Source organism: Cupressus sempervirens, chromosome 10, assembly GCF_028749045.1.
Source record: "Cupressus sempervirens isolate cs-2001-9-10 chromosome 10, ASM2874904v1, whole genome shotgun sequence".
NCBI lineage: Eukaryota > Viridiplantae > Streptophyta > Pinopsida > Cupressales > Cupressaceae > Cupressus > Cupressus sempervirens.
Genome location: NC_143127.1, coordinates 283,477,176 through 283,765,533, shown reverse-complemented (window position 1 = coordinate 283,765,533; position 288,358 = coordinate 283,477,176). Strand labels below are relative to the sequence as shown.

At 33.0% G+C, this 288,358-nt stretch overlaps 1 pseudogene across 1 annotated transcript; it reads right to left on the bottom strand.

The window, feature by feature from the left end:
* Nucleotides 1-77,153: 77,153 nt before the first annotated feature.
* On the bottom strand, nt 77,154-280,357 carry LOC149533758 (deoxymugineic acid synthase 1-like; annotated as a pseudogene). Its single transcript, XR_016358045.1, has 7 exons — nt 280,159-280,357; nt 278,109-278,284; nt 277,779-278,019; nt 277,503-277,682; nt 78,435-78,777; nt 78,149-78,328; nt 77,154-77,381 (listed from the first exon to the last, which is right to left on the bottom strand). The product of XR_016358045.1 is annotated as a deoxymugineic acid synthase 1-like (transcript).
* Between the last annotated feature and the right edge of the window lie 8,001 nt (nt 280,358-288,358).

Sequence of the window (288,358 nt, the reverse complement as noted above, 5' to 3'; positions counted from 1 at the left end):
TAAAGCCCAAGATCATTATGTGGTCTCGTTTTACACTTTTTAGGAGGCCTGCTTGGGGATTTCATCACCCCTTGGGACGACCTCAACTCCAGCATTTCGATGGAGTATAAAAATTGGGAGGTGAATCCAAAGACACCTCTCTTGGAATCAAGATTTTGTCACTCGGGCTAAGCCTCAAGGAACTTTATACCCTTGAGAAGTGAAAGAGGAGAAGTGGGTTACCGCTCCTCTCGGTTGTGTGACATCTTTTTGGTTTCATCTATGGATTTGGGCTTCACGTACCTTGCGTATATCGAGGACTCCCTAGCTATAAAAAATTTCATCCTTGTAGAAAGCTTCCTAGGATGTTGGTGTGTTTGAGGTGCTTGTTCCAAAATTTTGTCTACTTGTTTGTTCATAGCTTTTGAGTGAATGTTTGTCAAATTTGGTCAAAATCCCAAGAAAGCAGAAATCTCCCAGCTCAAGGCATACTTAGCGTAGTCACTGCCTCATCAGAAAATCATCCAAGCTCCCTCGCTACAACCAAATCTATCTAGTTCTTCGCTTTAGAACAATCCCAAATCCAAAGTCCATCCAAATCATCCCCCCCAGCCAGCTAGCAACCTAATAAAAAATCACACCCAAGCCTTTAGAGAGTTGTTGTCATTCTGCTAGAATTTGCTATCCAATCAATCCGACCAATCCACCAACCTCACCAAGGTTATCCCTTTGATAGAGCTTTGTCTAGGGTAATCTAGCTTTGTCACTTGTTATCCCTCATCACCTTGAGCTAAAGGTTGGGATCCATAAGTGGTCAATCTCGTGTCATGCCCATAGGATCATTAGTCTATCCTTAAGTTGACATAATCTCCACCAATCCAACGCATAGGAAAGCAAAACTCTCACTTTTTGACAACATGCCCTTGAAGTCTTCCATCCACAGGAAAGCCAAAAATCTCCAGCCAATCCTCCTTAGGTCTATCATGCAGCTTTGACTCTCCCTAGGAAATCTTTCATCAGCCAATCCAAAATCTGCACTTAATCCAAATCCAACCATGAGCTTCCGTGTTCATCCATATGCGAGACCCCATCCCCTTCCAACTCATCATCAAAACATGAAATCCCAAACCTATCATGATGTGTTTGGTCCTATTGTCCTTTCTCCCGCTACATCCCATTCCAATGATGATGAAAATCTTGTTGACTATGATGGGTATCTTGAGAGCCTTAGAGGCCTTCCACCAACCATCCCCCAAAATCCAAGAGTTATTCCAAACTATCTAGTCATGCCATCTGATATCCCAGCTTCCCCTCCATCACCCAATCAATCAAGCTTCCAATCTTCCACCCTCATCACACCAGCTATTCCTATCAATCCACCACCTCCACCTCTGACACACGAGTCTTCAAGGAATCTCCTAGAGGAAATACAAGAAAAGCCGCCTCCAACAGTCGATAAGCCATGTCATCTAATCCAACCATGTGAAGTAGTCAGTGATGAAGCTTCCCCATCTATAATATCACCCCCATCTCCCATAGCTATCATCCCCATACCATCCATCAAGTTACTTAAAATCCTTCCACTTCCTGCAAGCATCAAATTCCCACCATCCATCGAATCAATCCAAATCCCATCCACATCTCCTCCTCCAAGCATTATCCAAATCCCATATAATGAACCTCATGCATCCACTCCCATCCATTCCTATGAAGATCTTGTCCAAAAGCATGTTGAAATATCCTCCGATAGAACAACAGATCTCGCCATCCCACTTATTCCCCTACATGATCCACTTTTACCATCCCCTCCATATCTAAATCCTACCATATTACTTACTCCATCTCAAGATCCCTTTCCCTCAGCCCACCCAACTCAAGATCCTATCCTCCCATCTCCTCTGCTTCATGATCATACATCTCCCATAATCCATGATGGTAGATCCATTGAAAAAGAACTAATTATCATATCCGAAGCTCCAACTCCTTCAGCTAGTAATGGACTCACATCTTGTGTTCCAAATAATGAACATCATATTGAAAAAAGAAATGAAAATGTATTTCTAGATGTTGGTATCCCCGCTATTCCTGCATGGTCCCAAGTCCTTCCATCTCCACTCCAAAGTTCCCATCCATCTTATTCCGCATCTATTTTGGGCCCTCATCCTACTCCTTATCTCCAACCCTCCATTTTGGGTCTATATATCCCTTATCTAAATCCCACACCCTTTCCATCCATTTTGGGTCCTTACATACCTAATATGAATCCTTTATCCCCTCCATCTATTTTGGGACCTACACCTTCCCCATTTCCATCTATTTTGGGCCCATATCCTTCCTTCCCTCCATCCATTTTGGGAAATTATATCCATCCATATCCTATGTTACAATCTATCCTTCCATCCCCTCAAATCCACCAGCTAGATCATCAAAGGCACTCACCCTTGAATCCCTTCCAACCTTTAAACCCTATCACTCCATCAATTATCCCTCCATCTCCTCCATGCTCTTGTTCCCATCCCATGGCTAATAGAAGCATATTGGATGCCAAAATACAAAAGCATAAATCCAAAAATCCACAAAAATCCAAGTCTCAACATGTCCCTTCTACAATACATGTTCAAAACAAGAAACATTTAATCCCAATCAAAGAAAAAGTCAAGAGGCCACAAAAGCCCAAGCTAAAAAAGTCAAAAATCATGTGGATACCCAAGATGCTCATAAAAGAAATGCATCTCAAAGAAAAATCTCAATTGGCATCCATTCATGCTACTCAAAAAGCCTCATCCATCCATCCTTCATCCAAATCCCCATATAAGCATCCTTCATCCCCCCAATCCACTTTTAGTCCATATGCTTCTTATCCTAAATTTCCCATCCTCCATCTTCCAACTCTACTTTTAGTCCTTATCTTTCTCTTCCTCCATTTTCTCCTCAACCTCGCTCAAAACCATCTTTCCCACTACTTTATCACCTCTCAAGGTGTGTGCCAATGATGATCTTTCCATTTTCCTCATCCATTTACCCACAAGCCTTATGTCTTTGCATCCATTATCTGTCAAACTCCCACCCACCATTCCACTTGTTCAATCCAATCCTTTTCCATCCATCCTACCAACATCTATGAGCATAAAATAGCTGAAGAAAGCCAAAATCATTCCAGCTAAGTCGAAAGTCAAAAGTCAAAAAATAATAAAGAAAAATAAAGCATCCACTGGTGAAAACTTGGCAATTCAAGCACCTTGGACAAGTACCATGATGAAAACTTGGCAAACAAGCATCATGCATAATCCCGCCATCCCCAGCTTAGCCTATCACCCTCATGCTTTTGGTCATCTCTCGACATCCAACTCCATCTTCCAATCTATCCACCTATCCTCCACCCTCCATCTTCCATCTCACACCATCCACTTATCTCCTACAACTTCAGCCAACCATCCCAACTATCATCCATCTCCCTAGCCCCTTCAACTTTTTCCATCCTAGCTTCAATCCTATCACACCCATCATAAGACCTCCTTCCGCATGTTATCTTCTGATTGGGGGCACTATATTCCTTGGAGATCTTGTCTTTTTCATCCTCCCTTGTCATTGGTATCTAGCTCTAGGCTATCCTCATGCAAACCCAATGTCATCTCTTTATATCCATCATAATCCTAGCTATCTACCATCCTATCCAGCCATCTCATCCTGCTCCTCTAGCTATCCTTGGTCAAAAAATCTCTCATCATCATTGGATGCATCTTGCCAAATCCATATCTTTCGCTATCACCCCACCCTTAGCTTTCGCATCTTGCACAACATCGAACCATCCCGCTATCCTATCATCCTGAGCTTTTGCCTGCTTGTAACTATCTTGGTCAGCTTCAGCTTGTAAATATCTTGGTCCGTCAGCTTGTACATTCGCTTTAGCTTAGTACCATTGTATCTATCTAGATTTTGTGTCAGTTCCTCCTTGATCAGCATCTTGCACACATCGCACATCTTGGTTAGCCATTCCAATGCATCCTTTAGCTAGATCTCCTATCACCAAAGTGTTATCCTTCTTAGTTAAGCTTGCCAGATGCATCACTCACCCAGATCCATCGGCTTAGGTGCTCTCCGATAGATCCTTGTAGGATATAGCTTTCCTCATGTCTGATCTTGGTCAGTTAGTACCTCGTCCTACCCATCTCGTTGGCAAACGGTTCTCTTTTGGATTTTCACTTTTTTTTTGATTTGGAATCTTCCCTTTTGGGTCTTGAAGTATCTTTTCCAAGCAATCTTTTTGTTCCCTCCTCAAGGTTGCCACGATCTTCCATATCATGGTATGCTACGAATGGGGCAATTTGGGCGTCAGGTCTTGATCAAGTCTTTTATTTGTTTTTCTTTTCTGCTTGTGGGTTACCCAGTGTCAGTTCCACTCTGATTCTTTCGAGATTCATGTGTGATGCTGGGGCAATCCTTGTGTGTTTGTTTTGAGTTAGTCTGTTAGTCCTCTCGACAGTTGGTGAAAAGGCCTTGATGTTCTTGGTAACCTTGGCAATTAACCAACAGTCCTATAGCAAATCTAGTGCTCAACTACATGGTGGTACTTCTCTTTGAAGTATCCCCCCTCGCTCAAAAAGCTTCAATGGTTTTCCTTCATCTCCATTATCCCCCATCCATATCCAACATCTGTCTCTCCTACCCCAGCTTATGCATCAGTATCTCTTTGAATCACTCCTCACCTTTAGCTTTAGGGATCCACAATCCTAGTCTTAGGGATCCACCAATCCAAATCAATCCACCAAGCCTCATCTTTCGAGATCCACAATCCTAGTCCTAAGGATCTTCGAAACCCATCTTCCGCCAATCTGACTCTTTGAAATCCTGTTGCATCAGCTTTTTAATCCCCTCATCCATCTCCCCATCCTGGATTCATTTTATAGCACTCTGCTCCTTCATCCTCTGCAATCCCTGAGATCTTAAGCTTGCTTCCTCTTGTGCCTCTGATTCTCCCTTTAACTTTCTCCCGTAGTGAGAGTTTGAGCTAACTAAACCTCTTCTCTTAAGCCAATCTAAGTCTTCTTTCTCATCTCGAATTCTTGTACTTTTCAAGAAGCCATCGAGCCTCACTTTCTCTCCCCGCCGCCTTCTTGAGGGGGCATCTTGCAGTCCATTCTCTCCTCTTCTGCTCTAGCCTTGGGCATCTTATTTTATTATCTTTGATGCCATGCCACTTGCGGCATCACATCAAAGAGGGGCAAAATGTGGACACCTAAAAACCTTTAGAAAATAAAGTATTTTTATTTTCTAAAAAATTCTTGATGACATCATCATTAATTAATTAATTTTTATGCCATTAAATCCCTTTATCTTAATTAAAAATATTTAATTAGGGAATCCCTCCCAAAAATGTTTAAATCTTATGTAAACATTATTTCCTTATTTAAACATTATTTAATTAATAAATTGACCAAAAAACCCAAAATAAATAAAAAAATTATTTTTTGCCCAAAACTTGGTCAATTTCCTTAAGACCACTAAACTCTTCCAAAATCTTCTAATCCTTTTTTAATTTTGATTAAAGGCTAATCCCATCATTACCTACCCCTAATCCCAACTCAAAATATTTAATTAAGATTAAATATTAATCTTCATGTTTATTAATTTTTTTTTAATAAATATCTCCTCAACCCAAACCCTTGAAATAAATAAAACTTTATTTATTTCCTAAAAATCTAATTTATCCTCATCCTAGGAAATTCTAGACTATTCTAGAAAGTCTTCATCCTCATCCTAGGAAATTCTAGACTATTCTAGAAAGTCTTTATCCTCATCCAAAGTCTAGACTCTTCTAGAAGATGTCTTTAAACCTAATCCTAATCCCCTCCTAACCTTGTCACATTCCCTAAAAATCGGTTAAGACTTACTAACCCAAGCCAAAGTTAACAAATATCTCCTCCTTCACCCACCCTCATTAAATGCCATCCACTTGCCTATCCCTAAGCTAATCCTAAACCATCCTTATCCATCCTCTAATCATTTGCACAGTCCTAAGCAAGCTTAAAACCTTCCTAATCAAGCCCAAGTCGAAATTCCTCTCATCTCCTTCAAAATATCCCAACCATAAAACTTTATGAAGCCCACTAGGCCATAAATGACTCTTCCAAGCCCTTTTATTGCTCTTACAAGCCACTATGAGGGTCTTTATGAAGATTTTATCCCTTGAGCCTCCTTTGTTGACTCATCCTTCCCCTTTCCTCCATCCTCTCACCCTGTGACATGTGTCACTCTCTGATTGGCTGTAAGGAAGCACAATCCATGTGCTCTCCTCTCATGCAATCTGAGCCCTCCATGAGCTTTTTCCCATCCTTGCATCTTAGCCCTCAATCCCTCAAGCCTCTTGCCTATAAATTGGATCCTTCCCCTTTGCAAAATAACACAATCCATGAAGTAAAGTCATAATGCCATTTTAAGAAGCCATTTTACATCAAAACCATACACTCACACCCAAATTCCAACTCCATTTGAAGCCATTTTTGAAGCATAAGATTGAGCATACATCCTATCTATTTAGACAAATCCACTCAACAAGAGAGCTTCTTATTGAGAGAGTCCATTAATGGCTCATATTCTCAATTGAGAGTTCATCTTAGTCTATGTTGAAGTTTATGAATTTTGTTTAGTTTGTAGAAGCTTTATTTAAATTTGGTTTCTATTAGCATACTAACATTGCTCATATACACTATTGTTTCCATTAAGGGCAATAACACATACAATTCTGTTTCTCATCCAATTTTAATTAAATCTAAAACATCCTAATTGGCTAGAACTATCTGCACTTTTATGATAGTAAAAATACTATGAAAAAATAGAGTGATTTATTATAAGTAAATTAAAGAAAAATATTAGATATGTTCTAGTTGTATGCTCACTGTAATCTAGTTGAACTTTTATATCAATTTTATCTTGTAATGAGAATGCAACAAAACATATTGCAAGTTGCATTTTTGAAATTAAAGTGTTAAATATAGAATTAGTAGTATAAAAATATCAGATAATTATGACCCTTATGAACAATTTAAGATTTTTACTAACTCTATAAATCTAGTACTTCAATAGTTTTTCTAGTAATCTTCAACATTCTGTTCGGGGCAACTTTGTCCTTTCAATTCCTTAGTCACTGCTTTTGGTTGAAATTGCAATTTCTTGCAATTTCTTCCAACAACTCTCCCTAATCACTACATGACATTTATAGTATTCAATTCATAAATTAAATATAAAGACATTTGTTATACTAAATAATTTTGACAAAAATGAATGGCAAAAAAATAAAAAATAAAAAAAATAGCTAAATAAATACTGCAAATTATCATAGCAACACATAGAGGATTCATTATTTTCATGGCTAAAAATATCTAATTAAGATATTGCCATCAGGGTTTAACTGTGTATTTTTTGAGTCAAACTTATTGAATCATATATGATGAAAAGTGATTCACATGTGAATCTATTTCTTATGCGAATAAATGAAATACTAAACACTCATTGGGTTAGGTGATGTACATATCTAATTAATATAAAGACAAATACATGTGCTAAAGGGAGACTCATTTGTTTACATATATAAATAAATAAATAAATAAATAAAATATATATTTCTTATTTTAATTTTAACTTTTATAGGTTTGTTATTAGAAATAGCTAATTGGCTTCAAGTGTGTTAACTATCTTCAAGATGTGTATGAAAATAGTTTTAATCCATAATAAAAAAAATTGGTGATATAACAATTGGCCCCAGATGGCTCCTCAATGTTCATTGAGAAATAAGAAGACCAATATGTTATATTATTGCCCGTAGACAACATCCACTACAAAGGAAGATGATATTGTAAATTCTATGGAGACAAGACAACTTGCTATTAGACAAGTGAATTTTATTGATGGTGTGTCAAGTTACCTACTTAGTTTCTCTACAAGACCATATACGTCTTCATCAAGCATCATGTACATACTACTATAAAATTTAATAAACAAATAACATTTAGGAACTTACTGCATTAGACATTGTTTCCTTCTTTCGGCCTCTACCACCATTTGCTAGCTTGCAATCTTTTGTATGATTCTTCTCATTAGCACTCCCTCTTCTCTTGCGACCCCTATGAACACCTCTTAGCTCAAGCTAGAGAACTTTTGCATTACTGTTCTCATTTGAGCCCTAATTTTCCATGATAGAATTAGATGACTAGTATGCAAAAACTACGGAAATTCTTCTAAAATAAAAAAAAATACAATAAAAAAGGAAAAATCTTCACCTCATCTTCCAATACATATATTGGTGAATCAACATTTCCTTCAACCTTGGCAGCCACAATATTAACCATTTTCAAAATATGCATGGCGAAATAGAAATTAATCGCCCAAAAATCAAAAGAAGCCAAAATTACAACCATAAAAATATGGGGTTTGTACTTTGTTTATAGAATAAACCAGCAAAATGAATGCACATGCAACCTTTCATCTATGATTAATCATGAAAGACTGGAAAAGAAATATCACCTCTAAGGAAATATTTGAAATTCAACCTTATCAAATGGAAGAGATATAGGTGTAGAATTGTTCAAATTTCCACAAACTAAATTGGAGTCCCATGAAGATGCTACATCCAACTTTAGGTGCATGACACTTAAAAACTGAAGCTACATGCTTCAACATATATGATAACCACATTCAAGCAAATATACTACTTCAAGTTATTCATCATTAGCAAGAAACTAAACATAAACTATCAATTAAGAATAGATAAATAAAAAAGAGTTAATTATTTTTAAAGATTTGTTGAAAAGATTTTGAATTAAAGAGGACAGAAAATCCAGTAATGTTATGCTTGACTACAACTTCAATGCAAAATTTGGGGACTTTGGTTTAGCCTGGATATTGGAGCACAATAATTTGTCTTAGATTAAAATTATAGCTAGAACCCTTGGTTACCTAGCTCCCGAGTGTGTAATGACAGGAAGAACAAGTTTTGAATCATATTTTTATAGTTTTGGGGCTATGGCCTTGGAAATTGCTACAGGAAAGAGAGCAGTAGATGTGAGCTAGAAAGAGGATCATACGAGGCTTGTGGAGTGGGTATGGGATCTCCATGGTGAAGACAAAGTTTTGGATGTTGCAGATATAAATTTAAATGGGAAGTTTGAGAAGGCTGAAATGGAACAATTGGTAGGGATAGGGTTGTGGCGCTCCCATCCAAATCCAACTGCAAGACCCAAAATGAGACAAGTGGTAAACCTATTGAAGCTAGAAGATCGAGGACCTAATATTCCTCTAAAGATTCATACCTATACGATAGAGTATCATCCCATAATTTTAGACCTACAATTAATGAAACTGATTATTTGATGAAGGTATGTTAGTTTGAGCTTCACTTGGTTTTGAGAATACTTTAATATTCTCTACTCAACAAGGCTAACCACATGAAGGTGGAAGATCATTTGGACTCACCCCCTCTTCCCCTAACATCAATCTAAATCCCCCATTATCATCTAATTACATACTTCATTCATTCATTCATTCATCCATTTATGAACTATAACATTTAATTAATACAATCACATAACATTCATTAATATGATATAAAATTCATTAATACACAATACTAATCAAGACTTCATTAACACATGACAATATTCATTAACATGACATAAAAATTAATATTAATATGCAACATTCATAGATAATTACTTAAAATAACATTCTTTCATTATCCAACAAAGTTTATCAAACAAGGTTTATCAAAGAGCATTTTTTTAAAACCATTCCTTCTTTTTGTTTTTCTTAGCTTTCTTAAGGAAAAGGCTAATAGGACCATCAATATCTTCTTCATTCTCCTCCTCTTGTGGCACATTTAATGTCAAATTAAGATGCTTCCTATTTTGAGGAGCATGAGGTTGTTGCACTAAATGGGGCTCTATTGAAAAAAAAAGTAAAAATGGGTTAAATTGGTGTATTGTTTTTCTTTTTTTACTGTTACAAGTATTTCATTAACCAAGAGAACATGTATTTTTCTTACCTGAAAATGCCACATCATTGTGATATTGCTATCAGGATTTAACTATGTGCTTTTTGAGTCAAATTCATTGACCCATGTTTTATGAGTAGTGATTCAATATGAATCCATCTCTCATGAGAATAAATGGAACAATTGGCACTCATTAGATCTAGGTGATGCTCATAGGGGTGAAGCATCGACACTTCTCAAGAGGTCACCCATCCCAATACTAATCTAGCCTGAGCATGCTTCACTACAGAGTTTCCTCCATGGTTAAACCCAAAGCTTGCAACCCCATTTGCAAAACCTTCACCAAGTGTTGTGCCTTATGAATGATTCATTAAAACCACATCATGTACAATAAAATTTTGATCCGCCACCACCTCAACATGCTGAACACTCTAAACATGCTTTACTCCTTCACCATGATGTTCAACATGCTCTAAAATATTCAAAAAAAGGTTACACATCAAATTGCAATTGAAGATATTAAATTGTATTCATAATTGCGTAATTAATTTCCAATAAAAAATTAATACCTCCACCATTATGATGCACATCATGGCCTTCATTACACACAAGTTCTATTATAGGTTTTGAAGGCTGTAGTGAAATGTTATGCACATTGTTATGCAGTCAATTTCTCAACTATTCAATTTGATTTACTTTTCATTTGATCAATTTACCTATGTCTCATTTGGTAAACTAAATTCTTGAGTATTCCTTTCTAATACTTGGTGTAGGCATGCAGCCATGACTTTATAGCCTTTTGTCAAGGAAATTTTTTTATCTTCATCAGTGAGCTCTATATTGAATTCTGTGACATGTATTTTTTGCTTGATATCATCAATTTTGCATGTATGATTTGATTAAAAAAAATTATTTGCAACTTTATATAAATACAATATATATAAAATTCCATTTCTACTACTTACAAGTCGAGAGTGAAGATTCATATAGGCATCAGAGCTAAGTTTGTGTTGGCTAACCTTTAGTAGTCTTGCTTTTGTAGCTTTTGATGTGTCCTGCAGTCTATGAAAAGTTTGAAACATGTTAGATTATATATTTAAAAAGATCACTAATTAGTGCATGACTACATTCTACTTAATACTATCATGACATTCCTTCTTTTGCCCTTTTTTGGTTCATTTCCTTTATGATGTAGCCTTTTCTATTTTGCATATTCTATTATTTCATTTCACTTCATTGGCAAAATCATAGGAGGATGCTTGTACTTTGGGTTATCCTTTATACCCCTTCTATATTGGTCCCTCATAGTCTTTATATGTTTGGATACTCTTTTGAGAAGTAGGGCATTGTCAAAAATGTTTTTTCCAAAAAGGTCCTCAAAAGATGTAATGAGCTGATTTTTTTAGGGCCCTATTCATCCCACCTTTAAAAAAATAATATAATTTTTAGATTAATAAATTTAATATAGTGCAAGAAATGGAAGAAAAGAAAAATATTGTAACAGTGATATGAAACTACATATCTTTTATGTATGGTGGGTCCAAATAACTTCAATGTCATTTAAAAAAGATGATCATAGAAAACACCATTTCTTGCAAAAACATCATGGGATTATTAGTCCAAAATGAGTTATGTATAAGTAAACTACAATTACGCTATAAATAATAACAATTTTAAAGCACCTAGAAGCTTTGATAATTTTAACAAAAACATAGTTTTCTTATCCATCAACAATGTCCCCACAAATGAACCAGTACTAGTTACATGGGTTGCTCCAAGAAATGGTTAAGCTTCAATAGTACTTGTCTTTGTTGTGCACAAAATAGGTCGATGAGTATAAAATCCACCCAACAAAAAAAACAATGCATGATCAAAATATTACAAAATATAGCAAAATAAGGTTTTACTTGTTGTACTTGGCATAGTCGAAGATGTATGCAAGCTCTTTATTGCTGACAATGCAGTCAACAATATCAAAACGACAATTGAAGGAGGCATCCACACTTCATCATGAGCTAGAGAATACATTGTTAGCAAAGACATTTGCAATGGATAAAGACCAAATGAGATAATAGCTAGAAGCATCCGAAAGTCAAAGTTAAGTGTTATAATGTTGATGGAAACAAACAATGTTGCACTAGTAGGGCCACAATCTTCTATTATTGCTTATAATGTTTTACAAGTAGCTAGTCAACTTCATGTACCAATTCTTTCATTTGGGGCAATAGATTTAACTCTCTCATCATATTAGTATGGAATGATTGGTTTCTATGGGAGAAATGGATAGCTTCTTATTGTGGTTGCATAGATAAATGATATGTATGGAATGATGACAGTTGCAGTTGTGATTGGTTTCTATGGCTAGAAAGATATAATTTTCACATTGCATTTTTTGGTGCACTAGAGCTAATTTTCATATGCATACTAGGGTTATCTTTGTATAACTATAGTAGTGTATAAATTCAATGCAAGAATGTGGTATACAACTGCTGCATTCTTTCTTCTCATAGGAGTTGTTTTATGGAATTTGGAGCATAAATCAGACTATGATTTTCAAGGATGTCTAAAGGAGCAAGCCACATTGTTAACAAAGCCATTTGCAACATTTTTTGTTTTCATTTTCAATGGATAAAAATAAAAGTTAAGTGTTATAATGTTGTAAAGAGAAAGTGTTACTTACATGAAGGTTGTGGGCTACAACCCTCATCATATTGACCATGTGGTCTCATAGGTGTCACAAAATCCTATAAGAAGAACACATGATATTTTAGATCATGATCCATAAGATACTATAAAATATAAACATCTATTGAACTTTTATTATTGCTTTAGATTAATTACTACTTACCTTCAAAGAATTGACTCTAAGCATTAATTCTTCTTTTAGTGCCTATGTCTCCTCGGTTATGTTTCAGTCGAGGACAAGGTTAATAATTTCATCGCTATATTTTTAAATAAGTTTATGGGCCATGAATATGGGGTCAGTGCTACAGTCGATGTCATCTACAAATGATGCCTAAGTTTCAAATCCTATTTGATCTCCTATCATTTTCACTTTTCCCTATCAATAAGTATCAAGTTGTGACATCAATATCAGTAAAATTACCTCGAAATAACTCCAAATCCATAAAGAAAAGAACATAATAATATGACATTTGTTTCTATATAATTTGTACAATTACACTAATTAAGGTTTGCCTTTAGTGAAGAAGGTGTGTGAGCTGGTACATCCCTGCTTGTGCCTTGTGGTGTATCCATGTTACCCTGTGAAAAAGATTAGTAATTCCTAGCAATCAACAATGAAATGAAAGTAACAGACTTATGAAAAAAAATATTAATAAGACAATGAAAGATCTTGGTCAAAGACATTAAATATCTTGCATATGTAAATCATTTATCTTAAATTGGCTAAAAATTACATGACATATATATGCTACACATTACATAGAAGACAAAAATTACATGATGCATTCATTGAAATCATTGTATTTTTTTTAATTCCTTACCTCTACTATATGTGTGGTAGCTATGCAATATCATTTTATATACTCCATTACAGTAGAGTTCAATACATAATAACTTAATTATAAAAACATACAAGTCAAACAAATTTCTATAAATAAATCACGACCCCATCATACTTGACATTGATCATACATCGACATACATTTCATTGATCATGCCATTGATCATCACCTTCAACTATGTCATCATCATCATCATCATCACCATCATCGTACTTGTCACTTTGATCATCATAGTCACTTTCACCATCTTCATCGCCATCATCATCATCTTCTTCACCATTATCATGACCATCATCACCTTGATCATCACAATATTCATCAACATGATCCTCATCATCTTCATCACCATCATCGTCAGCATCACTAGAATCATCATCATCTTCTTTTTCTTCATCATTTTGTAATAGTCATTCATGATCATCATTTACTTTGTCTTTTGATTCTACAGTATCTTCTTCTTCCATCACATTATACTTTACCAAACTTCCTCTTGGATCATGTTTAATAAAAAATGACCAACCCAGTTTATGTTGAATGCCAAAGTAAAACACTTGCTCACATTGGCTTAGAAGAACATAGGGCTCATATCCAACTAGCTCAAATGACCTTGTATTAATTATTATAAATCCACTATCATGTTCAATAATAATCCTATCAGGATCATTTTGATTTAGCTGTAGTCTATACCATTTGATAACAAATAGACCTAATTTGAATGAATTAAAGTTGCACTCAAGTATATCATCCAAAATGCCATATTATTGATTTTCATATTGTTGAGGATGTATGTCATTTCTAGATGAAATATTGGTGACCTCGAAGACTACATTTATCCTAGAATCACAAGTTTTCTTCATTTTGTCTAACTTTTTAATGCAAAATTTACAGTCATGGTAGTACATGGCTTTGTGGTGTTTGATCTACAATTATTTAAACATGCGAAGATTTTTTGCATCGATCTTTGAGTTGATATTAAACTTATGGGTCATGATTAGTAATCTTCTACGTACCTTTCTATATCTTAAGTCATATGCTAGATCAAGTACCATTGGCGTAACATTGAGATCTCCATTACAATGAGATTCTTTAACCAATGATGCAATGCCGTCCCATGTTAATGAGTGACCATTTTATTGAGACTGTTGAATCCATACCATCATCCAATCAAGATTGTTTTCAATATATAAATATAGTGCATCTCACTCACGACCAACTATAAACAGAACAACAAGACTAGCCACAAACAACTTATATTGATGATGGATAAAAATTTATTAACTACAATAAATTATTATAATTACCTCTTACTTTCCTCAATCTACCTTTCCCCATCAAGTACTCCCTTTCAATTTTGTTAATGGAGTTGGGATCCAAAATGCAATCTACATAAAACTTTGATGCAAACTTGGGAAGATATTCACTAATGTACACCATGGTCTAGTATACCATATATCTCTCTACCATAGAACCCTCAGGATGTGCTTTTTTTTGAACCAATCCCCTCATAAATTTCAAGTTCCTCTCAACCATCCACATTAACCTAGTTTGTATAGGTTCACACAATTCAATCTCCTCAACTTGATGTATGAGGTAGTGTTCTTGAGCATTGAAATTTTTTGAAGGTAGACACTTTTTCATTTCACACATAAGTTGTGGAATTTTTCTCTTCCAATATTTTATATCTTTTAAATCAATTTCTTAAATGACAACCCCCTAAAAGATATTCAACATGCAATAACATATAAATGAGATTTTAGATAAAAATATACAATAAATAACATAAAAGGTAAAGCAAGCCATAAATATAATATATGTACAATAAATATAAGAAATACCATTTCTAACTTCATGTATTTTCTAAGATCATATATAACTTGTTTAATACTATTGTCAAACTGGTGTGGGAGGGATAGAGGTAGGATGTACTACAATCATTAAAAAATGATCTTTTCAATATATTATGAAATAATAAAATAGGTAGTAAATGCAATTTTAAAAATATATTATAAATAGAGAACAAAAATTACCTGGATGAAGGTATGCCAATCACTTGTTTTCAACCATGGCCCAAAAACACCTTTCTTTGATAGAAGACTACTTATATTTGGAACAAATCGTATGAGTTTTTTTTTTATGACTTCTTTTACTACATCACTTTGCTGCTCCATTAATAACCAAGGAAGGGCACTCGTATTTATGTGGCCTCCACTACTATTTGATTCAATAAAATTTTCTAATGCATGATTGGATTCATGAATGTCATTAAAAATTTTGAATTTTTTTCTCTATCACACTTTCCATCCAATATTTTCCATAGCGTCTCTATTACATTCTTTCTAATATGCATAGCATCAAACAAATGCACGATTGGGAGATCATTGTAGTACAATAACCTACTAAATTGAGTAGGATAAATTTTTATTTCTTTATGAAGTTGGTCATTGATTCCTTGAAAACTTTTATGAGCATCAATTACATCATTACTAAATAAAAGACAATATCAAAATATAAATTTCAAAATTTGGACCACAAACTGGATATTACCTTGTTGATTTAGCTGATCGTATTCCAAATTCCATAGACAAGGTGTCATTTTTTATGGACTTGATGTTGTCTCTTCTTTCCCATTAAAAATATGTTTTTCAATGATACTTATGATTATTGTGGAGAAAGTTCCAAAACTCATCGAACACCAGCTTTCTTAAACTTCTTGAATGATGAGATTTCATCTTCAGACCACAAACTAGACATGAGAATTTTCCTTTGTTTGAATACCTAAAAGATCATGTACAATTATCATGCACAACTTAAATATACAATAATAATGTGTAAGAACTATAACAAACCAAAAATATGTGACCTTAAAAATATAACAAACCACAAAAATGAGTTAGCCCAAGGGCATCATGTATTGTCCATACAAGCATTACATGTAATTGAAATTTTCTTTGTCCTATTGGTCTAGAGATGTCATACATAGTGACCCCATTCCATAAATTCAATAACTCATCAATAAGGGGCTCAATATATATGTTCATATCTTTAACTTGGTACTTGCTTAGTAATTGAATGAACATAAACATTACATAATTATTATGACTATTTTGATGCACTATTTATAAATTAATTTAGATAGATATTAAATGAAGAAATACTTAGTAAAATCATTGATAACATTATGTGCTCCCTCTTTATGGAAATCCAAGGAGGAATGTTATTTTTAATAACAAAAATAGGCCACACTGAGTAAATAGATCTCATATCTCCAAATGGATTGACACCATCCACTACTAATGCAAGCTTGAGATTAAAGGGTTCTTCTTTACAATTTGGCTATGTTTTTCCATCTCTTTAAATGTAGAACTATCTATAGGCATTTTCCTAATGTCATCTTGACTTCTATTGCATGCATGGTAATCCATAAATTGTGCCGAGCTAGTGCACTTGAATAATCGTTCAAGATGTGAAATAATGAGAATATATCAAAGAACCTTGTGAGACACCTTTTTGTTATTTGATTTGATTGATATCTACTAATATGAAAATTAGGGTATTGTGTGAAAATTCATGTTGTTTATGATATAGAATGTAATCATTGGGACATGCATTTATTATCTAATTCTTCTTTCCACTTTGATTCATAATGGTAGATAATTCTCAGTACGAGCGAGGTAGAATGTTTGATGGTGGTAACAAAAACTCACCTATCAACCTACAACAACAAATATGAATGTTAATATAATGAATAGTAATGGTATGCTAAAATTGAAGATGAAAACCTTAGTATATGTGACATTGCTACATTGGATAAACCATTCATAACCTTCGGGCACCAACAACACTATAGAAGAGAGAAGAGTTGTTTGAGAGCCTTGGTATAGGGGCTCGTATGCCTTCTCAAGTATAAGTATATCAAGACCATGTTCATCATCATTATGAGATGTGCTACTACCATCATCGTGAGAATCTTCATTAGCTACACTAATACCATCTTCTTCAATCATGTCTTTGGCACATTATCATCTTCTTCCATGGGAGTGTTATCCACAACTTGGATATTCACACCTCCATGTTCCTCTAGTTAGAAATCCACATTCACTAATCTAAAAAAATCATGTCCCCCTTCAACATGACCATGTTGTCTACAATGACTTTGGGTTGTTGTGACTATAATTTTTTGATTATTTAAGCCCTTACACTTTTTGCAAGGACAGTTACAATTATCAACTTTTCTTCAAAACTGAGACCACAATTTAGCAATTGTCTCATTATTTTGTTTTGGGTTCATATTACCAAGTATGGTCTTTCTTCACAAGAAAATATATCCACAAAATTATTGGACATGTTGTACTTAATGTTTATATCTGTACATATGGTTTTGAAAGAAAAATTTGGTGTAATTAATGTGTATATCTACAAAAATATTGGACATGTTTTACTTAATGTTTAGATCTGCACATATGGTTTTGAAAGAAAAATTTGGTCTAAGTAATGTGTATATTTACAAAAATATTGGACATGTTCTTAATGTTTATATTTGCACATATGGTTTTCAAAGAAAAATTTGGTCACCTCACTCAAATTCACCCATATTATAATCAATGAAAAGTTGTTTGCTTACAATTCTCTTTGTTAATTGTACAATATGCAATGCTCATTATACAATATTTAATCAACAAGCTCATCACCTTGGTATTTAATTGTTTGTCTATAGTAAGTTTATAGTTAGCATGGTACAAAGGAGATCTTGTTATAATATAGTGGTCTTCTACAAATCATTGTACCCACAAGGATTACTTGAGCTCACTTGAGGAGAACATGTTAGCCCAACTCTATAATCAAAGTGTTTTATTTCTTAGCTCCTCAAGTACTATTGCACAATCTGATCTTTTTGATTCTTACTCTCGATCACATCTATGATAAGTTCTCATGGATAGTTATTGAAACTATACTTCTCCATGTTTCAAAGATTCACTAATGTTGCTTCTCACTAAATCCTACATTCATATCACTCTAAGCTTTCTTTTTTGGTGAAAATTAATAAAAAATAAATATAGTAATAAATGCAACCCTATACCTTGAACTAATTAAGACTTTTAGATGAATTGATTATACAAGTTTAAGATATAACTAAAGCTAACTCTAAAATGCCTCTAGATTTTATGAGAAAGTTGGCTTTGTAGTATTTTTTAGTTATATTTACTTTTAGGATGACATAGTGATGAAAGCTAACCAATTATTGGTAATTTTAAAACATAAACTTTCATTATATGTGACCTTGATAATCTTGAACTATTTTTGAAGGTCATGTTATTTGTGATTGAATTATTGGGACCAAAGGTTGTGACATTTCTTGAGGTTCATTTGATTCAAATGAAATAGGATTGGATTGATCATATTTAAGGTCTTTATTTAGATGTATTTGGTTGAATTTTTTCTTTGCCTCTATAAGTTTTGTAATAAGTTTTGGTATTTTTGATCTATCCATGAGATATTTGACGTGACCTTCAGGAAAATTTTGTGATGGATAGTTATAAAGTTTATCCATGTCATAGCCTCATTTAATAATAGATTCCATTTTCCCTTGAGCCTTTTTGGCTTCTTTATGCAATATATTTTGCAAGCTTTCAATAAGGAGTATGTGAGATTCGAGTGATTGATCATAAGTTTTTGAGAGTGTCGTTTGTGTTTGATAAATAGAGGTAATGTCATTTTAAGTGTATGTCATGTTTGGGTCAAATCCTTGTGTTCAAGCAAAAGATGTTTGTGAAGTTTCCATGATGTTTGGGTGAAATCCTTTTCATTTCACATGTATGTATTGTATTGGGTCAAAGAATGTTCGTGGGTTCTTGTCACTTGAAGTATACATGGTTTGGTATGCACCTCATTGCCTTGTGGAAGTTTGTGATCTTGTGAAAATTGGCATGATGTCTAAGGATGTATGTCAATGCACCTAAGTATGAGGGATGTATGTAAAATGCACTTTGTTTTTGTTTTTTTTTGGTTTTTTAAAAATATAAGTACAAAAAAATGCACGTGAAGGGTAAGTATGAAAAATGTTTTTTTGGAATTTTTAAAATTTTGGATTATGAAATATTGAGATCAACAATAGAATCCAGGTAGAATTTGATGAACTTTAGACTTCTTTTTTAAAGTTATTTTTTGGACTATTTTGATCAACTCAACCCTCCAACCCTAAAATAGAAAAATAAAAAATAATGAGTTATCCCAAGACTAGTAGTGATGTACTCTCTAGTACAACATATTCATGATTAATTTACAACATATTACAATCCAAATCCATGGATGATCATTCTAGGGAGGTTGAAATCTTAGGGAAACTAAAATATAATTGAATATAAGCAATTTAAATTTCAATATTTGAGGGGAAGGATAAATAGAGTTAAATCTATAACTTTTTTGAACTAAAAGACTTGCTTATCTTAGATTTTAACATCTCAAGACTTGCAAGAAATGAAGGAAACCAACCTCCACTTGGAGGCAATTTATGATTAATCTATTCTAGCTCGATATGTAGTTCATTTCAAGATTTGTAGGAGGAATGATCATTGCTTTGAAACTTGAATCAATTGATGATCCAAGGCTTGTTTTGATATTAATACAATGTAGTCTTATGAAAACATCCAAAGTTTATCATTCAATAAACTCGATTCTTTTCCTTCCTTGTTTTGCAAGGTCAAAGATGTAGGGTTTGGGAGGTGGAAGATGGAGATGATATTACAAACTCAAGTTTGAGACTCCAAATGAGATCAAGCTACATGAGGAGTGCTTCAAATTTCAAGACATCCAAATGAGAGGAAGATACATCATCATAGTGCAATTCAGGTCCAACGTCAAGCTAGGTACAATCACACGAAGACACATTCAAATAAAATCAAGTTAAAATTAGATCAAGATACAAGTTCAAGTTGCAAATTCAAGTTAAGGCATGAGAAAGATCTCAACAAATAGAGAAGACTCACAAGATGAGGCATTTGAGAACAAGGGCAAGCACATTCATCCTAAAGAATTTGATAATTTTAGAAGAGCTAATCAAAGTTAGAAATGTTGAGAGTTACTTTCTAATAATTGAAAAAGAAATATTTGCAGTTTTAATAGTCACATTGCACAAACCAACATTTAAAATACATCTTCTCAAATGGAGCTATAGGATAAGGATGATAAGGTGGCACCAAGTTGTCTTCTCCAATCAGAAAATTCAAATTGAAGTAGAGTTAATCACATTATACCAAGTGTCATTTTCTCATTAGCTAAAAAATCATTGTAATTTATTTATTGGTCCACAATGTAGTGTGCTCATGTAATTGGTTGTAAAAGTTATGCATTGTTAGAATCAAATATGATTTCAGTGTTGTCGGCTAGTTGGCAACAACTACTAGATTCTGCTACGAGAGAAATTACCAACATGAATATCTCTAGTATATTTATTTAAACAATTGATATTTCTTTGCAATCATCTTAGCTATTTAGGGGTTGTTTTAGCATATGCTAGTGTTATTCTTCCAGTCACCAAAGTTTGATTGTTGTCATGTTATCATTATTTTAGCATTTATCTATGAAAGAATGAGTTATTGTTTAATCATATTTATATCATTAATTTATTATTTTATATAATTCTTCATTTAGTTAAATCATATTTTCTTATTTATTCAAATGTTGTTAATTATTTGTTTTCAGTAAATAGAATTTTATTTTTCATTTCATTAACTAATTTATTTAAAGAATCTTTCATATATGATTATGATATTGATCATGTTGATTGAATCTATGGTAGATGATTATAGTACAATCCACACATGAATGAAATTCCCATCCTTGTTCATGACACTCAAGTGACTTCATTTTTGCCAAGGTCTTATCATTAATAAGTAAAATCAAAATAATCTCAATGCCCACTCTCTAGCAATCTATAATAAAAAATGCAGATAATAAAATCACTTTCTATTCTTTCAATTTTGAGTTTCATACAAAGTTTCAAGTGTTTTGGGTGCCTCTTCAAACAATCCTTGAGACTCAATAGCTTCCTTGTACACAAGTGTATCTTTAAAGTCTACTGCACCAAAATTCTATGTCCTAACTACTACTCCACAAGCAACAATCTACAGAAAGAAGAGATCAATCTCATTCGTTATTGAACAAAAATCATAATCCCACAAATACATAGGCACATTTAAAGAGCACAAGAAAATTATATTGCTTGAAATCCTTCTGCCATTAAACATAGATGAAATCTTTTTGAACTTTGAGCTTCTTGTACATTGCAAGATAAATTTCTTTGAATGCCTCCTCAAATAATAATGCCATCATCGAAGGGGCACTACACTACTAAAGTAGAGTAGTGAGGGTTCCCTAAAACTATATGGGGTGCTACTGGTGCATCTTGTGGTAGAAAAGTTGTGCATTGAAAACTTGACTCTCACTATCCTGATGTTGCCCGACCCTCCTCTTCTCCTAGATTAAAACTTCATACACATAGTCTCACAATCTCAAATCCTAATCACCAAAAGATTTGATGATCTTGCTAGGCACAATCATTCAAAGTGTCAATGTACATAACAATTGATAAAAATAACCCCTAATAACTATGAAAGCTAACAAGGTGGTTGAATTTAGATGAGCCAGAAATAGGCCATCAAAGTATACATATATCTATAGTTGGAAGCCCACATACCTCCCATGAGACATGCACAAAATCCTCAGCTTCAAAAAAATAGCTCCCACAATCCTTAAATCCTTAGCTCCCTCATTCCTAAAATCCTCAATTCCCACAATCCTCATCTCCCACAACATATGATTATTTAGCTCCCACAAATGTCAACTCCAATACCTCCAATAGCACATGAAGATAGAATAAATAACTAAAAAATTCAAACTTTTGGCTTTTTTTTTAAAGACAAACCGAGTTGGTCTAAATTTTGACCAAATTGGAAAACACTATGTTGGTCAAAATTTTGACCAACTTGGGCATAAACACAAAAAAAAAGTATTGAACAAGTCTCTTCATATGTTGGTCAAAAATTTAGGTCAAAATTTGACCTATAATGTATTAGTGGTTGTAGTTCTACATGCATGCATGCTTTGTGCATGGTGAGAGGAGGTATGTTTCTTTCTTTTCATGGAGATGTTGGTACCTGATCAGTCACTCAACCTTTTTTTGGTGATGCTTTGTTGGATTCTTGGACTATGGTGCTTGATGTAGACATTATTAGTAGACAAGATTTGTGCTGGATTTGGTGTTTGAGTCATGTTGGCTACATGATTATTCTCTTTGAGATCACATTTTTACATGTCACTAATGTAATAGTGGGTTTGCATGTTACAATGATTGGATCTACAAGTTATGCAATCAGGTGGGTAGGCCACCTATTTAATTGTAGTGTGATAACTTGGATGTGGATTGTCTATATCCACTAGATTTGATTCAGTGTTGCTATAGACTTGTTAGTTGGCCTTGTCTATGGTCACTTATGCATTGGTGTGGTTGCTTCAGGATGAGAGGATGGATGATAAGTGAGTACTTGGATAGTCAGTTATGGTGTCCTATAACATGAAAAATTTCCATAGATTGGAAATCTTGGTTTTACTTGGTGTGATGTGGAAGCCTAGATGATTTTTAGATTTGGGAGATGGCGTGTCATATGCTTGGAGAGCTTGGTATCATGTTCTAGTGGGAGTTTTAACAATGACTATATATTAATCACATGGTGATGGATGATCTTCTTTATTGTTGTAGATGTTGGAGGATGTCTTAGATCTTGTTGCTATAGAAGGGTTTTTCACATTTGTTGTTTCACTAGTTGGAGATGGTATCTTCATGTGATTGGAGATGTTGACATCTTTAAGATTCAAAGGGTCCTTGGTAGAGACGTGGTTTATGCTTTCATTTGATATGTTGTCATGGTGGCTTTTATGTCATGGTTTTATCTTTATTACCAGTTAAAGATGTGACATGATATTTTCATTTGATATGGTCACATGGAGAATGTTATGTCTTTGGAGGTGGTGGTTTAGATCATGTTATCATGTTTATGTTCCTAATTCTATGGATGGAGCTTTTCCATTTCTCTTGGTTTAGTTTCTTGGTATTGAGTACTTTGATCATTTGCTTGATACTTCATGACAATTATGTGTTGCATTGGAGTATGGCATGGATTGATTGATTATAGGTGCACATGGATAATTGGAGACTTAGGTGAGGCTAGAGTTCTCTTGATATGAGAGACATGTTGAGATGCATACTCTTGATGATATTTCAACAGAAAGTCTTAGGAGCCTATACCTTGGTTGGATGTGAATTAAATAAAGACCTATGAGGAGATTGTTCTTGGATAAGTCATGATGACTTGCATATCTTGGATGAGCATTCTCATTCCCCACTCTTGGTCTACTCAATAGTTTATCACCTGAGAAGTATTGCCCAATGTTACTTTAAAGTGCTTATATTTTATTTCATATTCATGGATCTTGAGAAGCAATTAGATAGTTATGGAGGACTCATTATGAAAGATGGATAACATGGTTATCTCCTTGATGTGTATTTTCATTTATGATGATAGTAGGAGATGGTACTGTGCTGATTTCCTAAAATGGGAAATGGAGTTATTTGATTTTCTTTGAGAGGATTACATCCATGTAGATTCATGATATAATGCCATGTTTGATGTCTTGAGGTTGAATGGTTTTGGATGCTGTGATATCTTTTGTATTGGGTTGTGAAGGAGATCATACTTGGCACAATTGTCACTTAGAAGTGTTTGTGGAAGGACATGCTATATGTTTATGATTTGAAAGTTCTCTCTTTTGTCTTGGTTATCTTCTTCGATGTTTGGATTCACATAACATTTTTTTTGAGGTCTATTGGAGCTATAGTGGTCACTATTTTGTGTTCATATGTTATCACTTGTACTCTTTTTTTTTTTTGATGATATGGTGGTTCATTGATCTCTTTTCTTTGTTGGATGTGGAGAACATGGGAGAGTTGTGGAGACTGGATAAGAGAGATGTTTCTTGCAGTATTTTTGCTACAAGATTTGCATATCTTTGTGGGTGGTCCTTGGTACTACATGGTTACACTTTCTTTGTGTTGTTCTTAGTAGACTTTGTATGCTTTTGATTTTTCAGATTTTACATTACCCATGTAGTGGGAGTTCTTGTATGTGTTTGGTATTTATCAATTGGTTTGCACATAGAACTTGAGGTTGCAGTTTATGGGTTGGCTATGTTGTTGGCATGAATTTCCTAATTTTGGATACCTTTGAGGTATGGGTGATTGGATGGGTTAATGTTTTATGTGGAATTTATTTTTCAATCCCATGGGTTTATTAGTTGAATTAGAGCAATTGGTTTGGTTGTTGTTCTGGCTGATGTTTATCTTATTTATAGGAGGATTACTTCATAGTTGTGTTGGGCTAAGAAGTTGATATTTTTGATGCTTCTATATAGCTCATGAGAGTAGTGGAGTTGTGGAAGTATTGTGCAACCTTTGTTGTCATTGGGATCTTATGCTTGTGTTGTTAGATAGTTGTCTAGTTGGAGCACAAGAACATGTGTTAAGATTTATGTGGTTTCATGGATGGTTGTGATGACATTGTTTCATCAGTTCAACTCTTGTAAGGTCTTCATCAAGTGGGAGATTATTGGGATAGGGTGACTCAAACTTATCATGCTTTATTGGTTTTTTATTTATGAATTTTTTAAGATGCTAAATAAGACCAAATCTTCCATAGGGATAGACATGGAAGAAAAAAATAAAAGGTTTACTTTTTTGGGCTTTATTCTCTATACTTTGTTTTTTCATGCAAGAGTTGTGCATAAAATAAGTTTCAAAATAAGTTGTAAATATATTGAATGTAGATGATTTAGAAACTATTTCATTTTGTATGAAAATTCTATAAATACAATGAGTTTCTGAAGAGATGTAAGAGAGAGATAAGAAGTTCTTTGCACAAGGTTTTGTTGTAGTATTTTCTCTAGAATGGAGCAATATATAAATCTCCATGTGAAGGCTGAAAATGTATTGTAACTTGTTGCTGAATAATACATTAGCTTGATGGTTTGGAGGATGGGGTTTTTACATGGAAAGGTTTTCCCCATGTATATATGTGTTCTCTATTTAGTCTCATTCTTTTAGTTTCTTGATTGTAGAATAATAATCTTTATGTCATAATGCTACTGAGAATTGTTTATATTGATAAATTGTAATCACTTTCCTTTAAGGTTTTAGCTGTGGGAAATAAACTATGTTTGTTTCCACTTTTATGACATAGTAGTATGTCCTTTTATTTTATTATTAGAATCTATTCTATAAATTATTGGGTACAAGATATGCATACTCATCTTAGACAACTTTTTGGGGTGCTCTCATTTCCCTTTAGTTGAAAACTAGAAAAGTGGGCTAAATTTAGACAATCACTATGGGATTCTAAGTTCATTTTATTACATCCCAAAGTAGCCAAGATGTCTACAACCTTATTTCCTTCATAGAGAGTATGTGATATGTAATAGTTAGAGAAATAATCAATCAAGGCCTAGGATTATTATAATCATCGAGTCACCTTCTATATGGAACTTTTCAAATTTGAGTTTATGTAAAAAAAAGCCAATCCACCAACTAAAGCATGAGCTTCAACTATATTATTTTTACTTTGGGGGGATTTCCTTAGCTATAACTTCTTTTACATCACACATCTGATCTTGAATGCAAGCCCCAATTCCTAATTATCCTAGGTTTCCTCTTGATGCACTATCAAGGTTTAGTTTGACCAAGCCCTTAGTTGGAGGTGACCACCTTAAAATTGATCTATCAAGACATTGTATATCACAAATTTAAAAAAGAAGAAAGGGGATGGAATATTCTTCCAATTTCTAGATTTCACATTGTTCCATTCTGAAATATTAGTTTTCTTTGACACATTTCTAACATGAGCAAGAACCATTTGGACAATGGAAGATTCTATACCATCTAGGATGACATGCATAGGAGAATTTATATTTAAAAAATGCACTTGTTTCTTTTCCACCTAATTGTTCATAGTACAATAGCTGGGACATATTTCCAAATGCATGTGAAGAAAGAATATGGACTAGCTATAGGCAATCCTTGGAATAAATCCCAAATCATATTGCAAAGGGACATATACACTTATAGATTCCCCATGAAAAAGGACCAATATTTTTTAGAAAATTCATATCTATGGAAGAAGTGATCAATAACTTAGAATTTTGATTAGAATAAGACACATTGGAAGGTATATGCAATATTTAGTTTTTTTAAGTTTGTCTCTTGTCAAAAGTTTGTTCTTTAGTGCAAGCTTGGAAAAGCATCCCACTTTTTGAAGGACCAAACTATCCCAATAGAATGAAAATGACCACATTTCAATTTTAGATAGAACATTGATCTTGCAGTAATATATCCATCTTTAATTAAGGAGTGCCCAATTTTAGAGGGAGCCCAGAGCACACAATCATGTTGACCTATTAGGAATATTTTTCTATCATATAGGATGGTATTAAAACTAGTGTTTTGGGTATCCAAAATTGGTAAATATGATAAATCTTTCCATAAAGCCCTACATGATACTCTCTCAAATACATTTATATAATCTATTAGCTAATAAACCCAATGATTTTTGTAAATCTCTATGATGATTTTCAATTAATCATTCTGATTGAGTAGTACATGGTCGTTCCAAGAATCTTCCCAGTGTTAAACACCAGCCCCATTGAATATCCCATGTTATATATATGGTAATTACATCTCTGGAACAAACCATAAAATTCCAAATGGCACAAACTTTTGGTGGATCCAAAATAGTGAATATCTAGATAGGGTTGGATAAATCAAGGTATTTTTCTTACATTAATCTACACCATTTAGTTTCTAGTTTACTATACAATTGTCAAAGTAGTTTTCCACCAAGTGCCTTATTTCTTTTTAATAGACATTGTAACCCTATTATGTCCATATCCTTTTGAAAAGACATTTATTTTAAATAAATGAAAGGTATCTTGGATTCACCTACCATATTGGTTCTCCATAGAAAAAGTCTCTTATATTTTTTCTAGATGTTTTATTATCCCAGATGGAGCTTAGAGGATTGAAAAGTAATAGTCATGGATTATCGTATAGCTCTTGGAGTATCCTTCTTGATAATGACAACCATCTTACTTCCATACTATAGTATTGATGCAGGAGCATTGAGCTTGGAATTTGGTGGAGTTATGATTTTCATGGTTAGGGATGTGTTGGAGACACATTGGAGAACCTTTCCTCATGATTGCACAGAGATTGGATGGATTGAGTTGAATTTGACTTGTTTGTAACTTGTTGTTGGAACTATGTTTTTGGGTTCCTATTGCAAGGCATGTAACTAATTTTATAGAATACATTAGAAGCTATTCTTTTCAAGAATTTAACAGAACCTAGAGTACTATTTATGGCCCAAAGAAAATGTTCTAATTCCTTATATGTTGAGAGATATGGAAATTCTCCTGAAGTATCAATTTTTGATAGACTGCGCAATGGGTTTCTATGCATGACTTTTAGGATGGATGCACACTTTTCCTTGGGGAATGAGCCTTTGTGTAATTAAGAGGTTGTAGAGGACCTAAATTACTACCTAAAATTTGAAGTGTGAGTTCTAATTCAATTGAACCTAGGAGATATCGCAATTTTACTCAGATATCAATTTTGGGCATTTAATTTCTATTAGAGGCTCACTTGTGGCATTTAATTTATGTAGGGATACTTAATTTATGTTCTAGGTCAACTTGTAGCTTAATTAGGTATAGGTAGGGGGTCTTGTAGAGTATTTTATTCATTCATTTGGAGGAGGAATGAATGTAGGAGTAGGTGAAGTGCAAGTTTTTCTGAGTCTGTGGATAGAGCGTCAAATGTGAGCTAGTTTACAACAGGATTGTGATGGAGTTGGGAGTGTGTGGATAGAGCACTGAATGTGAGGTATTTTACACTTGGATATTGGAGAAGATCTAGGGCTATGATTGGCAAACAAGGAGATTTCTTGGTGGGCTTGCAAGCACAAGTTTATATTTCCTTGGTAGTTTCTTCCAGATTGTTGTTGTATTTTCGCTGTGTGGTTATATTGCTGGGGGCTAGAACATCTCCTTTGGGGATTCTCTTTCATTGCACTACATCAGATGGTATCAGAGAGAAGGTTGTTCCTAATAATGTATATAGATCACCAAAGCTAAGGCAGTTTGCACTAGGACTTGGGTTGAAGAAGTAGATTGGAGTTGATCTTGATTTGGTGGTGGATTTTCTTTCTAGAGTCCTAGATCTCCTGGTTGTGAGGTGGTAGATCATGGTTCTAACTTGAAATTATAGAGTGCTTATGGATGGATTGATGGATGCAAAGTTGGAAGACTAATCTTGTTGAGGCATGATCATAGAGAGTTGTGAATTGCAGATCTATGGTCCTCGACTTGTGATGTGTTTCCTGATTGTTCATGTGAGGTGGTAGGTTTTGATCTGATTTGCAAACAATTTGAGGTTGTCACAAGGAGCATGGGAAGGATTTTTTTTAGAGGTTTTATGAAGATCTTGGGAGATGGCTCCAAGAGGATTAGACCTTAAGATGATTGTGTATCTCTGTGATGTAGTGGAGAGGAATTTTTCTAAGATGTCCGCTTGAGTTGACGCTAGTTCGGTTGATTGAACTAAGAAGGTGGTTGCTCAGTTTGAAACTAGTTTGGCTGATCAAGATAAGGATAGGATGAGGAAGGCATTCCATAGATGTTTGTGGAGCTAGATTTTATTGATCTAGAAGAGAGTTTTTGGCTAGTTAAGAGACTTGTTTGTGAAAGAAGATGGCATAGCAAGGTCGAGGTGAAAGAGGTTGGTTTTGCCAAAAAGTTTGTGGAGTCTGATATAGAACTTACAGAGTAGCTAGAGGTTGTTGTTAAAGATATTACTAACCTTGTTGATGCTAGGATAGACATTGGTTTTCATGATCAACTAATTGGATCTAACATGGAAATTGTAGAGCACTTGGTCATGGGTGATCCGGTTGCGATTGGTGATGAGTTGTGTATTGCAAAGCATCTTTTTGTGAGAAATGAGGTTTCTAGTGTTGAGATTTTGGCATATGTTACTGAGGAGTTACATATTTCTACTAATATGGAGTTTGTTTCTATTGGTGTGGATTCACTAGTTGCTGATGTGAATGAGGTTTTGCTAATGAAGCATTATGTTTAGTTTGTTCTTGGCTGTGAGCATGCTGATTGGGTTGTTGATATGTATTTGATTCTGATGTTTTAGTAGATTAAGAATAGATGGTGGATTTTTATATTTTTTCTATTGATTTTGATGAAGTGGAAGCCTTTGGTAAAGATGAAGTTGGTTGCAGATCTTTCTTTGGGCATCAAAGTGTGGGACACACTTTTCTATTTACCTGGGGAGTCTGATGTAGGAGCATCGAGCTCAAATTTTGTTGGAGTTATGATTTTCATGGTTAGGGATGTGTTGGAGACATATTTGAGAACCTTTCCTCATGATTTCATAGAGATTCGATGGATTGAGTTGAAGTTTGAGTTGTTTGTACCTTGTTGCTAGAATTGTGTTTTCTGGTTTCTGAATGCCTATTGCAGGGTGTGTAACTAATTTTCCATAATTACTAAGAGGCTTCAATTTTCAAGGATTGAACAAGGCCTAGATTAATATCTATGATACAAAGTGTAAGTTCAAATTCCTTATATGTTGAGAGATATGGAAATTATCCTGGAGTATCAATTTCTGACAGACTGCATGACGAGTTTCTGTGCATGACTGTTGGGATGGATGCACACTTTTACTTGGGGAATCAGCCTTTGCACACTTAAGGGATTGTAGAGGACCTAAATTACTACCTACGATTTGAAGTGCGAGTTCTAATTCAATTAGAGCTAGGAGATATCGTGATTTTATGCGAATATCAATTTTGGGCATTTAATTTTTGTTGGAGTCCAACTTGTGGCATTTAATTTATGTATGGGCATTTAATTTATGTTCTAGGACAACTTGTGGCTTAGTTGGGTAAAATTAATGAGTCTTGTGGAGTATTTTATTTATTCATTCAAAGGAGGAGTGAATGTGGGAGTAGCTAAAGGGCAAGTTTTCCTGAGTCTGTGGACAAAGCACCATATGTGAGGTAGTTTATAACAGGATTGTGATGGAATTGTGAGTGTGTGGATAGAGCACTAAATGTGAGGCAATTTACACTTGGATCTTGGAGAAGAGCTAGGGTTGTAGCTAGAAAACAAGGAGATTTCTTGGTGGGCTTGCAAGTAAAAGTATAGATTTCCTTGGTGGTTTCTTCTAGATTGCTATTGTGTTTCTGTTGTGTGGTTATATTGCTAGGGGCTAAGGCATCTCCTTTGGGCATTCTCCTGCCTTGCACTGCGTCAAGTATGAAGTTTTATTCTATCTATAATAGAATTTCAATATGGATCCTTGTTAGAATCCATAAAGAATAGGATACCTAAATAAGTGTAAGGTGAGATTTCTTGAGAGAAACGAAGGATGTTAAAATATTTCCTAGAGACCATGACATTAGTGTTAAAAATAAATACCTTGGATTTTGAAGAGTTTATTTTCTGACTCAAGGATTCCATATAGAGATACAATGTGTTTTTGACTTGAATTTCTTTTCTAATGTTATCTTTCCCAAAGAGGAGAGGGTCATTAACAAATAGGGAACATATTATTGACATCGATTTACCCACTATTTGTGTGCCTAACTAGAGACATTTCTCATGTCAAGTTGTAATGATCCTAATAAAAGCTTCAACCATAATAATAACTAATAAAGGAGATAAAGGGCCACCTTGTGTCATTCCTTGGAGGATTTGAAGAAACCAACATAAGTACCATTAATTATAACTAGAAAAGGCTCCATAAGTAGAAGCATAGATCCATTTAAATAATTTATCTAAGAATCCAAATTTCCCTAAAAACTTGAAGAGGAAAGCCTAGTTGAGTCTAACACAATCCTTCATCATGACCAACTTGATAATGAAGGCCTAGAGCTAATTTTCATTTATAGAGTGAAGAGATTCATGAGCCATGACTAATTCTTCCATTGTATTGTTACAAGGTAAAAATCCCCCTTGTTTAAATGAAATGATTTTAAAAAGAATAGGTTGCAACCACAAGTAAATGGCTATGGTGAAGACCTTGTGGATGGTGTTGCAAAGTGAAATAGGCCTAAAATCTAAAAATGTTTGAGGGATGGACACCTTGAGAATAATGGAAATGTTTTTAGTGTTAAAATTGTTGAGCATCTCTATATTCCTTCTAGAATCTTCTAGTACAAGTAGAAAATGCCAAACAAGAACATCCTATTTTTTTGATAAAAGAGTGCAGTCAATGCATTCAGACTTGGAGCTTATCCGAAGAGAGTGAATATACCACATTGTGAAATCCTTGTAGGATAAAAGTGGTATTATCTTTGACTGAAATGAGATTTGGAATACAATCAATTAGTTATTGGTCTCAATTGTTTGGGGGATGTGGATGAGGCAAATATGCAAGTAACTCTTTAAAGAATCTAACATCTTCATCATAAATTCCTTGAGCACTTGAATTATTAAAGATGCACCAATATGATCAAATATTGATGCATCTTTAATATCTAGAAATGTTAGATGCATCATATTGAAATGTTGAAAGTGTAGTAATTTCCATCCATTTCCATAATTAACTATGTTCCTTACTACTGATTTTGGATTCCATAAGGTTGTAAGTCCCCCAAAAGCATTGTGAATGTACATATATTCATTGATTTCAAGCTTCAAAATAATGTCAACTAAATGATTAAGTAGTTGATTATATTGAAGATTCAAAGGGAACCATTATTTTGTGAAATCAAATAAGTGCAAAGGTGTTAGTCTTGATAATCTACTCTAGCTTCAAACAAATTGCATCAGGCAATATAATTTGATTGAAATGCTCATTTTCTTGTCAAATTTTAGTTCCTTGCATTAATCATCTTGTGAATGCTAGGGACCCCTCCTCATAAAGATGTTATGTGCTATTAGGTATGGAGAATGAATAGATTTTTTTTTAGTTCCATGTCTTAACTTGATCAGAGTTCTAAGTCAATCTTTCTATTAATTATTATATATATTCTTAACTTACAATTTGGCTACACTTTGAAATTGCAGAAGAAAATCCCTGAAACTGCTGAGGAAATTCTTCCCCTACCATGGGGCATTATAAATCAATCTATTTTCTTTGTTCTATCATTACTTCCATGGATTTTCTTTGGAAAAAGTGCTAGGATAATTCTACATAAAATTTTTCCTTTTTTGTTATTAGAGATTTTGGGTTCTCAATTAATTTCAACACTTAAGAACTAAGTACATTTTGTCAAACAAAAAATTTAAATTTTTATATGGGACCGAAGAATAGTTGTTTTTCCCAAAATGATCATAGTCAAATGTTTGGTGCTCACAATCACCATTTTCATCATTTTTATCACTATCATTTTCATATTTTGTGGCATCACTATTATAATCTTGTTATTGATAATTATTTTCCAATAATGTTAGTAACTCACCTTTGACCATCATTTAAACATGTATCACATTATTTAGGCCATGTCTTATGGTTGTTCACTCTCCCATTTCCTGTATCAGAAAAGTAATTAATTTTATGCTTTTTCATCATCATCTTCTTGAAGACTAGAATTTTTCCCAATAAGAGTGGATATTTACTCAAATGTATTTGGTATGGAGATGGTAGGACCAATGTTACTTCTCCTTCAATTTCATTAGCACTGGTACAAAAAATGATAATTCTATCCTGCAAACATAGGAGATCCTTTTAAATACACAAGAGACATGTGTATGTGTTTTATTTAACACATAATAGATACATAGATACATAGATACATACATACACACATAGACACACACACACACACACACACACACACACACACACACACACACACACATATATCTATATGTACAATTGGTATTTTTATATACTAATATATGTATTTACAAACATACATTTTCATTTCTATTTTTGTTTTTGTTTTTAGTGGTGGATGTACATTTTTACTATTTAGTTATACACACTTTTTTTTGAGATATAAATGTACTTTTTTTTGTGTGTGCATTATATATAATAACCCTTATACATTTTATATATTTGGATAATATAACACACATTCTTCACATATGCATGTGTGCAAATATATTAATACATGTTATTTATTATAGTTTTACATACAATATTTTTAATAATAATATAATTGTTTGACCATGCATAGTTTTTTGTCTTATTTTAAAGGTTTGGTTAGCTATGACTTCCCTTCTTCTTCTTCTTCTTCTTCTTTCTTCCTTTTGATTTGTTATATACTTATCCTGAATTTCTTACATCTGATTGATTGATTTCTTTTGTTCTCATTTTCACTTCTCTATCCCTTGTGGTTTCTTGTCCAACCATCTTACCTACTTTAATTATACCTTTGGTGTGCATGCAATCTCTCTTCCCTTGGTCCCTATATCTTTTGATCAGTCAACATCTACAACCCAGTTTGGCATCTCTTTAATCTTAATGATGGATCATGTAGTGTGATTTGGAACTTTGATGGTAAAGATCTTTACAAAATCAAATCCAAAAAAAAATCAATATAAAATCATTTTAAATGACCACCATTATCATAAATTAATAACTTCCTCAACTTTTGATAGAGTTCCTCATATTGAGAAGAAGGAAACCCTGCTTATCTATTTAAGGTGATATGATATTGGAATAGTTATTCTAGACATTCACCTAACATAATGTATTAATATTCTTTGGACCTAAAATTGTTGAGAGCTTAATTGGAACAATTGTTATATTGTCATTGATGTCAAACCTATTGGTAAGACTAAGTGCCAAACCTACTGGAGAGATATTCACTAATAGTGTAGAGTGCCATATCATTTTATTGATGAAGAGGCTTTGAAAAGAAGAGATTATGAGATGACCTAGTGAAATTTGAGTTTAGATGTGTAAGTGAGATGGAATTACAATGGGCACTTGATAAGTTAGTACCTAACAAGATAATATGTTGTTCATTCAATATGTGAAGTGTAGAAGATAATTATATGAAGCTAAGAGTATCAGTGTTGCATGGTCAATGAAGGAGTTGAATCAAATGATTAGAGAACTTAATGATTACTCAGTGATAGAGATTGTCAAGTGTCGTATCGACTGAGTTACACAGTGATGATCAAGTGAGAACATAGTGGTGACTGGGTGATCTAGTGAAGACCGAGCAGAAAGGCACAATAATGATCGAGTGACAACATAAGATCAATTTGTGAAAGAATTAAGATTTTTTGCTGACTCCTACTGACAAGAAGAAAAGAAAGGCAAAGACACCTACAATGAAAAATCAAAAGAAGGTTGCAAAACCAAGTCAACCCAAACCAATAGTACCTACCACTTGAAGTCATTCACTTGCATGTCATCAAACTTTCCTCTTAGACTTTCTTTCTTAGCCCTCATCACATTTTTGTCACCTCCATGAATTAGTGCCAACTTGCCCCATACTTTCTTTGCATTCACACAATATTTTACTTCATCAAATTTAGAATAGCTAAGAGAAGATGCAAGTTCAATCATCATCTTGTTATACTCTTGCTTCTCTTTCATCTCCTCAACAGTCATAGGTCTTGGAAATTAAATGTACTCATTTCCAAGATAATATCCAATACTTGATAGATGCAACTTCATCACCCTTTGTCATGTTGAAAAATTTCCCTTTCTTAGCTTGGGTATCTATATCTTATACATCTTGATCTTTAACATTAAGTCCTTCAAACTTTCACACAAGCACTAAGAGCTTTCATACCAATTGTTAGAATATTTAGAATAACTAAGAGGGGTGGGGGGTTAATCAATTATCCCTAGGTCCAGATGTACAAATTAAACACTTAAAAATTTAACACACTTTACCCAATAACTCACTAATCAAAATTGTTCACAATAATCTAATGTATTCATTCAATATTAGCTCTCTAATCTATATGTGTTGAATTGTAGAAACTCATCAAAGTCAACAATAAACTTAATCTTATAATAACTAAGTAGCATAAACACACAACAAACATCCACACAATGTTTGACACCATTATTTAACGTGGAAACCCAATTTGGGAAAAACCACTACCTTTTCACTCTTCTAAAGTGAGCTCTGTTAGGAACCAACCATGTTAAAAAATAGAAAGCACACTATTAGGTGTGACCTCATTAATGGATTTAATCATCCTATTAGGAGTGGCCTTATTAGAGGACTTGACTCGTGTACTAGCCCTATTAGAAAAATATTAGTATAACATGTATAACAAAACAAATTTACAAAATATTATTCTTATTAAAAAATATTAGAAAAAAATTAGAAAATATTAGAAAAAATACTAGAAAATATTTTTTAAAATATTAGTCTAGACAATTAAAAAATATTAGTAAAACATTGCAAAATATTAAAAAAATAATAGTGTAGAATATTTGAAAAAAATTACTTGAAATATTAAAAAAATGTTAATCTACAATATTAGAAAAATAAATTAGTATAACATTAGGAAATATTAGTACAACATTAGAAAATAAATTAGTATAACATTAGAAAATCATAGAAAAAACATTAGAAAATATTAGAAAAATATTATAAAATATTTTAAAAACATTACTCTCAAAACAAATTTAGAAAAATATTTGAAAAAAGCAATACAAAATATTAGAAAAACATTAGAAAAAACAAAAAAAAAATAGTCTAGAAAATTTGAAAATATTAGAACTCTATCTCCAACCCTAACCCTAACCCTAACTCAATTTCTAATCTAACCCTAACTCAAACTCAAACTCAAACCCTAATTTCTAACCCTAACTCAAACTCTAATCCTAATCTAACCCTAACTTGAAAATGTTAATCCTAATCTTACCCTAGAGTTTTGTAACTAAAACCCTAATCTAACCCTAGAATTATAACACTAATATAACTAGATAACCCTAACCTAACCCTAATTGTAACTAAAACCCTAATCTAACCCTAACTCAAACTCAAACCCTAATTTAACACTAATCCTAACTGAAGTTTTCCTAATATAGCCCTACCAACGTAACCGTAATCTAATCCTAACTTGAAAACTTTAACCCTAGAATCTAACCCTAACCCTAATCTAATCCTAGCTGAAATCCTAATCTAACCATAACCCTAGAATTCAAACACTAATCTTTAACCCCCAACCCTAACTCAAACCCTAATCTAACCCTAACTCAAACTCAAGCCCTAATCTAGCTCAAACACTAATCTAATCCTAACTAAAAACTCAAACCCTAATCTAATCCTAACTGAAAACTCAAACACTAATCTAATTCAAACCCTAATCTAAATCAAACCCTAATCTAACTCAAACCCTAATCTAATTTAACTCTAGAAACCAAACCCTAACCAAACCCTAATCTAACTCAAACCTTAATCTAATTGCGACTCTGATCTAACTAAATAACCTAGGTAACCACAATTGAAACCCTAATCTAACCCTAACTCAAACTAAAACCCTAATATAATCCTAACTTCAAAATTAAACCCTAATCTAACTCAAACCTTAATATAATCCTAACTGAAAACTCAAACCCTAATCTAACTCAAACCGTAATCTCATCCTAACTGAAAACTTTAACCATAATCTTTAAATCAAACTGAAACCTAACTCAAACTAAAACCCCAATCTAACTCAAACCCTAATCTAATTCTAACTAGAAACTAAAACCCTAATCCAACCCTAATTAAAAAATCAAAGCCTAATCTAACTCAAACCCTAATCTAAATCAAACTTTAATCTAACTCAAACCCTAATCTAACTGTAATCCTAGAAATCAAACCCTAATCAAACCCTATAACTCAAACCCTAATCTAAATCAAACCCTAATCTAACTCAACCCTAATCTAACAATGTAACCCTAAAAATCAAACCATAATATAACTCAAACCCTAATGCAAATCAAACCTTAATCTAACCACATAACCCTAGAAATCAAACCCTAATCTAACTCAAACTCTAATGTAATCCTAACTAAAAACTCAAACCCTAATCTAAATGAAACCCTAATCAAACCTTTATCTAACTCAAGCCCTAATCTAACTCAAACCCTAAGCTAAATCAATCCCTAATAAAACCCTAATCTAATCCTAATTGAAAACTCAAACCCTAACTCTAACTCTAACTCTCATGTATGATATATTGATGTGTAGATTAGATGATGTATGATTACATATCTTTTATAAAAATAAATTGTGTACTAGACTACATGTATATGTATATGTGTATTTACATTATACATTAGCTCCATCATTATAGATATGACTTCACATGATGAGCCTGCTCATAATTCTAAGGGTGATGAGGCTCCTATTGTGGCTCCTTCTGTGGCTCGTGGTGCAATTCGTGGTGTTTCTTGTGGTGGCATTTGTGATGGGGCTCATATTATAGCTTGTGGTGGGGCTCGTGTTGCGGCTCATCGTGGGGCTCATGTTGCAACGCCTAGTGTGGCTCCAGGTGCAACTCCTACAGGAGGTCCTAGTGCGGCTCCTGCTGGAGGTCCTACCATGCCATCTCCATGCATTGATATCAATGCATTATTTGCATTTGCAAAGAAGAAGGTTATTAGATTCTAGAGCAGTTTATATTATCCTTTGATGATGGTTTATATAGACATATGTTCGACCATATGTAGGAGTTTATAGGATCTCACTACTAGACTTAGAGCTCATCATTCATTTACCCCTGATGTATTAGCTGCCATGTCTAGGGATCTTAAAGCTGAGATTTCAAGAGATGCATCAAGGGTGGCCCCCAAAGACACCATCAAATGAGATTTTTTTCCATCATATGATGGTACACAAAGAAGGGTGAGAGCCTATCGAGTGACATGATGTAGAGATCTTTGTTATTGCCAGTATGATCTATCCTCATTTCTTAGCTACACATGGTCATTATCCTAATAACAATTAGAAACCTCTTTATTTTGCACAATAGTTGTACATTGAGTTTCACATTGGGGCTCAACATCAACTACTTAGATATTCTAGATTATTGCAGACAAGGGCATGATCAGATCATAGATCATGACTAGTATCACAGTGCATTGCATCTACCACCTCCAGATGTGAGAAAATTCATTGGACAAAAACTTCTTCTAATAACTCCAACATTAGCACCTATTTCAGCTAGAGTTGTCATTGCTTGCCAGAGGGAAGGAATTGACAGTATTGGACACATTGCATCTACAACTGCTAATATCACATCTAACTCTCTTGGTCACTATATTCACACTCAAAAAAGTTTTCCAAGTTGACCATCTTCAGAGGCATTGGGTAGCACTTCAGGCACCTCCCCTAATGAGGCATATAGAGCTACTAGACTACCAGTTCGTGCTCTTTCTGGACAACACACACATATAGATTTAGCATTGTATTTTTTGGAGGATCTGTTGTAGGGTATCAGTTATATTTCTAATACATAGGGGATACCAGTTCACTCGGCAATGGATGACATTAGATAGCATTAGAGCCTCATAGTTCCACAGACATAGACCATAGTATTGATAGTCACCACACAACATAGCTCACAACATTTTACACCAGGCTCATGACAATCTACAGATGACTCAGGTATATGAGTTGGAGATGTTAGGATCACAACTGAGGGCCTTGATGATTTTGGTGAGAACTTACGATGGCTATCTAAGATTGATACTAGTCTGAGCATGGGATTTTCAATGTAGATGGACATGTTATTTTGATTTAGCATTGATTCTACACCATTACCTAGCCAATTACACACACCACTTCACTCATCATTACTAGTAGTTGGAGATTGTGGCACTAAGGGTGGTTCAATAGGTGTTGGAATTTCAAGAGATGATGTTGGTGTATTAGGATGGGATGTTGACACTAGAGGCACATTGATAGATGATACAATGGAGTCTTATGATCATCCTCCACCTCCTAAGACCTAGGTATATATATATATAATATTTTTAATTTAAATATATGAAATTTAAAAATAGTTCAAATAGATATTTAAAAGTTATAATAAATTGTGCAGGCATAGGTCACCAAGCACATAATTACATCTAGTGTTGGGTCAGGGCATGTACATCAAAGAGAGGATTCTATTGAGACACCTACTAGTGCTCAGGTACAAGTTTTAAATAGTTTGTAAATTTATTTATGTTTCAAACTATATGCACTCGTATTCTCACACACACACACACACTCACACACATACACACACATGTATATATGTTTAGATAGTTCTAATGTATATATATTTGCAGGGCTCAGTTGTTGTGCCTTGGCTGCAAGATGTACAGGAGACTTGATTAGAGGGTCATTCTATTTGTATGCATCTTGAGGGATCCCTCCGGTAGTAGTAGATTTATATATATATTGATGTATTTATATATTGGAGACTTTGTATATTCTGGAGACTTACAAACATGTGTATTTTAGTACCTTGATGACATGTATATTTCACTGTTTATTTGACTATTTAGTACTTCATTAGTTGGATGACATGTATTTGAATTTTTTTATATTTTACTACATACATGTTTATTCGAGATTTATAGTTTGCATATGTGTGCATTTCAGTAGAGATATTAGATGTAGATGTTTATTCTTGAGACATATGCATATGTATATTTTTGTATTTTAGTCTAACATTCTTCATGAATTAGATTATAGATTTTAAACTTTAGATTTATTTGTGATCATTATAAAATAATCAAATTAACTTCTTTTTACCTACTTCAATAGTTAAATATGAAGAAGTTTCAAATTGATCTATAAACCTAATTTATAATTTTGAAAAATAATAGTAATATAGGGTGATTGAATTGAATTAATATAGGTTCTTAAAACTACTAAATTAAAACAAATAATTTAGATTACAAATTTAAAACATTATATTAATTTGTAATCATTATAAAATAATCAATTAGTAGGACTAAAGATACATATTTGTTAAATCAATTAGTAGGACTAAAGATACGTATTTGTTAAACCAATTAGTAGGATTAAAGATACAAATTGTTAAATCAATTAGTAGGACCAAAGATACATTATTTTTAATTTAAACTTTTACAAAATATAATATTCTTAATAACCTTAATCCATGGTAATTAATATTATTAAAATATATACATTTAAAGGTTTTGAAATTTGATATATCAAGGTAAACAACTTTAAATTAATTCAAATTATTATAAAATAAATCTTATGAAGAACTAATATCTATTTAAGATAGTATTATTAAACTAATATTTAACATTCATCCCTTCTAATTGTTAAATCAATTAGTAGGACTAAAGATACATATTTGTTTTATGTGGAAAAAAAATATGTTAGTAGGTAAGCCAGTACACTATTTTCAAAAGCTTTTACAAAATATAATATTTTTAAAAAACTTCATCCATGGTAATTAATACTATTAAAATGTATACATTTAAAGGTCCTGAAATTTGATATATCAAGGCAAACAACTTTATATTAATTCAAAATATTATAAAATAAATCTTAACAAGAAGAAATATCTATTTAAGATAATATTATTAAATTAATATAACATTTATCCCTTCTAATTGTCTACATTTAAAGGTCCTAAAATTTGATATATCAAGGCAAACAACTTTAAACTAATTTTAGAAAGATGGCTCTAGGGAATTTTTCCTGTGTCTCAACCTAGGGCACCCGTGCCCTAGCTCTATCTGGTTCTTCTTTGTGTTGCGACGGTGGAAGGTTGATAGTTGTAGGGTTGTTGTTTGGGGAAGCTCTTCCTACTAGGTCATGGACTGGGTCGTGCATCCAGAGGAGGAGATTTGTGCCATGCATGGATACCAATTCGTGCATACCTATATTTGCATTTTGCATGGGAAGAGGTTGTTGTTGCTAGTGGTTTTGCTAGCCTACAGCCTTGGTCTAATCTTTGTTATGGAGAACAGGGGGATCAAATGTGTTGGTTTGAAGTTGGGAAGGATTAGATTGAGGGTGGAGGGAGGTCTCCCTTTCCCATTCTTTGTTTCTTGCAAATGGTTGATGCTAAGGGTGAGGCAGCAATGAGGAGCCCTCACTTGGATTTTCGGGCAGCATTAGGCCCTAAGTTTTCAAATCAAGCGATGAAGGAATTTGATAAAAAAATGTTTGCTCTGAACTTTAAGACTGTTGATTTGGGGTTATTGAATGGTTCTAGGATTTTGAAGACCAATGGATGTCTCAAGAGGTGCAAGGAGACACCAAAATTGGTTATCCCGATTGAGATGAATATTATTTGCATCATTCCTTATATTGTATGTTTTTGAGGATGAGGGTTTCCTCACAATTTTTGGAGGTTTGGGCCTGGACGACTTGGGAGCTAGGGGGGAAAATGGAGATAATGTTGTTGGCAAACAATTATTTCATGGTTACTTTTAACTGCATTGCTGATCGCAATTGGGTGTTTGAGGGAGGTCCTTATTTCTAGAATAAGGTTGGGTTATTTATCAAGCCATCGCATGTTGGCTTCAACCTCACAGAGGAGCTACCAAATTGAGTCCCAGTGTGGATTCATTTATTAAGGTTCCCAGTGGAATGCTGTCGAGAGGATATGTTGCATCTTTTGGCCTTAGTGCTTGGAAATCCGATACACACTTCATCACAGACCTTGGGTAAAAAGGTAATGACTTTTGCATGCATTTGTGTTGAAATTGATCTAAGTAGACCTTTACTAGATGCAATAGAGATGTGTGCGGGTTCTTATTCTTGGGTGCAACAGTTAGACTATGAAACTCTTCCTTTTCATTGTCATCTTTGTCGAGAATATGGCCATTTGTAGTGAAGATGCCCAAGGAACAGGCCTCGAGAATCCTAGCCGTCATAGCTTGTGAGAAACCCTCATGAGATAGATAAAGGGAAAAGCATTTCTCCTAATGAGGTAGATGCTTTTGGTGGCTTTGTTCAGGTCAGGGCTCAGAATCAGAATAGGGGTCAAAAGAGGCCTTTTAAAGAAAGGTAGGATGATACCTTTAACAGATTTGAGATTTTTGATGAGCTCATCCAACAGGAGGTGAACCTAGGTTTGATCAACTTGGATCATGGGCTTGTGGGCTTAGCTCAAAAGGATCTTGTTATTAATTCTACTATGGATCCACTAGGGGGTGAGTGTTAGCAATTGGATGCAGATCAACAAAGGGAGACTTCTGTGGTGCAGAAACCCTTGGCTATTGTTGCAATAGTAGGTGTGGATTCTTTGTCTATTGGGAAACATATTGGTTCAAGCTCAATAGTGAAGGTTAAGCCTCCTCCCAAACTAGGCATTCTACAGAAAGATAACAAGAAGGGTGGGGCAGAAAAAATTGTTAAACTTGACCGAAAAAAGGATGTGGAAAAGATTAAATTAGCTGGTGAAAATTTGGTGGAGTTGGGGGAAGTTAAGCCTCTGGATTCTATTTTTTCATGCCCCTTGAAATGATTGTTCTATCATGGCATGTGCGAGGCTTGAACAACGACCCTAGACAAAAAGCGATTCATGAGTTAGTCAGAAGGCAAGGTCCAAATGTTGTCTTTTTGCAGGAAACTAAGTTATCTGTTGAGAGTATGCAAGGTCTTATGCCTAGGTTGTGGATAAGTGGGGAGTGCCAATGCATTGGGGCTCATGGTGCTTCTGGGGGTTTGGCTTGTTTATGGAATCCTTGAAAAATCCAGCCGCTTTGGTGGATTTCCTCTAAATCCTCTATGTTTATGATTGCTACTAGCCTAGAGATAGGGGACATCATATTATTGTCCAATATTTATGCTCCTATTGATTTCCAAGGTAAACAAGCTTTGTGGTTCCATGTTAGGTTGATTCATAGCATGTTGCCTTTTCATCCTTAGATATTGGCTAGAGATTTCAATGCTATTTGTGAGTTGGTTGAGAAGCGAGGTGGTATTGGAAGATTGGAGCTTTTTGCATTGCTACTTCGAGACAATATCAATACTTTGAATCTTGTGGATATTAAACCTAGCAATGGTTAGTTCACCTCGAACAACCATCAAAGTGGAGAGTTTTGTATTGTAGAAAGGTTGGATCAGTTTTTGGTTTCTTGTTATTGGATTGGAGGCATGTGGTCATCTTGCTTTGAGATCTTGGATTGGAGAGGATCAGACCATTGGCCTATTAAAATTTCTACAAAGTTACCTCGGGTGCTTCAGAAGCCTTCTTTTAGGTTCCAACTTATGTGACTTTGGGACTCATCCTTGAATGATTTGGTCTTCGATTGGTGGAAGAAAGGTAGACTAGCCTATGGCACCTCAATGTATATCTTTGCTAAGCTTCTTCAATATGTTAAATTTGAGCTCAAATGATGGAATCATTTTCACTATGGGAATGTCTTCCATGAAAAGGCAGGGGTTCAAGATGATACAAATGATATCAAAAGAAGACTAAGGGAGGAAGGGGTAACAGAAAAATTGCTTCAAGATAAGGCTTGGGCTATGAAATTATTGGAAGAATGGGAGTTGTGAGAGGAAATGTATTGGAAATAGAAGGTGTGAATTGAGTGGCTTTAGGAAGGGGACAAAAATATAGCTTTCTTCAACTCTATGAAAGCCAGTAGAATGACCATTAACCAACTGAGTGGTCGATTTGCGTAAAGAAATGCCACACCGTAGACCTCATAAAATGGCATTGGCAAGAAGATCGCTAAAGCCCTCAGCTACCAAAACATAGAGGAGAGAGCATCTTTCTTCCTTTCCAAAAATGTTTAGGGAGGCAATACAGTACTTTGAATCTCTCTTTAGAGAGGACTTGCAAGGGGGGTCTCCTGAGGAAGCACAAGTTCTTTCATGTATCCCCTCTCTTGTGATTGAAAATATGAATCAGCAGCTCATAAAGGATATCTCGCTTGAGGAGCTTCAAGGGGTTGTTTTTAATATGAAGAAAGGGAAGGCACCAGGTCTAGATAGTTTCCTAATTGAGTTTTTTTAATATTTCTGGGATATCATCAAATTTGATCTCCTGGATGTGGTTCATGAGTCTCAACATAATAAGTAGACATTAAGGGCTCTAAATGCTACTTTTCTTGCTCTTATCCCCAAGAATGAGGGGGCTGATAGGTTGAGCCAATTTTGGCCCATCTCTTTATGTAATGTTATCTACAAAATTATTTCTAAACTTATTGCAAATAGGTTGAAGAAGGGTGAAGAAGGGGCTTGTTGATTTGATCTCTGAGGAGCAAAGTGGTTTTGTAGCTGGTAGGAAAATTCTGGATGAGATTGTTATTGCAACTAAGGTCATCCATTCTATAGCTAGATCAAAAGAAAAGGTGATGTTTATCAAACTAGACATGGCCAAGTCTTATGATAGAGTTAGGTGGTCCTTCCTACGACGGGTTCTTAGTGCTTTTGGCTTTGCGGAGGATTTGATTCAATGGGTTTGGAGTTGTGTTACTTCAGTTTCTTTCTCAGTGCTTATTAATGGGAATCATTTGAAGCTTTTGGGGGCTTCATCAGGGAGACCCTCTCTCCCCTTATTTGTTTATTCTTTTGGATGAAGGCTTGGGGAGATGGATAAATAGAATGTGGAGTCTAGTTTTATTCAAGGCTGGAGGTGGGGTGGAGCCTTACCCCCGTAGACTCACTTGCAATTTGTAGATGATACTGCTTTGATGGGGATGGCTATAATGCGGGAGGCATCTAATCTTCGAAGGGTCTTGGATGTGTACCTAGATGCTTTAGGACAACAGATTAATGAAGGAAAATCTTCCATCTACTTCTTCAATACTTCAGACCCTATTTAGCATAGGATTGCTCATACTTTGAGGTTTTAGATTGGGAATCTTCCTTTGAAGTATCTTGGCATTCCCATCTCAGTGAGTAGGCTTCGTAAGGAGTCTTGGTAGATTATTTTAGACAAGTTTTAGGTGAAATTTAATAACTGAACTCATCGTTGGTTATCCTTTGCTGGTCATGTCTAGTTAATTAAGTCTGTTGTGCAAGCTTTGCCCATTTATAGATGCATGCTCCAAGTTGCTCCTATGGGCTTTCTTAAGGATCTAGATTCTGTGGTGTGCCAATATTTATGGGTTGGCTGCTTGGAGACCTCCAAATGGAGTTTGGTTAAATGGGAAGTGGTGTGCAGTCTAAAAAAATATGGGGGACTAGGCTTGAGGCAGTTGGCTTTGACTGAGGAAGTGTTGGCTGCTAAACTTTACTGGCAGTGGTGTAATGAGCAGGATAAGAGCTAGATGATGATTCTCTCTTAGAGGTATATCCTAGGGATCCCTCATCTTGATATTTCTAGGTATCCACTTTGGGGAAGGGATTTGTGATTTGGGATACTCTTAAGAAAGGGGCTAAGCTTATTAAAAATGGAGTACTTTGGATTTGCAAGAGAGGGGTAGAGACTCAATTCTGGTCAGATTCTTGGGATGGATATCCCCCAATCACTTCTTAGTTTCCTAACCTAGTGATTCTTTGTCAGTGGTTTTTGGAGGCTGGTTGGTCACGGGAAAGTGACTTTAAGTCCTTTTTCCCTTGCAGTCAGATGGAAATGGTTAAGTGGAAGTCCCCAGATGAATGGTTGGTTGCTGATTTATAGGAGGAATGTGTTGTGCTACAAAATATCCTCTCTAGTAGAAGATGTTCTCTCTGGGAGGATGATGTGCTTGCCTAGTCTTCCAATCCTAAGGGGACCTATATGGTAGCCTCTGGGTATAACAGGTTGATGTCTCATAAGATGGTTCTACCTAAAATGTAGTGGTGGAAGACGGTTTGGAATAAGCTATCTTGGCAAAAATGTAACTGTTTTATTTGGATGTTGGCTTGGAATAAGTTTTTGACTCGGGATAAAATTTGGGAGAGAGGATTCCATGGCCCTTCTATTTGTGTTATGTGTGGGGCTAATGAGGAGGACTCTACCCATTTGTTCTTTCATTGCTCTTTCGCCCTACAACTCTGGCATTTTTAGTAGGGTTTTTGGACAACTTCGTGTGTCCATGCTTCCTCCTTGATCGAGTTTTGGCAAGGGATGAGTTGACCCCCTTTTATGACTCCATTTTTGTAGGTGTGGTTTTTGTGGCCTATCTTCTTATTGTGGCAGATTTGGCAAGAGCGCAATCGAAAGATTTTTCATGGAGAATAGAGAATAGTGCAACAAATTTGGCAGAGGTTATTGGGCATGGTTCAAGAGATAGTGGAGGCCAAGTGTGAAGTGGAATTACCTTTGGGAAAGTGAGATACTAAGTTGTTGAAGACACTGGGGAATTTGGGGTGTTCTTTGGCCTTAATCCAAGGCTAAGAGACAACATCGTGAGAAGCAAAAAATTGACAGGGTTGGAAAATGGAAGCTTCCCCCCTATGGGGTCTTGAAGATCAATACTGATGGATCTTCAAGGGGCAATCTAGGCCCGACTAGTATCAAAAATATTGGTAGAGATTCTCTGGGCTCAGTGATTTTTATAATTTTGATCTATGATGGGATTTAGACCATTAACCTGGTGGAAGGGTTGACTATTCTTACCGCTCTTGAGAAAGCTCATGCTTTAGGGTGGAGAAGAATAGTTTGTGAATCTGATTCCCAGGTGTTGATCAACTTGCTTATTGAACGAAAAGTGATAGATGTTAATTGGTAATTGGCTAGGATTGTGCAACAGATTTTGCAAATTAGTTCTTTGATGGAAATGGTGACTTTTGCCCACATTCCAAGGGAGTGGAATAGAGCAGCTAATTGTTTGGTGAAATGGGCTCTCAAGCATGTTGAGGGATGGAGAATTGAGGATTGGGAGTTGGCTCCTTAGGAGCTCCATCTTGACTTAAGGAGCATTCTTGATGAGGACAGGGTTGAGAGTGATGATAGATGATGGTGTTGGTTGTTTTATCTCTGTTTGGGGCTGGGCTTTTGTTTCTCCTTGGGACCTTAGGTCCTTGATCTCTTTGTATTATTTCTTTCTAATCTTTAATAAAGTTTTTACCCCTTTATTTTCAACTTTAAACTAATTCAAATTATTATAAAATAAATCTTAAGAAGAAAAAATATCTAGTTAAGATAATATTATTAAATTAATATAACATTCATCCCTTCTAATTGTCTACATTTAAAGGTCTTAAAATTTGATTTAAATTAAATTATCTACCATCTCAAATGTCAGTTCAACCATGATGTACACTTATAACATGTAATATATTCTCATGATCTTCATTGTCTAGTCTCCACTTGCGACGTACACACTTAAATTTGACTGAATGTAGACAAAGCATGGTAGCAACAACCAGGTGGTTGTATTGTAAAACCTTGTTGCTAGGTTGATAATCAAAAAAGTGTATTCCATGTTGGACTATTTTGTCTTGCTTCAAATATGTTCCCTTTATCACAATAGAACCTTCACCACAAATTTAAATATTTTAAAATTTGATAGATATAAAGTTACCTAGATTTTTAAATTCATATATGTATGTGCACATGTATTTATAATACCTACGGGGAACAAAATTTCATCACTTTCTTCAAGATCATATAACTTTGTCCTCTCTGCAGTACATCGCAATAAATAATAATTGACACCTTCATGATTTCCAAGCTTAACAATCACTGCAAAGACATCTCCTGCAGAACAAGTATACATACATGTGTACAGTATATATAAGACAGTTCATTGATAATTAAATAACAAGTTGAGATTAATTTTTATGATACTTAATCACTTTTAACCAATCCAGAGATATGATTATAATCATCAAAAATCAATGGAATATCATCAAAAATTTCATCATCTTTATCAAATGTATCGATAACATCAAGTGGTACCAAAATCCATGCACTTGTATATCCACGTGTTTGATTGATGCATTCTTGACAGTCTTCATCAATGCAATTGTCACAAAAGCATGAGTATTCTCTTGTCTTCAATGTCTAATTGTGATTATCTATACTCACGATTGAATGTAAGGAACGTGCCTTTTCTATCCTCTTGTAACTACGCATATTTTTTCTATTAACTCCTGAAAGTTCTTTACATTGAAAATATGGACAAATTGAATTTAAACTTCAAGAAATTGAAAGATAAAACTCAAAAATGAAATTTTAAAACTTAATTGCATAAAATTAAAACAAATGTACACATTCATACCTATTATCTCCCAAAAGACTCTATATGGTACCTATCAACTTGTTGTTGATGATGTTCTAACCTTGTTTAATGTAAAATGTATCTTACACCATTCAACAACATCATGTGCATCATTTATACGAATTCCCTAATAGTTCATTTGATACTTTCATAGAGCAGATTTGATGCAAGATCCATCACCATCATGATCACCTTTTCCATCCCCACTCTTGAAGAAATTCCATATGTGTTTTATATTCTCATTACAATGATATCTACATAATGCATAAAATGGTCTAGATGATTTTAACTATGCGGCACATCCATCAGACCAAACATAATGTTTATCAGCATTTATGTCTCTTTCTTTGAAATAAGAAAAGAAAATATTGAAGCAATGTTCTACATAGTGAATGTCATGTTCTTTATTATCACTTATATAAAAGTGATATTCATTTTTAATGACTCGTGCTTCAACTGTACTTTGAACACCATCCAAATCTAACTATGCATATCTATAACAAACATGTACCATAATAGTAACTTGCTTAGAAAAGAAATAATCTAATTGAATTTCTTTATGATGAACAAAGGAATAGTTCTCTGCAAAATCAACGACTGATACAATCATTCCAAGCAAGAAATTATCTCTCAAAGTTTGAAACTATTGTGCTTGCCACTTTGTAAAAAATGTGTGATGAATATAAGGTTTCAAATCAAATTCTTAAATCTAACCATAAATTTTACAATAGGTAACTCATCTTCAACATATTCCAACTTTTTTGTCTCTTTCCCCAACTTTGTTTCATTCTTCATATACTTATAACTTTTGCAATTCATTTGTTTTGTTACATCAATATTTTCAATTTCCAAAGGAAATAGACTCAATTCACCACATGTTTCACATAATCCTTTGATGAAATTTATTTTACGAGTTTGATCATCTCTTTGTCACATAGAATGGATGATATAAACTCACTTCTCCTACTAGGAGGAGTAGCATGAAAAACATGTGTGTCTTCTACAAACTTTCAAAATACCTGGCAGTGGAGATCAAACTCAACATGATGATGACAACATGTTTCAAAGACTTTATTTGATCTCACAAAGAATGGCTTCGATTTTTCAAACAATGTTTTCCCAATTTTTACATTAGGATGTTCACTACAAAATGACACATATAACTCATGTTGTGTTATGCTGAACCAATATTTTGTATGATGTTCATATTGACCAGATGCAATCCTATGCCTGATAACATCTCTACTATTTGATGAAGGATGAGTGTTATCAATCCAAAATGATATGACTAAATTTCTTAATCCCTCATCAATCCTATTAGAATGAGGTGCTCTACACATGATTGCCCAATTGCCTTCTATAGTATTGTCATCTAGAATTAATCTTCTCTAAACTTACAATAGACATCAACATTACTTTTCTTGCCATGGATTTAGCTTTAGTTTGAAACTACTTTCCTATGTTTCTCAAACCTTGTTAACATTTTCAATCACATCAATTTGCATGTTAGAAAATCTTCTCTTCTTTAATGTTGTGTCTACACCTAACAATTTCAATGCCTCTTGCAATTTCTTTTGTGTAAGAAAAAGTGAAAGCAACTGAGCTTGTTCAAGTGTTTCAGTGTTATCAAATTGAGTTATTGTTTCTCTTATCTTCTTATATTGACCTTTTCGTAGACAAACTTAAGGGTTGAATAGTAGCTGCAAGTGTTCTCAATTTATTTGCATCCATTTGAAGTAAATGCTCTAAATTTTTATGAGAAATTCCATTCTTTACAGATTGGGCAATATTTATGATTTCGTCCATACCAATTCCTGCACCTAATCTTGACCCTTCTCTAACTTCTATTATTGGAATTTCTACAAGAAGCGATCTTGAGCTTTCTCCAATATTCATTGTTTGAGATTCTACAGGGAAAGATTTTAACCCTTCTCCAACTTTTGTTATTTGAACCTCTGTAGGGAGTGATCTTGAACCTTCTTCAACATTCATTATTTGACATTTTGTAGGGAGCATTTGTGACCCTTTTCCCATATGCACTTTTTCTACTTCTGTTGAGCCTCCTTCAACATTTTCTTCACCTTCACCTTGTTGATTTTCTGCAACAAATTTATAAATGAATCAGATTAGATAAAAAATAAGATTGATACATAATTAAATCAAGACTATAAATAAATAAATAAATATATATAAATATAAATATATATATATTTATAAATAAATAAATAAATAAATAAATATATATATATATATATATATATATATATATATATATATATATATATATATATATATATATATATATATATCGTTGTTTAATTTGATGATAACATGCCAAAGCCTTCTGAAGATTTCTTTGTTCTACTTCATGAGATCTCTTCCTTGTATTTTTATTTTGTCTTCCTTTCGTGTTTCTCATCAAAAAATCATAAAAATAAAAAAATTCCATTTCCTTAAAAATTTTGTAGTAACTTTATAAAATTTGGCTTCCCCTTCAAACTTTTGTTCTCACTACCCAAGTGACGTCAGCATTTTTTTTTTTGGCATGTTTGCGGGAACACAAAATATTTTACATGTTTGCACTAACTCATTAAATTAATTTTTTGGCCACCAGAATATTTACTCTTGTATGTTCGCATGAACATGTGTTCGCGCGAACATATAAAAAATGTTCACACGAACATGTTAATTTATAAAATTTTGTTCTTATTTTCTTTTTAAAAATTGAAATTGGTTGTTTTGACCCCCAAAATTAAGATCGAATAATCTCCTACTGTAAAATAAAAAGTGTCAATTTGTGTTACTTGGAACAAGCTTTCCAATGACTATAATTGTAATACATATTATATTCATTAAGACTTTCAAATATGAGTTTAACTCATTATAGATTCATTAACAATTGAACATCAACAAACTTTGACACTTTAGAAAAATTTGTAAATTAGGTCAAAAATATTTTGAAAAATATCTAAGAAATAGTTGTTGAGATAGTTTTCTATTAAAAAAATTAAAATAGATTGATGATAAATTGAGTTCAAGTTATTCATGTCAAAATGAGCGTATGTCTGAATTATGATTGATGTCACTTCAAAACTTCATAAACTATGCATCTTCTAGATATTGATGTTACAAATCCAACACCAAAAGAATTACCTCATTGTCATTTCTAGAAAAAAATGTTATGCTTGTCAAAATAACTCACTCTTTAAAAATATTGATTTTTCATATGTACCACTTTCCGAAGGAGAATAGAATTTTGAATTAAATAATTTAAAAAAAAATAAAATTAAAAATATGGTTACAAAGTAGGAAAAGAGCACTAGAAATCACTAATTTACGTCATCTTGAAATTATTCATAATTTTAGAGATATAATCACCCAAATATTGATTTCAATGTCAAAATTGATCAAAAAGTAGAACATGTAAGTGCCCACAAACATTATAAAATAGGTTAAATATTATTCGAATAGAATGTGCTATCAGCCAAGACCATCTCGTTATGTTCAGATAAGTTAAAATAAAGGAATAATAAAAGTTTCATCTTGTTCAATTTTATTTTTATTTCATTCGGTTCCATTCATTTTTTAACTCCCATGTTATTGGTTCAGTTGAGGATGCTTGAATATTTCAAAGTGAATTAAAACTCTTGTAGCTACTAATTAAAGAAATCGATCATGTAAAATATTTCAAGAAATGTCTATGCATATCGATTCCTTATTATCGGCTTGCAAATAATTCAAATTGATACTGAAATAATTCAATTTTACCAACCATGGGACTGATTTCATTATGATTCGTAAAGCATGGTTAAAGTTATTGACTTTCAAAAATCAAATTTCAGAAAAAGGCATCGGTTATTATGAGCACCTTCAAATCAAACCATTTTGAAAGGGTTCTTATGAAAGAGAACCGATTCAAATTGGTTAAGAATTTCCAATCACTAAATGCAATGTAGATTTTTTTTTTTTATGAAATCTGATTTTCAAATGAGTTTGATAAATTCTTAGGATTGACTTCTTAAATCCGATTTTGAATTAGAATTTAAAAATCTAATTTGAATAGATTGTGGTATTGATTATCTTAGAGCAGATTTGGTTTGAAAAATCAAATTTTCTTGGAACCTTTAACAACTCCATCTTATTGGTTTGATTTAAATACATAGTGCAGCATTTTCTAGGGCAAGAAAAAGCAAATCTTTAAAAAAAAAAAAATTGAAACAAAGCAAATTTACAAAGAATAATAGCTACACAAGATAGCTGGAAGAGAGATAAAACATATAATTTTTTTTTACTATATGTGCAGCAAATTATTGAATCAGTATCAAGGCACAAATAACCTATTTGTTTGAAATGTTGTGAACAACCTTGAGTATAAGCCTTACTTTTGACTAAAAGAATTGACAAGAAATGAATTGGGATTGAATCGATTCAAAGCATATTTAAGTTATTTTATAAATGGTCTTGAATGATATCGGGTTTACCAATTGAGTCACTATATTGAAGAGAATTCTTTCCTTTTAAATTTATGATTCAATAATGTTCATCCATAGTGAATAAAAGAGTGCAAAGGAATTTGGGAATAAGAGTTGAACTTTGGTCTATTGCATATTGAAAATGGCAGTTATGAAAAGTTAGTTTGGCGGAATTTTGAGTCATAATTGAGAAATTGTTTGTGATTGGAGAAATTTTTTCCTCTAATCAATGTTTGTGAAAGAAATATGAAGATTGTTTTGCAAAACTGGAAGGTTTTGAAGATGTTCCACATCACACACTAACCCATGTATCAATGTATGCTTATATTAGTGCGATGTTTATGTTTCTAACTACTGATTGAAGTGGTTGTTTGAAGGGGGGGGCGCGGGGGGAGGGGTGTTGTATATTGCTCATTTGTGAGTCCCATATGATGTCTTGATTCTTCCTTCACTATTTGTGTCACTTAACATATTATCAAGGATAACTTTAAAAAACCCCCTCCCAAGAAAATGTATAAAATCATGGTAGGTCCAAATTAATTTCTATTTGGCAAATTTTTCTCCAACATAGGAAAAACATTAACTTTAGTGGCAATTTTATTCCAAACATTGTGAAATTCCATAAAATGGAGGTGAATTTTTTCCTTCTAATAGAAAAATATATAATCTATGAGGCAATGTTTCCCCTTAGAACGTAAAAAATATATAATCTATTAGACATTTTTTTCCTTGAATATTATATGTATATTTGAACATGTGTTTTTTTGGTGATGTAGGTATGAAGGTACCAAACATAGACTCCACTTAGCTTTATTGGTTTGAGGATGCCTTCGTATACTTGATGGAGGTAGTAGAGGGAGATAGAAAGCCTTTCCACAAGTCTTCAGTCCCCGCTTTGGATTGTCACGTAGAAAGCTTTGGATAATCTTTGATTCTTTTCTTATGGTTGTTTTAAGTCGGTGTTTGGTGATGATGCATTTTCAATATTTGACATTGATATGTCTATTTTATCTATTGCATATTATTAACCCCTATAACAAGTATTTGGCATATATGCCCAACTCGAGATAGCTAGGTGTTTTTTATGGCATTGCTTACTTTCTTTAAATGAGACAAATTAGTACTCTTTATGCGATGTTTGAAGCCAGATTGCATTTATTATTAAGTTACATCTTTGAGTTATATTCATTGTGATTGAAAAGTACTATAAGCTTTGGTTCCTTATATATTCCTTGATTCATCTCATGAGCTAACACACTAACCTCAACATGTATTTAAAGAAGAAATGTTTTGTTCATGAGTCCTTAAGTGGTCTTAAAAATGGGACTCTTTATTATTCTTGAAAAAGTTTAAAAAAAACTTGGCTCATTATCTTCTTTAATGAATTATATCACTATTCTAAGAAGCTATAAATATAGGGTTGTTGCCTATATATTAATTTTTTATTTGATAATGAATGTTAGACATTAAAAAAAAAAATATTAATAGTCACTCTCAAGTGAGCAGGGGTATTCTATATATGTTGCTTATTTTTCCAATGAGGTTGAATTTTTTTTAATAAAATGTATGTGTACATTGGATACTTATAAATATAGTGAACATATGTTTTTTATGAAAAATAGATGATGAAATGAAGTGGGGGAAACTTGCCTCATAGAATATATATTTTTCACTAAAAAATATATGTGAGAAAAATACTCAAAGATGCATTTAAAGTATGATTTATGTGGTTGGGGGAAATAAATGGAAACCAATGCATATAAATTAATGTCAAATTAGAAATTTGAGTAGTATTGGAAGAAGAAAAGACCTAGATTGAGGATGGTGACTTAGTAGCAATTGTGGCCATGGCTTCAGAGATGGAGAAAAAATATCTTCAAATAAAAATTAAAATATTGTAAAAGATTAAAAAAAATCAACCAAAGGGTTGTCTAAGATTATGAGTACAACCTATGCTAAGAAGATGACTCTAAAAAATTGATTTCAAGAACGAATCAAAAATTTTCTATGAGGATTTTTGAACATATAATTTTGAAGATAATATAATAACCATAGAAAATATAGTTGTTATAGTTGTAGTCCATTTTGATGACACCCCTTAATATATTAAAGAATTTATTTAGAAAGTTCAAATTGAGGAAAGAAAAATGGAATGATAAGTGGAATCAATACTACACACCTTCACATAATAAAAAAGGCAATGGAAAGAAGGAAATCAAATTATCTAAAAAAATTAAAAGATAGGGATATTGAAACTAAGTTTTTAGAAGATAAGGAGGTAGATGAGATTTTTCTATAGTTGAGCATGATTGATTTATCACTATATAAGGCTGAAAAATTAGAGTTCTATTGTAGCCACTCACATGGAGATATAATTAATTCTAAGAGTAGGGAGATAGTGTAGATTGTTGGAGGGATTAATATTCTTTGTGATAATAATTTTAAGAACAGTGTTTCCCCAACTATCTATTCAAATGAGGCACAACTTGTCAATGAAGATCAAAAGGGATGGCAAGAAAATAAAGTCATGAATTTTGATGAATAATTTTTCTGTGATGTTCAAATATGCAGTATTCAAATATTTTCTATAACAAAATCTAGAGGTAGATTTTAGAACACTTTCAGGTAGGGGAAAAAATGATTAATGGTATTACAATCATAGAAGAAGTTTGTAATGAAGATATTATCAAACAAAACAAGGAAAAGAAATACAATGTGAGTTCAAACAATAGTACATTTATTGGTTTAAATGGACTTAAGGAAATTGATATGCTATGTGCCAATAATGTTCGTATGAAGCATCATTTGCTTCAAGAATTCATTGTTATGTATGAAGCTATAAGTGTGAATGCATTTATGTCAATAGATTTTAGTGAAGTTAGGAGTTGATGGCATGATGATGAGTGCTAAATATAGTACAATCATAGTTTAAATAATTAAAATTTTTAATTGCACTCATCAATCTAAAAAATAAATGCTATATTATTGTTTTAAGTTTGGGTAAAGAGGGTTTAGTATGCAAATATATTAAAACAAAAAAACCATGTGGGTTGGTTTATTTTGGATATTTCCATACAAAAGGCAATATAAAAATTATGAATACACATATATTAATAAGTGACATGATATACCCAAAATTGTCCTTACATAGTTTTAAAAAAAATAGATTTAATTTTTTAAAGATATAAATATAATTAATTTTTAATTTTTATAAGTAAATAAGTTTAGAATATATTAAATCTCACAATATATTTATAACTATTATGCATAATAAAATACCAAAAATATAAGAGGAGATCCTTTTGTGAAATGGCAAAGATTCAATATTTATTAGTATTCATGATAGCCTTACATATTCAAACTTTTGCCTAACAACCCTCTATTGAAACCTTTGAATCACATCCAATTTGCATCTCTCCAACTCCCTTTCTGTGGCCTTAAAATCCCTTTGACCCATCTGAGTCAAGGATATCATTTTCAAGTACATAAAATCAGATTAGAAGAATATAAAGCCATAAGGTCTTCCAAATGGTGTAGATCTTGAGATTTGTATATGAAAAGTTGGAGTGAACCCCAAGTAAACACCACTAAATTGAAAGAGGAAGAAACCCAACAACATAAAGAGAAATTTGTTAAACTCTCATCACGAGGACACTGACATCCTACAATTGCATATGATTTTCCATTCAAACAAGGTTCTATTTAGGTCCACCTAAGTTCATCCTTTTTGAGTACAAAATTGTTTGGCAAGAACCTAATGTGGCCCTATAAGTAGACTAGTTCAAACAACTAGGTTAGTTCCAATTCAAGTTTAAGATTTGTATTAGACCTAGATCTAACTAGGTTTTCCAATGAACTAGAGACATGTAAGTAAAGAAGTTCCACTGTAACTACAATAATCAGATCCTCTTAAATAAATTATACAAAATTTTAAAATGATTTTCTATTATTTTATTATCAAATTTTTTTTTTGGCTAAAAAAATTCCAACTTCTTTATGTTCTTGTCCCCAAAGTCATTAATATTTAACTCCATGTATTCTTCATTAGTCAACCATTTGTTTTGGGTCAATCCTATCCTTTTTATTGGAAAACACTTAGTTTAATACAATAACATCATTGTTTATGATATGAGTGAAAGGGGGAAGTTCTAAATTCCCAACATATTCTTGAAAAAGTTATATTATTTTTTGTTATGTCTTTCCTTCCTAAAAGCTATCCCGCACGATCCAAGATATAGGTTAACATTTAGATAGAAGAATGAATTAACCATGATTACATTTCCCTAAAGAATATGTGACACCTAACAAAGACAAAATAATTATGCTACACTTTTCCTTTCTAAACTCTATAATACTAGATTCAAGATACAGATTTAGGTCATACAAAAAAAAGAATTAATTAATATTACATTTTTTTGAAGAGATGCATAATAATTTAAAAATAAAAAATGATGTTTCCAAGTTAGTTTTTTATGTTTCCATCATTAGTTGATGAATAGTTGTTATTTCCATTAATGCCAAGGGGGGTGGCATAACTATTGTAGATTGTGTTGAAGATATGTTATAGTGCATGTTTGATTTTCAACTAATAAATTATTGTGTTTTCATTGATATAAACTTGAAGGTTGTTTGTTGTCTATTTGCTAGAAGATTTTTTCTAGAATGTACAAAGTAGAAATAAACTTGAAAGTAATTGTACAATAGAAACTAAGGTGTGTGGTAGTTATGGATGGATAAGGGATGTCTCATGATGCATTTTCTACCATTGTCCAAGATTAGAACTGTTGAAAAGAGATTTTTTTGAAGTATGGAACAATATTAGTTTGTCGATGATGTAAAAACTGCTATTGGCTGGTGAGACAATTTCTTTTTGGTCTAAATGTTATCATTTGTTTGATTGATGAAGAGGATTTCAAAAGAAAAGATAACAAGAGCACCTAGAGAAAGGTTGACTTATATGGTAAAAGGAGCACTAAGACCAAGTAAGACATGGATGATATGATGTATTGTTGATCTACTTAAGGATAAAGTAAATGGTTACTTAAGCTAAGTCAAGAAGTAGTGGTTTCATAAAAAGCATTTGCCAAGCCTAACCAAGCAAATAGTGTAAGTTGAGAAAAACTTAGTTCAAGCCAAGCATAAAGTTAGTATAGGTCGAGCATCAAAATAATTCAGTAAGTATTTAGCATTAGGGAAATAACAGTGGTGACTGGGCTAAGAAAGCATGGTTGATACCATGCAATCCAGTGTTGTCTGAGCATCAAAAGATTGTTGTTGTTGAGTGAATAGTGTAGATGTCGAGTGATGTAAAAAAATGTTAAATTGAAGATTTAATGAATTTGAGATGACAAATTTGATTCCTTGATTATGTGAAGCATGTATAAGGTTTCTATGATGAGTTGGTGGCAAAAAATTTGAGATAAACCATTTTGAGGAAAATTCAAAAAGGATTGTAGAAGAAGTTTCTAGAGGAACTAAAATGGAAAAGTGGGTAGATTCATTAAATCCTACTTAACCCTAAAATGGATGATAGTAGTTAAATAGAAAAAGACCTAAATTCTCTATTTATAGAGATAGCAAGGTAGAAGAAAAGTTTTGCATATGTGAGAACCTAAGGAAGATAAGAAGTCTAAGGTGTTGCTTCATAAGGTGGACGAAGGGATGAATTTGCAATTGGCATGATGAGCAAGAAGGCTTAAGGAGTTGAATGCTTGAAGTGTTAACAAGTTGTCAGAGATAAAGAGTGTGAATGCCAAGCAGAATGGAGGACTGCAATAGAGATTTGTGATCTGCAAGTGAGTTGCATTTTATTATCAAATCAAATCATGTTGTTACTTTCTAACAATTGTATCAATCTGGATAAATCCTTTCGATTAAGGTTGACCTAATAGTCATTTGTAAATCCTTTAATTGGGTGACATTCTAATGGAATGTTCTAAAGTCCTCTAACAAGGCTCACTCCTAATTAGGTAATTGAAATCCTTTAACTAGGTCACATTTAATAGTGTGTATTGTAAACTTTAATAGGGCATCACTTTATATGAGTGAAAATTGGGTATTATGTTACTGGTGGTTTTTCCCAAATTGGGTTTCAACGTAAATCCTTGTGTCAAATTGTGTGAATGAGTTTGTGGTATTTCATGTTTACATTTTTGCAAACTTATTTTGACCTAGGAAAATGACACTACTAAGTTAAGGTATTGGATATTCTAATGGATGCATGCATGATGTGGTTTTATGGATATGAATCTATTAAGCATTGAAAAATTTAATTTTTACATTTGGACCTTGGATAACTAATTCACACACCCCCCCTCATTTATTCTAAAGAATTCCAACAATTTTTATTAGAACCATTAGTTCTTGTAAGGAAATAGTTTGAAGGTACTAAAAGCTAAAGATCAAGATGCACAGAAAGGAGGTGCCCAAACTGAATAAAGAAAACTTTCATGTATGGAAAACTTTGATGAAGTTACATCTAGGATGACTTGGAGATTATGCACAATCTACCATTACCACTGAGCATGTTGATCCTATTGGAGCCTTTATTGGTGATGATCTAAAAAAGAATAAAGAACACAATCGTGAAATGTTAGAGCTTGCATCTACCCTAAGCTACTAAGAATTTGATGACATCAAACAATGTGATACTGTAAAGAAGATGAAGGATGCTATACAAATAATTTATGGAGGAGGCAAGAATGTTTTGGGAGCCAAATATAAAAGTATAAGAGTAAAGTTCTATGACATGAGAATGTAAGAAGGTGAGACTATAGTCCAGTATTGTACAAGAATCAAAGATATTGTAAATGCTATCAGAGGAGGAAATGGTGTTATTGAAGATGAGAATATGATTGGAAATGTATTAAGAACCCTACTACCTATCTAGATATTAAAGTCTCTTTCATAGAAGAACTAAGGTGTGTTCCTGGTAGTAATCTAACCCTTGAAGGATTGATGGTTAGACTTACTTCTTTTGAGCTTTCTTATTTTGATAATTTCAAAAGTGAAAATGTTGAATTTGCTTTCAAAGCTAAACTAACACTGAAAGAACCTAAATAGAAGAAGATAAAGGTCAAGCATGTTTCTAGTAATAGTTATATAGATGAAGATGATGTAGAAGAAATTGAAGCATTGCTAGCTAGGAGATTTCATAGAGGAAAAGGGAAATACAAAGGTAAGTTACCTATCATGTGTTTCAATTATAATGAGGTTGTTCGTATTGCTACAAGGTGTCTAGAGAAGAAGAACAATAGAAGTGAAGACAAATATAGAGATAAAAAAAAAAGAGAACAATAAAGATTAAGACAAAGGAAATAAATCCTGCTACATTGCTGAAGAAGAATCAAATGATGGATCTAATGACGATGATGATAAAGTTTTGTATGTTGCTATGAAGGATGATTCTGATGAAGATGAGGCAACTACATTGATATCTTATGTGAATAAAAGAAATAGATGGATCATTGACAATATATGTTCACATCACATGACTGGAGACAAAATTAAGTTCATTACCCTTAGGTATTATAGTGGAAATAGTGTTAGATTTGGTAATGATGCACCCTGTCTAATAAAAGGTAAAGGATCAATAAAACTGACAAAAAAGATCATGTGTGACAATGCTTACTATGTAGAAGGACTTAACTAGAACTTTTTGAGCGTGTCACAATTGAATAGTTCAAGTTGCAAAGTTGAATTTGATAACAAGAAAGCAAAGATCTATGACACTAATGGAAAACTAATTGGAAATGGAGATCAGACTAGAGGTAATATGTTTTATCTTGACACGAATTGGCTTGTTGTAGAATCTAATGATGTGTGGCTATGGCACAAAAGGTTATGTCATGTTAACTTTGATAACGTAGTCAATATTAGTAACATGAAAAGATTCAGAGGTTTTTCAAAATTAAAGAAACCTGATAATGTGATTTGCAAACAATGTCAGTTAGGCAAGGTGACAAAATCTAATTTTAAAAGTAAGACTCAGTCCTCAAAATAAATTCTGGAATTAGTTCATATTGATTTGTGTGGACTAATTGATGTGAAAAGCTACAAATATTACAAGTACATCATCCTATTTATTGATGATTATTCTAGGATGATGACAAATATGTTCTTGAAACAAAAATCTAATGCTTTTCAAATGTTTAAGTGGTATCTAGAAAGAGTTGAAAAGGAGATTGGAAAAAGCTTGAAATGTCTAAGATTTGACAGAGGTGGAGAATTGAAATCAAATGAGTTTGAGATATTCTATAATGATAGAGGAGTCAAGAGACATACTTATATACCTAGGACCCCTCCACAAAATGGGATTATTGAAAGGATAAATAGATCTGTAATGGATTGTGCTAGAACACTAATGATGGAGAAGAATGTTGCTTTGAAATGCTTGAGAGAAGCTGTCAACATAGTTTTCTATAGCCTGAATTGAGTACAAGTCAAGCAAGGTACAAATTCCACACCTTTTGAACTATGGTATGGATATTCACCCAATTTAAAATATTTTAAGATATTTGGAAGCAAGTGTTACATTCTTAAGGACAATAGGAATGGTAAACTTGATGTTAAAAGTGAAGAAGGTATATTCCTAGGCTATTCCACAAGAAGTAAGGCTTATAATTGTTTAAATACTAACACTAACAAAGTTGTGAAAGTGAAAATGTGAAATATGATGAATATATAGAGGTACATGAAGTTGAACCTAAGAAGGAACCTAAAGAGTACAAAAACTTCATATACTACTATGAAGACATGAATGTTGATGAAGCTGTAAACCAAGTTGTAAATCAACAAGTATAAGTGACTATCGAGTCACATACAATGAATGTCAAGTTGCATTTAGAAACTAAGTTGCATTTAGGAGTTAAGTTGCAGATAGGAGCCAAGGTAAATTTTGATACCGAGATCAATGTACATGAAAGGATTGTTGACTTACCTGATAGAGAAGTACACAGTGACTCTAAAGTTGACAGACCCATTGAAGAAAGAAGAGCATAACCAAGATTGTCAAAGTATGTCAGAAGACATTATCCTATTGAAAAAATTATTGGAGATAAAGACGCCGAAGCAATGACAAGGAATAGGTTGAGAAATGAAACATGTGTCTATTAAGAATGCATGATCCTAAGTTAGTAAAGGATGCACTAGAGAATGAAGACTAGATTAAAGTCACGAAAAGAAGAGATTGATTAGATTGAGAAGAAAAAAGTACGGACTCTAGTACCTAGACTAGAGAACAAGAATGTAATTGGAACCAAGTGGGTGTATATAAAAAAACTAGATGAGAATGGTGAAGTCACAAGGACTAAGACAAGATTAGTTTGCAAGGGATATGCACAAGAAGAGGGAATTGACTATGGAGAGACATTTGCCCCAGTTGCAAGACTGGAAGGAGTAAGAAATTTTCTTGCTTGCTCTACATACAAAGGTTTCAAAGTTTATCAAATGGATGTGAAGTCAAAATTTCTAAATGGTATACTAGAAGAGGTGGTTTACATTGAACAACTAGAAGGATTTGTTGATCCAAACAACAAGAACATGGTATATAGATTACATAAAGATTTATATGGTTTAAGACAAGCTTCGGGAGCATGGTATGAGAGGCTTCACAATTATCTTGTGAAGATTGGGTTTGAGATGACTAATGATAACAATAGTATGTACTTAAAGACATAAGGAGGTAAAGGGATTTTACTAGCTGAAATATTTGTTGATGGTATAATATTTGGAGGATAAAATGCATTGTGTAAGACATTTGCAAATGAAATGAAGAAAGAATTTGAGATGTCTATGTTTGGAGAGATAAAGTTCTTTTTTGGTTTGCAAGTTTATCAGATGAAGTATGGCATTACATCACTCAGTCTAAGTATGTGAAAGAAATATTGAAAACTTTTGGTATGGAAGATTCAAAACCTATTAATTTTCCTATGGTGATAGGACACAAACTATCCAAAACTAATGATTCTACTAAAGTAAATCAAACATTGTACATGTCTATGATTGGAAAATTGCAATATGTAGTTTATAGTAGACCTAACATTGCATTAGTTGTTGGGATTGTTGTAAGGTTTTCTGAAAATTGTAAGGAGAATCATTTGATGGTTGTATAAAGGATAATGAAATACTTGAAAGGAACAAAATATTGTGGTTTATACTACAAGAAGAATTATAAGTTTGAATTGACAGCCTATACAGATGTTGATTGGGCTAAAAACATTGATGACAGGAAGAGTACAAGTTGTGGAGCATTTCTCTTAGGAAAGAGATTGGTTACCTAGACCACTAAGAAACAAAATTGTATATCTCAATCTACTGCTAATGCTGAATATGTGGTTGCTATAGTAAATTATACAAATGTGGTATGGATAAAACATCTACTCAAAGAAATGAAGGAAGAAATTTATGAACCAGTGGTACTTTAATGTGACAATACAAGTGTTATAAAACATATCTAAGAACCCTATGATGCATACAAAGACAAACCACATTGAAATCAAGCATCATTACCTAAGAGAGTTGGTTCAAGACAAAGAAGTGAGAATGGAATATGTGGATACAAAAGAATAGATAGTTGATATATTCACAAAAGCTTTACCGAAGGATGCACATGAGTATCTTAGAGGTAAACTAGGGGTGATACCCCTATCTAAGGCTAATTGAGAAGAAAGAGTAGTGACCTGCATCAATTGAGCCAAATGTTGTACTTTAACATTTGATGTGGTGGATTTTTCTTTAGGAAGTTGCCTAAAGTAATGAGAGAATTAAATAAGAATATTTATAGTCACTTGCAAGGTGACAAAGGGAGAACCCAAATTGATCATAGCTACATGTATAGATGACAAGTCTTTGGCATTATTGTCAAATAGGGAGATAGACACTGAGAAATCAACAAAAGAGGGAGATAGGAGAAATCAACAAGAGGATTTTGAACAAACAATGAGGATTCTGAAAGAGGGAGATAGATAATGAGAAATGAGAAAGAGAGGTAGATACTGAGATATCTAAGAAGGAAAATGATGATAGAGGGAGAATTTTTAATGGTATTAATTTTCTTTTGGTATTGTTGTTGGTATTGGTTTGCCATCAATGCCAAAGAGTGAGATTGTTGAAACGAGATCATTTTGAAGTATGGAACCTATCATGGAACAATAATTATTTTGTCAATGATGTCAAACATGCTACTGGCTGGTGAGACAATTGCTTTTTGGTCTAAATGTTATCATTTGTTTGATTGATAAAAAGGATTTGAAAAGAAAAGATAACAAGAGCACCTACAGAAAGGTTGAGTTATATTGCATATAAAAGGAGCACTAAGACCAAGTAAGACATGAATGATATGATGTCTTGTCAATCTACTTAAGGCTAGAGTAAATGGTTACTTAAGCTAAGTCAAGAAGTAGTGTTTTCATAAAAATTGTCTACCATGCCTGAATGAGCAAACAACATAAGCCAAGCAAAACTTAGTTAAGTTCGAGTAGGAAGTTAGTATATGTCGAGCATCAAAAGAATTTAGTACATTTTGAGCATCACAAAAATAATAGTGGTGACTAAGCCAAGAAAATGTAGTTGATGTCATGCAACCTAGTGTTGGTCGAGCATCAAAAGACTGTTATTGCCGAGTGAACAATGTAGATGCCAAGTGATAGCAAAAAGTGTTAAATTGAAGATTTGACAAATCTGAGCTAACAAATTTGATTTCTTGAATTATGTGAAGCATGTGGAAGATTTCTATGATGAGCTAGTGGCACAAAATTCAAGATAATTTTTTTTAGGAAAATTCAAAGAGGATTGTAGAAGAAGTTTCCAGAGGGACTAAAACAGAAAAGTGAGTAGATTCATCAAATCCTACCTAACCCTAAAATTGATGATTATGGTTAAACGAAAAAAGACCAAAATTCTCTATTTATAAAGATAGCAGGCTAGAAGGAATAGTTTTCATGTGTGAGAACCTAAGGAAGACAAGAAGTCTAAGGTGTTGTTTCATAAGGTAGTTGAAAGGATGAATCTGTAATTGGCATGTTGAGAAAGAAGGCTTAAGGAGTTGAATGCTTGAAGGGTAAACAAGTTGTCAGAGATGAAGAGTGTGAATTCCAAGCAAAATGGAGAGATCTGTAATCTGCAAGTGAGTTGTATTTTATTATTGAAGATTAAGTCCTATTATTATTTACTAACAACTGAGTCTTATTGTTATTTACTAACAACTATATTAGTTTGGATAAATCCTTTCAATTAAGGTTGACCTAGAATCCATTTATAAATCCTTTAACTGGGTGAAATTCTAATGGAATGTTCTAAAGTCCTCTAACAAGGCTCACTCCTAATAGGTTGATTGAAATAATTTAACTAGGTCACCTTAATAGTGTGTATTATAACCTTTAACAAGGTTGGCCTCTAACAGGGCATCACTTTACAAGAGTGAAAATTGGGTAGCATGTTACCAGTGGTTTTTTCCAAATTGGGTTTCCATGTAAATCCTTGTGTCAAATTATGTGAATGAGTTTGTGGTATTTCATGTTTACATTTTTGCAAACTTATTTTGACCCAGGTTAGTGAGACTAATAAGTTAAGGTATTGGATGTTCTAATGGATGCATGCATGATATAGTTTTATGGATATGAATTTGTTAAGCACTAAAAAAAATTATTTGTACATTTTGGACCTTAGATAACTAATTCACCTCCCCACCTCTCAGTTATTCTAAAGAATTCCAACAAAAACAAAATAATCAAAATTTATACATGTTTGATTTAAGTGTGATAGAGTAATCGATTTTAATAGTTTATGAGGGAAAATGAATTATTTGATTGGTCTACCAAATCTATGATGGTTTAAACATTTAAATATAGGACTAATGATCTATACTCAATTATTTGATTAATGTTACAATAAAGAATCATTTTGTTTACACCAAGACATATTTTGGATCAATCAACATATATTCAAGAGAGAAGTGAGAGAACACTTGGAATACTTTATATTGGATCCTGAACTCATAATGTTTGGGCCAACATAGGTGGATCCTTAGCATTATAAAATTATGTGATGATGTGGAAATGATTTGGAACTAATGGACTATGATGAATCAGTTACACATTGGTTGTTACAATTGAATTTCTTGAAGTTATGCATGTTTGTTGGAAAAAGTGCAAAATGCCAAATGTTCTTTGTTGAATCAATGTGCAATTTAAATTAGTGATCGAGTAGATCTAGTAAATGATGGATTATGCTTTGGTAATATTTTTTGTTGCTTCTAAGGTAAAATTAAAGTGTAATATGTTTTGATTAAGGTGGTGGCCTTCTTGGAGAGTGAAGTATGTATTTGTATGATAAAATGGTGTAGTTGTAAGTGTGTAGTTCGTGAATGATATGTGTGATCAAGATGACAGTCGAATTCATGCAAGAAGAAGCATATCTCGAGATGAATTGGATCTATAAAAGAAATTGATAAGAGAGACCCAGATATATTTCCTTTTCAAATCCTAATAGGTTCTCCAAGCCTAAATCCCTTAAACTAGTCCCTCTTAATAGGGTGAGTAGGATACTAATAGATCTGAAGTTTAATTCCCCTAACTAGATGGCTCATTAGATTGAATTAGAAATCCTCCTATGTGGTTATTACTAATAGGTTAAATCTCCAAACTATTCCAGATGAAAATTCATTACCCAAGTGAATCCTTAAAGGGTATGCTCCCAATAGGGAATTTAATGTAAGCTCCTAATAGTTTAGGCCATTAATAGGGCACATTTTATAGGAGTGAAAATATTTGTGGGTACTAATTTCCACTGTGGTTTTTCTCTCTAATCGATAGTTTCCTCATGAAAAATATTTGTGTTGTTGTATTACTTGTGTGGATGTTTCAATGAGTTATTTTTCATAAGTTAATATTAGACACATGAGGTGAATGGTTAAAGTGGATAGACATGTCTTTCTTGAACATTATGGTTAAGTTAGAATTTTTTTTAATCTTATAGATTACTAATTTACCCTCCCTCTCAGTAATATTAAACCTTAATTTAATTATATTAACAATAAACTACACCCTCTTCCTTTGAGTGGGAACTCTTTTCTTCCCCCTCCTATATTATGCAACCCCTAATGAGTCTACACCTCCTCCTAAACCATCATCCCTATCATCATCTCATCCATCTCCTCCTCCAACATCCCCATCTCCATCTCTATTGACCCCGTCCTCATCTCCCCATGGCTTATTGTCTACATGTACCTACCCAAGAATTGTCATTAAAATATTTGGTGTGTGTCCCACCACTATACATATGCATCTAATATTAAAAACACTTATTTTTTGGATATTGTTCTTTCTTTTCCATGTTGCCTCTATGGTCTATAGCCAAGATGCACATGGATCCATGAGATCTACTTAAATCCCCCATAGATTGTCCACCTCTTGAGTTACTAGAAGATGCATAAATACATTGGGTATTGCAACTCTCACAATACCAAACTATATGTGCACCCTTGACACCATGTGTAATACCCTTCCTTTACTATCATTACAGACTTCATTTTTAAATTTCTATCTAACTATTCTGTGGATATGTTAACATTTAACTGATATTTAAAATATGATACTTTGATATATAGGGTAATTGATTATACAAGATAGTATTGGTTACTTACTTACAATGATGTTACTTTCACATGTCTATTTGATGATTATGATTACCTTCATAATAACAATTCTTCAATTACTCTTAGTTAGTAATTTTAATTGCTTCCATAATGATATCATATTATTTTCCTTCAAATGATGATGATGAGTTGTTTACATTAGAATATAATGCTATATATACTCATGATTTATTGATTATACTTACCCCATACTTGCATGTGTGTGTGTGTGTGTTTATTTTACATTTTTTCCTAACATGCCTAATGTGGTTGAGGGAGGGAGTTGTAGTCACCTACGAATCAATATCTACATGATGTACCACTCCCCACCATTTCCTTTATACACACACACACACAAACATATGTATGTATGTATATATATGTGTATGTATGTATACATACATACATATGTATGTATGTATGTATGTATGTATGTATGCATGCATACATACATACATACATACATATATATATATATATGTATGTATGTATATATATGTATATATATATATGTATGTATATACATATACATATATGTGTATATATATGTATGTATGTATATACATATACACATATGTATACACACACATATATATGTATATATGTATTTATATATATGTGTGTGTGTATGTATATGTGCATGTGTGCATGCTTATATTTTATACAGGTTGCAACAACTGGGCATCAACTTTCTTGAACTACCATGATGAGTGTGCCCTATCGCAATCACTCAATGGTAAGAATGAGTAGATAATGTTCAAGTTTAATCCCAACCAAAGCTATAATATTCTAAACATAATCTATAAACTTATTTGCAATGAGTTATTAGAATTGGGCACTAGGTTGTCACATTCAGGTCATAGTTTTGGCCAATAGTTTATGGTTTATCACTAGTGGTGTCCTCATTTGTTTCTACTATGCATTGATGCTTAGGATAGAGATGTACATAATATGATTTATAGAGACTATATTAAAATTTCTTTATAATTTTAAAAGATTCAACTTGTTACTAACTTATGTATATTCATAAATAACATAGTTTGACAATTAAAATGTATTTATTTCAGAGATTAATATTTGAAACTATAAATTTACCTTTCTTTTTATATACTTTTTTCATTTCCTCAAAATTTAACTATCTATTCAATAAAGAAAATCATATAAAAACAATGGTTGCACTATTGTAGTTGGAGTCCCTACCTAACACAAGGGTTGGAAGATTAACCTATGATATATACATAATGTCTCATCCTCACCTTGAATCTTTTCATATTGTTAGATCCCCTCAAATAGTTAACTGAATTCTAGAAAGCCTTAAAAAAAATTATGGTTATACTATATATCGTAGGAAATTTATAAATAAATTAGACATAAGATTATAGGAAATCATTGAGGACCATTAATGTTCAAGGTGAGATGCTAAGTGGAAAAACCATGATACAAGGTATTAAAATATGCTTCACAAAAGACACATGCAAAAGGAATTAATATGAAATGAGGACATGTATTTTATGCAAAATCCATAAGACTATTATTTGTCATAATATAATATTTTTAGAATATTTGGATTAATTGAGAGAGCCCATAATACATACCAATTACCTCCTTAAATAGGTAGCTTTTATCTTCTTCCACTTAATCACAATCGTAGATCTTAGGGTTTATGATGAGGGCCAAAATATTCATTGAATCTTCCCATCTTGTTCTTCTCCTCTTCTCAACACTTCCATAGATATTTCTTCAAATCTTATCCTTTGATTCCTTAACTAATCCTTTCCTTGCATTAAATAATATAGCTCATCAGTTGTTATCATCAATATGCTTTGATTAATCCAATATTTCAACTTTGTCAACTAGAAATCTTAATTCTTTCACAAACTATTCTTAGGCTATCACTCAGTCATTACTATGCCTTTTTTCTTGGTCTTCACTTGATCTCTCAGTAATTACTATGTTCTTGATCAGTCATCATTGTGCAACTTGGTTGATACTACATTCGGCAATCTCTATCACTCAAAAATAATTAAGTTATCCAATCTTTTGCTTCAACTCCTTCATTGACTGTGCAACATTGATACTCGGTCAAGCTTAACCTTTTGACTTGTTTCAACTCTTAGCTTCATCTAACTATCTTATATACTTAATGTATTGAATTAACAACATATTATCTTCTCAAGTAATAACTTATCAAGTTCCCATTGTATTTCCATCTTACTTATACATCTCAACTCAACCTTTCACTAGGTCAACTCATAATCTCTTCTTTTCAAAATCTCATCATCAATCAAATGATATGGAACTCTACACTATTAGTGAATGTCTCTCTAGTAGGTTTTACACTTAGTCTTACCAGTAGGCTTGCCATCAATGACAATATAAAAATTATTCCAATTAAGCTCTCAACAATTGTAGCTCCAACAATCTCACTCTTTGGAATTGATGACAACACCAATAATCTTCAAGTTACCATGCAATATAAAAATTAAATACAACACCTTAAGTGTTCATTAACATAGTCATTAACATCAATGTTCATCTCCCTCTTTCTAGTATTTAGCTCCTTCTATAGTAACTACCTACAAGCTTCATTATCATCTCCCTCTTTGACAACAATTCCAAAGGCATCTCAGTCACCATAGAAAAATCATGTACATTGTCATACATATTTTTTATGTAGATATCATCGGTCTCTCTTTAAAATTGGCTTCCTCTATGATCAAGTTCATCTTCAAAATCATCTCTTCACATTATTTCACACCTTTAGGTGGATCCTAAAGTGTGATCTTTTGCATCAATGTGTATGAAATTCTGATAATAACATTTGATGCAATGCCACATATCTCCTTAGTTAGCTTCAACAATGGAAATGACCCCTAACTTACCTTTCAAGTACTCATGTGCTTCCTTAGGTAATGCCTTAATAAATATATTAGCTATTTGTTCCTTTGTGTTCACATATTTGAGCCTCACTTCTTTGTCTTGAACAAACTCTCTCAAGTAATGATACTTGATATCAATATGTTTTATCTTGGTGTGCATCATATGATTCTTTAAAATATTTATATCACTTTTATTGTCACGATAGATTACTATAGGATCAATAATCTCTTCATTCATACATTTCAACAATTGTTTGATCCAAACAATGTTAGAACAATTTATTGTTGCAACAACATATTCAACTTCTATTATCAATTGAGAAATACAATTTTGCTTCTTACTTGTCCAAGAAGTCAATCTCTTTCCAAGAAAGAGAGTGCCTCCACTAGTGTTTTTTATTTCATCAACATTTCCAGCCTAATCTACATCAGTATAAACCTTCAGCTCAAAATTATCATTCTTCTTATACCATAGGTCATAGTCTTTAGTTCCTTTCAAATATCTCGGTATACTTTTCACATAACATGGTGCATAATTTCCAAATTTAACACTATTTCCTTTATACTGAATTGACCTTTCAAACTTACTTGTATCACCAATCATATGATGTGAACATCCGCTATCAATTATTCATTTGTCATTTTTGCTTATATGTGAAACTAGAATAGTCTTTTCACATATTTCATCTTTGTTAGAATCATTTGTCATAGCAACATACACAACTTCTTCATCATTTTCATCAGAACTACTACCAAAACTTTCTTCAGCAATGTAATAAGATTTCTTACCTTTTCTTGTGTAGTTGTTGTTGCCTATGTCATCTCTTTTGTCTCTCCTTTTTTGCTACCTATTGTCTTTCCTCTCATCCTTATCCTCTCTGTCATCACATCTTATAGCAATATGACCAAATTTATTGCATGTAAAGTAGATAATAGGAAGTTTACCTTTGTATTTACATTTTCCTCTAGTAGCCTCTTAGCCAATAACGCCTCAAGATTGTCAAGTTCTTCATCTAAGTCACTGTCAAGATTTACATGCTTTCTTTCATTTTCCTTTCTAGACCCATCAAGAGTCAATTTTTCTTTGAAAGCACTTTCAACATTAGTAAAGGAGTAATTATCAAAATTAGCCAACTCAAAAGTTGTGAGTCTACCAACTAGACTATCTAATGTGAGATCATTACCAGGTCTGCATCTCAAATCTTGTACTTCAGACACTCTAATAGCATAATTAGGAAGTAAAGTTCTCAGTACCTTGTTGATCATTGTCTCCTTAGATATTTCACCTCCAACACTTTTGATAGCATTCACTACTTCTTTAATTCTTGCAACATATTGTGTTATATTCTCACCTTCAGGTGAACCCACAATAGTGGGTTACACTTTTTTGGAGGAAGAAATTCGTCCAAAAATGCGCAAGACAAATTTTTGGCCCTAAAACTTTCGATAGAAACTCCTCACATAGTTTCGATTGAAACTACTTTTGAAGGTAGTTTCAATCGAAACTAACTAAACAAAAAAAATTGGCCTAAATGGTTTCAATAGAAACTAAGTAGTTTCTATAGAATTTCTATAGAAACTATTTAGTTTCTATCGAAACTAATTAGGCATGAAAAATTCGGCCTAAATAGAGTCGATAGAAACTAATTGAAAATAGTTTCTATTGAAACTATTAAAAAACTTTCGATAGAAAGTTAGTTTCTATCAAAACTAATTTATTCTAGATTAACATTTTTTAATATTTTGCAATTTTTTTCTAATATTCTACACTATTATTTAAAAAAAAAATTGTAATATTTTTCTAATATTTTGTAATATTTTCTCATATTTTTTCTAATATTTTCTAGACTAATATTTAAAAAAATATTTTCTAATGTTTTTCTAATATTTAAATGCAAGATTTTTTCTAATGTTTTTCTAATAAAACTAATATTTTTTCTAAATTTATTTCCTAATGTTATACTAATATTTTCCTAATATTGTAGATTGACATTTTCAAAATATTTTGTAATGTTTTTCTAATATTCTACACTATTATTTTTTTCAATATTTTGTAATGTTTTTCTAATATATTGTAATATTTTTCTAATATTTTCTAGACTAATTTTTTTAAAAATATTTTCTAATATTTTTCTAATATAAATTTAATGTTTTTTCTAATGTTTTTCTATTAAAACTAATATTTTTCTGATATTCTAGATTAACCTTTGTTTAATATTTTCTAATATTATAGACTATTGTTTTTATAATATTTTCTAATATTTATCTATTTTAACACTAATTTTTTTCTAAATTTCTTTCCAATGCTAAATTAATATTTTTCTAATATTCTACACTAATTTTTAAAAATAATTTCTAATGTATTTTCTAATAACACTCATATATAACTAACAAATACAAAAACTTATAAATGATAAATTAATAGAATTAACTAACATAAATAGACATTAAAAAATATTAAATTAACATGAATATATTCTTTGAAAACATAAAAAATATAAAAAATCATTCAAATAATAACATATAAACATACCTGAAATAGCACAATGACCAAAATCTAGAGGAGAATGATGCAAAGTGATACAACTTGCTTACCAATCGATATGTTTGCTCCAACATCCAAATCAAATTCACCTCACCATAAAAATGAATAGGAAAAATAAAACATGAGGGTTTTAATCTCAAAATCATTGTAATTATATGTTCGCGCAAACATATTAATTAGGAATGTACGCATGAACATACCCTATTTAAACCAAATATGTTCATGCAAACATACAAGTCTTTTATGTTTACGTGAACATATTTACTATGTTCGCATGAACATACGTAAAATGGAATTTGGAAATTTCCAATTGTTTCGCGATTATCTTTGTGCCACAAAAGTGGTACCTAGCATAGTGGGATGACCCTAGTACAACTTTCAAAATTTCCAATTTTGTAATGTTATACAATTTACATTGTTAATACAAAATTTCTTTTAATCACCTTGTATTTAAATAAATTTTTATATGAATCGAATAATCTCATCATATAAAGATTAACATTTTGGGCTCCAGATATTTCATATTGACTTCATGTAGTTTTTAGACTCCTTGTAGAAAAGGTGCTCTAGCACCATACTCCCAAAATGACCCTCTCTTGAGGTATGATCCTCAAGTGACCTTGTGTAACATGGAAACAACCTCAAAGTGTGGGACTTGCACTTTGAGGTTGAATCTTTGGAGAAAGTCCACTTCCTTATAATCAATATGCATCTAAACTAAGCTTAGGAGGAAAAGGGAGAGAAATGGCATGAAATTAAAATGTTGAAAGGAAAAGGGGGTGATGCACTAGATTGAAACACAATTACTATCTCTGTACCTATAGCTGCACAAAACATGAATGAAAAGTCCAAATAGACAAATCTCAATTCTATTTATCTCCCAACACTCACACCCAGGTTAGAACTAATGAGCTGATACAAGGAAAAAATAACTTTCACAATGTAGCATTCATGAGAAAATTGATACAACACATAAACTAGGAAGACAAAAGGAAAGCATTCAAGATAAGGAAAGATGACTACACATATAGATTAATGTGGGAAAAGGTAAAAATTGAGCTTTCATTAATGGAAAGCAATAGAATAAATTTAAAAAGCATACTGTTGTTGCAACAAAGCCAACAAAGAACAATCCAGAAAAATACTTACAAACTTACCTTTATAGATCAGACATAACTTAGATGAAGTATTGAAGTTCAAACCCCAACCACTAGAGTTAAGATTTGTAGAGAGCAATAATAAAGGATCAGAGAGAAATTTGATCATGAAGTACAACTTGCTACTGAAAGTGATAGGAAAGAACAAAAAAAATGTACCTAGCTATAAAAGATCAAATCCAAAAGCTTTGATCATTACAAGTGCAATAAAAAGGCATGAGAATACATTGGCGTCGTGCAAACAAGGCCCAAAGGGTTGCCCAACATTAGAGAACCGGACTTGGAGATGTGTGTTTAACACAAAAGAGAAAATCACGTCGTTGTCAAAGAAAACATGGGTGGGGATAACACACACATTATCCCACATGCTTAAACCTATAGAGTTGATCCACATGGAAAAGATCAAATCCACTCCAAAATTGATGGATCGTCGATGTAGATCTTTCCATTTCAAATAGATGGCTTAGATGTTGAAAAATATCTCAATAAATGATTAAAACATAGCTGTTGATGAAGATAAGCTTTAAATCCAATAGTTAGCACATTTCCAAACACACGGTGGAAGAAACAACATAACATTTTTTTTTCTGTTTCGCAAGCCAACAAAATGACCTCTGCAAAATAGTGCAATGGGATAACATGCAACACCAACTGACATGTTAACCCACCAAAGAATCTAGCCCATTTGAAATCTCCTAGATTGGTTATGAGTGATGGGCTGAATGGGGGCAAAAATAGCCAACAGTAACCAATAATAAATGGTGTTCTCAAAAATCCTTAAAAAAATTTATATATGTTCTAATTCTAAATTTTTATTTTACCTTCCAAATGAAATACTAAATTTTATTTAGCATATAATTCAGTTGTTAAATGAGTCATGTGTAACATATCTGAACTAAGGTTAAATAGTGTAAAAAATATACAATTAATAAAAATAACAATGAAAAAAGTAAGAGATGCTATGATTTAAGTTACCAAAGTCAAGATTAAGAAATAAAACTAAAACCCTAACTAGTATTATAAACACCTTTTGTATTTGTTTCTCATAAAGAAACATGGGTACTAGGATAAACAATAATCTTAACCAAAGTACAAATTCCTTAAAAAAATAGTTAATCGTTCATTAGACTTGTACTAGGGTTAAATAGAAACATTCCCTTTCCTTGAAATATAATCTTCATTTATAGATTATAGTGTAAATAAAAAAACCTTAAATGGAATAAAGATGAAACCTTTATTTTAAAAATCCTTAATAAAAATTGATTGCGCAAGATAAATAAATTTTAGAAACTAGCAAAAATGACACAATTGTTAGACACATGAATCTCCTTATGTTACTAGATTTTCTCCATCAAAATTCTCACACCGAAAAATTGAACATCGTGCCAAGCATGCTCTTTTGAAAGCATTGTTAGAATTCCTCATCACATTATCAAACTCCAACATTGTACCTTCCTTAAAAAACACCCTAATTGCTAGACATGCCCTAGCTTGACCCACACTAGTGGGTTTTCAATTTGTAGTCCCAAAATGAAATGATGTAATGCAAACTTCAAGTAATTTATGTCATAGGTTAGAGAGATAACAAAATGCTGATACCTAGACATTTTATTCAAATATGCAATTCAATGTGATTGAAAATTAAGCAACATATATCAAAGTTCCACTAGTCACTTTAGAGTGACTTACACTATTTTCTCATTTTAATGAAAAATATCAAATGCATATATAGGAAACATCCTATTTTCGTAGCTTCTTAAAATAATGATCTAATTCTTTAAGGAAGATAATGAGCCAAGTTTTTAACATTGCAAGAATTAATCTTGAGTCTTATTATTATGACTATTTAAGGACTACTAGACAAAATATTTTTTCTTCAAGTATTGTTTGGCCCAAATAATTTGTTACCTCTTGTGATAAACATAAACATATAAGAATATGTTGATATATGGGTTAGTTTGTATCCATATTCTATAAACATGAAACATAAGCTACACCATGTATCATAAATAAAACATAAGTAATGATCTCATAGCATCAAAGTGTTTGTCAGACATTACTCATCAAATGCCTTTGAGAGTAGTCATCAAACTAGTCACCACAAGTAATCCATAACATACCCAAACATCCAAACGTGTAAGGAGTAAAGGAAAGAGAATGGGTATGTCTTATATTTCCTCATTACAAAGGGTAAATACACTACTTAGAACATACTCAAATGAAAATGGACTTAAAAATATCTGAAAAACACAAAATATCAAGTACACCACAGTACTATAAGTGCATAGACAATATGCACATGATATATAAACATAAGATGCTAACCCCTATATGTGGGTTAATACTAACATTTAGCCAAGATAAAATAATAGTTGTACAATGCGTTCCCTATCAATGCCCATTACCATATCCTACACACCCAAAGGATGGTATTAGTGCACCATATCAGTTGCATTTAATTGAAGCTAGCGTAAATCTCAATAATATTATCTTTTCTAGCAAAATCATAAATATTAATCATAACTTTTATCAAAACATGTTTAATTAGAGTGCAACTCAAAACAATTCTACACATATAAAGGAAATCCATATCACAAGGTTGTCTTGATCTAGTGTCAAGATACAACTCAAATCATGAAATACCAACTATAGCACCTATATATTTATTTAAGAATCCATAATTTGAAATAAAGTGGCCAAGACCAAAACATATAACACTGACTAAAAATCATAACTAGGATGAAATTGAAGGAGGGGGTCTCACAATGGACCTTATTTATAATAGTTCATATTTTCAATAAATCCATCATCTCGCATTAGATCTCTCCATCCCATAGTTCTTTAATACTTTTGTAAGGGCTTGTTATTGCATTTACAAGATCTTCTCCCTTCAAATTCTTCCTCTGCTCAAGCTTACTCAATTTCTCATGGTCTTCAAAAGTTAAACACCAATCAAAAACTTGAATTTTTTTAGTTATCCTCTCTTTATTAAAGCTCTTGGGGATCACACTTACTCCCTGTTGTATTCCCCACCTCAACACAACCTACAGAGAACATGCAAGGTATTATAATAAGAACATGCAAGGAGATGATATATGAAGAGACATTCAAAAACTAAAGAAGATTTTAGTTAATGGGTCTTTGGTTTGTTTGTAAAGTTAAATGTTTCTTAAATATTATTTTGAATCAAGTTTTGCTAAGTGTAAGACTCAAACATCATAAAGAACAAGTGTCACATAGTGGCTAGTACTCGTCGTTTAAATTTAACAACTATTTATAATTATAAATTAATAAAAATAATATATTATTAGATTCCCAAAATAATATAATTTATAAAATAAAAGAATAATCAAGATATCTAAAATTAAAAAAAGCTTTGTATACTTTTTGACATCAAATTTTTATACTTAAATCTATAAAATCTATTTGTCTAATTATTTGTTATATCTAATCAGTAGTAATAATTAAAATATGAATAAAAACCTTCAAACATATAAAATTATGGGATTTTAATTTCTAATGTCTAATTTTGTTATAATCAAAATGTGAACTTGTCAATTAATTACTCTTGTGTTTCAAATATGCTGATGCCCAAGAAAAGTCAAGATGGAGGAACCTCGAATAAAAAGGATTGAAAAATAAATAAAAATAAAAATAGAAACCTTACAAAAACCATGACTATTTCCAAAATCAAAAAAACAAAATGATATGACTGGTGACAATTAATTGAGTCATCTCTAGTATTGAATGGAGATCAAATGAGAAGACTTTATAGTTATAATATCCTAGAAAGGACATAAGAACCTTATACCTGAGCTATAGACTTACAATGCTTTTGAGCAATTTCCTGAACCACAGGATTGTCCATCATCGCATTGGTTTCCCATAGTGTTTGGAGCTGCAATAGGAGAAAATGCTGATACTTGAATTTTCATCTCCTTGCAATACTTTCTTAACTTTTTCTGTTGCCACATTGGGTGCATCTCTACCTTCCATATATTCCACCGCTTTTGATCAAATACTGAAACATTTGAGACAAAATGTAGGTAATTAAACGCAGAGAAAAAAAATATTTTTGATCAGTCAGTTAATTGTTTGATTGACGGCAGGAGGAATTTTGGCATATTTCAACAAGTCTTCAATCTTCATGCAAGAAAAATTGCTCAAACCAGTTCAAAACATTTTTCCATGCCTTGCCATGCAGATTTGATATCCAGAGGCAAAAAGTTGTCCTCCCTTGGTGGAAGGGTATGTCCTTTCCTTAGCTTTACAGGCCAGTGTAACAGATACAAGTCCACATATTCCAGCTGCAAATTGCTCCCTTTTGACAATTTAGTGATGACAAACACTTCCTCCCTTTTCAAAAGCTTCAGTGAGAGCTGCTCCCAATGCACCTTCTGACCCATAACAGCTGGCCGTGTCAAAAGATCTGTATCCAACCTGTGTTCAAACTAATATATGTATTCAAATGTCTCTAGTGGATTTTTCTAATTAATACTTGTACAGAAATCGATGGACTATTGTTAAAGAAAGTATGGCATATATATATTTGTACCTAAAGAGCCACGGCAACAGCTGCCTTGACCTTATCATCAGTATTCAATTCTACAACTGGTCCCATCTTTGCTGCCATTAATCAATTCTACGCAGAGAGCTGAGAGGAATGAAATAATATCAAACTTGAAGATTGCAGATTTGTTTGTGTATTGAGGTTTTCAGTGGCTATTTATAACATCACCAAGAATCAATTAGGGCTCAAAGGTCGACAAAGGACAGTCTTTAACTATGAGTTGAATTTTACGCAGGTTGAATTTAACGCATTTCTATTAATGAATACATTATTGAAAGTATGGCACCAACGTTCTATTGATTTTTGCATGGGACGTAATGAATGGCGTAGTAAGAATGTGACATGAAGAAATAAGAATGGGTTATTGATAAGTACTGTAACATTATTTTGACTGTAATATTATTAGTTTGTTCCTGCCCCGAATAATGTGCTCATTGAGGAGTAACTCTAACACCAGACAAGACTTCTCTTCTTTTTATAATAATATTATTTGTTCCTGCCCCGAATAGTCTGGTCATTGACGAGTAACTCTAACACGAGACAAGACTTTTCTTCTTTATATTATATTATTAGTTCTTGCTCCAGTAGGAAACTATTCCAGAGATATTAAATTGTCTGCATCTTATTCAAATCCAACGGTTCAAGTTTTTAACATCATAATACTACTTTACATGCCACCAGAATGGCACTCGGTGTTGATATCGCGGTAAGCCACATTTTGAGATGCATTGAATTGGTTTTCTATTTTGAGTTTAATCCGTTTCCGCTATTAATTTTCCAAATTCCGACAGTGGGACAGATGTTGGTGATGACACAATTGAATGGCAATATCTTGAGGCAGCCAATGACACAATTCAATGTACTGTTTATATCTCCAACATTTATCAAAAAGTCTGCATATTCATATCTCCACATTTATTTGAAACATTTTTTTGCAAACTCTGCTATGTTTTATTTGTACTCTGCACATGTCGCAAATTTTCCATGTTATTCCTTGGAATGACACAACCTTAAGCCATTATGAGAATCAGCTCGCAAGCCTGTATACGATTCTATTTCAATAACATAAGATCATAATGGCTCAGTTCATTTGTCCATTTTTGGGGTGGTTTTCTTTCTATGGAGCAGACTATATGTATACATCTAGGAAGATGCTGGTATCAAATCAACTGGATGTGGTACAAGAAGCACAATCCTTTTTGAAAGTGCATCCATTCATTATGTAGTGTCACAAATCACTATCTACAAATTGTGGGGCATTACTATAATGTCGTTGAATAAGCTCATTTTTCCCATAGATGTTTCTATACAAATCTATTCACGCGAACTTCCTGTAATTTTTTCCCCTCTCATAGAGGTTTCTATACAAATATATTGAAATGAGCTAACTGTTAAGGTACAACCAGTTATACTTCTGCCACCCCCATAGAGGTTTCTACACAACTTTAATAACACAAGCTACCTGCTAATTTTATTCCCCTTATAGAGGTTTTTATACAAATCTATTGAAATGAGCTACCTATTAAGGTACAACCAATTGCCGGCTTATCATTATGCCAAATTCAAGTTTATCATAAACCTCTTAAGCTAAAAACTAGTTACAAGAGTATCCGTTCTACCAAATTCAAGTGGATCACGAACCCAGTCTCACCACTTGTCCCTTGCAATGTCGGATCCTAGCCTTGTCACTAAGCCCTTACAATGTCAGAGCTTCTACCAAAGCCGACAGAGACATAACACCTTATGTCATGGAGATAAATATGTCTAACCTTAATATTTCTTTCCTAAATCCCACCAAAACACCATCAAATTCCCCCCTCCTTTGTCAAATGCCACCAATTTCCCTCTTAATGCCTCATCAAAAGGGAAATAGGCATGCGCATCACTGGAGCTCCTAATTCAAGCCTTCAACTTCACTGCGATGATAAATGCTAAGGAGTTTCCCATGGTTGGCATAGCAAAAAATGGAACCCCCCATGGACCCACAACACAACAAATATGACCATTATTGCAGAAGCCCCTCTGCAATTCAGGGGTGTATTTGCCTATAACATTTCTTAGCATTACAAGTTTACTATTGCAGCTATTGATTCTAAGAGCTACTATGTTCTAGGCATCGACTCATCCTCTTCTGGAACCTTTGGCCTGATAGATTTAACATTATCTGTTTGGTACTCTACGTTTGCTACCAAAGCAATATTACTCGGCCTGCAAGACACTTGGTTCAGGCATAAGTTTATTATCATATATCAGGTCAATATGTCAGACACACAAACAGAGAAAATGTAATTACTTGTAAATGCTATATTTCTGGTGATGCAGACCATCTAATCAGTCCTTCCATTAGTCATGACTCTAATTGCCCAAAAAATTGGTGCTATTCTTCATTTCCAGAAGGGTGTTACTGGTTGTAGGTAACTAATATTTCATGCAACAACTCCACTTCATCTACATTAGGAATCATTTAAAAGGAACGATGTGCTAGCCTAACACGCAACAAGCATTTATTACCTCCGAAATTCAAAATAATCAAACGTCCAAACCAGAAGGAAATTGGTGGTTAACAAAATAGCCCCAGCTAAAGTATATTAAGACCATATAAAAGGGTTTGATGCCCTTCCAAACAAATCCCCTTTACCAATATAAGAAAATAGTATAAGAAATTATAAGAAAAACTCCCCTTTACCTGTCAAATTAACGCGTATCATAAGTAGATTAAGTGCTTCCCTTTCATAAAACTCCCCTTTTCCAGTAAAAGAAAATATCATGTAAGAAAAACTAATGTACTAAAGATTAATGCAACAAGCAAAAAGTAACATATTACGACAAATTTGAGATTCCAAGAAGTGCTAAAGAGGATCAAGTAGAATTTATTTTTCACTAAAATGTTCTTAAGGGTCAAGTGTGTCATAAATAACATTTAATAACCGATTAATCATAATTACATTAGTTTTCCCAATTGTAGAAAGTAGTATACTTCTAAAAAAAATTAAAAAATTCATCACTGAAACATTCACAAATATATCACTTCTGAACAAGACATACACTTTCAGTTGTTCAGTCAATTCATGAACTTAAGAACTTATCGCAAACCACTCCCCATCCATGTCTAACAATAGAAAAAGATTTTACAACATAAATTAGAGAAAGAACAAAAGTTTTCATAACCTCTATATCCAAAAGATATTTTCTAATTAATTAGTTTACAGGCTCATTCGAGAAACTATAGCCACATTTGTGATGCCAAAGAAAATGCTAGCCAACATCCAATGTATGATCAAACTGGTTTCCCAAGAACGATATCTCTAATACTCGTCATAATCATAGTCATGTTCTGTAATGATGCTAGATTTCCCATCTTTTTCAGCTTGGAATAAATACAATATATAGCAGTAAGATAACTAGCAATTAGTATTCTGTGAGAAATAAATTGCAAATTAAAAAAATTTGCTCGGCACGTGAAGGTGCCGAGTGATAGTTTTGCCTAGCACCTTAAGGAGCCGAGTGGCAGAAGGGTGCCGAGTGAGCTCGGCGCTCAAAGGGAAACTCGGCATCAATGGATGCGGAGTGAGCTCGGCTTCAACTGTAGAGAAAAGACCAAGCCGAGTGACCAGGTTTATAATGTGAATAATTTCAGTATTAAAATCAGAGAACCAAAATTTAAAATATTCAACAATAATATTCTCAAATGCAACAAATAAGGGAAGAGCAATGGATTCACGTATGCCTGCTTGCTTTCCATTCAACTTTGAATTAAAACATTACAAAATTTGGGAGCATTCTACTTCAAGAAAATCCTAAAATTTGAAACTGATAAAACTTTAAACTTTAAACTCCGAACTTGTAGCTCTAATGGCTGCATACAATAACACCTGAGCAATCACTGCTTCTGAGGTCGAAACTAATAAACTACAAACTTACAGAATGACCAGAGAAGAAATACGTGCATCTGCAGGCACGAAATGAACTTCCTTCTATCTCTGCACTCTAATGACTGGATCTGTTGATCACTTCTTTTTCGCTGCAACTTCTAATCTCTTCAACTGGCTCTCACTCTCTATCTGGTCGAATGAATCTAATCATTCCCCCCCTTTTTTTTTTCTTTTGACCTAAAACGTTTTTCCCTCTCATTTTTCAAACTCACCTACCGGCAATAAAATATTTTATTGAATGTTCTGCAATCCGTCAGGTGGTAGGTGGTAGTTTGGTTCCAAGGGCAAGACAACCAATATGTCGGTGGTAGGTGGGCGTTTGGTTCTAGAGACAAGACAACCACCGCATTAAATTCCAACATATTCATCGCTAAATTTGTTAAACATAAATAATAAAAACGATAAATTTTAGCATGTAAAGACCATGGTATGTATTCTAGAGAAGGGTGACAAGTATTATAAGATACCGAACATTTAAGAGGACAAAAGTAATTTGCCTCCTTAAAACCAGCTCATAGAGAACTCACTACGGACTTATGAGGTAACCCAGTTTAGAGGTGAAGATATATTTTCAGCTGGCGAGAGTTCTGCGAGGTAGAGTTTATCAATTGAATATCGAAAGGCTTATTGACAGCCAATGGGAGAGATGAAAAATGGGTATAATTGATCTCCTGTTGAGAGCACACATGGCCTTACCACATAAACAACAGATGTCTCTCTGAAGAGTCAGCTGATTATACTCATCTAAATCTACTCAGAGGCTCAGAGCCAAGTACCAGATGAGAACAATTACTATTTTAATAACTATGACCTTTCTAATGCTTTCAAACTTCGATGACCTAACTCTATCCAAGTTCAGAACCCATTCTAAAAGGAAAGAATGAACGAATATTTTTAAAAACATTAGTCAGAGCAGTAGAAGCACAACAATATGGCCACAATGGCCCATGACCCTATGGGGTTAAGTAGTAAGGTTGTGGTGTAATGATATAGAGTATCTTCCACCCTGACCCATGTTTAAAGATTTTCTAAATGGCCAACCTTACCAACATGGATCTAAGGAAGCTCATGGTATCACCTGAACTTAAAAAATATGGCTCCCATGGTTAAAACTTAAGACCTAACGATTTCAGATAGAGACACTTCTAAGGTGCTAGATACCTGTGATTCAAAGGTGTAGGATATGATAGTAATCCAAGTACACGTTTGAAAATGAAGACGAAAAATGGTTTTAACCCAACTCAATCTATTATAACACGCAATTAGTAATAGCAGGGTAATTTTTACAAACATGTACCTGCCAAGTATAGAAAGGAAGCCGATAAAAAATGCAGTCTACCATTATCGTTCATCTGTCCTGTGGTTTTGCCCAGCCAAAACAAGATTTGAATTGGTACAAAAATCAATATTCAACTTGTCACTGGAACTTCACCATCCAGATATATTGACAAAAAACATTAAGAAGGCCTCTTCAAAGATTATCAGCCTATTTTATTAATCATTGATCAAAACAAACTTGCGCTCATGGAAAACCCAATATTGATTCAAACTTTATTACAATATGAATATTAAATCTGATATCTTGTTACCTGGACATTTTAGAGGGAGGATTAATTATATTAATTCCGGAAAGAGAGAGATTAGTTCTCAGCTAAACCAACTTTCTCTCTCTCCGTACTCCAACTTCTAGAAAGAAGTTCGGGGTTTGAGTTCTACACAATCTCTCTCTCCACGTACTAAAATACTCTCTCTCTACGTACTCAAATTTTTTAACCTAATCCTAACCTGAGCTTTCCAACCCAAACTCCAACTTGAAAATAATCACCAGCTGAAAATAAAGTTCATTGAAATAATCGAAAAGATTGGTTTTATTTGTAGATAAAGCACTTGTAGGTCAGTCATGGTGAATTTGAAGGTGGCAGCTTGAGTTTGTCTTTGAACCTGATAATACCTTGAGATTATTCATATTTATGCACTTATAATTCTACAGCTTATTCATAGCTGTATTTTCTTTTCGCATTGAGAGGTGGATAAGGCACATGAATGAAGAAACAGGTAGCATGGTCTCATCATCAGAGGTTTGTAGTCTCATAAGATGTTATGAACATCAAGATATTTAATGTTGTAAAGGTGGGGTCATAGCAGAGCCAAATCAAATACACTGGCAAATGTGGAAACGTGGAATCTTATGTAGGGTGCCCACAATATGCTTGATGAATTACCTCTGGATATATCGCCTTGTAGAGTACGATAACCAGAGACTATGAAATTGCGTTCATTCATTAAATGATGTTTCTCCAGCCATAGTAACCATGCAAATTGTTGGAAGTAATAATGAATGTGAGAAACAAAGGAAGATTTTAAATGATGATCAGTGCACTATTTGAAATAGACATTTCTCAGCGATCCCACGCAAGAAAGATCCGCGGCTTCAAAAGACATAGACCAGGCACATGAATTGTTTGACATAATATAAGGCATGAGAAACGTAGGCACCATACACCATACATGAGCATAATTTCATTCACAGCCAGTCTTGAGCAACACGGTAGCAAGAATGGTGGTCAGCCATATACAAGACGAGTGACTTGCTTGGCAAATTATATCTCGGTTCTCTAACCACAACATTAATGGAACTATAGGCAAGGCCCATGGACAGTTTGTGGGCACCTACAATGGCGTGTTAGTTGGTTACTGTCTGCTCTTATCCTAAGGCACATGTGTTGATCTAACCTGCTTATTGCACGTGAAGGGCTCAAGAGTTTATTGTTTGATCTCCTTTTTTGAACATGAGTTTAGTGCCAATTTGGTCATGTCAAGAGGTGTTATACAATTGAACTAGTGATGAGAAGAGTGTGCTCAACAAAAACATCACATGATTGAAATTAATGACATTGCATTGGCTTTAATACGTAATTGCAGGTTCCCAAAGGCATAGGGAATGAGGGGTTGTGTTTACAACGAGTGGCATAAGCATAAACAGAGCAGTCACAAAGAAGGCTCTTAAAGAGGTCTATTCTTCTCAGGCAGGTCGATGAATATAACTGGAAAGATTAGGTAGCAGGTGTGGAGTTTTCAAAGTCGTCAAAGCTGCTATTACTGATCACCGTTCTCATCACTGTAATTCCGTGCAAAGTGGTCTGTGACCAAATGGGAGCGTTCAAACAGGGTATGGATGTAAAATGTTGAAGCATTTACAATTTGGCAGAATGTGTCAAAGATATGTTGTCTTGTTGAATGATATTACAAGATATGTAAAAAAAAATGTCTTCTTGAGAAGGATTTGGAAACTTTCGGTCAAATGTAATTCACAGTAAAGCCAAACTCTACAATCTTTGCCAGCATGCCCCCTATCTATGCCAAAATGAGAGCTCTAGACATCCATTATAGAATCAAGGTAATAATTTTGCCAGATGTTGGCGATGCAACTGCCCTGGTAAACATACACGCATAGTTTGGAACAAGCAGAAAAGACATGTGAACTATTTAACAAAATGCTTAGAGCTTCATCTAAAGTTAGAGCAAAAGAAGCTTGATACCTTTGACACTCAAGGTTTAATTGAAACTTTCTAAGATTTTGCATATTCAGTGAATGTGTGATTACGTGGATACATACAACAGAATGACATCCATACAAAATTGGAGTCTTATTGCCAGTATATGCGATCAAGGCACAGGCCTCACAATTTGACAAAAATAATAGGTTACACCTATCCAAAATAAATGATTGTCTCGGATGTGTTAAGCATATCCATTGAGTGGAAGAAATGGAAATCAGTCTTCACTTAATGAAATTCTGAGAAACATAGTTAGGATTGCCTTGCATTGAAAATTGATATGTGTAACTTATTGTAACCGAAGTTAAGATGTCATGCTTTGACTTCATAAAAAATTGGAGTTGGTTGTGAAATACATTCTCAATGTCCAAATCCTAATTTTTTAGGTGGTTACAAACCCGAAAGTTAGTTAACCTGGAATAGCTATAAATTCATGAATCTCAATGTAATAAAGGACTTTTTGGATTTGGAGACAGGGAACACTTATGCTCTGATAGCAAAGCAATTTTTGGGAAGTGTGTACAATTGTTGTTTTTGTAATTAGTTATTTCTTACTTTCTTGGTACAAAGAAATAAAAGAAGCACATTTGGCATTCTCTTTCAAAAGAATCTGAATTGTTGAAGTGTTGATTCATCTATGAGTATTTTCATGGTATGGTGTGAGTATTCGTGAATGGTTGAATTAGCATTGTGTCAGTGATAGTTCTCAAATGTAGTCTTTGATTGCTCTCATTAACAGTTTACATCATTTTTATGAAAATGTTGAAGGCGTGTGGTGCATTCGCTATCAATGGTTTTCCTTTTTATTTTCTAAGTTCCACTCATCTTTATTGAAAAAGCACAAATTTTATCTTATGAGGGAGCTGCCCTTCTAAATGTAGAGGAAGGCCGGATATCAAGGGCCTATCCAACTGTTGGAGACATCGATTTGCCACATACTCCATTGAACCAAATCATATATTTTCAAGGTGACAAATCTGTTTACCAACATATCTCAAATTTAATTGGATCTTCTTAGCAAGGATTTGATACCAATGTAAATGTAGATTGAATTTCTTATATCAGATTTAGTGAGATGAATGTCTTTATATTTCAGAATTCTTGGAAACTTCACAGAGTGCATGGTCCATCTCAAGGAGATTTTTCTTGAGAGCGACCAACTGACCGAAATCTCCTCAGATTGAACCGTTTGAGGGTCTGAACAGGACACTTACCGATGAAGAATCCTAAGGCCCCGTTTGGTTGCTGGAAGATGAGGGCCAAAACTGGGTTATCAGGGGCAAAACCAGGTTTTGCAAAAAAAAATTGTTGTTTGGTTGGTTAAAACTAAAACCCGGTTTTCAATTTCATCTTCCAATTTTGGTCAAAAATTGGAAGAACTTTCTTCCAGTAAAAAGGTGGAATTCGAAATTAAAACCAGGGTTTGAATTTTATGACAGTTTTTTTAATAATATTGTGGGGTCCATAGTATATTCATCTTCCGTGTCAACCAAACGAACCATTGGCTTTCCAAACCACAAAACCAGGTTTTCGAAAACCTAGTTATAAGAAAACCTGATTATGTCAAAAATTCATCTTCCCCAACCAAACGGAGCCTAAGAGAAGTAGCCTATCGGCTAAAAATAAATAACAAGAAATAAAACTCATTCAATATACAAAAACTGGAAGTGAATTTAGCGTATTGCAAAATCAAGGCACCATCATTTCAAGCGTCTACCAGCCCATTATAAATTCACTGTTTTGTAAATTTTAAGAATTAATAAATTAAAATATTAGACCAACTCTATTATGTCCGATAGACGAGTTAATGTACGCCAATGTTTCTAAGGAGAATTTTATTTAAACATATTGTAATGAGAAGTTAAGTGGGAAAATGTTTTACTAGAATATTTTGAAGATTTATAAACTTTAATTTTGTTTTAATGTTATACATTTTTCATATGATACTTCTATGAGTGAAGTTGTATTTTTTATTTTTTATAGGTAATAAGTTGAAATTATGATTAATTATCATTATTTGTTGTGATTAATTATTATTATTAATAATTAAGTTTGAGTAGAAATAGCACTAATACATTATAGGACAATTCTTGACCTTTTAGCACTAATATATTATAGCATTTTGCATCTGAGGGTTTAAGTTTTGTTTCATTTAGGTATTGATTCTGGTAATGCTCCAGCCCTCTTCTGCCCTCTTCTCTACTTTATAAGGATAGCTTCACCCACGGTCTCAGCTGAGCAGCCAAACCCCAACATCAAATCAATTTACTTATACTGTGCTGGGAGCGCTCAACGTTGATATTTAAAAAGTTCTTGGACAAAATTAATGTTACAATTCCTAATTCTAATGTCCGTTCTGCTTGCGATTAGAATGCCAATTGAATTTTTTGCTCGATGTAATTTTGAGTTTTGGGAAGAAAGAAATCCCTCCAAAAATTTACGTGAAATTTCAAAAGAAATCTTTTCATAGTCATGAAAATTTTAGCTGATGAATGGTAATGTAATTTCTTGTTTGTGATAAACTTTCATAGAATTTTGTTTTCAAGAGTTGTTGATCACATCCACGCCATCTTTGGAAGAATCACACCCTGTTCACTATCATATGAAGTTAAGAAACATGCATTTGGTTAATGGATATCGTTGAACGAACTTGATAATTTTCGTAGAATTTTGTTTTCCCAACTATATGCATTTCATAAATAACTAATTTTTCATATGATTTTTAGCAAGATATTAATTGAAGCCATAAAAAAGTATTTATCTAATGGATTAGTGGATAGTATCATCGTACAGAACTCTTGGTCATTTGATTTCCTCAACAAAATTTTATCTTATCCACGTTTTAGCTAAATGTTTTTAGTTTATGTATAACAATCACTACTTTGACAATAGATTATAATTAAATTTATTAAATTTATGTATACTAATGATAGATAAATTAATCTATACCGGTGCTAGATCATTAAGTATGATTATAAATCTTTAAATACATTTTAACTCATGGAGTATGATTGAAATATTTATTTTAAGACAATCTTTTAATTTTTAAATTAATCCTATGAATTTCCTAGATATTATTTAAAGTATTAATCTTATGAATTTTCAAGCTATTATGTAAAGTAGTGAAGCTTATGAATTTTCAATATATTATGTAAAGTAGTGAAGCATATGGTTTAAAAATGGAAAGAGCATAGAATTTTGTATCTCATGATAGTTTTCAGTCACTTTCTAATCTTTTAAGCATTCTCATTTTATCATAGGAAGAGCCATAGATTTCAGACTTTACAATTTACGTAATAGCTTAACAAGTTGCTTCCTACGTCATCTCTTTTTCTCTTATTGTGGCAGAAATGCATTGACCATGACGAAACAAAGAAAACCTTAATATCTTTATTAATTGGGTTTCCGATCATATATAGTTGTTACTCAACATATATGGAATAAAAAACAAGAGCTTGTTTTTTTAAATATCATATATCAAAGTACTACCCTGCCCCTTTTCCACTCTCCTCCTTTGTTTGATCTGATGGTAAATTAGTGGAACAATTATAATTCTATTCAGGATTATGTTGTATGATAGTGGAAAGAAATTAATATGTTATATGATAGTGGTCCTAATTTGATGAAAGTCTTTAATACGTTATATGATAGTGATCTTGATTTGATCTACTAGAATATTTGATTGAAAGTTAAAACACAAGAATTTTCAATGGTTGTATTATACATCTCAATTATTATTCTTAATTAAGCTTGAGTAGGCCAACCCAAAAATTATTATTATTATTTATTGTGATTAATTATTATTATTAATATATTCAACCCAACAATCTAACAGGCCAACTCTTATAGCATACAAGAAATTTATGATAGAAGTTGTAGCCAAACATGACATTGAGGCACACGAAACATGTCATATGCTTCAAAAACTATGTCTAGTCATGTGCAGTTGTCCTTTCACATCCTTGAATGCTGGTCAAAAAATGTTTCAATAGATAGTAGATGCATTAGACACAAACCAAATACAATCTACATACTTGTAGGCATACAGTCAGTGACCTCCAAAGCTTGAGATGCTAACACTTCTTGAATCTACATGATCGTACACTTATTCTGCAAAATGTAGAAATCACAGGTTGAAGAAAGAAAGGTGCAAAGGTTCTTTCCAACAATAAAATCCAACATTCCAAGAACCTCGTAAACAAGGTTACAATATTCCTAGTATGAGCACATATAGTCAAAATCCTCAAGGAATCAGTACTCAAGGAAATACCTCGTATGGACATACATTATCATTAGACCCTTTGGTACAACATATCCAAATGCTTCAACAAAAAATCCAAGAAATTCAAACTGGATCTTCAACCAAGTGGTACACCTTGGAAGACATATGTCCATACCCTTTAGAAAAAAGTGTGGTCATGATTCTATTTTCTCCACATTTTGAGGTTCCCAAATTTGAAAAATAAAAATGGAATACAGATTCCTAAGACCATGGTAGAGAATTATGTCCTTCTTGCATTGAAGCATCTCACGATGACACTTAATTTATGAGACTATCTCCATGAAGTTTGGGAAGCCAAGCTATGGAATGGTTTTCTAAGTTACCACTTGGTATCAAGTCTTTTATTGAGATAGTTGATATGTTTGTAATACATTATTCCTACAACACTAGACATGAAGTAATAATTTTGGACCTTTTTAATACAAAACAAAATAATGGGAAACCATTCCTTACCTTCTTGCAAAGATGGTGTCACCTTTTATCAAAATATCCAAGAATCATTCCTGAATGTGAAAAGATGGATATCCTCATACAAAATCTTACATCAGACATGAGATATAGAATACAATTACAATATCCACCAAACTTCAATAAGCTCATTGAAAATGGTCTAAAAATTAAAGATGCTATGGTCCAAAAAGGAGAACTAAAACTTTACAAAAAAGACAATACTAGCTCTTGAAATCTCAAAAATAATAGTTCCAACACCACTAATGCCAAATCCAAATTCTAGAACATAAATAAGAACATTGTAAGTGATGGAGTAGTAGACAATTAAAATGCAAAAACATCACAGCCAATACTAAATATGGGAAACAAATATGTTAGTCCTCAAACAAATTAAAATACTCAAGATGTCCCAAACAATCAATGAAATAATGCGTCTTTCACGAGAACATCTTTTATACCCAAGAAAATAACATTTACTCCTAAAGGTGAATCTTTGGAATCATCTTTCAAGATATTAATCACTTAGAAACCTATAACACTTCCTAAAATGAAAGACTATGAACCAAAAGTGAAACCATCATCGTGGAACGATGAAAACTATTGTGAATTCCATAGAGGCAAAGGACATAAAACAAATGATTGTCAAATACTAAAGAATGTGATACAAGATTTGGTTAACACTGGTGAAGTAAATGTTGATGGACATACCTCAAATGAGACACATATTGCATTCAAAGATCCACTTCTAGAACATGATAAGGAAAATGTTGTTGATCTTAGATTGGTTTTGACAATCGAGTGTCAACACACTTAAGTCATTCACTAAGTTCATATTGAACTAGTAATGCATGACAAGTATAATATGTAATTATAGACTATGCCAAGTTGCAATGAGTGCTGAGTCACTCATGTGCCGAGTAGATAGATCATGCCGAGTGATTCAAGTGCTGAGCAGATAGTTGATGCTGAGTAGTTTAGGTGCTGAGCCAAAAATAGAATTACAGTATGTGCTGAGCATTAGTAACATCAAGTGCCAAGTAACACAGATTGGACATAGTTGTTTGTGATGACACAAATAGCTATGTAAACCATTTTTATGTCAATTTATGAATAGATCTTGAAACTTTAAAGATAAGGATGAATCTATTTGAATTCCCTATGCAATCACATGCAGCCAATCAGAAAATAAGAAGAGTTAAATGACAATAAGGATGAATCTTAGTTGTAGATTCATACCTAACCCCAAGTCACCAAAGTCTTTATAAGGAAGATAATGCCCCAATATTTAGAGAGAGAGAAGAGTCTACAGATGGTCGAGAAAGAGAAGTGATATCAAAGGGTGAATGAATTGTTCAGAGATCATTCAAGGTGACTTATTAGATCAAAGAAATTGCATAATCAATTTACAAAACAAAGGATTGAAGACACAACATTGACATATTAGATAAAAAAGGATCAAGAAGGATAGAATTGTGATATGAAATCAACAAGTCAAATTTGTGAGTTGTATCAAATCAAATACTCTACTGTACTCTCTAACAATTGTATTAGTTAGGGTAAAATCCTTTCGACTAAGTTTGATTTAACAGTCATTAGAAAATCTTATAATAGGGTGGCATTCTAAGTGAATGTTATAAAGTCCTTTAAATAGGCACACTTCTGACAGTGTTAAAATCCTCTAACAAGGTGGGACTTAATAGTCTTTGTAAGCCTTTAATAGGGTAGGCCTTTCACACGGTAGATAATGTATCATGGTTAAACTTATTGTAACCGTAATTGGTGACACTTTATTGCTGTAGTAGTGAAGAATTGTGTGTGCCATCCCCACCCCAGTTTTATCTTCTCATTTGGAGGGTTTTTGGGTAATCATATCTTGTGTCAAGTGCTTATATGCTTACACATTTTGATGCATTTACTTTACATGTTATTTTCAGTTCATGCATCTGATGAATGGTTAAAAGTTTTAGTAATTGAAGTTTGAACTTTTGATTCACCCCCCCTCTTAGAAGTGTATGGTTCCCATTTGTAATTCCAACAATTAGTATCAAAGGTAAGTTATCGGAAGAAGAAGCTTTGCAACTTAGAGAAAATATCTTGAGAAGGAAGTCTACAAACTAGGAAAGGTTATTGAGAACCAAGGAATTGAGACACAACTCATCTTGCATTCACTAGATGAGGCTAGAGAGGAGTTAAGGAAATCCTTAAAGAGAAGGAAAGAGATAGCTATTGCAGAGAATGACACACAATACAAAGAGATTGACACCACCAAGTTATTTGCAAATGGAGAATCAAATGAATTCGATGCAACAATTTCAAATCTAATGGAAAAGAATAGAATACAAGCTTAGGAGATAAAAAATCTCAAGATAGAGAATCCCAAGCCATGGTGCTATGTGAGGTAACTGAACAAAAGAAGAAAGCCATAGAAGACAAGGCCATGATTGAAGAAGACAAGAGAATCCTGGCAAACATACTGGAAGAGAAGTCAAGTGAGCTTACCAGAATCTCCAACATGTAATTAGATACCCTAAGTTAGATGATGAATGCTCATCATGAGCTAAATGTCAAAGACATTGAGATAATTGCATGAAAGTTGCACAATGAACAACTGCTAAATGACCTAAAAAGAGAAACAAAGGTTTCTAAAAGATTCAATAAGCCAAATGAAGCCATCAAGTACTTTGAGCAATTACTAAAATCCCCTAGATCCAATAATGATACATCAAAATTAGGCTACACAAGCACTAAAGAAGGAGAATCATCCAAAGCTGCTGAGGAAAGGAACAATAAAGGTAAGAATTCAAAACCTACTTGTCATTATTGTGGTAAGAAAGGACCTACGACTAATGTGTGTAGGAACAAGAAAGAAAATTAGCATGACAAACCTAAGAACATGGATCACTCTCATAAGTGCAAAAAGCAAGGTCATTAGGCACATGAATGCAGAACCAAAAGCATGCATACACCAAGATTTGAAGGTTATTGCTACAATTGTCAAAAATATGGACATAAAACTTTTGAATGCAAATCCAAGTTCATATGGTCATCAAATAAGCCAACTAAGGTAAGAAGCTATGTAAACTCCTATAATTGGGATTATAATACAAGATATAGTTGTCACTATTGTTAGGAATATGGACATGTCCTTGAGAATTGTATTAGAACACATTTCAGTGGTAACTATAAGAGATGGTTAAGTCAAACCACATGCTTTAGCTATTTGAAGAGTGCTTTCCAACAAGGTCAAAGGCACCCAATTTTAAAATTGACAAAGGTAAAGGCAAGACAAATATTGAGCGCATTAGGAATGAGATGAACAAGACATGGAAGAAGAAAGATACTGACAATACACCAAATGAAGAAGGGATCACTTCACCCAATGGGTCAAGTGGTCACACTTCATCAAACTAAGCAAAAAAGAGGTATGTGGGACTGATACTCAAAAAGTGTTAAAAGGTTAATGCTAAAAGGATATATTAGCATAAATAAAGATGCAAAAAGTGTTGTAAAATTCAAAGTAAAATCTTCAAATTTTCATGGTGATGCCAAGCATGAAAAGTCCTCAATAGATGCCGAGCAAATATTAGTAAGTGCTGAGCTACTAGCCAAAGTCAGTTGGAACTGAGTCTATAGTAGCTATCGAGTAAAGAGAAATTCATATAGATGTCGAATGGAACATAAATTGTGTTGATGTTGAGTTTATAGCTATACAAGCACCGAGCAATAAATGTGATGTTTTAAAGGGTATAAGGTCAATTTTCACCTTTTTTTCATCATTACAAACTCAAAGAAAGAACAAGAAGAGAAAATAAGTGATTCACAAACTAGTTTGAAGCACTTACAAGGATTCTAGTGAAGATCAAGCACTAGTTCATCAAATTTTAAAGGTATTCTTCATAAGCCGAGTTGCGTAGTTTAAGTTTGTAAAACCCTAATTTTTTAGAATGGCTTGTAGTTCAAAAAATGTGAAGGAGAAAGAGGCATTTGATGTTCAATTAGTTAGCAGTGAAGTTAAACAACCAGATTTCAAAGCTATTCCATAAGTTTCCTATAAACAAGACCCAGTAGGAGCATTATCCATGATCCTGCCTAAAGTAATAATGGTTCAAGACATGAGGAAATGTTACAGCTGCAAAGTAGGAGGAATAGGTGACATGGAGATAAGACGAGCATATGATAAATTATGTGAAAATGAAGTCTTGAAGGAAGAATTTAAAATTGTAGAGAGAAAGGGTTTGACCCATGGCCTAGATTTCCCCATGGTATTTAAAATAAATGGATCAAGATAGTTGTGAGCATAATTCATGATGGGTGTCTATGGTTAGAGGGTGGACCAATAAAGATTTTAAAAAGAATTATCCATAGGGTAACAAGTTTTCCAAACCTAGATCGGCCAAAAACCCTACGTAGTGATTCAAAAGAGGTAATTGAGAAAAATACAGGTGCAAAATGGAACAAGTGTTGAATGACCATTGATACCATAATAGATCCACTTCTTGATTTTTAAATTAGGGTTATTTCCCACAAATTCTATCAATCAAGCAAGTTAAATAGTGTATCCTACATAGCAGTTGATGTTGGTTACAAAATTGTCAAGAAAGATCATACTTATGATCTTTCAAAACTTTAATTACAACAGATAAATGAGAATCTTGGAGCCATTAGGAAGAAAAAAAGTGCACAATGTAAATTTGGATCAATACTTGTGTGTATATTCTTCTATGTGCAAAATGAGTTCCCATCTTTTGGAAAAGTTGGATGGAAGACAAACAGATCTGTGGCTGTCTAAATTAATGAGTATATTGAGAAAATGGGGGAGAACTTTGAATCAATCATGACAAGATATTTTGAAGACTTTAAGAAGTCTATGAAGCAAAGATTGAGGATACCTATTTCCTTAGTAGAACAACAATACAATGACATATGTTTCCTTGTTGATATTGATTACACATACATTCAGGCTATTGTACCTAGGGTTAAATGGTTTAGACCCCTAGGCTTATATGAAATCAATGTTGATGAAGCCTCCGTTGCCATTACTGTACTCCTAGTAGAGGAGATTGATAAATGTGCCAAGATATTTGATAACTATGATATAATGAAGTCTAAAGTGGAAATTGAGTTGAAGACAACTTCTACATTGAATAAGAAAGACAAACTAGTAAAGAAATTGAAGGCAAAATTTGGTGAGGGAGTAGGTGATGTGGAAGAAGAAGATGATGAAGAGAATGAAGAGGAAGAAGAGGTAGAAGCAAAAGAATCTCCAGCTTTAACCCAAGGCATGGGTGAGGACCAAGAAGAAGAAGGTGCCGAGGAAGAGGAAATCAAAGAGGCACCAAACCAATCAACACCAAAGAAGAGAAAGGCCAAGGCTCAGCCTGTGGCTAAACCAAAAGCAAAGAAAACTATTAAGCCCAACCCAAAAAATCCTATAGCTCCTACAACTAGAGCCAACACGAGCAATTGCACAAAAGGCTAAGGAGAAAACCAAACAGATAGAACAAGGAGGCCAAGAGTAGAAGAAACAAAGAAGGAAATATATTACTCAGCCTGATTTAGATGAAGGAAAGAAAAAATCAGAAGACATTAGTCAATTCAAAGTGGTAAGTCATACACCACTTCTTAATCTTGAAAACTTGTGTGATAATGTCAAGAATAATGCAGATTTATCTATTTTGAAGAATTTAGATTTTGATAAATTGAGTAGAGATGAAAAGAATCTAGTGGAAGAGGCATTGTATGCTATGATGTCCAAATTTAAGAACACTCCACTCGAGTTTGTCAACAATATACCTAAAAGTCTATATGATATTGTTGAGGAATATTAGAAATAATAAAATCGAAATGAACTAAAAATAAAGAATTATAATTAAATCCAAGAGAGTTTGTGATGAACATAATTACCATACTTTATAAGAGCTTTCCAAGATCAACACAAAGGAGGAGACAAGGATTTTGATAGGGGAAAGCAAAGAAAACCCCTTGTGAATAATATGAATGAGGCAAATGCCTAAAGAATGAAAGAAAAAGAGAGAAGAGAGAAAATGGAGCCATAGGCTCATTACAAGAACTACATAGTGATTGTGTGTTATAGAGAATGAGAGAGAAGCATCTCTTATAAAGAGATGAGAAGAGGAGTTATTTGTAACTCCCATGTGAATGATTGCCACATTCATAAGTGTGTGCATAACAAGTGTCATAATTCTCTTAAGGAGGAATAACTATTTCCTTAATAAAGGAATTACAAAATAGACTTGTCCTCACATGTGGACTAGAGGACAAACAACATAAGGAATACCTTGGTTTATCCCATTTAATAAATACAACCAAAGAAAGATTACCAATTCTAACAAGGAAAAATGGCATTACTATTTAAATCTTGAGAAACAAATCAGAGAGTCAACATTAGCTCAAGTGATGCCAGGGCTAACAAAAGGATATATTGCTAAAGCAGTGAAGAGATATGTAGCTAGGTTTACACCTATATATAGAGCCTTTAGCATTCTACAAAGAAATATTGATGATCTGGTTAAGAAATCAACCCAAATATGGAAATTAATCTATGGGTTAACCATTGTGAAGCAAGGAGAGGTTGATCCCTCTAAAGAAAAATAGGATGATAAGAGTAAGGATAAGAAAGATAGTAAGGATGATGACAAAGATGATGATGACATGTAGGAAGATGAGAGGATAGACAATATTGTTGGGGAAGAAACTAAAAGACAAAATGATAACACAACAACTAAGGAGTAGCAAAAAGAATAGAGTGTGTAGGACACACAAGTGTCGAGTGTTAGCCCCCCACATGACACAATCAAGAAAATAGAGACAATTATTGTCAAGGATGTTTCTAATGCTTCAGCTCAGAACATCAACCCCTTAACTACAAAAGACCTAAAGAAGATCCTTGACCAATCCACACTACAAGCTAGATTGTGTGAGAACCTAGTATTGATTAGTGTTGATGAACTTTAGAAGGTAGTAGCTGGCATTACAAGGGATAAGGTGAACACATAAGAACCACCTTCAACCATCCCTTCAGCTACTAGTGCTCAACCTTTAGTACAAACATCAAAAGACACATGTACAAAGGTTTACACAATTGATATAATGGTTAAAGTTGAACAAAAGAAAGCAAAAGAAGGGGTAAAAGCACAAACCAGTGTCACCTTTTATAAAGAAATGTGATATTAGAATGTGACAGTTCAACATTAGTGACAAAAAAAATGGTATTTGTGTTTAAAATATGCAGATGATGTAAACTGATGAAATGTGTAGAATTGGATGAATTTTATGCCTATAATTTTTATAATTTTTTTGAGCGGGAATTTATTCATTTTATTTTATTTTGAAGTCCCTTTTTTAATTGTAAAAAATATAGGGTGTAGTTCCTGTCAAACAAGTATATGCAAATCATCTTTTTTTTGTTTTGATTTGAAAATATCTTATAGATGACATGTATAGCTAGTGCACAAAAAAAGAAATAATTATTTTTGATGTAAATTTTCTTTCTTATAAGTACTCAAGTTCGACCTTATCAGAATCCAATAGTTTTTTCCTCTCATCAAAACTTTCCTATCAAATCTATACCTTCTTAAAAAAAATTACATATTCATGAAGAGGATTCTCTGCTCTAAAGATAAATATAATTTTTTAATTTTTTTGATATGATTTACTATTTTTTTTTCTTTTTTGAGGGAGCATCTTCTGAAATGTTGAAATATCGACTTATAATACTTTGAGATTATAACATATTATAACTAATCAAAACACAATTTTTTTAATATATGATGATATTGAATATGAGATCTATAAAAGGGTATTTTTAATTTTTGGAAAAAATTGAGTTTTGATAGAGAAATGAGATTTGACCAAAATAGGTTTTGGTATCACAAATAGTGACGTAGATCTGTGCTTTTACCTGAAGAGAAGACTATAGAAGAACAAATGAGATAGATAGATACATCTATACCTAATGCACAAACACAAGGTGCAACTCAAACAATTATAATTGATCAAGCTAAACCTGAAGAAACCAAGGACATACCAAAGGAGAAGGAGCAAGAGGTCATTCAGGCACTGGTAACATTAGCAATATCTAACTCTCCTACTAAAGTCCTTTAGAGGTCAAGCACTGAAGCTATACCATAGCAAATTTCAGCACCAAGCTCCAATTCAACAAAGGTTGCTAAGGTATTTCAATATGGAGATGTAACTCTAGATGAAGAAATAATGATACCGAAATTTGAGTATGCAACCATAACATTAGAGTAGATAGGCTTAATGCAAAAAGCCTTGGAAAAGAAGAAAAATAAAGAAATACTCATAAAGGAGTATAAATAGAGGCAAGCATTGCAAGAAATAAAAGATATCTTTCTAGATGCTTTTAGTTTGCCTACACTTGAAGAGTCAAAGCCACTATTAGAACAACTATCAGATATTGTGGAATAGATGAATAATGAAGATCGAGATACAAATGCTAAACTTACGGAATGGTTAGAAAGAAAATTTGAAGGGAAAGTCATTGAGAAGATATCTGGTGATATAGGATTGGCACAAGTTGAGTTCACTACAAAAATTGAGAAAGTGAAGAAGGTACTTGAGAACATATTCTCATTGTACACAAAACTATATGATCCAACATTCTTCACACAAGAAACAAGTCATAGAATTTTGAGTTTGGAGAGAAATCTAAAAGTTTCAGGTATGCAACTATCTCAAAACCCAACTCAAAGTGAGAAGCATTTTCACTCATTGCTTCACTCATAGAGTCAACTAGATATGCTAACAGTAGAAGAGGCTAATACATGAGCCAAGTTGGCTAACATTCAAGCCTCCTGAACCCCTCATATGGTGATACTCCATAAAGAACTCACATTTTTAGAAACTTTTTTGAAGAAAGATCCTAATCTTTCTACATTAGATGGACTAGTTCACCTTGCAATAGAGATAACCATCCAAATAAAGTCACTAGATGTTGCATGTGACAACTGGGATGCTGCTTTGAAAATCATAATGGATGTCCACAATTTTTTTTGGACAAATAAACCATCAGTGCATAGACCCTTTGACATAAGTGTCAAAAAGGGGGAGAAATAACAAGTGTGCAAGAGGGAGATAGGAAAAAGGGGGAGATAATTGCCAAAGGGGAGATAGACAAAAGAACAAAAAAGGGAGATAAACCAAAATGGGAGCAAATAGAAGAGTATAATTAGAGCATATTAGATAAAGAGTATCAACATATGTAAAGTCAAAGAGTATCAACAATAGACATAATTAATCAGAATGGAGAATAGATTTTTGGACATAATACAGGCACATTAACTTAGGGGGAGTTACAAAATTTTGAGGTATACAGTCTATTACAGAAGTTTAAAAATTTTAAAGTTTTGTATATGCCGAGTTGTGAATATATTATACTCATGAAGAATAGATTTGTTATGTACAGTTAAGTGTTTTTGACACTCATGTCAAAGGGGGAGATTGTTGATCTCAAATTGGTTTTGACAATCGAGTGTCAACACACTTAAGTCATTCACTAAGTTCATACTGAACTAGTAATGCATGCCAAGTAGAATATGTAATTATAAACTATGCTGAGTTTCAATGAGTATTGAGTCACTCATGTGCCGAGTCACTCCGGCACCGAGCAGATAGACCATGCCAAGTGATTCAAGTGTCGAGCAAATAGTTGATGTCAAGTAGTTCAAGTGCCAAGCCAAAAATAGAATTATAGTATGTGCCAAGCATCAATAACATCAAGTGCTGACTAACACAGATTGGACATAGTTATTTGTGATGACACAAACAACTATGTAAACTATTTTTATGCCGGTTTATGAATAGATCTCGAAGCTTTGAAGAAAAGGATAAACTATTTGAATTCCCTATGCAATCACATGTAGCCAATTAGAAAATAGGAAGAGTTAAACGACAATAAGGATGAATCTTAGCTGTAGATTCATACCTAACCCTAAGTCACCAAAGTCTTTATAAGGAAGAAGATGCCCCAATATTTAGAGAGAGAAGAGTCTATAGATGGTTGAGAAAGAGAAGTGATATCAAGGGGTGAATGAATGAATTTTTTAGAGATCATTCAAGGTGACTTATTAGATGAAAGGAATTGCAGAATTAGTTTACAGAACAAAGGATCAAAGACACACCATTGACATATCAGATCAAAAAGGATCAAGAAGGACGAAATTGTGATCTAAAATCAGCAAGTCAAAGTTGTAAGTTGTATCAGATCAAATACTCTACTGTACTCTCTAACAATTGTATTAGTTAGGGTAAAATCCTTTGGACTAAGGTTGATTTAACAGTCATTACAAAATCCTTTAACAGGGTGACATTGCAAGTGAATGTTCTAAAGTCCTTTAACATGCACACTTCTAACAGGGTGTTAAAATCCTCTAACAAGGTGGAACTTAATAGTCTTTATAAGTCTTTAATAGGGAAAGCCTTTCACAGGGAAAATCATGTATAATGGTTAAACTTATTTTAACCGTAATTGGTGACACTTTATTGTTGCAGTGGTGAAGAATTTTGGGTGTCATCCCCACCCCAGTTTTACCTTCTCATTTGGAGGGTTTTTGGGTAATCATATCTGGTGTCAAGTGTGTATATGCTTACATGTTTTGATGCATTTACTTTACATGTTATTTTCAGTTCATGCATCTGATGAATGGTTAAAAGTTTTAGTAGTTGAAGTTTGAACTTCTGATTCACCCCCCCCAAGTGTATGGTTCCCATTTGCAATTCCAACAAATGCCTCCAATAATTAAAATGTTAGTCATGTCAATTACAATACTACATCCTACACATACATTAATAACCTATGTAAATATGACCCTTCTCAGTATTATGCCAATGTCATTACCTTTCATAAGAAGGATGTGTCCAAACAAGTTAATGCTACCACTAGGATTCAAGCTAAGGTCACACTACAAGGTGTTTCATCCAAACCATCCACACCTCAAAGAAAAGTTGTTTATGTACCAAATTCTACACCTAGAACATAGAAACAATACAACCTTTTGGACCAATTGAAGAAAAAACCAGCCCATATATCCATATTAGAGCTTCTATAATTGTCAACATCACACATAGAAATTCTTGAAAAAGCTCTATTAGAGATTGGGAAATACCCACAAATCTAGACTAGGGTTAATTCCAAGATATGGTGGGACATTTGACTATGGCACATTTTATACCCTTTAGTAAAATTAATGATGTTTCCATTCACCAACCTCATAATGCTCCACTCCACATTGAAGTCCTTATACAAAATAATAAAATCAAAAGAGTCCTTATAGATAGAGTTGGTTTGAATATCTATACTCTAAAACTAGTCCTTACACTGGGATTTTCTAAAAATGCAGTAGATCCTAAAAATAAAATCACAATTAAAGCTTATGATGAACAAGAAAGGGAATCTAAATGATTATTTGTGTTACCTATTAAAGTTGCTCCTATGGTCAAATATGTACCTTGTGAAGTTCTAGAGATCTAACTAACCTAAAATATTCTTTTAGGATGTCCTTGGATTCACTCTATGAAAGTAGTACCTTCAACAATTCATCATTGTCTAAAATTCCCTCATGATGGACAAGAGATAAAAATCAAAGGAGATCCCAATCCCTTTCAGTATTGCAATACCTTGAAGTCATCAACTAATTATCTAATAACATACAATTGAGTTATACCCACAACTCTTAGTTAGGATCCTAGAAAAATAACATCTACTTCCAAGTCACCAGATGTAAAAGTTGATGTCAAAGAATAGAGAGTGGGAGAGTATACCTTAGCGAAAAAAAATTGTATCACAAGAATTACCCCTATCTTGTACATCATATGGAACATCTTTGATAACAAAACCACAATTAGAATCACCTCCCACTACTATTTTTCACACTTTTGTGAGTAGGGGCACCTTAATAGATAAAGAAAATGGCAAAAATACTGAGCAATTCCTTTGCAAAGAAAAGAAACAAGAGATCATCAAGTAAGAGCATATATCTCCCAAATATTATGGGAAAGGATATGCTATCTTAATAAAAATGAGCTACAAAGGAAGCATAACTATTGGTCTACAAAAAAAAGGTGTCTTGCAACCTATTTTGAAAAATCAAAATTATTAGAGGGATACCATATGATTGGGGTATAGACTAGATTGAATATATGAAAAAAAAGGGAAACAAAAGGTCACCTTAGAATTTCTAAATCCAATCAGAGGTAGATAAGAAGATACTGATGAAGATGAAGATGATTCTAGTGTTTATGAATGGGATGAGCTATGTATCCTTATTGAAGAAAAAAAAATCAACATTGTTAGGACTTACAGTAATGCATACCATGAGGGAGAAATTTTAGAGTCAGATTCATTAGAGTTAACTCCATACTATGCTAATCGTGACCATCATGAAGAAATATATTTTTATCAGGAACAAGACATTTTGGATGAGAGTATGGAATTAGACCTTATTTATACATTCCTAAACCTTGAGAACTTATCTATTAATACAATCACCACCTTTGAACATGACCCAAATGATCCTTTTCCACTATTACATCCTAAACTTATTGACTGGGCTTCAACTTTTATTCTTGAACTTGACGTTTTTCATAATGATGACACAATCATAGATTACCTTGAGATTAGAGATCATATACCATGGGGAGATCATAAGAAAATTTTCCCTATTGAAATTAATGAAGTTTCTTATCTTAGTGAGAATGCCAATCATTTCAATCATAAGATAATGAAAATAATCAATAGATCTAATGGTGAAAACCACTTTGTGGTAGTATTAAATCTAAAAATAGTAAAAATAAAAGACATATATAAGGGTGAAAACCTCTCTAAAGCACCTAAAGATGAAAGGATTGACACTCTTCCTGATCATTTATATCAAGAGCAATCAATAATACTCATTGAACCAACCATGCCTATCATCATTAGAATAGAAGAATCTCAATGCATCTTGAAAATAGATGCATCTTTATCAGAGTTAAAAAGAGATGAGTTTCTATAGTTTTTCATATCTAAAAAATTCAATTTCTCATGGTCATAGGTTAATATATTGGGTTTAGATCCAAATCTCATAATGTACCATTTATCTATATCTCTAGGGGTCAAACTAGTAAAACAAAAACTCAAAAAGATGCATCCACACATGGCAATCCTAGTCAAAGATGAGCTAAAGAAACTATTGGATGTTGGCTTTATTAGAGCGATTGATTATGTAGAGTGGATATCAAATATTTTTCCTATTTCAAAACTAGACAAGTCTATCAAGGTGTGCACAAATTTCATAGATCTAAACATTAAAGCTTGTCTTAAAGATGATTTTCCCTTATGATACATTGATACTATTGTAGATCTTACAACTAGACATGAAATTCTATCTTTAATGGATGGATTTTTTGGTTATAATCAAATCAAAATTGCACTAGAAGATCAAGAGAAAACTACCTTCACATGTCCTTGGGGTACTTATTGCTGGAATGTCATGCCTTTTGGTCTAAAAAATGCAAGTGCTACATATAAGAGGGATATGACTACAATTTTTCATTGACATGATGCATACCATAATGGAAGACTATGTTGATGATAGATTAGGAAAATAAAAAACCAAGAAATATCATTTACAAGTGTTAGACAAAATATTTATCAAACTTGAAAAATACAATGTCCAATTAAATACCAAGAAATGCACTTTTGATGTTACATCTGGAAAACTATTGGGATACATAGTTTTTGAAAAAGGAATAGATGTAGACCATGATAAAGTAAAGGAAATCATGGAAATTCCACCACCAAAAAATAGAAGTTAGCTGATTATAAGGAAGATTTCAATCCATTAGAAGGTTTGTTTGACAATTGGTTGATAGAAATCATCCTTGCATGCATCCACTACATATGAATATACCATTTCACTAAGTAGCCATGTGTAAAGACATTTTTGATAGAATAAAATAGTACTTGATAAATCCACCCACTTTGATATTACCTATTCATGAAAAACCACTTTTTCTATATATATCACTGACTAACAACTCTCTGAGAGCCCTATTGGCACAACAAGATTGTAAAGGAAAAGAAAACACTAATTATTATTTTAGTCACACTCTAGTGGGATATGATCTTTCACTATTCATGAATTGAGAAAGAAAGCCTAATAGTAATCTTTGCTTCACAAAAAAATATGACATTATATGTTATCTCACAAATTCATGCTAATTGCAAAGATTGATTACCTAAAGTATTTTCTTAGTAAATCAACATTAATAAGTAGACTAGTAAAGAGGGTTATGGTACTAAGTGAATTTTAAATTGAGTATATGTATCACAAATCCATAAAGGGATAGGGTATAGTAGATCAACTAGTAGATGACCCACTATCATATGAACATCAAATACATGATGAGCTTACACATGTTGACATCATGAAATTATCAACACAGTCCTGGAAATTATATTTGATGGTTCATTTACCCAAAATGGTTTGTGAGTAGGAGTATTATTTGTTACACTAGAAGGATTCATAATATCCAATTCTTACAAACTGTTATTCCCTTGTACAAATAACATGGCTAAATATAAAGTAGTGCTTATAGGGATCAAAATGGTAGTACAATGGAAAATAACAGAGTTGATTATTTATGGAGACTCCCAATTGATCATTAATTAAGTTAATGATGAATATAAAACAAAAGATGATAAGTTATTACCATATAAACATATATAAGATGACTTCAAATAATAGTTTACAATGATCGCATTTGAGAAGATTACCGAACATGACAATTTTTTTGTAGATGCCATGGCAATGACTGTTTCTTTGCTTGATATGGAAAGAACACAAGCTTTTTTTGAGTTCTTAGTGGAATCCATATCTTATCCTTCTTATGATGATCTCGACTCCTCAATTGTATATCATCTGATGAGTTAAGATTCCTCAATTTATGAAAAAAATCTATGCTTATCTAAAAGACAATATCCTACCACCTAATTTATCCTGAAACCAAAAGAGAAACATCATTTTCCAAACATCTTGTTACACCTCAATTGCTAGCACCCTATATCGATGAGGTCTTGAAAATACTTTCTTAATTTTTCTTGAACAGAATGAGCCTCAAACTACTTTACGAGAAACACATGAGGCTATAGGTGGGTCACACTTGAGTGGTCCTTCTTTGGCTAAGAAAATTATGCATATGAGTTATTATTGGCCTACAATGGAGTTTTATTCCTTTCAATATGCTAAGAAATGAAAAAAGTTCTAGATACATGGGAATCTAATTCATGCACCATCTTAAGAGCTTCATCCACTTCCAACAATATATCCATTTAGTTAGCGAGAACACAATCTCATTAGGGAAATTTCTCCATCTTCTTCTAATGGCCATAGATTCTAAATAGAATAAAATATAGTGTAGGTGGAAATATGATATGAGGGAGAATATAGGATCTATCCTTAACCCAAATTCCCAAAAGGAATGATCCAAATTGATTAACCACAAGGAAGTGATCAATGCATAAACAAATCAAACAATGGAGAATATGAAGAAATGAGGAAATCATATAATCTACTATAGAAAGTAAGTACTTGAAACCTTGAATGAATAAAAGACAAATACTAGCCTTAAATTAGGGTGAATTTGGAAAATGCTGATTTTTGATGTTCATGTATAGTTTTGGAGAATTCTGCAACTTGTTCCTAACTGGAAATGTCAAGATGTAGAAAACCTAGAAACTTTTGTCCTTCTAAGGGTATGTCAACCTTGACCCAAATATCGGGGAAAAATCTTACCCCATGACACAATTGTACCCCAAAAAGTCAACCTTGACCTATATTGCTCTAACAAAAATTATATTCACGAATCCTACAAGTTCAGTAAAAAGGGTATCCAAATCTGCACTTTTATTCATTGTCTTGTACTTAAACCTACAAGAAAAATGGTTTTGTTGTTTGGATGAGGGGTTAGCCTTGGTCAAACCTAGGTTTGGAATCAACCTTGAAATGTAATTGAAATCACAATATGTATAAACAAAGTAAATGAAACTATTCACCTTGCTTATGTTGAAATCCTTGTGGAGGATTTGAATCCTTGAATCCACAAGTGTGGACACTCCAAATGAATGTAGAAGTGTATGCAGGATGTCTTAAAAAAATGGAATTAGATCTTCAACACCAATCTTGAATGGATCTTTGCATAGGAAAATTCTTGAATGAATATGGATGGAGAAATCTTCAACACGAGTGCTCCATGAGTTTGAATCCTTCAATAGCTAACAATGGGCCTCCTTGAGTTGGGTCTTGAATAGTTGAAAGCTTGAAATCTTGAATGATTGAATGCTTGAATGCTTGATAATGTCTCCTTCCAGTTTCATGTTATCACCTTAATTCTTCTTCTTCTTCTTAGAGAAAATGAGAGGAGAAGGCTTCCTTATATAGAGATCTAGGGCACAAACTTCTAAAGAGGCCGACATTGGAGAATTAAATCCAAATTCACCTTAACCCCTAAAAATGGACCTAGATTAAATGAAAATTAAGAGTTTACCATTCTGAAACTCGAAATAACCAACTTGGAAGTGGGAAAATGAAACTTTTTAAAGCCCGATATCCCAAAAGTCTTGGAACTTGAAAGTTGGACCTGGGGTTAGGGATGAGGTCAACCTTGCCCTAGGTCATGGTTAAGGTCATCCTTGACCTATGTTAGGGTTGAGGTTGACCTTGACCCAAAAATTCAAAGTCTTCAATTTCACAAAGAAAGTTGTTAGAAAGAGGTTGAAAATAGGGAGAGAGAAGAAGAATAGGGGGGAAATAACTAGATCCATGCAAACACTTATTCAAGATGCTTGACATGACCCCAAACCACTTACTTGGAGGGCTAAATGCTCTGAACATGGAAGTGCTTCCATTTTAAGACGATGCATTAATTCCCCACTTTAGCAAGAGTATGGACTTGATGTAAACTCCTGTTAAAGTATATCATAATGGAAAGATAATATTATTAAAATAAAAGGGACAAAAAGATCCTCAAGCCCCTAGAGACTCAAGTGTTTTTCAACTTCAAGATCATAATAAGATGCTCTCTAAAAAAAGAGAAATGGAAAAAGAGTGTGATTGTCCCACCCAATGAGAACTTATGTCCCATTGTGAACTACACAAGGAAACAATGCATTTGGGGAGATGAAATTGAACCACTTAGTGACTGTGGCTACTCACTAGTCAACCCATCAAGGATTTACCCTCAAGAATATTCTATTCGATAAGAGTAAAACCAAAAAGAGATCCAATCTTAAGGACACCTTCAACCTTAAGGGATCAAAAAATTTTGAATTTGGAAGGATTAAGAGATCCTAAAATATAAATCCATGCTTTAAGGATTAGTCACTAATCTAAAAAGGGAGAAAATGTATCTTGAAAAATAATATACATGTGTCAAAAATTGTGTGTGTACAATAGGTGAGCATAGAGTATGCTCCCACATTAAAGTCATTGCTAATACTTTAACAAGAGTAATGGATTTAATGGAAACATAAATAACTCCACTAATTATGTTTCCAATATGAAATGACCCTAGACAAAGACAAATCAAGGGAAATACCACATAAACATACATAGAAAATAGAAGGAATCTACCTACTATGGGGTCAGTGTATATATATATATATGGTATTATTACAAATGAATTGACATCATTCCCCAAAGAAAGTAAAACTACAATCAAAAAGGAGGAAAGATCACATAAGATATAGGAAGAAGAATATTTTCGGACCATGACCTAGAGACCAAAAGGAATCTGTGCTACCAAGTCATAGATCTAAGAAGACTACACAAGAAAACATTTATGAACAATAGCACAAGTACAACATAACATGGAAGAACATATGGAAGAATAAAGATACATATAGAGGAATAGTACAATAGGTTTTATTCCTTTATCACCTTACACCAACAGAGGAACAAAGATCATATAAAAGAATCTAACAACATGTAGCAAACAAATTAATGGAGAAACACAATACAATAGACAAACACAAAAAAGGCTACCATGAAGGACTATCCAATCAATTGCACTTCCTACTCTCCCTATCTCATTCTATATCATTTAGGAAAGCTGGGTAACTTGCAAGAGTAACTATATCCAACATAGTAGGAATGATAGTCAGTTTCGAACAAGGATCCTCTTGAGAATCACAATGTTCAATATGAGGTGTAATTGTCAATTGTGAGGAAAGAATATGAGGTAAATCAATGTCAATGTTAATAGTTTCATATTCATCATTAACATCATTAGTATCATCAAGAGTATCTTCTTCATCTTGATTGATCAAAATAAGATCTAAGATATGAATGGAATAATCAAAATCATGTAGCTTAACATCATTATTAGCAATAACTTCTTCTAATACATCATGCATAGTTTTATCCAAAGAAGGTAAAGATTTTTTAAGAATAAAATTACAAACTTTATCTTGAGCATGATGCTTCTTGTGATGTTCATTAGCATATCGATTAGGTTTTTCCTTGCTTGAAATGTGTTGAGAACTAGGAGGAGAAATTAATGCATCCTTCATAGGTTCTATAGGAGGATAAATAGGATCATTAGGAGACTAACAAGTAGTAGGAGGAGCTTGATTAACAAGTGTAGAATCCATAGGTAAAGGAGGTATGAAAGGTGTAGGTAAAAGACCATGATTAAGATCCATAGGAGGTAAAATTAACTTGATAATCTTATGATTCTTATAATCTTGATATGATTAGAAAAGACAATCAAGTCAAGAAAGACATGAATTAGGTAATGAAGGCCAAAAGAAGTCAACGTAGCACAATCCCTAGGCCTAGAAGTGTGATATAAAATATGATTAACCATCTTCACTTCTTCATCATGAAAAAAATTAAGACATTTATGAATAGGTCAAGCAACAACATGAATGTCATTTGACCACAACAAACCAAGCTTAACTTGAAACTGATCAGTAGTAGGAACAACAAGAAAGGTAGTGCTCATAATTCTTCCACAAAGTTTAACCAATAAATTAATAGAACCAAATTATGGATAAAGAAAACCATGATTGAATCCACGCATTAGATGTATCACAAAAATTGCATTGCAATCTTTTCATAAAAAGATTTTTTTCAATAATAACATTGACTAAGGATGTAGGATCAACAAGACAACCACAAGTAGGTATTTGAGAAACCCTAGTAACCATATAAAGGGGACCATCAAGAGATTTAATAGTCTCAGAATCATCAAAGGTAGTCAAAAGTTCCCAAGGTCTTTTATTTTTAGGTTGTTGTCGAGGTTTAGGTTGAGGCTCAATTTAGGCTTAGGTTTCAATTGAGATTGAAATGAAACTTGAGATTGAAGCTGAGGTTGAGGTTGAGGTGGAGATACAGATTGAACAACATGCTCCACTTGATTAACAATGTGATTAAGATCATCCATATTTTAATCATACACAATATCCATAGAAGATGGTTGAACAATAGTATTAGTATCATGTCGAGGAAAATGATTTATATAGAATTGAAGATTTTAATTAAGAGGAGAAACAGATTTATTCGCACTGCCATAAAAATTATCGACAGATAAGGCATTAGATTTAATTATGTCTTGAACCTTATATTTTAAGGAATAACATTTCTCAGTATCATGACCATTCTAATGATGATATTGACAAAAAGATTTAGGATCAAAGGATCTAGATGTAATTATAGTAGGTAAAAGAGGTTGAATAGGAGGTAAAGTAAACATATTAGCAGTTAATGACCTATTCATAATAGAATGTAAAGATTTGGAAAGATGAGTAAATGTATGATTTAATTGAAAAGAAGTGGGTGCATAAGTGGCATTGTGAGATGCAACAATAACTTGACCAAGAACTACACTTGATATTTTATCTTGACATAGTTGATAAATTTTTGAAATTTATTTAGGTTAGGAACAACATCACTTTTATCAATAGGAACATGAGCCATTGGAGTGTTGCTCTAAAATTGACTCAGTTGTAATTGATAATGATGAATTGCTGCACAAAGTTCTTGAAAAGAGGTAAATTTAGTAAGAAAAATATTATCTCTAATAGCCTTTTGAAAATTTGAAACAAACATACATTTAATATCAATATTAGGAATAGCATAGGAAATCTGAGTGTTTAAATGCTTAAATCTACTAAAATATTTAGTCAATTCTTCCTTAGAACTTTGTTTACAATGCATCAAATCAGTCAAACACACTTGTGGACCAATATTGTTTTGAAGTTGTTGAATATAAGAATTGGAAAGTTGTGGAAATGAACCAATAGAATAAGGAGGTATGGGAAAAAACCATTGTAAGGACTTGCCATGAAAAATTCTAGCAAACAACTTGGCTAAAATCTTATGGTCATGAGCATAATCACTACAAAGGATTTGATATGTTTTAACATGATGAATAGGGTATCCCTTACTATTGTAATTATCAAGATGAGACATATTGACTTGCTAAGGAGTGAGAGTACGAATGATATGTAGAGACAAAGGAATTCCCATGTCGTAAGTACGAATACTAAACTTGTTTTGAGTAAAGGATGCAAGTTGTTGTAAAGATGACATAGTTTGAGTCAATCTGATAAGTGTTGAATCATTAGAGTAAATAGAAGGAATATAAATATTAGAAACAATAGGTAAAGTGTACGGAGCTACAAGAATGGAATACACAATTGGAAGAACACTAGGAACTATAATTGGCTAAGGATTGGAATAAGTAAAAGGAACATTGCGATAAGAAGGTTGGGATGTAGGAAGGGATACAAGAGGAAAACTCATAGGAATAGAGGGAACCATCATATTCGCCAAAGGAGTATAGGGAGGAACACTAGGTAGAATAATAGAAGAAGGTTATACACCAGTGATAGTAGGAATCAACCCTAAATCTTGAGCTTCTTGAGCTAAAAGTTTAACATTTGAATGCATAAGGTGAGTAATACTATGCAAGAGGTTAACACCTTGATTACTATCATGAAGAAATTTCTTAAGAGCCTTTATAGCTTGAATGAAATCTTGATTATGGTTCTCTTGGATAAGCCAATTACTCTTTTTATCAAATTCAGTTGAAAGATTTTGGACTTGTTTAGGATGAACTCTTAAAGCATCATCCTTGTCATGAAATGAGTGAGAAGAGTTTTGATACATAATAGGATTGATATCATGATTAATCCAATTATAATCTGGAACCTTTGGAAAAGGAGATAAAGGGTTAGGATCAAAAGTACCCATAAGTCTATGACATTGTCTAACCATAATATTATACATAGGAGTAGAAGTAGTAAAGATCATAAACCAATGTAATGCAACTGAACTAAACTAAGAAAACATAAAACATGAATATTTTTGTATTTTGAAAGATATTTTGCAATTTTTTTTTATTTTTGAAATATAATTGCAAGAAGTCTAATTAGCATGCGAGATTTAACATAAAAACCAAATCTAACACCAACAAGATAATATAGAAGGAAAACTAACACCACAAAATACAATAGGGCATCTAATTCCACAAAATAAAAGAGGGTACAATTGTTAGGTTCACTAAAATGAATAGAATAAAATATGGTGTAGGGGGAAATATGATATGAGGGAGAATATAGGATTTGTCTTTAACCCAAATTCCTAAAAGGAATGATCCAAACTGATTAACCACAAGGAAGTGATCAATGAACAAATGAATCAAACAATGGAGAATATGAAGAAAGTAGGAAATCCTATAATCTACTATAGAAAGTAAGTACTTTAAATCTTGAATGAATGAAAGACAAAGACTAATCTTAAAGTAGGGTGAATTTGGAAAATGCTGATTTTTGATGTCTTTGTATAGTTTTGAGGAATTCTGCAACCTACTCTAGACTAGAAATATTGAGATGGAGAAAACCTAGAAAACTTTTGTCCTTTTTAGGGTAGTTCAACCTTGACCCAAATAGCGAGGCACAATCTTACCCTAGGGCACAATTGTACCCTAAAAAGTCAACCTTAAGCTGCATTACTTCAAAAAAAATTATTTTCATGGATCATGCAAGTTCAGTGAAAAGGGTATCCAAATTTGTACTTTAATTTGATGTCTTATACCTATACCTAGAAGAAAAATGGTTTTGTTTTTTGGATGAGGGGTTTTCCTTGGTGAAACCCAGGCTTCAAATCAATCTTGAAATGTAATTGAAATTGCAATATGTATAAGCAAAGTAAATGGAACTATTTACCTTACTTATGTTAAAATCATTATGGAGGATTTGAATCCTTGAATCTACAAGTACAAATGCTCTAAATGAATGTAGGAATATATGTATGATATCTCAAATCAATGGCATTAGATCTTCAACACCAATCTTGAATGGATCTTTCCATAGGAAAAGGCTTGAGTGAATATGGATGGAGAAGTCTTCAAAAAGAGGGCTCCATACATATTGAATCCTTCAATAGATAATAATAGACCTCTTTGAATTGGATCTTAAATACTTGAATGCTTGAATGATTAAATTCTTGATAATGTCTCCTTCTAGTTTCGTGTTATCACCTTATTTGTTGTTGTAGTTCTTCTTCTTAGAGAAAATGAGAGGAGAAGGTTTCCTTATATAGAGATATAGGGAAAAAACTTTTAAAGAGGTTGACATTGGAGAATTAAATCCCAATTAACCTTAACCCTTAGAAATGGACCTAGAATAAATGGAATTTAAGAGTTTACCATTATGAAACCTGAGTTAGTTGACTAGAAGTGGGAAAATGATTTTTTTTGAAGCTTGACATCCCAAAACTCTTAGAACTTGAAAATTGGACCTGGGGTCAGGGATGAGGTCAACCCTGCCTTAGGTCAAGGTCAAGGTTATCCTTTACCTTTAGGTCATCCTTGACCTAGAAAGTAAAAGTCTTCAATTTCATAGAGAAAGTTGTTAGAAAGAGGTTAGAAATAGGGAGAGAGAAGCATAATAGGGGTGAAACAACTAGATCCATTCAAAGACCTATTCGAGGTGCTTCACATGACCCCAAACTACTTACTCAGAGGATTAAACACTCTTCACATAGAAGTGCTTCTATTTTAAGATGATATTGATTCATCATAATGATAAAATAATATTTTACCAAATGGGTTGATGCCATTCTAGTCATAACTACCACCTTTAAAAAAGTCTACATGTTTATGGTTAATTATATCATTTGTTGATATGGTATTCCAACATCGATAATCACAGATTATGGTAAATAATTCCAAAATAAGGATATCAAAGAACTATGGAAAAAGTTTCACATCACTAATCATTATTCCTCCATTTATTTTCCACAATGAAGTGGTCAAGTTGAGGCATCTAATAAAACCATTGTCAAAATCCTTAAAAATATTGTCAATGACTTTGGCCATGACTAGCATGTTCAACTCAGCCTAGCACTATGGGCTTAGCATACATCCATTCACACACCTACTAAAGCCACTCCATATTCCCTTGTCTTCGGCAATGAATTAATACTTATCCTCGAGGTCAAGTTACCATCTCTCAAAGTAACATTAAGGGATCTTATTCTAGATGAAGACTATAGAGTGTCATGCTTACAATAGTTGGAATTTCTAGATGCAAATAGATAGAAAGATTTTGATCATTTGAAAGCTTATCAATAGAGGATGTCTTATTAGTACAATAAAAAAGTGAAACCTAGAGAATTTCAATTGGGTAACCTAATCCTAAGAGAAAATCTAAAGAATTAAATTGATAGAGAAAAGAAAGGAAAATTTGAATCAAATTGGCTAGGTCCTTTTATCATTATCATCATATTTGGATCTACGATATATTAATTATCAACTTCTAAGGGTGAGTTGTTAGATGAACCTCTCAGCAAAATACACCTTAAGAAATTCTATGTCTAAAATCCTAGTGGAAGGAATGAAATATACCTAAAAAAAAAAAATTTCTCAAAAACTTAAAAAAAAATTGAAAGCAAATGGTGAAAACCTAGAAACTAGCATCATTTGTGACAAACTAGATCTTATATCTATTAGGATTCTTTTAAGTTCTTCATCACATATTTTGTATCCATCGTTCGATCTCTCCAAACCCATCATTTTCCCTATTTATATCCATAATAAACTTGCTACCTAGGAAGTATACCCTTTATATATCCATAGTAAAATTTTATCATAGCTTGGTCTAGTTGGATCTTTACCCGTATCTCTCTTTGTGTCTTCCTCCATCAATAATAGGTCAATCCAATATGTAATTGAGGGAATGTCCTTGACCTAGTTTTGGAAGTGGGTCTTTAAAAACCCACATCTCACAACAATACGAAAATGGATTTTGTTTTAATAATATTCAAACAAACAAATGACAAACAAATGGTACTTATGAATCAATTTAAACTGTTGACTCATAACTCATAATTCTCAAGAAAATTTTTACCTACACCAAACCTTGAACTTATCCAAAAATCTAAACAACCACATCAAACTACAACACGATCTTTGGCAAGATATTTGTACATTCGATGATAGTTTTTGATTGATTATTAGAGTAAATGTTTTCATCATTTTGATTTCATTGTTATCATACTCCTATGCTATTCCAGGATGTCTCACTCATAAGATTTAATTGCTCCTATTTACCATTGTGACTAGAATAGTTAGGATGGAACACAATATTTTTTCTTTGTTTGTTGTTTGTGGGGTATTTCCTATTGTACTCATTGAACTTTTATTTTGGGGTATTTGTGCCTAATGACCTTCATGCACCTAATGAGCATTCCATGCTGACAACATTTCTTGTCACACTATTTCTTCGATCATGAAGAGTCACACATATCTTTACCTCAAATATTTGGTCATATCACAAATTGGAAAACATTACTTGTCTATTGATCATGCAAACGAAACTCAAGTCATCTTGATTCATTTATACCTAGATGCTTGTTAAGTTTGCAATATTAAAATTCATGTAAGGAATACTCTAGTCATCCTAGTTTAAGTATACCATGATTCTTATGTTCTCTTACAACAATAAAGAGCCCAATGATGATTAAAATTCATGTTACCTTTAGAACAAAGATGTTACAAAGAAACAGAGAATGTAAACTTTAATGTTGCATTTATAGTTTGTATTTACGTATCCATATTAATTTCATTTTGAGTAGGTGAGGTTCCTTTTCATAGATTATGAGTCAATTCTTATAGGTCTCTTATTTCTTTCATTAGGTCTTTTAGGGTGAGACTTTTTTACTATCTAGATTGAACCTATTGGATATTAATCAAAGCATTTACATTTGATATAGAATCTCATCATTCACTTTTTATATTTTGTGTCTAGCCGTTTGTCATTTAAGATCAAAATCATCATTATAATTCATTTTACTCATTTTCCATTAAATTTTTTGATCTTAGGTATCTATACATGGTAAAAAAAATGCATTAATGAATCATATACCATCTATCAAAAATAATTTAGAAACATTGCATAACATGAATTACATATACCACATTATCATCTACTCATACTAAAGCATCTAGAACATAAGAAAAATCATAATACATCACATTATAGAACATCATGAAGCATGTATATGGTTGCACATAACATCATGTCAAATCATGTCGTATCATATCCTGCATAATAATATTAGTATCCATCATAAATAATAATCATAGAAAATCCATATAGTCTCAAAAATAATAAGTGTCCAATGTCCATAGTCCTACATCTAGGCATGATAAGAAATCATAGACAATATCTAATACCTAATGATATACGATGATAGTAATTTTTTTTCTTGATATGCAATAGTCCATTAAAAAAAAAAAGTCTATCCAAAGTGTATAAAAATACTTTAATTAGTGCTACCACCAAAATTTATGTGTTGATCCTGGTGTCCAAATAGATGGTCCTACCCCCTTTGCTCCATCGATTTGTCTATCCATCTTGTCTTGTCCTTTGGCCTCTAGCCTAGAAGGTCTCAATGTAACATCACCAATCTCTTTGCATTCCCTTCTAGATGTCCTTCCATAATAAGATCTCTCTCTGAAGCTCCCTATCCACTAATTCTCTAGGACGACTTTCTTGTAGGCCTCCCTTGAGTAGGTGATCAACCTGCCTACTCTCAATATCAACCTCATACTCTTTGTGTGCAGACCCAATGTCTGATCTTTCTCCATCTACTCCAATAATCCCTCTACTGTGCCTAGTCTCTCTAATGCTCTATCCCACTCTTTGAGCATGATGCTAGTTGTCCCTCCAATCACTCTATCCATTGCTCTAGCTAGGGAACCCTAGTTGTTTGCCTCTCCACCTTCATGAACTCCTCTACAAATTTCTCTAACTCCTCCTCCTCATCACCACCATGAATATACATATTAGCCTACACCATCTCCACATCCTCAGGCCGACCTCATGAGAGATCATCCTGTATAGACCTCTTTAACTTCTCTCCCTCTTCTGCTACTCTAGGAACCTATACAAGAACTATTGTGATGTGGAGCCTAATCAAAATTGAAGGTTTATTCAACACGATTTCCCCCTAGATTATTTCTATGGGGGTTTGGAGGTAGCACCCTTGTGGGGTCCTAGGGAAACACCCCTGGTGCACTCCCTATCATAGTATAAGGTGGGGTTGAGGAGAACTACCCTAGTGGGGGTTTTTAGGGGCATTGCCCACAAAGCCAAAAATGACCTAACATTGTAAAAGACATCAACTTATATTTTTCTATTGAATGATTATTCTAGCCCTAATTTTGTAAGTAGAAAAAGCTTGTATAAAATGGCTTAGGGATAGGGATTTCATAATGTATGATGATATTGTAGCTTCTTGTGGTGGTATTAAGCTATAAGGGACTATAGATTGTAATTACTAGATAATAATAATATTGGACTTGTTGTTGGTGGATGTAGCCTAGGGATTGGTTGAACCTTGTTAAATCCTTGTGTCTTGTGTTTTTATTTGTGTGATTTATTATTTTATGATATTAGTTATATTTTCATGTAACTATTATTTCTATTCATGGTTAATCCTAACAAGTGCTATTAGAGGTAGACTATCATTTTTTATTTATTTATCTAGACTGTCATCAATTTTGTTTTAGTGATCCTCTGTAGGAATCTCTCATGGTTGAGTGGGAGCGATGATAGACAAGGGTAACCTAAAGGTTCAGAAGTTTAATGGGTAGAACTTTCAGCTATGGAAAATGCAAATGGAGGACTATCTTTAATAGAAGGATTTATGGAAGTCGTTGGAAGGAAAAATAAAGAAACATGGAACTATGATAGATGAGGACTGAGAGATTTTAGACAGAAAGGAACTTGGAAGTATATGATTATGCTTGGCACTATCAGTGACATTTAACATTAAAAAAGTGAAGACAATGGAAGAGTTGATGCAAATCCTAGCAAAACTATATAAAAAGCTCTTTTCTTTAAACAAGGTATTTTTTATGAAGCATTTATTTAATATGAAGATGGTAGAAGGTAGATATATTATAGATAATTTAAATGAGTTTAATACTCTTACTAGTTAGTTATCTTTTATGAATGTCAAATTTGATGAAAAAATTAGGGCTCTCTTAATTTTGTGTTCCTTGCCTAAAAGCTGGAATGACTTGGTAATGACTATGAGTAATTCTATTTTTGTATCTAATACCCTAAAATTTGATGATGTGATTGGTGTTATTCTAAGTGAGGAAACTTGTAGGAAAACCTTAGGTGGATCTACATTAGGAAGTTCTTTGAATGCACAATGAAGAAGCAGAATGAATGAGAGAGGAAATAATTTTAGAAATTGTGAGAAATCAAGAGGAAAGTCAAAGGGAAAGAGGTCTCAATCTAGAGGACCAAGATGTTGTTGGTATTGTGAAAAACCAAGGCATAAGAAGAAAGATTGTTGGACTTGAAAGAAAAAAGAAGGAGATAAACAAAAAGAAAACAAGGAGGCAAATGTGGTAAGTAACAAATCTGAAGATGATTCTTTTCTTCTTTCTTTAGAAAGTGTTGATGATTCAAGGGTTTTAGATTTTGGTGCTTCATTTCATGATACACCCCATAGAGGTTATTTTATTGATTATGTCCAAGGGGATTTTGATCTTTTTTATTTGGGGGATAATGAATCTTGTCAGATTGTTGAAAAGGGAAAAGTTAAGATTAAGTTGCAGAATGAGAACCATTGGCTACTACATGAGGTTAGAAATTTTCCAAGATTGAGTAAGAATTTAATTTTAGTAGGGAAACTCAGTGATGAGGGTTGTGTAGTTACTTTTAATGGTAAAAATTGAAAGGTTTGGAAAGGTTCCCCTATAGTAGCAAAAGTTGTAAAAGTAGGCACCTTATATCTTTTCATATGTCATACTATTTCTTCTACTTTGATTTTTTCAGAGAAAAATGAATGTTCAAGAACAATTGGTGCAGTTGAGTAGGGAGAAAAAATGATTGATGTAGATTCTGATACAATGCTATAGCACAATATAATTAGACACATGAGTGAGAAAGGTATGAAATTACTTCATTCAAAGAAAGTTTTACCAGGTCTAAAATGTGTCAATATGAATTTCTATGAAAGTTGTGTGTATGAAAAATAAAAGAGAGCGAGTTTTGTGAAGGCTAGGAAGGAAAAGAAAAATGAGCTATTAAAGCTTGTACATACTGATGTATGGGGACCATCTCATATATCTTCCCTTTGTGGCTTTCATTATTATGTTACATTTATTGATGATGCAACTAGAAAAGTATGGGTTTATTTTCTTAGACATAAATCTGATGTATTTCAAACTTTTAAGAAATGGAAATGCTTGGTTGAGAATGAGATTGGTAAAAAGAAAATGTCTCATATTTGATAATGGTGGTGAGTATTGCAACAAATAATTTGAAGATTATTTCTCCACTAATGGTTTTCATAGATAGAAAACTATTCCAAGGAATCCACAAGAAAATGAAGTTGCTGAACACATGAATAGGACAATAATGGAGTGTGTAAGGAGCATGAGGTTACATGTTGGGCTGCCCTTAGAAATGTGGGTAGAGGTTGTCAATATTACTATAAATTTGATTAACAGAGGTCCCTCTACTCCTTTGGGCTATGGTATTCCATAGGAAGCATGGACTAATAAGAAGACGAGTTATTATTTTCTCAAAACCTTCAGTTGTGAAACACTTTACGTATAGATTTTGAAAATATAACCAAGCTGGAAGCTAAGTCAAAGAAATATATATTTATTGGATATGGCATTGATGAATTTGGTTATAGGATTTCAGATTTTAAAAATGTAAAATTGTAAGAAGTAGGGATGTCATATTCAATGAGAAAGTGTTGTATAAAGATCTGTTAAAACATTATGAGAAGAAATAAAATGATTATGTAGTGCTAGATTATACTCCAAAAGATGATATAAAACAACCACAATAACAAATACCACACACCCTAATGAATATTAGATGGTCAAAAAGGCTAAGTAAACCTCTAGAAATATTTTCTCCTTCTTTGTATTCTATTTTACTTATTGATGCTGGTGAACCTGAATGTTATGATGAAGCTATGTAGGTGGATACAAAGATTCAATGGGAGTCTACAATGAAAGAAGAAATGGACTCTTTGCTAAAAAATCAAACATAGAATTTATAAAAGTTTCCTACAAGTACAAGGGATTTATAGAATAAATGGGTTTACATGTTGAAAGAAGAGGATGGAGGTAAGAAACAATTTAAAACCAGATTAGTGGTAAAAGAATTTACAAAAAAAGGGCATTGATTTTGATGAGATATTTTTTCTTGTTGTTATAATGACTTCTATTCACACTATTTTAAGTATTGTGGCTATTGAAGATTTGCATTTGGAGTAGGTTAATGTTAAAACAAAATTTCTCCATCGTAATTTAGATGAAGAGATATATATGGCATAACCACAAGGATTTGAGGTCAAAGGTAAGGATAATTTAGTGTGTAGATTGTAGAAAAGTTTATATGGCTTGAAGCAAGCACCTCGATAATGGTATCTAAAATTTGATATTTTTATACATGAGCATGGATATAGTAGGTGTCATTTAGATCATTGTTTTTATTTTAAGAGGTTGGATAATGACAACTACATTATTTTATGTTTATATGTTGCTAATATACTTGAAGCTGGGTCTAACATAGTTTAGGGGTTAAATGAATAGTTAGCACATTTATTTTTTATGAAGGATTTGGGGGCAACAAAAAAAATCCTTGCTATGAAGATTTGCAAAGATAGGAAAAACAAAAAATTGACATTATCTCTGGCTGATTATATTGAGAAGGTGTTGCAATGTTTCTGTATGGAGAATGCTAAAGGTGTCAAAAAATATTTACCTGGTCATATAAAGTTGGCTAAGGAGATGTATCCAAAGACACAATAATAGGAGGATATGATGTCCAAGGTACCCTATTCTTCAGCTATAGGAGGCTTAATGTATGCTTAGGTATGTACTAGGCTAGATATTGCACATGCCATAGGAGTTGTGAGCAGGTATACGAGTCATCTAGGGCTTGTGCATTAGAATGTAGTTAAATGGATTCTCAATTATTTAAGAGGAATATTTAGTAAATGTTTAAATTTAGGGGGCTCTACTACTAATTTATAGGGCTATGTTAAGTTAGATTTGGTAGGGGATATTGATACCAGATAGATCATTGTGTTTATTTTAAGAGGTTGGTTGATGATAGTTACATTATTTTATTTTTGTATGTTACTGATATGCTTGTAATTGGGTCTAACATGGATCACATTTAGGGGTTAAATGAACAATTGGAACATTCTTTTTCTATGAAGGATTTAGGGGAAACAAAAAAAATCCTTGGTATGAAGATTTGCAGAGATGGGAAAAATGAAAATTGACATTATCTCTGGTTGATTATATTAAGAAGGTGTTGCAACATTTTTGTATGGAGAATGTTAAATGTGTCAGCAAATCTTTACCTAGTCATTTAAAGTTGACTAAGGAGATTGATGAGCCTATAAAATGTCATATTTATATCCTTTTATTATAACACTTCACCCCATGGTTTCAATATATTTCCAACCCATTTCCATACATGAACTTGATTTATGAAGCATTAACTATGATAAACTATTTATTGATTAACATTTGTAGGTGTAGCTAGTTAATGCTAAATTGTGATGATTTATTATGATAAGTGGTTATTATTGAAATATAATTATCTTGAGGTGATTAACATATTTTTTGTGAGGTATTTGAAGAAATGGAGAAAAGTCAAAAGTTAGTTTCAGTAAAATAGGCATATCTCTCTCAATTATTAATGAAATTAATAATGGCTTACAGTTTTGGAAATCTAAAAACAAGGAGCACAACCCCCTTTTGAGAATTTGAATTAGTTCAAAAAATTTAATGAGCACCATAGATCGGAAGTTGACTGAGAAAAAAGTGGCATGTTTTCATGCAGCATAAAACCACTTTTAGTAAAATGGCCATAACTTCCACATTTCTTAATGAAATTTAGATTTAAAAAATGATCTCAAAAGAGAAAAAAGAGGAGCACAATTTAGTAAAATGGTTTGATATGATTCATAATAATAAAGGAGAACCATGCATTTGATTGGATTGCTGAAAATGTAGAATAGAAAATCAGCACACTTAGTCATTAGTTTTGTAATAAATCTCTTCATTGTTTAAAAGAATGATGAGACACTTGGTAGATATTTAGGGAGTCAATAATCTTATATATTCAAAATTTTAATCAAGTATTTGATATAGATGTAGACATATATGAAAAGTTGTAGTTTGTAGTATACAGTTCTTGCAGCCATTACTATGCAGTTTCCTGTAGCCATTACTATGTATTTAGATTTATTTCCAACATTGTTATTTTGCAACAATAGAATAAATGAGAGAGTTTTATAGTGCATATATTGTGCTGACTTGTTTCAAGTATATGTCCTTGAGTTGACAATTTAAATGAACCTTCTCTAGTAGAAAGATAATTGCTCATTTTGGATGTCTAATCCATGAGTTGTGTTTGTAAACCAAGTTATTGATCTAATTGTTAAGCTACCATTTTTGGTGCCATTGCCAGGGACAAGTCAAGCTATGAGATTCTCTGAGTTTTTAGCAGCTCCTTGTCATTTTTCTAGAATCTTAGTTTCTATTTAAAGCACTTAGGATCAGAAAATTTTGTAGCAACAAAAAATGGGTTTTAGATCCATGGAGGATAAGAATGAAGATCTATTATCATCTTCAACAAGTTTGGAAATCAATAAAGGAATGTTCGCTAGCATAATAGAGGAATTTTGTTCACATTTAGATGAAAAAGTGCTGATTTGTGAGGAGGAAAATGAAGACAACCTTGTTTTGCAAAATGATGAAATCACCATACATGAGGTTGCTATTGAAGATGAATGTGATGTCAAATCAGAACTCCTACTTCAAGAAGAGATTTGTAATAAAGTGAAAACCAGTCCTCTCATGCATAAAAATAAAGAAGATATTTAAGAAGATTAGTTTTGGGATGATTTAGAGGAGTTTTTCCTAACATTAGATTTTAAATTGACATCTTTTGTAGAGAAAAACTATGAGCCTTATAAAGATGGTGCAAAAATTCTTGTACTTTTATCAAATCAACCACACAATTTTGTTTTTCAAAGTCAGGAAGAGGATTAAAAAGTAACTCATCTACACAAAGCCAGTAACGAGAGTTCAAAATTTGTTCTTTCACGAGGGTGTTCTATTAGACATCTCATTCATATGGAGGAAAAGATGTTATCACAAGCTATGGTTTTAGCAAAGGAAGAACTTACAATTAAAGACGAAGATACATATGCAGCTGCACCTAAAGGGAAAATATTTTAGCTTAGTTATGCACTTCAATACATCAATATATATTGTCAACATCAAGTTATAAGTGAGTTTGTTGATGTATTTCCAAAAGTATTGTTGTTTGTGAAGTTTTCATTGATGCTGCAACTATTTCTCATTGCTCATAAGCATGTGAAGCATTGGAAGACTTTGAGAAGAGTAAGATACTTCAAAGAACCAATTAATGGTTTTGTTTGAGCAATTCATGTAATCTGGTTAGTGTAGGTTAGGATAGATTAGGGTAGGTTTTTCATGTAATATAAGTGTTCTTACACAATGTCTTAGAGTTAGTAGTTGTGTAGTTTGGTTTATTTGCTAGTTCTTCTTCTCTCATTAACTATTTTGGAGGAATTTATAGCTATTTGGTTGGTTGCTCATATTTCAAATAATTTTTCCAAGGGTGTGAGTGAGTCAAGTTTCTAATTCTAGAAGAGAGTCTTTGCATACATTTCCAAAGGTTTCATTGAGTAGTTGAGTCTTCATGATGTCAATAATTTTATGTTCAATAATGGTGTCTAGTTGGTATTATATGTAGGTTTCATCTTGTAACAATCAGTCCTGTAGCAACTACTATCTAGTTTTAACAATCAATCTTGCAACCACTACTCTTTGGTTCAATAGATAGTTCTGTAGTAGCTATTGTGTGATTGAACAATTATTTTGCAGCAACTATTACACTCTTAGAGGGACCTATCCATTATTCAACAATAAAGGGACTTGTACTTTCAGCTATTTGCAAAGTTTGAAGTTTCTCACAACAACAAAAATGGTACTATGTTTGTGATTTCCATTTATTCATAATAGTTATCATTTTTAGTAATTGATTATCTATGAATTGCATTTTATTTTTCAATTATCATTATTGTAATTATATGGTTCATAAGTGACCTTTTGCTACCCTCATACATACATTATCATTTCAGGATAAACAACCTTTTAGTTGGGAGGGACATATGTGTGTCTTGCATTATTGTCATAGACCATTCGTGGATGACCTTTCATGAATATTTTTAGGATACCTCCTATATTCTTGGTGAAAAATATGTAGATAAGAGAGGAGGAAAAAAAAGTATGGAATGATAATAGCTTTCATGACTATCTAATGCCTATCCCTTGCTTGAGGACAAGCAAGATTTCAGCTGGGGGAAATGATGAGGTTATAAAATGTCATATTTATATCCTTTTATTATAACACTTCACCCCATGGTTTTAATATATTTTCAACCCGTTTCCATACATGAACTTAATTTATGAAGCATTAACTATGATAAATGATTTATTGATTAACATTTGTAGGTGTAGCTAGTTAATGCTAAATTGTGATGATTTATTATGATAAGTGGTTATTATTGAAATATAATTATCTTGAGGTGATTAAAATAATTTTTGTGAGCTATTTGAGTCATTCATGCAGTTGGAAAGAAGGAGAAGCAAGTTGACACTTGTCAGTAATCAATAATTGTAGGAAATGGAGAAAAGTCAAAAGACAGTTTCAGTAAAATAGACATATCTCTCTCAATTCATAATGAAATTAATAATTTCTTATGGTTTTGGAAAGATGAAAAAATTTAGCACAAAATATTTTGAGTGTTTGAGTTATTTTAGAATAGTTAATGAGCACCACGGATCAAAAATTGACTGGGAAAAAAGTGGCACATTTTCAGGCAGCATAAAACAACTTTCAGTAAAATAGCCATAAATTCCACATTTATTAATGAAATTAAGATTTTAAAAATGATATGGAAAGAGAAAAGGAGGAGCACAATTTGGTAAAATGGTTTGAGGTAATTCATAATAACAAAGGAGAACCATGCGTTTGATTGGACTACTAAAAATGTGGAACAGAAAATCAGCACACGTAGTCATTAGTTTTTTAATAAATCTCTTCCTTGTTTAAAGGAATGATGAGAAACTTGTTATATTTTTAGGGAGTAAATAATCTTATATATTTGAAATTTTAATCAAGTATTTGATATAGATGTAGACATATATGAAAAGTTGTAGTTTGTAGTATATAGTTCCTGCAGCCATTACTGTGTATTTAGATTTATTTCCAACATTGTTATTTTGCAATGATATAATAACTTAGAGAGTTTTATAGTGAATATAATTTGTACACTTGTTTGAAGTATACATTTTTGGGTTGACAATTTAAATGAATCTTCTCTATTAGAAAGCTAACTGCTCATTTTGGATGTCTGATCCATGAGTTGTGTTTGTAAACCAAGTTATTGATCTAATTGGGAAGCCAAAAGAGATGTTTCCAGAGACACAAGAATAGGAGGATATGATTTCCAAGGTATCCTATGCTTCAACTATATAAAGCTTAATGTATGCTATGATATCTACTAGGCTAGATATTGCACATGTCATGGGAGTTGTTAGCAGGTATATGAGTCATCTAGGGCTTGAGAATTAGAATGTAGTTAAATGGATTCTTAGATATTTGAGATGAATATCCAATAAGTGTTTAAATTTAGGGGGCTCTACTACTGATTTATAGGGCTATGTTAACTTAGAATTGATAGGGGACATTGATACTAGATGGAGTACTACAAGCTATGTATTTACTATTGGTGGATAGCCGTGAGCCAGGTTTCTCAATTGCAAAAGGTTAATAGTTTATCCACTATAAAGGAAGAGTATGTTATTTATATAGAGGTATCCAAGGAGATGATATTTCTTTAGTTCTTCATGGAAGAATTGGGACACCCATAGAGGGGTAAATATTTGTTTATAGACATCTAGAGTGTCATTCATCTTGTGAAGAATTCTACTCTATATTCAAAGAAAAAATCCATATTCTAGCATTAATTTTGTAAGCAAAAAAATATTGTATAAAATGGCTTAGGGTTAGGGATTTCATAATGTATGATGATATTGCAGCTTCTTGTAGTGGTATTGAGCTGTAAGGGATTACAAATTGTAATCACTAGATAATAATAATATCGGACTTGCTGTTGGCAGACATAGTTTAGGGATTAGATGAACCATGTTAAATCCTTGTGTCTTGTGTGCTCATTTGTGTGCTTTATTATTTTTTGATATTGGTTATATTTACATGTAACTATTATTTATGTCCATGGTTAACCCTAACAAGAACCAGTCTAGGCATTATAGCTCAAGGAGATGGTCTCAATCCTCTGATCATACCACCAACCCCTTTTTGTGCTCCACTCTACCCTCTATCATTACAACCATCACCACCACCACCATCACCCCTCACCTCTATCTCTACCACCTCTCCTACCCCATCTCCTCCTCGTTTCTCTCATGTGAGAATCAACTGCTAGAGGTAACTCACTAGTTGTGGATATCAATGGAAAAAGGTGACTCTGCAAATACCTCTTGTGCTTTGCTATATATCTCTCCATAATCTCCATGCATGGAAGGGCATATGTCAAAAATCCTTTAATGAAATCTCATATGAAGCCATCATGCCCCAATCTCTCTACTCCTAATGTTTGTGAGAAAACTCCACAATGCCTTGGGGTATCCCCTATAACTGCCCAAACTATCTCATCACTCAACCTACCAACTATCTCTCTATAATGTGAGAGGTCCTTCTAATCAACCATCTAGTCTCAAAGTAGTATCCAAGATCTTTCTCGTTGTCCTAGTACCCATAATCCAAGCATGGTCTCCATATCACTAATTTCAATGTATCTAATGCACACCTCAAATAATCCAACTATCCCATGTTAGGCTAGGACTAAATCAAAAAATATAGATGAACATAGGCATGTCCAATACCTCTAAATCTCATGTGAACTGGTTATGAAATAGCAATGTCTCTCACACCCACACATGTAATCAAGTTAGGCCTATTGATAATGATGCACCACTCCTATACACCACCTGATGTAGATCATGATATAAGTGTTCTAACAAATACACTCCCCAAGTAAAATGGGTCCCATCCTCTTCCATTCCCTATAATGCTCATCCCCATCCCATGGGAAATCCCCTCAATCTCATGTTTGGATAAATGTACCCTAATATTATCCTAGCTAATACCACTAGTAATGGATCACATTCCTCTACCATAAAATCTTAGCTGATCTTGTAATCATCTAGGTCCTCATTTCTAAATACATCCTAACACTCCTCTAACCCACTGTGGTGATCATACAAAATCAACTCACCACTGATTAGAAGTCTCAATTTCCTATAGACATCATCCAAAGTAACACCTCATCTCACATGTCTGTAAATGGAAGGAACTCATCTCTAAGTGCCATCTCTCTGCTAGTGTTGTCAATAAAGCAAGGTTGACCTTGATCACAGGTGACAATCAAAATATGATCACTCTTATTCAATAGCTATCTCAAAGATTATGTGTCTAGGAATCTCTCCCTTGACATTAGTATATTTGACAAGTCCTCATACACACATAAAAAAAAGCATGAAATTAGCTATCCTAAACAATTATCATTTAGAATTATGATCTACCTATTTTATCTTACAACTGAGTTTATGACATGTTTTATCTTACAATTGAGTTTATCACATGTTTATCAACAAATGTATCATTTTTCTAGGCCTGATTGGGCTTCTAGCTAACATTCCTACAATGACACCTAAGTTAGTCCTATCACTAATCCTCACTAAATAGACTGATCATCATTATACCCTATCAGATATCTAAAGGCATGACTTCCTATCAACATTTTATCAATAAACATAGAAATGTATCTCTACATCACAAAGTCACAAAAACCTACCATGTTTGTGCAATTTCAACAATTGCGCAGATGTATACAACCAAGGAGGCTTACTACCTAACAAAAGTATATTTATTGCAAATGTGCAACATCCCTAAACAATTTCACACCAACCCTATCTAGATGCACCTAAGAATTCTAACAATGCACAACTTTAAAAAAAGAGAGCTTTTATCTTATGCATGCATAGAATTATCCTATAAATGCATGCAATCATAAAGAACTATGCATTAACACAATATACATGCGCATTTGTCCATGTGACTTCAAAATTTCAGAATTTTTATAAAATATCCTATCAACCTATCAAAATCTATCCAATCTACCAAAAAATTTCATGCTAACCTATCAGTTGATTGAGAGGGATCAATAACTCATCAACTCTCTATAGTCGACTAGCCCCTGGTACCTCTAGTGACATCATCACTACACTAAGCTCCCCTCCAATCTTTGAATGCCAAGTGTACAAATGATGACTCATCCACTTTATCTTTTTCCTATTTATACCCATGTGACCCTTTTCTTGGGGAATGTCATTATACACATCACTTTTAATTATTTTCTATCACCTGGATCAATTTATCTCATTTCTTATCGAAAGATTACTCAAATTAAGTACCAACTCCATCAAAAAAATGTAATCAATATTTTGTGGGGGCATCCTATACAATCCATGCCATTCAAAATCTTGGGACAGGGGCAACACGATCAAGCACTGATTGTGTTTGAAACAATGTGTTGTCCACACATTATTCCAAATAGGGGACAAATTTCTACACTTCAAAATTTTCAAGTCAATTAATTAAATATTTTAATTTTTAATTAATAAGTTTTCCTCTATTAACTTTAATGAATTATTTAATTTATTAAGTTAATTCAATTTCTACCTTTTAATTGAATATTTGTATATTTAATTAATATTATTCCTCTATTAGTATTAATAAATTATTTAATTTATTAAACTAATTCACCTAAGTTAATTACATTATCCTAAGTCTTCTAAAAAATCCTATTAAGAAATTTATTTAAATTTCTTAATTATCCACTCAATTAAAAGACTAATTCTTCTAGTCCACCTCATTAGTCAATGTCATATGCCACCTCATAGTTACACCAATAATTAATTTAAATTAATTATAAACAACCTTATTTATCCTCACCCATGTGTCCTTGATTAACTCAACCACTGAGACACACGTCTCTAGGTGACTAAATCCTCTTCCACTTCCTCTACTAACTTGGAGTCAATCAATCCACCTCATGCAGTCAACAAGGGCTCATGACACACTTGTCCATGAAGTACTCCCCAAACCTAGAGTCCTCTCAAGAAGTCTTGATGAGATGTCTGTCAAGTGTCTTTCCTACCCCTAAATTTTCTCACCTCTCAAATAAACCCTTAATTTCCTCCATCTCTCCAACCAAGTCAATCTTATCCATATGTGTGTCTTGAATTATATATCCACCATTAGATTTTTCCACCTAGGCTAGGGTCTTCCTAGAGTCTACAAAAGGAACCTTTACCTCCTCATATCAAAACCTAGATTTAGGGCAAAAGAGTTAGACTTCACATTTTGAATTAGAATTAGAGAATTTACAAGAAATTATTCATCAAATCCATAGTTTTTCATCCAATATCATTAGAATCTTAATTCTTTCATCATTCATCATCATCTACATTTAGCATATTAGGATAATTTGATAGATCTTGCATTGAAGTTCACAATCTCCAAATCCTTGAAACATCTTGAAGAAGGTAGCTGATCATGATCTAAGGGCTCATAAAATTAAGAAACTCAATACTAGGAGGATAATGGAGGCATGTTACAACTGACCTAAGGAAAGGTAATGATTCTATTTTTATTTTTAATCCTTCATTGTGTGTACAGTTATTTTCTTAGATTGAGTGTTTAGGCATTGTCCAATATTTATGCATACAACCACCCATGTAGAGTGCCAAATGGGGAAGATGATTTTGGCATCCAACAAATTTTGGGCTTCTTTCATTATTAATAGCTCAATGACTAGGTTCATTGGTCACTTCCTCTAGTAGAAAGGTTCAACATTAGGTTTAAGATGGATATTATGTATGATGATGTTTGAATAATAGGTCTTGATCTCTGTGTAATTCCATGCAATGACATCTCTATACTCAGTGAGAAGACATAACATTTCATCTAGACATACTTTCTTAATGTTGGTCATTTTGGTATCATCTTTGGTGTTTAGATTGTAAGAGTCACATTCATCATTCCCATCCTCTCCAAGGGATCTCTTGTAGCATACAAAATCATTGTGATCAAAGTGTCATTCTATGTTAGGATAAAACCCCAGATAGAAATAACAATTACATGCAAACATAAACAATAACATAAAATAATAGATCACATAGAAGAGAACACAAGACACCAAGATTGGTTCACCCAATCCCTAGGCTACATCCACCTAATAACAAGTCCAATATTAATATGATCTAGTGATTACAACCTAATTATAATCCATAATCCCTTACAACTCAATACTACCACAAGAAGTAATTTTTGCATCACACCTTATGAAAATCCTTAACCCTAAGTCCTTTTATACAGGTATTTTTACTACTTTAGGGTTATAATTAATAATTACATGTTAGCCCAAAATCCTAATAAAATAGGGCCCAAATATTTTTGAAGTATGTATAGTACTTCCTTAATCAGTCACTGCAAACTAACAATCTCCCACTTGGGGATTGATCACGCTCCAGACTAGACAATAATCTCCCACTTGGAGACTAATCCTATAGCTATGTTGCTACTCCATGTGGGTCCCACTAGATCAAACCACCTTGGACTCTGTTGTTCTTTTATTTTGATTAGTCTAGAAGACCAACCAAAGCTAAAGAGGAGTTTAGCTTCTCCCTTGTTACTCCCTAGTCATTTGTATGTATCTTGTTTAGCTTTAACTATCCATCATCCAAAACTGACCAACTAAAATGACACCAAAACTGTATGTGTTTTGTCTTTGAATGTAGAGCTGAATTCTTTGCAAGATGAATGGCACTCTAACTATTTGTAAACAAATAATTATCCCTTTGAGGGTGTCTTGATTCTTCTAGGAAGAATTGAAGCCATATCATCTCCTTGGCTGCCTCTGTAGCAGCAACATACTTTTCCTCTATAGTGGATAAAGCATTAACCTTCTGCAAATGAGAAACTCAACTCATTGCTGCCCCACCAATGGTAAATACATAACCTGTAGTACTCTACTTGGTATCAATATCCTTTGCCAAATTTGAGTCAACATATCCTTGTAAATCAGTAGTAGAGGTAAAAACTCACTGGATGTTCCTCTCAAATATCCGAGAATCCATTTGACTTTATTTTAATGCTCAATTCATGGATAACTCATATATTTGCTAATGAATCCCACTATATGTGCAATATCTAGCCTTTTACACATCATAGCATACTTCAAGTTTCCTACAGTTGAAGCATAAGGTACCTTGGACATCTTTTCCTCCTCTTCTTGTGTCTTGGGACACACTTCCTTAATCAACTTCAAATGACCATGTAAAGGTGTGCTGACAACTTTATCATTCTCCATAGAGAAATGTTGAACCTTCTCAATATAATCAGCCAAAGATAAAGTCAATTTCCTATTCTTCCTATCTCTAAAAATATTCATACCAAAGATTTTTTTTTTCTACCCCCAAATTGTTCATAGAAAATGCATGTGCTAACTGGCATTTCAGCCCCTTAATGTGATCCATGCTAGTCCCAGCTATAGGCATATCATCAACATATAGACATAAGATAATATAGCTATCATCATCCAACCTCATAAATTAAACACAATGATCTGAATGACACTTGCAATATCCATGCTGATGCATAAAATTGTTAAATTTCAAATATCATTGCCGAGGTGCTTACTTCAAGCTATTAAAAAAATTTCCTTTAATTGGCAAAATATATTCTCCTTACCTTTGACCTCAAATCCCTGTGGCTAAGCCATATATATCTCTTCATCTAAATCACCATGAAGGAAGACCATTTTAACATCAAGCTAGTCCAAATGAAAATTTTCAATAGGTACAATACTTAAAATAGTGTGAATAGAAGTCATTTTAACAAGAAGAGAGAATATCTCATTAAAATAAATGCCTTTTTTCTATGCAAATCCTTTTACAACTAACTTAGCTTTAAATATTTTCTTACTTTCATCCTCTTCTTTCAACCTATAAACCCACTTATTCTATAAAGCCCTTTTACCTGCAGGCAATTTGCATAAATCCCATGTCTTATTTTCCAGCAAAGAGTCCATTTTGTCTATCATTGTAAACTCTCACTAAATATTAGTATCTACCTGCACAACTTCATCATAACATTCAAGTTTACTGGCATCAGTTAGTAAAATAGAATACAAAGAGGGGGAAAATATTTTTGGAGGCCTACTTAGCCTTGTTGACCATCTAACATTCACAGGTGTATGTGGTATTTTTTGTTGTGGTTGTTGCACATCATGAGAAATTGCTGGAACATTATCTTTTGGAGTATCATCCAATAATACATAATCATCTTCTTTCTTCTCATGTTGCTGCAACATATCTTTGTAAAACACTTTCTCCTTGAATATGGCATCTCTGCATCTTGCAATTTTATGATTTTCAAAATCCCAAAGCTTATAAAAAAATTCATCAATGCCAAATCCAACAAATACACATTTCTTTGACTTAGCTTCTAGCTTGGTTCTATTTTCAAAATCTATATGAGAAAATGCTTCACAATTGAAGGTTTTGAGAAAAGAACAACTCACCTTCTTACCAGTCTATGCTTCCACTAGAATACCATAGCCCAAAGGAGTAGAGGGGCCTCTATTAATCAAATATAAAATAGTATTGACAACCTTCACCCACATGTTTACGGGAAACCCAACATGTAACCTGATGCTCCTTGCATGCTCAATTATAGTCCTATTCATGTGTTCAACCACTCCATTTTCTTGTGGAGTCCTTGGAATAGTTTCTTGTCTATGAATACCATTAGTGGAGCAATAATCTTCAAATTCATGACTGCAATACTCACCAACATTATCAGATCAGAGACATTCTAATTTCTCACCAGTCTCATTTTCAACCAAGCATTTCCATTTCTTAAAAGTTTGAAGTACATCAAATTTCTATCTAAGGAAATAAAACCATACTTTTCTAGTGGTATCATCAATAAATGTAACATAATAATGAGATCCACAAGGGAAGATACCTAAGCTGGTCCCCATACAACTGTATGCACAAGCTCTAATCTCTCACTTTTCTTTTCCTTCCTAGTCTTTACAAAACTCACTCTCTTTTGTTTTCCATACACACAACTTTCATAGAAATCCATATTTACACATTTCAGACCTAGTAAAAATTTCTTTGAATGAATTACTTTCATACCTTTCTCACTCATGTGTGCAAGTCTACTATGCCACAATATTGTATTAAAATCTACAAAAATAATTTGTTCTCCTTGCTCAACTGCAACAACTGTTCTTGAACATTCATTTTTCTCTGAAATAATCAAAGTATAAGGAAAAATATGACTTGCACAAAGATATAAAGTGCCAAATTTCACACCTTTTTCCACTACAAGGGAACCTTTTGAAACCTTCCAAATTTTATCATTAAAATGATCTACACAACCTTCATCACCAAGTTGCCCTGCTGAAATTAAATTCCTACTTAGCCTTGGAACATGTCTTACCTCATGCAGTAGCCAATGATTTCCATTCTACATATTAATCTTAACTTTTCCCTTTCCAACAATCTGAAAGGGTTCATTATCCCCCAAATAAACAAGCCCAAAATCCCCTTGGACATAATCAATGAAATAACCTCTATGAGATGTAGCATGAAATGAAGCACTAGAATCTAAAACCCATGAATCATCAACACTTTCTAAAGACAAATGCAAAGCATCCTCTTTGGATTTGTTTCTTACCACATTTGGCTCCTTGTTCCCTTTTGATTAATCTCTTTCATTGTTCTTTCAAGTCTAACAATCTTTCTTCTTATGCCTTGGTTTACCATAGTACCAACAATCTCTCAATCCTCTGGATTGAGACCTCTTCCCCTTTGAATTTCCTCTTGATCCCCCATGATTTTTGGAATTATTTCCTCTCTTAGTCTTTTTGCCTTTTCTTTGTGTGTTCAAAGCACTTCCTGATGTAGATCCAGCTGAGGCTTTCCTACGAGTTTCCTCACTCAAAATAACACCGATCACATCATCATATTTTAGGGTATTAGATTCAGAAATAGAATTACTCACAACCATTACCAAGTTATTCTAGTGTTTAAGAAAAGAACACAAAATCAAGAGAGCCTTAATTTCTTCATCAAAATTAATACCCATAGAATATAACTAACTAGTAATAGTATTAAACTCATTTAAATGATCTGCAATAGATCCACCTTCTACCATCTTCATATTAAATAAACACTCCATGAGAAATACCTTTTGTTTGAAGTAGAGGGCTTTCATACAATTTCCCTAGGGTTTCCATCAAATCTTCTATTTTCTATACTTTTATAATATTAAATGCAATTGATGGTTCCAGGCAAAATCAAATGATTCTAAGTGTTTTTCTATCGAAAAGATCCCATTCATCATTTGTCATAAGTCCCTGATTCTTGGTTTTTCCTTCTAATAGCTTCCATAAATCCTTTTGATAAAGATAGTCTTCCATTTTCATCTTCCATAACTAAAAGTTCTACCCATTAAACTTGTCAACCCTTAGCTTACCCTTGTTTTACATCGCTCCCACTCAACCATGAGACTTTCTTATAGAGGATAACTGAAAAAAACAACATGGCTCTAATACCACTTGTTAGGATAAAACCATAGATAGAAATAACAATTACATGCAAATATAAACAATAAAAGAAAAAAAATTGCATAGAAGAGAACAAAAGACACCAAGATTTAACATGGTTTAGCCAATCCCTGGGCCATGTCCACCAAACAACAAGTATGATATTATTACGATCTATTGATTACAATATGTAATCTCTTATAGCTCAATACTACCACAAGAATAAATTTTCATATCACACCTTATGAAAAACCCCTAACCCTAAGCCCTTTTATAAAAGTACTTTTACCACTTTAGGGTTATAATTAATAATTACAATTCGACCCAAAATCTCAATAAAATAGGGTCCAATTTTTTTTTTTTAATGAAGTATGTACAATAGTTCCCTAATCAATCACCACAAACTAATATTCTAACTCTACCACCCCCTTGGGGATAGTTTTGGTTTTCAACTCTATGATGTTGTCTTGATCTTCTTATTCTTCTTGGTCTTTTGGATCCCCTTTGGGATTGTCATCAATTATTTGTCCTTCAAATACAATGTTTCACATGATGAACTCAAGGATGTGTTGATCATCTTGGAAGACCCAAAAGTTTTTGGTATTATTTGGAATAGATGGAGAAACCACAAGCTTGACAGAGAACCTGTTGAGTTTTGTCTTTTCAATAGGTTGTAATGCACTAGCCAAAATAACATGAGCATCAACCACTGTATTTCTTTTTCTAGGGATAAATATGATGCTTAATGGCTCAAAGTCCTCTATAAAATTCCAAATTCATCTATAATAGGCCATCAACCTTTTTCCATTGTAGGAATAGATAGCTTTGAATTGTCAAATTACCATTTGGGAATCTCCTTCCACTACAAGGGCTTTGACGTTATTTTTAAGTACAAAAAAAGTCCTCATAGTAGAGCTTCATTCTCCACCAAATTCTCAGATCATATGAAATACAAATGATAGGGAGTGTAGATGGATATAACTTTGGGATTAATCAACCCAATTCTAGCTCGGGCTCCAATTCATCATAGTAGAGGAATTTATTAGCAAATGAAAAATACTAGAATTAATAGATCAAACAAGTATTAACATATAATAAAACTATTGGCTGCATCAATATTCATGAACATAAAATTTATAAAGGAAGAACACTTTCTAGTAAGAAACAATACACACATAATGAGGGCACTAATAATATGCTTTATTGCATCAAAATACTAGCCATGAATACATATCACATCTCTATATTTATAGGCAACCCCATCCTTAATGCAATTTTTGGATCTAGGGATTTTTCCTTGCTAAAACCACTAATTTAAAGCAAATTATGTACAAAACAACTCTTAGCTACGTGCTAAGTAGACTTGCACTCTTTATTTTATTAATTACATGGTGCATAGATGTTTAAATGAATAAAAAAATCATAAAGAAGGAGAAGATAAGAAGAGTGAAAACTTTGGATGGTCTGGGAGTCTTTGGAACTTCTTTAGATGCAAACTTAGGCTCTAATGTGTGTCTCTACCAGTTGAACTACTAAAAAAAATCATTTTTGGTGCATGAAACACTAAAAAAAGGAATTGGCATTTAATTGTCAATGCCACAACAACTAATCCAAAACTATCAATGCACTCGCACACCTTGTAAAATTACATACCTATGAATGTTGGGGTGTTACAAGGTTAAAAGAACTAGGATTCTTCTAACTCCTAAAATTTTAATTTCTAACATCTGGGTCTACTAGACCCTCTGTCAAAATGATGTCTAGATGCACATCTTTGAACTTTTGGATGATGGACATAATCTCCTTACCTTTGGATGTTTGGATGAGCTTTTGATAAGTTAAGGGCCTTATATTTTCTCCTTACCTCTCCGTGATAATCCCAAACCTCTTTCCTTACTTCTAATAAATCATCCATCTTAGAATATAGTTCCTTTAGTATCTCCTTAGTTTAGAATATTCTTCACACATCATCCTCGGAGGACATTGATTCAAAAGATGCTCATAAATTTTTTACATTTATCTTTTCTAAACATCCTTGAGTCCTAGAGTCATCTTGGAAAATCTCTTGACTAGTTGCGCTATATAATTCATTAGCCTCCAAAATCTAGGCTTGATCCCTAGCCTATGTGTCTTGAATGTCTTCGTATAAACCCAACATGAACTTCTTTCTTGATTGAATATTATCAATCCAATCATCAATATTATCTAGTTATTCTCTTGAATATATGTTCAACAACATCTAACATTTCTGACCCTTTATAGTCCTTAGGGCTTCCAAGTTGTTCATCTAGGTGGATAATTCTTCTAAGATCCAAAAATCCTTTTTGAATACTATCATGAGATTATTTATATTCTTAAATATGATATAAAAAATATGCATTTCTGTCTCTATTATCTCTACCCCTTTCTCTTCAAAATTATTGTGGCATTCTGATATGAATCTAAAAATGAGCTGGTGGATGTCGGGGTTGGAGCTCATTTTTAAAGGGAAACCACTATTGTAATTTTTAGGTGGGCTTTTTTAAAACAACCTCTTGTATCTCAAAATCTTGATGTGTGATATCTTTAAGGTTGGCATAAAGTGGAGGAATGACTATCTACACAATCATATCATCATGCCTATTTCTTAAGATGAAAGCCATTTGGTGTGGCCCTTCCATAGGGGACATTGTTATACTCACTGCCTATGTAAAAAATTTCATCCCCTCCACCTCAATTTGTATATACCTCCTTTAATAGGTCTCAACTACCCATTTCTACCATGTTGGAGCCATTTCCAAGGATTTAATGTCTTGTCTTGCTAATGAGATAGTGGTAATTTCTAGTCCCTTTCCCCTAGCTATGCTCTTTGAGGTCCCACTTGCTTCTATCTATTCTACATTTGATGTGACCACTATTGTTGTAAGGATAGATGAAGATGGTTGTACCAATGGAGGGGACTTATCTTCCATCTCACTAACTGATCCTTCCTATGGATCCTTCTCTACATGAGCTATTGGTATTTCCTTTTCTACACTATAGTGGCTTGGCTCCCTTGACATTGGAGGGGTCACCTGTATTTTTTCTTGTACTGATGGTGGTGGAGGAGGTATTTTAGGTTTTCAAGGAGGTAGAGAAAGTATGGCCATTGGGCCTAATGGGAGAAGAAGTATATTAATCCAATCATTATTTAGAGGCTCTTAGAATGGTTAGTCCCTTATTTCTCCTTCCTTTAAATGTGTTCCCACTAACATCTAGTCAAAGTTTGAAAAGTAAAACATGTTAGACCCACTCCCTATAATTGACTCAGTCCATCCCTCATTTTCTTGATTCATAACATCATTAATATGGATGGGCTGGTCCTTAGTAATGGGAAGTGTTTTTGTAGTATTCCTCCTTCTTTCCTCTTCAACTATACAAGTGGAGCATGTCGTCCTATTAAGGGGAAGGTTTTCAATCTCATCCCCTTCCTTCTCTTCCTCATTCATCTCAGGGATCATCTTAAGAATCTGTGATGATGCACTACTTCCTCTTTTTAGTACCTACAACCACCATCTCTTTTGACTAATTTTGGAAACTAAGGGGGAGGCTTCTAATTGCTCTAGGGGTCCCTCTGGTTGGGATTTTTCCACTTCAATTTTTTTTGTCTTTTTCTTCCCCTTTACCTTAGTATCATTTTGAAAGTAGGCCATATTCCTATAATGTCCACATATGGTCTTAGTCTTGACTGATGACTTCTCGTAATAGGTAGGGACAATGAATTTTGTTCCTTTTCTTTTCTCCAACCTTGATAGTGCTTGCAAAGATAGGACATTAAGTACTAGTTCCAAATGAAAGGGCTTCCTAACCTAGTCCTTTGTAAGCTGGATAACATGCCTATCCAGGTATTCAATATCATTTTTCTCATCCCTAGTAACCTCTTAGTTCATGATTGGGATATCAAAGATCCTATGTCTATTGTACAAGGGGTCAAGGATGTCCAAGCTTGTTGAAAACCACAATTGGAACAATTGTTATGTTGTCATTGTTGTCAAACCTAAATGGTAAGACAATTTGTTGTTTGATTTGAGTGTCATATCTAGATGATCAATTAAGAGAATTTGAGAGAAGACATAACAAAAGCACCTAGAGGAAAGGTTGCATTATGCGAGGAATTAAAATGGGAACTTAATTAGTTAGACTTTGACAAGATAAAGAGACTTTTTAATCATGCTACAAGTGAGGAAGATAGTTTAATTTAAGCATTGAAGAAGTGATCAAAGAATGACTAAATGCATTGACTGAGAAATAGTTAAAAAGATTAAGGAACTTGAAGTGTATGTCAAGAGATGCTAGTGTCAACTAAGTGCTAGTATGTGCCAAGAAGAAGTAGTGTTGACCGAGAATAATTATTGACCAAGCATCAATATATGTGCCAAAGAGAAACTTTAGTAGTAACTAAGTAACCTAGTGATGACCTAGTTCAAAACACAGTGTTGGCCAATGGACAACATTTGACAATTTATGAAGAAAACATGATTTTTAGTTGACACAGTTGATTTATTGAAATATGTAAAACATGTTGAATATAAGGAATGATGAGTTGGATCATTTAATTTGAGGAAAACCATGTTTGCACATTTCTCTGCAATGATTCAAGGAGAAGTTTCTAGAAGAGAAAAGAGGGTACAAAATGTTGGAAGGATTCAATGAATCTAAAAAAACCCTAAAATCTACAGTGGTTTTTAAGAAGGAAAATATTAGAACTACCTATTTAAGGAGGTACAAGGGATAACCTAATAAGGTTTGATTAGTTGTTGATGTTATTTATTGGCGAACTTAAGCTAGAGGCTAAGAAGAGTTGTAAAGAGTCAAAGTTTGATTACTTTAAGGGTTACCAAGCAGATAAGAGACAAAGATGACAATGAAGGCTAGTTAGTGGATCAACAGATGAGTCAAACTATTATTTGTATTTTTAAAGTGAGTTGTATTTATTAGATCAATTCTTACTATAACTTTCTAACCATTTTATTAGTATTGAAATCCTTTAATCAAGGTGGCATTCTAATAGAATGTCTTAAACCCCTCTAAAAAGGTCACTCATAACAAGGAGACATTTAATAGTATGTTTTTAAACCTTTAATAGGGTTGGATCCTAACAGAGCTCACTTTAGAAGAGTGAAAGATTGGTGACATGTTTCTGGTGGTTTTTCTCAAATTGGGTTTTCATGTTCTAATGTCAACTTGCATGCATATTTTTTGTAATGATTTATTCTTAATGTTTTACATTCTGCAAGTCTGTTATTATTAGGACAGTGGACTTCTCATTGATGTTATTAATAATTTTCTATAAAGGCCAAACTATTGGATGCTTAGATATGAAGTAGTTGACATATTTAATTGTTGATATAGTACATCTAGACCTTGGATATTTGATTCACCCCCCCACCCTAGTTATTTTAAATATTCTAATAATTGGTATTAGAGCATTAGTGCTTGTTGACAAAATTTTGAAGGTACTTGAACCTAACGATCAAGATGTACAAAAAGAATGTGCCAAGGTTGAACAAAGAGAAGTTCCCTACATGGAAAATTTTATTGAGGGGTTACATCTAGCAAGAATTGAAGATAGTCATAATGCATATGTGGAGATAACATTTTTTCCTCTGACAACTCAATAGCTAATAGAGAAGTAATAACACAACCAAGCTATGTTGGATATTGCATCAGCCCTAAGCTACACTGAGTTTGATGACATAAAAGATTGGAAAACTATCAAGGAAATGTGGGATACACTAATGTCTTTAGGGAAAAATAAAAAAGCTTAAGAGGTAATTTGATCAAATGAGAATGATGAAATCAGATAATATTTTTCACTATTATGGAAGAATCAAAGAGGTTGGTAATGCTATAAGAGGAAGAAAAAGAAAGATTGATGAAAAAACTGTGATAAGCAAGGTATTGATAACTCTACTTCCTATATATGCTACTAGGGTTTTTTAATACAAGAATTGAGATGTACTCCTAGTAATAACCTAACTTTAGAAGGTGTGATTGGTAGAATTACTACTTTTGAAATGTCAAATTTTGATAATTTCACTCCTACCACTGAACTAAATCTACTTTTAAATCACAATTAGTTCTTAGTAAGAAACGAAAAGGAAAATATATAAAGAGTGACAATGATATTTTTTATGATGAACTTGATGAGCTTGTAGAAGTGATGGCTAGAATATTTCCAAGATGTAGAGGAAAATACAAAGGTAAACTCCCTATAATCTATTTTCTAGGTAACAAAGTTGGTCATATTGTTGCAAGATGTCTTGACAAAGAAAACAAGGATGAAAGAAGGGAAAGAAAGTACACAAAAAGAAGAGACGACCAAGACAATAACAAAAACATAGAATAAAAAGACAAAGGTAAGAAATCCTGTTTCATTGCTAAAGAAGAACCTGATAATGAATCTAAAAGTAATGATGAAAAAAATGTCCATGTTTTTATGAAAGAAGATTCTAATGAAGATGAGAAAATTGCATTAATCTCACAAGTGAGTAAAGGTGATAGCTAGATAATTGATAGTGGTTGTTCACATCACATGAATCATTATAAAAGTAAATTTGAAACCATGGAACCATACAAGGGTAGTTGTGTTAAGTTTGGTAATGATGCACCATGTCTTGTGAAAGTTAAAGGATCAATATAATTGACTAATAAGATCAAGTGTGACAATTTTTATTTGGTTGAAGGACTTCACAATAGCTTTTTGAGTGTTTAGTTGAACAAATTAGGATACAGGGTTGAATTCCATCACAAGAAGGTCAAGATATTTGATGTTGTTGGTGAAGTGATTGGAAGAGGTGATCAAACAAAAGGTAGCTTTTTCTATCTAGATTTATTTGACGAGGCAAGCTTATTTTCACATTATGAAGATATATGGTTATGGAATAAGAGATAATGTCATACAAACTTTGACAATTTGGTAAGTACTAAGAATTAGTAAGATGAAAAGAGTAAGAGGTTTTCAAAAATTGAAGAAACCTAATAATGCTATGTGTAAACAATGTCAATTGGATAAAATGACAAAGTCTATTTTCAAGAGAAAGATATACTCATCTAATGATATTCTGGAACTAGTTCATACTAAACTTTGTGGACTTATTGGAGTTCAAAGCTATTATGGAGACAAATACTTCATCCTATTTGTTGATGACTATTCTAGGATGATGACTATGATGATTCTTAAAGAAAAATCTGATGCTTTTCAGTTGTTTAAGTGGTATTTGGTTAGAGTTGAAAAGGAAAAAAACAAAATTCTAATGTGCTTGAGATATGATAGAGGTGGAGAATTCATCTCTAATGAATTCAATATATTTTGTAATGATAGAGGAATCAAAAGGTAAATGCTAGCATCTAGGACGCCTCCCCAAAATGGAATAGTTGAAATGAGAAATAGAGCAATAATGGAATATGCTAGAACACAAATGATGGAGATGAATGTGTCATGAAAATATTGGAGATAAGTTGTAAGTACAATAGTTTACACTTTGAATAGAGTGTAAGTAAAGAAAGATACAAATGTTACACCCTTTGATTTGTGGTATGGATATGCACCTAATGTAAAGTATTTGAAATTTTTTGGGAACAAATGCTATATACTAAAGGCTAATAGAAATTAAAAACTTGATGCTAAAAGTTATGAAGGCATATTCCTAGGATATTCTACTAAGAGAAAATCTTATAAGTGTTTGAATTCTAACACTAAAAAAGTTGTGGAATGTGAAAATGTGAAAGTTAATGAATATGTAGAAAAAAATGAAGTTAAATGCAAGACATAAGTTGATGATTTTAGAAAATTCATATATGTGAATGAAAGCACTCCCTGCATCTTACCTGAGCAAGAGAAAAAAACTATCAATCAGAAACAAAATGTGAATGCTAATTTGCAACAATAGGTTGTTGAGCAATAGACTGTAGATGCTGAGTTACAATAGATGCCGAGGTACATGCAAAAGAATCCAAACATTAGGAAGACAATGTTCACTAAGAAGAACCCAAACCAGAGAGACACAATAAACTTGAAATCATTTTTCAAGATGAACATGTACTAAAAAAGTATGTGAGAAGACACTGTGCACCTAGGAAAATTATTGGAGACAAAGAATCTGGAGTTATGACAAGGAGAAGGCTTAAAAGTGATAAATATTTACTTTGTGAGTTTGAGCCCAAACAAGAAAAAGATACTTTGGAGAATCAATGAATTGGATTCAAGCAACAAATGAAGAAATTGAGTATATAGAGAAGAACAAAACTTAGATGTTGGTACCTAGACCTAAGGATTAAAATGTTATTAAAACAAAGTGGGTATCAACAAAAAAGATAAATGAAAGTGAAGTCACAAGGAACAAGGATAGACTAGTATGCAAAGGATATGCACAAGAAGAAGGAATTAATTATGGGGAAACATTTTCCCTAGGTGCAAGATTAGTATTTAGAACATTACTTGCCTATTCTTCTTATAAGGATTTAAAGTATACCAAATGGATGTCAAATGTACATTTTTGATTGGAATACATGAAGAAAAAGTTTACATTGAACAACTAGAAGGATATGTTGACCCTAGTAAGAAGAACATAGTATGTAAACTACACAAGGCTCTATGTGGTTTTAAACAAACCCCTAGAGCATGGTATGAAAGATTGCATAATTACTTGGTGAAGATTGGATTTTCTAGAAGCAGTAATAATAACAATCTATACATGAAGAATCATATTTGGAGGAAAAGATGCATTATGCAAATTATTTGTGGATGAGATGAAGAAATTTGAAATGTGCTTGGTGAGATCAAATTCTTTGTTGGTTTACAAGCATATCAAATGAAGAAAGGTATCTACCTTAATCAAATTACATCAAGGAGATATTAGAAACCTTTAGAATGGAAGATTAAAGACCAGTTAGTACACCCATGGCCATAGGACATAAGCTATCTAAGAATGATAAATCTATAGATGTGAACCAAACATTATATAAATCAATGATTGAAAAGATACAATATGTTGTCCACAACATACCTCATATTGCATTTGTAGTTGGGATTGTTGCAAGATTTTCTATAAGTCCTAAGGAGAATCACATGATGGTAGTGAAAAGAATACTGAGATATCTGAAAGAAACATAAGACTATGACTTATATTACAAGAAGAATGACAAGTTTGAATTGAAAGTGTACACATATGCTGATTGGGCAAGAAATGTTGATGACATAAAGAGTACAAGTGGAGGAGCCTTCTTTGTAGGAAAGAGACTAGTTTCATGGAAAAATAAGAAGCATAATTGCATTTCTCAATCAACAGTTGAAGTTGAATATGTGGTAGCAACAATGAATTGTTTAAACATCATGTGGATCAATCAATTGTTGAAAGGGATGAAAGAAGTGATCACTAATTTAGTTGTTATCCATTGTGACAACACTAGTGATATTAAAATATTAAAGAATTCTATGATACACACAAAGATAAATCATATTGCTATCAATTATCATTACTTGAGAGAAATAGTTCAAGACAAAGAAGTGAGATTGGAGTATGTGAATACTAAGGAGGATATAACTGATATTTTCACTAAGGCATTACCTAATGGTGCTCATGATTATCTAAGAGGCAAGTTAGGGGTGATTACCCTAGATAAGGCTACTTAAGTTAAGATGGATATTTGCATCAAATTTTTTGATGATAATATCTTACAATTTGATGCAAAAAGTCATACTTTAGGAGTTGCCTAAAGTAGTTAAGGAAGATGATAAATGATGAATTTAGTAATGACATAAGGATATTTACATAATCAAGATGTATGAGATAGATAAATTTTCTTTGACATTTTTTTCAAGAGGGATTAGACTGAGTTATGATATAAAGGGAGATTATATCAAGTGAACAATGAAGATAATTCATACATGAAAGAGGGAGCAATAGTATTCAAAAAGAGTCATTGCAAAGAAGAAATTATATGAGGTGTTGCTAAAGAAAGGAAGATGTATAACAAAGAGGGAGTATATGATCTTCTATGAGCTACATGGATGAGGATCATAATTAAACTTAAAGAGATATATTTTTTGACAACTCTATGCTTGAAGGAGTACATGTTTTGGATTTCATGGTACCTAGAGGTGTTTCCATCAATGGCAAAGAGGGAGAATGTTAGAAACTAATATTGGAAAAAATGTTATGTTGATGTAAAACCTAATTGGTAACATAGTTTTCTATCTAATTTGAGTACCATATCTAGATGATCGATGAACACAATTTGAGAGAAGACATAAAAAAAGCACCTAGATGAAAGGTTGATGAGATGAATTAGAATGGGCACTTGAGTAGTTAGACTTTGACAAGATAAAGTGATTGTTTAACCATGCTACAAGTGAAGAATAAAGTTGCATTAAATCCTTGAAGAAGTGATAAAAGAATGACTAAATGCATAGGCTTCACTAAGAAATAGTGTAGAAGATTAATGAACTTTAAGTGTATGTCTAGTGATGCTAGTTTCGACAAAGTGCTAGTATGTATAGAGCATAAGTAGTGTCAATTGAGTATTAGTATTGACCGAGTATCAATATATGTGCCAAAAAGAAATATTAGTAGCAACCAAGTAGCCTAGTGATGAACAAGTGTCAAAATACAATGTTGATTGAGGGACAACATTTGACAGTTTAAGAAGAAATCATGATTTCCAACTAACATAGTTGATTTCTTCAAATATCTAAAACATGTTGAAGATAAGAAATGATGAGTTGGATCATTTAATTTGAGGGAAACCATGTTTGTGTATTTCTATTCAAGGATTTAAGGAAAATTTTGGAGAAGTTTCTAGAAGAGAAAAGAGGAGATGAACTACTCGAAGGATTCAATGAATCTAACTAAACCCTAAGATCTACAACGGTGTTTAAGTGGAAAAAGATCAAACTTAATATTTTAAGGAGATACAAGGGATAACCTAATAAGGTTGGAGTAGTTGTTGATTCTATTGATTAGAAAACTTAAGATGGAGGCTAAGAAGAGTTTTGAAGAGTCAAAGAGTCAAAGGGTGATTGCTTGAAGGGTTGCCAAGTAGACCAGAGACATATAATAATAAAGGCTAGTTGGTGGATGAAAATGTGAGTTGAACTATGACCTATACTTTAAAAATGAGTTGTATGTGTTAGATAAAAACCTACTTCTAAAGATTGTATCAGTATTAAAATCCTTTAAATAAGGTTGACCTAATAGTCATATATAAATTATTTAATCAAGGTGGCATTCTAATAGAATTTTCTAAAGTCCTCTAACAAGGCCACTCCTAATAGGGTGACTAAATTTCTTAATAAGGTCACCTTTAATAGTTTCTTTTGTAACCTTTAACAAGGTTGGCTCCTAACAGAGCTCACTTCAAAAAAGTCAAAGATTGGTGATATGTTGTTGGTGGTTTTTCCCAAATTGGGTTTCTACATTAAATCCTAGTGTCAACTTGAGTGGATGTTATTTGTGATGATTTATTGTTAGTGTTTTACATTTTTTAAGTCTATTGTTATTTGCCTAGTAGATTTCTAGTTGAAGTTATTAATAATCTTCTATATATAGAGGACAAGCTGTTGTATGCTTAGATATGAAGTAGTTGAAGTATTTAATTGTTGATTTGGTACATATGGACCTTTGATAACTGATTCACCCTCCCTCTCAGTTATTCTAAACATTCTAACGATCTTTATTCCATACCTTGAGTGGTATGTGTAAATTCAACTCTTTTTATGCAAGTAGGAGACTCATCCTACAATAGTTCTTGATCCGAACCTCATATTCATCTCGATAATTTATCTAATGTCCTCAAAAGTAACATCTAGACTAAATTCCTTTCCTATGACTTGTTGGATCATCCTGATGTTATCAAAATAGGCTTGAGGAATTTGGTAGTCATCCAAAGATACTAGTCCCATTCTATTGCATATGTACAATATCCTACTTCTATTTTACCTTTTAGGACCCTATGGTGATTGACCACACCCATGTCTTTTGATGCATCTTTTGGATCCTTCCATATGCAAAATCTAGTTTCCTAGTAATCTCTAGAAGTACAAACCTATCTAATGGACAATGTGGGAGTTTCTTGGAGCACAATAGTGTTCTAGCAACCCAGATGTAGGTAAAAGTGTTGAACTAGATAAAATACCCTTTTACTTGTGCCATATGGTCCACAACTTTCATGAACAACTTTTTCACATAATTTCCTTCAATGAATCACATTATATAAAAAACAAAGGCATCATTAACTATTCTGTATTTTGGGCTTTTGTTGGGGAGGTTTTTTTGTACCAACTAAGTTACACAATAAATGGCCATGTGCAGGATTCTTGTGTATCACCTCGTTTCACTAGCCCTAGGTAGTTTTTAGGCCTAGCCACTAGTAAGTACACCACATAAGAGGTCATATAAAATAAAAGGTTCATCTTTACTAAAGTAAGTTGTTCATTCAAGGAACAAATAATTATAGTGCCCCAATCAATATTCATGGTTCTCTTCTTGATGGTCTCTATGAAGGGGACCATCTAGATCTCCAAATGGCTAGCCACAAGTAGTCCCATTACTCAACTCAAGAGGAAAATTTTGTAACCTAAGCTGTCAACCATATATCCTCTAGTCATATCCTCCTTTCCCACTCTCCTATTAGGATAGGGCCTCATAATTAGGTATTTCTGCTATACCAAGTCTTTTTATTATTACCTGTACCACCTCTCTATTGTGTCATACATGATCTTCTAAAATTGATCAGTGATTGACATATGGAATACATTTTAAATGTTATTTAACCTCATGTCCAGTACAATCTCTCTGATAAAACTCTTTACTACCTTCTATTCAAGCACCCAATGCTATACTAGTATCATGATCAACTCTAAGGATTGTACAGACATTGGATGGGACATAGCATTCACTTAACCACTCAAGATGAGGAAGGAGACTACTTGTGATATCTCATGCCTGTTATTATAGATTATGAGGAATGCATTCCAATAAATGTTCCCTTACTTAGTGTCTTGGATCTTTGAATTCATGTTGATGATCCAAGAATTCTTTGGCAACCCTTGGAACTTGAATTGTACTAGTTTTAGGGTGTTCTTCATTGCTATGAATGATGAAGATGCCATTTTAACCTACAAAAAAGTCACACATTAGTGTTGTGTATATGCGAGGGAAAAAATATACTTCACGATAGGGCTAGACTAACAAAAAAAACTAATAATAAAATTAGACTAGTGCCCTAGTGTACCCAATGCACCTAGTGTACTTGTGTGTTGGGTACAACGTATGTATTGTAGTGGAAAAATATACATACTATGCATATTTCTTAATTGAACATATGCACTATGTGCTCTATGTAGAGTAAGTTGTTTGAGGGCAAAGGCCTCTATTTGAGCAATACATGTAGTGGACTAGGTGCGTATTATACACCCCTAAGGGTGCACAAGGTGTGCTAGGTTTTACCTTAGGGATTTGTTGGTGTAGGTGCAAAGTGATTATCTTTTGTGTAGGTTTAGGGGTGAAAAGGTGCACTACTTGGGGTTTGGGGGGCACAATGAGTGCCCATAGGAGGCCCCTTTATTTATTTTCATAGTCCTTCCAAGTGGCACACCTGGCGCACCTCATTAAGGTGTGTGTATGCACTACAATGCATGTGTGTTGAAAGGAAGTTTGGAAAGGAAAACATAGTTCATACACATTATCAAGGTGTACATGTGTATTTGGTGTGTAGGTGTGGACTTGATTACTTAGAAATAATTTTCTTTTTTAGTTACTTGGTATCAGATAAACTTGACTTATTAGACTCCTAATCTAGAACTGCATGAGCTACAAGAGGTTTGATCTCTAAGGCACCTAGAAAGATTCTCTATTTTGGAAAGTTGGTTCCTCTATCCCAAAAAGGCAAAGAGGGGGTCCCCATTTTTGAGTTGAAAATGAGGAATGTGTTGTGAAGTCAAAACACCCCCACACCCCTCGCTCATTTATCTAACAAATTCTATATGGGATTTCCAAAAGGTTTATATTACAATATCTCCAAAATTTATTATTCATATTAGAGAAGACATAATATTCTAACTTTAAACTATCTAAGAAGTGGCCAATTCAAATGAATTATAGGATGAGGAAGATGAACAGCTAAATTATCTAACCATAAGGAGGAGGAAAAATAACTATTATATGAAGATGTGATGATTCTTTCAATTAAGGATAAAAGTAATCCAATGGCTTTTAACAATCTCAAATTAGATAAAATTAAGAATTTAGTTGCCACAAAACTTACCAATAAGAAAAAACCTTTCCCATTATCAAAGTCATCATAAGTAGGGTGAGAAATATATACACCTAATGCACTTTCCTTAAATGGGAAACAATATCTAAATGAGGGGAATAAGAAATAAAGCATTGTAGGAGAAACAATGGGTAGCAAAAGTATAACAAAAGTCTAACAAAGTATAACTATTGAAGTTCAATGAGTTAAAATTGGTATTATCATTGAGAATTTGAAAATGAAGTAAACTAATGAAATGTGTAGAAATGGATGAAGTTTAGTAGTATTATTTTTAATAATTATTTGGAATAAGAATTGATATAATTTGTTAAATTTTAAGGATGATTTTTTAGTTGTTGAAAAGTGCTAAAAATTAGGGGTCTAGTTCCCACCACAAAACAATATGGAAATAAATCTTTGTACCTTTGATCTTAGACTATGTTATAGATGACATATATGGCTATATCAATCAAAAATAAAAATTGGCCTTTGACCTATGTTTTCTCTTATTATAACTATTCAAATTTTCACTCACTTGAAATCGATAGTTTTCATCTCCCACCACATTTTTAAAAATAAATCTATTCTAACCAAAAGAAAAAATTATACATTTTAGAAGATGATTCTCTCTACTAGAATGCTATATTATTTAATTATTTTTACATGATTTACCATTTTTTTTCTCAAAATTAACATCTTCTCAAGCATTAAAATACATACTTGTAGTATTTTTAATTACAATATACTATATATTATTAAAACACTATAAACTCTATATGAGGATAATATTGACTTTTAACTCTATAAAATGGTGTTTATAGGTTATTGAAAAATATCATTAAAAAGATTAAGAGTTATTGGGAAAAAAAATACTTAGAGAGGGGGGGGACAAGATCTATAAAAAATTGTGCCTTAAAATAAGTTTATTGTATTCATCACATTTTCCATCTCATATCTAATTCATGCATAACATAACTTTTAAAATCAAATGCTATAACATGTAGATTTCACTATCAATCACATGCATGATATGTAAACACATAACACAAATATTTGGTGACCCAAAAACCCTCCAAGGTGAAGGTAAAATTGGGGTGGGGATGACACCCACAAATCGTCACTTTTGTAATAAAGTTAACCTGTTAGGGTTATAATTTTGATCACTTTTGATGATCTACCCTATGAGGGGTCTTCCCTATTAAATGTTTCTAAGATTGTTAGGTCATACCTTGTGAGAGGATTTTACACTTACAATAAATTAACAACTTTGTTAAGAGATTAACAAAGGTTTGTTAAAATCTCTCTATTAAAAGATTATCCTTGATTCAGTTATGATTCAACACCTAATCATTTGGACTACCTTCTACTACTAATTATGGATCTCATCTCTTCAATTCCAATATGATCTTCAATCTGATATATCTTTTATCTATCATTCATTACTTCATAATGTCACTATCTCTATGCTTCACAACTTCTCTCTTACATGAAATATCAAAACTTAACTCCTTTTCCTTCTTCACAATGTTTTCTTTTTCACACTTTTATTTTCTCTATGATCACACATATATCTTTCTATCTCTTCTCTATTATTAAATAGGGTTTGATATGTCTATGTAAATATTTATAAAGAGTTTTCTAGACTCTTCCCTTTTCCTCTAATTGGTTATTCACTTCTCATAGGGATCTATAATCCATGTCATAAATGCGTAAAAATATCTCTAACAACCTCTACACATATTAAATGTCATGTCCATGTTGGCTTGAAAAGGTTTAGCTCAAATTTTTTATCATCTTTAACTTTAATGTCAACTCTGTGTTTCTCGAAACATACTGTCTCTGATGCTTGGTCATCATTTTTTTTCTTGTTGTAGCTTAGTATCAACTGTACTCAACAACTTTTGTATAACTCAACATCAATGTACTCTGTCTTCTCGATATTCACTAGAATTGTCTTACACTAAAAATATTCAGTGACCAAAGAATTTCTCAGCTCAAATAGAGCTTGACATATACATTTTTATTTTCAAGTCTTCATATGACTCAACCTATATATAGTAGCTCATTCATAGTGATGATTGACTAACTTTGTCTTATATATTCCTAAGTGTTTGACACTAATAGAAAACAAGATCTAGAGATACCAACAATGTCCCCCTTTGACATTAGTGGAAAAATAACTTTTTCATGATTAAATTAGTACAATAAAAGAATAAGAGTACTCCCCCTAATCCTATGACTCAATTCTTATAGAAATTCAATACTTTTTCCAACTAAACAATCAATGAGCATGATAACAATGCATATAGTACATGACTCTCAATAGTTTGATTCTGTCTATGTTATACCATGTTTGTCTTCTAAACTCTGGTTCTTGTTTACTTCTTGATCTCATCACTATCCCATTCAATATGTAATCATTAGTATTACATTCCCCCTTATTTTTTTCACTCATGTTTGTTGTTAGGGTTGGTGGAATCAAACCATATTTTTCAATAAATGGTTTGTGTATCGAGTTGATCATTGCAAGAGCATGATCCCATGTGGTTCTAGTTGATTCTAATACATGATTTTGCAATTCCAAATTTGCTGCTAAGTCAATTAAACTGTCAACAATCAAAATATTACGATTTATCTAAATTAGATCCTTTGCTGATTTTAATTCTTGTTGCATAACCTCCATATGAGGTATCAACATTGAGTGTATAGAAATCAGTTTGGCCTACATTTTGCTATCAACTATTTGTAATTTGGCCAATTTTCCTTGTGCAAATAATATCTTATTATAGTGCATTGTATTGGATTCTCTTGATTGTGAAATAGAGTTTCTTGTTTGCTTCATTTCATCCTGAATCTGCTATACATTTTCCTAAAAATTATTTGTGAATCTTGGAAAATCACATAAAATATTATACAAGGGGCCTATCTTATGTACAAGTTCTTCTATGTTCTATACATGTTCTTGTAATTCTAACTTTCACTTGGAAATGGTTATAGAGATTTTCTCTATAACTTTATTTTCAAATTTCTTTTTTGACCATGCCATTAATTTCTCATTTACTTCAATATCTCTAGCTATTATTTGTTCAACAATCTATACAAGTTGGGAAATAATTGGGGCTTGCCCATCAATATTCTATACATCAAAAGCATCGATATATATTTCATTTATATCATGCAACACTTGATTTTGTTGTCGTTCTCTTCTCATTTCTTCCCATTTCTTCTTCTTTTCCAAAATCTCCTACAAAATGATAGTTTATTCCAAAGTGATATTTTCCAAATCGCATTTTGGCATCTCAATGTCTTCAACCAAACTAATAGAAATATATAGAGAACTATCCTTTATTTCTATTAAGTTTCTAATCATATTTCAATATAATGCTAATTGATACATGATTTTGTTTGCAGGTTCAAACATTGATGCTAATGAATATGACTTACTTTAGAATCTATATGTAGAACTACAATGATAATAGATATGTTCTTCTATATGTGATTCTTATGTTCCTTTGATATGATTGTATTAATAGATTTCGATGGCTAGCAATATTGGGTAGATTAAGTATATATATAACAAGGAGGGGTGTGAGAGTGAATGGGTATATCTCCAAATGGAGACAGGACCAGTCATTGTCACATGCATTTGGTGTTTGATTATCATACCCATTCTACATTGGTTAGACATAACACAAGTATAAAAATATATCAATGATCATAATGGATTCATTTCATACAGAGCCTGATAATGATATTTACACATATTGATAATGATCTAAATCAAAAGGGATCAGAATATATCTTGATCATGACTAAGATATGATCTCAAATGAAAGTATATATATGTACATTAGTTTCAAATGCAGCAATCATATGTAGAATAACATTCAATGGGAATATATATATATATATATATATATATATATATATATATATATATATATATATATATATATATATATATATATGTATGTATATATATATATATATATATGTATGTATATGTATATATATATATGTATATATATACATATATATATATGTATGTATATATATATACATATACATATATATACATATATATATATACATACATATATATACATATATATATATATGTATATATACATACATACATATACATATATATACATACATATATATGTATATATACATATATATATATGTATGTATACATATATATATATATATATGTATGTATACATATATATATATATATGTATGTATACATATATATATATATATGTATGTATACATATATATATATATATGTATGTATACATATATATATATATGTATACATATATATGTATGTATATATATGTATATGTATGTATGTATATATACATATATATATATATATATATATGTATGTATATATATATATATATATATATATATATATGTATATGTATGTATATGAGTATGTAGATTATATTGGCATACATAGATACATATGTATAGATCTTTGATCATAGTTATTGTTCGACTAAAGCTACATGCTTTAACACTTCCTCTTAGATAGGGAAGACAAAGTGCATATATAAGTTCTCCTTATTTTGAAAAGTGATATCACCTAGTTAGTGATATACTTAAGAAAATCAAGTCTTGTGATATTCTTTCCAATTATGGTGTGCGTACATACATCAAGTGTCATGATATCTACCATAATAGATCATGGTATTTTCGTAGATATTATGTCACATAATACCCACCATGATAAGTGAACATAATAATCTTCTATAGATATCACATCACATGATATCTATAAATATGTCCTTTTAACTATCATGACTTCTCCATGAATATCAAGTCACATGATATTCATCATGATAGTAATCTAATCATTATAAAGTCATCACCTTATAATGTTAGAGTCAACATTTTATTATAAAAGATTGCCACCTTTTAATAATGAACATAGGGTAGGACCATAAGTCATAGAGTCACACATATGACAAAATAGTTTATATTTTAAACATCTTTATTTAAAAAAATACAAATTTATAAAGTTGAGACTCAATCTCATAAACTCACATTTCAACCATACCAAGTTTCTTTCTAAAATGACCAACCTTCACCTTAGGAAGAGGCTTGGTGAGAGCGTCATCTATTTGATCACTAGTATTAATATATTCCAACTAAATAGCTCTTCTTTCCACCATGTCTCTTACATAGTGGTAAGGGGTTTCTATATGCTTGGATCTATCATGAAATACCAAATTCATGGATAACTTGATACAATTTTGGTTATCATAGTGAATAGTGGTAGGTATCAAAGGCTCATAGAATAAACTTGCAAGAATTTTTAAAGCCACACTTCTTCTCTCATTCCCATTGCTATTGCAATGTACTTTTCCTTAGTTGATCTTTGAGTAACTGAAGCTTGCTTCCTACAAATCCATGAGATCATAGCCAATCCTAAACTAAAACAATATTCTGATGTGCTTTTCTAGTCTTTTACACTTTAGGCCCAATCAGAATTAGTATATCCATGTAACTCCAAGCTGGTATTCTCATATTTAAGTTCATATCCAATAGTGCCTTATAGTCATCTTAATATATTCTTCAAAGAAACAAGATGTATCTCTCAAGGTTCACACATGAACTCACTTAATGCATTTACAACATAGAAAATATCTAGTTGAGTATTCACAAGATACATCAGAGACCCAATTATCTATTTGTATAAAGTGGAATCAATAAGTCTAGATTCAATAGTTGCTTCCTTTACCTTGTGTAAGTTGGTTTCCATAGGTTTTGACAATATAGGTCAATAGTTCCAGATTCCAAATCTTTTTAGAATATCGACTGTAAACTTATTTTAATGTAGGAAGATGTTTCCATATGTCTGACAAACTTTCAATCCAAGGAAGTAATGAAGAATCCCTAAGTCCTTAATGTCAAATTTAGAAATCAATTCTTTCTTGCATTGATTAATGAGATAGTATTCTCATGCAATCAGAAGGTCATCAACATAAAGGATTATAATCAACATATCACCTTTAGTTACTTTAAAATAAAGATTTGGATCAGCATCATTCTTAGTGAATCTAAGACTTAGAAGATATTTGTCAATCCTCTCATACCAGTCTTGGGGAGCCTATTTGAGTCCATATAGAGCCCTTTTAAATTTACATACATAAGAGGCAGTAGTCAAAAACCCTTTAGGTTGTTCTAAGTATACTTCTTCCTCAATAATTCTATTTAGAAAATAAGTTTTTACATCCATTAGATGAATTTTCCAACCTTTAGCTGTTGCAATGGCTATTACAGTTCTAACTAAGGTATACCTAGCAACTGGTGCAAAAGTTTCTTCCTTCCTTTTGAGAGAATCCTCTAGCTACCAAATGAGCTTTATTTTTTTCAATGCTACCATATGCAACATACTTAACTTTGAAGAGCCATTTGGATGAAACAACACATTTTTTTGTAGGTTTAGGAACTATGTCCCCAAAATCAATTTTTACTATAGAATGATATTCTTCTACCATTGCATCTTTCCAAACTTGATGTTTGGAATATTTAGAAGCATTAGAAGGTTCAGAGTTTTGAACCTCATATAGATAAAAGAACAAACCCATGTCACCCTTTTATAAAGGAGAGGGCTAGTAAAAGTATAAATATTCAACTTCAATGACATAAACCTGATATTATTATTTAGAATCAAAAAATAAAGTAAACTATTGAAATGTGTGGAAATGGACAAAGTTTAGGATTGTTACTTTTAATGATATTTGGAGTAAGAATTGATATATCTTCCTAATTTTTAAGCATGATTTTTTAGTTACTGAAAAATGTTGAAACTGAGAGCTTTAGTTCCCACCATAAAACTATATGGAAATAAACTTGTTTCCCTTTGATATCAAATTATGATATAGATGACATATACAACTAGAATAATTTTTAAAAAAAAATTGTTTTTTGACTAATATTTTCTCTTTTATAACAATTCAAATTTCAACTCACCTGAAATTGATAGTTTTCATTTCCCACTACATTTTTCAAAGAAAATCTATTCTAACCAAAAGAAAAATGTACATTTTGGAAGAAGACTCTCTCCTCTAGAATGTCATATTTTTTTAATTTTTATTTTATAAGACTTACTATTTTTTCCTTTCTCAAAATCAACATCTTGTCAAGTGTTAAAATACACACTTATAGTATTTTTTAATTACAATATACTATATCTAAGTAAAACACTATAAGCTCTATATGAGAATATTCTTAACTTTGAGCTCTATAAAATGATGTTTATATATTATTAAAAAATATCATTTAAAAGAGTAAAATTTATTGAAACATCAACTTTCTAAAATAATTATGCTTGTTTAGTAATTGGACACAAACTAGTATAAAGCATGCATTTAATAGACATTTCCAATTAGAAAAGTGTGAGAACATATATAACTTAGCTACAATGAATTTATCTAGATCATATATTTGAATGAAAAGTAGTTTTAGATGAAAATATTCAAATTCAATTGTCCTAATAAGTTAGCCTGAAAGGTAACACAACTTTGTACTTTCACCCATACATGAACGCATTGCATGTTAATTTTAGAGGTCTTTTGCTTTCTCTGAATGTCCCTAAAGGTGCTACAAATTCATCTCCTTCCTTTATAATTTTTTCCCCGAAAGTGGCCATTTAGAATTATTGTCAAGGCTCTCTTGTTAAGTCTCTAGAAGTATCTCATTTTCATTTGAAGTCTCTTCAAGGTAATCTCTCTGTATTTTAGGATCAGGAGCCTCTTCTAGGGAACATGACAAATCATCTGTATCTAGTTCATCTGAAAGTTTGGCTCTTTTGAAAGCAATGTCTTCTCCAAAGATGACATCTCTGTTGAGTTCTATTTTTTTTGTCTAGGTATGTAGATTCTCTAACCTTTTACTATTTCAGTAAAACCAATAAGAATTCCTTTCCTTTCAATAGATTCTAATTTTTTCCTTTTCTCCTTAGGTACATGAAGATACATAAGACATTCAAATATCCTCAAATGACTAATGTCAGGTTTCCTACCTAAAAAGGATTCTTTAGGAGTTTTTTTGTCCAGATGTGAGTGATGACATCTATTTTGAATATAGACTATTGTATTAGATACTTCAACCAAAAATGACATGCTCAAGTTTTGATCATATATCATAGCCCTAGTAGCTTCTACAATGGTCCTATTTTTTTCTTTCAACAAATCCATTTTGTTGAGGGTTGTAGGGAACTATGAACTCTTTCTTAATCCCAACAAGTTTATAGAGTATTTTAAATATTTTAGAAGTGTATTCTTTCCCATTAGCTGTTCTTAGAATTTTAATTTTCTTTCCTCTTGAGTTTTCAATGATAGTTTTGAATTCTTTAAATTTAGAAAGAATCTCTTCAAATTCTTTTCATATAAGGAAGTATATCCATGTCTTCCTCAAAAAATCATCAACAAATATCATTTAGTACAAAAACCCTCCTATGGATGGTGTTGACATGGGTCCACATAGGCCAGAGTGTACTACTTCTAACACATCTTTAGTTTTTCTCAAACTATGAGGAAATGATTTTTTTTTGTTTTCCCCCACGACACAACCTTTGCAAGATTCATATTGAATTTGATTGAATTTGGGCATTCCACTTACCAAATTCCCCATAGATGCTAGGAAATGAAAGGTGATATCACCTAATCTTTGATGCAAAATTTTATTTGAATTTGAGGTCTCATGAACAAGTGCATGATTTTTCTTAGTGCAAAGATCATATAATAGTCCTTGCCTTACTCCTATCCTTTGAGCCTTCTTTATAGTTGAGTTCTTTTCCCATGCTAGTACTTTTCCTTCCATGAATATAACTCTATAGCGATCATCTTCAAGTGTTGATATAGATATTAAGTTCCTTTTAATACCTAGCACATATAGAACTCTAGAAAGATGAATAGATTTTCCTAATTTTAATTTGATGGTGCAAGTCCCAATTCCTTTTGTAGAATGTGTAGAATCATCCCCAATTGTAACTTCTTGATCTATTTCTACTTACATGCTTTCTATATTATCTTGATATCCAATAATATGTCTTGAAGATTCACTATCAACTATCCAAGTGTTGGACTTGGTTGATAGTTGAATAGACAAAGCTGAGTAGAAGGCATACTTCTTAGAATCTTGACCTTCGATTGATTTATCAATTTTGGCAAATGATGCTTGAATTTTTGATAGATCAGGACAATTTAGTGCATAATGTCCATATTGATCACATATGAAACATTGAATTTTAGACAAATCTTTATTCTATTTTGACTATCCTTTTCCATGAAATTTTATTTTCCTTTTGGAGTTCTTCTTCTTACCCTTCTTATGAGATTTGGTGTTAAGAACATAAATGTCTTCATCTACAGTATTTTGTTTTCCTTTAATCATTAGTCTTGACTCTTCTTGACGAAAATTAGATCTTAATTTATCTAATCTTGGAAGTTTAGATCTTGCACTTGTACCTTGTACAAATGACTCCCAAGAATTTGGTAGTCTTGCTAATGCTATTAGGGATAACTCTTGATTGTCAATCTCGTAACTGGCTGAAGATAACTGATCTTTCAATTCAATGATTCTCTCAAAGAAGACATTTACTAATTCTCCTTTATTCATTCTAATATTACAAATTTTTCTTTTAAGAGCAAGTTTTATACCAGTTTTATTTACTATAAATGCATTTTTAAGAGCTTTAAACATGTGATCTATTGTTGCATGTTTTACCACAATAGGCACTATGTGAGCTTGAACAACATCCACTATAATTTTCATGGCTTTCTCATTATTATTGATACATAGATGTTTCTCTAGATCATCTTTAGGTTCTTCCTTCTCTTCTTTTACAAAGGATTCTAATTTGTTCTCTTTTCATAGCATCATTATGCGAATTTTCCAAGATTCAAAGTTGTCAATACTTGTAAGGTGGTTTTCAAATCTAAACATGTTTGTCATCTTGAAGAATAATGAGAGACTACAACTTAATGTGAAAATATAATCTCTTAGACTTAATGATATCTTTCCTTAACAAGGTTATGATACCATGTAAATTTCCTAACATGATTTCAATACAATGTTGACTGATGCATGATTTGGTTTGCAAGTTCAAACACTGATGCCAATGAATATGATTTAATTCAAAATTTGTATATAGTGCTATAGTAATAACATAAATTTTCTTGTAAATGTGATGCTTAGTTTCCTTTGTTATGTTGGCATTAATTGATTTTGATGCCTAGCAATATTGGGCAGATCAAGTATATATATAACAAGTAGGGGTGTGAGAGTGAATGGGCATGTCTTTGAATGGAAACATGACCATTAATTGCCACACTTATTCGATATTTGATTATCGTACCCATTATGAGTTAGTTAGGCATAACACAAGTCTAAACATATATCAATGATCATAATGAACTCATTTCATATGCATCTCGATAATGGTATTTACAAAAATTGATAATGATCTAAATCAAAAGGGATCATAATATGTCTTGATCATGATTGAGATATGATCTTAGATGAAAGTATATATATGTACATTAGTTTTAAATGAAGCAATCATATGTAGAATGGAATTAAATGATATTATATATATATATATATATATATATATATATATATATATATATCAGTATATATATCATATTGGTATATGTACATATGTATAGATCTTTGATCAAAGTTATTGTCCGATCGAAGATACATGCTTTAACAATTTCTTTTACTTTTCTAGTGGATGAAGTGATGTTTTTCCATACTACCTTTGTCATAGTAGGTGATGGGGTATCACAAATCAATCTTGTTTGAACTTTAGTGCTTGAGACAACAACTATAACACTCAACACTATATTTGTTGGATACAATTGATTAATTGTGTATTATCTTTGATGTTACAAAAATTTCATATCATTATTAGTTAGTGGGTGATGAGCTCACTTGGGCATTGAAGATAGTTTTCTATGTCTACTGAGCATTCTAGAGTTTGCCTAGTTCAGAAGGTATTGTCTATCAAGTTCACTCAGGCATCAAAGGAAAGTCTACGAAAGATGAGTGTTAACTGAGCTCACTTGGTTACCAAAGGATCTTTGCAAGTATGTAGTGATAACCAAGTTCACTTGGTTAACATAGGAAAATCATTTTTGAGTTAGTATCTATCGAGTAGGGTTAGCTAATGAAGGATTTTCTTATTTTGGCATATTGAGTTTAATTGATTTATTTGATCATTCTATCTGACTAAGGAGTTGAATATTGGTTATTCTAAGTTGTATTCTAGCTGACTTGACAATATGAAAGATATAAGTAAAAGGTCAAGTTAAGGATTTGAGTATGAGAAGTGTATATGTGATTTGATAATGCAAAGAGGAAGTGAATCAAAAAGATAAGTAGAATACCCTTATATAGCTAAAAAGATATATTCAATTAGAAAGGATCAAGTACAAGCCAAAATTGAGATCTATAATTAACAATTTAGTTGCATCTAAATTAGGTCATCTCATAATTACTCTCTAACAATTATAGCAGTGATCTAATTCTCTTAACAGAGTTGGCTTAACAACCATTTGTAAATCCTCTAACAAGGTGAAAGTTACTTTGAATTGTTTAAAGACCTCTGACAAGGCCACTCCTACTAGGGTGATAAAATCCTCTAATAGGGTGACACCTAACAGTGTGTTTTGTAACCTTTAATAGGGTTGGCTCCTAATAGGGCTCACTTCAGAAGAGTGAAAACAATAACTAGTTGTGATTGGTGGTTTTTCCAAAATTGGATTTCTACATTAAATCTTGGTGTAAAATGTGTTCATGCTATTTATTTTCTATGTTTGAAAATATGTTAAAGTAATGATAATCCTAGATAACATCTTAAGATTTGCATGTTAAGTAGTAACTGAGCATTCTCAATATTTATCGAGTTACAACATTTCCTTGTTTGTCAAGTATCAACAAAATTAAGTTTTGACAGAATTATTTTGTACTGACATCTAAGGGATGTGGGATTCATTTTTGTAGTAATTGATTCACCCCACCTATCTTAGTTACTCCTCTTATATTTCCAACAATTTGTATCAGAGATTTTGGTGCTTGCAGAGAAGGTTTTAAGGACCTAAGCTAAAGATTAGGATGTCTTACAGAAGAGAGATTCCCAAGTTGAACAGAGACAATTTTGCAACATGGCAAGGACTTATGAGGTTACATTTGGCTACCATCAGTGATTCAAGTTGTAAATATCTTGATGCTGGATATAAGACTCTCGCTGGAACATTATCATTTGAAGATATTTTGAAAAGAAGAATTATAACATTATGATGATTGATATTGCATCTACTCTTAGTTATGCTAAATTTGATGAAGTAAAAGACTGTAAAACTGCTCATGAAATGTGGACCAAACTAAAAGACATTTATGGAGGAGATGATAATGTAAGAAGATCCAGAGCCAAAAGTCTTAGAGGTCATTTTGATCAGATGAAAATGAGAGAAGATGAAAACATTGCAAAATATGGGGAAAGAATCAAAGCAAGTGTGAGTGCAATCAAAGCATATGGAGGAGATATTGATGAAAAAACTATTGCAAGTAAGGTACTCATAAATCTTCCTCCTATTTATGCAATTATATTGTCTATTATTTAAGAGATGAGATATGATCCAAATAATAAAATGACCTTGGATGCTCTAGTTGGAAGATTGACAACTTTTGAATTGGATAACTATGATAACTATATTCCTAGCTCCAAAAATATTTAGTCTACATTTGAAGAAAAATTCTCACTCAAGGAAAAGAGAAAGAAATCAAAGGCCAATCAATTAGGAAGAAAAGAAGAAATTGAAGAAAGTTTTGCCATTGATCTTAAAATTGCTGAAGCCCTACTTGCAAATAAATACTCCAGAGGTAGAGGAAAATGCAAAGGAAACATTCCTCTAATCTACTTCTCTTGTGAAGAAGTTGGTCATATTGACGCTAGGTGTCCAAATAGAGAAAACAAGGATGATAAGAAAAGTAATAAGTACAAAGGAAAGAAGGAATTCAAAAATTACAAGAACTACAAGGACAAAGGTAAGAAATCATTTTTTATGGCTAAACATTCTGATAATAGTGAAGATGAAATGATATATATTGGTATAAAATATGAATCTAATGATGGAGATAAGATGGCACTTATCTCTCATGCTAGAAAAAAATGATGCATGGATTATTGAAAATGGTTGTTCACATCATATGACTAGAGATAAAATATAATTTGAACGCATGGAACATTATGATGGAGTTAGTGTAAGATTTGGAAACAATGAACCTTGTTGCATAAAAGGAAAAGGTTGTATCTCTTTGACCAATGAACTTGTATGTGATAATGCTTATTGAGTTGAAGGACTAAAGAATAATATACTAAGTGTGACATAGTTGAATAACATTGGATCCAATGTAGAATTCATGGATGGAAAGGCCAAACTACTGGATGGAAAAGGAAATCTGGTTGGATTTGGAAAACAAACAAAGGGTAATCTATTTTATCTTGATCTCAGTGGAAGTTCATGTTTTATTGCTCAAGTAGGAGAAAGCTAGTTATGGCACAAAAGTTCATGTCATATAAAATTTGATAATTTGGATAAGATAAGAAAACATAAAAGAGTAAGAGGTATTCCTAGTTTGAAGAAACTAGATATGGGTTTATGCAAGAATTGTCAAATTGGTAAGATGGGAAAGACTAGTTTCAAAAGCAAGAGATATCAATCTGAAGAAGTCTTAAAACTTGTACATATAGACTTATGTAGACCCGTTGGAATAGAGAGTTATAGTGGAGAAAAGTTTTTTATTCTTTTTTTTGATGATAATTCTAGATTGATGACTGTAATGTATCTAAAAGAAAAATCTGAAGCTTTTCAAAAATCCAAGTGGTACTTGGCAAGAGTAGAGAAAGAAACTAGAAAGAGATTAAAATGTTTGAGATCAAATAGAAGTGGTGAATTCATCTCAAATAAATTCAATAATTTTTGCATTGAAAGAGGGATTAAAAGACAAGTATCAACCCTTGGTACACCTCAACATAAAATTATAGTTGAAAGAAGGAACAGATCCATCATGGATTGTGCAAGAACATTGATGATAGAAAAGAATGTTTCAATCAAATACTAGAATAAAGCTATTAGCACTGCAGTTCATACCTTAAACAGAGTATAGCTAAGGAAAGATTCAAATCAAACTCCTTATCAACTATGGTATGACTACAAACCTAATGCAAGTTACTTGAAAGTATTTGGTAGCAAATGTTATATCTTGAAAGAATCTAGAAAAGGAAAATTTGATGTCAAAGGTGATGAATGCATGTTTCTAGGATACTCCTACAGAAGTAAAGCATACAAATGTTTAAATTTGTCTACTCATAAAATCATAGGAAGTGCACATGTGAGAATTTATGAGTTTGCAGAAAAGAGTGAAGAAGAAAGCAATAAAGAGCCAAAGGATTACATAAAATTTGTTTACTATGAAATTGATACCCTACCAAATCTATCTAAAAGAAAGGAGGCTTCACCTCCCAAGTCCCGCAAATCTCCAACAATTACCAAGTTATAGACAATGCAACTTGAGTCACAGTCTTAAGGACCTAAGTCACAATCAGAGGGTACCAAGTCAAAAATAGTGGGACCCAAGCATGATACTAAAGTTCATGATGAAATCAATAAAACTCATTCTAAATCCAAAGAACCTATGTTAGCAAGATATGTTAGAAGGCATCATGCACTTGATCACATCATTGGAGATAAATCAGATGGAACAATGAAAAGAAGAAAATTAAAAGGTACATGTTTACTTGATGAATTTGAACCTAGGAATGTTAAAGATGCATTGGATAATGAAAGTTGGGTTGAGCAATGAATGAAGAAATATAGAAAATAAAGAAGAACAAAAACTAGTCTCTTTTTCCTAGACCCAAGGATAAAAATGTAATTGGCACAAAGTGGGTGTTTAGAAACAATCTAAATGAAGATGAAAATGTATCTAGAAACAAAACAAGATTGGTATGTAACAGTTATTCTCAAGATGAAGGTATTGATTACCATGAGACTTTTTCTCTTGTTGCAAGATTAGGAGATGTTAGAACTCTACTAGCATATGCAACACACAGAGGATTTAAAGTTTATCAAATGGATGTTAAATCTGCATTCTTGATGAGGAAGTCTACAATAAATAGCCATAAGTTTTTGTAGATCCTAGCTAAAGGGACATGGTCTGCAAATTACACAAGGTATTATACAGTCTCAAGCAAGCTACAGATTGGTTTTCAAAGAATAAATAATAACAATAGTCTATTTATCAAAGAAGGAATAGACAAAAAGATTGTGTTGGCATAAATATTTTTTGATGACACACAATTTATACAAAATGATGACTTATGCAAAGCATTTTCAAAAGAAATGAGTAAGGAATTTGAAATTTTTATTTTTGGAGAGATAAAATTCTTTGTTGGATTAAAAATTCAATAGAAAAAAGGTGGCATCTATATTACTCAATCCAAATATATCAAGTAGACACCAAAGAAATTTGGAATGGAAGACTCAAGACTAGTTGGAACCCCTATGTCTACTAGACATAATCTTTCCAAAAATAATGATTTCAAAGAGGTAGATTAGACCACATATAGATCAATGATTGGAAAATTGTAGTATGCAGTGCATACAAGGCCTATTATCGCATTAGCAGTCGGTATGGTGGCAAGATGCTCAACGAATCCCAAAGAAAATTACATGATGGAAATCAAGAGAATCATGAGATATCTAAAAGGTATTGAAGACTATGGCTTATGGTACAAAAAAGGAGGCAATTTGGACTTGAAGGTATTCACTACTACTGATTAGGTAGGAAGTCTTGATGACAAAAAAAAAAGAGTGTTGGAGCATTCTTTCTTGGTAAAAGATTAGTGTCTTGGACAAGCAAGAAAAAAAATTGTATGTTTTAGTCCACAGTAGAGGCAAAATATGTGGCAGCAATAGTCATTTGTTCTAACATTGTTTGGTTCAAAAAACTAATGAAATGTATGAAGATAGAGATCAAGGATCCAATAGTCATATACTATGATAACACTAGTGCAATCAATATATCAAAAAATCCAGTGATGCATACCAAAACAAAGCACATTGTTATAAAATATCACTTCTTAAGAGAATTAGTGAAAGATAAAGAAGTCAGATTGGAATATGTGAATGCAAAAGAGAAAATTATAGACATATTCACCAAGCCATTACCTTAGGATGTATTTCTATATCTAAGAGGTAAACTAGGGGTCATTCCCCTATTTGAAGCTCATTGAATAAAGTTTAGTGATGCATCAACCAAAGCATGTTAAAAATCAATATGTTAATTGGTATAGTATTGACAAGGGCATATTGCAAATAAATCAGTACTTAAGGTACATTGACATTCACTAAACATTGTCTTTGGCATGTGTTGTCAAAGAGGGAGAAGTATATCTATCATATCCTATAGAAATTTTAGTTGTATAGAAGAGAGAAGTTTACTATCATAGTGAAGAGATGTCAAAGGAGGAGGATGAACTTAGCAAAAGTTCTAGTAGATAGAAGTTTTTCTAATAGAGGGATAAACTAAAATTGGAGAAAGTTCACACTAATAAAGGGAGTTCTTGTGGATGTGAATCAAAATGAAACTAAGGATATGTTCCTTACTTTATTCTTGCTCCAAAAATTTCATTGTGTTATGACATGTTGTGTTGCCATAAATCCCAAAGAGGGAGATTGTTGGATAGAATTGATTAATTGTGTATTTTCTTTGATGTTACACAAATGTCATATCACTATTAGTCAATAGGTGACAAGCTCACTCGAGCATTGAAGACAGTGTTCTATTTCTACCGAGCATTCTAGAGTTTGCCTAGTTTAGAAGGTAGTGTCTACCAAGTTCACTCAAGCATAAAATGAAAGTGTATGGAAGATGAGTGTTAACCAAGCTCACTTGGTTAATGAAGGAAAGTTGGATGGAACTAATGTATACTAAGCTCACTCAGCTACCAAAGGATCTTTGCAAGTATGCAGTGATAACCGAGTTCACTTGATTAACATAAGAAAATCATTTTTGAGTTAGTGTCTACCAAGTAGGGTTGACTAATGAAGGATTTTATTAGTTTTTCATATTGGGTTTGATTGATTTATATGATATTTCTAGCCGACTAAGGAGATGAATATTGGTTATTCTAAGTTGTATTCTAGTGAACTTAACAATATGAAAAATATAAGTAAAAGTTCAAGTTAAGGATTTGAGTGTGAGAAGTGTATACATGATTTGATAATGCAGAGAGGAAGTGAATTAGAAGGATAAGTAGAATATCCTTGTGGAGCTAAAAAGATATATTTGATCAAGAAGGATCAAGTACAAGCTAGAATTGAGATATATAATCAGCAATTCAGTTGCATCCAAATTAGGTCATCTAGTTGTTACTCTCTAACCATTGTAGTAGTGATCTAAATCTCTTAACCGAGTTGGCTTAACAACCATTTGTAAATCCTTTAACAAGGTGAAAATAATTTTTAATTTTTTAAAGACCTCTAACAAGGCAAATTCTAATAGGGTGATTAAATCCTCTAACAGGGTCACACTTAACATTGTGTTTCATAACTTTTAATAGGGTTGGCTCCTAACAAAGCTCACTTTAGAAGAGTGAAAATAGTAACCAGTTGCAATTGGTATTTTTTTCCCAAATTTGGTTTCCATGTTAAATTTTGGTGTCAAATGTGTTCATGCTATTTCTTTTCTATGTTTGCAAATAAGTTGAAGTAATGATAATCAAAGATAACATCTTAATATTTGCATCTTAAGTAGTTATTGATCATTCTTAGTATTTACTGAGTTACAACATTTCCTTGTTTGTTAAGCATCAACAGAATTAAGTTTTGATAGAATTATTTTGTATTGACATCTAAGGAATCTAAGATTTATTTTTATAGTAACTAATTCACCTCTCCCCTCTAAGTTACTCCTCTTATTTTTGTTTGAACTTTAGTGCTTGAGACAACAAATATAACGCTCAACGCTATATTCTCTACTCCTTGTCCTATTTACTTTTTTCTGTCAATTTGAGGTCCTGAAACATTTGGTCCTTCTTGAGTTGTGGTAGAAAATTCTACATTGGTATCTTTGGTTTTTTTCTTTGACTCTTGCTCATCTCCATCAACGTTTGAGGGCTTTTTTTGCTCAACAACTAGTGTGTAAGGTGTGGTGGCATGATGATGTAGGAGCATGGAGCTTGGATTTTGGTGGAGTTATTCTTTTCATAGTTAGGGATGTTTTGGAGACATATTGGGGAACATTTCCTCATGATTTCATAGAGATTTGATGGATTGAGTTGAAGTTTGAGTTGTCTGTACCTTGCTGCTGGAACTGTGTTTTCTAGTTTCTAGGTGCTTGTTGTAGGATGTGTAACTAATTTTTCACAATGAATGAGAGGATTAAAACTTTATGGATTAAAGAGGGCCTAGATTAATTCCTTTTTTCAAAGGCTCATGTTCTAATTCCTCATAAGTTGGAAGATATGGCAATTCTGTTAGAGTTTTGATTTCTAGCAATTTGCACGATAGGTTTTTGTACATGACTTTCAGGATGGATGCATAGATATTGTTGACAATTCATCCTTTTCACCTTTAAGGGGTTGTAGTGGACCTAAGGTTATACCTTCGGTTTGAGGCACAAGTTCTAATTAAATTAGAGCTAGGAGATATCATGATTTTTCTAAGATATCAATTTTTGGACAATTAAATTCTATTGGAGGCCGACTTGTGGCTCTTCAAATATTTAATATTAGTTTTTTGCATTCTAGGATGACTTGTGTCTTATACTTGTATAAGTAGGGGTTTTGGTGAAGTCTTTTGTGATTAATCATCCATCTTGGAGTGTGAAGAGTAGCTGAAGAGCGAGTTTTCCCTGAGTCTGTGGATAGAGCACCGAATGTGACGTAGTTTACAATAGGATTGTAATGAAGTTGTGAGTGTGTGGATAGAGCACCAAATGTTAGTTAGTTTAAACTTTGATCTTGGATAAGTTGGAGTATAACTAGGGCTATGGCTGGAAAATAAGGAGATTTCTTGGCGGGCTTGCAAGAACAAGTTTATATTTCCTTGGTGGTTTCTTCTAGATTGTTGTTATGTTATAGATTTGGGCTAGCTAGGATAGGTTTGGAGTGGATCTTGAGGGAACTTGCAGAACTGATTTTGTAATTTCTATTTGTAATTGGCCCTAACCTAGAAGGCCTTATAGCCGGGCATGTTGCAAATAATCAGTTACATTTTATGAATAAATTATTGTAATTTGGTATTATATCTTCAATAAACTAAACATATTTTATAATGCTTAAATAAACCTAAAATATCAACTTGAAATACCTACTTGTAACCATAACTAATTATACATTAAGAATTTAAAAGCAACTATGCATAAATACGACATCCATGATGGCAATAATCATGGTAAAATATATTTAGTTACCCATAATGAACAAGAACTGATGATGACTCATTCTTAATAATTGTAGTAATGGCAGGAAACTTATCCAATATGTCAATAGAAGAGTGAGAGTCTAAAAGAATTTTATTACAACCAAAATTTGCTAAGTAGCCTACTAATTCATTTCTTTCTCTATAAATATGTGATATAAGAAAGTTGTCTAGAGAATCAATGAGACCCCATATTTGTTGAAGAACACAACTTAAGTGCCAATTGTCATCGTTCCTTTGAATGCAAGAATCAATAATAATAGATGAATCACCCTCAATATGAAAATAAGAGAAAGACATCTTCTTAGCAAGAATTAGGCCTTCACGTAAAGTGGTGGCTTCTGCCATATAATTGGTACCAAGGCTAATAGGTAATGCATAGAAAGTTAGCACTTTTCTTAGGTAGACCCCAATACTTGACTCACCAGAATTCCCTCTAGATGACCCATCAAAATTAAGCTTGATAAATGAAGAGTTAGGAAGACTCCATTCAACTGATGCTTTAAGAGTAGGATTTTTTCTGACACAAGGAAAGAAAGGGGAGGATATAAAAAAGATAAGCTTTCAAGATTGAACTACTAGACTATCCCATGAGGAATAGGTGACATTTGCTTTAAAATGACTAGAGGCCATATTATTCACCTACTCGGATATAAGCCTTTCTATTGTCAAAATAACCAAACAAACATTTGAGATATCATTTATAAAGATTCTTTTGTTGTGTTCCCACCAAATAGATTAGATAACTGATGAAGTAATAATAATCTATAAACATGTGAAAATTGAACTTGTAAACAAAATGGGCTAGGATTGAAATAGCTCGCATAAGGATCTAGGAAAGGGGAAGGAAATGGATAATTTATCCATGGAAAAGTACCAACATTGAAGAGAAAATTAATAATGCACAAAAAGATGATCAATTGATTCCTCATGAGAGCCACATAAAACACACTTAAAAGGAGAAACTATCTGGAATTTAACTAGCATGTCACTAGTTAGGATTCTACTTTGAATAGCCATCCAAGAGAAGACACCAGCTTTTGGAAGGACACATTTGTCCCAACAAAAAATAAAATCTCATTGAGAATTGTACTGCTCATTCATTTTCTGAAGAGCCTCATAACTAGATTTAACAGAATATAAGCCATTTTTAGCAAGGCGCCACAACAATTTATCACAACCTTTCAACATAAAAACCAATGTATTTGGTAGGATAGCCACAATTTTTCTCACTAGATTTCTTCTTATAGGGAGAGAAGAAGGATCTTTCCAAATCACCTTATGTGACACAATATCAATGTAATCCACATAATACAACAATTAATTCTTTGCCAAAAAGAGAAGAAACCCTCATAACTGCATTTAAAGAGATGGTGGAGCATAATGGTGGAAAACCAATCTAGGAATCCTTCAAAAAGAAACATTATAACCATTGTGAACCTACCAAGATAAAAAAATTAGTGATAAATTCTATGGATGACAACATAAAATTATAGTTAAAAGAGCTAGAAGGGTGATTAGAAATAGTAAAGATTCTATGAGAACAAGGAGAATCTAAATATTTGTCTTGCATCATTTGATACCACTTGGACTGAGATTTTAAATATATATTCCAAACTAACTTCTCACCAAAAGCTTTACTTCTAAGAGGTAAATTTTTCACCCCTACCCCTCCAGATAATTTATTGATGGAGAGTTTCTACAAGGAGATAAGGGGAATCTTACTAGCATTAGTCATATTAGAAGACCAAAGAAAAGCTTGAATTATTTTTTCAGTTTGGCCAACTATAGAAATTGGAGCTTGAAGGATAGTAATATAGTAATTAGGAACAACTATAAGAATGGTTTTAATTAATAACATCCTATCGAAGAGAGAAAGTCACCATTCTTTCCAAGCTAAAATTATATTTTTGAGCCTACTAATAACATTGTCCCAAAATGAAACTTTCACTTGTCCAAGGAAGAATAGTATCCTAAGATAGATCGATGGAAAGTTATCCATAGGGAAGCTAAGGATATTTGTTATTCTTTTCTTTACAAGGTTTGGAGTGAAGAGCATATAGACTTTAGATTTGACAGGATTAATGACCTGACCAGATGTAGATGTATATGTGTCCAATATCTGCTTGATACATCTAGCTTCTTGAATAGAAGATCTACCAAATAGAAGTGTGTCATCAGCAAAGAAATTATGGGAAACAAATAAATTTTAATTAGGTTTACCTATGCCCTTCCAATTGGAAATGAGATTTTTTCTATAAATAGATCTACTGAGAGCTTCAACCATGATAATGAATAAAATGGAGGATAATGGGTCCCCTTGTCAAACTCCATGGGTGGCCTAGAAGAAAAAAGAAGGTGTACTATAAATAAGGACTATAACAGTAGCACCAGATAGGAACTTCTTAATCCATTTGCACTAGGCAATAGAAAAAAACAAATTTAGCTAGGACTTCCAATAGGAATGACCAATCAACTTTATCATAGGTTTTTATCATATCCAACTTTGCCACAAAAGAGAGAGTCTGAGAAGTTTCAATAGTATGTAGGACTTCCAAAGAAACTAATGCACCATTAGATGTATCCCATTCAAGAACAAAACCTCCTTGCTAAGGAGAAACTAATCTAGGAATAAGTTGTCTGAGTCTAAGATAAATTGCCTTTGTAATAATTGTATAGATGGAGTTACATAATAAAATGGTCCTAAATTCCACAAATTTTTGGTGAGATTTTGGCTTGGAAATCAAGGTAAGATTAGTTTTGTTAATTTTTTAAGAATATATCCATTATTGCAAGATTCTTCTACAACCATTAAAAGATAAAAACTAATAACATCCCAATATTTTTGATAAATAGACATAGTAAATCCATCTGGGCCAAAGGGTTTTATCTAGAACTATAGAGAAGACAACAGAGTGAAGTTCTTCAATACTAAAAGGCCTCATAAGATTGACATTATCCTAATTTGTCACTAAATATGGAATGCACTATAGAAGTGTTGGAAATATAGAGTAACTGAAGGGGTGGAGGGGGGAATCAATTACCACAAAAAAAATCCACAAATCCCTTAGATGTTTGTTAAAACTACTTACTGTTGTCACTCAATAAACACACAAAAATTGCTATAACTTGGTAGATGTAGTGTATGCTAACTTTAATAGATCTTAAAAATTCATAGTGATTAACATGAAAGCATAAAAGAAATAACATGAATACATGAGACACCAGATTTAATGTGGAAACCCAATATGGGAAAAACCACCAAGTAACTAGTTACCTATTTTCACTCTTCTAAAGTGAGCTTTGTTAGGAGCCAACCTGGTTAAAAGTTACAAAACACACTATTAGGTTGACCTTGTTAGAGAATTTAATCACCCTATTAGGAGTGGCCTTGAAAGAGGTCTTTAAAACAATTCAATGGAATTGTCATCTTGTTAGACGATTTACAAATGGTTGTTAAACCAACTTTGCTAAGAAATTTTTGAATCACTGCTACAATGGTAAGAAAGTAACAATGAAATGACCTAAATTAGACGCAACTAAATTTTTGATTATAGATCTCTATTCTACTTGAAACTAGATCCTTCCTGATCAAATAAAACTTTGCTACTCCTCAAGGATATCTGACCATCCTTCAAATTCGCACACACGTTCCTCTTCAAATAATCAATACACTTGCATACTCATTACACTTTAGAATCTCAGCATGACCTTTCATTTATACCTTTCAGATTATCAAGTTGGCCCAATTACAACTTATAATTACCAATAATTATTACCTCAGTAAGCTAGAATCATTACTTGAAACAATTAAAATTTATTTCTTAAAATAACAAAATCCTTCATTGGCTAACTTTGCTCGGTAAAAATTGATCCTAAAATGATTTCTTATGTTAACCAATAGAAGCTCAGTTAACATAGTGATCCTACAAAATCCTTTGGAGACCAAGTGAACTTGGTAAACACTAACTTTCCTTCATTAACCATGAGAGCTCGGTTAACACTACTTCCTACCTCATTTATTTCGATGCCCAAGTTAGCTCTATAGACACTGTCTTCGTAGAGGAATTTGCAGGAATGCTCAGTAGGCTCTGAAAATTACTTTGTTGACCAACTGAGCTTGGTAAGCACTGTCTACCAACTGATATGACATTTTCATAACATCAAAGACAACACACAATTAGAAAATTGTATCCAACAATCTCCCTCTTTGGCATTGATGGCAACACAACATGTCATAGCACAATGAAATTTGAAAACAAGACTATTTCCGATAGAAATTTTCTCCCTCTTAGATTTTATGCCACAAAATTTTCTAATGTGGTAATCTCCCTCTATGAAGGAATTACATAAACTTTTCTCAAACAAAAAACTCTCCCACAAACAAATTTTAGAAAGATATGATAGTAAACTCTCCCTCTTTGACAACACATGCCAAAGACAACACATACCAAATGAGTATCAATGTACCTTGAGTATTGATTCATATGCAATATTCCCTTGACTATGTTGCATCAACTAATAGATCTTCAACTTGGTTCTTGTTGATGCATTTAGTGAGCTTCAAATAGGGGAACAACCCCTAACTTACCTCTTAGATAAAAAAATACATCCTTAGGTAATGGCTTGGTTAATATGTCTATAATCTATTCCTTTGTATGGACATATTCTAATCTAATTTCCTTGTCCTGCACCAATTCTTTGACAAAGTGATTTTTTATAGCAATGTGCTTGGTTTTGGAATGCATCACTGGATTCTTTGATATGTTAATGGCACTTGTGTTATCACAAAACATAAAAACTAGTTCTTTGATCTCAACCTTCATACCTTCCAACAACTGTTTAAACCAAACAATATTAGAATAGTTCACTGCTATTGCAACATACTCTGCTTTTGCTATAGATTGGGAAGTGCAATTTTGATTTTTGCTTGTCCAAGATACCAACCTCTTTCCAAGAAAGAATGCTCCACCACTTGTACTTTTTCTGTCATCAATATTTCCTACCAAATCAACATCTATAAATACTTTTAAGTCTAGAATTCCTCAAAGTTTATACCACAATCCATAATCTTCAGTGCCTTTCAAGTATCTCAAGATCCTTTTGATTTCCATCATATGATTTTATCTAGGTTTTGTCGAGAATTTTTCCACTATACCAACTACAAGAGCAATATCAAGCCTTGTATGAACTACATATTGTAATTTTCCAATAATTGATTTATGTAAGGTCTGATCTACCTCTTTTGAATCATCATCTATGGTAAGCTTTAATCCAGTACACATGAGGGTTCCAACTGGTTTTGAATCTTCCATACCAAACTTCTTGAGTATCTCCTTAATATATTGAGACTGATTAATATAGATACCATTCCTGCTCTGTTGAATCTGAAGACAAACAAAGAACTTAATCTCACCAAACATAGATATTTCAAATTCCTTGTTCATTTTCTTTGAGAATTCTTTGCATAGATCATCATTCCCTATAAACAAAGTATTATCAACAAATATTTGTGCCAAAAAAATCTTGCTATCTGGTCCTTCCTTAATGTACAAAGTATTGTTATCATTAGTTCTCTAGAAATGAATCTAAATAAGGTAGTTATGCAATCTCTCATACCATGCTCTAGGGGCTTGTTTCAAATCATACAATGCTTTGTGTAATTTGTAGACCATATCCTTCTTGTTCAGATCAACAAAATCTTCAAATTACTCAATGTAGACTTCTTCATCAAGAATACCATTGAGAAAAGTAGATTTAACATCCATCTGACATACTTTAAATCCTTTCTATGTAGCATATGCAAGTAAGGTCCTGACACCTTCCAATCTTGCAACAGGAGAAAAAATTTCACCATAATCAATTCCTTCTTCTTGAGAGTAGCCTTTATACACCAACCTAGCTTTGTTTCTTGATACCTTACCATCTTCATTCAACTTATTCCTGAATACCCATTTTGTTCCAATCACATTTTTATCTTTAGGCCTAGGTACAAGAGTCCACATTTTTTTCTTCTCTATTTGTTCTATCTCTTCATTCATAGCCTCAATCCAACTTTCATTTCCCAAAGCATCTTTGAGATTTCTAGGTTCAAAATTAGCAAGTAAACAAGCACTTTTTAGCTTACTTCTTGTCATAGTATCTTCTAATTTATCTCCAATAATTTGATTTGGTGCATGATGCCTCCTAACATACACCACCAATATAGGTTCCTTACCTCTTGAATGAATTTCATTGTCATCCTCTTGAACTTCAACTTGAGGTTCTAGCTGCTCAAACTTGGTAGGCATTGGCTCAGTAGCTTTAGAATGTGACTCGAGTTCTTGTGACTTGGTTTGAACTTCTTGCAACTCAATGACTAATGAAGACTCAGGAGTAGAAGTCTCCTGATTGATAGATGTATCTAGCAATGTATCAAGTTCAATGCAAACAAATCTCCTATAATCTTTTGGTTCCTTTTTTCTTTCTTCTTCAGTTCTTCCTACAAACTCATCAACTTTCACATGTGCACTTTCTATGATTTTGTGAGTGGATAAATTGAAACATCTATATGCTTTAGTCTTGCAAGAATATTCTAAAAATATACCTTCATTACCCTTCACATTAAATTTTTCTTTTCTAGATTCTTTCAAGATGTGAAATTTACTTCCAAAGACTTTAAGGTAACTTACATTGGGTTTATAGCCATACCATAACTCATAGGGAGTTTTGAATGAGTCCTTTCTCAACCATACTCGATTTAAGGTATGAACTGTAGTTTTGATAGCTTTCTTCTAGTATTTGATAGCATGCTATTTTTAACCATTAGAGTCCTTGCACAATCCATGATAGATCTGTTCCTTCTTTTAGCTATTCCTTTCTGCTTGGGAGTTCCAGGGGCTCATACCTATCTTTTGATTCCTCTTTCAATGGAAAATTTATTACATTCATTGGAGATGAATTGACCACCTCTATTTGACCTTAAGCATTTCATTATTTTTCCTGTTTCCTTCTCTACTCTAGCCAAATAGCATTTGAATTTCTCAAATGCTTTTGACTTCTCTCTTAGATACATAGTAGTCATCACTCTAGAGTAGCCATCAACAAAAAGAATGAAGAACTTTTCTCCAGCATAGCTCTCAATTCCAATAGGTCCACACAAATTAGTATGCACAATTTCCAAAATATCTTCAGACTGATAGTTTTTTCTTTTAAAACTAGTCTTTCCAATTTTTCCAATTTGACAATTCTTGCATATACCAACATTAGGTTTCTTCAAACTAGGAATGCCTCTTACTTTCCTAAATTTTCTTATTTTTACCATGTTATCAAAATTCACATGACATAACCTTCTGTGCCACAACCAACTTTCTTCAACTTGAGCAATAAAACATGAGCACTCACTAAGATCAAGATAAAACAAGTTACCTTTTGTTTGTTTGCCTAATCTAATCAGTTTTCCTTTGTCATCCTACAGTCTTGCCTTTCCATGTATGAATTCCACCTTGAATCCAATATTGATTAGTTATGCCACACTCAAAAAATTATGTTTTAGTCCTTAAACCCAATAGGCATTATCACATACAAGTTCTTTGGTTAATGAGATTAAATCTCTTCCTTTTATGCAACAAGGTTCATTATTTCCAAACCTTACACTACCACTATTATAGTCTTCAAAATGTTCAAAATTTATTTTGTCACTAGTCATATGATGTGAACAACCACTATCTATGGTTCATGTATCATTTTTTTCTCACATGAGAGATAAGTTCCATCTTATCTTCTTCATCATTATCAGATTCATCTTTTGTAGTAATGTAAACTATTTCATCTTTGCTATTATAGAATCCTTAGAGTGTTTAGCCATAAAACATGTTTTCTTACCTTTGTCCTTGAATGATTTGAAATCCTTCTTTTCATTGCACTTGTGACCTTTCTTCTCATCCTTGCTTTGTTTATTTGGGCACCTAGCTACAATATGACCAATTTTTTCACATGAAAAATAGATTAAGGGAACTTTACCTTTGTATTTTCCTCTTCCTCTAGAATATTTCCTTGCAAGTAGAGCTTCAAAAATTTCTTCTAATTCTTCTTCACTTTTTGAGTGAGAATCTTTTATTTTGTTGCCTTTTTCCTTAAGTGAAAGTTTAGCCTCAAATGCAGATTCAATAATCTTGGAAGCTAGAACATAATTGTCATAGTTATCTACCACAAATGTAGTAAATCTTCCTACCAAGGTATCCAAAGTTATCTTATGATTTGTCTCACATCTTCTTTCTTCAATTGCATAAATGGGAAGCAATGTTTTAAGAACTTTACTTCCAACTATTTCCTCCTTGATCTCTCCTCTAGTAGCTTTGATTGCATTGACACTTGCTTTGATGTTTTCAACATATTTGATAATGTTTTCATACTCTCTTATTCTCATATGATCAAATTTTCCTCTTAGACTTTCTTCTTTGGCTCTCCTCACATTATCATAACCATAGTAGATATCCTTCAACTTATTCCACATTTCAAAGGCAATTTTGCAGTCCTTGATATCATCAAACTCTTCATAGCTTAGAGCAGATGCAATGTTTATCATCATGGTGTTATGAGTCTTCTTCTTAGTAATGTCATTAAGAGATAATGTACTAGAAGGATTTGTATAGTCTTCATCAAGGTATTTCAATCCTGTATCTCCAATGGAAGCCAGATGAATTCTCATGAGGCCTTGTCATGTTAAAAAATTATCTTTTTTAAGCCTTGGAATTTCTCTCTTGTAAGACATCCTGATCTTTAGCTTAGGTCTTGTAACACATGAGACACTAGATTTAATGTGGAAACCCACTATGGGAAAAACCACCAAGTAACTAGCTACTGATTTTCACTCTTTTGAAGTGAGCCCTATTAGGAGCCAACCTAGTTAAAGGTTACAAAACACACTATTAGGTGTGATCTTATTAGAGGATTTAATCACCCTATTAGGAGTGGCCTTGTAAGAGGTCTTTAGAAAAATTCAATGGAACTTTCACCTTGTTAGAGGATTTATAAATGGCTGTTAAACCAACTTTGCTAAAAGATTTTGGAACCATTTCTACAATGGTAAGAAAGTAACAATGAAATGACTTGAATGAGATGCAACTAAATTGCTGATTACAAATCTCTATTTTTCTTGACACTAGATCCTTCCTGATCAAATAAAACTTTGCTGCTCCTCAAGGATATCTGACCATACTTCAAATTCGTACACACCTTCCTCTTCAAACAATCAATACACTTGTATACTCACTCATTACAATTTAGAATCTTAGCTTGACCTTTCATTTATACATTTTAGATTATCAATTTGAGCCAATTAAAACTGACAATTACCAATAATTATTACCTTAGTCGGCTAGAATCATTACTTGAAACAATTAAACTTTATTTCTCTAAATAACAAAATCCTTCATTGGTCGACCCTTCTTGGTAAACACTGATCCTAAAATGATTTCCTGTGTTAACTAACTTTTTTTTGTTAACCATGAGAGCTCGATTAACACTACTTCCTGCCTTATTTCCTTCGACACCTGAGTTAGCTCGGTAGACACTATCTTCGTAGAGTAATTTCCAGGAATGCTCGGTAGACTCTAAAAATTGCTTTGATGACCAACTAAGCTTAGTAAACATTGTCTGCCAACTAATATGACATTTTTGTAACATCAAAGACAACACAAAATTATACAATTGTATCCAACAAGAAGAGCATTCCTATCACAATTATTTGAAAAAAAACTCCCTTATTAGTAATTTTTGTTGGGAGTATAAGGTTTTATGTATTATCTATGTCTGCTAGAAAGCATACATCATTACCGTATTTCATCACTAGCTCTAATGAGACCCTCATGTTTTTCTTCATCCTTTTTTTAAACTCCTCAAAATACATATCCATAACATTCTCAAAATTTTCTCCTAACTAAGTTATGTATTAACTAATCTATCTTATGACAGGTTTTCCTTGCTCCCTTTTCCAACAGCAAGAAAGTAATTTTGAACATAAAAGAAAATACACATAATCAGTCATCCAAACTTACACATCAAATTCTTTTCCTTCATAGTTGATGTTAGGTTTTCTTCCAACTATGATCTTTGCAACTTGGCAAGATCATATTCATAATCTTTCATTACAATCTTCCATGCTTGATCGACTATCATATATGACACACTATTTAGTCTACTCAACTGATAAAATTTGTGAGAAATCACTCTCATTTTGAGCTCAACAATTGAATCTCTGATGGTAGAGATGGAAAACCCCCATCCATTCTATTTGGCCATTGTTAGCCTCAATTTCTTCTCTGCTAGATAATGTACAATATTATTGTTCTCTAGTGTTGGATACCCGGTCACCTTGTGAATTGTCTTCTTTGTTATCTCAATAGGTCCATTATCTAGCCATAACTTCACATCATGAATTCTACTTAGCACTACCATAATCCATTCAATCTTGAAGTTCCTCAAAAAATATAGGGCATAAGTTAACCCTTTCTTTTCAACAATTTTGAATTCACCCTTCAGTACTCCTTCATCACATAGTTTTTCATATGCTTCTCAAATCTCATAATTACCAACTTCTCCAATCTTACACATGTAAAAAAATCAAACATCATGGATCATAATGACTTTAGGTTGTATCGATGATAACACATCCATTGAATCATTCATTTCAATCTCTATAGTAGCACAAAATTTTGATGGAAGATAAGCATTATTCTTCACCAATTGAATCTTACTTACCTCTACTCCTTGATTTTTTCCTAGAGATGATGAATATATCATATTTCTTTGTTAGGGTTTGAAAATTTGTCCTCTAAACAACTTGACACAACTTAAATCTTCACTTGATTAGTCTTTACCTTAAAATAGGTTTTAAATTTTTTCTCAAAATTCTCTATCACTCGAATTGCTCTATTCTCTCAAAATATGAATGCAAGAGGTGAAAAATGTCTTTAAATTTTCAATATATACTTCCTTTTTCTTGAATTAGGGTATTTATTAATGCTATGTTTATAGTTAGGTAGAATCCAACTATCTCAATTGATATTGTTCCTTTGAACTTGGTATTAACTATACATCTCGGTCTAATCCATCTAACTCAGCCTATGCATCAATTTGATATTGAAGTACTTAGTCCATATTGTGATGCTTAGTCAATAAGACAACTTCTATTGACGTTCAACACCCATTGTGTAAATGATTCTTTTACACTATTCTTTTCATAGATATGTTTTTATAAATATTTACTTATGCAGATGTGAGCTTTAGCATGTTTTATGTTAGGAACTTATGTAAGATAAATCATTATATATGCAATTCCTTACATACCTTTCTTGATCAGTTTGAGGTGGTGTGATCACCTTCTCCATTGGATAGGGTGACCTCAACTTCATTTGTTTTATTGCTTCTAGCTTCCACATTTTTCTTCTAAGTTTGATTCATCTCCTCTCTTTTTTAGCATCCACTTTTCCTTTACCCTTGGTGTGTTCATTATTTGGTACTCATGTTCAGGTCCTACAATTCTTATTCACATGTCTAATCTTGTGACAATTAGAACAAACTTTCTTGGGTGGATTCCTATTTTTGTAGTAGGGTTTTTCTTTTGATGTGCATTCATATTCTCTATGTCCAAAATTTTGACAATTGTAATAATAACCTTAAAATATATGTGCAATCGATGTATTCTATATTCATTATCTTGATGAAGGGTGCTCCCCTTAATACCATAAACCATAAAATAAGACAAAGAAATGATAGAAAATGTGAGAACAAAATATGGACTTCTTATTTGTACCGCAAATGTGCAATCACAGAATTCACAAGTAGAATATGCTAACCCACATGGGTGCCTTCATTATAGTAATATGCAAGACAAGTTGCAAACTATCACCTAGTGTTGTCTTAGACAATGTTTGGGTCTTTTATAAATAGGCAATTTTATGCTACTTGGGAAGGTTTTAGATGCTCAAACTTAATACCTAGGGCCAATAGATGCTAACAATACATATAGAGTTAGCTAAATACATCTTTGACAAATTATTTTAGTAATTTTGATAGTCCAACTTTGGAAGGCCATAACTCTCAAGCTGTAACTCCGATTGGTTATTATAGCCACTTTTTAGAAATGCCAGCTCCTGATCTATAGGCTTGGAATGGCACAAGCACCCTTCCATTGAGTTTTTGGATCTCATTCGGGCACTCTAAGGCCTCCAATAGTGGGCCTAAAGAATTTTCTGCAAATTTTTCCATCAAAAATCCACAATAACTTCTTTGATACTCAAGCTAGAGCAATTAGTTTTTTATGGTAGGATGATAAGTCTAAAATGAACCTTCATGTAGAAAATGAGAATATTTTAAGCTCGTATGAGAGACTTACTAAAAATAGCAAGTTCCCATTAATAGTAACCACCTTGTCTACTAATCCTTATTAAAATAGAAAAGACTAAAAAGAAAATATTTTTGGGTGATGCAAGATTGCTCTTACACCCAGAATTCTCTTGCATCATATCTACACTCGTGTATTTTATGTCCTTGATTCTTGTAGTAAAAATAATAAATGGTAAAATTAGGTTTAGAGTTTTGCATATCATTTTTTCTTCTACAAATGTGTGTAGTATGACCATGTTTTCCATAATGATATCATGTAGGCTTACCTTTTGACTTTGCATTCCTCATTTCTCCAGTCTTGGATGATTCTCCTTCTTTAGTGGATGGATGTTGCTTTATATGTTCTTGTCTAGATGTGTCGCCAGATGTCTTAGGTGATTTCACCAGTTCTTCAAATTACTTTATTGATTCATTAGGCTTGTCCAATATTTCCACAAGTTCTAGCTAAGTCTTGAATTCATTCCTCAATAAATCAATCTATAATCTCAGATTTTCTATTTCCATGTCCTTCCTATTTAACTCTTGATTTGAAACCATTAGTTGATTCATCATGTCCATTTGAGTGTTTATAATATTTTGCACATCAAATGACCTTTCTTCAAGTCTGATAACCACTTTTCTTTTGTCTTCCTCAACCACAACCTTGTCTTCTTTAACTTTCTTCTTTTGTTCACTCTTTTATCCTTTGACTTCTTCATGTAGGATACTGTTCTTCTCAAGTAAATATGCAATTGATGCATTACTTTCATTTGAATTTCTAGTGTCAAACAATCCTTGAGTATTAAATTCTTCATAATTTATGCCATTTATTTGAATAGACACATCCTTTCTCCTTTTTAGATATTTCCTCAGTTCCTGTCTTGCTACCTCAAGTTGTTACAATATGAGCTAGATGTCAACCACTTGATTGTCAATAAGCTTTCCCAATTTGTAGGCCTCCATCTCAAAGATTTGAACTCCCAAGCTGTTAGACTTTCTCAAGAGAACCAATGCTCTAATACTAATTTTTGGAAGTCTTAATTTGGAAACAAGACACTGAGAAGTGGGGGTGTGAATGAAGATCTGTAAAACTTTTGTGCTTTAAAATAGCTTTATTGTATTCACCGCATTTTCCATCTCATATCTAATTCATGCATAACATAACTTGTAAAATAAAATGTTATAAAATGTAGATTTAACTATCAATCACATGCATGAAATGTAAACACATAACAAAAATATTGGTTAGAAATAAACTCCCCAAGATGAAGGTAAAATTGAGGTGGTGATGACACCCATAAATCTTCACTACTGTAGTAACGAAGTTAACCTGTTAGGGTTACAATTTTGATCACATCTAGTGATCTACCCCATGAGGGGTTTTTCCTATTAAAGGTTGTTAAGACTATTAGGTCTTAGCTTATGAAAGGATTTTACACTTATAATAAAGTAAGGACTCAGTTAAGAGATTTATAAAGTTCTAATTAAACCACTCTATTAAGGGATTATCCCTAACTTAGTTATGATTTAGCACCTGGTCCTTCAGCCTACACTCTACTACTGATTATAGATCTCTTCTTGTCAATTCTGATATGATCTTCAATTTGATATATCATTTCTCTTTCCTTTACTACTTCATAAAGTCATTGTCTCTATTCTTCAAAACTTCTCTCTTACATGTAATATCAAAACTTAACTACTTTGCCTTCTTCACAGTGTTCACAGTTTCACACTCTGATCTGCTCTGTGATCGCATGCACATATTTCTCTCTCTTCTCTATTATTAAAATAGGCTTTTTAATTGTCTATTTAAAGTTTTCTAAAGAGTTTTCTAGACTCTTCTCTTTTCCTTTGATTGGTTGTCACTGCTCATAGAGATCTATGATCCACATCATAAATGTGTAACAATTTCTATTAAAACCTCTACAAATATTAAATATTGTGTCTATATCATCTCTAAATTTAATGTCAACTTTGTGTTGCTCAACAGATACTATCTTTGATGCTCAATTGTCATTTTTCTTGCTATTGTAGCTTTGTCTCAACTGCACTTGACACCTTTTGTATAACTCAACATTAATGTCCTCTGTCTACCTAACATTCACTATGCTTGACTTATAATGAAAATACTTAGACACCAAAGACTTTCTCAGCTTGTATATAGCTTGACATATACATGTTTATTTACAGGTCTTCATATGACTCAACCTATATAGAGTAGCTTGGTTGTAGTGATGACCAACTAACTCTTCCTTATATATGACTAAGTGTTTGACACTAATAGACAACAAGATCTAGAGATACCAACATATTTGAGGCAAGATTTGAGAAGCTTGCAAATCTTTCCTTCAGAAAAGTATCTTCTTCATGTCTATCAAGTTGTGTTGTAGTGAATGTTAAAAATTATGCATGGATTTTATTTGTGAAATTTCAAAGAGACACAACTTCTAGGTTGCATTATTTTTGAGAAATTAGGAAAAAATAATCTAGTGTTCCTATTTAAAAGATTTCTCATAAAACTCAAATCTAGAAACCCTTGTTTTAAAATTAGCAAAAACCATGTTGTATGAAACCTGTCAAAACCCTAGGTTCTTCTTGAGAAAACTTACAAGAAAAATAAATAGAAAATATAATTATTCATCTGATTTAGAGTTTGGTTGAGTGCCCTTGTAAATAATTTATAAAATTAAAAAAAAATTGAGATTCAAAGATAAATTAGACATCATTATACAAATTAGAAGTTAAATCTAATATCTAGAAGAAAAAATATATTTTATAAATGAAATAGAATATATTTATTGCGAAAAGAATTATGTTTAAATAAAATATATGTATAAAGATATATGGAAGTCAATGTAGTTATGCATGTAAGGGAATAAATATGTTTATGCATGTAAAAAAGGAATAAATGCATGTTAGAAAAATTGATATAATAATCTTTGCATGTTTAAGAGTAAATAGGCATGTGGGAACAATGCATACAAGCTTATTTTCATTTTAAACAACTATAAGTTTAATTTAAATTACACACACACACACACACACACAATTTTTTAATTTTTTTTTTAAAGGTGGCATAGCCACTTGATATTATATATATATATATATATATATATATATATATATATATATATATAATTTTTTTTTACAATTTCTATTGGTTCTAAGATGAGGAACTCCTATAGAAAAAAACTTTGTTCATGACCCCATCAAGAGACAAAAATTAGAAGTGAAGGGCCACTATAATATAGAAGAATTAAAAGTCTCCAAAATTAGTGCCTCTAAATTACATTAGATAATAAGGCTATGGTGAGAGAACCAATTAACTACCTCACTATTTGATAATTACATATATCCTAGAAGCATATAGAAGGATGCAGAGAAACATAGTATCCTTGTGACTATGAAATAATTTACATAGTATACAAGAGTACAAAGGAAAATAGTTGTTGAATTAGTAAGCCTTGACTTGAAGAATTGTGGCTACTTTGGGCATAAAGAGGAAGGAACCTTCGATCATATAAGACTGTCATCAAACAAAATAAGAGGAGTGTTATAGTAGAGATCCCAATCAGTAGATAACTTGCACATATAATGAAGGACAAAAAACCAAAAAAAAAAAGATTCACAACATATTATACATACTAGTCTTCCATAAAAGCAACTGAAGGATCAATAGAGCCAAGCTTGACATTAAGATTAGGAAAGGGATGAGATGATGCTGAAAGTTGTGGGTGGATGAGAGACCGTAGAGGTAAAGCACTAAAAGAGTCTTTCTCTAGAAAATAGAGTATAGAAAAGACAACCTGATGAATTCTATTAACACAATCTTTAGAGAAATAACCACCATATTACTATAGAGTAGCTTTGACTAGGTAGAATGATTATCTTTCTAGAGCATTTTTTATACTCTAAAAAACCATGTATACTCCATGATTACTAAGAACTACATGATGATGAGAAATATGACCTATAAGAGTAGCATCACCCCATAAGTCATATTTATAAAAAAATTTAGTTATCTTTCCTCCTTGCAAATAAATTGGTTTGACATATCTACTAACAATTAGCTCAAGATGAAAAGGGGATTGATGTGAATCCAAAGTGTTGGAGAGAAAAATTGATAAGATCCATGAAGGATAAATAATTCATTTTCCCATAGGAAAAAGAACATCAAACCCAATTATCCTTTTGATACTGTAATAAATATATGGTCAATCACAGAGAAAAATGGATGCAAGCATGTCATCTTTTATGCCTCCAAGAAACAACTTCTCCCACTCTTCAGTTTCCAACAACACTCTATAATTTCTAAGATAGTAATCCATATGGAATACTGAATAAGAAGAACAAAGCTCAACTATATAGCTTACACCAACCAAAAAATTGGGGCGACCCGACATATTATAGAGGACTAAGAATAAAGAACCAATGCATGAAGACGTAGTCAATACCACCAGAGAAAACTTAAAGAAAATAAAGTAGAATACCCAAAATAAGAATAATTAAGGCTATTGATGATAGTAAAAAGCCTTTACTCGATATAATGGTAGCTGACACAAAAATATATGAGATCTCAATCATTAGACAAAGGAAACAGGTGACATAGGGGAAATACACCTGTAAAATTTAGTACAAATAACTCATATGATGATAACTTATGCCAACTGACTGATACCACATAAATTACAAAAAAATTGAAATACAGAGGAAGATCTGAGATCCAAGAAGCATGCTCAATCTATTGATTACCACCAAACAAGAGCAAAAATTACAAAAGAAGGCCAACAAAAACTAAAGGAGACTACTTTGAATTGAAGATAAATCATCTTTTAAAGAAGTACATAGCCAACTCATCTTAAAACATACTAATTATATGATAAAAATGAATAACACACTCAGCTGCCAAAAACTAAACATATTTTATAATGCTTAAAGCAAGCGAAAATATCAGCTTGAAATACCTACTTATAACCATAACTAATTATACATTAAGAATTTACAAGCAACTATTCACAAATATGACATCCATGATGGCAATAATCATGATAAAATATATTTAGTTACCCATAATGAGAAATAATTTATGATGACTCATTCTTAATAATTGCAGTAATGGTAGGAAACTTATCTAACATGTCCATAGAAGAGTGAGAGTCTAAAAGAATTTTATTATAACCAAAATTTGCTAAGAAGTCTACCAAAGCCTTTCCTTCTCTATAAATATGTGATATAAGAAAGTTTTCTAGAGCATTAATGAGACCCCATATTTATTGAAGAACATAACTTAAGTGCTAGTTGTCATTGTTCCTTCAAATGCAAGAATCAATAATAATAGATGAATCACCCTCAATGTGAAAATAAGAGAAAGACATCTTCTTAGAAAGAATTAGGCCTTCACATAAAGAAGTAGCTTCTGCCATATTATTGGTACCAAGTCTAATAGGTGACAAGAAAGTCAGAACTTCACCTAGGTGATTTCTCAACTAGACTCCAATACCCAACTCACCATGATTCCCTCTGGATGACCCATCAAAATTAAGCTTGATAAATAAAGAGTTAGGAAGACTCCATTTAACTAATGCTCTAAGAATAGGATTTTTTTTGACACAAGTAAAGGGGAGGATGGAAAGGAGATAAGCTTCCAAGAGTAAACTACTAGACTATCTCATGAGGAAAAGGTGACACTCACTTTAAAATGACCAAAGGCCATATTATTCACTTGCTCAAATATAAACCTTTCTATTGTTGAAATAACCAAAGAAACATCTGACGTCTCTTTTCTATAGATTCTTTTGTTGTGTTCCCACCAAATAGATTAGAAAATGGATGAAGTAACAATAATCCATAAACATGCGAAAATTGAACTTGTAAACATAATGGGTCAGGATTGAAATAGCTCCCATAAGGATCTAGGAAAGGGGAAAGAAATGGATAATTTATCCATGGAAAAGTACCAACATTGAATAGCAAAGTGACAATGCACAAAAAGATGATCAACTGATTCCTCATGAAGGCCACATAAAACACACTTAAAAGGAGAAATTATATGGAATTTAACTAACATGTCACTAGTTAGGATTCTACTTTGAATAGCCATCCAAGAGAAGACACCAAATTTTGGAAGGACACATTTGTCCCAACAAAAAATAAAATCTCATTGAGAATTGTACTACTCATCCATTTTTTGAAGAGCCTCATAACTAGATTTAATAGAATATAAGCCATTTTTAGCAGGCCACCACAACAATTTATCACAACCTTTCAACATAAAAACCAATCTATTTTCCAGGATAGCTGCAAATTTTCTCAATAGATTTCTTCCTATATGGAGAGAAGAAGGATCTTTCCAAATCACCTTATGTGACACAATATCAATGTAGTCCATATAATCCACAAATAATTCTTCCCCAAAAAGGGAAGAAACCATCATAACCTCATTTAAAGAGATGGTGGAGCATAATGGTAGAAAACCATTCTAGGAATCCTTCCAAAAATAAACATTATAACCATTCATGTAAACCTACTAGGATAAAAAAAATTAGTGACAACTTTTGTGGATGACATCATAAAATTCTAGATAAAAGAGCCTGAAGGGTGATTAGAAATTGTAAAGATTCTATGAGAACAAGGAGAATCTAAATATTTGTCTTGCATCATTTGACACCACTTGGACTAAGATTTTAAATACATATTCCAAACTAACTTCCCACCAAAAGCTTTATTTCTAAGAGGTAAATTTTGCACCCCTACGCCTCTAGATAATTTATTGATGGGCAGTTTCTACAAGGAGATAAGAGGAATCTTACTAGCATTAGTCATATTAGAAGACCAAAGGAAAGCTCAAATGATTTTTTTCAATTTGGACAACTATAAAAATTGGAGCTTGAAGGATAGAAATGTAGTAATTAGGAACAACTACGAGAATGGTTTTAATTAACAAAATCCTACCAAAGAGAGAAAGCCACCACGCTTTCCAAGCTGAAATTATATTTTTGAGTCTACTAATAACATTGTCCCAAAATGAAACTTTCACTTGTCCAAGGAAGAATGGTATCCTAAGATAGGTAGATGTAAAATCGTCCATAGGGAAGCCACAGATATGTGTGATTCTTTTCTTTACAAGGTCTGAAGTGAAGAGCATCTATACTTTAGATTTGATAGGATTAATGACCTAACCAGATCTAGATGTATATGTGTCTAATATTTGCTTGATACATCTAACCTCTTGGATAGAGGATCTACCAAATAGAAGTGTGTCATCAGCAAAGAAATTATGGGTAAAGATAAATTTGAATTAGGTTTACCTATGCCCTTCTGACTAGAAAGGAGATTTTTTCTATGAATAGATCTACTAAGAGCTTCAACCATGATAGTGAATAAAAAGGAGGATAATGGGTCCCCTTGTCAAACTCCTTGGGTGGCTTGGAAGAAAAAAGAAGGTGTACCATGAATAAGGACTATAAAAGTAGCACCAGCAAGGAACTTCTTAATCCATTTGCATTAGGCAATAGACAAAAACAAATTTAGCTAGGACTTTCAATAGGAATGACTAATCAACTTTATCATAGGATTTTATCATATCCAACTTTGCCACAATAGAGAGATTCTGAGAAGTTTCAATAGTATGTAGGACTTCCAAAGAAACTAATGTACCATTAGATATATCCCTTCCAGGAACAAAACCTCCTTGCTAAGGAGAAACTAATCTAAGAATAAGTTGTCTGAGTCTAAGATAACTTGCCTTTGTAATAATCATATAGATGGAGTTACATAATAAAATGAGCCTAAATTCCACAAATGTTTGGGGAGATTTTGACTTGGGAATCAAGGTAAGATTAGTTCTATTATTTTTTTAAAGAATATATCCATTCTTGCAAGATTCTTCTACAACCATTAAAAGATAAAAACTATAACATCCCAATATTTTTGATAAATAAACATAGTAAATCCATCTAGGCCAAGGGCTTTATCTAGAACTATAGAGAAGATAACAGAGTGAAATTCTTCAATACTAAAAGGTCTCATAAGATTGACATTATCCTGATTTGTCAGTGAATATGGAATGCATTGTAGAAGAGCATCCCTATCACAATTATTTGAAGAAAAAAAAACTCCCTTGTTGCTAATTTGTTGCTGGGAGTATAGGGTTTTATGTGGTGATACACTTTTAATAGACATGATAGAAGATGAAGCTTTCCTGATTTTGGTAGAAGCATGAAAAAACTTACTATTCAGGTATCACCCTCATTTAGCCAAAGTTCTCATGATTTTTGTCTCCAATAGATTTCTTCTTTTGAGAAAAGTGTTTCCCAATAGAGTTGGAGAGATTTTTGTTTTTATACTAATTATGAATCTAACCCAAATTTAACATTATGATCTAAGATAAGACTAAGATCATGTTCTACCCTAGCCTTTCCATGAAATCTGTTCTTAAAGACTTCCTTATTCCAATTTCTAATTTTGGTTTCACAAACTTAAGTTTATTAGAAAATTGAAACATTTTGTTACCTTTGCAGAAAGGAGCACTAACCCACCATTGCCAAAGAAGATGAAGAAAATGGGGATGAGTGAACCACATACTTTCAAATTTGAAGGAAGAACACTTTTTAGAATCACCTAGACTTATTAAGTCAAGGGATATAGGAAAGTGATTAAAATATTTAGAGTCACATTAGAAAGATAAGTTAAAGATATTTCTTCACCCATGCCTTGAGTGCTTTTATAAGATAAGGATGGCATGAGATGATACCCAATGAGAGGTATGACTAGCTTTCCTCATCTTCATGAGAGCATATTCTAGTTTCGCATGGGTCATGTTGAAGGTTTGGGGTCTAGAGTGAGTAGTGTAGGGTAATGTGCAATGCTTGAGGGTCCAGGGTCTAGTGAGAGACAAGTCCAAGGTAACTCAAGTAGTTTGACCATGTGATGACACTCCCTAGTATATAGCCTAAGCCTCCTTCATGGTTTTTATATTTTCGTATGGTAGCATACTTGTGGATGTTCCTTTTGATTGGTGTGATCTGTTCTTATTGTTAGAGTTATTTTTGGTGATTTACTCTTATTTATGATATTTTTTTATTTGTTGGTTAGTATACCTTTGAAATTTGGCATTTTATTTAGAAGTTAGTATTATTTTAGTGTTTGTATCTCTTTGATTTTGATACTTTATTGTAATTTGGCATCTAGATGTCAAGTTGGTATTAGATGTGATCTTTCAACTTTTGTTCTCAATTATTTTTAAGTAGATTGTGTACATGGTCCTTGAGGTAGATTTGTATATAAGGATTCCTTGCCTAGGATGATTTTATGATTTGATATTTGTATATGGAACGAACATTATCTTCCTTACATAGTGGGAGTGAGAGCCTAATTAGTTGACCATGTAGTCAAGAGGTAGTGACTCTTACCATTTGAATTTCCTATGAATTGACATTGTTGTATATGTATATTGATATAGTTGTACCTTTATCATTCTTTTTCTTATCCTAGAGATACCTCTTTAGATGTTGTATCTATGTATTTATGTATCTTTAATATTGGGATACTATAGGTTGATGTATTGTGTTGATGTACATGTATTTATTATTACAAACCCTATGATGTGTAGTGGATGTTATTTGGACGTTCTTTATCATATTAGTTGTATTTATGTATTTGATAAAGAGTTTATGTATTTTTTATGCATTTATGATTTTGGACATTGTGCTTAAGATTAAAACTAATTAATAAAACATTCTTAAATGTGATTCAACATGAAGGAACCATTGAGAAATGAAAACAATATTTGTAGTTTCTTATCTACGCTTTATGTGTATGTGTATATTGATTTCACATGTTTATCTTATGTTGTAAATGTTGGAAGTAAAGATGGAGTAACCGAGAGGGGGGCAAGGGGGGTGAATCAGTTAGAAAAAACTTATCCACAGATCCCTTAGATGTCTTAAATATCTAGTTACTGCTGATATTTGGTAAACATAACAAAAATGTTGTAACTCAGTAAATTAAATTGTTACTAATCTTCAAGCATGCATGCATGCAATTATAAAATTAAATGAACACAAGAGACACCAGATTTAACGTGGAAACCCAATATGGGAAAAACCACCCAGTAACTAGTTACCAATTTTCACTCTTCTAAAGTGAGCCCTGTTAGGAGCCAACCTTGTTAAAGGTTACAATACACACTGTTAGGTGTGACCCTATTAGAGGATTTTGATCATCATGTTAGGAGTGGCCTTGCTAGAGGTCTTTAGAACAATTCAATTAAACAGTCACCTTGTTAGAGGATTTACAAAATGCTATTAAACCAACTCTATTAAGAGATTTGAAATCACTGCTACAATGGTAAAAAAGTAACAATAAATTTACCTGAATAAGATGCAATTGAATTTTTAATTACATGTCTTTGTTCTACATCATTAGACCCTCCTTGATCAAATATAGCTTTGTTACTCCTCAATGATCTCTGATCATTCTTCAAATTTGCTTTCATAATAATTAGTGTTCATATCACATCAAATCCATCTTACACTTAGAATTTGCAACTTGACCTCTTATTTATACTATTCAAATTATCAAGTCGGCTCATTCACATGTTAAATTTACCAATAAACCATACATTAGTCAGCTACAAATAATACTTTAAAAAAATAAATGTTATTTCATAAATCAATGAAATCCTTCATTGGTCAACCTTGCTCGATAAATACTGCTTCCAAAAATTTCTTGAGTTAATCGTCTTGAGTCGGTTAACATTGCAACATATGCAAAATGCTTTGGCTACTGAGTTTACTCTGTAAGAACTAAATTCCCTTGTTGTCGATGAGAGCTCGATAAGAACTATTCCTACCATATTTTCCTTTGATGATTGAGTGAGCTCGGTAACAACTAAATTTCTTTGCTTAACCTTGAAAGCTTTGTAACAACTGTCTACTCGATAGACACTGTAAACCTTCTTTGCTAACCTTCTGAACTCGGTAAACTTTGTCTTTTTCCTTTCTGACCATCTGAGCTTGGTAGACTTTGTCTTTTTCCTTGCTGACCATATGAGCTCGATAGACTCTATCTTTTGCCTTGCTAACCATCTAAGCTTGGTAGACTCTATCTTTTTCCTTGCTAACCATCTGACCTCGGTAGACTCTGTCTCTTGCCTTACTAACCAACTGAGCTCAGTAGACTCTGTCTTTTGCCTAATATGACATTTGTGTAACATCAAAGACAACACACAATTGAACAGTTGTATCCAACAATCTCCCTCTTTGGCATTGATGGAAACTTGAAAATGGGTCTAAATAGATCTTTACTTTATAGAAATCTCCCTCTTACACAAGCTCTCATTTTCTTGCAAATTTTAGAAAGATATGATAGTATACTCTCTCTCTTTGACAACAAAAATCAATTAAATAGCATTGTACCTAATGTACTGATTCATATGCAATGTCTTCATTGGTTTACTACATCAACTGATAGGTCTTCAATTTTATTTCTATTGATGCATCACTAAAACTATATTTTAGTGAGCTTCAGATAGGGGAATGACCCCTAACTTACCTCTTAGATACAAGAATGCATCTTTAGGTAAAGGCTTTGTGAATATGTCAACAATTTGTTCCTTTGTATGGACATATTCCAATCTAATTTCCTTTTCTTGTACCAATTCTCTAACAAAGTGATACTTTATGGCAATATGCTTAGTCTTTGAATGCATCACTGGATTCTTGGAGATGTTAATTGCACTTGTGTTGTCACAAAACATAACAATAGGTTCTTTGATTTCTTGCTTCATACCTTCCAATAATTGTTTGAACCACACAATGTTTGAGCAGTTTACTACTGCTGCAACATATTCAGCCTCTTTTGTGGACTGGGATGTACAATTTTTCTTTTTACTTGTCCAAGAGACCAACCTTTTTCCAAGAAAGAAAGATCCTCCACTTGTACTCTTTTTGTCATCAACATTCCCTGCCCAATCTACATCAGTGAACACTTTTAAGTCTAGATTTCCTCCAAGTTTATACCATAATCCATAATCTTTAGTTCTTTTTAAGTATCTCATGATCCTTTTGATTGCCATCATGTGATTTTCTTTTGGTTTTGCTGAGAATCTTGTTACAATTCCTACTGCAAGAGCAATGTCTAGTCTTGTGTGCACTACATATTGCAATTTTCCAATCATAGATCTATACAATGTCTAATCTACTTCCTTTGATTCATCATCCTTGGTAAATTTTAATCCAGTACACATAAGAGTTCCAACTAGTTTGTAGTCTTCCATACCAAACTTTTTTAGTATCTCCTTGATGTATTTAGATTGAGTAATGTGGATACCATTCTTACTCTAATGAATTTGAAGACCAACAAAGAATTTGATTTCTCCAAATATTGACATTTCAAATTCCTTGTTCATTTGTTCTGAACATTCTTTGTGAAGATCATCATTTCCTATGAACAAAGTATCATCTACAAATATCTTTGCCAAAACAATCTTATTATCTGGTCCTTCCTTTATGTACAAACTACTGTTGTCATTAGTTCTTTGAAAGCCAATCTGAATAAGATAGTTATGCAGTCTTTCATACCATACTTTGGGTGCTTTCTTCAGACCATAAAATGCTTTATGCAATTTGTAGACTATGTCCTTCTTGTTTGGATCAACAAAACCTTCAGGCTGTTCAATGTAAACCTCTTCATCCAATATGCCATTGAGAAATGCTAACTTGACATCCATCTAATAAAATTTGAATCCTTTGTATGCAGCATATGCAAGTAAGATTCTGACACCTTCCAATCTTGCAACATGAGGAGAAGTTTCTCCATAGTCTACAACTTCTTCTTAAGAGTATCCTTTACATACCAGTTTAGCTTTGTTCTTTCATACCTTACCATCTTCATTTAGCTTGTTTCTGAATACCCACTTTGTTCCAATGACATTCTTGTCTCTGGGTCTAGGTACAAAAGTCCATTTTTTTCTCTCTCTATCTATTCTATCTCTTCATTCATAGGTTCAATCCAACTTTCATTTTCTAGTACATCTTTGACATATCTAGGTTCAAAATCAGCAAGTAAACAAGTGTGTTTCAACTTACTTGTCATTGTTCCTTCTGATTTATCTCCAATAATCTGAATTGGTGCATGATGTTTCCTAACATACTTGGCTAAAATAGGCTCCTTGCCTTTTAGGTGACTTTCTTTGTTAACCTTCTATGCTTCAACTTTTGGTTTTGATTCTGGTTGCTTGGGCTTAGTAGATTCTAACTTGGTAGCTTCTATTTGCAACTTGGTTTCTTGCAACTTGGTAGGTATTAGCTCGGTTTGAACTTCCTGTGAATCAGTTATTGAAGACTCGAGAATTGAAGATTCCTGATTGACAAGTGTATTTGGCATTGTATGAGGTTCAATGTAAACAAATCTCCTATAGTCTTTAGGTTCCCTTTTAATTTCTTCTTCTATTCTTTCTACAAACTCATCAACTTTCACATGTGCACTTTCTATGACTTTGTGAGTAGATAAATTCAAACATCTATATGCTTTACTCTTTCAAGAGTATCCCAAAAATATTCCTTCATCACCTTTTACATCAAATTTACCTTTTCTAGATTCTTTCAAAATGTAACATTTGCTTCCAAATACTTTTAGGTAACTTATATTGGGTTTGTAGCCATACCATAACTCATAGGGGGTTTTGAATGAATCCTTTTTTAGCTGTACTCAGTTCAAGGTATGAATTGCAGTGCTGATAGCTTCCTTCCAGTATTTGATAGTATTATTTTTCTCAATCATTAAGGCTCTTGCATAGTCCATGATAGATCTATTCCTTCTTTTTGCTATTCCAATTTATTTAGGAGTTCCAAGTGTTGAAACCTATCTTTTGATTCCCCTTTCAATGCAAAAATTATTGAACTCATGTGAAATGAATTCACCACCTCTGTTAGACCTTAAGCATTTCAGTCTTTTGCTTGTTTCCTTTTCTACTCTGGTCAAATGCCATTTGAACTTTTTAAATGCTTCTAATTTCTCTCTCAGGTACATGACAGTCATTATTCTTGAATAATCATCAACAAAAAGAATGAAATTTTTTTCACCAGTATAACTTTCAATGCCAATAGGTCCACACAAATTAGTATGCACAATTTCTAAAATTTCATCAGTCTGATAGTTCTTGCTTTTGAAGTTAGTCTTTCCTATTTTACCAATTTGACAATTCTTGCATAGACCAACCTCAGGTTTCTTTATGTTAGGAATGCCTCTTACTTTCCTAAATTACCTAATTTTTATCAAATTGTCAAATTTTACATGACACAACCTCCTATGTCATAACCAACTCTCTTCAATTTGAACAATAAAACATGAACATTCACCAAGTTCAAGATAAAATAAGTTACATTTTGTTTGAGTGCCTAATCCAATTAGCTTACCTTTGTCATTCAACAGTCTTTCTTTTTCATACATGAATTCTACTTTAAATCCATTATTGAGTAGTTGTGCCACACTCAACAAATTGTGCTTTAGTCTTTCTACCTAGTATGTATTATCACATATAAGTTTCCTGGTCAGTGAGATTCTTCCTTTTCCTTTTATACAACAAGGTTCATTGTTACCAAATCTTACACTGTCACCATCATAGTATTCAAATATTCAAATTTAGTTTTATCACCATTCATATGATGAGAACAACCACTATCTATAATCCATGTATCATTTCTGCTCATATGAGAAATGAGTGCCATTTCTTCATCATTATCAGACTCATCTTTTACAACAATGTAGACAATTTCATCTTCTTCATCATCAGAATCATTAGAATTTTTAGCCAAGAAACATGTTTTCTTACTTTTATCCTTGAATGATTTGAAGTCTTTCTTGCCATTGTACTTGTGACCTTTCTTCTCTTCCTTGTTCTACTTATTTGGGCACCTAGCAGTAATATGTCCAATTTTTTCACAAGAAAAATAGATTAGAGGAACCTTACCTTTGTATTTCCCTTTTCTTCTTGAATATTTCCTTGCAAGCAAAGCTTCAACCACCTCAAGATCATTGTCTAAACTTTGTTCTAATTCTTCATCATTATCTGACTGTGGATTCTTCTTCCTTTTTCTTTGAGTGAAAGCTTGGCTTCAAATGCTGATTCAATATTCTTGGTAGCTGGAACATAATTATCATAGTTGTCTAGCTCAAATGCAGTCAATCTTCCAACTATGGCCTCTAAATTTATCTTCTGATTTGCTTCACATCTTCTTTCTTGAATTGTAGAGACTCTAATTGCATAAATAAGAAGTAGATTTCTAAGAACTTTACTTATAATTGTCTCCTCGTTGATATCTCCTCCAAATGCTTTGATTGTACTAACACATGCTTTAACTCTTTCAACATACTTTGCAATGTTTTCATCCTCTCTCATCCTCATTTGATCAAATTTTCCTCTCAAACTTTCTACTTTGGCTCTTCTCACATTATCATCTCCTCCATAGATCTCTTTTAGCTTGTTCCACATTTCAAAGGAAATTTTACAATCTTTGATGTCATCAAATTCTTCATAACTCAGAGTAGATGCTATATCTATTATCATGTTATTGTGAGTCTTCTTTTCAACAATATCATTGACAGATAGTGTACTAGTAGGTTTTTCATATTTTTCATCAAGATACTTTAGTCCTGAATCACCAATAGAAGTCAGATGAAGTCTTATCAATCCTTGCCATGCTAAGAAGTTGTCCTTGTTAAGTCTTGGAATTTCCCTCTTGTAAGACATCCTGATCTTTAGCTTAGATCCTTGAAATATTTTCCTAAAAGCACCAATAGCTTTGATACCAATTGTTGGGATTAAAGATTTATATTTGAGAGGGGGGGGTGGTGGTGAATTAGTTACAACAAAACTAATCCACATATCCCTTAGATGTTTTAAATATCTAGTTACTGTTGATATTCGGTAAACATAACAAAATGTTGTAACTCGATAAATTAAATTGTTATTGATCTTCAAGCATTCATGCATGCAATTATAAAATGAAATGAACACAAGAGACACAAATTTAACGTGGAAACCCAATATGGGAAAAACCACCAAGTAATTAGTTACCAATTTTCACTCTTTTGAAGTGAGCCCTGTTAGGAGCCGACCTTGTTAAAGGTTACAATACACATTGTTAAGTGTGACCTTGTTAGAGGATTTTGATCACCCTTTTAGGAGTGGCCTTGCTAGAGGTCTTTAGAAAAATTCAATTGAACTGTCACCTTGTTAGAGGATTTACAAAATGGCTGTTAAACCAACTCTATTAAGAGATTTGAAATCACTGCTACAATGGTAAAAAAAAGTGTCAATGAATTACGCTAAACAAGATGCAACTAAATTTTCTAATTACAAGTCTATGTTCTGCATCATTAGACCCTCCTTGATCAAATATAGCTTTTCTGCTCCTCAATGATCTCTGATCATCCTTCAAATTCGCTTTCACAATAATCAGTCTTCATATCACATCAAATCCATCTTACACTTAGAATTCACAACTTGACCTCTTATTTATACTATTTAGATTATCAAGTTAGCTCATTCACATGTTACATTTACCAATAAACCATACATCAGTCGGCTACAAATATTACTTTAAACAAATAAATTTTATTTCATAAATCAATGAAATCCTTCATTGGCCGACCCTACTCGGTAAATACTACTTCCAGAAATTTATTGAGTTAACCATCTTCACTCGGTTAACATTGCAACATCTACAAAATCCTTTGGCTATCGAGTTTACTCGATAAGAACTAAATTTTGTTGTTGTCCATGAGAGCTCGGTAAGAACTATTTCTACCATATTTTCCTTTGATGACTGAGTGAGCTCGGTAACAACTAAATTTCTTTGCTTAACCTTGAAAGCTCGGTAACAACTATCTACTTGGTAGACACTGTAAACCTTCTTTGCTAACCTTTTGAACTCGGTAAACTTTTTCTTTTGCCTTGCTAACCATCTAAGCTCAGTAGACTCTATCTTTTTCCTTGCTAACCATCTAAGCTCAGTAGACTCTGTCTTTTGCCTTCCTGACCATCTGAGCTCGATAGACTTTGGCTTTTGGCTTGTTGACCATTTGAGCTCGGTAGACTCTATCTTTTACCTTTCTAGCCAACTAATCTTGATAGACTTTGTCTTTTTCCTAATATGACATTTGTGTAACATCAAATACAACACACAATTGAACAATTGTATCCAACAGTAAACAAACTTTAAAAAAAGGTTTAGTAAAACATTGTGAAATGGTTATTTTCTCTTGGGTTCTTGAGCAGAAAGTTAAAAGGAAGCTTAAAGAAATGAATGGATGGTCAAGAATGAGAGGTAAAAAGAGTATAGGTAAATAAATAGATTCTATAATAGAATGGATGGTAATAACAAGAAGAAGTTAAAAAAGAGAGGAAGTAGTAATGATTTAGAAAGGTGCAAGAGGTGAGAAAGTGAGCATATACATTCATATTTATATACACACACATATACATATTGACTATTATATTCAGTAATTGTCATATTTTTAAATTATTTATACACACACTAATTGATTTACATATTGATATAAATATCTACTCATAAGCATATACTAACTGTCTAAATCATAGAAAAAATAATAAATTTCACTTTAATTTAGTCATGGATATAAATTCTTAGTTTTTACTCGTATATGAATATTTATATAATATGTATGTTTGTGTAGAGAAATATAAATATATAACCATTGTATTTTTACATGGTAGTGTACATAAATTATTTATTTGTATAATTATTTAAATTGTATGACTATATTTATATATTTACACACACACACACACACACACACACATTTTTCTCATAAGTTATAGCTCTTCTTATCACTTTATTCTTCATATATTTTCCTTCTGAGATGATATTTACTTTATTAGTCATTTGCATCTTTTTTCATTTGTCTTCTTAGTTTCCTTTCGCTTGTAAATTTATTGACGTCCTTTTTATATTTGCATATATTTTCATTTGAATTCCTGATATGTAATGGGCATTCAAGTGAGTATATATATAAATATATATGATTTTAAAGATAGTCAATTCATTTATTAGCTTAAGGTGATCTCATCATTGTATTTTTCTTTCTTCTTTTCTTTTTTGGCCTTTTTTTTGTCTTCATAATTTCTTGTTCTCTTTTCCTTTGTGTAGTGGTTCTTTCTTTGATGGTTTCTCATCATTCTCTTAGGGTTTTTTTTTTGTTCTTCATGGGTCTCTAATCTTTGGAACCTAGCAAAGTCTTTTACATTGTTGTTCCCCTCTTCTTTTTATCATAATTGTTCCTAGGTTTTGGTCAGACTTATATGAAGGCTTTTCTATCCTTCATCTCTCTATTCTTTATTTTTGTTTTGATCTATCTTTTAGACTAGTTTATTTATCTTTCTTTTATCTAGTTTCATGTCTATTATTTTAAATTTGGAACTTATAAAAGTTTCTATTTTCTTATAGTTTCTCTTCATCTTGGTTTTCTTATTGTCCCTATTTGTATTTATAATTTCAACTTATAGTCCTAATACTATGTGTTTATATTAAAATATTGACTTAAATATACTATTAGGTGTGGTTTTTTTTTTTGCTAATCAATTATTTCCTTGTTAGTCTAACACTACTTCTAGTATTATTAGATATTACTCTTGGATAATGATGAAAACTACCAAAGAGAAAAAAGCCCCTATAAGTATCTAGAAATATAAAAAAGTTACTAACTACCCACCCATTCCTAAGTAGTTGTTAGGATTTAAAATCTAGAATTTTGATTATTAACAATTGGATTCTCAAAATTTTTAAACCAACTCAAAGGCCTTCCATTTTTCCTTATGACATCATTTCTTAATTAAACTTATCCATTCCAACCCTTGGTATCCTACCCATTACCATATTGCATAGCTTGTTCCTATGGTCGTTACTAGAACCATTAGGATTTACATTCATTTTATGATTTTCAATACAACCAAATGCCATAATAGCTTTTAATACACAATAATGAGGTTATTAGACCCTTGTGCACTTCTCCCATGACTTGTTGGCATTGTACTCTTACAAGTTCCATAAATGTCTCTTGCAACATACTATGATGCAAAGGTATACCCATACAAAGAGATTCAAAACCCAAATTTGTTTGTCTACTCAACTATTAATCAATTGCCCAAGGTTACACTCCCTTAACCCTATTCAAAATAATCCTTCCAAATACATAAATATGATGGCCAACTTCAAATTCTTAGATTAACACCTCTAAGGGTCTCTACTTTCCCTATATAACTTATTCTATGAGACTCTTATCATAGTTTTTCCAATTCTACCAAGTTACCCTTACCTGGGTTCACATTAGGCTTCTTTACAACCCTGTTTGACTCATTTTCCTTACTTTTCTAAACCTTTTCCAAAAACACACGCACAAAAAAAGATATTGAGACCCTTTTCACATCTATAAAACATATATAACTCCTTTAGACAAAATGTAGAAACTCTACTTTGTTACTCCTCCAAATAAGTCTAATAATTATGCCTATTTTACAAAGTACTAGAGAAAAACTATATATTGAATAAATCCCAATAAATACTCTCTTATTTTGATCCTAAACCAAAAATTATTCCAATTTTCTAAATATTCATGGACATTCCATAGTGTAACCAACAAACACTCATTAAAAGATCACTAAAGCTAGGGCTTTCTCAAAAACTCATCTCCACCCAACACTTCCAGGTTTCAACCCAGGTTGTTTCATCATTCAATAAATATGTATAAACAAAATATATCTCAAAAATACACCTACATGTGGGAAGAACTCCCAATCCAACACACACAATCACATTCTATTACAGTTTCTTAGGGAAACTTGCTTTTAATCTTTGTGATCACCAACTTAACATCCTTCTCTCTACTTTTTTATTAGTATATCATCATATAATGCATGTTATATTTTTATTTCTAAAGAAAATAGAAATACATAAAGAGGAATGAGCCCTGATCCTTCATAGATTCATAAAATTAAGACAAAAATGATCACCTACAACCCCTATCTATGAGAAGTCAATATAAATGGACCTTAAACTATTATGGAACATTTAAATATGAATTAAAATTACCATAAAAAATTTATGGAAACATATATTATGTGTTTTTGATGTAGGAGAATCTTGGGTGTAAGAGCAATCTCACATCACCCAAAAATATTTTTATTTTCAATCTTTTCTATTTTAGTAAGGACTAGTAGATAGGGTAGTTACTATTTATGGGAACTTGCTATTTTAGTAAGTTTGTCATATGAGCTTAGAATGTTCTCATTTTCTATAGGAAGGTTCATTTTGCAATTATAAGCCTACCATAAAAATCCCATTTCTCCAGCTTAAGTATCAGAGGAGTTATTGTAGATTTTTGGTGGAAAAATTTGCAAAAAAATCTTCAGGTTCATTGTTGGAGGCCTTAAAGTGCCTAGATGAGGTCCAAGTTACACATGAGGGTTTCCAAGCCCTCCAAATACAAATGTAAGCATTGGAAGAACAAATTCACATAGGAATAAATCTTCCCATAAGATATGAAAGAGATGATGAGGATGAAGTAGAACAAAATGCCAAAGCAAAGGCAATTATAAACCTAGAGGAAGAAAGGTTTTTTAGAGCCATCTCCAAGATTGGAAAAAGACCTAAGTTTGAAGTTCCCATATTTTTGAGAAATATTAACCTAGAGGAGCTGATCAATTGGATCAATAAATTGGAGTACTTTGAGCATGAAGATATTGAGGATCCTAGTAGGGTCAAGTTTGCTAATGTGAAACTAAAGAGACATGCAAAGATTTGGTGGTAGGAGGTTTAGTTGGAGAAAAATAGAAAGGGAAAGGAAAAAACTACTAGATGGGATTGGATAATAGCTAAACTAAAGTGAAAATTCATTCCTGTGGATTATGAGCTTGATCTATTGAAGAAAATGCAAGGGTTAAAGCAAGTGGGAAAATTTGTTCAAGAGTATACTAAAGAGTTCTACCGAGTTCTCATTATAACCAACCATACAAAAGTTGATAAGGGGAAATTCATTCATTATCTTAATGGGTTAAGGCTAAGCATTTATGAAAAGTTGAGTCTAGTTTAAATGAATAGTATTGAGGAGGCATACCAATTTTCCCTAAAGGTTGAGAAGAAACTGAGTAAGAAGTTTGACAAAAACAATAGTGGAAGAGGTCATGGTGGAAGATCTGGTGGATGATCTTATGGTGTCCATAATGATGATCAGAAGAATAAGGATGAAGTTGGAAGTAATAATCAAAACCAAAGGGGAAATAATTCCAATCATTTTCATGATCAAAACAATAGAGATCAAAGAGGAAGAGGCAGAGGACAAGGATTTGGAAGAGGAGGCTTTCATGGGAAATTTTTTCATTGTGGAGAAGAAGGGCATAAAGCATTTGAATGTTCCCAGTGCCAAGGAAGGACAAATTGAAGAACAAAAGTCCAAGCTAGATTTGCACATGTTGATGAAGATGCCATATCCTCACATTTGGCAGATGCTAAAAGAGGAGAAGTTTTAGTTAATAGAAGAGTCTCATTGAGTGGTGAGAATGAACTTGATCAAAGAAGGATCTTGTTTCACACAAGGTACAAATGTGAAGAGAAGTGTTATGATGTGATTATTGATGATGGAAGTACTGACAATCTGGTTTTAGAAAAGATGGTCACAAAGTTGAAGTTGAAGAGACAGAAACACCTGCGTCCATACCATATTGCTTGAGTGTAAGATAGCCACAAGGTCATGGTCAATGAGTAGTGCTCTATGAAGTCCAAGATTGGAAGCTACCAAGATGATGTACTATGTGATATCATACCTATGGACATATGTCATATGTTGTTGGGTAGGCCATTGCAGTTTGACATGCATACTATGCATGATAGGAAAGCAAATACCTACACTCTGACCAAGGATGGATTGAAACACAAGTTGAAGCCATTGAAGGAGAAAGAAGAAAAGGTATGTAGTGCTTCCATAATATGTTTTGTTGATGGAAAAGAGTTTCTCAAAGGTATGAAGAGTGAGCACATGTGTTTTGCTATAATTCCAAAAGATAGTAAAGAAGTAGAGGAGGTACCTATAGAAGTTGCAGATATGTTGGGAGACTTTTTAGATATTGTATTAGATAATGTACCTAATGGATTTCCCCCAATGAGGAAGATTAGTCACCAGATGGATTTGGTTCTAGGAGCTAGTTTGGTAAACAAGGCAGTGTATAGAATGACACCAATATAAATTGAAGAGTTGAATAGACAAGTTGATGAGTTATTACAAAAGGGGTTGATTCAAGAGAGTTTGAGTCCATGTTCTGTATCAACAATATTAGCACCAAAAAATAATAGAGAATGGAGGATGTGCACAAATTCTCACACTATCAACAAGATAATAATCAAGTATAGATTTCCATTCCCAAGGATGGATGATATTATGGATTGTTTGATTGGAGTTGAGTATTTCAAAAAGAAAGATCTAAAGAGTTGATACCATCAGATTCATATCAGAGAAGGCAATGGGTGGAAGATTGCTCTCAAGACCAAAGAAGGAATATATGAGTGGTTAATCATGCCTTTTGGGCTAACCAATACACCAAGCACTTTCATGAGGCTCATGAATGAGGTACTAAAGGAGTTTTTGGGTAAGATTTTCATTGTTTACCTAGATGATATTTTGATCTTTAGTAAGACATTGGAGGAGCATTTGATCCATATTCACAAGGTGTTTGATAAGTTGAGGGAAGAAAATTTGTTGATAAACTTCAAGAAGTGCAGTTTTGTAAAGGAGTTGGTGTACCTAGGATTTTTAGTCTCAACAAAAGGTCTAAAAATGGACCTAGAGAAAGTGAAGGCTATCCTTGAATGGCCGACTCCAAGGAGTGTGAAAGAGGTAAGATCTTTTCATGGACTAACTAGTTTTTACAGAAAGTTCATAAGAGGTTTTAACAGTATTTGTGGACCCTTGACTGAAACAATGAGAGGGGATAGGAAATAGTTTAAGTGGATTGTAGGAGTAGATAAGAGTTTAATATGTTGAAATAGAAAGTTACTAAACAACCTATTTTAGCACTTCTTGATTTTAACAAAGAGTTTCAAGTAGACTGTGATGCTAGTGGTACTACAACAAGAGCTTTTTTGAGCCAAGAAGGTAGTCCTATTGCTTATTTTAGTGAGAAGTTGAATGATGCAAAAACAAAATATTCTATTTATGATTAGGAATTTTATGCTATAGTTTAAGCATTGAAGAAGTGGAGGCACTATATTGTTCCTAAGGAGTTTGTTTTGTATACTAATCATCGAGCTTTGCAAAATTTGAATAGTCAAGGAAAATTAAACCAAAGGCATTTGAAGTGTGTTAATTTTTTGCAGAGTTATACATTTTTTTTGAAACACAAGAGTGGGAAGTCTAATAGAGTTCCAGATGCTCTTAATAGAAGATGACTTTTGTTGACAAAAATGCAAACATAGGTGGTTGGGTTCAAGAAACTCAGTACTTTGTATCTAGATGATCCTGATTTTGGTGAAGTGTGGAAGAATTGTATAGAAGTTGTTACACTTGATAGGACAAAGTGGTTGGATTTCATGATCCAGGATAGTATGTTGTTCAAAGAAAGCCAATTTTGCATTCCTAGAAGTTCAATGAGAGGAAATCTCATCAAAGAGAAGCATAGTGGAGGATTGGCTTGAATTTTGGCAGTGATAAAATCATAGCTTTGGTTGTTGATAATTATTACTAGCCACAATTACAACATGATGTGAAGAAGTTTGTACACAGTTGTAGAGTATGTCAAATGGCAAAAGGAGTGAAGCTGAATATAGGGTTGTATCAACCATTACCTATACTAGAGAAGTCATGGGAGGATATCAGCATGGATTTTGTTCTTGTATTACCAAGGACACAACACGAGCATGATTCTATTTTTATTCCTTGTAGGAAGACTAGTGATGTTGTTCATGTGGCAGAATTGTTTTTCAGAGAAGCGGTGAGACTACATGGTCTACCAAAGAGTATTGTTTCAGATCAAGATACCAAATTTGTTAGTTATTTTTAGCATACATTATGGAAGAAGTTGAAGATAGATTTGAATTTTAATTCATCACATCATCCACAAACTGATGGACTGACAAAATTTGTGAATCGTAGCTTGGGATACTTGCTAAGATGCTTGTTTGTAGATAAACCAAAAGGATGGGATTTGATTTTACCATAGGCATAATTTCCATATAATAATTCTATCAATAGGAGTACAACTAAATCACCCTTCTAGATTGTATATGGGAGTAGTCCTAGAAATGTTTTTGAATTGAGGTCGATGGGTAAAGGAGAGATAAGTAGTGCTAAAGAAGAAGGTTTTGCTAAACATTTGAAGAACATCCATGAGGAGGTGAGGAAGCACATCATAAAGATGAATACACAATATAAGGCTAAGGTAGATGTGAAAAGGAGGTATAAGGAGTTTTAGATTAGAGATGAAGTCATGGTTCATCTAAGAAAGGAGCATTTTCCAGTGGGTACATATAATAAGCTGAAGATGAAGAAGTTTGGACCATGTAAGATAGTGAAAAGGCATGATTCTGGAAATGTATATGAAGTGGACTTGTCTGCTGAATTGAATATTTCACCAGTATTTAACACTTTAGATTTGATAGAGTATTATGAAGGAGGTGATGGAGATGAAGTTACAAAAGCATAATGGAGTATTCTAGTAGCTAGTTTGGCTACAAAAAAGATTGAGGAGATACTGGATAGGTGTATTGGCAAAAGTATCAAGAACAAAACTTAGGCAAGCTAGTTGAGGCTCATCATGGCTAGCAAAGGAGGAGGTTAACCATCTTGGTTTTCCTTTGAATAATTGATACATGATAGGGTCACTTCTCAAATTACCCTAGGTGTTTGATGCAGAAGCATCCTAGGTGTAAGAGCAATCTTGCATCACCTAGAAATATTTTTCTTTTTAGTCTTTTCTATTTGAATAAGGACTAGTAGACGTGGTGGTTACTATTTATGGGAACTTTTTATTTTTAGTAAGTTTATCATATGGGTTTAGAATGTTCTCATTTTTTATAGGAAGGCTCATTTTGGAATTATAAGCCTACCATAAAAATCTCATTGCTCCAACTTAAGTATTAGAGAAGTTATTATAGATTTTCTATGGAAACATTTGCAAAAAAATACTTAGGCTCACCATTGGAAGCCTTAGAGTGCCTAGATGAGGTCTGAAAACTCGACGGAAGGTTGCTTGTGCAGTTTCAAGTCTATAGATTATAAGCTAGCATTTTTGAAAAGTGGTTATAATAGTCAATCAGAGCAACAGTTTGAGAGTTATGGCCTTCAAAAGTTGGGTTACCGAAATATCTAAAATAATTTGTCAAAAATATATTTAGCTAACTGTATATGTATTTTTATGGCATGTCGGCCCTAGGTATTAAGTTTGAGCATCTAGAACCTTCCCGTGTGGCATAAAATTGCCTATTTAAGAAAGGCCCTAACATTGTCTAGGATAGCTCTGGGTGGTAGTTAACAACTTAGTCTTGCAAATTACTGTAATGAAGGTGCCCATGTGGATTAGCATATTGTACTTATGAATTCTGTAATTCCACATTTGCGAAAAATAAAAAGTCCATATTTTGTTCTCGCATTTTTTGTTGTTTCTTTTTTTTTTTGTTATGTGTTTATGGTATTAAGGGGAGCTACCTTCATTACTTTTTAAATCAAATTATAAGGAATCAATGTAGAACAATTAAACAATGTTAAGATTTTATGCTAAAAAGTGCATAAATGTGTATTAAATCCATCAAATGAATCACATTATAACACACCCTTCTATTGGAATAATATGAAACGTAACATTTTGAGATGGGGGGGAGGCACGAGTGGAGGAGATGGGAAACAATATCCTTTTAAATTTTAACCTTAAACAAACTTAGTGATGCCCTTATCCTTTTCACAACTTTGTAATCTCATATTAATAACCATAATACTTGTAAATAAAATAAATTTATCTATTTTAATTTTTTGTCAACCATTAACACATAAACATAAAATCATTACACATACCACAAGTATTTGGTCACACAAAAACCCTTGGTTAGAGGGGGGAAAGCAGTGGGGGTGGTACCCACAAATCCATCGCTAATATAGTAAGAGGGTGCCTTGTTAGGGCTACAAATGTCATTGATAGTTTTGGTGACTCCCTCTATTAAGAGTATACAATCATATCTGCTAAGGTATACCTTCTTCAAGGATTTTACAACACTATGATAAGTGTGTACTCGGTTAAGAGAATTTACATAAGACTCTTAACTCTACCTTGTAAAAGGATTTACTCTACTAAAATGATTATAAAATAGTAGTAAAATGGTCTTTAGAATGTAACTTACTTGGCCAATAAGACATCTCTTCTACATAACTAAATTTCACCTTTCTATGACTAATCTTCTGTACATTTCAACTTTGCTTGAATCTCTTCTCTTTGATAAACTCAACACTATACTCTTTCTATTAGAAATAACTCTTCAATGGTAGAAATAGTAATACCCCTCTTTTCTCACTTCAACAACAATTTTAAAATGTTCTCTTATAGGTCCTTTTATAAAAAAAAAATTTCCTCTTCAATCTCTAATCTAATTAGTGTTCAAGAATTCTCTAGATCGTATTATTGATTGAAATCAATGATCTAGAATAATCCTTGTCCCATAAGTTCCCTTTTCGCATTTTCATTTTCCTTTTCTACTTTGAATTCATACAATAATCAATACACTCTTACCAACAAAACTTTTCAAATCTTTTCCTCGATCTGTAAGAATCTTGTTTCCTTCTTGGTGTGATAGTTACATAGGTTTTAGTGCTAATTCAAACATTTCAATGTCCTCTATTTCACTTGGTAAATGCTCTATTATATATGTTGGCACTCGATGATAGCTCTGCTCGATTGTAGCTTCCTTGCTTAGTGACTATAGGAATACTCAATAATTTCTCTACTCAGAGAATATAGTGTTGGATACAATTTTCTAATTGTGTGTTGTCTTTGATGTTACATAAATGTCATATCAGTTGGTAGACAGTGCTTACCGAGCTCAGTTGGTCAGCAAGGCTATTTTTTATGTCTACAGAGCACTCCTAGAGATTACTCTACGAAGATAGCATCTATTGAGCTCACTCAGGCATTGAAGGAAATTTTGGAGAAAGTAGTGTTAACTGAGCTCTCATGGTTAATGAAGGAAAGTTAGTGTTACCGAGTTCACTTAGTTTCTAAAGGATTTTGTAGGATTCATAGTGTTAACCAAGATTTTTTTGGTCAACATAGGAAATCATTTCAGGATCAATGTTTATCGAGCATGGTCGACCAATGAAGGATTTTGTTAATTTGAGAAATGAAGTTTAATTATTTGAAGTATTGATTCTAGTTGAATGAGGTAATGATTATTGGTAATTGTAAGTTTTAATTTGGCTGACTTCATAATCTGAATGGTATATATGAAAGGCCAAGTTGAGATTCTAAAATTTATGAAGCAAGTACGCAAGTGTATTGATTGGTTTAAGAAGAAAGTGTGAGCAAATTTCAAGGATGGTTAGATATCCTTGAGGAGCAACAAAGTTATATTTGGTTAGGAAGGATCTAGCATGAAGAAGAATAGAGATCTATAATTAGCAAATTCAGTTGCATCTCATTCAGGTCATTTCATTGTTACTTTCTTAACATTGTAGCATTGATTCCAGAATCTCTTAGTAGAGTTGGGTTAATAGCCAGTTGTAAATCCTCTAACTAGGTGACAGTTCCATTGAATTATTCTAAAGACCTCTTACAAGGCCACTCCTTACAGGGTGATTAAATCCTCTAACAAGGTCACACCTAAAAGTGTGTTTTGTAACCTTTAACCAGGTTGGCTCCTAATAGGGCTCACTCCAGAAGAGTGAAAATTAGTAGCTAGTTACTTGGTGGGTTTTCCCATATTGAGTTTCCATGTTAAATTTGTTGTCTCATGTGTTTATGTTATTTATTTTATGCTTGCATGTTAATCACTGTGAATTTTTAAGATTTGTTGAAGTTAACATACAATGTATTTACCAAGTTATAACATTTTAAGTATGTTTACCCAGTGACAACAGTAAATAGTTTATCATATATCTAAGGGATTTGTGGAGACCTAAACTAAAGATCAGGATGTCTTACAAGAGAGAAATTCCAAGGCTTAATAAAGATAACTTTTTAGCATGGCAGGGTCTCATGAGACTTCATCAAGCTTCAATTGGTGATTTGGGATTGAAATACCTTGATGAAGAATACACAACTCCTTCTGGTACATTATCTATTAATGACATTGTTGAGAAAAGAGACTCATAACACCATGATGACAGACATTGCATTTGCTCTAAGCTATGAAGAATTTATTGATATCGACTGCAAAAATGCCTTTGAAATGTGCAACAAGCTAAAGGATATTTATGATGGTTATGAAAATGTGAGGAGAGCCAAAGTAGAAATCCTCAGAGGATAATTTGATCAAATGAGAATGAGAGAGGATGAAAACATTGCCAAATATGTTGAAAGGATCAAAACAAGTGTTAGTGCAATCAAAGCTTCTAGAGGAGAGATCCAGGAGGAAACAATTGTAAGTAAAGTTCTTAGAACATTGCTTCCCATTTATGCAATTAGAGTATCTACAATTCAAGAAAGAAGGTGTAAAATGAATCATAAGATTACTTTGGATACCCTGGTAGGAAGATTGACAACCTTTGAGCTAGATAACTATGCCAACTATGTTCTAGCTTCCAAGAATATTGAATTTGCATTTGAGACCAATCTTTCACTTAGGGAAAAAGGCAAGAAAATAAAGGACACTAAGTCAAAAAGTGAAGAAGAGTCAAAGGAAAGTTCTGACAGTGATCTTGAAGTTGTTGAAGCTCTAATTGCAAGGCAATATTCTAGAGGCATAGGAAAATACAAAGGTAAAGTTCTCCTAATTTGGTTTTCATGTGAATAAATTTGTCATATTGTAGCCAGGTGCCCAAAAAAACAAGGCAAGGATGAGAAGAAAAGTCACAAGTGCAATGGTAAGAAAGATTTCAAATCATTCAAGGATAAAAGTAAGAAGACATGTTTTATGACTAAGGATTCTGATAATAGTGACGATGAAATAGTTTACATTGCTATGAAAGATGAATTTGATGATGTTGAAGAAGAGAAGATAGCACTTATCTCTCATGTGAGAAAAAATGATACATGGATCATAGGTAGTGGATGTTCACATCATATGACTAGTGGAAAAACAAAGTTCAAACACTTTGAAGACTATGATGGTGGTAGTGTAAGGTTTGGAAACAGTGAACCTTGTTGCATAAAAGGAAGAGGTTGAATCTCATTAACCAAAGAACTTGTATGTGATAATGCCTATTGGGTTGAAGGACTAAAACATAATCTGTTGAGAGTGGCACAACTAATCAATGTTGGATTCAAGGTGGAATTCAAGCATGGCAAGGAAAGATTGTTGGATGAAAAAGGAAAACTGATTGGATCAGGAAAACAAACAAAAGGTAACTTATTTTATCTTTATCTTGGTGACTACTCATGTTTTATTGCTCAAGTTGAAGAAAGTTGGTTATGACATAGAAGGCTATGTCATTTAAATTTTGATAAAATGATGAAAATAAGAAAATTTAGGAAAGTAAGAGGCATTCCTAGTTTAAAGAAACCTATTGTTGGTCTATGCAAGAATTATTAAATTGGCAAGATGTGAAAGACTAGTTTTAAAATAAAAAACTATCAGTTTGAAGATATTTTGGGAATTGTGCATACTGATTTATGTGGGCATATTGGAATTGAGAGTTATGGTGGAGAAAAGTTCTTCATTCTTTTTTTGGATGACTACTCTAGAATGATGGCTATTATGTATCTAAGAGAGAAGTCATAAGCATTTGAAAAATTCAAATGGTATTTTGCAAGAGTGGAGAAGGAAATAGGGAAAAGATTGAAATGCTTAAGATTAGATAGAGGTGGTGAATTCATCTCCAATGAATTCAATAACTTTTGTATTGAAAGAGGAATCAAAAGATAGGTATTAGCCCCTAGAACTCCCAAGCATAATAGAATAGTTGAAAGGAGGAACATATATATCATGGATTGTGCAAGGACTCTAATGATTAAAAAAAAATATTGCTATCAAATACTAGAAGGAAGCTATCAACACTACAATTCATACCTTAAACTAAGTATAGTTGAAGAAGGACTCATTCAAAACTCCCTATGAGTAATGGTATGGCTATAAACCCAATATAAGTTATCTAAAAGTATTTGGAAGTAAAAGTTATATCTTGAAAGAATCTAGAAAAGAAAAATTTGATGTGAAGGGTGATGAAGGTACATTTTTAGGATATTCTTGCAAGATTAAGGCATATGGATGTTTGAATTTGTCTACTCACAAAATCATAGAAAGTGCACATGTGAAAGTTGATAAGTTTGAATTTGTAGAAATGACTGAAAAAGAAAGAAAAAAGGAACTAGAAGATTATAGGAGTTTTGATTACATTGAACCTTTTGTTGGTGTTTGAAAATGTTGCACGATTTTCAATTATCCCATTGAGAAACTAACATATCTAGGGGCAGCTAACTCCCATTTTCAACATGCCATTTTTGATAATAGGCCAACTATAAGGCATGACCCTTCTTCTACTTTAGGCTTTGCTAGACCTAGGTGGGTAGACCTCAGATTCAATTGATATCATACCAGTGCAAAAACATATCCCTGAATCTATTAAGCAGATGAAAACCCTTATATCTCCTAATGGCTTATGAAAAGACATCGACCTAGAGTAGCTAAATGTAAATCTATGAATCTTAGAAGCTAAGTGAGGGCATTACTGTTCTAGCTCTTCAACATAAAATGGAAAGATGATTTGAATTTGATTTGATTTTATGTGGGTGGGGAAAGCGAATGAAAACCAAGTATGGACAACAAACTAATGACTCTATAGCTGATCAATGCTTGATCCATTGGGAAAATTCATGAATCTCCCTCATGTATTTTGGATATTTGATACTTATTTATATATTTGGATATATGATCTATCCATTCACCTTGTAAATAGACATCAATGTTCGATCTAAATCTCATTCTTAACCAATATCCCCCTCAATAAAAATGCAACCCCATTAAATCTCTAAAGCATTTATATAATTCCTTGAATTACAAGCAACAATGAAGCAACATATGACCTTAAGGGATTGCACTTATGATCCAGGCTCTTTGTTCAAAGACCATAAAACATCACAACTCAACTGAGAAAGGAGACAAGATTTAGACTGAAACTAAACACCTACTACTCAATGTATTAATTTCCTTGAAATATCACATGAAATGACTCATAAATCACCTAACAAACTAGACTACACAATAACATATGTTGTCATACAAGAGAGAAAATGGCAGGAATGAGAAACTGATGGGATGGGAAGGGGGTATCACAGCCAAAGAAAAACTTCATGGTCTGGAACCAGCACATCCCAAATCTTCCATTCAGACTTCATCAATTCCAGGGTCAATTCTGCTAAGTATTTCCATTCTAGAGAAAACTTTCCAAAATTCCCAACCCCTACGATGAAAGAAAGAAAGAATGATATATGAGAAGATGAAACTCTTGGATTTGATCTATGATTGACATGTATCCACTTGTAATTTCATCTTGTTCAGTTGCAAAACCACCTTTCTTTCTCTACCCATCTACTGCTAATCATATCCTTTCTGTTTTGCCTCTTCAAATGCAAAATATCTCAGCAAAAGACAAAATTCTGCTAACTGAATCCGGATATGTGCCAATTTATTGAACTTTTAGCCAAAACACCACAAATATTAAAATAATCAGATCAAAAGGTCATTGAATGTGTTTTAGGTGTTTTTTCATTAAATTCTACAACTGAATAGTCAAAACACCTCTCAGAACACACAAATCAATCTTTGATAAAAAACCCCTTGTAGCATGAACACACTACTCCCTATACAAAAATAAGCTCCAAAAATAGATAACTCATCATTTTTTGATTCCAATGGTATATTGGAGCCTATGTTTTGAGTACCGAAAACCCCTAGAATCATAGTTTGAAAATCACTCCTCTAGTATAAAACCTTGTCTGCAACCTTTAAGTTTTTTTAAAATTTCAAAAATTTAAATGAATCTAAAGTTTAGACATCATATTAAAACCCTTTTTGAATTTAAAACTTGTGACATGCATCCTTAGAAAAAATAATAATAATAATATTATTATTATTTATTCTTCAATATTGCCCTTACCCTATACTTTAGGTCAACCCATGTTTGACCAACTACCATGTGGTAGTCTCCAATTGGTTGCTCGATCTCCTTCATCTATCATGTCATCACACATGGGACCCACTGCCACGTGACGCTTGCCTACTTTCCTCCACTTTTTAACAACCTTGCATCTTTGGGAAGTGAGCATGCGTCGTCTGTCAGATTGGACACGTGGGGACATTTGATGAATCCACACTATTCTAAACCTAGAGCACCACCTCATCGCCAATTGGGACATGATGACATGCAGTGATATCCTGCATGCTCACATTTCTTATCTCCTAGGCATCTTGTTTTTGTAGATGTGCGCCAACCCTTCATCTTGCCATGTGTCAACAATAAGATGCATCTTTCCACATCAACACCTTTGAACTTTCATTTAAAATTTGAACTTTATCTGCGCCTGCTGATGTCATCCATCTCCCCACCACATGGGTGCTACCTTTTCAAAAGGAAATGTGTTTAAGACACTATGCCTTCGAGTTCCATTGTACTTAAAGACTAAAAAGTCCCTTTATGCAAGCAATGTAGGATAATTTATTTGCCATCCCTATGCTTTCCTTTGTTGCTCATTGTTCTTACTAGCCTACACACATTTTTTAATGTTTGGGGGTTTCGTATGTGGCCTATGATTGCGTAAGTTTTATCTCACTGGCCTTGCGGTTCATGCTTGATTGCTCTATTTCTTGGTTGAAGACTCATTCCCCTACTGTGATCAGCTTTGACTATCCTTTTTTATATTTGGATATCCCTTTGGCATGACTTTAAAAGTAGGGCATTTGTTTCCATGGCATCTATTTCCATGTCGTGGATTGTAATTTTATCTTACTATGAAGACTTCGCAATATAGAATTTTGTCTTTTAAATTGTTGCGTGGTCTTCTTTTACCCTTGACTAAGCTCTTTTAATAGGAACCTATGGCTTATACTTTCAATATGTGAGGGCTCTATATAACATATGCTATTTAAACTATCGACCACAACCTCTGTTCCTTGTTGTCGAGTTTTTCTTTAAAAAGCATTTTTATGCTTCAATGCATGAGCTTTTTATTTGATTGCGCTAGGTCACTAAAAAATGAGTCTTCTTTTTTAACTGGCGTGACTTTGATTCATGCTATTGGGTTGTGTTGCTCATGCGAGACATGGTGTGAGGCATTCCTTTGATTGCTTTGACATCGATCTAAAGTAGCTGAGCTCCCTGCCAGCATGCTTACTATTTTAGACTGCGAGATTTCTCTCTCTATTTACAAGTTTCATTTCTTTATGCATGGAGGAAACTTCAGTTATATGCTATGGACATGATTTTACCTAGTTGCTTCATGGCGTTGACTGCCCCCTTTTAAAAAAATGTGAGGCTCCTTTAATATGATGGGAACTTCTTCTTCATGATATCCCTTTGAATGTGTTGAATCAGATTACATTTAAATGCTGAGCCTCCTTTTGCATAGAATGTATTCTTTGTTTTTCATGATTCAAAGTAACCTTCATCTTTAATGGTTTCATCTGTTTTCCTGTGGCTTTAAATTGACTTTTTCCCTTTTCCACTGCGATCTCTCCTTTAATCATACAATGAGCTCCCCCAAAGCCTCCATAAGCATCATCTTGGTCTCACAAGGAAGTGAAACTTGGAGAAGTTCTATAGCACAACGATACTCTAAATTGGAAAAATGCCAATCCATAACCCTCCTTCTTATTCAATCAGATGTAATTAGGCAAGCCACAAAAGTGGGGTCCAACTAAAAAAAAAATTGTTTCTAAACAACTGAAGTGCAAATGGATCTACCTATCTCCTTAGACTGAACATAACCAATTTTGATCACTAACTAATCCTTAAAAACTCATTTTACCACTTTCTGCTAATTGTCACTTTTGCACCAGGAGGTCCTTTGACTGGCTTTGAAAACTAACCAAATCACCTTATCATGCCCTGAAAAAATGACACGCTGAATCTTTGCTCTCATGATGAATTCCCAGTCAAAAGATATTGACTATCAAAGTTGCCTTCTCAGATTTACCTGTAAGAAAACATGTCATAAAACAACAAACTGGGTTTGGATTTGGCTTGGAAAATAGGGCAAATAGGAACTTGGGCAGACAAAACTCAGGATGTTGGTTCTCTGTCATGAGGACATTATGGATCTGCAATTTGGACTCATGATGCATAATAGGGTGCAAATGGTGATCAGTCAAAGTGGGCTACTTGGATTTGCTAACTGGAAACAATGCCTAAAAAGAAATTTTTGCAAATGAAGTTGACCTGGAAAAGTGTGCATACAGATTCGTCAAGACTTAAAAAATTGACACACTTAAAGTATTTTCAAAGGACAATACAGTGGTACAATCCATTCTATCTTACCAATCATAGATCTCAAGTTATGACGTCCCAAATAGGGCTACCAAACAATCTACAAATTCTGACACCAGTAAAACTTTAGAGATTGCATTTGGAATCGTGTTTGAAAATTGATCAAACAGATTTTTCATAAGCTAAAACTTGAAACATAACAAGTCTCTGACGTCTACAATGCAACACAAAAAGAATTTTAGCATTCGAGTCAAGTGGTCAAAAGTTATAATACATCAAATAGGGCTTCTCCAGAATTCAGAATTAATTGCAAAAGCATAGAAACAATAATTGACCAACTTTGAGGAATTCAAAACCTAGTCAAATGGACTCGAAACATCTCAAAATCTAAAACATAGGCTCTTAGATATGGACACTAGACATTCCCAAAGCGATGAGTCATGACACATTTTTGGGTGTGAGATATTCAAACACAAACATGGTCTCTTGTCGCTATTTGACAAGGGGTAAAATGTAGATTTGGAACTAGCTCAAAATGGAACTTCATGAAATGACTCGAAATATCAATTTATCATCATGAAACACATAGACGCACTGAATGAAAGGTGTTAGAAACATTGAACACCTCTTAGAGCTCAAAGGTACAGCTGGGCACACAGGCATTTAAAAGCGTTTAGGGGTTCAATTTTTTTAATAGTGCTCAAAATTTGGGCTACAATTTTGCGTGCCAATAGTGGCTTTGTCTGGGGATGCATGTCCCTTGCGGGCATGGAAATATTTTAGATCTCTGGAGAGAAGCAGACCACACACCTGACTTCAAAAATTCTCTCGAACAACTTTATTGAAAAACAAGGAAACTACTCTACTTATGTACACACGATGGCCCCGAGCCACCGAATTTTTTTCAAAACTTCTTACCTCTGTCAAAAACCTAATTCTCATTTACATCTCCCTGAGGTAAGATGGAATTATCTTTCTCAATTTTACCAATTAGATTAGCATCTTGAATCACATCACTTAGCAAAACGAAACAACTTCCTTCATTCTAAAAATGCATGCATATATTAGCATTAGCTTCTACCTCATGCTCATTATGAGAAAAAACATCAACATGCTCATGACTACACAAACTGAATCGAAAATCAAAATCCAAAGATGATTCATGCATGCTGATTGGAAACACAAAAACTTTATAATCTACATCATTGACCAAGCTGCATGTACACAAAACTTGCAACTCACCTTGTGTCTTCGAATGTGAAGAATATGTGAAATCTGATTGTTGCCTACTTGCAACCATGTTACTCATTGAATCAGATTTATCCTTTGCTAAAACCTCTTCACATTCTTCAAACAACTGATTAGTTACCAAACATGAAAACTCATTCTAAAAGTGTTGATCTAAACTATGCTGATCACTATCATTTTCTTCATCTAACTGAATGTTAGAATAAACCTTGAACTTATCTTTAGAAGAATTATCAGCATATAAAGAAAATCTATAATCTGATTGACAATATTCACTATTTTCCTCTTCATCATATGAAACATCAAAACAATGTTCAGCAAGATCAACATTAAAAGGATCTGAAATAGCATTAACCTTCCCTTCATTAACATTCCCTACATCTAACAAATCATCATGTACAAAGACATTTGAGGTATTGTCATCTGCACCTCCAAAATCTGATAAGGGTTGTTCGGATTCCACATCTCTTTCTACATCAAACTTTGGGGAAGTAACTTGACTCAATGAAGAAACATTATGACGGAAAATATGAAGATCCTTATAAACACTTCCTTTCTTTTCAAAATCACGAGCCAACAAATCAGAGATTTCATCAGGGCTTAAGAAGACTGCCTCACAACTCTTCTTCTAGCTATGATTTTCATCCGGATAACATGAAGAACTTACAATATCAAGATCGTTAGTATAACAATCTAGAAAATCAGAATTGTTACAACATTAATTCTTATCATAACAATCATTACCCTTACTACTGTTATAAATTTCTTCAACTTCATATTCATTGTAACAAAATTTATTTTCACTTTCATATCCATCTTCATTATGCTGATTGCAATTACCTAATTCATTAACATTTGAATCCACCTCTTCACATTTGGAAGATAGATTATCTTGCTCTATGGAACCATTTTATTCATTACTACCTTGGCTTTTAGCACACTCATTATCATCAGAAGACATAACATGAAATCTATAATCATCATCTTCCATCTCCTCAATGAATCTTTCAATTTGTAAGAACCTTTGTAATCTTATAGGTGCTGGCCAATTGACTGAATCGGGAACTAGAACATCAAGGAAAACAATAGGTAGGGAAGATTCCTCAGGTCTACAATGAAAAGAAATCTTACTGATTATTGATTTAAGCCTTAAATAACATTGTTCAACATTTAAACCTTGAGTATTTCCTACTTCAATTCTTATAAGATTGATAATCTTTTTGTAGACTAGTCTATTCAACATAGCAATGTTATTATTCGCAGTTTCTAAACTCTTAGAATTTGGAAAACTAATCTCAGATTTGCTATCTGACTCCATTATAAAGTAAAACTTCTACCTCTTCTTTCTAGTGCTGAAAATTGCTTAATAGAGGCACCCATGTTTTTTAACGTTTGACTTCCATGAAAAGAAAACATGAAAACCAAAATACCTTAAGTGGTGATGTTGAACTTTGATCTGCTGATTTGGCATAGGTGCAAGAATGAAAATACTTTACACCACTGATCAAACTTTGTAGAGCCATCACCTCTTTACAAGAGGAATATAATAATCACTGCTATGATCCACTTTTTACACTTCAATTTCTTATAACAGCAGATTGCAAACAACACTTAAAACTTATCAAGAATTTAAAACTCCCTTTTCAAGAAACTACCAAAAGCTTCAGATCTACTCGTACAACTAAAAGTCCTTCAAAATTTTGCAATGAAATCAACTAGGAACAAATTGGTATAGAGATTTGAGAGTCGCCACTCACACTTTGTGAGAAAATAAAACATAATTTGTTACCTGACAAATCTAAACCAAACCTTCAATGTAGGAGAAACTTGTAGATCATTATCATCTTGAAAATAATTTACACTTTATAAATCAATTCTTGACTCTGAACTTTCTCAACAGCATTTTCAAACTGAACTAATTGAAGATAGACCTATAACAGTCATAGCACACAATTTTCATCCAATTTCACAACATACTACTGTCCATGAATAAAGCTCAACTGGTGTGCATGATATTCGAGTAAGAAAATTGGAAAACACATCAGATAACCTACTGCTGCAACTTTTTTATGCACTTCTTCTGCTATATTGAATCTCTTCTTTTAAATTCTCAAGGTTTGTCTTAAATTTGATTCAATACAGTCCCCAACAGAGTCACCATTTTGTTGGTGTTTGAAAATACTGGAGGGTTTTCAATTATCCCACTAAGAAACTAACATATCTAGGGGCAGCTAACTCCCATTTTCAACATGTCATTTCTGACAATTGGCCAACTATAAGGCATGGCCCTTATTCTACTTTAGGCTCTACTAGACCTAGGTGGGTAGACCTCAGATTCAATTGATACCGTACCAGTGCAAAAACATATCCCTGAATCTATTAAGCAGATGAAAACCCTTATATCTTCTAATGGCTTATGAAAAGACATCGACCTACAATAGCTAAACGCATATCTATGAATCTCAGAAGCTGAGTGAGGGCATTATTGTTCTAGCTCTTCAACATAAAATGTAAAGATGATTTGAATTTGATTTGATTTTATGTTGGTGGGGAAAGAAAATGAAAACCAAGTACGGACAACAAACTAATGACCCCGTAACTGATCAGTGCTTGATCCATTGGGAAAATTCATGAATCTCCCTAATGTATTTTGAATATTTGATACTTATTTATATATTTAGATATATGATCTATCCATTCACCTTGTAAATAGACATCAATGTTCAATCTAAATCTCATTCTTACCTAATATCCCCCTCAATAAAACTGCAACCCTATTAAATCTTTGAAACATTTACATAATTCCTTGAATTACAAGCAACAATGAAGCAATATACAGCCTTAAGGGACTGCACTTATGATCCAGGCTCTTTGTTCAAAGATCATAAAACATCACAACTCACCTGAGAAAGGAGACAAGATTTAGACTGAAACTAAACACCTGCTGTTCACTGTATTAATTTCCTTGAAATAACACATGAAAATACATGAAATGACTCACAAATCACCTAATAAACTAGACTGTACAATAAAATATGCTATCATATAAGAGTGAAAATGGCAGGAATGAGAAACTAATGGGATGGGAAGGGGGTATCATAGCCAAAGAAAAACTTCATGGTCTGGAACCAACACATCCTAGATCTTCCATTCAGACTTCATCAATTCTAGGGCCAATTTTGCTAAGTATTTCCATTCCAGAGAAACTTTCCAAAATTTCCAACCTCCACAATGAAAGAAAGAAATAATGATATATGAGAAGATGAAATTCTTGGATCTGATCTATGACCGACATGTGTCCACTTGGAATTTCATCTTGTTCAGTTGAAAAACCACCTTTCTTTCTCTACCCATCTACTGCTAATCATATCCTCTCTTTTTTGCCTCTTCAAATGCAAAATATCTCAGCAAAAGACAAAATTCTGCTAATTGAATTCGGATATGTGTCAATTTATCAAAATTTTAGCCAAAACAACACAAATATTAAAATAATCGGATAGAGAGGTCAACGAATGTGTTTTAGGTGTTTTTCCATTGAATTCTGCAACTAAATAGTCAAAAAACCCCTCAAAACACACAAATCAATCTCTGATAGAAAACCCCTTGTAGCATTAACACACTACTTCCTGTGCAAAAATAAGCTCCAAAAATGGATAGCTCATCATTTTCTGATTCCAACGGTATATTGGAGTCTATATTTTGAGTATCAGAAAACCCCAGAATTATAGTTTGAAAATCACTCCTCTAGTATAAAACCTTGTCTGCAACCTTTAAGTTTTTTAAAAATTTCAAAAATTTAAATGAATCTAAAGTTTAGACTTCATATTAAAACCCTTTTTGAATTTAAAACTTGTGACGTGCATCCTTAACAAAAATAATAATATTATTATTATTATTTTTTATTCTTCAATATTGCCCTTACCCTATACTTTGGGTCAACCCATGTTTGACCAACTACCATGTGGCAGTCTCCAATTGGTTGTTTGATCTGCTTCATCTATCATGTCATCACACATGGGACCCACTGCCATGTGGTGCTTGCCTGCTTTCCAACACTTTTTAACCACCTTGCATCTTTGGGAAGCAGGCATGCGTCGTCCGTCGGATTGGACACGTGGTGACATCTGATGACTCCATAGTATTCTGAACCTATAGCAACACCTCATCACCAACTGGGACTCATTGCCATGTGGTGATATCCCACATGCTTGCATTTCTTATCTCTCGAGCATCTTGTTTTTGCGAGCATGGACCAGCCCTTCATCTTGCTACGTGTCAATAATCAGATGCATCTTTCCACATCAGCACCTCTGAACTTTCATTTAAAATTTGAACTTTATCATGCCTGTTGATGTCATGCATGGCCCCACCACATGGGTGCTGTCTTTTCAAAAGACAATCTCTTTAAGACACTATGCCTTCGAGTTCTATTGTACTCAAAGACTAAAAAGTCCCTTTATGCAAGCACTGTGGGATAATTTATTTGACATCCCTGTGCTTTCCTCTACTGATTTCTATTCTTACTAGCCTAGATGCATTTTTCAATGTTTAGGGGTTTCGTATCTTGCCTATGATTGTGTAGGTTTTATCTCACTGGCCTTGTGATTCATGCTTGATTGCTCTGTTTCTTGGTTGAAGACTCATTCCATTGCTGTGATCAGCTTTAACTGTCCTTTTTTATATTTGGATATCACTTTGGCATGACTTTAATAGCAGGGCATCTATTTCTATGGCATCTATTTCCATGGCGTGGACTATCATTTTATCTTGCTGTGAAGACTTTGCAATATAGAATTTTGCCTTTTAAACTACTGTGTGGTCTTCTTTTATCCTTGACTTAGCTCTTTTAATAGGAACCTATGGCTTAGACTTTCAATGTGTGAGGGCTCTATATAACATATGCTGTTGAAACTATCGACCACAAGCTCTGTTCCTTGGCATCGAGTTTTTCTTTAAAAAAGCATTTTTATGCTTCAATGTGTGAGCTTTTTATTTGACTACACTGGGTCACTAAAACATGAGTCTTCTTTTTTAACTGGTGTGACTTTGATTCATGCTATTGGGTTTCTTTCACGTGAGACATGGTGTGAGGCATTCCTTTGATTGCTTTGACATCGATCTGAAGTAGTTGAGCTCCCTGCCAGCGTGCTTACTATTTTAGACTACGGGATTTCTCTTTCTATTTGCAAGTTTCCTTTCTTTATGGATGGAGGAAACTTCAGTTATATGCTATGGACATGATTTTAGCCGATTGCTTCATGGCATTGACTGCCCCCTTTGAAAAAAAATTGAGGCTCCTTTAACCTGATGGTAACTTCTTCTTCATGATATCCCTTTGAATGCATTGAATCAGATTACATTTAAACATTAAGCCTCCTTTTGCATAGAATACATTCTTTGTTTTTCATGATTCGAAGTAACCTTCATCTTTAATGCTTTCATATGTTTTCCTATGGCTTTGAATTGACTTTTTCCCTTTTCCACTACGATCTCTCCTTTAATCATACAATGAGCTCCCCCAAAGCCTCCATAAGCATCATCTTGGTCTCATAAGGAAGTGAAACTTGGAGAAGTTCTATAGCACAACGATACTCTAAATTGGCAAAATGCCAATCCATAACCCTCCTTATTTAGTCGGATGTAATTAGTCGGGCCACCAAAGTGGGGTCCGACTAAAAAAAAATTGTTTCTAAACAACTAAAGTGTAAACTGATCTATCGATCTCCTTAGACTGAAAAGAACCAATTTCGATCACTAACTGATCCTTAAAAAATCATTTTACCACTATCTACTAATTATCACTTTTGCGCTAGGAGGTCCTTTGACTAGCTTTGAAAACTGACCAAATCACCTTATCATGCCTTGAAAAATTGACATGTTGAATCTTTGCTTTGCACACTTCTACCCTGTCAAATCTCCTCTCATGACGAATTCCCATTCAAAAGATATTGACTATCAAATTTGCCTTCTCTTATTTACCTACAAGAAAACATGTCAGAAAACAACAAACTGGGTTTGGATTTGGCTTGGAAAATAGGGCAAACGAGAACTTAGGCAAACGAAACTCAAGACGCTAGTTCTCTGTCATGAGGACATTATGGATCTGCTATTTGGATTCATGACACATAATAGGGCGCAAATGGCAATCAATCAAAGTGGGCTACTTGGATTTGTTGACTGGGAACAATACCTGAAAAGCGATTTTTGCAAATGGAATTGACCTAGAAAAGTGTGCATACGGATTCGTCAAGACTTAAAAAATTAACAAAATTGGAGTATTTTTAGAGGAAAATAAAGTGGTATAATCTGTTTGATCTTAACAATCACAGATCTCACGTTATGATGTCCTAAACAGGGCTACCAAACAATTTGCAAATTCTAACACCAGTAAAACTTTAGAAATTGCATTTAGAATAGTGTTTGAAAACTAATCAAATGAATTCGTCATGAGCTGAAACTTGAAACATGACAAGTCACTAACATCTACAATGTAATGCAAAAATAATTTTAGCATTCGGGTCAACTGGTCAAAAGTTATAATATGTCAAACAAGGCTTCCCAGAATTTAGAATTAATTGCAAAAGCACAAAAATAGTAACTGACCAAATTTGAGGAATTCAAAACCTAGTCAAACAGACTCAAAATGACTCAAAATCTAAAACATAGGCTCTTAGATATGGACACTAGACACTCCCAAAGTAGTGAGTCACGAAACATTTCTGGGTGCAAGATATTCAAACACAAACATAGTCTCCTGTTGCTGTTTGACACGGGGTAAAATGCAGATTTGGAACGAGCTCAAAATGGAACTTCACGAAATGACTCAGAATATCAATTTATCATCATGAAACACATAGACAGACTAAATGAAAGGTGTTAGAAACATTGAACACCTGTTAGAGCTCAAAGGTATAGCTGGGCACATAGGCATTTAAAAGTGTTTAGGGGCTCAATTTTTTTAATAGTGCTCAAAATTCAGGCTACAATTTTGAGCACCAACACCTTTTACATTACCAAAAACATTTGTCAATAGGGAGACTTCTACTCTTGAGTCTTCCTTAGTCATGAAGTTGTAAGAATTTTAAACTGAGTCACAAGGACCCGAGTCACATTCTGAAGCTATTGAGTCAATGCCTACCGAGTCTGAGCAACCAGAACCTAAAGTTGAAGTTCAAGAGGATGATAATACAATTCATTTAAAAGGAAAGGAACCTATATTGGCCAAGTATTTCAGAAAGCATCATGCACTAGATCAGATTATTAGAGATAAATGAGAAGGTACTATGACAAGAAGTAAGCTAAAAGGTACTTGTTTACTTGCTGATTTTGAACCTAGAAATTTCAAAGATGCATTGGAAAATGAAGTTTGATTGAGGCTATGAATGAAGAGATGGAGAAAATTTAAAAGAACAAAACTTGAACTCTTGTACCTAGACCTAAAGAAAAAAATGTGATTGGAACAAAATGGGTATTTAGGAATAAGTTGAATGAAGATGGTAAAGTATCAAGAAAAAAAGTTAGACTGGTGTGTAAAGGCTACTCTCAAGAAGAAGGGATTGATTATGGTGAGACTTTTTTCTCTTGTTGCAATATTGGAAGGTGTCAGGACCTTACTTGCATATGTTGCTTATAAAGGATTTAAGATATATCAAATGGATGTTAAATCTACATTTCTCAATGGTATTCTTGATGAAGAAGTCTACATTGAACAACATGAAGGTTTTGTTGATCATGGTTTGCAAATTACACAAAGCATTGTATGGTTTGAAAAAAGCTTCTAGAGGATGGTATGAGAGATTGCATAACTACCTTATTCAGATTGGTTTCTAGAGAACTAATGATAACAACAGCTTGTACATCAAGGAAGGACCAGATAACAAGATTGTTTTGACAGAAATATTTTTGGATGATACTTTATTTATAGGAAATGATGATTTATGCAAATAATTTTTAGAGAAAATGAACAAAGAATTTGAAATTTCTATGTTTGGTGAGATTAAGTTCTTTGTTGGTCTTTAGATTTAGTAGAGCGAGAATGGCATTTACATCACTCAACCTAAGTATATCAAGGAGATACTCAAGAAGTTTGGTATGGAAGATTCAAAACCAATTGGAACCCCCATGTGTACTAGACTAAAGATTACCAAAGATGATGATTCAAAAGAGGTAGATCAGACCTTATTTAGATCAATGATTGAAAAATTATGGTATGTGGTTTATACAAGGCTTGATATTGCCCTTGCAATTGGTGTAGTGGCAAGATTCTCGACAAAACCTAGAGAAAATCATATTATGGCAATCAAAAGGATCTTGAGATACTTGAAAGGCATTGAAGATTATGGCTTATGGTATAAACTTGGAGGAAATCTAGACTTAAAAGTGTTTACTGATGCTGATTGAGTAGGAAAAATTGATGATAGAAAGACTACAAGTGGTAAAGCATTCTTTCTAGGAAAAAGGTTGGTCTCTTGGACAAGCAAAAAGAAAAATTGCACATCCCAATCTACAATAGAAGCAGAATATGTTGCAGTAGCAATGAATTGTTCTAATATTGTTTGGTTTAAATAGTTGTTGGAAGGCATGAAGGTTGAGATCAAAGAACCAGTTGCTATGTTTTGTGATAATACAAGTGCAATTAACATATCAAAGAATCTAGTGATGCATTCCAAAACCAAGCACATTGCTATCAAATATCACTTTGTTAGAGAATTGGTGTAGGATAAATAAATTAGATTGGAACATGTCCATACAAAAGAACATATTGCAGACATATTTACCAAGCCATTACCTAAGGATGCATTCTTTTATCAAAGAGGTAAGTTAGGGGTCATTCCCCTATCTCAAGCTCACTAAAATAAAGTTTTAGTGATGGATCAATAGGAACTAGTTAAGTTAAAAATTTATCAGTAGATCAAGCATAGTCAAGGGAACATTGCATATGAATCAGTACTCAAGGTACATTGATACTCATTTAGTATGTGTTGTCTTTGGCATGTGTTGTCAAAGAGGGAGAGTTTACTGTCATATCTTTCTAAAATTTGTTTGAGGGAGAGTTTACTGTTTGGAGAAGAAGTTATGCAATTCCTTCACAGAGGGAGATTACTACATCAGAGAAGTTTATGGTATAAAATCTAAGAGGGAGAAAATTTCTATCAGAAAAAGACTTGTTTTCAAATTTCATTGTTCTATGACATGTTGTGTTTCCATCAATGCCAAAGAGGGAGATTGTTGGATATTATTATCTAATTGTGTGTTGTCTTTGGTGTTACACAAATGTCATATCAGTTAGAAGGAAGTACTTATCGAGCTCATTTGGTCAATAAGGCAATTTTTTGTGTCTACAAAGCATTCTTGGAGATTACTCTACGAAGATAGTGTCTATAGAGCTCACTCGAGCGTCAAAGGAAATTATAACAGAAAGTAGTGTTAACTAAGCTCTCATAGTTAACAAAGGAAAGTTAGTGTTTAGTGAGTTCGCTCAGTTTCCAAAGGATTTTGCAGGATTCACAATGTTAACCAAGCTTCTGTTGGTCAACACAGGAAATCATTTCAGGATCAGTGTTTACCGAGTAGGGTCGGCCAATGAAGGACTTTGTTAGTTTGAGAAATGAATTAATTATTTGAAGTATTGATTCTGGCTGACTGAGGTAATGATTATTGGTAATTGTAAGTTGTAATTGGGTCAACTTGATAATCTGAATGGTATATATGAAAGGTCAAGTTGAGATTCTAAAATATATGAAGTGATTATGCAAGTGTATTGATTGTTTGAAGAAGAAAGTGTGAGTGAATTTGAAGGATGGTCAGATATCCTTGAGGAGTAGTAAAGTTTTATTTGATTAGGAAGGATCTAGCATGAAGTAGAATATAGATTTGTAATCAGAAAATTTAGTTGCATCTCATTTAGGTCATTTCATTGTTACTTTATTACCATTGTAGCAGTGATTCCAAAATCTCTTAGCAGATTTGGTTTAACAGCTAGTTGTAAATCCTCTAACCAGGTCACAATTCCATTGAATTGTTCTAAAGACCTCTTACAAGGCCACTCCTTATAGGGTGATTAAATCCTTTAACAAGGTCACACCTAACAGTGTGTTTTGTAACCTTTAACTAGGTTGGCTTCTAATAGGGTTCACTTTAAAAGAGTGAAAATTAGTAGCTAGTTACTTGGTGGTTTTTCCCATATTGGGTTTCCATGTTAAATCTAGTGTCTCATGTGTTCATGTTATTTCTTTTATGCTTGCATGTTAATCACTGTGAATGTTTAAGATTTGTTAAAGTTAACAGAGACTACATTTACCGAGTTAAAAATTTTTATGTATGTTTACTGAGTGACAACAATAAATAGTTTTATCAGACATCTAAGGGATATGTGGATTTGTTTTTGTGGTAATTGATTCACCCCCCCTCTTAGTTACTCCATCTATATTTCCAAAATATAGAAACACATAGTAAGTAGTGAGCTAGGGTATAACTATAAACTCATTCATTGCTTAGGTAATATAGTGACATACAGTGACAGTCTTCACCAACTAACTCATTCTCCTCTCCTTCACTTATCTTTTGGGAACTAATTGGAAACATGAATTTTTAAGGTAGTAAAATCCTCCCCCTTTGATATTAGTGGCAAAAACATTATGCATATAAATATACACAACTCCACCTATACATATAATTCCTTTGTAGAAACTATTGTTCAAAATTCTTTTGTTTGCATTATTATATCATCTCCTTATAACTCCTTAAAAATATAATACCTATAAACATCTAGACAATAGACATATAATTCCCCCTTTTTTTTATGTTGATGTCAAAACAACTTTAAATATAAAAAATAGTTACTTTGGATGCAATCCAAAGTAATCAATAAACTCTTGATGGTTCTTCAATATAATTGCCATTTTATTGTCCCAATTTGTCTTAATCAACTCAATTGTGTTCTTCTTTATCCTCAATTTGACAGCAAGATTGATCACATAATCAGAAATAGGTAGACTCATGGTGGCTATGAGATCCTTGGCAATTTTTATATGTTCTTGTAGGACCTAAAGATGATGTAATAGAAGCACTTGTATTTCATTGATCTCAACCCTTAAATTACTTTTTTCTTGTAATAATTCATGTTGAAATCCTGTTAAAAACCACACTCAGGAGTAGTGCAGTGATGATGTGCTTGGATCTACTTTCAGTTCATATGTATTGTTTTTCATGTCATTTCTTAGTATATGTATCCTTTTGTTGTCCTTCAATGTCCATGGGAATAGTGTCAGCTAAGATAGATAATGAGCTAATGGGAATATTATTTACAGTTTGTGCTTTTGGCTTAGGAATGTTTTTTTATCAATTCCCCTATCTATCTATGAAAACTATCACAAGTGCAAAGTTGGGTGTGTGTGCATGAGCTAGCTTGGTGGATGTTAAACCTTTAGTGTTCAATTTGATATTTATTATAACATCTTCATCCTTCTTTAATGTCTCAACTAGATCTTCTTCTATTAGATCTTCAATAATGACATTTTCTTTTCTCTCGACTATGTCTTCTACCATTTGATGCAAAATATAAAAAATATCTTGTGGGGCTTAGTATTTATACATTCATATACATTGTCATATGTTCGGGTCATTTACATTCTCTTTGTTATCTACCTCAATATTTAGTTTGGGCTTGGTGTTTTCAACTTTAATTACTTATTTTACATCTTTGAGGTTAAAAAATATATTTTGAGATCATTTGAGAGTCTTCATCAACATATTCCAAGTGCCTTGTCAAAACATAGAGAGCTCTTCTCATTTGTATAGATATATATTTATGTTTCTACAATGCTTCATTTATTTCTTCCTTTCCAAAGTCAAACATTAATCTAGCAAGTGAGCTATCTCTCATTTCCTTTTTTGTCTCCAATGCATATTTCTATACGTTTTCAATCTTTGATAAATCTCTTCTAGAATTGAGTCTATGATCTCAAGAGGTGTATATTTGACTCTTGTCATCATGAATATTATAACATCTTCTCTCTCTTTTTATTTTCCTCATCATTCATAGTATCATATGTGAAATATTTGGATGTAGATAGACAATTACTTTTTCTAATTGATTCAATAATTTTATCAACAGCCTCCAGTCTCTTATGTATATCAATTCTAAAATGAATTCCTTCATTAGATTCATTTCTTTCACTATCCTCAACCTCTTAATCATCATCTTTGATAATTGATTTTCTTCTCCCTTGTTTAGGCTTCTTAGCTAGCATGCTTGATGATGTAGGTCCATCTTTCTTCTTTTAATATGTGTTGACTTGTTGTTATGTTGGCTTAGTTATTCCAATTGTACATTTCTTTAATGGTGGATTAATCTCTTATACTTTTTGGATCCTTGACCTAATGTTCTTGGGGCTTATGGGGGTAGCCAATGGCTTCTTCTTGTCTTTCTTCACCTCAAGTTCTATAACCACAATTTCCTTTCCTTTATCTTCTTCTTCAACAATGTCTTTACACTTTCCTTTTGTAATCATCAAGGGTTCATTTTGTTTTCTTTTTCTAAAAAATGCACTTTGTAATATTTCAATCATCTTTTTGGTTTTCTTATGTACTTTGGGTATGAAAATATCCATTTTGATTCTTTCATTGACTTTTTCATATGTGCCAAATGGTTTGGCAGTCTTGTCTAGCAATTTATTAAGCAATGCTTCTATGGCCTCGGTAGCTTGATCAATTTCTATCTCATATTCTAGGGGTTCAATCCACATAGCCATATGATTCACCACTTTACAAGTGTGGTGTCAAAATCAACTAGAAAAAAATCATCATCATACTTCTCAACAAACTAGGGTGGAATTATGTACCTTTGATTCATTCTCTCCTTGAAATTGTCAAAGTATTCAATCATAACACTTTCAAAGTTTTTGCCTAAATTTTGAATAAACTCATTAATTTGATAAATAATAGGGTATTTTTTCTCCAATTCACTTGACCAATCGAGGGGGACTAATTTTGTATGTAAAAGAAAAAGAAATGAACCAAATTTGCATGTATTAGTCCTTGCAATCTTGATTATCCTCATGTTCTCAATGCATTTTCCTTAGTTGTAGCTTGAATAAGTCATATTTATGACCTTTCTTCATAATCTTACACCCAAAATCAACTACTACATATGGTACACCATTGGGTCTACTCAATTGAAATATTTTGTATGCAATGACATAAACTCCAAATTTTATTTTCAAATCTCCTATCGTGGAAATATTCAAACCATGTCCATCCCACTAAGCTGTTGTGCTAGTTTCAATTTCATTCTTTGAAGTTGCACAAATAGATTTTAACTTCTCTGTAATAGGGTAGCTTGTGACCATGTAAATTACATCATTTGTAATTTTAATAGGTTCACCTAGCAACATTTACATGTTGTGGACTCGTCTTAACATCATATGAATTTAGTTTAACTTAAACAATTTTGACAAATGTAGCACATGGATGAGACATTTTGTCTCCAAATGATTGTGTTCTTCTTTTCATTTCTTGTCAACATAATTTTTTTTTTAAACCTCACATAAATCATGATCTCCAACTTTAGTAATTTTGCAATGATAGTATACCCACCTTATCTAACTTTAGTAACTTTATTAGTAAAACTCTAGGTGGAATAGATGATGATGTACCCTAGGTGGAATAGGTGATAATATTTTGCAATTTTCCAACTTTAGTAACTTTATTAGTAAAACCCTAGGTGGAATAGATGATAATGTACCCTACTTATCTATTTGTGTAGCCACCTTAAGATACAAATATATTTCTAGTTCTCTTTGGTCTTTATCTTTGTTGATGTAGAACCGTATGTCATTGTTGTAGGTTAGGGTTTCAATAAAAAAATTCTTGTACTTCACTTGGTTCACTTAAAATTCACCTCTACGCTTAAAATTCTCCAATAGATTTGCACTTACAAGCTCTTGAGTTCTATCTCACTAATAGCTCAAATTCACTTGTTTTCTCTCAAGAATGCATGGTAACCAAATGAGAAAAGAATTCCCTATTTAATATTAAAAAGTAAATTTTTAATGATCATTAGGGAATAATAAATTCTTTATACCTTGTACTCAATTACCATAGATAACTCGATTATGATTTAATTCCATCACTTGTTCAGTTATCATTATGCCTTTAGTTACTAACCATCATGATGCAACTTATCAACTAATCCAATTTCCAAATTTAATGAGTTTTCCATGTGCATCATTCATTATGAAAATATGGACTTCCTTCTATTATTTATTAGAAACATCTGTAAGATATATAATTACTGATGCAATTCCATACCTTCTTATAAGGTCTACTTTGAAGTAGAGGTTTCACCTAATCCCTTGGATGAGGTGCCACCATTAGTTTCATTTGATGTCTCATTTTATTCTATCTTCCTTATCCACTTCTTATTCATCTATTTAAAAATTTCATCCACTTTTAATTTCCCTTTAGCTTTTGGATCTTTTTCTTTAGGTGTTGATACTTGGTACCTGCAGTTGTTTCTTAAGTGATTAACCTTGTGACAATGATAATATGCTAATCCTAGATTCCTATAGCTTCCAAATCTTCTTTAAAAGTGTAATATCAAGTGATTAGACCATATTTTTCACATGTAGTATATGAATACCATGTATTATTATCCCAATTGATTGTATTACTTTTCTCTCTTAATGACTAGTTAAACTTCTTCTATGACCTGCAACCTTGAGACTTATGACCAAATTTGTTGCAAGTATGACAATAGCCATTGAATGCATACTTCTTAGACAAATGCCTAAACTTGGATCTACCTTCATATCCTTTCTGACCATACCAATTGTAATAATATAATAATCATCAAACTTGGGAGTAACATTAGACTTACCAACTTTGCTCTTGCAAACATTTACTATGTGTCCAGGTTTTCCATAGTGATATCATGTAGGATTCTTTGGCTTGGGGTTTGTATGGAAATTCCTTTGTTCAACTTTTCTCACTTAGAATACTTCATCTTTTACTTTATTAGATTACCTAATCTACTTTCATGCATAACATAAAGAAATAAATAAAGTAGCACCATTACACTTTGACACAAGATTTGATAACCCAAAAACCCTTCAAGAAGAAGGTAAAACTAGGGTGGGGATGACACCCACAATGCTTCACTACTACAATAATAAAGTTGGCTGGTTAGGGCTTACAATTGACCACTTTTTGTGATCTACTCTATTAGGAGTATGAAGGACTATTAGGTCCACCTTGTAAAAGGATTTTACAATACAATGAAGTATGTAACATGTTAAGAGATTCAACAAAGGAATCTTAGGTCCACTCAGTTAGAGGATTTGACTATAGCACCTACAAGAATGCATCAGTAGGTTGATATTTTCTTTGCAAAATTATTTTTTTAAATAGATCATTTGAATGATATGAATACCTAGTTGTGATGGACGAGTCTTCGCTCTGCCCTTTATAGTGCTTTGTAGCTTGCTTACTTAATCTGCTCCATATTCACTTATTATCTTCAAATATTCATGTCTTACACTTATTACACCCATTCTATATCTTAGACAAATGAATTTTCCTTCCTTATATATCCCTCAAAAAATAAATTCATACCAAGTTGGCTCACACAAGAGATATCTTCATAATAACTAAGATATACCTTTAAGTTGGCCAAATGTTGATGCTTGGGTGACACAATGAGCTCAAGTGGTATTCTAGCACTTAGGTAGTACTGAATGCTTGGGTAATACTTTATCACTTAGGTGATACTAGAGTGCATATAGTCTTGAAATTCATAGCTCACTTCATACTGAGAACTCGACTAGAATTGTGAACTCAGTTCGCACTAAGAACTAGGTTTCCAATGATAACACTGAATAACTTGGGTTATAGTGGAGAGCTTGCAAGTTTACATTGAATATCCTTGATCTTCTTAGGATACACTAAAACTTGCTAGCTGATGGAAAGCTCGGTTGTAGTATTAACTAGCCTTCCATGATAACTTAAGTGGTTTGTCATTAATTGATAATATGTCTTTCCATAGGGTGAACATCTCCTTTCTTGATAGTAGAATGCTCGATATAGCCTAGTCAAGATGTGTCTCTTAGTCCCCTATTTCCTCTAAGTTGTTCATCCAATATTCTTATGCTTTCCTCTAATCTCTTCAGTCTTTCATTGGTTTTCTCTTGAGATGTTTTTGATAAGGTAAACAGGTTTTAAGGGGTCCTAAAACCCATAAGTTTAACAACAAGAAAGGCTGAAAATAAGCAAAAAATCGCCTAGCCAAAACATAATCCTTACGGCTGAAAATAAGCCCAAAGTCTCAGCCCGAAATAGCTGCCCACTACAAAGGCCAGAGAACCAACTAGAAAGAACGGAGACCAGACAAAAAGCCAAAGCCAGGAGAAACAAAAACCAAAGGACAGAGACCAAACCTAGCAGACTACTTCTCCATCTCGAGCATGGTCTGGGCAGCTTCGGCGCACTCTTGTTGCTCTTCTACCTTATGATCCTGGTCGTTCGTCAAATCCTGCTCCATAGTGCTGTCCTTGGCTTTATCCACATCCAGCCTATCTTTATCTCTGTTCTGTTTATCATCTTCCTCCATTTGATTCCTGTCTTTGAGATTATCCAAGAGAGAGAGGATGTTGTCGTTGATTGAAGCAAGGAGGGAGATCATTTGACTAGCTAGGTTGTGATTGTAGTTCTCAATATTTTTTACTCTCCTCTCTATCAGAGTCTCCCAGCTGTTCCGGTCACCTTGGCTTTCAGCACCTGTCTTGCTCTTGATTTTTTCCATTTGGGAAACCCTATCTCTGACATCCTCAAGCTCATGGAAAAGCCATTTAATTGATCTAAAGTTTTCGATCATGCTATTGCGGGCATTGTTCAACAGATTCATACCCGTTTCTCTTGCATTATCAGAAATAGCCACCATAGCCGAGTCAATTAGCTCATTGAGTCTAGGCTTCTCGAGGTCGTCCACCAGGAGTTGGGGGTTCATCACCTCTCTGTAAATTCCCATAGTGGCTGTTCTCACATTGAAGTTCTTCCAAGCCTTCCTTCTGTTATTAACTTGCACTTCCCCCTCAATTTGTCCAGAGTTGTCATTTTCCTCCAAAGGAGGCTGAGGATGTATAGGGGAGAGGGGAATGGGTAGAGAATCCTTTCCCTGACTGCTGGAGCGCTCCATGCTCTCTCCATCCCTCTTCTATCTTTTTCTCAGTTTCTCCTCATCTAGCTCCTCCTTCAAAACCTTGTCAGAATCATCAGTATCCATTTCCTCCTCCTCCTCAGCAGAGCCAATTTTAGCTGGGGTATGACCTCTAGGGCTCTTTCTGCTGGGTAATTTGATAGAGGGGTAATCCTTCTTATGACTTTTAGTCTTCTTACCAGAATGCTCAAAAACCTCATCAGAGCTGATGCTCTCGACATCGTCAAAATTTGAGGAAAAATTGGAGCTGCTCTTGTCAACATCCGCCCCTTGGATAGGGTTTTTGCTAATGGTTTGAGCATGGAAATGCTCATGAATCAGAAGCAGAAGACCCTCATGCAGTGCCGGGTTGACGGTAGCTTTCTTTTTAAAACTAGAAATGGCCTTGTTCATCGAGTTAAAAAGATAATATGGGAAGGAGATCTTACTACCATGCCGAAAATGATTCAGAATCACAAAATGGTGGGTCCTAACCCTATCAAACCTGGGGTCTAGGGTAATATATTCAATGACAGCGTAGAGAACATACCTCCAGAGCTTCTTTATTGTATCCGTTACAAAAAATGTCTCTTTCTTGCCCAGCTTGTTCAGCTCTTCAGTGTTTTTCACAAAATCCTTGATAGCATTAGAAGACATCTTCTTGTCTCTGAAAAATTTATGCCCCTCCATCGGAATCCCCGTGACTTCAGCAACCACATCCTTAGTAATTTGAGAGTAGACCCCATTCACCTTAACCTTACCATTATTCCACGAGTTCACCATGTTGTTAGTGATCTCAGGATCCGAGCCATGAAGTTTCTCGAAGAAATTAGTAACCCCACCCTTTTCCAGCTCTCTCCAAACTTTGGCCTTGTTCTTCCACTTCTAAACTTCCCCCACCGGCTCCTTTCTGCTCCTCTCACCCGTCATGTTTACCTGATCAACTTCCACAATTCTCATGAACTCTGATCTGTGCAAGTTATTTGCATTCGAAAGATTGGTGATGTTTCTTTTATGATACCCATGAATAAACCCCTTTCTGAAAATAATGGTATCATCCTTTTGAACGTGTTGAAAAGTCAGAGGAAACCCCTTTTGCTGGTGCAGATCACGATGCCAATAATGGCACTTACCATATATTAAGTAATCTTTATTATCCATAATTGCAATGGATTTGAGCCATCCTTCCCAAGATATTATCTTGGTCGATGAGCAACTTTGCCTCCACCGAAAAATCTTTTCTGGCATGCCAGGACAGATTATTGGTGGCGTTAACCCCTTTATTGGCAAACCAATCAGCGACTGGGTTTGCCTCTCTGTAAACATGAGTGACGTGGACCTTATCGAACTTTGTGAGAGTGGCGCAAGTCTCAGCAATTATGTTCGCAATCGTCCACGAGGGAGGGGAAATACCATTAATGGTATTAATAATGTTTTTGGAGTCCCCCTCAAGCCAGAGTTTAGTAATCCCAGCTTCAAAAGCCAACTTGACCACCTTACTCGCAGCTCTTGCTTCCGCCAGATGAATAGTCTAGATTCCCAGCGGGGAAGCAAAGGCAGTTATTCCCTCCCCATGGCTATTTCTTATGATTCCACCACAGCCTGAAGGGCCTGGGTTACCCTTGGAGGCCCCATCAAAGTTGGCTTTTAACCAGCCATCTGGGGGGAGAAGCCAGCTAGCATCCTGCCTTTTGAGGTTCCTGTCTTTTTCTTTAGCTATCTTTCTGTCCCCTTCTTCTTCTTCTTCCTCCTTCAGCACTTGGAGATTTTCCTTTATATTCTTCGAGACCTTCTTGCCAAGGATTATAGCCGGCTCCTCTCTATCTCTAAATATTCTATTGTTCCTTTCCTTCTAGATTCCCCACCAAAAATGGGGTAAAATCCAGTCCGAGTGATCCTGCCGACCAGCAATCTTACAAAGACCTTTCCACTGATGGAAAAAATCCATGAGATTATCCGGTTTGCACCAGAGGGTTTCATTATCATGAGTGATGACATTCCAAACCTCCCTGGCATAGTCACATAAGATGAAAATGTGATTTCTGGTCTTAGCCTGATTCTTACACAAGGGACATCTACTGGGCATAACATGTCCTCGCTTCATGAGATTGTCATGAGTAAGGATTTTGTTCTGAAGAGCCAGCCAGTAAAAAATGTTGATCTTTGGAGTGAGACTCAGAATCCAAGCCTCCACCCAAGGGGCCTTCTCTTTTAAGCTCCAAAGGGAATTATAGCCTGAGGCCACAGAGTATCTTCCATTGGGATTATCCCTCCAGACCAGCTCATCCCCCAAATTGATAGGAATCATGGAATTGAGCATAAGCATTATAGGAGTCAAATCCTTAGAGATGAGGGATAGGTCACTCCATTCCAGGCCATTCCAATAATCACAAACTTTGGACCCAATTTGATCAGTACAAGCTTGCATCCATCTCTCAAAAATAGGGTTATTGATAAGTGGATCTTGGGAAAGCCATCTATCCGACCAGAACTGGATGTCCTTCCCATTTCCCAATTTCCATGATATCCTGGCCTTAGCCAGGTCCCTGGCTTTCATGATCCCATTCCAAATATTCGATCCTTTTGGGATATCTTCATTAAAGAGGGTGAAAAGAAGAGTGGGTCTTCTAAGGTACTTGTTTACCAGAGTGTCCCTCCATTCACCGGTGCTACTGAAAATCTGCCATATTTGTTTAGCTAGGAGAGCCTTATTGAGGTGAGTGATCTTTCTAATGCCCAGACCTCCGTACCTCATAGGGAGGCAAACCTTCTCCCAAGCAACAAGAGGATATCTTTTCTTCCCTTCATTACCATTCCAGAGGAAGTCTCTCTGGATTTTCTCCATTCTTTCAGCTATTTTCCCCAAAATTCCAAAGAGGCTCAGGGCGTAGATTGGCAGATTTTGAAGAGAAGATTTGACTAAGAGGCATTTCCCCGCTTGACTAAGAGAGACCCCTTTCCAACCAGCCATCTTCCTGTTGAATCTATCCAAAATATCATTCCAAAAGGACTCTGGGGGTGAGGATCCCAAGGGAAGACCAAGATAGGTAGAGGGGAAAGAGCCTACCCCACAACCTAGAATCCTGGCGATTTTACTTTGTCTAAACTCAGAGGTGTTGATGAAAAAGAGCGAGCTTTTGTTCCAATTAATCAGCTGACCCGTCCCACTAGAGTAAGTATCAAGAATCTTCTTCAGGGCTCTGGCCTCTTTGACAGAAGCTCCCCCCCCCAAGATAGTATCGTCAACAAATTGCTTATGAGTGAAGGGAACGCAATTAGAGGAGGGAAGGATCCCTTTGATACAAGCCTCACGCTTTCTACAGTCTATAAACCTTCCTAAGCATTTAGCTAAAATGATGAACAAAATGGGCGAAAGGGGGTCTCCCTGTCTGAGGCCTCTGGAAGGTTTGAAAAAATTAGAAGGGACTCCATTAACCAGAACAGCCAAGGAGGAGGTGGAGACCAATTGAGAGATAATTTTGCAAACTTTACAGTCAAAGCCAAAGGTCGAGAGGACCTTCCCAAGGAGAGACCAGTCCACCCTGTCATAAGCTTTAGAAAGATCCAGTTTGAGAAGCATACCTTCCCGTTTGGATGCCTCAAGAGAGTGGATGACTTCGTGCACCATCTGGACAGAATCCAAAATTTGTCTCCCTGGAACAAATCCCGATTGATGCTGTGAGATAATCATGGGCAATATCTTGAGCATTCTTAAAGTGAGAACTTTAGAGATGATCTTGTAGAGAGAGTTGCACAGACTAATAGGTTTGAAGTTGTCCAACGAGTCTGCCCCAGGGGATTTAGGAATGAGAACCACAAAAGTCGAGTTTAGCTCCTTGAGAATAGATTTGGCTCCAAAGAATTCCTGGACAGCTTGAACAACCTCTCCCATGATCACCGGCCAGAAACTTTGGAAGAAAAAAGTGGGAAAACCGTCCGGGCCTGGAGCCTTGTCAGCAGGCAGAGAAAAGAGAGCCTCTCTAACTTCCGAAGCCTTAGGAATAGCACAGAGCTGTTTATTATGGATAGGTTGAATGAGCTGAGGGATACAGTGTAACAAATCCTCCTGGTCCAAATTGGAAAGCAATGGGTCCTCAGAGAGAAGGCTAGAGAAAAAGGAAACAGCTTCTTCCGAGATGGCTGATTCTTCAGTTAATAGCTCCTGCCCCTTTTTGATACCATAGATCCTGTTACTAGCACGGTGCTTGAGGGTGGTTAGGTGAAAAAACTTAGTGTTCCGATCTCCTTCCTTGAGCCAGGTGATCCTCGATCTTTGCCTCCAAAATTTTTCTTCCTTATTAATTATGTTATGAATTTCAGACAGGGTCTTGAGCTCCGAAACCCTGTTGGTCTCAGTGTAACCTTCCTTCTGAATGCAATCTTGGATAATAGTTAGATTATCAAATAACTCTTTCTTTTCATAGAAAATGTGACCAAAATCAGACTTGTTCCAAATTTTAATCATCCTCTTCACATTGCTAAGTTTTTTGGCGACTCTGAACATGGCTGAGCCCTCCACCTCTATCCCCCACCATAGCTTGATATTATCCATGAGGTCAGGGTGAGAGGTCCACATTTTTTCAAACCTGAAAGGATGGTATCTCCTGTGAACCAGAGGGGAAACAACTAGAGAAATGGTAGAGTGATCCGAACCAATTCTGGGAAGCAGAGATAGTCTGCAGCTGAAGGATTGAAGCCAGTCCGAAGATATAAGAGCTCTATCCAGCCTAACCTGAATGCAATCATGGCCTTTTCTCTTGTTTGACCAGGTAAAGGATCCACCCTTAAGCTCTACGTCCATAAGGGCCAAATTATTTATGAAGTTAGAAAGATCCTGTTTACTTTCCCAATCTGGGGGCATACCTCCCTTTTTCTCTTTATCTTCTAGCGGTGTGTTAAAGTCTCCCATGATTATACCTTTCTTAATGTCACAATCTTGCACCATATTACCAACTTTGGTCCAGAAGTTTTTTCTATCTCTCTTATTATTGGGGGCGTAAATATTCACTAAATACCAAGAATCATTGGTGTGCAAATGTTGAACTCTGCAGAAAAGAATGTTATCTTCATCATACTCAGCTACTATATTGAAATACTTATCATTGAAAAGTAACAGCAGTCCTCTAGACGCTCCTTCAGAGTTAGAGGCTATGCCCTTCATGCTATTGTTGAACTTAATATTTTCCATCCTTTCCTTCTTCATTTTAGTTTCCTAGATTAGAAACACATCAGGCCTTTGGTCCCTTATCATATTTCTAATAACTTCTTGCTTGTGGATTCCATTGAGTCCACGAATATTCCAAGATAAGATCTTCATGATTTAACTACTGAACATGCTTCTTGGATGGTGCGCTGCGTACCATCCTTAATGTTTCTTCTGGCTTCCTCTTTCCTGATTTCATTCTTGTTTTTCCTTCCCACTGGGTTAGATTTGTGGCCGAGATCAGCCTTGGCCATGCTTCTAGTAGAAGGGGGAGATACCGGAGAAGGGTCCTTGCTATTCTTCTTCTTTCTGCTCCTGACTTCCGTCCAGGGATTCTCTTCTCCCTCTAGTCCTTTGTCCAGCCAAGCATCAATTCTCGCCAAATCTTCCATTGTTGATGTAGACAGCCTCTCTATGATTCTGTTTACTGTTGAAGGGGGGGGACAACACACTGGGTTAGGGTCCTGGGACATGGGAACCCCCTCCTTTGGTTCTTCCATGGAGTTCGGGACAAAGGATAGTTTCAAGTCATCCTCTTGAGAATCCAGAGGGGGAAGAGTCATTTTTTCACCTATCTCCTCAGATTTCTTCTCAAATTCCTTCGCATTGGGGAGATGTGTTGAATCATCTTTCACTCCTTCCTCTTCTCCCCCTCCTAAGTTTCCAGTCACCCGAGGAGGCCTTGATTCCTCTTGGGGTGCATTAGGAGCAGAATTTGTTTTTTCTTCTGCCTCTCCATTTGCTTTGACTTGCGATGCTTTTTTCCTCCATTCTTTTTTGGGATCTAGAGATTCTTTTATCCCCCCTTTTGGACGAGCCTTTCCCACCGTACTCTTCCCTTTGAAAAGTGGACATGATCCAGCCTTGTGGCCAGCCTTCTTACAATGGAAACAAGCGAAAGGCACACTTTCATAGTCAATCTTTTGAGATCTGTTTCCCAGACGAGATTGTAGTTCTAAAACTTGAGGCATGTCCTGGCCTTCGATGACTCCTACACAGATTCTTACGTAGTTCAATCTTTTCTTAGCAGCTGTGACAGGGTCAATGGAGAGGAGCTCTCCAAAGGTCCTGGCAATGCCATCAAAGACATCCTCATGCCAATATTCCAAAGGAAGTTCCGGAAATCTTAACCAAACTGGAACCTGAGATTGGAAATCATTGTTCAAATCCAAATTGGATGTCCATTTTTGCAATATTAGGTTGGATCTGCCCAAAGACCAGTTCCCAGCATATAGAATACGAGAGAAATCTTCTGAGCAAGAAAACTCGAATGACATGAAGCCTTTGGCCATAGCAGTCACATCTACATGCCCTTTAAGGTCCCATTTTCTCCTGGTAAATGTCCTCACTACATCAATATTAGGTCTTGGCCCTACAAATTTTCCTACCAGAGTGTTCGCCATGCTTAGGATATTGTGGTCAATAATTTCCCTAGGGATTTCCAGAGCAAAAATACCTTTCTCCTTATTAGATTTGTCAATGACTTTTGGGAAAGACGATTTACCTGATGGTTTTATCCCGAATAGATTTGACCATCGTCCCCATGTCCCAGACGGCCCACTGCCCACATGGGGGGGAGGGGGAATCTTCTCACCTGGATGGGGCATCAAAACCCATGGGTCCCCATCCTTTGAGGCATCCTCATCTTTCCCCTCCGTTTCCTGCCCTGCGCTTGCTGCAAGCCTTGCTACATGCCCTCCTGCAGACGTGGTCTCCTGTCTCCCGCCTTTCTCCAGGTTCAAAACAACATGATTCGAATTGCAATTCCCGCCCGCTCCATCCCTCTCTCTCTTGAGATGTTAGTTCACATTTTATATTTTCATTTTCTATTCTCAGTTCTACAATCTCTTTCATCTTTTTGTTGATCTCATGATTCACACTAAGTAATTGATTTACCATATCATAATGATTTTTAGTCAACCTTGTGATTCCTCAACATCTAGTCTTGCAATAGTTTGTCTCTTATCTTCTTCAATCATTATTTTCTCATCCTCAACTTTTGTCTTTTGCTCCATTACTTCAGACATCCTAGTAGATTACAACTATTGTTCTCTTTTTAATAATTTTATCTACTTGGTAAGGCTGTGATTTTTCTCCAACAAATTATCTATGGAAATAGTAGATTCAATAGAAATGTTTATGTCAGATAGCTCATCAATCACTTCTTCCTCATAAGGCATTTCATTCATTTGTTGGACAATTTTCTTCCTTCTATTCAGTATCTTCTTTCATTTGTCTTTCAACCCATTGATTTGATTCATGGCTGTCCTTAACTCCAATTTATGATTCTCAATAAAATTTTCAAGCTTATACCTCTCCATGATTTAGATATATGCTCTCAGTTGGTAAAAACCTTAATAAGAGAACTGTTCTCTGATACCAATTGTTGAAATAGTAGGAAAGGTAGGAAGTTGGAAGGGAGGGTTGGCGTGAAACCATTTCCTTTAAAGCTTTGACTTAAAAAAAATTTAGTGATGCCCTTATCCTTTACACAACTCAGTAATCTCATATCAATAACCACAATACTTATAAATAAAATAACTTTATCTTTTCTAATTTTTCATAAACCATTAGACCATAAACTTAAAATCATAACACATAACACAAGTATTTGGTCACATAAAACCCCTTGGTTAGAGGGGAAACTGCGATGGAGATAGTACCCACAAATCCATCACTACTATAGTAAGATGGTTCCTTGTTAGGACTACAATGTCTTTGTCACCTTTGGTGACTTACTTTGTTAAGAGTATACAATCAGATCTACAAAGATCTACTTTCTTCAAGGATTTTACTACACTACACTAAGTGTGTAATTAGTTAAGAGATTTTACATAATGTTGTTAAGTATACACTATGAAAGGATTTAGTTTGTTATAATGATTAGAAAATATTAGTAAACTAATTTGTAGAATGCAACGTAATTTGCTAATCAAATCTCTCTTTTGTACAATTGAATATTGCCTTGTTGTAACTAATATTCAACACCTTTCAACTTTGCTTGAATCTTTCATCTATGATATACTCAACACTTTACTTTTTCTATCATAAAATTCTCTTCAAAAATTTTAATAGTAATACCCCTCTTTTCTCGCTTCAACAACAAATTTAAAATGTTTCCCTGTAGGTCCTTTTATATTTTTCTTTTATCTCTTCAATCTCTAACCTAATTAGGGTTCATGAACTCTTAAGAATGTATCATTGATCAAAATCAATGATCTAGAACAATTAGTGTTCCATACTTCTATTTACATTTTCATTGGCCTTTTCTACCTTGAAATCATACAACAATCAATACACTCTTACCAATAAATGTTTTCAAATCTTTCTCTCAATTTGAGAGAATTTTATTTCCTTCTCAATATGATCATTACACATAGTTTTTAGTACCACTTCAAATATTTATATGTACTCTATTTCACTTGTTAAATCTATGTTTTACATGATGTCACTTGGTGATAACTTTTCTAGGTATTACCTACCTCACTCGGTGACTATAGAAGTACTCATCAAGCTCTCTTCTCAATGAATATAGAAACACTCGATAAGTAGAAAGCTTAGGTATAACTACAAACTCATTCATCTCTTCCTTTATCACTTGGGTATATAGTGACACTTGGTGATGGTGTTCATTGACTAACTCATTCTCCTTTCTTTCACTCATCTTTTTTATACTAATTGGAAAAATGAATGTTTATGGGAGTAGCATCCTTATCCTATCACCTTCATTAAATTTTAATATGTATGAAAAATCTATCCAAGAGGAAAAATCACATACAAACATCCAAAACTATCAAAACTGCTAATTACTCACCCATTCCTAACTAGCCATTAGGATTTTTTTTTAATTTTTTAAAATTCTTATATTTCAATTCTTCAGACTTTCAAACTAACTCAAGGGCCTTCCATTTTTCCTTTTTACATCATTTTTAATTGAAAACATTGATCAATTATAACCCTTGGTATCTTACCCATGCCCACATTACATAGCTTGGTCTTGTGGTCATTACAAGGCCATTAGGACTTATATTCATTTTGTGCCTTTCATTACAACCAAATGCCATAATAAGTTTTAATACATCATAATTAGGCCCTTTAGACCCTTATGCACCTATTTTGTTCCTTGGTGGCATTGTAGTCCTCCTTGTATCATCAAGTGGTCCTACACCAATTAGCATGGGTATTTATGGTTGTATCTTGACCATACAAGTATTATTGACTTCTCAATTTAGGATATTGGTTAGAAATATTACTTTGATTCTCTCTCTGAGATTTTTTGGGTGATATTACTTATCCTATGGCTATTATCTTCAAATTGTAGTTAAGTGTTTGTACTCTTTAGATTAATACCCTAAGCCCATGATCATCGGTCTAAATCTCAACTTGATTTGAAATATGAAAGTATTCTCAAACTCTGTAGATAAAACATGTCTTAAATAAAATCATTGGGTTAATAGATTAAGCTTCAAGAAAGAACATAAATTTGTGTTTCTTATGATTGACTTACATCATTCATTTGATTGTCTAAGTTTCAATATTTTATTCATTCTCAAACAAAGAAAAGAAGTATAAAACAACACTCCTATTTGAAATTTTAGCCTCGATGTTCTTTTACTCTATAGTCTTCAAATAATATTGATTTTCACACATAATAAGGTAAGAGAAAGATAAGACTACCATACTGTAGAAGGGTTGGGTGTTTTTATGAGATAGTAACAAGAATTTTTTATTTTATTTTAGTATAGGTTTATCTTACAAATGATATTTGATTATTTTGGTATGACTAATAATAGTTATGCCTTTGAGACTTATACTGCTGATGATAGTTAGAAACGATTTCTAGTGTGATGTCCCATTACTAATCTATAAATTTGAGATAGTGGCTAGAAGTTTCTTGTTCATCTCTATGTACAGGTCCATGGATTACAGATTAAAGGAAGAATAATGAAAGGAAATCAAGTTTCATGTCATAAGAACCACAAAATATTCAATGTGAAGCATGTATTTGTATTATTTAAATTTGTTTTAAAATTCTAGAAAATAAAATATAAAGTAGCAAGACTACATTTTAACTGGAAATGTAAATGAAAGAAAAAAAAGGATTTCATACTCTAATTGATTCACGGTGATTAATTATGCACTCATTCTATTAATAAGGACTTTAAGTCCCATGCAATACTAGGCATTTTCTTTTCTTGTTCTATTCTCGCTAGTGTCACTAGAATGAGCTGTAAAAAAAATATTTTCTAAATTGATAAAATAATTCATCAAGACTATGACCTATTATCTACAAAAAAAAAAAAAAATTTGTTCTTTAAGTCTTGAGTAATGTTAAATGCATTCTCCAACTATATTCTTCCTATTATTTGTTAAATAAATATGCACCCTCATTTTATTTTCATCAAACATTTTTATTTTATGATACTCATACAAAAAGACCATAGTATATAACTTTTTATACTTCATAATTTTGTTTCAATTATAAGATGACATTCACATAAATTTTCTCTACCAAATTACATTATTTTATGTTTATCAAATGTTTGCATAACATATTTATAAAAACAAAACAAAATTTAAAGAGAATATGAAAAACGTATTTATGCGCTACTTCTATTATTGTATTTGTCATAGGCAATGTACTAGCATTCACTTCTTCGCAACTATTCAGTTCCTATATTAATTTTAGCTAATCAAGAGTAACTATTCTTTCCTTAATTGAATATTTTAAAAGTTTTGAGACTTATTTTTGAATTTTTTTTATATTATATCCTAAATACAATTGGTTAATTTGATTTTGTATTATAGGAGCCCATTTTTTTGGAGGCTCCTCTATTGTATTTTTTCTGGCTAAATTTTAGGTAACCATATATATGGATAGTTAATAGTAATATAATAATATTAAATTAAATTACATAATTATATAAATATATTAATAATTTTATCATATCTAAATATAGATTTTAATTATATATTATTGTTATATTTTGAACAACTAAATTATAATATATATTCATGTTATAAATTTAAATATTATAATCTAAAATACATATTATATTTTTATATAATCTATAACATGTAATAATACTACATTTTATGTGCAATATAATTAATATCCTAAAATATAATTAAATATATATTACAATATATCTTACATTTTCTAATATAATCTTATCAATATTGTACAATACAATTTAAAACTATAATATAATTTAAAGCCACTCATTACTAAAAAAAATATTATATTAAAATAAAAATATATACATGCTTTTACATTTTAAATTACTAATGATGAATACAAGTCACCATGTGACACTTGTTTATAACATGAAACTTCTCATTTAATAAAATTAAGAAATATTTTTTCTTTTAACATTCAATCCAACAAATATAAATAAAAGAAATATATAATTTATACATTTATACATTTATATATTTTAAATTAAAAAATAGTTCATATATTCAACAACCTAATTTTTTTAAAGAAAATATTCATTTATTGTAATTAAATAAGTAAAGCTTCTTTTTAGTCCCTATCTAAAGACATGAGAATAATAAGAACTCTGCTATATCTAAAACTTATGTTAGAAACTATAATCTTGCAAAAATTCTTGAACTAATATGACATTAAAAATATAAGATTTGTTTAACTATTGGTTACAAATATTTTTCTGGGTGTCTTTTCTTTAAATGTGATGGAACTAGAGTGGTGTCTTCTCAAGACAATAGAAAATTGTTTAAAATGATAGATGTCATCTGCATATGCAGATGTCATTTTTATGTGTGTAATCAAATAGTCCAAGACAATAGATGGCTTACCCCACATCCCCATGTGATTGTTTAAGTGCAATTTGTGCTTGATTTTAAGTAGCCACAATATTCCTATGTCATTCTTCAATTGTGAGAAAATGATAATTTGGAATCTATCCCTACCTTTATGGAGTAGCCACCACTTACAATATAAAATTAAGTATTAAAAAAGTAGGGGGCTTGAATAAGAAACCACTGCTTATTGAGAAATGTGACGTGGCTCCATGAAACATTTTCCCTCTCCTTTATTGCCTCCTATTTTTCCTCAAAATATTTTCTATAATATTTATTATTTAAATTTTATTTAAGCTTTCTATTTTGGATGGCTACTAAGAAATAAGAAGAAAAAATCAACAAACATGGGACCATCAACTCCACAAAATGCTCCTAAAAATGTTGAGCAGTGACTACTAGCTAAAGCAAGCATAGCAGCCACACGGGGTCCTACCCTTACCCCACGTCTGCATTTAGCTTCTTAACTTGATTTCTTCTTAATTTTAAGTAGCTAAAGTGTAAAACAAACATTGCAAAATAGTGTGGGGTGAAAATTAAAAGCTACTGCTAATTTGGAAAAATAATACGTGGGTCCACAATTTATTTTCCCTCCTTTTACTTGTCTCCACATTTTTCTTCAAAACATTTTTTATCAATTATTTTAGTTTTAAATTATTTTATTTTTAAATGATTTTAAATATCACTATTACTAAAATAGGCAACCAAAATAAGAAGCAACTATTTATTTTTAGTCCCACACTTTTTAAAGAGTTTTTAAAATTTTAAGCAATTTAGAACTATCTTTTTTGTATAATTAAAAAATTGAATGGAGACACTAAACTGCTTAAAATCAAGTAGAAAATGCCCTTAAGTAGCCCCATAGAAACATGGAGTTAATATGAACTATTTTTTTCCCTTTTTTTATTTTGATGTTTTTTTTTTCCCTCGCAAGCAATCAACAAGGAAAGCCCACAAACAAGGGTTTGTCAACCGTAGGGGAGAGAAGAATAATCATCTCCATATATCCATAATAGTTTTTTTCTGGATGATGCAAGCATTTTTTTCTTGTTGAATTCATAAATTTTACTTCATTGCAGTTATTGTCAATTCATTTGTAATGAATCATGTAAGAATTGAGGGATGGATGCCTCATGCAAGGATCAATGATTTGTAGTAATGTCATTAAAAAAGAATGTTAGGTTGGAAAATTTGCTAATATAAATAGTGCTACACGTACATGTGGCAACTCAAGTTTGAGTTTTTGGTAGCAAGAGTTTAGTTTAATTGTACTAGTGTTATACAATTCCAATTAAAACAAATGACTAATTGTAGATCTGGCTCTTAGATCTAGTTAGTTGTCAAGAGTAGTCCACCTGTCCATTTTCATGTGTGTGTTGTCAATCATGAAGTAGCTGGTTTTCAATCTATTTTCTAGTCATTTATGAATCTTGGTGAGTCAATCTATTGCATATAGGCTTGTATTGTTCAATAAAATTAAGTTGTAAGTTTCTTCCTTCTCTATTTTCCAAAGAATTCAGAATAATGGTAAAAAAACAAACAACTCATAGTGTTATGATTCTTAAATTAGATCAAGGGAATATGCTTCCAATTTTTTGTGATATATTGCAAAGATAATGACATTCTCAAGCAATATGCAATTGCCCATCATCCTGAACAAAATGGTGTAACTGAAAGAAAAAATAGAACAAATGTTGAATGTGTTGGGATTATGCTAAAAGAAAAGAATATCCATAATAATGTGTGGGCTAAAGTAGTTAATACAATAGTATATTTCCTAAATAGAAGACCTACTAAATGTCTTGCAAAAAAACTCCTTATGAAGCTCTTTTTGGAATTAAGCCAGTTGTTAGTCATTTAAGTTTTTTTTGGAACTAAGGCATATTGTTATTTTCCAAAAGAGAATAGAAGGAAACTTGATGGGAAGTCATTTAAATGCATATTTGTTGGTTATTATATTTATTACAAGGTCTACATGATGTATAATACTACTACTCATATGTCATGCCCTAAATTTACCCTAAATGTATATTAAGCACAATTATTTATTTATTTATTTGCATTTAAGTGTAAGGACAATATACATCAAAAAAAGTATCCAATATATGAACATGTTAGTAAATCCTTAAATGAATTTTATATTCATACTAGTTCCCAATTGTTATCTAACCTAATCATTAAAATCTTACTCATATTAACTAATTAGAAAATCCATAATTTAATTAATACTCATACTTCAAATTAGTACAATATATCATAATTCCAAGTAAAAGACTTGCCTTACAATTATTAATTTTCTTTTATTCCTTCCTATGCTATGCTAGGCTCACTACATCTCACACCACCTTCCAACTTAGTCTCTTACTTTAAGTCAATCATTTAATTCTTCATTTAACCTTATCTTAAATTGACTACCCATTTAATTAATTATTATTATTAGTATTAATCATTTGTCTCACAAATTTTATATATAACTTCTTATTGAATAAGAGTATACCACCTACCTACTTAACTCTAGAGATATTCATCTATCAATTTTCTAGTATTAACATTTTTAACCTTCTATTATTAACATTCTTAATTTTCTATTATTAACATTATTATTAATAACATTACTTCTATCAACTTGCAATTAATTACATTATGCTTAACTTTCTAACTCCTTCTATCTAAATCTACCTATCCTATCTTACCCCATCATCTCTCCAAAACCCCAAGTCAATTTTCTAGACATGGAACCACGCGCCTTACATCATTGCCTTGCAACGTGGATGAGAAGGGAGACAAGACAGTTTAAGACTTCTCACAATCTCTTTGCATAATGTTTGGTAGGCGTGCAGAAGGAAGTTAATAGGATTACAAATAAGCTTTTTCAGCTTACGTAACCATACCCAAAGTCAACATTAAAACAAGAACTTTGTGCAAATACATTTACTTCTCCAACTTCCCATACTAGTCGATTTCCACCAAAACCATTAATTGTTGCAGATGGGTCTTTTCCTAGGCGAGATATCATGGTAGTATAAAGTATAAAATATACTATGTTAAATCTTGGAAGAGGACAAGACCTCTATAAGGATATGGGAATATTTTCTAACTCTTGTAAGATCCTAATAAGATTTGGCAGGTTGGTGTTATTTAAATTTCTATGGCATATAACGCCTAGGTGGGTAGATGGCTTGATTTTTTTTTTTTACTAATATATTCTTGTCTAAGACTTTCCTTGTTTGGTGGTAGATGAAAGGAGTGAGCGGCTAGGTGGGCTAAATAATGAGTTTAATTCTATTCATAAACTCCCAAGCCTAGATGATAGGAAAATACTTGAATAAAATATAGTTCCCCCTTTATTGCATTGGTTAATTTATAAGTTTATAAAATATTATTTTTTTTGTCTTTGCTTGATTATCTTATGTATATATTTCTTGCATAGGGTCATATCATGGGCTAGGACCAAGTCTGACATTCATTTATTAAGGAAGATTATGAAATTTATTTATTTCAAACTTGCCAACTCCAAATACTAATATTTGATTCCAGTCTAATATTTTAATGCACTGTAATGAAATGAGGCAATATTTGACTTGCTCATACATTTTCCAGAATGTAAACATACACCTTCAGGTTTCATTTAAACTTTTCTATTTAACTAGCTTCTTCTATGCATTCTCAATAACTGTTAAAAATTGAATTGGTGTTGGTTTATAATTGTACCATACATTAAAATTTCCTAATCTAATAAATAATCTTTCATAAATCAAACCATCATATTGCTAATGAAATCATATTTCAGAATGGATCTCTAGAATTTTATTGTATCAACTAATCAAATACTTCATGTCATCAATCTCCATGAAATTAAGCTATCTTCAAAAACTATTACCACCAATTGCAACTTTATAACTACTCTTATTTCAACACTAGACTTCAAGAAACTAGAGTATTCTCATGCAAGATTTAACTGGAACTTAACTAATATGCTATAGAACTTGAGATGATAATAACATTTGACAAGGATAACCTTCCTATCAATATATCTCTTCTATGATATCAAATTTCTTTTGCATTCCACTCAAGAGCATCAAGTAATTTGAATCCCAGATTGGTGTTACCATCCAATAAAATAACAACATTATTACAATGAATTTATTTTTAGTGATACCCTCATGATACACAAAAAGGTGGTGAAGTCAACATATCATAATATACACAATGGAAAATACTTTTACTACACATGAGCACTACAACCTTTCCATTGATAATCAAACTAAGACAGTAACTTTCTCTTACAATACATTTAGGCTCACATAACAAGATGGAGTTTTTCACTCTATCTCATCTCAATGCAATAATTTCTTCTCCTCCTATGCACATGGAAGATAACAAGGACTCCAAGTTTCCAAGATTTTTCTCTAAGAACCTGCAAATGCATCACAACAAAACAACAAGGACCATGAGTGCTTTCCACCCAACCATAGGCCTCAAAGAGACCACCCCCACGCTAGGGGAACAAGGCTCAAGCTGAGATTCATATACGCACTTGTAATAAACACATACACTACATATCAAAACTTCAACAAATCCCATCCCAAGGATATTTCACAAAGGTTCACCATTGGGACCTTGAACATAGGGTGAAGGTGGAAACACAAGGAGGTTTACCATTTCATATCATATCTACCATAAAATCATGCCCTTTCAGGGCTAAATCAACAAAATACAATGCCCTTTCAGGGCTTCATAATATCATGCCCTCTTGGGGCTTCATAAACATCTTCCACCACACACTACCAACACAACATCCTTCACCACACACAACCAATAGATTTAGCTTCCTAGAAACCCATACTTCATTTACTTCCTTCCTCACCATTTCTTTTTTCTTATCCTCCCCCAAGGAAAAATATGAATATGACAATGGCATACAATGGAGCCCATACTCCAAGGTCCTCAACTATGCAATCCAACTGTTGCTCGTTCACCCTGGACTTCTCTTCCCTTCCCACAAGGGTGAGTGTAAGTCCCACACCCATAACAAAACTCAAGCACAAACAAGAAAAAAAAACCAAGCAGAAATAAAATAAGAAATTTTCAAGAGCACGTCACATTATCACAACACAATATCAACACCCATAATACAACAAGGAAATAGAGGAATTTCAAACCTCATACTTGCAATACTCCACACAATACAACAAGATGCACAATGGTTTCACACTAATCTACATGGAATGAACACCATTCAAACACTCACATGAATGCTACTCCACAATGCAATGCAATGCATACTCCATTGATAAACTCCACACTTGCATATTTGCTTAACCATGGTAAAAGAAAGAAATGGAAAAGAAGCAAGTCTGAGATACCAACCTTGGTCCAAGCTAGGATAAGGATAGTTGCAATAGAGCTCCCCTCCTCTCCCTCCAAAACCTAATTGTCTCTAAAATTAGAGAGTGGGTAGAAACCCCACTAGTTGGCCCAAGACCCCCTAATAAAGCCTCTACTTCTTACAAACTTGTCTCCTCTAACCTTTCTATTTTGACTTAGTGGGAACATAGATATGACAACTCCAAATTCTAATTGATGGAAGAATGCATGGGTAAATGGGCCCTCTAGGTTGTCTAGGCACTCACATGATCAAAATTAGCCCTCTAACTTATTGTAATATCATATGGATAACTTAATCTCACATAAAAGATACTTTGGGACCACCTAATGACCCCTAAAACCCCTAGCCAAGTCCAAATTCAAATTTCCTTTGATTGAGACTCCTCATGGTATTTTTCTATGTGAGGTTAACTTGGGTTCTTCATCGTGGTTAAGTTTAGGTTAGGTTACTTCTTGACAAACCCTGAATGACATGGCATCTCCACATGGACAACACAAGTGTCAAGTGACACACACAAAATATCACATTATATTAAAAATGACTTATTTTACAATAATACATGAACTAGGCTACTACACACACATACAATTCACATATACAAAATAAAACACATTACAATGGGGTTTGAATCTTTTTCACTGATTCAACCTTGGCTATGTCAGGTTTGTAGTAGTTTGAGCCTTAATTCCCCTTTAAACCCATGGTCAAATTCCTGCACACTAAACTCGAGCGTCAGTAGTCCAAAAAAATCATATAAGCATATGTAAAATAAATCATTATCTCATTCAACATTAGGCTTGCATATATTTCATCATCTCAAATTAACTTTCCCTTTCTTAATCATTTCAAGTATAACCTTCAAAATATTAAAATATCAAAACTTACATATCACATTCGACATTTGAGTTCCATACTTCATTCCTTTTAATTAAATTACTTTTTCTAATAATTTCCATGTAAAATTCTCAAAATACTATAACATCAAACTTTACTTATCAACACAACATGGTAAATTTAATATTCTGAATAACTTCATAGTCTATTTTTATCATTGCAACAAGATGTTGAATCCACAGCTATTGAATCCCTAGGCATGCGGGTTAGGTCTCAATGCATAACAAAAATTTATCTTTTAACTCTAATTTCCATTGTAACATTACCTTCTTACATTACAAGCATTTCTACCATTCAATTTCTATTAAAGCAATGTCAATAGTTTAAAACATGAATAGAATCATTAAATGCTTAAATTAGGTCATAATATGCAAAAGTAATTGTGGATCATCAAAATGCAGATATTAAAATGACATAACCCTACAGTCTCAAAAGTGTATCAAAACATAGGATTAAAATCACCGTAATGCAATTATCTCATTGGTACTATGATGGATCGAGTGAGGCCTCACATCATAAGGTATTTGCTATTAGATCAATTATATTTCATTAATTTGCAGATGATGTTCAAGATGAAGAAAAGGTGGACAAAACCATTTTATTGAAACTATTTGAAGAAGATAATGAAAGTTCAGATATTGTAGATAAAAAAACTCATGATCGAAGTGGGCATGAGACAAGTCAAGCTAAGGCCACTCCATCCAATAATGAAGTAGTAAGAAGATCTACAAGGAAAATGAAGGCACCAATAAGGTATAATGATTATGCTTTAATGACCCAAGTAATGAGTGTAGATGAACCTCAAAATTTTGAAGAAGCTAAGAATCATAGTGAATGGAAAAATGCAATGTCTGAAGAATATATTTCAATTATGAATAATAATAGTTGAAAACTAACTAAACAACCAACAAGTAAAATTCCTATTGGATGTAAATGGTTGCTCAAAACAAAGTTTAATGTTGATGGTATTGTTGATAAATTCAAAGCAAGATTAGTTGCAAAAGGGTACTCACAAAAGGAAGGAATTGATTATGAAGATACTTTTGCACCAATTACTAAAATGAATACTATTATATTAATGATTGCACTTTCTACTATATTTGATTGGGTTCTTCATCAAATGGATGTTAAATTAGAAATTTTAAATGGTGATTTAAAGGACTAAATTTACCTTGTTTAACCTAAAGGTTTTGTGAAATGGACAAAAGAGCATTTGGAATGCAAGGTAAAAAATACATTATATGGTCTTCAACAAGCATTAGGGTCATGGTATGAGAAATTTTATAAATTCTTCTTTCAACATGTATATATCAAGAGTAAAGATTATCCAAATTTGTACATAATGAATGATGAACCTAGGAATGTTGTTTTGATTTCTTTGTATGTGGATGACTTAATCATCACAAGAAGTTCTATAGAGTTGATTGATTTAATCAAGGCAACTCTATCATGAGAATTTGAAATGAAGGATCTTGGCAAAACACATTATTTCTTAGGAATTGAGGTGTGGAAACAAAATGATAGGACTTTGATTATTCAAAGTAAGTATGCAAACAAGTTAATCAAAAGATTAATATGTAAGAGTGTAAAGAAGCATGTACTCCATTGAACAAAATTTTAAGTTATTTTCTGATAGCAACACTTCAAAAGTCAATGGGACTATTGATCTCAGATTGGTTTTGACAATTGAGTGTCAACACACTTAAGAAATTTTCTAAGTTGATGTCAAGTACAATATAGATGTTGAGTTACAATATGTGCTGAGTCATAAATTCATCAAGTGCCAAGTCATTCAAATGTTGAGAAAATAGATAGTGCTAAGAAAGTTTCAAGTGCCGAGTAACTAATAGATGCTGAGCAATATAGAATTTAGTATGTGTCAAGCATCAGTAATTAGTAAGTGCTGAGTAACTCATAATCAACATAAGAGTTTGTATCTTCATAAACTAAGATGTAAACAATTTTTGAGCCGACATATGGATAAATCTCGAAGGATTAAAAGATAAGATCGAATCTATTTGATTTCCTATGGAATCAACATGCAACCAATTAGAAAAATGGAAATATTTGAGTAGGAAAGATGGATGAATCTCAATCGTAGATTCATACCTAACCCTAAGTCACAAAATCCTTTTAAGGAGGTCAAAGCCCCATAATTCAATGTATGTGATAGAGTGTATGAAAGGGAGAATGTATGCAAGAAGATAAAGCTGGTGAAGTTTGAAGGAAGTGGAAGGGGTGAATTGATCAAGTTAAAGGTGACTTAGAAGAAGGACATAACTGCAAATCAGTTAGAAGAACAAAGTATCAATACTACAAATAGCTTCATGCCATATTAGTGAGGATCAGATTGGATAGAACAAGGATCTAAAATCAGCAATAGTAGATTGTAAGTAATCAGATCAAACATTCTACTATACTTTTTAACAATTGTATTAGCAAAATGAAATCCTATGGAGATAGGTTGGTTTAACATCCACTGTATAAAGCCTTTAATAGGGTGACATTCCAAGTGAATATTTTATAAATCCTTTAGCTAGGTACACTTTTGATAGAGTGTTAAAATCCTTTAATAGGGTAGGATCTAACAATCCTTCTAAGATTTTAATAGGGTAAGTCTTTCATAGGGCATATCATGAAAATGGTCAAAAATATGTAACCTTATTAGGTGAACTTTATTGTTGCAGTAGTGTAGAGTTGTGGGTGTCATCCCCACCCTAGTTTTACATTCTCATTGGAGGATTTTTGGGTAATCATATTTGGTGTCAAGTGTTTATGTGGATGCATTTACTTTACATGTTATTTTCATATGTTTATGCATGCAATTTTTTTAAGTTAAAAGTTTTATTGGTTAAAGTTTAGTACTTTTGATTCACCCCCCCCCCTCTTCTCAGAAGTATATTTCCCACTTGATAATTCCCAATAATTGGTATTAGAGCTAAGTTCTTATCAGGTGAAGTCTTACAACTTGGAGAAAAGATCTTGACATGGAAGTCTACAATTTGGGAAAAACCATTGAGAATTAGGAGATTGAGATACACCTCTTACTACAACAATTGGATAAAGCTAGAAATGCCTTGAGGAGTTCACTAAAGAGAAGGAAAGAGATTGACATAGCTAAGAATGACACTCAATACAAGGAGATTGACATCACAAAGTTATTTGCAAATGGTAACTCATGTGAGTTTGATGCAACAATTGTAGATCTCATGGACAAGAATAGAGCACAAGTAGAAGATATCAACAATCTGAAGTTGGAGAAGGAATCATAGGCAATAAGTGCTATGTGAAGTAACTAAACAAAAGAAAAAATCCATTGAGGATAAGGTCATGATTGAAGAAGATAAAAGAATTTTGTCAAAAAAATTAGAAGAAAAATTAGCAAAGTTGTCTAGGATCTCAAACGTGTAGTTGGATACCTTAAGCCAAATGATGAATGCCCATCATGAGTTGAATGTCAAGGACATTGAAATAACTACATTGAAATTGCAAAATGGGCAACTATAGAATGACCTAAAAAGAGGGAAGGAGTTCGTTGAAAGCTTCAACAAGCCAAATGAAGCCATCAAGTACTTTGAGCAATTACTAAAATCCCCTAGACCCCGTAAAGACATATTAGGCTTGGGCTACACAAACACTGAAGAAGGAGAGTCATCCAAGACTGCTGAACAAAGGAATGAAAAAGGTAAGAACATCAAACCCACTTGTCATCATTATGGTAAGAAAGGACATACAACTAATGATTGTAGGAACAATAATGGCAGTCAGAATGCTAAGCCAAAGAATATTACACATTGTTACAAGTGCAACAAACAAGGTCATCAGGCACATGAATGTAGAACCAAAATCATGCATGCACCAAGATTTGAAGGACACTGCTACAATTGCCAGAAGTATGGACATAAAGCCTTTGAATGAAGATCTGAGTCCACATGGTCATCAAACAAGGGAAGAAGCCATGAAAATTCCTATAATTGGGATTACAACAGAAGACATAGTTGTCACTACTATCAAGATTATGGATACATCCATGAGAATTACATAAGAACACATTTTAGTGGAAGCTACAACAGATGGTTGAGCCAAATTACATGCTTTAGTTGTTTGAAGATAGGGCATTTCAGCAAGCACTATCTAATAAGATCAAAGGCACCTAACTCAAACTCAAACAAGGGAAAAGGCAAGGTAGATGTTGAGCATATTAGAGGAAAGATTAATAAAACATGGAAGAAGAAAGATGGATGCAACACATCAAATGAAGGGATCACTTCACCTAAAGGGTCAAGTGGTCATACTTCATCAAAATAAACAAGTAGGTATGTGGGACTGATATTTAAATGATTTATCATACATTAGTTCCTAGAATGAGTTAGCACTGAAAAAGATGGATCAAAAAGAATAAAGATGCAAGGTTAAATCTTCAAAAGTTTTCACATTGTTGCTGACTAAGGAAAGTTGCCTTTAGATGCCAAGTGAAATCCTAGTATATGCCGAGTTGTCCACCAAAGCCGAGTTAGTAGTAGTTGTCGAGTAAAAGAAAATTCTTATTGAAGCTGAGTAAGGGAAACTCCAGTGGATGCCAAGTGTTGGAAAATCAATGGAAGCCGAATAAAGAAAAATTGCATAAGGAGCCGAGTGGACAATTGTATATGCACTAAACATTAAATGCTATGTAATAAAGGGTATAAGGTCAAGTTTTTGATCATTTCTCATCATTGCAAACACAGAGTGAGAGCGAGAAGAGCAAATAAATGATTTCCAAGTAGAGATTGATTCTTTTACAAGATTCCAGCTAAGAATCAACATTGTTTCATCGATCTAAGGTATTTACTCAAGTCTCAAGCTACACAATTACAAATTTTTTATATCTTGAAACCCTAGTTTTTAGAAATGGCATCTAGCTCTAGGAATCCCAAGGATAAGGAACTGTTTGAGGTTTAGTTGGTTATAAATGAAGTAAAACAACTAGAGTTTAGGCCAATTCCTTAAGTGGCTTACAAAAATGACCCTGCTAGTGCTTTGTCTATTATTCCACCTAAGATTGTTATGGTGCAAGAGGCCAAAAAATGTTATAATTGTAAATTTGGAGCAATAGGTGATATGGAGATTTGGCAAGCCTACGATAAACATTGTGAGAACAAGGTATTAAAGGAGGAATTCTAGATTGTTGAAAGGAAGGGCTTAACCTGTGCCCTAGATTTACCATAATTTTCAAAACTAAATGGATAAGAATAGTGTTGAGTAGTATTCATGACAGATGTCTATGGTTGGAGGATGTATTCGATACAATTGACTAATTGTGTGTTGTCTTTGATGTTACACAAATGTCATATTAGTTGTCAGTCAGTGCTTACCTAGCTCACTTGGTTAGTAAGGTAGTTTTCCTTGTCTACCGAGCATTCTTGAAGATTACTCTACAAACATAGTGCCTATCGAGCTCACTCAGGATTTGAAGGAAATGATGGCAAAAAGTAGTGTTAATCAAGTTCTAATGGTTAACAAAGGAAGTTAGTCAGAGTCAGTACTAATCAAGTTCACTTGGTTGCCAAAGGATTTTGCAAGTTTCCAATGTTAACCAAGCTTTTGTTGGTAAACATAGGAAATCATTTCAGGACTAGTGTTTATCGAGTTGGGTTAGCTATCAAAGGATTTTGTTGATTTGGGATATGAAGTTTAATTATTTCAAGTATTGATTCCAACTGACTATGGTGATGATTATTGGTCATTATAATTTGTAATTGAGCCGACCTAACAATTTGAATGATATAAATATAAGTTCAAGTTGTGATTTTTAGTAGTATGCAAGTGTATTGATTGATTGGAGGAAATTGTGTGAGTGAACTTGAAGGATGGTCAAATATCCTTGTAGAGAAACAAAGTAATATTCGATCAGGAAGGATCAAGTTTTCTATGAAGTAGAACAGAGATCTGGATTCAGCAATTCAGTTGCATCTCAATCAAGTCATTTCATTGTTACTTTCTTACCATTGTAGTAGTGATTCAAAATCTCTTAATAGAGTTGGTTTAATAGCCAGTTGTAAATCCTCTAACAAGGTGACAATTCCATTGAATTATTTTAAAGACCTCTTACAAGGCCACTCCTAATAGGGTGATTAAATCCTCCAATGTGTTTTGTAACCTTTAACCAGGTTGGCTCCTAATAAGGCTCACTTCAGAAGAGTGAAAAACAATAACTAGTTACATTGGTGGTTTTTCCCATATTGGGTTTCCATGTTAAATATGGTGTCTCTTGTGTTCATTTATTTTCTCTCATGTTTGCAAATTATTACTATTGATGCTAGATCTGCTAAAGTAAAACATACTTTTCATTTACCAAGTTACAACATTTTCAATATGTTTATCGAGTGACAGTAGTAATTAGTTTAGTCAGGCATCTAAAGCATCTATGAAATATTTGGTGGTAATTGATTCACCCCCCCCACAAGTTACTCCATCTATATTCCCAAAAATTGCTATTAGAGCTTTTGGTGCTTGTAGGAAAGGTTTCGAGGACCTAAGCTAAACATTTTAAGATGTCTTACAAGAGAGAAATTTCAAAGCTTAACAAAGACAACTTTTCAGCATGGTAGGAACTCATGAGACTTCATATAGCTTCCATTGGTGATTCAGGATTGAAATACCATGATGAAGAATACACAACTCCTACTGGTACATTATCTATTGGAGATATTGCTAAGAAAAAGAACCATAACACCATGATGATAGATATTGCATCTGCTCTTAGTTGTGATGAATTTGATGAGATCAAGGACTGCAAAACTACTTTTGAAATGTGGAATAAGCTAAAGGACATCTATGGTGGTGATGACAATGTGAAGAGAGCCAAAGCAGAAAGTCTTAAAGGACAATTTGATCAGATGAGGATGAGAGAAGATGAAAACATTGCCAAATATGTGGAAAGAATCAAAGCCAGTGTTAGTGCAATTAGAGCTTCTGGACGAGATATCAAGGAAGAAACTATTGTAAGTAAAGTTCTTAGAACATTGCTTCCTATCTATGCAATTAGAGTATCCGCTATTCAAGAAAGGAGATGTGAGAAAAATCATAAGATAACTTTGGATACCTTAGTAGGAAGATTGATAGCTTTTGAGCTAGACAACTTTGACAATTATGTTCTAGATTCTAATGTTGAGTCTTCTTTTGAGGCCAAACTTTTACTCAAAGAAAAAGGCAAAAAAATAAAGGACATTCAGTCAGAAAGTGAAGAAGAATTAGAGGAAAATTCTGATAGTGATCTTGAAGTTGTTGAAGTTTTACTTGCAAGAAAATATTCTAGAGGCAGAGGAAAATACAAAGGTAAAATTCTCTTAATCTATTTTTCATGTGAAGAAGTTGGTCATATTGCTACCAAATGCCCAAAAAAAGATAAGGATGAAAAGAAGAGTCACAAGTAAAAAGACAAAAAGGATTTCAAAGGTCATAAATCATTCAAGGAAAAAGGTAATAAAACTTGTTTTATGGCTAAGGATTTTGATAATATTGAAGATGAAATAGTTTACATTGCTATAAAAGATGAATCTAATGATGAAGGAGATAAGATGACACTTATCTCTTATTTTATTAAAAATGATACATGGATCATAGATAGTGAATGTTCACATCATATGACTGGAGATAAAACAAAGTTTGAACACTTTGAACATTATGATGGAGGAAGTATAAGATTTGGAAACAATGAACCTTGTTATATAAAAGGGAAAGGTTGAATCTCATTAACCAAAGAACTTGTATGTGACAATGCCTATTGTTTTGAAGGACTAAAATATAATTTGCTGAGTGTGGCATAGCTTATCAACATTGGATTCAAGGTAGAATTCATGCACGGCAAGGCAAGACTATTAGATGACAAAGGAAAACTGATTGGATTAGGCAACAAACAAAAGGTAACCTATTTTATCTTGATCTTGGTGATTGCTCATGTTTTATTGCTCAAGTTGATGAAAGTTGGTTATGGCACAAAAGGTTATGTCATGTAAATTTTGATAACGTGGTGAAAATAAGAAAATTTAGGAAAGTAAGAGGCATTCCTAGTTTGAAGAAATCAGATGTTGGTTTATGCAAGAACTATCAAATTGGCAAAATGGGAAATACTAGTTTTAAAAGAAAAAAAAGTCAATTTGAAGATATCTTGGAAATTGTGCATACTAATTTGTTTGGACCTATGGAGTAGAATGCTATAATGGAGAAAAAAATTTTATTCTTTTTGTTGATGACTACTCTAGAATGATGACTGTTATGTATTTAAGAGAGACTTTAGAAGTGTTTGAGAAATTTAAATGGTATTCGGAAAGAGTAGAGAAAGAAATAGGGAAAAGACTAAAATGCTTAAGATCAAATAGAGGTGGTGAATTCATCTCCAATAAATTCAACAACTTTTGCATTGATAAAGAAATCAAAAGATAGGTATTAGCCCCTAGTACTCTTGAGTAGAATGAAATAGTTGAAAGAAGAAACAGATCTATCATGGATTGTGCAAGTACTTTGATGATTGAAAAGAACATTACTATCAAATACTAGAAGGAAGCTATTAGCACTATAGTTCATACTTTGAACTGAGTATATTTGAAGAAGGACTCATATAAAACTCCCTATGAATTATGGTATGGCTATAAACCCAATATAAGTTACCTAAAAGTATTTGGAAGTAAATGTTATATCTTGAAAGTATCTAGAAAAGGAAAATTTGATGTAAAAAGTGATGAAGGTATATTTCTAGGATACTCTAGCAAAAGCAAGGCATATAATTGTTTAAATTTGTCTACTCACAAAATCATAGAAAGTGCACATGTGAGATTGATGAGCTTGCAAAAAAGGCTGAAAAAGAAAGCAAGAAAGAACTAGAAGACTACAAAAGGTTTGTCTAATATGATTCTAACACTTTTCTAGGTATATTTGATGATAAGGAGACTCCATCTACCAAGCTTAGTACAATTGCCAAGTCACAAATAGTTCAAACCAAGTCACAGAAATCTGAGTTATAGTCTGAAGCTACCAAGCTAATGCCTATCAAATCTGAAGGACCCGAATCATAGATAGAACAACCCGACTTTCAAGTTGAAATTCAAGAGGAAGACAATGCAATTCATTCCAAAGGGAAAGAACCTATATTGGCTAAGTATGTCAAAAGGCACCATGCACTAGATCATATTATTGGAGATAAATCAGAAGGTACTATGACAAGAAGTAAGCTAAAAGGTACATGTTTACTTGTAGATTTTGAACCTAGAAATGTTAAAGATGCATTGGAAAATAAAATTTTAATTGAGGCTATGAATGAAGAAATTGAACAAATAGAGAAGAACAAAACCTGGACTCTTGTACCTAGGTCCAAAGACAAAAATGTGATTGGCACAAAATGGGTATTCAAGAATAAGTTGAATGAAGATGGTAAGGTATCTAGAAACAAAGCTAGATTGGTATGTAAAGGCTACTCTCAAGAAGAAGGCATTGATTATGGTGAATCTTTTTCTCCTATTGCAAGATTGGAAGTGTCAGGACCTTACTTGCATATGCAACACATAAAGGATTTAAGGTATATTAGATGGATGTTAAATCTACATTTCTCAATAGTATTCTTGATGAAGAAGTCTACATTGAACAACTAGAAGGTTTTGTTGATCCACACAAAAAGGACATGGTCTACAAATTACACAAAGCATTGTATGGTTTGAAACAAGCTCCTAAAGCATGGTATGAGAGGTTGCACAACTACCTTATACAGATTGGTTTTTAGAGAACTAATGATAACAATAGTTTGTACATCAAGGAAGGAATAGATAACAAGATTGTATTGGTAGAAATATTTGTGGATGATACTTTATTTATAAGGAATGATGATCTATGCAAATAATGTTTAGAGCAAATGAACAAAAAATTTGAAATGTCTATGTTGGTGAGATTAAGTTCTTTGTTGGATTTTAGATATAGTAGCATAAGAATGGTATCTACATCACTCAATCTAATTATATTAAGGAGATACTCAAGAAATTTGGTATGGAAGAGTCAAAACCAATTGGAACCCCTATGTGTACTATATTAAAGCTTACCAAAGATGATGACTCAAAAGAGGTAGATCAAACCTTGTATAGATCAATGATTGAAAAATTATAGTATGTAGTTCATACAAGACCTGATATTGCTCTTGTAGTTGGTATAGTGGCAAGATTCTTAGCTAAACCTAGAGAAAATCATATGATGGCAATCAAAAGAATCTTGAGATATTTGAAAGGCACTATAGACTATGGTTTATGCTATAAACTTGGAGGAAATTTGGACCTGAAAGTGTTTAATGATGTTGATTAGGCAGGAAATATTGATGACAGAAAAAGCACAAGCAATGGAGCATTCTTTCTTGGTAAAAGGTTGGCATCTTGGACAAGCAAGAAGCAAAACTACACATCCCAATCCACGATAGAAGCAGAATATGTTGCAGCAATAGTAAATTGTTCTAACATTATTTGGTTTAAAAAATTGTTGCAAGGTATGAAGGTTGAAATCAAGGAACCAGTTGTCATGTTTTGTGATAATACAAGCACAATTAACATATCAAAGAATCCAGTGATGCATTCCAAAAGAAAGCATATTGCTATAAAATATCATTTTGTTAGAGAACTGGTGCAAGAAAAAGAAATTAGATTGGAATATGTCCATACAAAAGAATAGATTGCAAACATATTTACCAAGCCATTACCTAAGGATGCATTCTTATATCTAAGAGGCAAGCTAGGGGTCATTCCCCTATCTAAAGCTCACTAAATAAAGTTTTAGTAATGCATCAATAGGAACCAAGTTGAAGATCAATTAGTTGATGCAACATAGTCATAAGGGAATATTGCATATGAATCAATACTCAAGGTACATTGATCCTCATTTGGTATCTATTTTCTTTGGCATGCATTGTCAAAGAGGGAGAATTTTACTATCATATCTTTTTGAATTTTTTTTTGAGAGGGAAGTATACTATCATAGAAGTTATGTAATTCCTTCTTAGAGGGAGATTACTACAAAAAAGAGAAGCTTTTGGTATAAAATATAAGAAGGAGAAACTTTCTATCAAAGAAACTCTTGTTCTCAAATTTCATTGTGCTATGACATGTTGTGTTGCCATCAATGCTAAAAAGGGAGATTGTTGGATATAATTGACTAATTATGTGTTGTTTTTGATGTTACACAAATGCCATATCAGTTGTTAGTCAGTGCTTACTGAGATCACTTGGTCAGCAAGATAGTTTTCCTTGTCTACCAAATATTCCTGAAGATTACTCTGCGAAGACATTGTCTACCAAGCTCACTTGGGCATTGAAGGAAATTATGGCAGAAAGCAGTGTTAACCGAGTTCTCATAGTTAATGAAGGAAGTTGGTTAGAGTCAGTATTAATCGAGTTCACTCAGTTGCCAAAGGATTTTTCAAGTTTGCAGTGTTAACCAAGCTTCTATTGGTTAACACAGGACATTATTTCAGGACCAGTATTTATCGAACTGGGTCGACTATTGAAGGATTTTGTTGATTTGGGATATGAAGTTTAATTATTTCAAGCATTGATTCTAGTTGACTATGGTGATGATTATTGGTCATTGTAATTTGTAATTGAGAAAACTTGACAATCTGAACGATATAAATATAAGGTCAAGTTGTGATTTTCAGTAGTATGCAAGTGTATTGATTGATTGAAGGAAAGTGTGTGAGTGAACTTGAAGGATGGTCATAAATCCTTGTGGAGCAACAAAGTAATATTTGATCAGGAAGGGTCAAGTTTTCTATGAAGCAAAACATAAATATGGATTTAGCAATTTAGTTGCATCTCAATTAGGTCATTTCATTGTTACTTTCTTACCATTGTAGCAGTGGTCCAAAATCTCTTAACAGAGTTAGTTTAACAACCAATTGTAAATCCTCTAACAAGGTGATAGTTTCATTGAATTGTTTTAAAGACCTCTTACAAGACCACTCCTAACAGAGTGATTAAATCTTCTAACAAGGTCACACCTGACAGTGTGTTTTGTAACCTTTAAATAGGTTGGCTCCTAACAAGGCTCACTTCAGAAGAGTGAAAAATAGTAACTAGCTACATTGGTGGTTTTTTCCATATTGGATTTCCACATTAAATTTGGTGTCTCTTGTGTTCATTTCTTTTCTCTCATATTTTCAAATTATTACTATTGATGTTAGATATACTAAAGTAAAACATACTCTACATTTACTGAGTTACAACATTTTCAGTATGTTTACCAAGTAACAATAGTAATTAGTTTAGTCAGGCATCTAAAGGATCTATGAAATATTTGGTGTAACTAATTCACCCCTCCTCCTTTTCAGTTACTCCATCTATATTTCCAATAGGATGAACCCATAAAGTTGTCAAAGAGAATCATACATAGGGTAATAGGGTACCCAACCCTAGAACGGCCAAAGATCCTGAAGAGTGATTTAAAAGAAACCATAGATAAGAACACTGGGGCTAAGTGGAACAAAAGGGGCATGAAAATTGATACAATTAGAGATCCACTTGTAGAATTTTTTGTTAAGGTTATATCCCATAAATTCTACTAGTCAAGCCAACTAAACACTGTACCATGCATTGTAGTTGATGTGGGATACAAACTTGTCAAGAAAGATCATACATATGATCTAGTAGAACTGCAACTGCAACAAATTATGGAGAATTTGGGAGCAATAAGGAGATCTAAGAGTGCTCAGTGTAAGTTTGGATCAATTTTGATATGCATATTTTTCTATGATCAGAATGAATTCCCCTCTTTTGGTAAAATAAGTTGAAAAAAAAATAGGTCTATAGCAGTACAAGTTAATGAGTACATAGAATAGATGGGAGCCAAATTTGAAACCTTAATAACAAGCTATTTTGAAGACTTTAAAAAGTCTATGAAACAAAAGCTCAGAATACCAGTTTCTCTAGTAGGTCAACACATCAATGACATTTGTTTCTTAGTTGACATTGATTATACATATATCCAAGCAGCAGTACTAAGGGTGATATGGCTAAGGCCACTTGGATACAAAATTAACATTGATGAGGCATCAACAACAATCATAGCATTGCTTGTACAAGAAATTGATAAAAGTGCAAAACCCTTTGGCACTTTTGATGTTGTAAAATCCAAGATAGAGATGAAGTTGAAGACTGCTTCAACCCTAAAGAAGAATGATAAACTAGTCAAAAAGCTAAAGGCCAAATTCGGTGAAGGGACAACAGAAACAAAAGAAGAAGAAGAAGATGATGATGATGACGATGATGAAGAAGAACAAGGCCACGAGCCACTTTCCTTGACACAAGGCATGGGTGAAGATGCTGAAGAGGAAGAAGGTGTTGAGGAGGAAGAGCAAGTTGAGGAAACACCTATAAGCCAAAGCCAAAGAAAAGAAAAGCTCAAAAACAGCTTGCAGCTTAGCCCAAAGGCAAAAAGATAGCCAAGCCAAGTCCAACTAAGCATACTACAAGGGAAAGTACAATAGCTACAACAAAGGAGGCTAAGGAGCAAGAGAAGAAGAAGGCTACTGAATAGGAAGGTCTAGCAAAGAAGAAGTTGAGAAGAAAATATGTTGGACCTCTTGAATCAAAAGAGGAAAGGACTAAATCTGAAGACACTAGCCAATTTAGAGTGGTAAGTCACACCACGAAATTTGATTTAAAAAATATATGTGATAATATTAGAGATAATATAGACTTATCTAGCTTGAAAAGCATTGATTTTAATAAGTTGAGTAGAGAAGAACAAAACATAGTTGAAGAATTAGTCTACACTATGATGGAAAAGTTCAAGAACATTCCACTTGAACTTGACAATTCTATGCCCAAAGAGTTGTATTTTATTGTTGAAAATAAATGGCATTATTGTCTTAACATGGAGAAAGAAATAAAAGAGTCAACATTGGCTCAAGTAATGCCTAAACTCACAAAAAGGGAAAATAAGCAAGGCAAATAAGAAGCATGGGAGAAAATTTGCACCCAAATATAGAGCATTTAGTATTCTTCAAAATAAGATTGAGGATGTTGTGAAAAAGTCAACTCAAATGTGGAAATTAATCTATGGTCTCACAACTGTTAAATAAGGAGAAGAAGATACCTTTGAGGAGAGAAACAATAGAGAAGAGAATGAAAATGAAAAGGAAGGTGAAGGAGAAAAGAAAAGATAGATGATATGGAGGAGAAGGAAACACAAAAGGATGATATGGAAACAACTGAAGAGCAGCAAATAGAACAGAGTGTGCAAGACACACAATTGCCACCTCCAAGTCCTCCACATGACACTTCTACACCTGCAGAAATAATAAAAGTAAAGGATGTTCCTGACAATTCTAGTCAAAACATAAACCCATTGACTATAGAGGATCTCAAGAAAATCCTTGACCAAACAACTCTACAAGACCAATTATGTAGTAACCCAGTGTTGGTCAATGTAGATGAGTTGCAAAAAGTAGTAGCTGACTTGACTAGGGATAAGATGGCAACACAAGAAACATCTTCTGTCACCCCTACAGTTACAAGTGGACAACCTAAAGAGCAAGGTGGACAAGTTATATTAGCTAAGGTTGACTCCACAGTCAAAGTCACTACAACTATTGAGGATCCAACAAAGGACCAAATAGGATAGATGGATACTTCTATTCCTACTACACAAGTATAAGGTGCACCACCTATAATAACCCCAATAGGTTATAACTTCTTCAAACACCAAAAATATTTATACTTCAGTTGTTTGACATTTCGTCAAACACTTTGCAAGCAAGCTCTAATACCACTATAATAACCCCAATAGGTTATAACTCCTTCACACACCAAAATTCTTTATACTTTAGTTGTTTAACATTTCCTCAAACACTTTGCAAGAAAGCTCTGATACCACTGTAGTGACCCTCCTCAAATCTGATCTCAAAAAATGCTGATGAAAGCTCAAGGAATTTCATCAAACAATTCACATGCAAAGGATGTATGACTGATATAGTTTTTCAGCTGGCTTTAAATGACTCATTTTCAATTTGCATCAATGAGAATCTTGTGCTAGAAGACTCCAAATGGACTACACAATGGCCTAACATGAGTGTGCTACTAATTTTCACAATATTCAATGCATTTATATGATCTAAGCATAAGAAATGAACACCTACAGCCAACTGGCATTTTTACAAACAGTTAGTGTGCAAACTAACTAGCTGATAAATAATGATATTGAATTGATTAAATGACACCAGCAACTATTATCTTCTTAATTTTCAATGAAATTTCTAATACAATCCTCATGAAATGTGGCCAAGACTTTTGGCATTTATATGGATTACAAAATGATAATGCTGCTATAATGCACACTTACAGCTGAAACCTATAACACCCTAAAAACAATACTAATAAAGGAACCTGGTTGTAGATGGCTGTAATAATTTTCTTCAATGCTGCCCCTTCTGCTTTGCTTTTTCGATTTTCTTTTTTGAACTGCTTTTTTGGACTGCTTTTTTCAGTTTCGCTTTTTTTGAACTGCTTTTTCGGCTTGCTTTTTTTGGTTCCGCTTTTTTCGAACTGCTTTTTTGGCCTGCTTTTTCGATTCTGCTTTTTTCGGACTGCTTTTTCGGTTCCGCTTTTACGGACTGCTTTTTTGTATCTGCTTTTTTAGACTGCTACCTTGTTGAATCTCAAGACCATATCTTTCAATGGCGTCAAGATTTCCAGCTTGAAGGGATTTCGTCCTTCAAACTATTGAGACATAATCTCCAAAAAATTTCCCAATTTCTCTGATATTTCCAACCATGCCTAAAAGAAGCTCTTCCATTTTTTTTATAGTGTTCTCACAAGGGCTCCATCCTTCATTTTCTCAATGTGGGATAAAACATCACTCCCTTTTATGTAACTTATGTCTCCAATGTGTTATAAAATAAAGGGGACTCTTTTAATTTAAATATTTCCCACAAACTATAGTCTATGCATTAATAAAGTTAAATATTTAAATTTAACTTTATAAAATAACTTTATCAATGCATAACAAATCTTATCAATGATAAACAAGTCTTCTTGCCGATTTTAAACAATTACCACTAACATACCGCTACCACTGGATGTTCGACCATATCCAAGATGACTTACTATAAATAGTAAGTATGCCCAAAGTTGCTTCAAAACCCCTTAGAAAGACCTGCAACTGAAACTATCTAGGTCAAATGGCCTCTAAGTCCCTTTAATGTTCTGATTAGCCTATGGGACCATGGGGAAATAGGCTAACGACAACATCATGCTATGAATGCTAAAAAGGGGACATTACACCACCTCAAATAATACTTATTGATAAAGAAAGATCAAAGGAGGAGAAGGAGACCCCAAAGGGAAAGGAGCAAAAAGAAATTCAAACTTTGGTTAATTTTCCAACCTTTGGGACTCCAACAAGAATTCCACAAAAGCCAAGCACTAAAGTAGTGCCACTTCAAATTCTAGCACTAGGCTTAAGCTCTACAAAGGTTACAAGGGTACTTCACTATGGAGACCTTGCACTAGACGAAGAAATAGTCATTCCTAAGTATGACTATGAAACCATGAACATTGATCAGATCAATGAAGTGCAAGAGGCACTAGAGAGGAAGAAGAAGTAGGAGATACTTAGGAATGATTATAAATAGAGGCAAGCATTAATTGAAATAAAGGACATTTTTCTAGATGCATTTAGCTTGCAGACACCTGATGAAACAAAGCCCATTATGGAGCAACTTTCAAACATAGCGGACCAGGTGCAAAGTGAAGACCATGATACTAATGCAAAACTGATGGAATGGTCAGAAAAGAAGTTTCAAACAAAGGTGAATGAAAGAATATCTAGTGAGATAGCATTATCATAGGTAGAACTAGCCAAGAAAATTGAAAACAGTACTTGAGAATATCTTCTCATTGTACTCAAAATTGTGTGATCCTTCTATCTTCACTCAAGAAGCTAGCCAAAGAATCATGAGCTTGGAGAGGAACTTAAAGATACAAAGCATGCAACTACCCAATGATCCAGCTCAAATTGAGAAGCACTCTTATACAATGCTTCACACTCAAAAGGAACTAGCTATATTAATAGTAGAGGAGGCTAACATGAGAGCCAAGTTAGTACAAATACAAGCCTATCTAACCCCTCACATGGAAATTTTGCAAAAGGAACTAGCCTATGTAGAGAATGTGATAAAGAAAGATCCCAATCTTTCTACATTAGATGGCTTAGTTCACCTAGCAGCAAAGACAACCATTCAAAATAAATCCTTAGAAGTTGCAATACAAAATTGGGATGTTGCTCTGAGAATTGTAATAGAAGTGAACAAGAACTTCTTAGTAAAATATTTTGTTAGTGTCTAAGACCCTTTGACATAAGTTTCAAAAAGGGGGAGCAATTAAAGAAAAAGAAATAGCTAAAATAAAAGGAGAGCGTAATGGAGAAATTAAGGGGAGAAATTAAAGGCACATTAGGAGAAATTGTAAAACTAGAAGGACACTTAAACTACAAGGGAAACATGTGAAAGGGGGAGCTAAAATAAAAGGGGGAGTAATAAAATAAATAGAGAAGGAGAAAAACAAAGTAAAATAGGGCATAATAGAACACATCAGATAAAGAGTATCAGAATTGAAGACAAGGAGTATCAGTTGAGGCACATCAATCTATTCAGAGATATTTTGGTTACAAGGATATAGTACATCAACTCAGGGGGAGATACAAAATTTTGAGGTATATAGTCCTTCACAAAATTTTGAAAAATTTTGAAGTTTTGTATATATGCCGAACAAAATGTATATTATACTCGAGGAGATTAGTTTCATCATGTATAGTTAAGTGTTTTTGACACTCATGTCAAAGGGGGAGATTGTTGATCTCAGATTGGTTTTGACAATTGAGTGTCAACACACTTAAGAAATTTTCTAACTTGATGTCGAGTACAATATAGATGTTGAGTTACAATATGTGCCAACTTAGAAATTCAACAAGTGTCGAGTCATTTAGATCTCGAGAAAATAGACAGTACCGAGCAAGTTTCAAGTGCTGAGTGACTAATAGATGTCGAGAAAAGTTCAAGTTCGAGCAAGAGAAAATTTAGTATGTGTCGAGCATCAGTAATTAGTAAGTGTTGAGTAACACAGAATCAACATAAGAGTTTGTGCCTTCATAAACTAAGATGTAAACCATTTTTGAGCTCACATATAGATAAATTTGAAATGATTTAAAGATAAGATCGAATCTATTTGATTCCCTATGCAATCAACATGCAACCAATTAGAAAAATAGAAATATTTGAGCAGGAAAGATGGATGGATCTCAATCGTAGATTCATACCTAACCCTAGTTCACGAAATCCTTTTAAGGAGGTTGAATCCCCATAATTCAGTGTATGAGATAGAGTGTGCAAAAAGGATAATGCATTCAAGGAGATAAAGCTAGCGTAGTTTGAAGGAAGTGAAAGGGGTGAATTAATCAAGTTAAAGGTGATTTAGAAGAAGGATAGAACCACAGATCAATTAGAAGAAGAGAGTATCAGTACTACAAACAACTTCATACTAGATTTATGAGGATCAGATTGGATAGAACAAGGATCTAAAATCAGCAATAGAAAATTGCAAGTAATCAGGTCAAACATTCTAATATACTTTCTAACAATTGTATTAGTAGAATGAAATCATATGGAGATAGGTTGGTTTAATAGCCATTGTATAAAGCCTTTAACAGGGTGACATTCCAAGTGAATGTTTTGTAAATCCTTTAGTTAGGTACACTTCTGATAAAGTGTTAAAATCCTTTAATAGGGTAGGATCTAACAATCCTTGTAAGATTTTAACAAGGCAAGCCTTTCATAGGGCAAATCATGAGAATGGTCAAAAATATGTAACCTTAACAGGTGAACTTTATTGATGTAGTACTGAAGAGTTGTGGGTATCATCACCACCCTAGTTTTACCTTCTCATTGGAGGATTTCTGGGTAATCATATCTGGTGTCAAGTGTTTATGTGCATGCATTTACTTTACATGTTATTTTCATATGTTTATGCATGCAATGTTTTAAAGTTAAAAGTTTTATTGGTTTTGAGTTTAGTAATTTTGATTCACCACGCCACCCTCTCAGAAGTATATTTCCCACTTGTTAATTCCCAACAGGGACATTGTATAAGTAGATGGTGGGAAGTCTAAACTACTTTACCATTACAAAACCTAATATTTGTACTCCATTGGAACAAAATTTCAAGTTCTCTTGTGATAGAAACACTTAAGAAGTCAATGGGGCATTGTATAGGTAGATGGTGGGAAGTCTAAACTACTTTACCACTACAAGACCTAATATTTCATATTTTGTTAGTATACTTAGCCATTTCATAGCTAATCTCCTTGAGGTCCATTAGAATGCAGAAAAAAGAGTTCTAGGATACCTACAAGACACCATACCTTTTGGCATTGAATATACTAACCATTTGAATGTTGAGTTGACAAGTTATTCTAATTTTGATTGGGGAGGAGATCTAGAAAAACGTAAATCAACAACTAATTATGCATTCAACATGTAGGATTAGGTGTTATTTCTTGGAGTAGTAAGAAGCTACCAACTATTTCTCTATCATCTACTGAAGTTGAGTAAAAAGCATTCTATAGTACTACCTATGAAGCAATTTGGCTAAGGAGAATTCTTGAAGATATGAGACAAAAGAAAGAAGGGCCTATTTCAATCAAGTGTGACAATCAAAGAACACTCAAGCTTGCAAACAATCATATATTTTCATGTAAGATCAAAGCATATAGAAACTCAACATCATTTTGTAAGAGAGACAATTTAGTCTCAATAGATAGAGTTGAACTACAATAATATCCAATGATAATATAGTTGGTATTCACCAAGTCATTGGGAAAAATAAAGTTTGTAACATTTAGAGAGATGTTAGGGGTCAAACAAAGTCTAGTCACTCATTAAGGGGGAGTGTTAGAGTAATGAATAAATAGTGTTCCACATGTGTGGCAATTTAAGTTTTAGTTGTTGGCAACAAGAGTTTAGTTTGATTGTAGTAGTGTCCTAGAGTTCTAGTTAGAAAAAATGACTAAATGTAGATCTAGCTCTTAGATCTACTTAGTTGTCAAGAGTAGTCCACTTGTCCATTTTCATGTGTTTGTTATCAATCATAAAGTGGTTTGTTGTTAATCTATTTTCTAGTCATTTAAGAATGTTGGTGGGTCAATCTGTTGTATAAATAGGTTTCTATTGTTCAATGAAATTAAGCTACATGTTTCTTCTTTCTCTGTTTTCTTTTTGTATGTTTTCAGCTGTATAATTTCTCTATTTTAATATATAGTCCTGGAATTTATTAAGAGATATTGATGTAATACTATCATTATGGAGCTATGGTGGGTTTTTGCAGATAGGATATTTCCTTCATCAATCAATTTAAGCATCTAGGGTTTGGAGAGCCGACTCTACTAAATCTGGTAATTGCAAGTTTTTAATTATTTTAATGCTTTATACAACTCAGCACCGCTAAAATTAGAGAATTCACTAACATTGGATATAAAAATTTGTTGCAATTGCTCTCTAATCTCTAAGCTTTGTGGAATGAATGGATCACAAAGTTTATGCCATTGTAAGCGGATGATTTTCTTAGTGTGCCTATCATTAATGATGGATAAAATCTAGCACTACACATTTCACAATGAGCTACACTTTTCCATGGGATGATGTTTTGACCGAGGCAAATTATTGATTTCCTTCTTACATTTCTATGCTAGGTCTAGCAATGAGCTATTTTAATTTTCTAAAGGTTGTAATAAATTAATGTTATCTATAAAGAGGTTATGATCCTTCAACCCATTATTAATTTTTTGACCGTTCATAGCTATGTCTAGACTTTAAAAGATGTCAAGATGTCTAGTACATGTTGGGATTTTTTTAATATAGATAATAGGTTGAAATCTAGAATAATTATTATTATTTGTTGAAGTTAATTATTATTATGTGTTAGGTTTGAGTAGATTTGGACACAAGACCTCCCACACGAGAGGTTCACAAGTTACCATTGTATTGTAAACTTTTACCTCAATCCGAGTTCTTGTTACATCTGCACTTCACCATTTAAAATTATTATAAATTTATTCTGTCTCTCAAATTCGTTGACACATATTTCATGAGTAGTGATTCACATGAATCTATCTTTCATGAGAATAAATAGAACACTTAGCACTCATTGGATCTAGCTGATGCTCACAGAGGTGAAGCACCAAGGCTTCTTAGAAGATCACCCATCCTAGTATGAAGTTTCCTCCATGGTTAAACCCACTCTGCTTGCAACCCCATTTGCAAAACCTTTATCAAGTGTTATGCCTTATGAACCATTCATTAGAAAGTCCCTTAAGCTCACCAATTGATAAGTAGGAGATATTTTCCACAAGTCAAATTGTGATATTGCTATTGGGATTTAACTATGTAGTTTTTGAGTCAAACTCATTGACCCCATGTTTCATGAATAGTGATTCACATGAGTCCATCTCTTATGAGAATAAATAGAACACTTTGCTCTCATTGGATCTAGGTGATGTTCATAAAGGTGAAGCATTGGGACTTCCCAGGAGGTCACCTATCCAAGTACTACTTCAGCTTGAGCGCACTTAACTACAGAGTTTCCTCCATGGTTAATCTCACTCCACTTGCAACCCCATTTGAAAAACCTTTACTAAGTGTTGTGCCCTATGAACCATTCATTAGAAAGCCCCTTAAGTTCATCAATTGATAAGTAGGAGATATTTTCCATAGTAAGTCAAATTGTGATATTGCTATCATGATTTAACTATGTAGTTTTTGAGTCAATTCATTGACCCATGTTTCATGAGTACTGATTCACACAAATCTGTCTCTCATGAGAATAAATGGAACACTTAGCACTCATTGGATCTAGGTGCTCACAGAGGTGAAGGACCGAAACTTTCAGGAAGGTCACCCATCCCAATACTACCCCATATATTAATATATGCATAAAAGAGATAACAAACTTAGTAGTTGTAAGACATAATTTTGAGGATGTGACTTTGCACAATTCGGGCCAATTTTCTCTGCTTCAATTTCCTTTTCCCATGCATCCCAAACTTGGTTGCACTCAACATTCTTGTGGCTTAAGGCAAGCTTGAGATTTGCAAGGAGTTGGATTCAGTAAGGGCCGGTTTGGTCGCGGGTATAGGAATGGAGAATAGGCATGTAATATTGGGAATAGGAATGGCTATTCCAATAACATGTGTTTTTTGGAATGGGTATAAGCTCATTTTAGAGGCAAAATGAGAATACATATTCCTATTCCCTATTCCAAGTGATGAACCAAACAGAAAATAGAAACCGTATTCCAACTTTTCTATTCCTATTCCAGCAACCAAACGGACCCTAAAATCTTATGTATTGTTTCATGATTTATAATTTGGCCTAAGGTTGTGGAGAAAAATGGCCATATTTCAATAAAAATGTTTGCATCACTTGCTCAACTTATTTCTCATGATACTCAGAAATTGATTTTTTTAAAAAGTTGCTATGAACTCCGCCATGCTTTTCTAGTTTCACAGTATTACGGTCAATTATAGAAATGGTTATATGTATAGCTGAAATGCAATTCTCACATAGAAATGATGATTTTTTTTGAAAGTTCTGTGGGAGAGACCATTTAATAATTTCCTCGATGAAGAGGAGATATTGTTATTAACTTATTTTCTGTTAAAGAGCTCCTCTTCCTTTCCACAGCTATAAAAGCCGTAGAGATAATACTTGTCTTTTACAGATAATATTTGTCTCTGTAGTTATGACGCTTAAATTTTCCCCATATTAAATGTGGATTTGATTCGAACTTTTCTCATTTCAATAGTAAGAACAATTCAGACTAGGGGTGGTAGTTTGTTTGGCACAATTTGACACGCGATTTCTGATTGTATTTGTATATAAATGTAGCTCTTAGAGGATCAGTAACTCGCTATCTCGTTATTTTGTTTTTTAATAGATCAACCTCTAGCTATTTCTTTCAATTATTTATTTTTTAATATTTTGTGCCACCTACTCCATTTCCCCAAACAGGTGATGATATGAAGAAATCAATTGTTTGGTGGATTGGATCAAACATTTCAGAGGATCTGAAGCAGAATTTTGGGTAGTTTGTCCATGTCATGGTAGTTTGCAGATTTTTATCCTTTACTTAAGTCAGGGTTGCAGATAATAATATCCAGCATTGATAACAGCATCCTTAGCATGGAGGTTATTGTTGAGTTATTTGATTCAATCATGATATCTTATTCTTTTAGTTTGTTATGTTCATATATGGGTAGTCAAATATTATGGATCTAGCCAAAGTATTTACGAACAAACCAACCACTGAATATTCATATAACCATTTAATTATTCTTGCTTTACTATTACTGTCTATCAGCACTAGACCATTGTTTGTAATTTGAATAATAAATAATTCACAGGTTTCTTGCTTAAAGTCAGCAGTTTTCCACAATCTATACTGTTATATGCAGTTATTTCTGAAAATATTGTGTTCCCTTTTCCATCATCATGGAGTAAGGTATTACTATCCGATCATTCAATTTCTAGCATTTAAATGAAGAGGAGATAATCTTTTCCACCGTTACATTAGAATTGAAGCAAGATGGTATAATGTTTTTGTAAATAAGCTTACATTGCAATTACAAATTCCATAATACAATCTTTGATAATAGGCAATAGACAGGGACTCCAGCTACATTGCAGGTGCAAACTCGCTCTTTCCAAATTTATGCCCTAGAAAAATACATATCTTAACGAATCTCTTGTAATAGTATGCTTTATGACGGAAATAGTGATGGGATTGATGAAATCAGAGAACTAATGGAGATTACTGAACCTCAAGGCTCAATTTATTTTCCTTAACAGAAATGTATACAATATTTTAAAGTTGCAATAAACTCGTGGTCTTGCATTAGATCTCTCCATCCCAAAGCTCTTCAATGGTCTTGTAGGGGCTAGTTGTTGAGTTTACAAGCTCATCTCCCTTCTGATTCTTCCTCTGCTCAACCTTGCCCAGTTTCTCATGGTCTTCTGCAGTTAAACACCAGTCAAAAATCTGCATATTTTCTGTTATCCTCCCTTTATTAAAGCTCTTGGGGATCACACAAACTCCCTGCTCTATTCCCCACCTCAACATAACCTGCAAATAACACACAAAATAATATATTAACAATGCTATATTCTATATTCTGGATTCTGGTTTCTGCATTATGTTCGAAGTACTGAAGACTTTCTTCTCTGTTATTTCCTACCTACCTGCACTCTATTGAACAGAAAATCCGTATAAATTAATTTAATTAACAAAATTATTTGACCTTGAGCTTTTACGGATAATTAATAAACAATATTATTTTACATCCAAACCATAACAATAAACCATATGAAGTGAGAGATTCAAAAATCGAAGAAGATGTGAGAAGTATATACCTGTGCTATAGACTTTCCATGCTTTTGAGCGATTTCCTTAATCACAGGGTTTTCAATCACTATAGGTGATCCCCATGGAGAGTTTGGAGCTCCAAGGGGAGACCATGCACATACTTGAATGTTCTTCTTACTACAGTATTCTCTCAGCTTTTTCTGTTGCCACATTGGGTGCATCTCTACCTATCATGTATTCCACCAGTTTGATCAGTTATTCAACTTTTTAGTAAAAATCTAGATAACTAAACTTTGAGAAAAAACTCTACAGTATAACATTACCTGATTGACAGCCGGGGGGATTTTGGCATATTTCAGCAAATCTTCAATCTTTTTACAGGAGAAATTGCTCAAACCAATGGCTTTGGTGAGACCCAATTCATAGCATTTTTCCATGCCTTGCCATGTAGATTTGATATCCAGAGGCAAAAAGTCTTCCTCCCTTGGTGGAAGGGCATGTCCTTTCTTTAGCCTTACAGGCCAGTGTATCAGATACAAGTCTAAGTATTCCAGCTGCAAATTCCTGCAATTATGACATTTGTTATGTGTCTACTTGAAAAAATTGATTCTAGGATAAAACATAGATTGTTAAGAAGGTGTAGATTTATATACTCGAGACTTTTGGTGATAGCAGCAACAGGATCGTCATGTTGATCATCCCAAAGTTTAGTGGCGACAAACACTTCCTCCCTTTTGACAAGACCGCTTTGGAAAGCTTCTTTGAGACCTGCTCCTAAGGCACCTTCTGACCCATAAATGGCGGCTGTGTCAAAATGTCTGTATCCAACCTGTTTTCCAACCAATACATTTTTTATATGTTTTAGAATGCAATTAAACATGAAGGCAATTGCACAAATTCTATTTCATCGCACCTTTGGAAAAAAGTGTTCTTAGCGTGAGTTTTTCAATCAGGAAACATCATTAAAGAACGATTAAGCGGGTCAATAGCATTTTTATTTTTGGAAAAAAAAGTCAAGATAATTAGTATTATTTGTGCAATTTTGTTGATATCATTAAAATGTTTGTGCGTCAGTATTAAATCAGTTGTTTAAATCTTTTGATTATGAAAGTGAAATAAAGACATTGAACATTTTTGGTCCTCCTCTGTATAACAGATTTTACAGCATTTATCTTTATTATGTAGAAGACAGAACAGAAGCAATAAACACTCAAGTCAGATATAAAAAAATTCAAAAAACCATCAAAATCTGTAACACACAATGATTTGTTACTTTCCTATTCGTTCAAATTGATTGATAATCAGTATTAGAAAATAAATTAATTATCAACTGTACATAGTCGGCACAGGCACAGGTTCCTCACACCGACAAAAGGCCATCTAACATATTCTGCAGCGGCCACTCTAAACATCATATGCTGATGGAAAAATAAGTTAATTTTGACTATTTAACACTTTTAGACTAAGATTGAAACCTTAGTGTGTGATATTTAAGCCATCCAATCTGAAGCTATCTATATTATTCATATACTGTTCACATTTTTATTATGTTCATTATCTCATCTATCTGTTATAAATGTTGCAGCTAACTCTATGCTACAGTGAAAACAACCATTTAATATCTATTGCCTTATAAATTGAGTAAACTGGGCCTCTATGTAATAGAGCTCTGTTTTAAGTTTCTCCTCTGTACCAAAGTTTTCTAACTTGGTATCAAAACCTTACGAAATTTTTGTGCATCAGGCTCCAAATAGATTATCATCTGTGCCATAGTTTAGGAGCTGCCTACACTTCTAAGAATTGGATCTGTTGTGGGTAAATGATATAGGATGTGGGGTTTGGTAGATTCCATGATACTGCTGTAAAATGGATGCATTTTGCTGGCTCCCTATATCTACTCAGTTTTGTCTCTCTTTGTGCTGCCCCATTCTCTAATAAAGTGAATGTTTCTGACATTTCAGGACTGTTGCTTCAAGCTTTCTCCGTTGCTATTTGTAGTACAGTTAGGAAGTTGGCGCCTCCATCTTTTATAGGTAGAGGTATTGTATAGGCTGATAGATTTGGGATGTGCTTAACAATTTCTCGTGGATCTTTGTTTCTGGTTGTTGTGAGGTTTATTGATAGTTCAAGCTTTAGGTGTAACGATAATGGTGATTCAAACAAATGGTATTAGAACATTAAGTTACGGGTTCAAATCTTTTGAATCATACTGAGGGGGAATTGTTGGGAAGTTTGTGATTCCATCCCTTCTAAATAAAGGTACTGTTTAGCATAGACTGATGAATTTGTGATGTGGGCTTAACCACCTCTCGCTCAAGCAAACTTTTGGTATAACAATAACAGTGATTCCAACATGATTAATCAACCATTTTGACAATAACCGAAAAAAAGAAGTAAAAATTTATTCAATAACAAGAAAGTTACATAGAAGAAGAACAGTTTGTCGTACCGCTATCCACAAAATGATCTAACAAAGGAACTATATCGGAAGGCAATCAAGTAACCATTTTGACATTAAGGATGACAACATAATTCTGAAACTGGGTGAGGTAGATAACTGAATTGGGTCTCTCATCCTCAGTACCAAAGTTTTCAACTATTGGATCGCCTGATAATCAGTGTGGGATAAACAGATCCAAACTTAAAACAAACTATTGTTGAAAAAAAGGAATTGAATGAAGCAATTTTTAGATATAAGCTAACCTGAAGAGCCACAAGGACAGCTGCCTTGATCTCCTCATTCTGAACAGCAGGAGCAGCAGTGCCAAGCCCAAGTACAGGTATTTTGTTTCCTGTATTCAATTCTAAAACATGTCCCATTTTTTCTCCGGATTTACACACAGAAAAGAATCGATGTCTAACTTGACAATAAGTTTGTTTCTGTATTATGTTTTTCAGTAGCAATTTAATACCACCACAGTTTGGCATTTTGTAGTGATATCGTTGAGCAATTCAAGGGGAAATGCTACACGACAGTTTATCTCTTCAACTACGCCGGCGTTGAATTGAAATTTACACCTTCTAGATACTTTGAAAGGATCGATTCGCCCATGTGCAAAGAAGAAAAGCATTCAATTAAAAATACTATTCAAACGTCAGAATAGATACTATATAAGGATAAAGTAAATTACCGACTTGACAATATCCGCTGTTCAATTATAAAATAACAGTCCGAATTCAGTTCCTGATAAGATGCGACATGCCAATGTAAGCGGTGAGGGAAACGAATTTTGGGCGGAGTTGTTGTGGGGTTAGTCCAAAAGGTTTACTTTTCATAGATATTTTATTATTATAATAATAACAAGGGCTGTGTCTCTCTGGTTCTTGGTTTGATAATGAAATAGTAAGTCATTGATTTGAAGTTGTTCGTTTTAGTTTAATGCATGCTTCTTGATTTAATATATTTACAATCTAATTTAATATATTTATACTATAAAATAAAATAAATTAATTATTATAATTAGTTGTATGATTGAACCATTTAAGTATATATTTTATTATTATAAAATTTAAATTAGATTAATTATATAAAGAGAGACGTGACTATAAAATCTAGGCTAGTTTTTTTTTACCTATCTCATTTTTTAAAAATCTCAACTTATATTACATATTATCATTTTTATTACTTGAATTAGTCAATCGCTTGACAACAAGTACAAACCTAAACTATTTTTCTCACTTTGTTTATTTCATTCAAAATCAAAAATATTTTATTTTAATTTAGATTTATATTTGAGTTGTTAAATTGATAAATTATAAAGTGCAACAATTAATTTTAAAACTACATCCTATTAGGTGCATGTTTGATAGATGCTACTTAAAAAATGTTTTATATGATTTCAAGGTATTTGATTATGTGTTCATTACAAGGGAAATTCAAGAATGACCTATGTACTCTAAGCAAATAACCATCCTTTGATATATTTGAAAATATTTAATTTCCATGTTAATTACTTATTTTATTTAAAAAATGCATTCATCTAGTACATTACACATAACTTACTCTATTAGGAGAATATATATTAAGAGTACTGTATTAAGTCAATAAGTGTAACACTCCGCCAAGGGATCCAAAATAATTAACCTAAATTTTTACTAAATTTGCCAAACATTTTTTTTAAAAAAAAACAAGAAAGATAATCATACACATCAAACACATACTAGTAGCAGAAGCAATAACATACAATCAACTATAAACATACATAACAGGTTACATTCCTTAAGGATCCCAAGACGTTGAGTCACATTTAATCTAATTAATACTAAGTCTAACAACAACCACATCCACATGAAAGAATAGTTAAAGGTCCAAAGTCCATAATATACATTTGTTTTGAATGCCTCTTGGCAATTAAATTTGGAATGCTCAATCATCCGCTGTACATGCCACAGGGTATGAAAGGCTTAAAAGAATATACATGTGTGAAAATAAAGTACATCATCCTATTCTAATCCATGATGCAAGTGCAACAAAGTAAATGAAACCATATTCCATACATGATACATCCATCGTCATAAAAGATAACCATAAATCATAACACATAATTATCTAAATGCACGGTTCCTCCCAACCGTAAATAGCATCATTAGACCATCTTGAACCCTAGCCATCCCTCCGTGCATAACATTCCAAATCACCGAAGAGATCATCGGTATTAACAGAGTAGGAATGTCACTCCTAAAACATACTTCATCATATGTAGAAAGAAATATAATATGCAATTAAAAACATAAGATAAGTAAATAACAACATCTAGCATATGCTAATCATCAATATAAGGATACATGTCCACCATCATAATCTAGGAACAGAATGAAGATAGATGCCAACAAGGAATACATCAGCCACGGTGTCTACGGTCGGATCTCAAATGGTAAGAGTGAAAAATCACTACCACCCGACCGTGTGGAACTTAAATCGCCCACTCCCACCGTGCTAAGGAGATAGTCTTAAATCTCAAACAGGATATCAAATCACATAACACAAGTACTCTCTAAGTTTAGGAATCCTAAAAGTATACTAACTCAAAAGTTCCAACATAAAAGTCGACATCTAGACCCAGAGGCACACAAGACACGTAGGAAACCTACTATGTAAGCGGGAAAGTGTCATCGCACAAATCATGCTAGAGTTACCCTGGTAGTCTCTCAATAGACCCCGACCCCCTAGTGATCCCTATGCGGCCACTAGTATCCTCTCATACTGACGAGGCATACTACGGAATGCAAGGTCGCAACCAAGCATTCTCTCTACTCCCATCCTAGTCTGTACTAGCACTCAAGGCATGGGCAAGAACATACAATTATCTTATTAGGTTCATTTTAATCTCCATTTAGTGTAAATCTTTTCACTTATTAAATAACTTACAATGAGTTACCCTGGCAACGACTTAGGGCCTCGGCCCCCATTGCAAGTCACTTCCCGACACTACAAGTAGATAACCTACCCTAGGCTCATGAAATCACAAATCACAAAATCACCTCAATCCTATACAAGTGACTGTAAAGCATCATAAAGATAGTCAAGATAATCACATTAGTTCTCCACAAGCAACTGAAAAGCATCAAAGATAAATCACAATATCCAATAGTTCTCAACGAGCAACCAAAAAGTATCTCAAAGTAATACTGATCAAAGATCCCAAAATGGTTGAGTCAAAACATGTCACAACATGACATCATCAAGAATAAATCAACACTTCAGTCCCATCAAGGCAACTAGAAAGTAATCCAAGTATAACTAATCGATGACTCAAAAATGGTTAAGTCAAGTGTCTCATACACATAAATCTCAGCTTCACACAAGAAGACTGGAAAGCAATAACAATCAGTAAATACAAACATCTCATAGAGCATGCCATCACATTACCATGGTTGGGTTTTAAAAGAATCAAGACCAAATAACATCAACATGCCATCACATTTGCATGACTCCCAAGCCTCTAGTAGACATCCTAATTGGTCAACACTCTAGGACCACCCAAACCCCAAACATGGATAACATAAAGAACAAGATACAAACACATATTTTAGTTTCGTTTCGCAATCACATGGTTAAGCCAAATATTAGGTTTTAGTTTTCGTTTTCGGGTATATTTCAAATGTAAAAGATCCTTTATTAAAACTACATGTCAACCCGTTTATCCCCATGATTAAAACATAATATTCTAAGAATAACTGAGGCATACATATTTACTTATTAAATCATTAAACTAATCTTTATTGACACTTAATAAAATCATTCACCTTATTTTGCTAAGATCAATGTTACTAATTGAATAACTCTTCCTTAATATTAATTCAACTTCTCCAAACATAACCAAAGGATCATTATTCTTTTAAATTATAAAGAAGCCAGTTATCAATCTTCGAATAAGAAGATTATAACTTTACTAAAAATCAACAAAATTAACTAGTCTTAAAACTTACTTTAAACGCCATGCTTTATTAATTAATCTTAATTAAATCATTAAATTAATTAACAATGTACATAGGTACACAATCCATGACTCTTTATCATTCTAATGGTACTTAATTAAAACTCAATTAAATTTTACTAAATTTTAAGTCTCTTAATTTTAATCATTATAATAATTAAATCATCACTAACAACCATTAAAATATCTAAGGTCATTATTCAATTCATCAGAGTAAGACTTATCAACTTCGATGTAAGTACTTCACAACTTCGTTAAAAGAATCGGTATTAGCATATCAATTAAAACTCTATTACATAACTTAATTATTAATTAAATTTAATTAACTCTAATTAATTAATTAAATTAATGATTACATATACATATCAACAACCCAATAAATATCAGTTGATTAATAACTAACAATAATTTTGTAAGTTAAAAGTCAACTATAATCCAATTTTCTAATATTAATAGTTCAATAATGACTTTTTAATATTTAATAACAAGTTATATTGGAAATCTTATTAATAAATCTATAATGACCACATTCATCATTCTTTTCAATGAATACTAATATTTTCTTAACAAATCCGTATTATCGATAATCATTTCAATTAAGACTCTATCGCATAACTTAATTATTAATATCATAACTATATTAACAACTCAATGAATATCAATTGATTAATAATTTTCGTAAATTAAAAATCAACTATACTCCAAATCCATTAATATTTAAATTAATAATTTAATAATAACTTGTTAATAATAATAACAAGTTATATTAAAAATCTTATTAATAAATCAACTATACCAGATTCATCATTATATATATAGACTACTAATATCTCTCTTTTCAATTTAATAATAATTAACAAATTATTGTAAAATTATTAATTTATATTTAACAATGTTAATACATTAATTTAATATATTTAACAATATATTTATATTGACATCGATTAATACTAATCCTCACTTAACAACATTAATATGTATATTACCAAGTATATTAATAAATTAAATCTTATATAACTTAATTTCTAAACATAAACAAACTTCATAAAATTTGAATGCATTAAAATCGAATTACAAATATTTGGGAGAGGCATTTAGTTTTAAGTGATTTTAAAATCGCTGCATGGCAATTACAAAGGCTGTGTGGCCCTACCCTCTGACGCAGGGCCTGCAACGATAGTCGTAGTACCTGCATCATCAGGTACAAGCGACCGTCGATGGGTGGGAAAAGGTGGGGATGGGGTGGGGTAAACCCCCCCCCCCCCCCTCCCAAACATGTATATATATTTTTAAAATAATAAACTCCATCGCAGGTAAGGTACCTGCAAATTAATGTCTCTGCTTTTGCATGAGACCGTGGGGGTACGGGTCCGTCCCTCCCCAAACTAATAATATATATATTTTTTAAAAAATATATATATATATATATATACATATATATATACATATATGTATATATATATATGTATATATATATATACATATATACATATATATATACATGTATATATATATATATGTATATATATATATACATATATGTATATATATATGTATATATATATATACATATATACATATATGTATATATATATATATATATACATATATATATATACATACATACATATATATATACATACATATATATATACATAGATATATATATATATATATACATATATATATATATATATATGTATGTATATATATGTATGTATATATATATGTATGTATGTATATATATATATGTATATATATATATATATATATATATATATATATATATATATATATATGTACATATATATATATATATATGTATATATATATATATATGTATGTATGTATATATAGATATATATACATATTTTTTAATGCATATAAATAGATTTCAATATAATTTACCAAACATTAAACCTTTTCGAATTATATATATATGTATATATATATATATATATAATTTTATTTTTATTTTATTTTAATATCATTTGTTCACATAATTCTAATAGAGAGATTACAACCTTCTATTCAAATTTTAACTTAGAATCTTTATTTTAAATTTCATTCCATTTCCAAATTCGACCCTTGCCAAACTAAATTCTCAATTTTATTGGATCTCGAACACAAACCCGAGTTAAAGCTAATTCAAACATCAATGGAATGGAAGTTTTCTAATCCGGGTTTCCTTGGTTACTTCGCACAAAGATAGACTCAACATGCAAATCTAAATTAGACATTTATCACAAGAATTATCCAAGCAATCATCTAACAAACACGATGAAGAGAGCGAGAGAGAGAGAGAGAGAGAGAGAGAGAGAGAGAGAGAGAGAGAGCATAATAGAGTATGAAAAATAATCATGAGTGCCTCCCTGGATACTAATGCTAATTCGCTATGCCTCAAAAAATCAAAAAGAAGCTCCTCCTCTTAAAACCTTCTTCTTTTTGCAAATTCCTTCCTTCTCCATCATTCACGATTCCTCCAAGAACCAAACCTCCAAGTGACTAGAAGTGCTTGTAGAAGCATATGAGGGTGTCCATACACACTAGGAGAGCCTCTATATAAAGGTCTCTAAGATGCATCTAGAATGTGTCTAGAAGGAACTAGGAGATAAGCATGACAACTAAGCACATAACTTCCACGACAAGAAGATGAACATGATGAGGTGTCTAGAATGTTGTAGACACCATGTGCTCAAATAATGTGCTAACTCCTAAGTCGAGACAACACGTGCATAATTAGAGTGCAAACTCCTATGTTGTCTACATGACAACTCCCGACAGTTTGCATACTCCTATGTGAATAAATATTAAAATAATGCACCTTATTTTTAATAATTACTTTACTCTTTTTAATTTAATTTATTAATTCTAAATGTCATGCACTTATCATGTGGTCGTGAAATTTTAACAAATTAATTTCTTTTCCATTTTTAAATTTATTTTCGAAACTTAATTAATAAAATATATAATAATATTATTTAGCATTTATTTAAAAATGAACTCTAAATATATTATTATTAAATTAAATAAATATTATCACATTCCAACTTTAAAATTATAACTTTTATTTTCAAATTTAATTATTTTATTTTATTTAATTAATTTTCCAATTAATTAAATAAAATAAATACTAAAATATCATATTAATTTTCTATTAAATTAAATCATTAATTAAATCTTTTAATTAGACTTAATTAATAGAAAATACACCAAGAACTCATAAAGTAAAATACAAAAACCCATCAAAGCAGAACACATACAAAATCAAACTAAGGGGTTAATATCACGAATTGCATCATCCGATGTATTTTGAGGGTACTCGACTTAGATACTTGTCCTAATTTTCAATTAGGACAAATGGCTAAAGGGTTGGGATTTGGACTTGAGAATTTTATCTCCCCTCTCTTACCATTGAGATAATGTGATAGGGTATGCTCATCCTGGCAATTCAGAGAAGTCGATACTCGGTACCTGCAACCTGCATAAAACCCATGCATGTACAAGCACAATATATATACTAAGCTAAAAAAGCAATGGAAAGAAGTGGTGCATCGTGTAGATCTCAACTAGCAGGTGACTACGACTCCCTTAACCACATCAGAAATGCCATACAGAAAGAAAACAAACACGCACACCATACACATGCAAGTATGGGGTAAATATCCATAAGAAAACACACACAGAATAAACCATCTATCTAATCATCATCAATAACTGAAATCACTTGAATAATCATCATGCATACATGAACTATAAAGTACCAAGTAATCTCATCATATAATAAACTGAATCTAAAACAATATCTGATTATCTCAAAATAATGTTACTAATAATCGTCAACATAAAACTAGCCCTAAAAGAGTTTGACAATGATAACAAAAATGCGACCTAGGGGCAGGCACTACAATAAGTTTGACTTTTAGAAATAGATCATATATGATAAAAATTCAAGATACCATGATCTTATATTTTATATTTCCTTTAAGTAGAATGTCCTTTAGGCAATTAGAACTCTACAAACACTTTATTATATTATGAACTCAATTCATAATTTCCATCCTTGTATATATCATTACGATACCATCATAATATATAACCAAACAATGTATTTTACAATGATATTTTTGTACCATACATTCCATTAAACCATAGAAGTTGATTTCCCTTGTTCTAAGGTATCCAAATCCTTGGTAATTAGCCTTATTAGACCTGAAGATCCACATTTGATTAGTCTACAAACAGATGGGAATCAAACTTGGGTATCGGTTGAAAACATAGGCTCCACATTAAAGTCAATACACATTTTAAATTATAATAGGCATTTATAGGTGCCTAATCCTTTGAAATTATAATAATAAAGAGAGAACATTCAAACTAATCTCATACTTCTAGAAGGAAAGAAACATGACTCTTCCTGTACATGTTTTCAATTGCCATAAGTTTTCAAACACCTTGAAATGTTT